The sequence below is a fragment of the Paroedura picta genome, chromosome 1, assembly GCF_049243985.1.
Source record: "Paroedura picta isolate Pp20150507F chromosome 1, Ppicta_v3.0, whole genome shotgun sequence".
In the NCBI taxonomy this organism is placed as follows: Eukaryota; Metazoa; Chordata; class Lepidosauria; order Squamata; family Gekkonidae; genus Paroedura; species Paroedura picta.
In genome coordinates, this window is record NC_135369.1 from 49,261,081 (window position 1) to 49,549,438 (window position 288,358).

The window sequence follows — 288,358 nt, forward strand, 5'->3', positions numbered from 1 at the left end:
CCATTAAAAGAACAGAGTGTTTTCCTGGGCTGCTCTTGTGTTCATGCAATTTGTTCTCTTTCAACTGCATGCTTATTTCTCCTCTAGCAGGCTTTAGGTTAATTAAATGAAGTGCCGGCAGAGATCCCATTGATTAAATGAAGTTTGGGGTGTGCATTGCCTTCACAGCAAGACTAAAGGGAACATCTGTTATTTTGTCAGCTATAGTACTAGCAGCTTTCACAAAATGTGTTTAGAGCAACTTGAATTGGACTCAACTGGAGGGAATCTTGTTCAGGAATCCTGACATATGAAATCTGTTATCCACTACATTTATCTCATACTCTTGGCTTTGAAGGCTTAAAATAGTTCTGCCCTTTCCTACAAAAAGGCCAGTTTCAACATGGTTTAGAAATAGCTGTCAACTGAGTACGGTTTTGAGAACCACCAAAACGGAGTCATTTTTTAAAAGAACAAACATTATCAGTTTGCCACCTTAGTTTATCTGCTACAGCATGCAAATCCAAATGAGTGAAGTGCTCTACGAAGTACGTTGATCTACTAGGCAGCTGGATCTTACAGAGTCACTGGATGAGGGCAGAATGTCTGTGATACTGCTGCTGCTTTCCAAATGAATTAATTTTCTTGTCTTTCCTTTCAGTCTTAGAACAACTTCATGATTGCTCCAAAATGTCTTTTATAGCAGAACAGATCAAATACACAACTCTTTGGCTGCCTGTTGGGTACTTTCTCACCACTGGGAAGCACAGATTCCTGAGCCTAAGGCCTGATAGAGCTTTGCTCAGGTAAGTCCCAATTTGACCTGGAAGCTTCTTCCATTCTACCATGTCATGGAAAGCCAGGGTTACCCTGGAGTCAGAGAATGCATCAAAACCATCTCCCTGTGTGCCAACTACGCTAATCAGAAAGCCATCTGTTGGCTACTCCACCACTTAGAGTGGCCTGTTTGACATCAACAAGAGCCTAGTTTTTTTTTTTCATTCTGGCTCTAGATCTCTGGAAGGGTCTCCGTGAAAAGGTCTCCTCCCCCCCCTTGATTTTCAGAAGACATTGCAAGGCATGCTTGTTTTTGAAGGGGTTTGAACAAGAGCTGTCTGGAGGGAAGGGGGAGATTTTGGGGTTGCTGTTTTATTTTGGTTTAGTTGGTAATGTTTTTCAGTATTACTGTAAGCTGCTTTGAACTACAAGGAACAGTGGAACATAAATGCTCTAATAAATAGATTTTAAAAATTAAATCCAGGGACATCAGATGGTTGAATGACTCTCCCTATTAGGCAGAAAAGCATGGCTCTGAAAGTTAATAACAGCTGTTTGTTTGTTTGTTTATTACCCATCATCTTTCTGGTGACTCAGTTTCTGGATCTAGGCCTGCTGTCTCCTGACCGTGCTATATAGAAGCCACAATTAGGCCCATCAATGATTTGTCAACTGCAGCCATGCCAAGATGAACCATGCCATGATTAAGCACTACCTGTAGAACTTTCATATCACAGCAAATGCACTGTTTTTCAATTAACTATGTTCCTATTCTCAGCTAGGTATGATTTACCTTGAGTAACCAAGTGATGTATCTGCATGTGTGATGCCTATATGTGGTCTTTATGCTGGCAGCATTCCTACTGCTGTAGGGCACTCACATAGTGATTCAGCTAACCTATCACTGGCAGAAAAGATCCTGAATGTGCAATGGTTACTTATACCAAATCAGACAATTGCCCATTTAGCGCAATAGTGTCTACTGTGGCTGGCTCCCTGCGGTCTTCAGCAGAAATATGTCCTTCCCATTCCTTCATCTAGCTGGAGAAGCCCAGGACTGGGCCAGCGACTTTCAGTATGTAAAGCATTTGCTCTGGCACCAAGCCACTGCGCTATATTCTGTTAATTCTCCTGGAGAATTTAATTTGAAATATTCAAGTTAAGTTACAATTGTATCATTCCAGCTCTGAGGCGGATCTTCCCCTCGGTGCATAATGGGTCAATGCCAAGCTTGAAGGTGAGTTGGTGCACCCTGATGCTTTGTGGAAGCAAGAAAAATAACAGCTTCAATCACTGCAGCTTGGTGGCGAATCCAGGGCAAAACTTTCAGAAGGCTTTCAGAAGGCTTGTTACTGCATGCTTCTAGCACAGTGACTAGTGCTAGAAGGAAAGCTGTTTACCCCAAAGTTCACTAGCATGCTAGTGGGTTGATTTCAGCACAGCAGCTCCTAAAATATACTTCATATCTGATCTCAAATATATTTCCTTCGTCAGAAATATTCACCAGACCTTTTTCTAAGCCAGCGTTCAGTATAGTATGTCTTGTCTCTACTGACACCGCAAAACTAAACTAGTTTTAAATTAGTTTTTAACTTCCACATTTCCTCACTATGATATTGGGGAACGAAACATTTGTAAGGATGCTAAAATGTGAGATAAAATGGAAGTCTGATGGCATCTACAGACTTAATGACATTTATTCCAGCAGCAAGTCTCACGAGTCTTACCTCACTTTATCAAATGCATCTGATGGAGTGAACTATGACTCATGAAAGGTGAGGCTGGAATGGATACTGTCATTTTCTAAATGTGCCATTGGACTCTTTTTTTTTTTTTACTGCTACAGAATAAAACACCTATCTATGTGGAATGATGAAAACTCAGGAGTCATCTGTTAGAGATTCATAAGCCATTCAAAGAACTGAATAAGGTGAGTTATGTTATAAATGCATAATTATTACTCATTTATTTTATGGTTCTTTTATCATAGAGACAGTGCTTGTGGTTCACAAGGTCAAACCCACTGTCTTCTCTTCTGAGTGAATGTGCCCCCTTTCATATATATGGAGAGCATATGTGTCCACTCTCCCATCCCATTTCTTCATCTCAGATAGCATAACCATTGCTTAACACACCCTTATTCAGCCTTTTGACCATGGAGCCCCAGAAGTGATGTCAACTGGCCACACCTTTCTGCCATGCCCCCTGGAAGTGACATCACCACCTGTGTTAACAGGCAGGCTAGAGGAGGACTGGGGGGAGAGAGGGGAGATGGTTTAAGGCAGGAGTAGGTATGCACACTCCACCCCCCTCCCCAGGTGCAGAAATCATGAGAGAACTCACTCAGGGGAGGAGGGGGAGCAATGGAAGTGGCCGGTTATATTGTGGCTGAGTTTATTAAGGCAGAAGGGTAAAGACCATGGACCCTCGGGAGTCTGCAGCCCCCTGAATGGGAATCCCTGGCTTAACAGGATTGCTCTATGGAATGTGGCTACACTGTGCTATTATCTGTGATGTCTGTGATGTCACTAGTGACAGCAATATAAATGCTATTGATGCCCATACTATTTGAAAAAAAACCTTCTCCTGGGTAAATGACATCCAGTGGGTCACCATAGCACTGGAGTTCTCATCCAGAGTTTTAAAACCACAGAAGGTCAAAAACAGCAAGGTTAGCCACCACTGTCCTCCCCTTGGCAACACCCTGCAATTTCAAGAACCTCCAGTTGGACTTTTTAAAAGATGTCCTTGCCTTACACTCCCACACTATGCAAAGAAAATACTGCAGAGCTCATGAATTGCAGCTATTATCAGTATGGAAATGCAGCAGTGAGAAAAAGCTTTGCCTGTTGTCTTGCCACTAAAGTCTGTGTTTGCAGGTGTTGAATTTGAACTAGCACGAAGGATAACACCTAACTTTTGTTGCTGTCTGGAAAGGTCAGACTCCTTTACGTCCCTTAAGCAAGGGTAAAGAACTCCTTTGAGTCCCTTATGTGACCTACTTAATGTCTGATGTAGATACACCCCAAGACCATGGAATGTGCAGGATCAGCCACTGCCACTGAAATCAGTGGATGAAATGCTACATCAAGGCCTTTCTGGCATGCACAGATGGTGCCCTGCAGCAGCCCACAGCAACTGAATGCAGTTTACAGTAAACCAAGCCACACAAAGGACCCTGGATCTCAAATTTCCTGCCAACTAATTCCTCATAAGCTCTCTAAACCATAGGTTCTGTAGGATCTTTAAATTCTTCACAAGCACTGAAAATTCTCTGTGGAGAGATGAAAGCTTTTTTTGGGGGGGGGGGGGGTAGTACTAAGAATTCCACTGGGGACGCTGGAGTCTGACTTTAAGACACCAGAATTCTTCAGTTATTTAAGCATGCATCTACCTTGAAAGGAATTACTCCATCATAATACCTGGACAGGGATACTTATCAAGGACCTGATGAAGGCATGAAGGGAGAACTATCCACAAAGAATAGAAGTTCTTTGAAATTCCACTGTAGTGACTTAGTACTGTCAAAGAGCCAAACTGCTTTTCAGATTAAATATTTTAAAAATAATTAAATTCTAAACTGAAAAGGGGAGTGCCTCCTTGGCATGCTACAGAGACTTTGAACTTCCTAGTAGGTGCTGGCATCCCTAGCCAAGCATGGCCCTGATAAGTCCTCCCTCAAAAGCCAAAGTAGGCCTGCATTTTCTGCTGTTTTAAACCTTCCTGTGTGTGTTTTAAGATTTCGTGTTTTTCTGCAAAACTGGGGCCATTACTGGGGCCAAAGATCCCGGTGCGTAAAGCCCCCAGGTTTGTACAAAGATCGGTGTCATCCATTCACAGCTCCAGTCACTGGATTGGGTGTATAAGACGACCCCCCAACATTTACACTCAAAATATAGAGTTTGTTACATTACATTACTGTACAATGGGCCACTATGGGTATATATAAAGATGGACTACAAAAGATGGACTACTATTTTGCCCCACATTTCTTAAGAATCCCTACCTCCCCCCCCCCCGCTCTGGTCCTGAGCAGGATTGGGCCCCTGAAGTATTTTTTAACACAAAAGGATTCTTGTTGATTTTTTTTTTTACCAGATTGAAGCTCATAGAGATTTGGGGATGGCATCTGGGGAGGACAGGGACCTCAGTGGAATACAAGTACATCCTCCAAAGCACCCATTTTCTCCAGGAGAACTGATCTCTGTAGTCTACAGATGAGTTGTAATTCCAGAGGCTCCCCAGGTTCCCCTGGAGACTGGCATCCTGGGCATACTCTACTTACCTTCTGATAGAAACCAAGTTGTGACATACCACACCAATGGGAGTTTCCAAGCAGATTTCAAGGGCAGATCTGCATAGAAATGTGAAATTTGTGTTTGACACTCTTCTAATTTATCCCTTTGGCTCTTCCCATTTAACAGATAGAAGCAAGAGATAGCAGTTTGCCCCGAGGCTGTTGTTGAGATTTGACCAAGTACATAAACCAAACATAATCACTTTTCTAAGCCATTAGATGTAATCATGCTTTAATGTAGTAGCAGCCAAAATTTTTGCCAATCCAGGGCATGCAATAGTGACAGTAGTATAGGACTGAGATCTCTTTGATGAACCTGTAGGCACTTTTGTATTTTGAGAACTGATAATGGGTGCTGCCATACAATGGTTTCCAAGCTGGCAGTGTTATGGCCAGCCATAAAATGGCTGTCATAGGACCTGTGTCCAATCTCAAAACACTGGGAACTTCCAAGTCTATGATGGAAGCAGCTGTTTACAAAGAGGTACTCCCTGCAGAGACAGAGTTGATGCCTCCTGGATTCTTCTGGAGAAACTCCTGTTCAAAAAGCCAGGATTCGCTCTCTAAAGAAACAAGTAGATGCCAAGAAACACAGTGGCAGATGCCATGGTGCTCAAGGAGATCACTTAGGGGTCACTGATATACAATAGATATGGGGTGGCCAAACTGTGGATCTCCAGAGGTCCATGGACTACAGTTCCCATGAGCCTCTGCCAATTAAATGCTGGACCCCCTGGAAGAGAGCTTACCATCTACCCCAGTTTACATATAATTGCCAAAGCCAGGAACACAACACTGGAGACTAGGGGCCTAATATGGGATTATGTGTTCGCCATCTGTTGTTTTATCTGTTTTATTGTATTTATGGGTTTTATATTTCATATATTGTGAGCCACCATGAGCCAGCTTGTCTGGGAATGGTAGTCTAACAAACAAACAAACAAACAAACAAACAAACAAACAAACAAACAAACAAACAAACAAACAGTCCCTGGACATCTGGAGAGTCACAATTTGGCCACCCCTGCTATAGATGCAACTCCCAAAACTATTGCAGTTTTGTTTCCAGTCTACAGAGTGGGAGGAGACAGGCTTTATTTTAGGTCTTAATCAGACCACCAGGACCTTTCTCGTTTCTAGTAGTGCTGCAAACTCTTCCTACCTTTACCATCTCTACTGGAGATGGGCCAGTAGTTGTACTTTGCATTTAAATGCTCTTTTTAAAAGTTCTTTGAAGAAGTCACTTATCCTGCGTATACAGCTATGGGTTTTCTACCTGAGTGATGAGCAATTTTATGCACTGGTTGGGAGCACACATGCATACTTATGGCCCTCTGCACAAGCCATCCCAAATGCAGGCACCACACCAAGAAGAGAATCCTTGCCAACTTCCATATTCTTCTTACTGCCAGAGGAGTTGGAGAGAGCGGCACACAGGTGGCTGCCAACCCAAACAAAGCAAGTCAGTCTAATTTTAGAGCTGCCAACCTTGACAGTGTTTTCAAATCATTGTGCTTGGGAATACCAGGCATTTTTTCCCCTCGTTTCTGCAGTATCATGCGCTCAAGAAAAGGCTTGCCAAAAAACAAAAAAAAGGAAAAGAAACTTCAGCATATATAAATTAAGGTCATTTGTTTTGAACCTTGCCCTAGATGAGGTCTTGTCAGATCCTCTTTCTAAAAAAAACTGAACTCAAGGAGGTTTCCTAATTTCATAACCTATGTTGCACACTGATGGCAAGCAAGCTCACTTCAAATGCAGTTGCCACGTACTGAGTCAGACTGCTCTATCTAGCTCAGTGTTGTCTGCTCCAACTTGCACTGGCTTTCTAGGATTTCAAGCAGAGAAGGGTCTTTGGCATCATCTGCTCCCTGAGATCTATTAACTGGAGATGCCGGGGATTGAATGTGGAACCTTCTGCATGCAAAGCATGTGCTCTGCAACTACACCCCAGCCCTCTCCTGAAACAATAAAAATGGCCATCATTCCAACACACTATCAGCAGTCTGCCAGAATAAACATCCTCTGTGTATTTATTTGTCCCACTTGTATTTAGACCTTGCAAGGAACTCAGAATTTTTGCAATTTTCCTACCAGTCTGTTTAAGCAGAGATTTAGGGACTTACTTAGCCAGAAAGGATGCTTGAATCTGGGTTTTTCATGTTCAACTCTCTAATAGTTGTCAGAACCCCAGTCCTCATGGCCCTGAGGCATGCCAACACTTCTATAGCTTTGTGGAGGGAGCCATTGGCTCAACTTTGAATGACAGTGGGAGGTAATGTTGAATGTTCTGGGAGGCAATGATGAGATTCCTAATCCTCCATTCCTCCACTAAAATTAAACCCTAAATCAGTCTTTTCCAACCTTTTGACCATGGAGTAACCCCTGTAATTATCTTCAGGCTTTGTAACCCCAGAAGAGATGCCACCTGGCCACACCTCCCTGTTATGCCCCCAGATGTCACATGTTTACAGTGTGCATGGCACCATCAATAATTAAATAAAATGCTTGCTAAATAGGAAATTAGCTTCATTTTTGTGTGTGTAATACCTTGCCTGAGCAAAACAAGGATGCATTCATCTCAGTTGTCACAAAGCCCACCATGCAAAGCATCAATTCTCCTCAGGGGAAATGATCTGTATGATTTGGAGATCACTTGTAACTTTGGGGGGACTCCAAGCACCACCAGGAGGTTGCCAATCCTGGCAAGACCCTAAGAATGTATTTTCCAGGTAAGGTAGCTCTCAGCTCAGGATGCCAACCCAATAATAATGGGACCAAGGGATCCCTTGGAATTACAGCTCATCTCCAGACTGGAAAGATCAGTTTCCTTGGAGAAAATGACTACATTGGAGGGTAGAGTCTGTGGCATTGGACATAGTCCTCTTCTGCTTAAATATCTGAATCCCGTTGCTTGCAGCAGCCTTCCTCCAGCCATTTTCTGCTGGTGGCACTCTGAGTAGAAATGTTGAGAGGGGGGATATGGGAGGAGTCAATGAGGGGAAAGCAGCAGTTTCAGCTGTTCCCTCCCATACCTTTCCCATTGTGTGCGAAAAAGGCCACTGCAGACCAGACAAATGAGCAAAAAGACATTCCCTGGATTAATACAGAGAGAGAGAGAGAGAAGAAGAAGAAGAAGAAGAAGAAGAAGAAGGAGAAGGAGAAGGAGAATTTGTTCTCATATGCTGCTTTTCTCTACCTGAAGGAGTCTCAAAGAGGCTAACATTTGGCTTCCCTTTCCTCTCCTCACAACAGACACCCTCTGAGGTTGAGAAAGTCCTGATATTACTGCTCGGTCAGAACAGCGTTATCAGTGCTGTGGCGAGCCCAAGGTCACCCTGCTGGTTGCATGTGGGGGAGCGCGGAATCAAGCCTGGGTCGCCAGATTAGAAGTCCACATTCCTAACCACTCAACTGGAATAGCCCCTCTGGAGTAACCCTGGGGTTACTAGTAATTCTGGTTAGGAATGATCACTGTACGTTCTAATCAGTCACTCTAGTGGGTTCTCTGGATTTCACTGCAGGCAACATCATGTGAGCCCGTGGCCAGTATGCCATATTTGTTGACCATCCAGGACAAATTATTGGCCAATGTGTGATGGCTTATGTCTGCCCCTTCAAGAGATTTACAGACACGTGATGTCAAACAACTAACATTTTCACTCTGTGGCTGATTTGACTCAGGAGCATATTTTAGGAGTAGAAGGAGTTTCAGCTTTTCTCCCATGCAACCTTCCTCTGTGACCACTTTGGCTGCTGAACTCCTGAGCCAAATATGGCCCCAGAGCAACTGGGAATGTTAGCTTCCCAACATCACCTCTGTCTGTAAAACAGGTTTTAGACCTCTGACTTGACTTGTAGCAAACAAAATAGGAAGCAGGGTTACACCCTCCTAAAGCAATGAAATCAATAGGCTTAGAAGAAAGTAACCTTTAAGAAGCTAGATTCAGGGGGTAGCCATGTTGTTTCAGCCATTCTGAAACAGAATAACAAAATTTGAGTTCAGTGATACCTTAAGATCAACAAAGTTTTATTCCAGGAATAAGCTTCCATGTGCACACAAACTTCTTCACATACAATGATATGGAAATAACCATATATATAGTTAGACAGTAAGCAGTAAGTTAGCATACAGCATAATGAAAATGTTTAACAGATTCAAGGACCAGGCAGGAATAACAAGTTTATAGGGATACAGGTGGGTAGCTGTGTTGGGCTGAAGCAACAGAACAAAATTCAAGTTCAGTGACACCTTAAGACCAACAAAGTTTCATTCAAGGCATAAATTTTCATGTGCATGCACATTTCTTTTTATATATTGAAACAGAAGATACCAGTCCATATATATAGTTAGAGGATGAGCAGCAAATTAGCAAACAACATAATGAAGACATTTAACAGATGCAAGGACCAAAGAGGAACAACAAGTTTAGTTAGTATGGTCACCATTTGTTTGGATTTAATTCCAGGGGAAAACACAGTGAAGCAAATAAATACACAGAATTTGGAGATTTATTTATTTATTAGATTTATATACAGCAAGCTGGCTCGTGGCGGTTCACAATAAAACATCATATAAAACATCAATCTAAAATATTTCAAAATACAATCATTAATACCCCAGAAATATAAATAAGATGGTGATGATACAGTATAAAACCCCTTCCCCCAATGACTCAGAACTGTCATTTCCAGCATGGTCAAACAATGCCCTTGACAGAAATCAGGGATAGATTGTTATCATCTGGGTCTAGTCTAACACCAAGCCAAGGAAACCAGGGGTAGGGAAGACCCAATTGAATACCCTGCATTCTCTACCAATTGAATTTTCCAGGTCAAGGACAAGGGTAGGCCCGTATAGAGTGAGTTGCAGAAGTCTAACCTGGAAGTGGCCATTGCATGGATCACAGTGGCCAGGTGTTCAGAGGACAGGTAGGGCGCTAGTAACTGAGTCTGGCGCAGATGGAAAAATGCTGTCTGGGCTACCTTGGTGATCTGAGCCTCCATGGATAGTGAGGTATCAAAGAACACTCCCAGATTCCTGGCTAGAGGTACATATGTTAGTTGCACCACATCCAGGTAGGGAAGATGTGCTTCCTGATCCTGCCCCCTTCGGCCGAGCCACAGGACCTCCATTTTGGAGAGGTTGAGTTTCAGGTGAGTTTTCCTGATCTATCCAGCCACTGCTTCCAAAACTGGCAAATGACTCTGGGGGGACATCTGGCCAGCAGGCTATCAGGAGATAGAGGTAGGTGTCATCTGCATATTGATGACAACCCAGCCCATAACTCCAGACTAACTGAGCAAGAGGGTCCATGTAGATGTTAAAGAGTGTAGGGGAGAGCACTGCTCCCTGTGGCACCCCACAAGGTAGTGCAAAGGAGTCAGATAAGCCCTTCCCTACCGTAACCCTCTGCGACTTGTTGTTCCTTCTATCCTCATGATGGCAAGGCAATGGGCCAAAAACTCATGATTGACAACATCAAATGCAGTTGATAGATCTAATAATATGAGTATGGCCGATCCCTCTCAATCCAGTTGGCACCGGAGATCATCCATTAAGGTGACCAGTCTCTGCCCCATGGCCAACGGAACCCAGACTGATATGGGTCTAGGGCCAAAATTTCCTCCAAAAATGCCAGGTGTTCTTATAATTTAGAAATGTCCCTTTCCAGTCTGTTCCTGAAGTTCCTTTTCAATAAACCCGCTACTTTGAGGTCACCCACTGAATATCCTGGAAGGTTGTTGTTCTAGAGGTTTCTCAGTCTTGTGATTCTTAATGTCAGATTTGTGTCTAACATCCTCTGACATAGGGTTTGACCTGTTTACCCAATGTTGAGGGGTAAACAGAACACCATAGTTAGCATGCAATTAATTTTATTTATTTATGTTTCAATTTTTATTCTACCCTTTCTAAAAAAGACTCAGGATAATGGCATATACAATGTTAGAAAATGAGCAAGTGAATGAGTCTGAGATGGCATCGTTGATTATTAGATCTGCATTGGGTTTCCAGTGAATTTTATTCGATCATTATGCAGATTATTAAACATTATATTATCCAGTTATGGAGCCAGCTTGGTGTAGTAGTTAAGACTGGTGGCTTCTAATCTGGCGAACTGGGTTTGATTCCCCACTTTTCCTCCACATGCAGCCAGCTGGGTGACCTTGGGCTCACCATAGCCATGATACAGCTGTTCTGACCGAGCAGCTGTTCTGACCGAGATATTTCTCTCTCATCCTCACCTACCTCACAGGGTGTTTGTTATGGAGAGAGGAAAGAGAAAGCGGTTGTAAACTGCTTTGAGACACATTCTGGTAGAGAAAAACGGCATATAAAAACCAACTCAACTTCTACAATTCTGTAGATGATTAAATCTGCATTGAGTTTCCAAGATTTCAATTCTTTGTTCTGTTTTCTCAATCTGGGAATCTTGTCCTTCTAAATAAATATCATATTTAAGTATTTGTTTTGTTTTGATACTTAACATTTCTTGTGTTTAGTCTTGTAGTTTTGTATTAAACTCTGACAGACCAGTCAATAATTCTTAACATACTTTTAAAATGTTCTTCTGAGTTGTTCCTTCAGATCTGGAGATATTTTTCTGGATACTCTGAATGTTTTTCTAGTTCTTTGCTAGTTTTAGTTGCATTTGCTTCATAACTTTCCTACCAATTCTTTGCTTTTTGGTCCTCATTAGTTTCTTCTACTTTCCTTTTTTTTATGTGTTCCAGTTGCTCTCTTTTGCAGTTCTGTTTTGAAAAATATTATAAAAACTTCCCATATAGTATTTCTGTATACTTTTAAAAATGCAAATAGTTTACTATTATCACATTTTATATTGTTAGAATAGCCAAACTATATTGAATATTTGTTATAATAGATAAGAGCTGTGGTCTTCAATCTTTATATACAAAACTATTCATCATATATGATAATTCTAAATACAAATCTTAAAAATGAAAAATATAGATTATTTCCTAATCATCATTTCCTAATCATCATTATATTACAAGGGAAACATTTTAGGTCTAATATTAAAGTATGGGTTTTACAACAAAGGGAGGGGAGAGAAAATAATGGAAATAAAAAACAAACAAACCAGAAATAGGAAAGAAAGGATTTTATATTAAGTATTATTGAATACTTAAGAAAGAATAAGAAAAAACTAAGAAAAAACAAAGTATTTGTTTGATTTATTTGCTCTTAAACAGCTATCTGTCTGTCTGTCTGTCTGTCTGTCTGTCTGTCTGTCTGTCTGTCTGTCACTTGGGCCCATTATGCACGGCCGCTAAAACGGCGATTTCGGGGCACATGGAAAACGCGGAGGGGGAAGACGTGAAGCACACCGGTTATGCATGGGACGGGGCGCGATGGCGGCAAAACCCAGAGTAACCGATTATGCACGCGGCGATCCCAGTGCCGCTTCTGGTTGCGCCCCGGTCACCCGGAAGCTGCGCTTTCTTCCACGTTTCCCTAACGTGGCTTTTTCGGCAGCATGCACCGAAGCTGCGGCCAGTTGCAGCCGGCACCGTGTGTTATCGGTGATTTTAGTCGCCGCCATTCCACCCCAAATGTGCGTTATTCCCCCCGTGCATAATGGGTCATAATAAAATTCCCAGTATAACCCATCACTAAAACCTAGTATAGACAAATAAATAACCCAACAGCGGCAATAAAAAACCCTCTTCCTCTACTCTCCACCCAGTCCCAAGATATTACTGCCCCCCGGGATATAGGGGTGGACCAGATGTTAAAGGTCGGCTTGGGGGAGGGGCTCTGAGATCTTCCTGGCCCCAACCTCAACTGAAGACCTGGCGGAAGAACTCCGTTTTACAGGCCCTGCAGAACTGTGAGAGCTCCATCAGGGCCTGCAGCTCTCCTAGGAACTCATTCCACCAGGCCAGGGCCATGACCAAAAAGGTCCTAGCCCTGGTCAAGGCCAGGCAGACTTCTCTTGAGTCGTGGAACTATACCTCACCCCAAAAGGCAAAGAAATACAGCTCAGCAGCTGCATTTCTAGTTACCAATATGCTGATTCCTCTATGGTTCTTGTCTCTGAGGAAAGACAAAAAAGTTTAATGTCCAGAGTCTTCTTATTACTTTTATATGCTGGAAATTATCAGAGATAGTACAATGGTAGATAATATTAGCCACCTGTTTGTAGAATCTGCCAAATTGTTCTTCCTGTGTCACACCAGAGCTAGGGAACCAATCCCTTCAAACAAACATCCTTCCCCACGCAAAAGAGTCAGCAGCCACTAGTCCAGAGAGGAAACAACCCACAGAGAAGACAAAAATATGTAAGATAAATTTTAACTGGAAAATTAACATACAGATTATTTCATTTGCTTCAAATATTTCTGCTCTGTTTTATATTGAAGTTTTCTTGAAAGAAATAGTTGAATTAGGCACAGTTAATCTCTGAACTGTCATAAATCTCTTATTAGTTCCCTGTACTTTGTACTTTATCGTCCATACATTTTCAGAGATTCTCTTACTGGAGAAGTCGGACATCACTGGGAATCTGCCAGCCTTCTAAAATAAATTATAATTCCAAGGCAGATATGTTGTGAGGATTGAGGAATAAATTCTCTCTGTCCTGTTGTAAATATGGCTAAAGTGAGATAAATCTGGAGCTTTAGAAATGCTTCTGTTCAGGTTGCCATTTCCCTGGAAGTCCCCAAATCTCCCATTTTGACATATTTATTTCCTTCACTATATTTCCCCCTACGGAATTAAACCAAAACAAATAGTAACCATACAAACTAAGCTTGTTATTCCTGTTTATTTTTTGAATCTATTAAATATCTTCTTAATGTTGTATGCTAATTTACTGTTCACCCTCTAGTTATATGTATGGACTAGTAATTTCCATTTTGTTGTACCTGAAGAAGTGTGCGTGCACCCTTAGGAAGTCACTGTCAATTATATATAATTTATCCTGTTTTGGCACACTATGTGAGACCAATGCCTTACACAGCTCTCTGCCCCATCTCCTTCTGACCCCACACATTTCGATGTCTATCTTTGCAACTTTAAGAAGTACAATCTTATGATGTGGTTCCTCAGCAGACAAGCTCTTTCAAACTGCATTGACTTAAAAGCACAGATAATTAAATCTTGAAGTAATAGTTCTTAACTTTGGTGGAATTGTACCCCTTAAAAAAAAAAAAGCACAATTTTGCATGACTTTTGAGAAGTTAGATGAGTTACTAAATTGTCCGTGTGCTATGAAGCCAAAAGTAAGGTCATTGACTTATATGAGGGGAACTATTTCAGGATATTAGAACTATGAAGAGATTCCTGGGAATGTCCAAAAGAAGTGCATAAACCTTTCCTTTATGATTATTGCTTTTGCACTCTGATGCAGTGTAAAAGGCACTCCCAATATAACACAGATAGTGTTAGCAATAAGACAAAGTAGCAGTTTACTTGCTCATGTGAAACATCACACTTCACTGGGCTGTTAACTCACTCATATCTCCTTCGCACCTTGTTGCTGTGATACAGAACAGAAGGGAACAGCAATTTGCTAAGACTGGTTCTCCCTTGTTGTAGGCAGATCCCAATAGGCAGCCAAACATCTTCCCAAATGTTTGATCTTAGGTCACAAAGAAAGTGTCTCAAACAGCCTCTTGCCCTTAAGAGAATAACTCAACATTTGGAGGTTTCACCTTGTCTTTCTTTTTTGCTCTGATGAAAGGCAAGCATCAGCTTGACCACAGTCCTTTGTGCCATGGGAGATGATGAAAGCCTATGTGGTGTAGTTATTAGAGGTGTTGAGCTAGGTTTTGGGAGACCTAAGTTTGAATCCCCATTTTGTCATGGAAGCACTGAATGCTCTTGGATCAGCCACTCTTTCTAAGCCTAACCCACTGCACAGGGCTGTTGTTGCGAGGATAAAATAAAGGACAGAACAATACTGTAAACAGGATATATATATCTAAATAAATGTGTGATTACCAGAGAAATTCCAGACATATTATGCCTTCTAGAACAAGTTACACCCTTCCAAGTCCATTGAATGCAACCGGCTGAGAAAGGTGTAACTTTAGGATTGCACTGTTATCTTTCTGCCTTCTGTTTCCCCTAAACAGATTTTTATGGGAAATATGACCTAGAAAATTCAGATATGTTCACAAGGAACTGCGACCTTATGTTCCCGGATTTTACAGGTATATGTAATGCAATAAAGCCCATTGTGAAAAACAACAACAAAATGGAATCTGCTGTGTCTGACATCAGCCGCTGACTGCAGGTTATGGGCTGGCTGGTCCGGGCTTTGTGAAGGGTGGGAATTAGGGAAAGTTTTATGCCATTTTAATAGCTCAGTAACTGTAAACTGGGGTTTTATTGTATTGTTTTTTTTATATGAGGGTTTAAACTTGTAACCTGCCACGAGCCAGTATCCCTGAGAGCGAAATAAATCCAAATCAATCCATCAATCAATCTGGTGCTGCCCATTGGCCTGGCAGGACACACCCATGCCACTCGGGCCCCATCTCAGCCTGCCCTTCATCTCTGCTATTATTGCTCATCTCCAGACTATAAAGATCAGCTCCCCAGGCACAAATGGATGCTTTAGTGGGTGGACTTTAAAGCATTATACCCTTTTGAGGCCCCACCTCCAAACCTCAAGGGATATTTCCAACCATGGGGTAGCCAACTCCAGGCTCCACCTGGAGATCTCCTGGAATTAGTTCCAGCTCAGTTCCAGACTATAAAGATCAGCTCCCCATATGAAAATGGCTGCTTTAGTTAGTGTTTAGGGTTGTTGCACAAAAGAAACATTTGAGGCCTATTACACAGGGTTGGGCAAATGTAACAGGAGGTAAAATAACCCTTGCAACACCATCACATGTCATCTGCACAACAATTCTATGTGCTAGACTTGACATTTTTGGAGACAGGGAGAAGAAACACACATGACTTGGCTGCATCTTCCCTCCAGCAGCAAGGCTGGCCACAGTAGTACTGTAAGAGATATGGGGCTTTTCTGTGGCCTCTCTGTCAGCTGACTGTTATGTTGAAAGGGAAAGCTCCCCCCCATGTGTTACTCTTCAAAGGAATGCTAACACGCCCATGGAACCCCCATGTTGCTCTGGGAAGAACAGCAGTGATGGCTGCCCCTAAGAGCAACGCAGTCAAAGAAACGCATCCCTCGTCTCAGTCAGTTGCTGTTGGAGGTTTCCTTCACAGCAGACCTGAAAGAAGGGAGAATGTGCAGAATCCTGAGCAAGAGCCACAGTTGGCCCTGAGTGCTGGATATTCCCTCCAATAGGGAAAAGGCAGTCCGGTTTCATCAGTGGTTGCTGGGCAGATCCTTTGGACCACAGGGCATGTTGGTTATCTGGTGAGTTGTCCTTGATCACATTCTCTTTTATGTGGCATGATGATGATAATGTTATTGTTGTTGTCAGCCATTCAGTCGTATCTGACTCCTGGCGATCCCATGGCACAGCTGTCACCACGATTCCCAATCTTGCACTGCTTCCCAATCTCGTACTGCTTCCCTCAGCTGTGCAACATTCTGGCCAGTGTCCATCCTGATTACATCCAGCCACCGTGCCCTTTGTCAGCTTGGCTTTCTTTTTCCACTGACCAATCCTAGCCTAATCGCTTTCTCCATTGAGTTGGATTGCATGATATGGCCCAAGTAAGTGAACCGGAGTTTTGTGATTTTGCCTACCAATGAGATATCAGACTTTATATGCTGTGGTATTTCCTTGTTTGTGACTTTTGCTGTCCATGGAACCCACAGAAGCCTTCTCCAACACCAGAGTTCAAATTAATTGATTTTTCTCATCATCCAACTTTCACAGCCATAAGTGGCTACTGGAAATATGATAGATCTAACTAATCTACATTTGGCAGTCAGGCTTATGTCCTTGCTTTTCCATATTTGGTTCAAATTGATCATTGCTGAGCAACCCAGAACCAAGAAAATCCTATGGTACAGCTGATGATGATGATGATATGGCTGTTTTATCATGCTGGTTTTTACTCCATATTGTGACATGTCAGTGAATTTCTAAAGCTGCAGTTCCATGCATACATATTTCACTTTGCCTTATTGTTGATTTCATACAATAATCAGATGGTTTAACATGAACTAATTAATATAGTTTGAAACAAGCAATTTTCCCAAAAGAATGGCTTCTTAAGTAAGAATGGCTAAACTGGTTTTAGATTTACCAGCAGCATACCAGACGCAGAATGCAGCAAGAGCACATCCTGAATAATCTATACCCATCATGTGTTAAAGTGGTGAGAACATTTATTCTGTTCAAATCTTAATGCAAATATATCCTCTGTTTCAAGCTACTGTGTAGCTTGAGGGGGGGGGGAATAATTTCCAAAATAAAGTCATAAACAGAGAATGAGGTGGCTGGATGGAGTAACTGAAGCAGTAGGTGAATAGTAGAGGACAGGAAGGCCTGGAGGATCATTGTCCATGGGGTCGCGATGGGTCGGACACGACTTCGCACCTAACAACAACAACAACAAAATGTATTTTTAATTGGGTTGCCATTGGGGAGAAGGACAATGAAACTGTTACAGTACTGTACTGTACTCACCAGAACGGGAATCTCCACAGAACTGAAAAATTTCAAGGTGACCTTGGCCAGTCACTGTCCCTTAGCCAAAAAAAGAGATGTTTTAAGGATAAGGGGGAAAGAATTATTTGAGTTCTTGAAATGATGAGTTGGATAACACAGACCCAACACAGAGCATGTGTGCATGCCCACTCCTACAACCTTTTGCATTACTTTGGCCTCTCTATGAGTTCCTGAGACAGAAACCAGTCTATCCCTATTTTTTCCTGGGGGTGGGACTTAACAAAACCAAACTGGGATGAAGGTAGGGTGGAAAAGAAGAAGGCTGTTCACAACATTGTCCCAAAATAAGATTGTTTTTCTTTTTCTCAACTAGAAGCTATTTAGAAAAATAAAGTGGGATGTTTCCACAAAAGAAAGATGGAGAAAAGCCAAAAGGTAGGGAATGAGAATTTCTTCTTCTTCATTACTCTGACTGCAGGACTGTTTTAATATTATCATCATCAGTTCTGCTGCCTGTTAGTCACACAAATAAAGAATGAAGATGGAAATCTGTGCTCAAGGCAAGGCTGAAATTAGCCAGCACCAAAAGATGAGGTAATTGAACAGGGAGGTTAGAAATCCCAAGACAAAACTGATGTTACTGAAAAACCAGACAAGGTTAATCAAAATATAGCCTAATAACAGGAATGAAGTGTTCCTATGCCTTTGCTCATGCTGGGTTAATGAGTGTTCCTCACAGCCTTGTAACCTGAGAGATCTTGACCTGCTGGCCCAGTGATAGCAATAGACACATTAATCACTCCCTTTCTACTGCAAACTGAAACACATTTGCTGCTAAAAATTCTCCTCTATACATTTTGATTCACCAAAGAGTCAAGCATTTTCTAAACCTTTACCCAACAGTTGAAATCTGTATTTGACATTTCAAGACACTTTACTTCAATATTTGCTGTTTTACTGACATACTCACTCACAGAGAAGTGTGTTACTTTATAGTTGACGTGCACAATCGCTGATTGTACTTAATAGATGATATGCAATGGTCTCTAGTAGTTGAGTTCAACAGATGTGCAATGGCATTTAAAATCTGACCATACTTATAGATGATGGAGGCCATGGGAATTTATGCAAGAACTTACTTAATTAGGCAAGAAAGTAGCTCTGTTTTTGTGTGGCTAACACAAATATTTTAGAGAATATTGTATGATGTATTGCAGACAAAAAGAGACACTAGAAGGGATATAGGCTTCCTCAGCCATACACCAGAATGGATTCAAGCAGGTAGCTGTGTTGGTCTGAAGCATCAGAACAAATTTAGAGTCCTGCAGCACCTTTAAGAACAACAGTTTTATTCAAGATACTAGAAATATAGCCCATTGCAGTTTGAAATGCAATGGGCGCTAGCAGTGAGAGTGGGTATGGGGGAGGGGACTACCTGCAGTAATCCCCAGTAATTTCGGCGGGTCTTTCAGCGGCGGCGAGCGGCTGGCGAGCGGCTGCCTGACTTGCAGGAGTCCTGGGGTTGCGGCGGCATCAGGACGCCGGGCAGGGAGCCCCCGGCAGCCGCGCTCCGTGCGACTGCTGGGGGCTCCCTCAGGTTTTTTTGCCAGTGCCTTCCCCGGTCATTACTGTTTACCCCCCAGCAAGCTGGGTACTCATTTTACCGACCTCAGAAGGAAGGCTGAGTCAACCTTGAGCCGGCTGCTGGGATTGAACTCCCAGCCTCATGAGCAGAGCTTCAGACAGCATGTCTGCACCACAAGAGGCTCTCTAGGACGTTCCTAATCTAAGTATGCTAGAATAAGAAGAGTTGGTTCTTATATGCTGCTTTTCTGTACCAGAAGGAGCCTCAAAGCAGCTTACATTCGCCTTCCCTTTGCTCTCCCCACAACAATGTGAGGTGGGTGAGGCTGAGAGAGCCCTGATATGACTGCTTGGTCAAAACAGCTTTGTCTGTGCTGTGGCGAGCCCAAGGTCACTCAGCTGGCTGCACGTGGAGGAGGAGCATGGAATCAAACCCAGCTGGCCAGATTAGAAGTCCTCACTCCTAACCACTACACCAAGCTGTCTCTAAATAATATCTTCTCCGAATTCCACTATAGGAATGATCCTTTTGAATCATGCCCACTACAGATATTGCATATTCCAACACAATGAGGGCAAGGGGAATGATGTAAGCTGGCATGGGACCCCACTGGGGAGAAAAGGGAGAAAATGAAGTAGGTATATAAATATGTAATGTAGGATCCTACCAAGTTTTTCACTGAAACAATAGGGACAAAAGGCCCAATTTGAAAAAAACAAAATATCTATGCTGGAAACTGTGGGATCCACATGGACAAAAGGGACTGCACTGAAGCTGGTAGGGTCCTACATCAGCATCATATTTATTTTATTTAATGCCCATCTTTGTCTCCATTGGGGATTACATCATTATCCATTTTATCATCACAGTTGGCTAAGTTGAGCATGTGTGGCTGGGCCAAGGCCACCAGCACATTTCCATGGCAGAGTGGGGATTCTAAACTGGATCTTCCAGATACTAGTCCAGGGGCAGCTCAACTGTGGCACTCCAGATGACCATGGACTACAGTTATCAAGAGCCCCTGGGCTGGAGAACCGCAATTTGACCACCCCTGGACTCATCTGACATCACTACACCAAACTGGCTCTAGTGTCTTAAACACACGATCAAGGTCCTGCATACCTCAAGGACTGTCTGCTTGCTTATACTATGCAGAGAGAGATTCGCTCTATTCATTCAAACAGATTGGTGATCCCTGGCCCCAAGGAAATTTGCCAGGGCCTTCTTGTCTGTGGCCCCAACCTGGTGGGATGAGCACCCCAACAAAATCAAGGCTCTACTGGAACTCAGACAATTCCATAGGGCCTGCATAATGGAACTCTTCAGCCAGGGTTACGGTTGAGACCAGTAGCAGGGACCCCCCTCAACCCAGCCCCTTGTCAAACAACTCTTATACTTGTACACCCTAACCTAAAGCTGCTGCCCAGCTGTTGTCACACCTTCTGATCTGATCTACTGTAGAAGAAGAAGAAGAAGAAGAAGAAGAAGAAGAAGAAGAAGAAGAAGTAGAGTTGGTTCTTATATGCTGCTTTTCCCTACCCGAAGGAGGCTCAAAGCGGCTTACAGTCGCCTTCCCATTCCTCTCCCCACAACCCTGTGGGGTGAGTGAGGCTAAGAGAGCGCTGATATCACTGCCCGGTCAGAACAGTTTTATCAGTGCCGTGGCGAGCCCAAGGTCACCCAGCTGGTTGCATGTGGGGGAGTGCAGAATCGAACCTGGCATACCAGATTAGAAGTCTGCACTCCTAACCACTACACCAAGCTGGCTGTAATCTATTACTCAGGGTGCAATGTCCCCAAACATTGATTGCCATTTGACTGTTCATGACCATTATGCCTTTCTGTTCATATTGTTATAAATGTTTTAAATGTAGTTCTACTGTTCCATATTTGCCACCCCGAGATGTCACAGTGAGGGACGGTATATAAATTAAACGAATAAAATAAAAATAAAATAAAGGTTAAAACATATTTAAGTCTACCTGATTTCTTGCTTCACCTTTTCACTGAAACCATTGAGACTACTGTGAAGTGCTTCCTCCTCACAGTGATTTTTTTTAAGTCTTGATTGATAATTACATTTGGAGTACCAGATAACAAAAGCAAAATAGTGTCTGGCTGCATTTAAAACTAAGTGTTATTTTTTTCCAAAAAAATTGGCTTCATTTACTCTTTCTTTGAGCCTGCCCCCCCCTCCCTTTAGGCCTTTGGCAAAATTCATTGCATTAGGAACAAGCAACCCTAATTGGGGTTTTATATATACCCACACAACCACCACTCAGAAATTAAGTACTCCGATGGCCAATGTGCCTTTCTCACAAAATCAGCTGGACGGTAGCATAAATAACTGCCAAAAAAATCACACTGACACATCTTTGAGAAATCTATGATTGGGAAAGGGATTGGACATACAAAGGTGCTAAAGAAAGTCATGAGTTGTTACTGAGGTCCTATTCACCACTAAAATCATTGGCCTGTCTAATGTATTTAAAGCTTCCGGTGTGCAGTTTGAGCCAATATTTATATATGCAACAAAAATATCCAACCCTGCAAATATTAATCCACAAACTTGCTCACCTTCCAAGCATTCTGGAAACTGATTTGACATATGCATTGACAGGAACGGGAAGCTGAACATTCAAGAGAGTTTAAAAAAAAACTGTTCAAGCTGTTAGATAGCAAGCAGTTCAATTAAAATAGCACTTGGTACACCTGAGCCTTATATGCAAGTATATCTTTATACAAGAAGAGGTCTTTGTCTTCAGTGAAGGCAAGCAAAAGCAACATACATATCCATCTACATGGATCATTCAATAAGGAGAACAGATGCTGTTGTGTCTTGCTGCATATCCCTAGTTGCTTTATGGTGTTTTGCAGCACTTTGCAACCAAATGACGCAACGTCCTCGTGATCCCCTCAGACTGGCATTTTCCAACCTTTTGACCATATAGGAGTCCCTGACCATTTCTGCCTGGAGGCGTTAAACTCACACCACCTCCTGCTTGCAAATGTGCAGTTGGAAGCTGGACATTTGCAAGCTTCCTGACAGGAGACCCCTCCCACATTTTCTAGCTGCCTCATTGCAGCTTTTTGCCTCCCTATGAGGCAGCAAGGAAAAATAAAGGGATCCCTTGCTCCTCAGTTTGACAATCACCTCAAGCTACCAATCACAGCACAGTGGTTGTTTTGGAGACTCAAACTTTCTTCTCCCCTGAGCCCCAAAATTATTATTTTGTTTATAAAGGCACTTCTGCGTTCCTATTTGGTAACGGCACAACACAAGAGCATTTTTTAAATTAGCACTTCAGTGTTGCTATGGAGAAATCCCACAACAATAAAGCATTCCTCCCCTTTTGGGGATTGTTGGTGTTTTGGTTTTTATTTACATTCAGGTAGATTTGGGAGAGGCTGGCCATGGTAACTGGATCATGATGAGTGATTTTGTGTGAACTTAAAAATGAGGCTTTTTTGTGTGTGAGGCTTAAAAATGAGGAGAATGGACTCCTAGCTGACCAGGAGAGGACTACTTCAACCAGTAGTAAAGCCCGTTGTGTGCTGTAACGCCAGTCATTCCTCCTCCCCACCTCCTCTGCTGCCACATATCTGGGAAAATTACCATTGGAGGAGGAGCTAACATTTTGCCCCTTGGCCTTGAAAACTCTAGCTTCCCTTTGCAGTGAGTTGAACATCGATTTAAAGCTATGATGTAGAAGCTGGATTGTTTTGCATTCTGACTTTGATGGCTGCCAGGATACATATCAAGGCAGCTGTTAGCTGTGGTTAATACAAAGCACTTCCTGAAGTAAACTGACTGAAACATTGGTACAGGCCTGGTGTGTGTGTGTGTGTGGGGGGGGAGGGATCCACTATTTGTTAGTGAATCATCACCCTCATTTCCTGCATCACTCCTGGATTATTGTTCTATTTTGGATCATTTCTATTTTAGCCCACTCCACTTACTGTCCAATCCAAGTCCCTTTCCTGTTTGTTATGGACAGAAGGCCTCATAACCCTATCAAAAGCAATAGCTGAATAAATGTTCTCAGTCTGCATTCAGACATGATGGTCAACTGGCATTAAAATGACATTGGGTCTGAATACCACTTGTGGCTGTGCCAACCACTACACCTCACACCTCCCTTTTCATGCAGAACATTTTGAAGTCATCCTGCGTTAAATTGGTTTGACAGACTCTGATTATCTGCAGTGCACGACTCCAGCTACACAACAATGGCAGAGTGTCCTAGAATCCTCTGAAGCTCCTTCAAGACAAATTGCATCTTCTGGGGCGATTTCCCTTTATTTATTTGGGGCCGCCTCAGGTGAGGTCATGAAGAGGGTCCAGATTCAGTCCATGCCGTCTCCAGTTGAAAAGACTCTGTAGCAGGTATTGTGATGGACCTCTGTGTGAGACTCTGGCACTTTGCTGCCAGTCTGAGTAGACAATGCAGACCTTGATGGAACAATAGCCTGACACAGCATAAGGCAGCTTTGTATGCTTTTATGATGAGAATCTTGCCTCCGTTCTATGAGCTTCTAGTCATGCCCAAACATTATATTTGAACTAAGAAAGGAAAGGAGAAAGGGGTATGTAGAGGCCCAATGTTGGTACATTGTGGACAATCGGTGATTATTCTAAACAAGGCTTCCTTTACTATATTCCCTGTGAGAGAGGAGGAGGAGAAGAAGAGTTGGTTCTTATATGCCGCTTGTCTTGACTCGAAGGAGTCTCAAAGCGGCTTACAGTCACCTTCCCTTTCCTCTCCCCACAACAGACACCTGGTGAGGTGGGTGGAGCTGAGAGAGCCCTGATATTACTGCTTGGTCAGAACAGCTCTATCAGTGCTGTGGCAAGTGGGGGAGTGCAGAATCAAACCTGGCTCACCAGATTAGAAGTCTGCACTCCTAATCACTACACTAAGCTGGCTGGGAGAGAGGAGGTGTCAGGAAGCAGGCTTGCATGTCATGCTAGAACAGCAACAAAACAGATTTGTATACAATGTCAGCTTAATGACGATTATGCACAGGGTGTAACGGGCTGGTGGTGGCAGGGCTGCGGAGCTAATCCCCGATTATGCCGGACATTGCCGCTATCTCGGCCGCCGCCCAGCACTGGCCCTCGGATGGCCCACGGTAAGAGAATACAAATTCTTCCACGTTCCCTGAGATGCCACAGGCACCATCAGGGGCTAGGTTGGGTGCATAATAACTGTGTATAACCACATGCTGTGCATAATTGCTGTGCATGACTGCACAACTCTGTCAGCTCCCAGGAGCCGCAGAGCTGGCCGGGGAGTTACTCCACTCTACCCCCACCTTGGTGGGAGACTGGCATGCTGCTCCCCTGCATCATGCAGAGGGGCCCCCCACCCACCCTGCTGCCGCCGCCACCACCACCACCACCACCACCACCACCAGGCAGCGCACCAGGCTTTCCAGTTTTGGCATTGTGCATGCTCACACACTATGCCGGGGCAGTCTGCCTATGCTGGGGGATTCCCTCTCCCGTGCATACATGGGAAGCAGTGGGGCATGCCACCCCAAAGCAAGGCCCCGGCAGCAGCCACGTCGGGCTGTTGCCGTGCATAATCAGTCAATGTGTTTCTGAGGGCCACCCCAATCTGAAGGATCATACCTGGATGTTTGTAAAGTCTGGATACACATAGCAGCCAATGAGTCTCAAGGTTTCTTCTGAAACTCTGACAGTGACTGTCCTGAACTAATTCTTGCCCTTAATTCATAGGTATGCTTTTTATAACAAAATATAGCATCCTCCTACTAGCATATAATTCTGTTCCCATTCATACAGTCCTTAAGTTTATCAAAGACTTTTTTTGTGAAACTAATATCCAGGAAATGGTGGACTCCTAGTAAGTAGAGCCAGCTCCATTCACATTTGCCCCAGCAGCATACCCTTGGCTGCTCGTTGACCACAACCACAACCACCCAAATAACTGTTTACCATTTTAGGATATCCATGTGGTCCACTGCCTCTTTTTGCCTTATTATGATCCTCATTGGGGTGCTGAGTAGACATAATTACATCTAAGAACATGAGCATTAAATAAATAAAGTGAGAATCTCGACAGAATAAGGACTTTAAAAAAAGCAACATAGAAAATCCAGGACAGAAATGCTATACAGCAGTAGCTCAAGGTACAAGAAACTAGGTGGCTTAAAGAAGGATTACCGCATAGGAAATAATGCTTCTTTTACTGAAGCAGAATATTTTATTTATTTATTATATTTTTATCCCGCCACTCCCACGAAGGCTCACTTATCTAAGGCTTTGGTACAAACTGAGGATGGTGTCATCCATTGAGTCTTGCAATTTCCTTGTGATTTCATTCTCACAACATTTTTGAGTACCTCTCCTCCAGAAGGAAGGTAAATTTAAAGACTTCTTATTGCTTGGGGAAGGCAGGCTCAGACACAATGCCAAAAGCTATTTTTACTAATAGCTAATTTAAGAAACAAGGAAAGTTGCACTCCATAGGCAGGAATACTTCCACCAGCAAAAATACTGTGCTTGATCTGAGCCATTAAAAATAATCCAGAGAATTACAGTAAATACAGAGATCTACTCAATAATAGGATTTGATTGGTGCAGGCTGAGTTTGTGACTTTTATGTTAGAAATCACTGTCTAGAACAACCTTTCTCAACCTTTTTTTACTGTTGAGAAACCCCTAAAACATTCCTCAGGCTTCAAGAAACCCCAGAAGTGGTCCAATCATGCAGAATATGGACAGGAAGCATGACTGCTTACATGTCCACCTAGGGGCTCCTCCCCTTTGCACCCCCTCCAGACTCATCATTGATCATTGGGCACAGGGGTGGGTCAATATACCCCAAATATATGGGCATATCATTAAAAAATGTTTAACAAATTTAAAAAAATATATAAATAATTTATTAACTCCCATCCATTTGGGAAACCCTTCCAGGGCCATCAAGAAACCCCCAGGATTTCACGAAAGCCCAGTCTAGAAGCACTAAGAGAATCCAAGAAGAAAAAAATGGACATGTGTGAGCGATTTAGCAGAGAACCTTCCCTATTCTTTGGCCTTCAAGCTGAAAACATTCTGCAAAGCAACCTGAGGAAGAGTTCTTTTTGGCCCAGGAAAGGCAAGATGGAAGGGCTGTTGGGAGGGGGGAAGGATCCGAGGGCGATTAAAAGTTCCAGTTAGTGTTAATCCTGTCAGAATCATGTTTCACAAGCATGTTTTAATGACAAGACAAAGGGGCTTGTTTGACTGTGGCTGTTTAACTATGGCCTTTCTATGTGAATCATCCCTCCCCAAGACAGCCATGTGACCTGTGACGGGCTGACTGACTTCTTGGTTTATGAGAATGCTTGGCTGGGTGGCTGACCGACCTGAATGTTAAACACACCCAGCTGCAAAACCATCCTTAGCCTCACACAGGATATTCATTTGTGATCTGTGTACAGAACACTTTGTGCAGCAGCAGTTGCCTCATCACGGTTGCCATATGCTTTGAAAGCCTGAGACTCCCTTCTGGCTGGGCCTTGGACCAGCATCACTCCTTATATTTTCTCCAATCTGGGCACACCCTCCCCCCCCTTTATGTAAACATTTCCAGCAATGGGTTAAAGCCAAACAGAGTAAAGACATCAAAATTAAAATAACAGGAGGAGGAAGAAATAATATCATTTACTGTCAACCAGACCGCTTCCCCTCAGTCCTTGAGAGGCAACCGTAAACAACATTTTGCTTTTGACAGGCGGAATTTTAGCAGCACCCCTTCTAAAGTCAGCACTTTTGTGTGTGAATATCAACATTATGCTACAGTTTGTTGCCTGGCTAAATATTTAAATACATATTGGGTAGACTTGACATCAAAGACAAAATTTGCCGCTATGTCCCTGTACAAACTCAGCCATGAGGGGAAAAGAAGCTGGCAGAATGACACTAGATTCAGTGTCCGTAAATGGGAATGTGAAAATTAGTCGTGTTTTCAAGGTTAGGCAAGGCCATGTAATCACCATGCCCTAAACAGGCTCTTACTTAATGCCATGTCCTTCCTCACTGCTTCTCTTTCTCTCTCTACACACACATATAAAAGAGTCTGTGCAAGGTGAATGTTCTGCAGCTGATTCTCTGACCAAGCCAGGACTTAAGGTTACCAATCTCCAGGTGGTGACTGGATATCTCCTGGGGTTACAAATATTAGGGTTGGCACCTTTTCCTGGTAAGGCATTTGTACCTAGCGTTTGCACAACAGACATTAATTCAAGAGGTGAAGCCCATTGCCACAACTTCATGTTGGTAATAGCCTAGTTTCTTGAATTTTCACTAGTCATGCAAATATTGTTATCAGCACCTAGAGAATGCTATTAAATACCCCAAATTAATAGAATATTAAGTTTCTAAAAACAATGTGAGTTTTAAACAATAACTGTGATTCTGGTGTTGCTGTAGTTGCACTGAGCAGGGGCGTTGAACTAGATCTCTTCTAACTCCTATAGACTTCCGTTATATCCAGGCAGGTAGCTGTGTTTGTCTGAAGCAGCAGAAAAAAGTCTGAGTCCAGTTGCACCTTTAAGACCAGCAAAAGTTTTTTTTTCAAGGTATGAGCTTTTGGGTGCATCTGATGAAGTGTGCATGCACACAAAAGCTTATACCTTGAACAAAACTTTGTTAGGCTTCTATCATGTCTGTGCAAACTGAGAGCCTGCTGACCATCTGTATTGGGTGCATTATGGGAACTGCAATGATAATTAGATCAAAGGTAAAATATAAAATTCAAATGTAGACATTCTGACCCAAGCTCAAAAGTCAACAACCATGTATACCAAGTCAACAACAGCAAAACAGCCATAGCTAAGGATTCATTAGCAGGTTTCCAAAAATGAAGTGGCCTTGAAGAAACCTGGTCAAGGACGTTGCTCTACTCTAGAAGGATGTTCCAAAGGTGGGTTTCACCACTGGAAAGACTGAAAGTCTTATGGAAGCCAGCTGTATATCCCTACGAATAGGCACCTTTAAAAATAGATAGTGAGCCAGCCCCAAATAGTTATCTGTATTTGCTCAGAGATTCTGCAGCGCTTCCTTTTCCCAGCCTACAGAATAACACAATATGGCAGACACAGCTTAAGTGGACAGTAGCCAAATCCCTCAGTTTATGAGATGGGAGTGGAATGGAAATGCAGTGACTCACTGGCAGCAGGGCTTGGCAGCTCTGAATAAACTGCATCCATCCTGCTTACAGGAATGGGAGCTTGTTAGGCTATATGTGTACATGTGCAAATAACTGATCTAAACATGCTTTTGGAGGCCACAGGGTTGAGAGCTGGATTTCATTTCATTTCTAGGCAGAGGAACTAGAGATCAAATTGCCAACATACGCTGGATCATGGAGAAAGCTAGGGAGTACCAGAAGAACGTCTACTTCTGCTTCATTGACTATGCTAAAGCCTTTGATTATGTGGAGCATAACAAATTGTGGCAAGTTCTTAAAGAGATGGGAATACCAGAGCATCTTATTTGTCTCTTGTGAAATTTATATGCAGGTCAAGAAGCAACAGTGAGAACTGAACATGGAATCACTAACTGGTTCAAAATTGAGAAAGGAGTTCGGCAAGGCTGTATACTGTCGCCTTGCCTATTTAACTTGTATGCAGAGCACATCATGAGAAATGCGGGATTAGAGGAGTCACAAATTGGGATCAAGATTGCAGGGAGAAATATCAACAACCTCAGATATGCAGATGATACCACTCTAATGGCAGAAAGTGAAGAGGAACTAAAGAGCCTGTTGATGCGGGTGAAGGAGGAGAGTGCAAAAGTTGGCTTGAAACTCAACATCAAGAAAACAAAGATCATGGCATCCGGCCCTCTCAATTCCTGGCAAATAGATGGGGAAGAAATGGAGATAGTGACAGATTTTATTTTCCTGGGCTCCAAGATCACTGCAGATGGGGACTGCAGCAAAGAAATTAAAAGACGCTTGCTCCTGGGGAGGAAAGCTATGGCAAATCTAGACAGCATCCTAAAAAGGAGAGACATCACCCTGCCAACAAAAGTGCGTTTAGTCAAGGCTATGGTATTCCCAGTTGCAATGTATGGCTGCGAAAGTTGGACCATAAGGAAGGCCGAGCGTCAAAGAATTGAGGCTTTTGAACTCTGGTGCTGGACAAGACTCTTGCGAGTCCCTTGGACTGCAAGGCGAACAAACCGGTCAGTCCTAGAGGAGATCAGCCCTGACTGTTCTTTAGAAGGCCAGATCCTGAAGATGAAACTCAAATACTTTGTCCACCTCATGAGAAGGAAGGACTCCCTGGAGAAGAGCCTAATGCTGGGAGTGATCGAGGGCAAAAGAAGAAGGGGACGACAGAGAATGAGGTGGCTGGATGGAGTCACTGAAGCAGTAGGTGCAAACTTAAATGGACTCCAGGGAATGGTAGAGGACAGGAAGTCCTGGAGGATCATTGTCCATGGGGTCGCGATGGGTCGGACACGACTTCGCACATAACAACAACAACAAGTTTGGCTGGCCTGTAATAAGCAAATAACTAAATAAGGATGTCTGTAAACAAATTATGGTCTAACTCCATTTCATGTGATTCATCAATGGCTCATCAATTTATGGATGAAATAAGTGGGTTTTTTTGCGGGGAGGGGAGTCTCGGCACCCATCTGTTGAGCCTGTTGTTTTGAACTCCAGCGACATCACTGGCATAAGCTTGTGATGATATATGCCCTTCCCTACCACCTTAGTAAACTCTGCCACTAAAGATGGAATTAAGGGAGTGGCCTTTCTGTTCAGAGTATGTGACTTTATGGCAACATTCATTATAATTCTCACCCAGCATGTTGCAAAGCTCAGAAGGAGATACAAAGCAAATCATGCTGAAGATGCTTGCACTTTTGATACAGTCCAAGGAGCTAGGCAAGAATGAGTAAATAGTACAGTTTTCACAGTGCAGCATTATTTTGTTCCTGTATGCACACATGAATTCCAGCCAGCATCAGTCAAATCTAAACACCCATAGACTTAACCGCAAGACAATAAATGTAACCCCCCTCCCCACACACAAGTGAGAATCTTGAATGGTTACTATAAAACAACACTTTGGTTATGTACTGTACAAGCCTTTTGCAAACCACAAGCGTCATGAAAAGGAATCTCGTTTATATATTTCCAGGCAGTGCTCAAACTAACTAAACAGCCAGAAAGGCTAAAAAAACTCGAGGACACGAAGTGTAATTCAGCCGCAAAGCTGAAACTTCCCAGGTCAACTGCTCAAAGAAGAGTATTTAGTACAAAATTAGCATTGAGATTAAGGGTTTAGGGCCAAATCAGAGGCTGTGAGGCTGTCAGACATATATATCTGCCCAGGTCACGTACTGAGCTCATGAGAGAGGAGCATTGAACCCCTCCCCTTGCCACCCTATAGCAAAGAAGAAGGAGGAGGAGGAGGAGGAGGAGTTGGTTCGTATATGCTGCTTTTCTCTATCCAAAGGAGGTTCAACGTGGCTTACAGTCACCTTCCTTTTCTTCTCCCCACAACAGACACCCTGTGAGGTGGGTGAGGCTGGGAGAGCCCTGATATCACTGCTTGGTCAGAACAGCTTTATCAGTGCTGTGGCAAGCCCAAGGTCACCCAGCTGGCTGCATGTGGAGGAGGAGTGGGGAATCACACCCAGCTCGCTAGATTAGAAGTCTGCACTCCTAACCACTATATCAAAGCCCAGCTACCTTTCTTCACTGCTGTTTCCAACACTTGGGATGGGTTGTTGGCAGAGAGAGCACCAGGCTCACTAAAAACAGTTTTTATACAGAAGACAAACATGCGTAGAAAGAGAGACCAACAGTCTAACTAACTGTTGTCTGCAGTCATTCTTGTGTTGTTCAACTGCTATTTTGCAGGCAAGCAGGGAAATGTGCTCAGAAAGCAGGAATTCTCCTGTTGATCCAATCAGGACACTGGAAGAGATAATTTGAGAATCATCAGGAAGTTCTTATCCTATCTGTGCTAAATATACATCTCCTGCTGTGCCCCCTGCAGGATATTCTTTATATTCTATTCAGTTATGCACATATTCCAACATGGAGAAATGTTACTGGTGTGACAGGGATTGTTTTTTTTGGTGGGGGTAATGAGACATGGGAACAGAGAAGGCTCTATGCACACACCCTTTGCTATTAAAGGAAGAGCCTCTGCCCCCTCATTATAAGTGCAAAAGTAATAATCTGCTAATGTCATAATTTGTGTGGCCCTTCATATGACCATTTTTGATAGATGGGTTGGAAGCCTTCTTTTTTTTTTGGATCTGTACAGATTTCTAGACTGAATGCCTACATGATCACTTGAATGGATGATGGCTATGATGACTTTATGTATTACACATCATTGTAGTATGTACTGCTTTAGAGAGTAATATATGCAAAGCAAGATGGGCTCCCAAACCCTATCCTGAGAAGTTTATAGTATAGATCTCCTCTGTAGAAAGACAAGGAAGAGTTGGGAGCAGAGACAGAAACCTTTATGCACTCTCAATATGAATAAAGATAATGTGTGTGTGTGTGTAATTACATCAGCAGGCCTACTCCTCACTAGACATACATTAGACAATGAGCCAAACTATGCGTGGATTTTTATGCAATTGTTATATGGACATGCAGCCATATTGCAGCTGTTGTTCCCACTGGCAACTCCAGTGCAAAAATCATAGTTGGCACAATTGCTGATAGGCCCAGTGCATGATGGGCCAAATGCTCCTGTCTTCCCACATACTATGCCCTTTTGCAAAAGCTGCAATGGACCAAATATACCTGCCCCTTCCCTTCAGCCCTCAGTAATTTCAGCTGTGGTCTCATCTAACCCTGCATGGATATATTTGTATGTATAGCTGGGAACCCAAAGAGTTATCCTGAAGATAAATATTTATCACATTTGAAACCCTTGCTCTAAAGAACTCATGGTGTAGGATTATCCCATTTTATACTCTGCTTTGAGCTACTCTACTTAGATCCACCTAGTGGGATAGATTAGGAGTAGCTCAAAATCACCTACTCAGTTTAAAGGCTGCAGAGAAATATGAACCTAAATCTCCCCAGTCCAACAATGTTGGAATGCACTAACAGACTGGAATGCAAAGATTTACTGCATTACATCATGTGGAGCTAATACATATTTACCCTGTCCTTCCTTAGAGGAGGTCAGAACAGTCCACTTGATTTTCCTCTTCCCGCTTATCCTTACAACAGCCCAGTGTGTCAGATTAGACTGGTAAAATGGAACTGGCCCAAGGTCGTTCATTGAATTGCATTCAGGTATGGAGATTTGGATCCCATGCCCCCCAAACCATAGTACAATATAGTCATTATACCACATAGTCTCTTCCTGGATTCCCTGCATGGGAATCCAAGGTAGTATCTCAACCAAAACACTGTTGTGATTGAGATCTCAGTAGCTTTACTAATCTTTAGTAGGTATACAACGGGACTGTGTTGCACTTGCCCTGAAATAGTATGTACTGTGTTGTACTTGCCCTGAAATAGTATGTAAACCCCATTTCTGGGCTCTGTCATTGGGTAAATAGGTGTCAAAAATTGCCAGGAATATTTAGGCTGGTTCATCAGCTGTGGCTAGGCTTGTCAACATTCAGTGAGACCTGGGGATCTCCCAGAATCACAACTGATCTCCAAACAACAAAGAAAATGGCTGCTTTGGAGGCTGGCCCATACCATTTAACCTTTGTTGCAGTGTGGGGGGGAACTACCTCTAGTGACTCAGTGGAAAACTAGTGGGGGAGAAAGGGTTAAAGATATCCCTGTGCTGCCCCCCCCCCCCCCAGGTCAATTCAGTTCCTGCCCTCTACACAGGATGCGATTTCCGTTTGGATTTGGGGCGATTTAAAATTTCCTTCTGCAGCAAGAAGGATTGATCCAGAGTGACCCTACCTTTATTGTGCAATATATTAGAGTGCTTTTAACGCTCAATATTTAAAGGCTGTTTTGAATCTGGGCTCTCCTCCATGGTAGAGGACCCGTGAATTTAACTTAAAGGAGAAGCCCATAATTTCTCTCAACTTCTGTCAGTCCTGGATTTTTTCTCCCTTCTCTGCCTTTTTCGATCATCCCCCCCCCCCAAGAAAAGAAAGAGGCTCCCTGCTTGGCTCCTCTCCCCCCACCCTTCAAGAAAAGAAAGAGGCTTGGTTCCTCCCCCCCCTTCTGAACTACCATAACCACGTGCAGAAGACTTTCCTGTTTCAATGGGGGGGGGAGGGGAAAGAGGAAGATCCGAGTTCAAAGCGATCTGAATTCAACAGGATTGACAATGGAATAAACAAAGTAAGTGTAGACTCTGCCCTGGAGTGTTCTCTCAGTGCAAAAAGTAGTCCCAGCAGCTGCATTTGGAAAAGAAAAAAGTCTCCTTACACAGCGGGGCTATAACATTTAGTTTACTTATTTATAGTCCACCTTTCTCACTGAGGCTCCAGGAGGATTACAGAATTGATTCTAGCATAAACTTTCATGGATGAAAAGAATGTGCCAGAATAAAACCTTGTCTGTCTTTGAAGTGCCACTAGAATCTTGTTTACAGCTGTATTCTCACCCCTACCAAAGGAACACGTGTGGCATTCCAAAAAGGCAGGCAGAGTATCTCTTTACGCCCAAGGAGATAATTAGGTGTTGATTAATGAAAATGGTCAGTTCCAGCAATTGGCTTTTTACAAGGCTGCTGAACTGGTACCTTCTAGGAGCACAGCAGAATTAATTGGAGATTACTTCTTGCTGTAAAGTTGATGTGGCATAAAGTTTTAAAGAGTTGAAAATTTACAGGCAGATACATCTTTCTCATCCTTAAAGGAACACCTGGTCCTTGCAAAACCACTTGAGACTACCAGGAGGCAAAGACACACAGATGAAGATAAAAATTTTATAGGAGGACACTTTGCCCCCTACCATAAAAGCAGCCCCTCTCCATGTGTTTCAGCTTTTTATTAAACTCTTAAGGTATAGGGCAAATAAGACATGATTTAGTGAGTTTTAGTGCTTAGGTTGGACTCTAGGGATTCTGGCCTCCAGGTGGGATCCCCTGGAGCTCATCTCCAGACTAGAGATCAATTTTCCCCTGGAGAATAAAAAAAAAGAATGCTTTGGAGGGTGGAGTCGAGGGAATTGTACCCCACTGGGGTCCTTGTCCTCCCCAGGCTCCACCCCCAAATATCCAGGCGTTTCCTGACCTGGATCTAGCAACCTTGCCTAATCATCCCCTGCGGGTAGCCAAAGAGGACTTCACAACCCTTGAGCCTTCAGGGGGACGCAAGTAATAAATTTAAATAACAACAACAACAACAAGTAGGACTGGGGATATCTGGGTTCAAATTCACAGTTCACCATGAGGCTCACTGCGTAATCTTAGGACACTACTTTTATTTCAGCCTAATTTACTTCATAGAAAGGGTTGCCAACAGCCTGGAGAAAATACCCTGCTTCAATAATGGGGCTTAATGTGTACAAACTGGCAGTCGAAGCTTTTCATGGCATGAAGGTCAATATCATCGCCTAGCAAATAATGTCCTCTTAAACCTCCTTTCTAATGGCAGAAAGCAAAGAGGAACTAAAGAGCCTGTTGATGCGGGTGAAGGAGGAGAGTACAAAAGTTGGCTTGAAACTCAACATCAAGAAAACAAAGATCATGGCATCCGGCCCTCTCAATTCCTGGCAAATAGATGGGGAAGAAATGGAGATAGTGACAGATTTTATTTTCCTGGGCTCCAAGATCACTGCAGATGGGGACTGCAGCAAAGAAATTAAAAGACGCTTGCTCCTGATGAGGAAAGCTATGGCAAATCTAGACAGCATCCTAAAAAGCAGAGATATCACCCTGTCAACAAAAGTGCGTCTAGTCAAGGCTATGGTCTTCCCAGTTGCAATGTATGGCTGCGAAAGTTGGACCATAAGGAAGGCCGAGTGTCAAAGAATTGAGGCTTTTGAACTCTGGTGCTGGAGAAGACTCTTGCGAGTCCCTTGGATTGCAAGGCGAACAAACCGGTCAGTCCTAGAGGAGATCAGCCCTGACTGCTCCTTAGAAGGCCAGATCCTGAAGATGAAACTCAAATATTTTGGCCACCTCATGAGAAGGAAGGACTCCCTGGAGAAGAGCCTAATGCTGGGATTGATTGTGGCCAAAAGAAGAAGGGGACGACAGAGAATGAGGTGGCTGGCTAGAGTCACTGAAGCAGCTGGTGCAAACTTAGATGGACTCCGGGGAATGGTAGAGGACAGGAAGGCCTGGAGGATCATTGTCCATAGGGTCGCGATGGGTTGGACATGACTTTGCACCTAACAACAACAACAAACCTCCATTAAAGGGGCAGTCTCCAGGCTCCCATGCTATTTGTGAGGAGAGATTGGGGTGTATGCTGTTCAATTCCTTGGAGGAAGACAGGGGTGAAAATTAAATAAAAAGGAAACACAGACTGATTGTGGACATGAGCATTTATGGAACTTTGAAGGCTTCCATAAGCATGGAGGTCTGTCACTTCATCGAATCTTCTGCCTCAAACCTTTTATTCTCTGGAACTGTGATCCTGAGAACAAGCTGGCATTTCAAAATGCATAGCTAACTAACAAATAAGGCAGCTCTGTTTCATAGAGCTTGCCTCAGGGATGCCTGACTGGTGGCTGGCATCCCTAGGAGTGTTAGAGGTGAGCCAAGGGACAGAAATAACATCACACAATGTAGGGATGCCAACTCTGGGTTGAGAAAATCTAGAGATTTGGGGATGTAGCCTGGGATGCGTGGGATTTAAGGAGTGGGAAGTCCTCAGCAGAGTATAAGTGCCATAGAATCTACCCTCCAAAGCACCATTCTCTCCAAGAAAACAGATCTCTGTATTCTGGAGATCAGCTGTAATTCTGGGAGATCTCCATGCCCTACATGGAGGTTGGCAAACCAAGCATAATGTGTGACATCATGCATGTGCAAAACTGTATGTTATAGAAACAAACTGGAGAATACTCTGGCCCTCCCTTCCCCACCCCCACCCCCACCCCCACCCCCGGTCCATGGTACTTACATCCAAGGTGGACATAGTGTTGTGCAGTATCAATTTTGCCTCTGTAGAAACTTTGAGAAATCTTCATGGGCTGGCCAATGGCATGAGAGAGGAGGGCGGGGAATGAAGCTCATGGTGCAACATAGTGACAGGCTAGTTTGCTAGAGGATTTTTATCTTCAGTTCATTTTACTATGTCTAGAGGAGATAACCAATTCAGCTGCTGCCTTATAAAAAGCCACTTGCTGCTTTACAAGGCCATTATTGCAGAGGACTGGAAGTAGGCCGTTCTCATTAATCAACGCTGAGTTATCTCCTTGGCTTTCAGGGAGCCCTGCTCTGCCTTTTTTGGAATGCTACATGCCAACAGATTTAAAAAACAAACAACCTAGAAATTCCATTCATGAGCACTGAGCATATATTTATATTTCTCATTAGAACATATTACATTTAAACATGCTCAGCTGTGAAAGGATGATGTCCCTAAGCAGGACCCAGACTAAACTGGCAATTTCTACAGAGTCCACCTTCCTGCTGTAGTCTCCTGTAGGCCCCTCATGTTGTCCACCATCTCCCTATCTCCCCGAAGTAGCATTTTGTAGAGTGGTCTGCCCTGGGAAGGCAAAGTAGGAAAGCTGTGTTCTGCTGAAAGAAAATTAAGTTTTGGCTCCAACCCCATAACTTTTGCTACATAATATCTACTGGTGATGCGGTCACGGAGCCATCTCTTTGCCCCTCCACTCAGTGTTTGCTTCCACTGGAGTGAAGAGCGGCAGCAGGGGTCTAGCACTAAGCCTGGAAGATTACCAGCCATGGCGGGCAGTGTGGTGATTCTGACTGGTGGATTTATAAATCAGCCAGTTAATCATAGAGAAATGGCTCGACCAGCCAAGAGATATAGTCATTTCTGCCCTTTTCTCAGGTCACAGTTGCCTCACAAGGGGACTCCTGGGCCAAAGTTTACCAAGAAAAATCTCTTGAATACCAGCCAGTACAGTGCAATCCTGAACAGAGTTACCACCTTTCTAAATCCACCGAAGTCAATGAGCCTAAAAGGATGTAACTCTATTTAGGACTGCACTGAGGGTTTAGCATCAAAACAAAGAAGTGATGAAAGACTGCTATGGGCATGTTTGTAGTGGTCTTTCTATTGCTCCAATGTAACAACTAAAATAAAAGAGGCACCAATGGCACCTTAACAACTAACACATTTTATTCCAGCACATCATTAGATGCCACGAAATTATTATTGTATTTGCTAGAATCTTACTGGGGATATTCCCATGAAGGCTCATCTGATGTGTGAAAGCATTCTTTGTCAAAAATTTAATATGAGTTTTTATTAATCAAGTTCAATACTACTTATTGTGGCATCATGTCATTTTCTAGTTCACAGAAAAAATTGGGAAGAAGAGAGGTGCAGTGATGTAGGTCTTTGATGTAGGTCATGAATGCTATTGGCTCTCCTTAAACTCCTTTTGGGGAGCCGATTGTAGACTGGAGCCAGGCTTCCTGGTATGATTAAACAATTTTAAGAGGATCAAGCATTTTCACCATGCACTTGTGCTGAACCCATTTCTTGAACTAAATAGAATAAATGTCAGGATTCATAAAACCATAGTGTTCGAGGGGGACATACAGGCCATTGAGTCCAACCCCCCTGTTCATTTCAGGATCAGCCTAAAGCATCCAGGATAAGTATCTGTCCAGCTGCTATGTGAGGCGGAGCTCACCACCTCCTTAGGCAGTTAATTCCACTGCTGAACTACTCTGACTGTGAATTCCCCCCCCCAAAAAAAAATCTAGTCAATATTGTTCTGCATATTGTTTTAAACCCATATTTCAGTACTAAAAAGTATATTGTGAAACCCTGCCTCCCCCACAGGGGTAGCAACCTGCAGGAGGGCCCTGGGGATCCCCCAGAATTACAGTTCATTTTCAGTCTAAAAAGATCAGTTCCCCTGGAGAAAAATGGATGCTTTGGAGGGTGGGTGTTAGGGCATTATATCCCAGTGAAGTCCACGTCCTCCCTAGGCTCCATCCCCAGATCTCTGTTTCCCAGTCTGGATCTGGCCACTCAGCCTACCCCTGCCTTCCACTGGGGGCCAGGGGACCTAACAGCCCCACTGCCCAGTTCCTTCCATGGTTTTGCATAAAGAGGGATGAAATAATGAGAATGACATTTGCAAAAGAAAAGAAAAGTTAAGATGTTTTTTTATGGTGCTGTTTTCTTGAGTTGTGAAAACATTTGTGCTCTGGAATTACCTCACAAGAAGGCATTTGGAGATAATTGGTTTTATCTCTATTCATGATAGAGACTGGTTGGTGCAGCTTTAGAGTTAACAGTCTTAGCCACTGGAGGCTTTTAAAAAGTAAAATGTTTTTATTATTCTCTTTATATTTTTTGTGTTTCAATATTTGTTGAGAGCTCCTGTGAGGGCCTTTTGAGGTGAGAAATTTATATGTGAGTTTAAAATAGGATAATTAACATATTCTTTAATATAAAGAAACTGTTTTGGTGTGCATTGGTTTCTGTTGTGCAAATCAGTTAAATATACCTTATGCACATAGTTCCCCTCACTCAAACAAAATCCTTTCTTTCCTGTTGCAACTTGTCATGTAAACAAATGAGTCTGTTTCATCTCTTTCTTTTTGCACACCAAAAGTAGAGACAGGTCCAATGGCATGAAGAAAGTATACATTTCTGGGGAACCAGGACATTCCTTGTTAAAAGTGACATGTGGCAGAGACCAAGCATGTCGGTCAACCGTATCGTTTCCTCCGTCTTAATAGACCTGTGGCTGGCACCCAAATTTGTGTGCGCCTATCAGTTTTCAGCTCTAACTAGACACTAAACACTTTCTCAGTTACAGGCTGTATGTGTCCTTTGGGGACTGTGTGCTAGAATTCAGGACAGCAACTGTGTCAAGACATAACATGTGGCGTCCTTAGCAGTTTTAAACTCTAGTCACCAGGAATAAGTTGCCCTATTTAGGTCTGTGTAGTGTTTGCTGCCTAAACATTTGGCTCACACATTTGCTTTTGTCTTTGTGGCCAAGAGCCTTGGTGAAATTAGGTTCCATGTGAGCACTGTTTTGTGAATAATCTGATCAAATTTTAGCCTTCCGTAGTCCGGAACAGTTATCGATGATTGGAGAATGTAGACATGGCATTTCAAGGGAGAAATTAATGTGTTTCATATTATTCATTATATTTCTAATAATAGACTAACTGGTTCCTGTCTGAATGATGAAAGCAAAAAAACAGGACCACCCATACATGAGGCATGGGTTCCTTGGTTCCTCAGAGCTCCACTCTCCACCCTGTCACTTTATTTGATGCTAAAGTAACTGGCCCCAATATTTAAAGGAGCAAAACCAGGTCACCTACAGGCATGGTAGGGGCTCCTCTATACTCAGTGGGCTTCTGAGGTGTACAGGGAAATATAACTTCATAAAGTATCAAAAATGGGTGAGGGGAACTCTCCCAGAAAATTTCTGCTTAGGACTGCAAATATTTCAGAAGGAATGGAACAAATTATGAGGGCAACTGAATGTCAGTTAAATGGTGGAAAGTTGACATAGGAAATTAGGCTGTTCAGTTCCCTGAAGGAAGAGAGAGTAAATAGTATCTACTTCAGCTTTGCCAACTTTGGCTATGCCTTTCCTTGGTCTTCTCATACATTATCTTGTAATTTTTATAATAGCCCTGTAAGTAGGCCACTACTACTATATTCCTGATGGAGTGGCGAAGATTGAACATACATTGTTTTACTCCTCCAGATAGTCCCATATTATCTGCTTTGAAAGGCAGCAGCAATTCAGCCCCTTTTTCCTCAGAGAGGCTTTCAAATTGAAGCTTAATCCAGACAAGATGGAAGTGATGCCAAGTGTGGTATAAGGATTTGTGGGTCCCATAGCAGCAGAGCCAGTTTAAGGATATGTGGGGCTCCAGCAGATTACAATTGCAATGGGTGCGGCCTGACTAGGAGTGGAGGAGCCTCCCACAGTGGAAAGGGGTGTCATTCCGAGTTTCCTTAAAGAGGAAAAGGGGGAGAGAGATTATGATCCTGATCCATGGGGAGAAGGCACTATGAGAGGCCCCTGAAAACGCGGGGCTCATAGGTCTGGGGAGTGAAGTCATGAGAGAAATTTGTATTCACACAGAGAATTCCACTTACATGCTTATTAATTATTAATTAGATTTATATATCACCTTCACCTTGTGGCTCAGTGTGGTAAATAGAGAACATGAAAAGTTCAGTGCATCAATTAACAACAACAACAACAACAGCAGTAATAAAACACTAACAATTGACCTGACTATAACCCCCTCAGATTAGTCCATACGGGATTGCCTCATGGTGTGCTTAATTTGTTGTTGTTATGTGCGAAGTCGTGTACGACCCATTGCGACCCCATGGACAATTATCCTCCAGGCCTTCCTGTCCTCTACCATTCCTCGGAGTCCATTTAAGTTTGCACCTACTGCTTCAGTGACTCCATCCAGCCACCTCATTCTCTGTCGTCCCCTTCTTCTTTTGCCCTCGATCGCTCCCAGCATTAGGCTCTTCTCCAGGGAGTCCTTCCTTCTCATGAGGTGGCCAAAGTATTTGAGTTTCATCTTCAGGATCTGGCCTTCTAAGGAGCAGTCAGGGCTGATCTCCTCTAGGACTGACCGGTTTGTTCGCCTTGCAGTCCAAGGGACTCGCAAGAGTCTTCTCCAGCACCAGAGTTCAAAAGCCTCAATTCTTTGACGCTCGGCCTTCCTTATGGTCCAACTTTCGCAGCCATACATTGCAACTGGGAATACCATAGCCTTGACTAAACGCACTTTTGTTGGCAGGGTGATGTCTCTGCTTTTTAGGATGCTGTCTAGATTTGCCATAGCTTTTCTCCCCAGGAGCAAGCGTCTTTTAATTTCTTTGCTGCAGTCCCCATCTGCAGTGATCTTGGAGCCCAGGAAAATAAAATCTGTCACTATCTCCATTTCTTCCCCATCTATTTGCCATGAATTGAGAGGGCCGGATGCCATGATCTTTGTTGTCTTGATGTTGAGTTTCAAGTCAACTTTTGCACTCTCCTCCTTCACCCGCATCAACAGGCTCTTTAGTTCCTCTTCACTTTCTGCCATTAGAAGCCAGTTTGGTGTAGTGGTTAGGAGTGCGGACTTGTAATCTGGCATGCCAGGTTCGATTCTGCGCTCCCCCACATGCAACCAGCTGGGTGACCTTGGGCTCGCCATGGCACTGATAAAACTGTTCTGACCGGGCAGTGATATCAGTGCTCTCTCAGCCTCACCCACCCCACAGGGTGTCTGTTGTGGGGAGAGGAATGGGAAGGCGACTGTAAGCCGCTTTGAGCCTCCTTCGGGTAGGGAAAAGTGGCATATAAGTACCAACTCTTCTTCTTCTTCTTCTTCTTCTAGAGTGGTATCATCTGCATATCTGAGGTTGTTGATATTTCTCCCTGCAATCTTGATCCCAATTTGTGACTCATCTAATCCCGCATTTCTCATGATGTGCTCTACATACAAGTTAAATAGGCAAGGCGACAGTATACAGCCTTGCCGAACTCCTTTCTCAATTTTGAACCAGTTAGTGATTCCATGTTCAGTTTTCACTGTTGCTTCTTGACCTGCATATAAATTTCTCAAGAGACAAATAAGATGCCCTGGTATTCCCATCTCTTTAAGAACTTGCCACAATTTGTTATGCTCCACATAATCAAAGGCTTTAGCATAGTCAGTGAAGCAGAAGTAGACGTTCTTTTGGTACTCCCTAGCTTTCTCCATGATCCAGCATATGTTGGCAATTTGATCTCTAGTTCCTCTGCCTCTTCGAAATCCTGCCTGTACTTCTGGAAGTTCCTGGTCCACATATTGCTGGAGCCTAGCTTGTAGGATTTTGAGCATAACTTTGCTAGCATGAGAAATTAGTGCAATGGTGCAGTAGTTTGAACATTCTTTGGCATTGCCCTTCTTTGGGATTGGAATGTAAACTGACCTTTTCCAATCCTGTGGCCATTGTTGAGTTTTCCAAATTTGCTGGCATATTGAGTGTAGCACTTTCACTGCATCGTCCTTTAAGATTTTGAATAGTTCAACTGGAATGCTGTCACCACCACTAGCTTTATTGTTGCTCAGACTTCCTAAGGCCCATTTGACTTCACATTCCAGGATGTCTGGCTCCAGGTCAGTAACTACCCCATTGTGGTCATCAGGGATGTTAAGCTCGCTCTTTTATAGTTCTTCTGTATAATTTTGCCACCTTTGTTTAATCTCTTCTGCTTCTGTGAGGTCTCTACCATTTTGGTCCCTTATCATACCCATCTTTGCATGAAATGTGCTTAATAGGCATATCTGAATGGGAGGAGGTTTTGGGGGCCCAGTAGATGTTGTTAGTTCAATTGACCTCAACTAAGTGCTTGGGCGGAAGAGTTCCATTTTGCAGGCCCTGCAGAACTCTGCGCTCTCCAGTCTGCCTTCCTTTCAGCCTGACTTGGAAGGGCAGCGACAAGGTAAGGGGTGGTGTGGGGTGGGGTGGGGGTTCTGCCTTATCAATTGCCACTGGAAAGCCCTGTCTGGTACACAGAGCGGCAGCCTGGTCAACAGCCCCTGTTTTCTTCCAGTGGAGGAAGTTACAAGGGCTAGTTGTACCCCACTCCCTTTCTAAAGCAGTGGTTGCTATTTCATCATAGCCTTATAACATTATAGTGATACTAGAGGCAGAGCCAATTGCACTCAGGGAAACAATGGGCACTAGCATACAGACATACACTGTGGCCTTCCTGGGGACTGGCTACATGGAAAAAGCTGGACTCTTGAGGCCTCGCCTCCAAAACTCAAGGAACATTCCTGACCCAGGATCTCCAACCACCAGGTGCAGCCTGGAAATCTCCTGGAATTGGAGGTCATCTGCCAAGTATAGTGCCTGAGCCTTCAGGGAGGGAGGTAAACAAACAAACAAACAAATAAACAAATAATAAAGAGATCAACTCCACAGGAGAAAATGGCTGTTTTGGAGGGAGAACTCTGCAATGACAACTCACCTCCAGGCTCCTGGAGGTGAAAGGTCTTGCTTAGGATGGGGGAACTCTGTGGCAGTGTGCCCCAAAGAGCTTGCCATATGCCAATCTCCAGTTGGTGCCTGGGGATTTGCTGGAATTGCAGATGATTTCGAGGCAACAGAGATCAGTCCCCCTGGAGAAAAGAGCTACTTGGGAGGGGGGACTCTCTATTTTTGAATCCCATGGAGGTGCAGGGATGTCAAGCTCCAGGTCAGAAACAAAGATAAATGCTGTGTGGCAGTAAATGCTAGTAATAAACATGAAATAATTCATAAACTTGTCACAATTTCTTCCTTCAAATGAAAATATTTAACTGATAGCAAAATTTGCTTGAAGAATTGAAACTCTTTCAGTCTGTATGTTCTTCAGTTCAGTATCAAAGTAAATCAAAAACTGTTGTATGGTTCAAGCAAACATGAAAACATTGGTTGGCAAAGAACTTACGGAGGGGTTCTCAATTACTTCATCTATGCCAGCTTTTCTCAACTTTTTAAACATTGATAACCCTCTGAAATAGTCTTCAAGCTTCAAGAAACCCCAGAAGTAGGATCTCCAGATCCCAGCTGGAGACTAGCATCTCTGCCACAGTTCAAGGATGCCAACTACCAGGCTGGACCTCAGGAACCCCCAGAATCAAAGCTTCTCTCCTGACTGTAGAAATCAGTTCCCCTTGAGGGAAGGGATGTATTGGGGGGCGGGGGCGGCTGTGTAGCACTACCCTCTACACACACACACACACACACACACACACACGCAAACATACAAAGAGAGAGAACACAGAAGACAAAAGTATTCTCTAATTGCAAACCTTATTCAACACACAACCAGAAGGTCAAAATAATAATAATAATAATAATAATAATAATAATAATAATAATAATCCTATAACAGTCAATGTACAATCAAAAATACACCATCCTCCTGCAACAGTTTCTTCTGCCTGTGTTCTAGCTACGTCTCTTTAAGGCAATGCAATTTTTACAGCTTGGTGTAGTGGTTAAGAGCAGTGGCTTCTAATGTGTGAGCTGGGTTTGATTCCCTGCTTCTCCACATGCTGAGTGACCTTGGGGTAGTTACATTCCTGTTAGAATCTATTCTCACAGAGCAGCTTCACTCAGTCTTACCTAACTCACAGGGTGTCTGTTGTGGGGAGAGAAAGAGAAGACTATTATAAGCCACTCAGACTCCTTTGAGCAGTGAAAAGCAGGGTATAAAAACCAACTCATCTTCTACTGGGAAGGTGTTACTGGAAAAGTGTCCCCCCCACCTTCACATGTCCCCATGGCCTCATAATGCTTCTGAGCCCTCTCTATGCTTTCCCCATCTTCCATGCCATTGTTCTTAAATTTGCTTTGTTGTGATGGTCTTGGAAAGGCTGCAGCAATACCGAGGTGGCATCCATATGGAAAGGGAAAGTCTATATCTTCCCACATCAGCATTATTTTCTGTGCTGCAATTGCCTGTGATGGCTACCCCCAAAGCATTCCTCCCTTTTGAGATTGAAAATTGCAAACCTCGCATGACTTACTCATGAATAAACATTGATAGGGCAGAGGCTTTTCCTGGCTGTCCTGGGTTGCAGAGGGCTGGCAGGGGGGCATTTCTGAGCATTTCTGGGCCTTCCATAGACCCCCCCCCATAATGAATGCGGAGACTGCACCAGGAAGTGTCTTGTAGCTCCGCCTCCCCACTCCTCCGAACAGAAAGAGATCAGGAAGCCAGGTCAACTTACTGGTAGGAGGGCATGCTCTGAGGCCAGCTCATCTTCCACTCAGAAGACTTCTGAAACTGGCAGGAAGTTGGAGTTGGAAAGCTGATATCCTATTAGGCTTTCTTGACTGAGAGCTCCCTCCTGATTGGGGGTAAACTATCCTAGCTGAGGCCATGACTTACTCATGAGTGAACATTTCCAGGGCAGGGCCAATGACTTACTCATGAGTAAACATTCCTATGGTAGAGGCTTTTCCTGGCCTGAGTGGCCCTCATTGGCAGAGTGCAATTTGAACTGATTGGCCCTCACTCATGAATAACATTTTCAGGGTAGAGGTTTTTCCTGGCTGTCTGCATGCAATTTCACCTGATTGGTTCTCATTGACAAAGTGCAGTTTGAACTGATTGGCCCTCATTGGCAGAGTGCTTTCTCCCTATTGGCAGCATATTCCAAGGCAGGGCCTATCAGGTAGGGAATGAGTTGGCTGCACACGTTCAACTTTATAATGTTTAGTGCTAGTGATAGTGATAGCAAGTATCATTTAAAGAAATTGGACAAAGCTCTCCATCAGTATGGCGAGTGCTAGAGGAAATCAAGGCAAAACTCAAGGATTATGTCCTGTACAGATATTCCATTGTTGATGTGAGTGTAGCTAGATATATTTTAAACATCAGTGAGAGCTCGCATGCTATAGTGCAGCCTTTTTCAACTCTTTTACCATTAAGAAACCTTTGTTTCAGGCTTTGAGAACCTCCAGAAGTGATGTGATCGTGCAGAATATGGTTGGGAAGCATAGCTGTGTACACCCCTTCCCTTCCCATCCTTTCCACGCCCATCATTGGCTATTTTGGGAGGGAGGGACAGGTTGACATGGGCATACATGGTCATATCACCAGATAAATGTTTAATATGTTAAAAATATATATTTTAAAATTAATTAACTCCCACCCATTAATGAACACCTTCCAGGGCTGTCAAGAAACCCCAGGGTTTCATGGAGATGGTTGAGAAAGCCTGGGATCGTGGTTAAGAGAGGTGGACTTGAATCTGGAGAATGAGGTTTGATCCCCCACTCCTCCACATGTAGCCATCTGGGTAACCTTGAGCCTGTCACAGTTCTCCTAGAGCTGTTCTCACATAGCAGCTCTGTTAGTGCTCTCTCAGCCTCATCTTCCTCACAGGGTGTTAGTTATAGGGAGAGGAAGAAAAAGGTACTTGTTAGTTACTTCGGGAATCCTTTGGATAGTGAAAAGTGGGGTATAGAAAAGTGGGGCTCTTCTTTTTCAATGTGTGCCCACAGAAAATTGCCTCATGTGGAAGCTGGTAACCTGGAAACTGGAGCACCTCAGAGTGCCTTCACTTAGGAACAATTGATATTTCTGAGAAGTCTTTAAAGGCAACCCTGCATAGAGCCAGGGTTGCAGAGTCCCACCTGGCCATGTAGTTGTCTCTTTAATATCAATTAGATCTTCAGCAAATACAAAGTGAGTTGATTTAGCACCATGCCATGAAAGGTTTAAGGTGCCTGTTTCCGTGAATAGAAGCCTCTATTAAAGGGACAGGACATTCGTTTTCTGATCAGGTATTAGTAACCCTACATACAGCACACTAGAAAAAATTAGCCATGAGGTAGTAGTAGTGTGGGCCATGGGGCTGTCAAGTTTTGGAAATTCCTCTAGATCAGGGAGGGGCAGTGTCTGAGGAGGACAGAGTTTGGGTATAGGGAGGAGCACGCAGCAGGGATATAATGCCATCAAATCTGCCCTCCAGAGCTTCCATTTCCTCCATGGCACCTCACTACTATAATCTGGAAATCAGTTTAAATTCCAGAAGAACGCTAGGCTCTAAGGTTGTAAGGCCTTTGATTATACTGGTAGACCTCCATGTGGTAATAGCCCATCACATCTTCAAGAGATGGTGGGAGAAAAATAAAATGTGAATGTGATGTCACATTGCTCTAAGAATCACTGGAAGCTCTATGATAAAGCCATAGGGATTCTCAGAGAGACATGACTGCCCTCCCCCAGAAGTGATATCATGGTGCACATGATGTAACATTGGCGCCCTCATGTCCCCACCCCAATAGGGGCTGATGTTTGCCAGACATGCCTTAGCAACCCTACTAAGGAAGCCCATTCGGCTGGAAGTTGGTAATCTTATACATGAATGAACATGGCTAGAAGACTGGCTGAGTCTAAGGCCTGCAGAGACTTCCCATGGGCTCAACATCTCTTTAAATTTTGGAGCAACCTGTGCCAAGCAGCTGTTTGCACACCACCATAGTATCTGCAAGGACTATAGCTCTGGGGTATGCAAACTAAGCACATATAGGTACTTTGCACAGGTGGCAATGCAACACAGTTTAAATATGATATGGAGACTGGGGAAAGTCCACATGGGAAAATTCTTTACCTTGCCCGCTTCACATTTAATTCAGATCAAAGGTCTGGTCTCTGTAACAGAATGAAATGGTGGTGCCACTTAAGAATCACTTTATTAATGAGAAGACTCCCTGGATTTATGAAAAAGTACATCAGAGTGAAAGATTCTAGCCTAGCTATTTTTCCACATTGTTTTAGTTTCCCACATACTGGGAATTATTAATGTGGGGAAACAAATGTATGAGAAAGAGTTCTGCTGACTCTGAAAGCTTTCTCTCTGATTTGTGACTTGCAGTTCCTCAAATTTTGATTGCCCTTAACTGTTGGGGTTTAGCCCTATTTCTCTGGAATTTATGCTGCATATCATGTCCCTTTGCTGGTAAAAAAAAAAGAAGAGAGCTAGAAATGTGATAGCAAAAGGGCCAATGAGATAAATAGCAACTCTAGGATAGGTTTGTGTTACAAAAACAAAAGCCATGGAGGACCTTTTATTAGAATCAACCAAAATAACACAAAACCAACGTTGACCTCTGCCTCCCCAACTCACACCTGTTCTATTTGTTTTGTCTGCCTGGCATAACAAGTTGTTAGTCACAGGGCAATCTGCTGAAAGCATATGATACGTTTCAAAATACCTATTGACACAGTGCTTTGCTCTAATGGAAGAGAGCCCTTAACTGGAACTCATAGACCATCCCAGATTATGAATGATAATAACAGAAGCGGTGTTTCTTTTTCATGCTGACCTTTATATAGCTTCAAAGCATGAAGGTGTAATAAATATGGCTGCTCCATTTTGAATGTCAATGCTGCTCTAGGGTTTCACTGAGGAAAGGGGGAGGAGAGAAGGAGGAACCGGAGTCCTTGTGGGAAGATTATTTTAAAATGCAAAGCAATTGGTGCTCCAAGCTCAGGAAATCCAGCATGGCCACAATTAAATGCATTAAAATAGCAGTTTGAGCTCCATGCTGTGATGCATTGTGTCAACAGTAAGAGAAAACAATGACCTTTTATTTCTTTGGGGATTTGTCTAATTGGAATAGTCTGGTTTTTATGTTTACCACTTCTGAAGCCCTGGCAAAACTCACCAGCCTCAAGCTGAATTAATTATCTGCAGGCATAAGAGATGATGAAGCTGGGGGTTGAGGTTTGGTAGACCCAAACACTGCTAAGAAAGGAGGCCTCAGCTTAGTCCTGTGCATAAATCCCGAATGCTCAGTTTATGTTTCTTAAACCTTCCACCTTAGGTAGGGTTGCCAGCTCTGGGTGGGGAAATTCCTGGAGCCTGGGGAAGGTAGGCTATGGGGAGGGGAAGTACCTCAGCCGGGTATAATGCAATGAAGTTCACCTTCCAAAGCAGCCATTTGTACTTTTGGTAGACTGGAGTGGAAATGACTGTCCCAAGGTCACCCAGGAAACTTCTGTAGCAGAGAGCGGGTTCAGATTTAGCCCTAGCAGGGTCAGATTTGGTTCAGATTTGGCCCTAGCAGGGTCCCCAGAATAGGTAAGATTAGTACTGCAAGGGTCCTTCCTGTTCTGTGAATGACAAAAACAAAAAACAATTCCCAGTACCTACTGGGGAAAGGAAGATGGAAGGGGAGTGTCAAGAGGTGTAAAAATACTGAGGGCTCAACAAAACATTACATTAAATATGCAACAACTTCTGAAGATGGCAGACAGATGTTTCACTCCCTTTCCCTGTTCATAGCATCTTGTAGAACTTGCCTTATGTCTTGTGGTCTTTATATATGTGTGTGTGTGTATCATTCCAGTCCCAAAGAAGGGCAACGCCAAAGAATGTTCCAACTACTGCACCATTGCACTCATTTCTCATTCTTGCAAAGTTATGCTCAAAATCCTACAAGCTAGGCTCCAGCAATATGTGGACCAAGAACTTCCAGAAGTACAGGCAGGACTTCAAAGAGGCAGAGGAACTAGAGATCAAATTGCCAACATACGCTGGGTCATGGAGAAAGCTAGGGAGTTCCAGAAAAACATCTACTTCTGCTTCATCGACTATGCTAAAGCCTTTGATTGTGTGGAGCACAACAAATTGTGGCAAGTTCTTAAAGAGGTGGGAATACCAGAGCAATTTATCTGTCTCTTGAGAAAATTATATGCAGGTCAAGAAGCAACAGTGAGAACTGAACATGGAATCACTGATTGGTTCAAAATTGAGAAAGGAGTTTGGCAAGGCATTATACTGTTGCCTTGCCTATTTAACTTGTATGTGGAGCACATCATGAGAAAGGTGGGGTTAGATGAGTCACAAATTGGGATCAAGATTGCAGGGAGAAATATCAACAACCTCAGATTCGCAGATGATATCACTCTAATGGCAGAAAGCGAAAAGGAACTAAAGAGCATGTTGATGCGGGTGAATGAGAGTACAAAAGTTGGCTTGAAACTCAACATCAAAGAAACGAAGATCATGGAATCCGGCCCTCTCAATTCCTGGAAAATAGTTGGAGAAGAAATGGAGATAGTGACAGATTTTATTTTCCTGGGCTCCAAGATCACTGCAGATGGGGACTGCAGCAAAGAAATTAAAAGACGCTTGCTCCTGGGGAGGAAAGCTATGGCAAATCGAGACAGCATCCTAAAAAGCAGAGACATCACCCTGCCAACAAACGTGTGTCTAGTCAAGGCTATGGTCTTCTCAGTTCCAATGTATGGCTGTAAAAGTTGGACCATAAGGAAGGCAGAGCGTCAAAGAATTGAGGCTTTTGAACTCTGGTGCTGCAGAAGATTCTTGCGAGTCCCTTGGACCGCAAGGTGAACAAACCGGTCAGTCCTAGAGGAGATCAGCCCTGACTGTTCTTTAGAAGGCCAGATCCTGAAGATGAAAATGAAATACTTTGGCCACCTCATGAGAAGGAAGGACTCCCTGGAGAAGAACCTAATGCTGGCATTGATTGAGGGCCAAAGAAGAAGGGGACAACAGAGAGGTGGCTGGATGGAGTTACTGAAGCAGTAGGTGCGAGCTTAAATGGACTCCGGGGAATGGTAGAGGACAGGAAGGTCTGGAGGATCATTGTCCATGGGGTCGCAATGGGTCGGACACGACTTCACACCTAACAACAACAACATCATGACAGCAAGACATAAGGCTATGAACATGGAAAGGAGTGAAACATCTGTCTGCCTTCCTATATAAGTATGCACACGCACACATACTTCCTACTTTATTACCAGCTACAGGGGGAAAGAAAGAAGATGGAGATTATCAGGACTCCAGGCAAGTTCTACAAGATGCTATGATCATGTAGTTATTCTAACATCGGGATTACCCCTTGTGGTGTTTCTTCCAGTAGTAGTTGTGCTGATTTCCAAGTCCACATGGCTGGTGCCTTCCCAGATACCAAAGAGGAAGAAGTCATTTATTGGAGTAGCAGGTACCTTCCTATGCTTCACAACTGCTTCTTCATTCTAGATTCTTGGAATAAACCACAGGCGAAACTAGGTCTGCCAGCTCCAGGTAGGGAAATTCTTTGGAGATTTAGGAGCAGAGCCTAGGAAAGCAGCCTTGGGAGGCCAGAGTTTGGTGATTGAAGTGCTTTGCAGGTGTCATGATGACAGAGTCCATCCTACATAGTTGTCATTTTTCCAGGTAACTGATATTTGTGGTCTGGAGGTCATTCATGATTTCACAAGAATTTCAGGCCCCATCTGGAAGCTGGCAACCATAGGGGAAACTGGTCACTATCATGCCTTATTTGTGAGTGCTCAGAGTGAGTGCTATTTTAATTTTTATAATTCCGTTTGTAGCCCACCACTCCCACACAGTGGCTCCTGGTGGGTAACATCAATACCCCTAAATAAAATCCCCATAAAACAGTAATAAAACCAGATAAAACCCTTCCTTGGTGGCAATAAAATAGACTCTCTCCTGTGGCTCTACGGGCTTCTTGGCTAATGCCTCAGGGGGACAACAACAGGGGTAGCCCAATGATTGGCTGGCTCAGGGAGGGGCCCAGATCTTAACTACTCTGACCTCAACCAAAGACCTGGTGGAAGAGCTCTGCTCCAACCATACAACCAGGACTTCCAAACATTTGGCAAATGTAACCAGGGTGTGGGGGGAGGAGCGGTCTCAGCCGCTATACATTAGGTAATAGAGTCATTCACTTATCGGTGATTGCCCCACACATAACGCTGGACCAGCTGGGCCTGAGGGTGCATGTAGATGCTACACAATGTAGGGGAGAGAATTGCTCCTTGAGGAACCCTACAAGGGAGTTGATAGGGATGCGACAACTCCTCCCCCTCCCCACTGCCACCCTCTGTGTGCAGTTCCAGATAAAAGAGTGCAGCCACTGAAGGGCTGTCTCTCAAATCCTGGCCCCGGTGAGATGATAGGCAAACAACTCATGTTCGGCCATGTCAAATGCGACTGACAGGAGAATGGTCGAGCTGCCCCTATCCAGCTCTCCCCTATTAGTTGGATTCTATAGCAGCAGTAGCCAACTGACTACAAATGGCTGCTTCTGGCTCCTGAAGTAGTTTTATTTATTTATTTTTAGCCCCTGGGACTTTACCAATTTTAAATCACATTGTGTCAGGACATTAGTTCTACTCAAAAGGAAAATAAAAAAAATGTTTTAAAATATTGTAACAGATAAAGCTTTTCACACCTGTAAATTACTTCTCTTTTCAAATGCTGAGTATAATGACCCAGCTATTATTAGGTCCAAGTACTCTACAATTTCAAAGCATTGTAGGAGAGGCAATCTTGCAGACCATAAAGGGCCTTGTAGATGATACCCAGTACCTTGAATTAAGCATGGTGGCTGCTCAGTAGCCTATAAAGCTACTGCAGAATAGAAGAAGATACCCCACTTTTCTTTACCTTAAAAAGTCCCAAAGCAGCTTTCAATCACATTATATTCTGCCTGGTATCAGCTAAGAATTCGTTGCTAGTTTTGTACCAACTAGAGTTGTACCAACTAGAGATGCATGTAAAGCCAGTTTAGTGTAGTGGTTAGGAGTGCGGGCTCCTAATCTGGCATGCCGGGTTCGATTCTGCACTCCCCCATATGCAGCCAGCTGGGTGACCTTGTTCTGACTGAGGAGTGATATCAGGGCTCTCCCAACCTCACCCACATCATAGGGTGTCTGTTGTGGGGAAAGGAAAGGGAAGGCACTTTGAGCCTTCTTTGGGTAGAGAAAAGCAGCATATAAGAACCAATTCTTCTTCTTCTAGAGTGCACTACAGTAGTCTAGCTTGAGATAAACATGGTGTGGATTCATGTGACCAGATTGTCTGAGCAAAGGTAGGGGGTCAACTACTGGGCTAGGTTAAACTAGAATGGGAATTTTTTGCAGCTGCATTGGCTTGCTCTCCTAGTAGTAATATTGGATCCATCGTCACTCCTAGGCTCTTTAGTGAAGCTGAGTGGGTTAGCTAGACCCCATCAGAAGTAGGAAGTTCAGTGCCTTTCCAGTCAGTGTCCTCAGGGACCTATGTCTTATCAGGATTCAGTTTCATCTTGTTCATGCTTAGCATTTAAATCACTGCAGTAAGGCATTGGCTGTATGCGGCAGAAAAAGATTCAAAATAGTTATAACACCTACTTAACATAATGAACCCCAAATCAAGTTTTCTGATCCCGCCAGCCCCATTATTTGCTTCTATTTATCAAGAAAGTCTGTATAGTGATGCCATTGTGCTTGAAACTCTTGCATGGTTCTCCCATTGACTTAGCTAGTTAATTTGGCCATTTTTGAAAGTTCTGCCAATTTATCGAGCCAAGCTGGTATTGATGATACTCTCGAAGCTTTCCATTCTTTATCTAAAATCATACTTGCTGAGGTTGTGCCATCGTCGGGAATGATATTGCTATATATGTTGACTTAGATTAATTCTCACCTAGTGGTCCTTGAGCCTCTTGTGGCGCAGAGTGGTAAGGCAGCGATATGCTGTCTGAATCTGTCTGCCCATGAGGTTGGGAGTTCAATCCCAGCAGCCGGCTCAAGGTTGACTCAGCCTTCCATCCTTCCGAGGTCGGTAAAATGAGTACCCAGCTTGCTGGGGGGTAAACGGTGATGACTGGGGAAGGCACTGGCAAACCACCCCGTATTGAGTCTGCCAAGAAAACGCTAGAGGGCGTCACCCCAAGGGTCAGACATGACTCGGTGCTTGCACAGGGGATACCTTTACCTTTACCTTTTAGTGGTCCTTAATCATAATTAGTATATTAATAACGTTACCCAATAATAGTGGTGATGGTCACTTACACTGACATTATTCAATGAGCATATGTAGGACTTGTTTTGAAGAAAATATAGTACTTGGAAACAAGATCTAAAGAAGTGATTGTGCCCCAGGAGAGGTATTCATTTTGTACTGCTGTCAGGGCACTCTTGAAAAAGAGGTGTTTTGCCTGGGTGAAATTTATTAAAATAAACAAAATGGCCTATTAAAATGAAATCTTTGTGTTATGTCTTGGACTCTGCATGAAGCTTAATTTACCCACTCTGAGTTGGAATTATAGGCTGACCTGGCAAATGACTTCTATTCGGCTGGTCATTGTGATATTAATTTCCTGTAGACATTAAAAATGCCACAGCACTCTTGGAACAGTAGAAAAGTTACATTAGAGACCTCTGTGATGGTATACATTTCTTTCTAAAATGACTTGTGGGAATTGTTTCACTGAAGTGCAGTGATGATTTTCTGCCTTCAGTGTTTGCAGATGCTTGTAAAAGTAGTAGACCAATGGCATATTGACAAGGAACCACAATCGAAGGAGAGATGCTGTCGAGCAGGGACTTTGCAATTGACTGAAAATGTGTTGTCCCCTCAACCCATGGGACAGCAGTCTCAGGCACCTGGAAGCAGGGTTGCCAGGTCTTCCCTGGCCACTAGCAGGGGGAGGGCAGGATTGCTAGCTCCAGGTTGAGAAGTTCCTGGAGGTTTAGGGGGAAGACTTTATTAGGGTACTGGGAATGTCCTCTTCGGAGTATCCATTTTCTCCAGGAGAACTGACCTCTGTAGTCTGGAGATGAGATATAATTCTGAGAGATCCCTAGGTCCTTCCCTACATGGGAAGCAACCCAGGAATTCTGAAAGCCAGACCTAAGGGTCTATTCTCAGCACCACCATGATATCTCAACACAAGATGGCATGTGGCACCAATGCAACGCCCAGAAAGCAACATTGCAACTAGCTGTTTTAGTAGCTTTCTGATTATCTAAGGGGCCAAGACAGTTTCATCTTGCCACGTGAAACTGCACATTCTGGTCTGCCTACTTATGAGGAAATTATGATACTGAATGCTATACCATTGGGATGGAATTATCCAAACAATTTCAGTATCTCCATGAGTGGGGCCAGTGCAAGGTAATTTCTAGTGTATTGGGTTCTGAGTTAATTTTTGGTACCATTGGGTTTTCTATCTAAGGCAAGTTTATCATATGCTATGACCATATATGGTTATGTTAACATTCCCCCCCTCCCAAACTGGCCAATGATGGGCCTGGAAGGGGTAGAAAGGGGAGGGGCCCAGGTCATAAAGTTCCCTGCTGGCCAAGGCTCCTTGCACGTGGTAGCAACTAGAGTCCAGAGAAGTAAGTACTCTCATTTTGACTTGTACGTTGGGGGGTGGCAGGGGCTGACGGAACAGCAGATGCCTGCCCCACTCCAACCCAGCAAAGTAGGCCATTGGGCCATTTCTGGTGTTGGGGGTGAGGAGGGGTGACAGAACATTATGCCACATCTGGTGGGAGTGTCTGGGTGATGTAACTTCTGGTGACATGTGACTTCCAGTGGCGTGGCAGGGTAAGGAGCTGGAGTCCTATTGTTGACGAGTAGAAACTCTTCAAAATGCCCTTCTTGCTTCTCAGATGTTTAACATATTTTCCAAGCTTTTCCCCTCCCCCAACACACACACATTCCTGCTGGACCTTGTTTTGTTTATAATAAGGAAAGCTGAGAGGCTTTGAGTGCTGACTTCTTTGTGCCAAACAACAGATTTCATGCTTGCGCAGTGTTTGAGACATGGAATGCACCCAACCTTTGATAAGATCTGTTGTATTAACATTTACTGCCAGGATCATTATGAATGAGCTTGGTAGGGAGGTATTTCTATGAACTAAGTAGCTGTAATCCTGAGAGCAGGGTTTCAGGAGATTGCATCTGGGAACAGGAAGTGATAAAAAGGCACAGTAAAGCACAATGCACAGAATTACCTTTGAGCTATGTAATGAGCACAGGTGTGGCTGAATTGGGCCACAGTGTAGTGAGCCAGTAACAGTTATGCTGAACAATCCAGGGTCACTTATTCAAATGCGATTGATGTGTGGCAGACAACAATGAATAAAATGCAGTCACTCTAATCCAAACTTTAATAATCCAACGTAATAATGACCATTTATTTATTTTTAGTTATGCTTTACGCCTTCCCACCTAAATCCTCTAATTTCAGAAGGATTTAAGCATTAATTTACATTTGGACAGGGGCCATGCTTCAGTGGTGGATCAGTTACTTTGTATGCTAGATTCAAATGGGTAGCCGTGTTGGTCTGAAGTAGCACAATAAAAGCAGAGTCCAGTAGCACCTTTAAGACCAACAAAGATTTATTCAGGGCATGAGCTTTCAAGTGCAAGCACTCTTTGTCAGACTATTATCTCCTTACATGACAGGGAATATATAGCAAAAATCAATTCTGTTACATCAGTAGACTGTGTCACAACCAAATACAGCCAATGATAATCCTTTGTCAAAACAGCCAATCAATCCTCTAGAATTCAGTGTACTTTACAAAAACAGAGGGAGAACCAAATTGCCTTTTATTAGTGATCAAAGGTTCTCACCTCTCCATATGTTGCTTGCTCCATCCGTCTCCATGCTTAGTATGCTGTAAGTCTTAGATTCAGTCCCAGACAGCTCCAGTTTAAAGGATTGGGCAAATCTGTCGTCCAGTGAGCTTTCATGACAGAATGGGAATTCGAATCTGGGTTTCCCAGATCCTAGTGCAGGAGTGGATAATCTGTGGTTTTCCAGATGTCCATAGACTACAATTCCCATGAGCTCCTGCAAGCACATGCCACTCCTGTCCCAGTGTGACACCAACCACTACACCACACTGGTTGTTAATGCATTTGAGATGTGAAGGTCATTAAGTAGTCTTGGACATGAAACCATTTCCCTCTGTGGGCCTTTGGAACAAATAGGACAATTTATTTCAACTGGAGTATTTTGAGTCTTGCCATTTGTCTGATGGGTAGGCTTGCACTGATTTTAAGTGGCTTCAGGGTGGCTGATATATTCCCTATGTCAGATATCCTGTAGGTGAGGAAGAAAGGATGGTTTTTAAGTTTCATCTACCATTATGCTTTGGAGACTACCGGAGAATCTTCCCAGAAGAATGAAAATTGAGACAGATTGTGATGCACTCTTAGTGGATCTTTCTAAATTGGGTTAGTGGCCAAGAATATAACAAATGCAATATAACAATTGCAAGGTGTATGGTGATACAGATTGAAGCAAAACTCCAAACTGTTGACCAGGCTTTCTCAACCAGGGTTTTATGAAAGCCTGGGGTTTCTTGATGACCCTAGAAGTGTTTCCTAAATACATGGGAGTTAATTGATTTTCTTAAACAGTTATTTTGATATGACAATATATGGTTATGTTGACTAGCCCCCCCCCAATGGCCATTGATGGGCCTGGAGGGGGTGGGAAGGGGAGGGATCCCAGGTAGGTGTGTACACAATTAAGCTTCCCAACCATATTCTGCATGATCACATCACTTCTGGAGGTTCTCAAAGCCTGAAGAATGTTTCAGGGGTTTCACAATGGTGAAAAAGTTGAAAAAGACATATACTGATGTGGTCTGAGGTGGCAGTGACCAAGAAGAAAAGAGATATTGGAATTGTAGTGGATAATTCGATGAAAACATTGAATCAGTTTGCAGCTGCAATTAAAAGCACAGACTCTGTGGTGGAAATTATTAGAAAAGTGAATAAAAATAAAGCATCAATACTGTAATATCTTTGGATAGATCTTTGGTGTGGCCTAATTTGGAATAATATGTACAGTTCCAGTCACCATATCCCAAAAAAGGATATTGCAGAACTAGAAGAGAGCAGAAGGCAGCAACCAAGATGATTTAGGGACTGAAGCGGTATATAAGAACCAACTATTCTTCTTCTTCTTCTTCTTCTTCTTCTTCTTCTTCTTCTTCTTCTTCTTCTTCTTCTTCTTCTTCTTCTTCTTCTTTGTAAAAGGTAAAGGTAAAGGTATCCCCTGTGCAAGCATCGGGTCATGTCTGACCCTTGGGGTGACGCCCTCTAGCGTTTTCATGGCAGACTCAATACGGGGTGGTTTGCCAGTGCCTTCCCCAGTCATTACCATTTACCCCCTCAGCAAGCTGGGTACTCATTTTACCGGCCTCGGAAGGATGGAAGGCTGAGTCAGCCTTGAGCCGGCTGCTGGGATTGAACTCCCGGCCTCATGGGCAAAGCTTTCAGACGGCTGCCTTACCACTCTGTGCCACAAGAGGCTCTTTCTTCTTCTTTGTATTTATTTTAAATATTTATGTGCTTCCATTTTTCCTGAGCACATTAGGAACCTCCCCCTGCCCCCCAAAACAGGCTCTTCTTACCTTTAACGTCCTTCATGGGCTGGGCTGGATGGTCTTAAAGGATCACATTTCCCTGTATGAAGAAGAAGAGTTGGTTCTTATATGCCGCTTTTCTCTACCCAAAGGAGGCTCAAAGCGGCTTACAGTCGCCTTCCCATTCCTCTCCCCACAACAGACACCCTGTGAGGTGAGCGAGGCTGAGAAAGCCCTGATATTACTGCTTGGTTATTTTGAAGTTATCCTGCGTTTAACTGGTTTGACAGACTCTGATTATCTGCAGTGCACGACACCAGCTACACAACAATGGCAGAGTGTCCTAGAATCCTCTGAAGCTCCTTCAAGACAAATTGCATCTTCTGGGGCGATTTCCCTTTATTTATTTGGGGCCGCCTCAGGTGAGGTCATGAAGAGGGTCCAGATTCAGTCCATGCCGTCTCCAGTTGAAAAGACTCTGTAGCAGGTATTGTGATGGACCTCTGTGTGAGACTCTGGCACTTTGCTGCCAGTCTGAGTAGACAATGCAGACCTTGATGGAACAATAGCCTGACACAGCATAAGGCAGCTTTGTATGCTTTTATGATGAGAATCTTGCCTCCGTTCTATGAGCTTCTAGTCATGCCCAAACATTATATTTGAACTAAGAAAGGAAAGGAGAAAGGGGTATGTAGAGGCCCAATGTTGGTACATTGTGGACAATCAGTGATTATTCTAAACAAGGCTTCCTTTACTGTATTCCCTGTGAGAGAGGAGGAGGAGAAGAAGAGTTGGTTCTTATATGCCGCTTTGAAGGAGTGTAAAAGTGGCTTATAATTGCCTTCCCTTTCCTCTTCCCACAACAGACATCCTGTGAGGGAGGTGAGGCTGAGAGAGCCCTGATATTACTGCTCAGTCAGAACAGTTTTATCAGTGCCGTGGTGAGCCCAAGGTCACCCAGCTGGCTTCATGTGGGGGAACGCAGAATCAAACCCAGTTTGACAGATTATAAATCCTAACCACTAAACCAACCTGGCTCTCCCATGTAGCAACTCTGTTCTTCTTGCTGGTTTGTCCAGGGATCCTCAACCTGTGGTCCTCCAGATGTTCATGGACTGTTTGCTGGCACGGGCTCATGGGAATTGTAGTCCATGAACATCTGGAGGACCACAGGTTGAGGATCCCTGCTTTACCCCTTATGTTGTTCTATTAGAACTGACATGGTATTAACTGCAATGGTATTAGTTCTATGGAACACTAGCCTTGTGGCACCTTACAAACTAGCAACACTAAATTTTCTGTAAAGATCAGAAAGCTCGCTTCCTTTCTGGCCTGTGTACTACCTTTGAGAATAGGTAGTGATATAATTTATTCTGCTTCAGACTTTGGTTTGTGGTGTAGCCATGTCTTTAACAAATACCCATCAGGGCCACAGGATTGGTAGCAGTTCCCTGTTTTATACATACTTGTTGGCTAACTCATCTTTAGTCATGTAATGTGCGAATTCAATGAATCTCCTAAAGTTATGTTAAATAAGTATTTCTCTTCCCATTCATTTCGTCAAATCTGTTTAGATACCAAAAAAGCAACATCAGAGCCTTTTGCATGTTGCTTAGAATTAGCCAACCCTTCTAGGAGGCAAAGGGGATTGCTGTCCAGATTCCTTACCCTCCCACACTTGGCTGCCCTGCTCAGTTTGGGTCTAATGGCATTCTGCACATAAAAATAACAATTGGGTTCTCCTTGACTGAGAGATTCTCAATGGGGAGTCTGGAAGTGGTTTGCAAAGCTGCAACAAAGAAAAGGCATTGGGGGGGAGGGGAGAGAAGAAGCCACTACACTGTGTTGAAAAAGCATTTAGGAATCCAGCTTGTTGTTTCCTTGATCTCCTGGAAGCAAAAGAGGAAAGAATAGATGCACTGCTTCTGGGAGGTGCAGCAGCACTGTTCCCCTTACACAAGAGTTTCCCATCACTCCTTTCAATCTCAGCGCTCTCAATAGGTCTCTATCTGAAAGGTCAATCATGCAATAATTTGACCAGGCCTGTTGCTCTGGGATCCAAGATGTTTTTTTTTTAAGTGAAATTAAAGTGGGGGAAATGAATGTATAGTATCACAAGGACAGAAAAAACAACACAAATGGGACCCATATGGCAAGGATACTCAAGATGCTCCCCTTTCTCATTCCTACTATTTCCATTCAGCCTCTTCAGTTTGTTCTTGCCATCCTCTAGATTAGGAGTCCCCAACACGATGCCTGTTAGCCAGTGTGGTGCACTGGTTAAGATCAGTGGCTTCTGATCTAACAAGCCGGGTTTGATTCCCACTCCTCCACATGCATCCAGATGGGTGACCTTGGGTTAGTCACAGCCCTGATAGTGCTGTTCTGACTTGGCAGTCCTCTTAGAGCTCTCTCAGTCTCACCTACCTCACACAATGTCTGGCGTAGGCAGAGGAAGTGAAGGCGATTGTAAGCCACTTTGAGACTCCTTCAGACAGTGAAAAGGGGGGTATAAAAACCAAGACCGATTCCACATGAGGAATTTGCCCCTGGTCAGCCTCTCATTCTTGTGGAGTTTACTGCTGCTTCCCCATGACATCAGCAGCAACCCAGCGTTCTTCAGTGAGTGCTGTGAGTTTTTGTCCAGTTTGCTCCGTGATGACGCTTTCTGCATGGTGGCAGCTAATTCGCGCTGCTGCTGTGTCATTGCGGTGGGGCAGGATGACCTGCCGTACCCCATGAATGCATGGGGCGGGGCATGCAGGGTTGCCCCAGCATAGTGTGCGCACATACGCTTTGCGCCAGGGCCAGCGGGGTAAGCATCAGTGGCCAGTGGGGGAGGTGGGGAGGGGCCAGGGAGAGTGGGGGGCTGGGCCCCCTCCACATACTTTGGTGGGGGCAGGGGGCACCCCTGCTGTCTCCGTGGCTCCGCAGAAACTAGAGGGGTGTGCAGTGTCCCTACAGGAACACTGTAGGTTGGGGCCGGGCGGGCCGTAAGGCCCGGTGCTGGCAATTATGGACAGTGCCGGCCCACCGTAGCCCCTGCAGGTGCCTGCAGTATCAGGAAGCTGCGGAAGTTCCCGCGTTTCCATAACATGGGCCTTCAGTGAGCCTGGGCCAGGCTGGGCCCTGGATGGCAGCGATGTCGGGCATAATCAAGGATTTTCCCCGAAGCCCTGTCGCCACCACTTCGAGCATTCTGGCCCATGCATAATGGGTCTGATGAGGGAAATCATAAAATCCCGATTTCCCTTTTCTTGCCACACTGCAAATCAGGGTGCAAACAGGGGCAAGCCTGTCTGGAGGGAGAAACGTGTGACAGTCTTCGTAGTGTTTTGCCTGCCTTGTACCTGCCCTCCCCTCTCTATTTCCTGATCAAATTTTAAAAAAAAGCTACAGGACCGCAAAGCAACATATCCTTATACTTTAAATAAAATGTTATCCTCAGTGTGCATGGTAATATTCGGATCAGGCAGCTGAAACACATTCCTGTTTATGCTTCCTGTTGGTGGGTATGAGTGGGAAAAGAGGGGGAGCTTGTGATGCAGCAACCGTCCCCCCATTAGTTTGGCATTCGTGCTCTTTGTTTTTAATCTTTATCATTAACACACAATCATCGGGGTCCAGTTACCATTGTTTAGCCTATCACAAATCTATCCTAAAATAAAGAGAGACCATTATACAAAGAATCCCAAAAAGGGATCCAAGGAAATGTTTTATCATTGTGGCATGATCCCGAAGCAACGCAGAAGTACAAGTTTTGTAAAAAATGTTTTACTGTTGTAGCATTTCCCCATAGCAATGCAGAAGTGGGTTTAAAAAAAAATAAATTTCAGGACTTGGGGGAGGTTTGAGTCCCAAAAACAACTGCTGTGAAGGGATTGGTGTCTTGGGTTGGTTGACAACCCAAGGCATGGTGGGAGAAATGTAGGTTGTCCATTCTTCCTGCTTCTCCGCTGCCTCGACAGGAGGCAAAAAGCCACAATGAGGCGGTGGGATAATGCAGGAGGGGCCTCCTGTCAGGAAGCGTGCAAACATGTAGTTTCCTATCGCACTTTTACAAGCAGGAGGCGATGTGCGTTTTATGTCTTCGTGTGGAATTGGTCCAACTCTTCTTCTTCACTGTGGAGCCTACTAACACCTTTATTTGTGTCCACCAGATGTTTTAAAGTGAGTGGGACCAGGTAGGGCTCTGGTCCAGCAGGGATTCTGATTTGCTACTGAGGAGTCAATTGAGGAGTCAAAATAACTGATAGCTGCCACCACAATGTTTGCTTTATTCTTTCTCACCTGTCTTTAAAATTACCTCACTTCCCCCCTGTGTGGTTGCCTCCATCTCCTGTAGTAGCCATTTTGTGGTTGCACCTACCACACTTCCTAACTGCTACACTTCCTGGCTCTTGCAGAGTGGCTGCTGTTGAAATGTAGTAAGCAACCAGGCCTTGTTGAGTCAAGCAAGTCAGGTGCTACAAAGTGCTTGCCTAGCCAAAGCCACTGAGATTTCTCTGACCTCGCTATGAGAATACATGATGAGCATGATAATGATTTTAAAGGGCCTGCATATTTTTCCCTGTAGCTTCATGAGAAAGGAGGATTGGATTCTACTTTTAAAGAAAATGTGCACATTCAATGAATATCACAGAGGCATTCATAGCCCATGGGCACATTATTTTCTCCTCTATTTGGTGCCATAATACATGTATCTCACAATGGTGATTCAGCCATGTCAGTTTGACATCTTTGACCAATTTGCAATGAGGCAATGATAAGCTGGGGTGTTATGCTTGCTCAGTAGTTATTTACTGTGCTATAGCAAATATCCATCTCAATAGTCCTCTGTGACTTATGAGAGCAAATGTTGCTCAGCAACATTATCTGTGCAATAGTTGGGGGGGAGGGCAGTTTCAAGAACCAAGCAACTGAAACAACTGTATGAAATTTCAATCTGCTTGTGGTTATGCCAAAATAATTTAGTGCAGGAGTTAAAATTCAGCAAATGTCATTTTGAGGTTTTAGCAAAACCAAGTAGCAAAAATAAAATCTTTTCACTCCCTCTGTCTACAAATGTGGATTTTAGAGTGCTTTCTGAATCAAAAGAAAGACACTTAGCTGCTTTACAAAGGAGAGAAATACTACACCAGCATGGTGTGTAGTGGTTAAAAGCAGTAGACTCTAATATCTAGAGAACTCTGTCTGATTCCCCACTCTGTCACATGAAGCCTGATGGATAGCTTTGGATCAGCCACAGTTCTCTCCGGAATCTCAGCCCCACCTACCTGACAAAGTGCCTGTTGAGGGAAGAGGAGGAGAAGGAGATTGTAAGTAGTTTTGAGACTCCTTAGGGCTGCATTTCTCAACTGTCTTACCATTGAGAAACCTCTCAGGCTTTGAGAAACCCCAGAAGTGGTGCAATCGTGTAGAATATGGTCGGGAAGAATAATTGTGTAGATGCCTACCTGGGACCCCTCCCCTTCCCACCCCCTCCAGGCCCATCATTGGCCATTTTGGGAGGGTGGAGCTGGTCAACATAACCATATATGGTCATATCACAATAAATTAAGCAATTTAAAATATATTTTAAACAGCTGTGTATATGCCCACCCAGGGCCCCTCCCCTTCCCACACCCTCCAGGTCCATCATTGGCCATTTTGGGAGGGTGGAGCTGGTCAACATAACCATATATGGTCATATCACAATAAATTAAGCAATTTAAAATATATTTTAAACAGCTGTGTATATGCCCACCCAGGGCCCCTCCCCTTCCCACACCCTCCAGGTCCATCATTGGCCATTATGGGAGGGGGGCACAGGTCAACATTCTCTGAGTAGAGAATACTGACATTTTGATTCAGGGTTTCCAAGCACCACCATGCTGTCAGAAGGGGAGGGGATGTGCTGGGAGTGTCCCCCCCCCCCGAAATCCAGAAGAGTACCTGGTATGATGATGTCACTCAGAAGTGATATCACCATATCAGAAATGTTAAGGAGACTTTGGGGGTGGAGCTGGGAGTGGGCAGGATTTGGGGCAGGGAGAAATCTCAGTGAGGTATAATGCTGTGGAGTCCTCCCTCCAAAGCAGCTATTCTGTGCTGCCCTGCTGGGCCACACACTGGAACCAGGTAAATAAACTGAGACTAAATTGTCACGAAATAGGAGAGTCCAGTCCAGGGCGTTCAGACCACCAGGGGAGGTGGGATGAGATGAAGGGGAATCTAGAGCTGAGCCAGAGTCGGAAATGGGAGATAGTTCCAAAGCCATACTGTGGTCAACAGGCAGGGAAGGTCCAAAGTCAAGCTGGGGTTGAGAAACGGAGGGAAGTTCAAAGCTGAACTGAAGTCAGGAACTGAAAAGAAGTCTGAAGCCAAGCTGAGGTCCAGAATTGGAGAGGAGATCAACAGAGTTTCACCAGGAAGAGCAGGAACCAGGCAGACAGGTAGGGAATAAACACATGGCACCCACGGAAAAGCTTGGCCCAAGTCTCTTCTTAAATGCAGCTTGGCCAGGTCTTCTGGCTGAGCTCAAATTGCTTGCAGATAGTCTCAGTCCTTGTCAGAGAAAAGGCCTTCCACTGCATGCCATCTACCTTGCCAATCTTGCATTTCACTGGCATTTCATCAGCTTGCCCTTGTTTGCCTCTGTTGCTCTGGCGAGCCTTTAGGGCTGGATGGAGCCTCTGAGCCTTGATCCAGTGGCGCTGGTACAAATTGGCTGCTGTCTGGGGCCAGGCAGTTCTTTGCCTGGTGAGTCAGGTTGATCCGATCTTCTCAGTATTCAACCTAGTGCCTGGCTCTGACAAATCAAGTGGCAGTGTGCTTTGCCTGGGCCCAACACCTGGTACCCCTGTAGGCCCTGGAGCACTCTCTGTGGTGCATCAGAGGTTCCACGCATGACACATTTTCTCCAGGGGAACCGATCTCTTTAGTATGGAGATGGCCTGTAATCTCAGGGAATCTGTAGGTGCCACCTGGAGACTGGCATTCCTACTTATATCACAAGGTGGGATGGGTGTCACGAAGAAAAGACTCAGAACACTGCCCCCCCCCACACACACCTAGGATTGCTAGCTCTGAGTTGAGAAATACCTGGAGATTTGGGGCAGTAGACATAAAGAGGGCAGAGTTTAAGGGGGGGAGGGACCCCAGGGGGCTACAATGCCATAGCGTTCATATTCCAAAGGAGCCATTTTTCTCCAGGTGAACTGATCTGTCGCCTGGAGATCAGGAGGAGATCTCCAGACCCCACCTGGAGGCTGGCAACTCTTGACCCAACCCACATTTCCCTGGGTTGTTTTGGGAGAGAAACCAGTTAATGTGAACCCAAATAATGATGCCTGTAATTTAGGGATGTCCTGGGATATGAATTATTTTGTATTGTGAATCCAGTACAAGTGGTGGGATATTGACTTGGTGATCTTAAAGGGGACTTCCAGCTGTGAATCTAGAATACTACTCGAAGAGATGTGGACATGAGGTGAGAGTAATAGATTAAGTAAATTCTACATGTTTAACATATTTCCAGATCACTGAATCATAATACAGTCCCATGTGACTTGTGCCAATTAGGGAAGCTTTGTACAGTCGAGGTCTCTTTGTACAGTCGAGGTCTCTTTGTTTCTCACCCTGAATAAATCAGTAGAGAGTGAGAGAATGACACTGTCTCTATTTGGGATTTAGAGTCCTTTCCTACATGGGGTACCAAGCATCCCAATTCAGCTTCAAATCCATTGTTTAGCCAAAAAGGCCATGACAAGTAATATTTTACACAAAAGCAAAACAGAATACTGAAACACACAATGTTCAGTGTGGGTATAAGTCCAGGAAGAATGCATAACTCTATGACCTAAATGTGTAAATCATCACCATAACAATAGCAGCTCAGTTTTCTCAACCACTTTATATAGTTGGATTCTGGATGAGCTGGCATTCCCAAAACACACCCTCATCCCCTCTAGCAGTGGTTGTACAGCCACCCTCAGAACATCCTGGATTTGATTTAACTCTAACTTTTGAAGCTTGCTACTGTATATTGGACAAATTTAAAAGACTGCAAGCTTGCATCTATCATTTAAAAGAAATGTATGGGACAGGAAAACCTGACAAATAAGTGGGAAAACCCTCTAGAACAGATAATCCTCAAATGTACAACCTTACATTGTATGTGATCTTGTGATGGCAGCTTTTGAAAGCCACAGTTTGCACAGTCTGCAGGCCTAATGCCACAAATGTGTTTCTTAAGTGGCTGGAAACAAGATCTGACAAACAAACTCCCACCCGAGATGCAGGTATTTCTCATGCAAACAGTTCAGTAAAAAGCTTAATGCTGAGAAAATCAACCACCATTCAAAGAATATATTTTGCATGCTGAAGCCTGTTTCAAGCTGCTAACTGTGCTTGTGAAGCCCAGCTCAACCGTGGACTTAAATCTCTAACTGAAGTCAATGGATCTTAATGCCTTCCTTGGTACATGTTTGGTATCTTTACACCGGGCATTCTCAACCAGGGTTTTGAGGAACCCTGGGGTTTCTTGATGGAGGCCCTGGAAGGGTTTTCTGAATGGCTGGGAGTTAATTACCAGTTCCCCAGGGCCTGTAAAATGGAGCTCTTCTGCCAGGCATTTGGTTGGGGCCAATGAACAGCTAGAGGACCTGACTAAATACCATCCAGGCCCCCTATATATATATCCCCCCCGCAAAGTCAAGACACTTTGTTTGTTCAAGTTCACCCATACAGCTTTATGTGTGATAGTTTTAAGATGTTTTTAATAATTGTAACAATTGCTTATAATTATGTATTGCATTGTTTTACGCTACGTTGGAAGCCACCCTGAGACAGCAATGCTGGGAGGGGCAGGATATGAGTCAAATAATAAACAAACAAACATACATACATATATACTTTAATTTTTTTTAAGGTGATATCACTATAAATGGTCATGCCATATGCCCCCCATGGGCCAATGATGGGCCTAGAAGGGGTGGGAAGGAAGGGCCTGCGGGTGAGTATGTACGCAGCTATGCAATCACAGCACTTCAGGGGTTTCTCAGTGGTAAAAAAAGTTAAGGAAGAATGCTTTACACAAAGGCTTATGTTGCACAATGAGTGTGTTGCCTTCCTTTCACTTATCTCAGGATCCCAACTCTGTCTCCAAGTGCAGTGAGAATCTTTGCAGGATACTGGCCCTAAAGTGCAATGAAGCCGGAGTGTATAGTTTTTAGGTAAACAGGGACACTATACAATGCACATTTGATGAATGTGCATAGATTTGGGGGTTGGCCTTGCCAGGATGATCCCGCTTCCTGCTTCACACACATTTGCTGTGCATGGACTGCAATTGTTTCACAGGTACCGTACATGAGAAAGGCAGATGGCATGGAAATAGAGAATTACAAAAACAATGCAATGATGTCCATGATAATACTTGGGAGATTGTGGTCATGGAGATTGTGGGAGAGGCTGGGAATGATGGAGAACTCCTGGAAAGTAAAGGCTATAATTCAATGATTTGTATGCAGAAGTTCCCAGATTTCTTTACGTAGCAGGGCTTGAGATCCAGCTGGTGCCGGAGATCATCAGTCAGGGCAAACAGCACCATCTCCACCCCATGGCCAAGATGGAGGCCAAACTGGAATGGATCAAGAACTGATATTTCTTCCAAGTATGCCAGAAGCTGATCTGCCATGGCCTTTTCATTCACCTTCCCCAGAAATGCTAGATAGGGCTGTGGTTGGATGGGTTGCATGGATCTTCAGAAACGGGTAAACCACCGCCTCCTTAAGACTCTCTGAGAAGTTGACAATATCGCAGAGTGGCTCTTCAGCCCACTTGCCCCCCCCCCAATCTCAGGAGCCAGAAAGGGCAGGGATCCAGAGGACAGGTGGTTGCTCTAATCGAAGCTAGCAACATGTCCACTTCAGCCAATGAAAGCCAGCTGAAGCTATCAAACAATTCTCCAGAAGGCAACCAAGGAGCCTCTAGTTCCCTTTCTGCATCAGGCATGGAGGTCACTGTGGAGTGACAAACCAGCTTGTTGTAGTGGTTAGGAGTGCGGACTTCTAATCTGGCAAGCCGGGTTTGATTCTGTGCTCCCCCACATGCAGCCAGCTGGGTGACCTTGGGCTCGCCACAGCACTGATAAAGCTGTTCTGACCGAGCAGTAATATCAGGGTTGTCTCAGCTTCACCTACCTCACAGGGTGTCTTGTGGGGAGAAGAAAGGGAAGGCAATTGTAAGCCGCTTTGAGATTTCTTCGGGTAGAGAAAAGCAGCATATAACAACCAAGTCTTCTTCTTATCCGCAAAATAGCTTACCAGTGCCTCACAACTCAAATCCCATTGACTAATATTTTGATGCCCTCCTTCAAGGGCAGTAAGAGTCCAAACTATTCAATGGAGGTGGCATAAAACTCACATTTAGCTGCCTTTACCACCATCTCATAAGCATGAGATTCCTCCACACTCTCTCTAGTTGTCTCACCTCTCTCTTCCTGCCCCTTACCTCCTTGGTAAACCAGAGAGCCAGTTTCAGGTGAGGGCAATTTTGTTGATGGTGGCAAACCGATGGCTATTCTAGTCTTCAACCAGATCCATCAGTGAGTCACTGGGAGATTACAGGTCCCTCAGAGCATTCAGGAAACCAGTTAGATCCATACATCTTTGTAGGTGGGGAAAATGCACCTGCCACCCAAACTGGGAGGAGGTGCCATAAAAATCCAGGCCTTCAGGGCAGAGTGATCTGGGAGATACGCTCTTATCCCTTTCCATGAAAGGATTTGTCCATGTGGGATGGGTTTGCTTGATTCTGTTCCTCACAGGATCCTAGAATGTCCTCTCTTTAGGACTCCCTGTAGGAAATTTATTTCAGCTTTCCTACTGGAATAGGCTTATCTGGACAAAAATCAGGCATGCCAGTTCCTTTAGAATGACACCAATGCTGATATTAGGAATGAGGTTGCCAAATTCCTTGCTAGTGTTATTGTGATGAATTCTAATTCTTGTCATCTGTTAATCCTTATAATGTCTAAGTTTTATTAATCAATTTTTATGCTGCTTTCTAATGGTAATAGCTAATTGTCTGTCATGATGATTCTGTTAATTACTCTTAATAGACTTAATAGTCATCACCCTTATTTCTAACCTAACTCTGATTTTACTTTGATCTTATGACTGCTCTTATTGGTATGATATTACTGACTGATCTGACCATGGAACACACTGAAGATCAGGTCAAGGGTGTGGCCAGCCTGATAGGTGGGGGTGGCAACAAATTGCAACAACCCCAGTGCTGTCATGGTTGATACCAGGTCCAAGCCAAGTCCTGGAGATGATGACTCTGCATATTCCCAAGGTTCTCCTTGTTTGTGTTACTAAACAATTATGTTTGCTTCATGCATGCTGTGAGATTATGATGTTCTTTCTGCCTCATTGTTGATCTGATATGTATCCTGTCTTTTCCCCAAGGAGTTGAGCTGAGTCATTTCTAATAGGTTAGGCTGAAAGACAATGATTTGAACCCAGATCTCATCAGAATACAGACTTGTCATTTTGAAGTTTCATTTATTCCCATTCCATATCATACATTTGTCTACTGTTTCTTCACGACAAGGAGAGGCAGGTTTTGCACTTGTGGTCCCACAATGACTCTGCAAAGTAATAAACCAGTATGATGAACAGTGATTCATTCTGTCATCGTAAAGTCAACTGGATGACTGAGCAAGAATTTTAACGGATCTTCCAACTCCAAGTCCTGCACCCCACCTGCTGCATCACATTGGCCCACATCACTTCATTAAATCCAATGGCTAGCTTTTCATATTTCATAACGCTCAAGTTTTTTCATACATCTTTTCCTTCTGTGCCAGTTTTTCTCTTCTGCTCTATGCATAGAAGAGTAAGGATGCAGCCTTTCAGTACAAGCGGAACACTTTGGATAGGTTTGCGCCATTATCTGAAGAGTCCTGTTTGTGCTTTTTGAAATAAATTCTTAGTGAGGAAAGCAGCAAATCCCATCATCCTATTTTTTTTTTTTTTTTGCTGTAATTGGTACTAACAAGTCTCAGGGAGGATTTTTTAAAAAGTGTGTTTAAAAGATTTGGCAAAAGGTATTTTTAGACCGGTGGATTAACACGCACTAACTCATTCCCTCCTCCCTCAGCACTTGATCCTTAAGGATTTGCCTGAGTCATGGATTTCTTCCTAGGCTTGTTAACTCTGTTATTTTTTTTTAAACCCACTAGAATAAAGAAATCTTTTACTGAGAGCCACTCATCAGGATTTAAACCATGAATAGACTGAACAACTCACTGACTCCCCTCAGGGAATGACCTTTGACCTGCCTGGGTCAGATGGCGATGCATCTTTAGCCTTCTAAATGAAGCAAGATGAAGGCTCCAAACAAGCGTTTTCTCTGTCCTTGCAGATGTACTGAATCCAGTGACAGGCTGGATAAAAGATGGGCTCTGTTGGCATTTTATTTTCACAGCTGTTTTTCCACAAAATTGGAGGGAAAATGATAAAGTAGATAGAATATCAAAGGCTATGGAAACTGTTATGAGAAGGAAACTGCAACCCCAGAGTCTAGCAAGACCTTGTCTATATCCTTCTTTTATGATCCCAGAGTGGGGTTTCCAGCTGGGATTTTTCTTTCTCCCTGCACAGCAAGCGGGGTGTCCGTAGGATGCAGAGCTGAAAAAGCAGCAATAGAGTTTTTATAAAAGGACTTCGAACCCAATCAATGATTTTACCTTGCCTTGGTGGCATCTATGGGCCACTTTTACACATTATGCAAAGGCAAACAAACATACACTCTACAGGGCAGTGCTGCCAATCCTGGTTTGGTGCTGAACGTATTTGGGTGAGGCCTCTGTTTCTGAACACATGAGGATTGCATTCACATTTTGCATTCTGCACTTACTACATCAGACTAAATGTACAGTAAAGAAATGTAACATGTGGAGAGGCAATTAGTGCCACTGAAATTTTTAAAAATGATCATACATGGCACTTCCAAAGTGGTACAAATGGATACAATGGGTACTCTTTTAAGTAGGTTGTTGAAATGAAGCTGAGCAAAGTCGATATAGATGAGAAGTCAAGCGCCAAAATGCAATGGGTGTGGGGGATTCCCCCCCCTTTTTACAATAGAATCAAGAAGGACACAAGACTAAGAAGGGAGATTGTGAAAAGTGGTTGTTGTGAGGATTAGTGGAGGCTTTTTCCCCCCTCCAGGAAAGTCAGCAAATTGCATGATGATGTCTAATGCTTTATCCAAGCAATCATCACTGAAATCCTCTTGTCATGCAAAGCAGTCAACTGTCTCCTCCATCAGTTTGTCAATGACTGGCTGAATGGACTTAGGAGAAAAGAAAGAAAGAGTCCTCCCCATTGTGCATCAAGGGGCTTTTCAAGTATAAGCAAAAGAAAGAAAAAGAATGCTTTCTCCTTAGTTGCTGGGAAGATGCCAGATATCCTTAGCAGTTGAGCCACTTAATATGTATTGACTAATCAATGGCATGAATGCAAGAACTCATGAAACCTGGAGTAAAATTATGGATTTTTCTTTTATACAAATTGTCTCCTGTGAGGGCACTGCAGTGTTGATGCCACTGGTACAAACAAACTCCATCCATTACTTGACTTGTGGAAATGAAAGCTGTTTCATTCTAAGGTAATTTATTTATTTTGATTATTTATATTCTACTGTTAGGCCATCATAAAATATAAGGGAGTCCAGGCATTGACCAGACAGCTTATCCCAGAGAAGATCTCTAGGGATAGACCTGCTGAATATCAGCAAAACTGCTGTTATCACTTGCCCAGCATGTCAGGCTGAGGTCTGGGAGACCCACTTTTGAATCCCTACTCTTCCATAAAAGCTCCCTGTGTGACCTTTGGCCAGTCATACATCCTCAACCTAACCTAGAATAATAGAATCATAGAATTGGAAGGGGTCATACAGGCCATTAGTTGAACCCCCGCTCACTGTAGATCAACTTAAAGCACCCCTGGTAAGTATTCTTCTAGCCACTGCTTGAAAACTGTGGGGGAGCTCACCACCTCTGTCAGAGGATTGTTGAGAGTCAAAAATGGGAGGAAGGATATGAATGTAAGTCACTTCGGTTTCCCATTGGTGACAAAGGCAGGATATAAATGAAATAAATAAATAACCATATCTTGAATTACGTAATATATCTATATTAAATTCAGGAGGGTAGTTGTGTTAGTCTGAAATATTAAAACAAAGTTTGAGTCCAGTTGCACCTTTAAGACTAACAAAATTTAATTCTGAAGTGTGCATTCACACAAAAACTTTTACCCAGAATTAAATTTTATTGATCCTATTGAGCCACTAGGCTCAAACTCTGTTCTGGCTCTCCGATACTGCTGCAACAGACTGACATGACTTGTTCGGAACATTTCTGTAATTTAAAACAACATAAACCAACAAAAACAGCACCTGGCATAAGTGCCTGAAAGATATACTCTGTCATGTTGTTGTTACAATGAAGGAACACATGCACATGCACACACAGATGGAAAAGAAAAGAAGGAACTTTATAGATGTGGTTGCAATATGAGAACAAACAAGAAATCTTGGATTCTCCCCTGCCACAATAAAATCGGATGCTCATTATTGGCAAGAGCTGTATAAGTAGATAAATTTATACACAAGAAATATCATAAAAGTGGAGGTGAGTCTTGACTTATACTAATTGCTGGAAACTTGCTGCATCTTTAAGGAAGTACTAACTTTCATATGCAAAGATCTTCAAGAGTGGGGCACGTATCACAGACTGCTTTGAATGAAGTGTCATTTGCTTCAACTGTTTGTTAAGTCTTCAGGACTATAAAATGCAAACAAAGACACCATCGAGTATGGGCTTTCATCCATATAGAATCAATTTCTACTGTACTTAAAAGAAAGATTCCTGCCTGAAGGAACCCACAATTAGTAGAGATGGAAATAAGGGAAGGGAATGAGAGAGAGGCAGGGATTATAAGACATGAGTGTGAACCCATGCAGTGAGAGATCAAACTTTGTTTCATTCAAAAATGAGGATGAAGTTTATTTGCTATTTGTATAGCATTCAGCATATAAGGTGCTTTGCAGAGATTCACCCTGATCAAGCTTGGGTCAGACATGCCAAGATAGTTGCAGTGTTCTGAAATGGAGGAAACTTTTGGTTAACCAGTTAAAAACAAACCTGGTTATCTAAATTGTCAGTTATAAATGTTTGTCAGTCTACTTGTCTGAATTGTTGATGTAACCTCTGTGCAGTGCTTCCGTAGCATGATGTTTTGTGGTGTTGCTCCATTGGTAAAGCCAATAACAAACCGTCTGGCATGGCATGGTTTAGGACCAGGCTGAAAGACACCATTAATCAATCTGCAATCCTGTTAGCAATTATCTGACTGGTGTCAATTGATGCTGTATTGCACAGAAATCTGTTTTCTGCTCTTGTTAAATTTCCCTGGGGATCACTGCTGGAGTCAATATGTCTGTTTCTAAAGACTCTTAAATAAGAGTTGAATAACTAACAAACTCATCCCACATTGATCCCAGTGGGACCTGGGACCGGTGTAGTGCTGGAAAAATACATCCTGGCTCTGATGTAATGTTATTCTCAATGGCAATACTTTTTGGAATTATTCTCATAGAGGAATACATATGGAAAACGTTAGCCATTTGTATGGATTTATCAGGAGAGGTAATTGAGAAGGATGCTACAGCCCCTCTGATTCTTGATCATAGATTTTTCCTTTAAAATCTCACAAATGTTTCATTTGTGGGCCCGTCCAGATTCCTGTTGATTCTCCGCTATGGTCTTGCAAGGATTAATGAAAGAGTATATTGTTTGGATTTTCTTGGACTCATTGGCTTTGATAACAGACTCTCTGCATGTTTGTATAGTACATATGAAGTTGCTGGTGGAATAAGTCTGCTGTTTAGCCTCAAGACATTTTCCTACAACCTGTAACAGAAAATACTATATGCAGAAGGCCATATAAACCTTCCTTAGGTACGCTTAGGTACACTTAGCTCCGCATTGTCTACTTTGATTGGCTACAGCTGTCAAACCGAGAAGGGTCTTTCCAATCATCCTTTGATTTCAGATGTCGAGGATAGAACTACGTACCTTCTGCAAAATAGGTTCAACCACTCACTTCTTAAATAGTTGTTCACAACTAGAAGTTGGATTGTCTGTGACACAGCTTACTTGCTTGAAAGCCATACCATCTTACCTGCAAAACTGACTTCCTATTTGCAGGTTTACGGGAGCAAGCACCAGTTTTTAGTTGAGAGGAAAAATGTACTTTTTTCCCATGCTGAGTTGCACCATTCCCCCCTCCCCCCCATTCCTTCATATCCCAGGACTGAGCACTGATCTTCTCTTCACTTGAAATAAATCTACAAATGCCTTTGCGTCCAATAATCAAAATCAGCTGGTTTAATGAATCTTCCTGCCAGAGTTTTCTCACAAAGCCACGTTTGTTCTTTGCCATGTGTCCTCTTGATTTTATTTCCCTGGTGAAAGCCTGATGTTTGTGCAAAGAGGAAAACATTGACGTCCTTACCCCCTCCTGTATATTAAACTTCTGGAGTGGAGCAGTTTAATTAGCAGGTTTCCTAGAAAAGCAGTGATTTGAACTTAGCAGCTCAATGGGCAAGGCGCTTGGCATTTATTATGCGGTTGTTGTTGGTTACAAACACTGCAAAAGTAGGCAGATGCTGCATACATATTTGCATGCTAAACTGCTTGGTAATTTTTTTAAAATGAGGTCAGAACATGAAAAGATCTAAATCTGGGTGGCTGAAAATGCTCCAGGAGAACTTCCCTGTAAGGTTGCTCTCCTGTATAACATTCAGTGGTACATTGGCACTTCTCTTACTTGTTTGATGTCATGTATGAATGTTCAATAAAATCAGAGTGTAGTAGCACCTGGACTTCACTGTCATGAAGGGAGTTCATAGTCTGAGGAAGAGTGCTTGCACTTGAAAGCTCACACCCTGAATAAATCTTTGTTGGTCTTAAAGGTGCTACTGGACTCTGATTTTATTGTGCTACTTCAGACCAACACGGCTACCCATTTGAATGTATGGATGTTGTTGATGTAGAAAAGAATATGGAAGGCAAATCAAATTTATAGCCCATCACATCCATCCTTTTCCAGTCACTATTAAACTAAAGTGGGGAATGATGTCCCTTATATCAAGCAAATGTTAATAGTATTGAAGTAAGATGTCCATTTTCTGCTAACCTATGCAGATGTACCATGACAACAATTTATATATTTATTATTATTATTATATTTCAATTTTTAGACCTCCCTTCCTGTGAGCAGGCTTGGGATGTCCTACAGTAAAATTTTAATAATAAAATAAAATCTATTAAAAGCATTACAATTAAAAATTATCTATTGCGATTTCTTTCCCATAGCTCCCCTGGCATCTTTTTCAGGCCTGTGGTGGGAGATCTTTCTATGCGGCGGATCATCCAGTTGTACTTGGAGAAGCTGCAGCAGGGGAGGTGGGAGGTAGAAGGAGACCCATAGTTGTTCATGTTTTATCTTAGCCTCAGCCATAGACCTCATGGAAAAGCACCACCTTGCAGGGCCCGGATCTCCATTGGGAACTCATTCCATCAGGCAGGAGTGAGGGCCAAGAAAGCTCTGGCTCTGGTTGAGGCCAATCAAATTCCTTTGGGGCCAGGGATCACCAGCAAATTTGTATTTGTAGATCCTAGCATCCTCTGGGGAACATCCCAGGAGATGCAGTGAATGCAAAGCCCAGACATCCACAGCACAAACCAGAAAACATTGTCATGCCTATTATATTTTTGTATTGGAAGTGACATCATGGTGTTGCTATAACACTGTCTCCCAATGTCCTCACTCCCTGGTTTCCTCCTGGGTGCCAGCCAGTGCCTGAAGCATCTACAAGGCAGAACATCTCAGCTTTAAGAATAGCTAGGGACTTACTTATATAAAAAATAAAAGTGAAGAAGTGAGATGAGCTAGTAGATTGTGTTAATGGATAATTTGAACATTATAGTACTGTATTAATATAGTTTCTGAGTTGTTTTAGAGCCTACAGAAGCCCTCTGGTGTCATGGAGGAGAAGATGTCTGTGTGTGTGTGTGTTTGTGTGAGGGAAAGGAATGGTACTGATGTGGATGGAACTTACAAAAATCTGCACCTTCCCATCCATACTGCATGCAGAAGTGCTTTGACTGTGACCTTCCCAGAAAGAGCACAAGACTGCAGCAAAGCACAGGGGAAGAGAAGCAGGATGAAAACAGGATAATGTCAAGTTGATGCTGTGAGAGAAAGCAGCCGGTCACCACAGCGTACTGAGACCTCTTCCTGTGGAAGACCTAGTGTTGCTGCAGCTGTCCGTGTAACGTAGTGGCAACAGAGCTTCTGGATGACAGCTTTCCTAAAACAAGCAAAGAAAATCCAAACTTTATTGCCCAGGTGGCACTCTTTCCTAAAGAAATGCCAAAAAAACAGATTTGGGAAAGACTGCAGAAAAGTTGAAAAGCTGTGGGGATGGTGGTGGTGGGGAAACCACAACACTTCCCAACAGCATTAAATCCAGGGCAAGTCACATGTGTGGAAATGGCCTGACTCTTCAACGGTGGAAGGAAATTTCAGCCTTGGCAGTCAGTTCAAATACTCAGTCAGGCTCTATATAGTCTATCTAACAGTGATATAAGCATCAAATAGGAAGGAAGGAAGGAAGGAAGGAAGGAAGGAAGGAAGGAAGGAAGGAAGGGTCTGAATAACATCAGCTATACATTTTAACACAAGAGCCTCTTGTGGCGCAGAGTGGTAAGGCAGCAGATGTGCAGTCTGAAAGCTCTGCCCATGAGGCTGGGAGTTCAATCCCAGCAGCCGGCTCAAGGTTGACTCAGCCTTCCATCTTTCCAAGGTTGGTGAAATGAGTACCCAGTTTGCTTGCTCGGAGGTAAATGGTAATGACTGGGGAAGACACCGGCAAACCACCCCGTATTGAGTCTGCCATGAAAACGCTAGAGGGCGTTACCTTAAGGGTCAGACATGACCCGGTGCTTGCACAGGGGATACCTTTACATTTTAACATTTCCTTTCACTAAGGATGGGAACTAAAAGGTTAAGTCAAAGGCTTCAGGAAAAGGTGGAATTTGCAGGAAGAGGGAAAGGTTCTGCCACTATGGATCCTAAGTTGCCAAATAAGTTTAAGCATGGGGTTGGTAAGGGAGATCAGGTGGAGTCAGTTAAGAAAGCAGGAGGTATTTTACTAGCTGAGAGAGAAGCAAAGGTCAGGGCAAGGAGAGCTACTATGTGGAGTCACAGGTGCTTTGGGGAAATTTCTGCATTGTCTGGGGAAGTTTGCAGACCTGCATGTGGTTGGAATGCAAATTGTTTTGATTGACTCTTCTCTGAAGGCTGGCTTGATTTCCAAGAATCTTGTAAAGTGTTATGAATGAGCAAAACCAGCTCCAGACCTTGACATGCTGAAAGGAAATTCAGATGTAAAATACTGGAGTAGTGTGGCTACCAGCCAATCCACAAAGATAATTTCTTTGCCCTGGTCCTTGGACTCAGCCATTCAGTTTGAGCATCCTTTGACTTCTTGCCTGCGAAGCACCTTGGTCTTTAGGCAGAACATTTCCTTTCTTCAGTTGCTAAATGGACCCATTGTTTAACATGCAGATTAGTGAACTGGTGACGTAGGAAGAACACACACCATATTTTATTAGTGTGTGAAATACTTGTAAACTAGCATCAGTTACTACTGTAACAACCCTGTATTCTCACAGTTAAAAATATGGAGCAATCCTCTCTGTTAAATGGAAATTATGCTTTCTATACCAGCCTTAAATAAACACCTGATTCTTTAGTAAATGATGCCTTCCTTATGTTTATGCTTTAAACCCAGATTGCTAGCTATTCACAAGGGTGCTTGTATAACCACCAACCATCCCTAATTAACTGTTACAATGTCTACAATGGCAAAATCTGCTTGCAAAGTGCATTGAAAGTGCATTATTCAGCATGTGTGAAAGCACCTTTAGTCGCCAACTCTGTTTTGGCTGGCAAAATGCTAACTGATAAGTTTGGGGTCTGGATTTTTTGTGGTGGAAAGTGCCATCAAGCCACAACTGTCTTATGCATGGTGATGGCTGTGCCAGGCCGCTGGTTGTTTCTTGCAGTGGGGCAGCATGCCCTGCCACTTCTCATATACATAATCCCTTGGCGCACACAGTCTGCCTGGAGTTGGGTGCACACACAACTCTGGGGCTGGAAGGTTCTACCATGCCTCGCAGTGGTGGCAGCAGCAGGGGGGACAAGGTTTCAGAGGTGCCACTGCAGGATGCTGGGATAGCGATATGCTGCTATCTCATCATCACAGGGAAGTATAGAAATGCCTTGTTCCACAACACCGTGAAGCCAGAGTGTTTTGTGTCCCTGCAGGGACACCGTAGGAGGCAGGGGGAGGAGCTGGGCTTCGAAGACCTGGTTCTTCCTGTATGCACGGGCCTGGCCCAGCCAGGCCTCTGATGGCTGCCACGGCAAGAAAGTGAACGTAGAAAAATCCGCATTCTCTTGCCACAGGCTATCAGAGGCCCTAAAGTGGGCCAGGGCCGGGAGGGGGTCTGGAGGACACTGGGATCGTGTATAAGCAGGATTCGTCCCGCTGTCATACAGGAGCTGGCCTGCCCTTCCCTGCCTATGCATAATCAGTCATGGTGACCCAATGGGAAGAAATAAAGGTGGTTTGCCATCAAGTGCCTCTGTGTAACAATGCCGGACTTCCTTGGCAGTTTCCTATCCAAGTACTAACCAGGGCACACCCTGCTTAACTTCTGAGAACTGATGAAATTGGCCTATTCTGAGCCATCCAGGTCAAAGCACAGAATTTTTACCACTTGTATAATGTCAGCTGGTATTCACTCACAATGTATTTTCACCACTGATCATAAGTTTATGGGATCAGCAGCCAGACTGTTGAGGTATGATTAGGACTTCAGTATTACCTATATGCATAGTAATGTGACATGCCTGCTGTTTTGTCTTGTATTGTTTGGCATTTTAGCCTTTCTATGTTGAAGAATTCACTTGGAGGTCAGCTCATGCATCTGATAAAATGAGCTCACAAAAGCTATGACATGCTACTTCCAGTTTAAATTTGTCTCCTTTTGTACACACTCTCTGGATAGGACCATGCAGAAGCAGCAATTGTACCACTTTGTCCAAAAGATGAAGGTTTGATATGGTGAAGTGGTTAAGAGCAGTGGACTCTAATCTGGAGAGCCGGGTTTGATTCCCAAGCTCTCCACATGCAGCCAGCTTGGTGACCTTGGACCAGTCTGTTCTTACAAAGCAGTTCTGTTTTAGCTCTTTCAGCCTCACCTACCTCACAGGGTGTCTATGGGGGAGAGGAAGGGAAAGGTGTTTGTAAGTTGCTTTGGGAGTCCGGAAAGTGAAAAGTGGGGTATAACAAGCCAGTTCTTCTTCTTACATGTGAAGAGATAGATAAAGCTATCAGTGAGTTGCTGCAGCATTTGCAGAGGAGAGATATGACAGGAGAGGAAAGCCTGAACAAAAGAGAATGCAGTAATCTAAATGAGAGGTACAGCTTTCTCTATAGGGAGGTCAACGGATGCACTTGGCTCAGCCAGTATATTTTGCAGGGGGCCTCTTGTCCTACACAGTTCCTCAATTTATATGACAGCCTTCCTTGGTTTTGTCCTGAAGCTCGAAAGGTTAAACCTCCAGCCTCATGATTCCCCCAGGCCTCTAGAAACAGTGCAACTAGCCCCCTAGGCAACTGTCATGCAATACCTTGTGTTGCAAGAGCCTGGCCCTGTGTAGATCACCTTGACTTGCTGTGCTATTTTCATAAAGAGTCACAGAAGATTTGCTGCTCCAGCTCCTGATCCCAAGTACAATGGCTGGGGTCTGGCAGCATCATTAACTGAGCTGGTGCTGAGAAGTGTCCCAAGCCAAGAAAAAGAACAATACGGCAAAATCATGGTAATTTGCCTAACCACCACTGCTAAAAAGGGAAGGAGGGAGGAAGTGGCAGGTAGCTATATGGAGATGAATATAGGAAATGGGCTAGTTCTTTCTCTGTCCACTGCTGGGACCTATTGAAACATTTTGTTTGTTTAAAAGATGATGGTTAGACAGTGGGTGATCAAAGGCTAGAGCAAGGGTATGCACAAAGGGAAATGGTTGGTTGGACTATGTGTTCTTTTGAACAATACTCAATCTTGTTGTGTTAGGCAGAGTTCCACAAACTGTGGCCTGTCAGGCAAACAGCTTCTTCCTTTCTCAGTTCCCTTTATGCCCCAAACCAGGGGAGCTGGAACGTTAGGAAGGCAATTTCCAAAGCATCGTCAGACAGGCAGACACTTCCTCATATTCTTTGCAAGGGACAACACATTGGAACAGCTCTGTTGACAGAGGCATTAATTTTAGACCTATTATTCTTCCCCTCATTTCTTTGTGTGTATGTGGGGGAGTATTTGTTGTACAGCACATCTTTGCTTCATAAGCACTCTTGTCTTCCTGCTTCTTGTTTCCTTATACTTGATATTTTGCTGAACCAGAAAGTGACATAGTTTATTTTTAAGAAAACTATTTACAGTACTTCCTGCTTAGAGAGAGTGACATGATTAGTACAGCTGCAAATACAGAACCCTTGCCTTGTTCTGCATCCCTTGTTGGCTCTTGGCAACATATGCCATTAGTTGGCACTCTTACAAATCCCTCAGTTCCATCAGCTCTTGTAAGCACAAAAAAGTCACTGTCCACTCTTTCTTCAGGAGTCTTTCCAACCAGCAAATCAAATAATCTCAGAGCCCCTTGCAATGTCATTTGAATGCAACTGTGTTATCCGCCGCTTAGAGCTATGGTGCAGGAGATAGGAAGGGTTCTAAACCAGAAATCAGGAATGGAAGTATGATCAGTGGGAGGAAAGAAGGGTATGGCTACGGGTGATGAGGAAAGCAGAGAGGACGGGAGCCATGATGTAGACCCACAGATACTCTCTGCAAGAAGCCATTGAGCAACAGGCCCTGTTAGATACAATTATGTGATAACAGTGATAAGGAGAGCAACAAGTAACTCATGAACAAGTTGTGAACTTTTAAACTAAGAGCTAGATATAGTAGGAATAGCTCACAAATCTAACAGCAGTCAAAGTAGGAGTCCTTCATCACAGAAAGAGAGGACAGCCAACTATCTGGCCTAGATCTGCTCACTACTACCATAGTTTTGATAGAGAAAAACAAAAAGATGGATGAATACTGCAGTAAAATGCCTTAAAACTCAGGATTAATGCAAAAGCTTGCAGTGGTGAAGAACAATGGTAACTCTGCCAAGGTTGGTCCCAAGCCCAGAGGCAAAAGGAGGAGGGTGGTCACTCTGCTGAGGTGACCAGAACTGGGAAACCAGGGAAACCAGGCAAGAAACCTCATGGAAATTAGAATGAATGAAATTGATAATGCTCCTGCATTCAGGGCAGCCAATGCGCCAGCAATAGGGAACCAGGGTGCTGGTGAGAAGTGGACTACTGGCTGAAAAATGAAACTTATGACACCAAAATCAGAATTTTGTATCACCGCCTGGAACTGGACATCATCATGTTGAACAAAAGGAAATAATAGCTATGGAACTGTCAAAATGCAAAAGTTCAATTGCCACACTATCTGAACTGTGCCTCACTGGATCTGGAATGCTGACCATTAAATCACCGATGATTGATGCAGCAATGATTCTATTTTACTCTGGGGGAGAAAAGCGAGAAGCTGGAGTTGGCTACATGATGGACAGACAGGCTGCTAGGAGCGCAATTGACTTCCAACTAATATCAGATCGCCTGGCAGTCCTCTCTATTAATGGTACAATCAAGACCCACATCCTATGCACCTATGCCCCTACTGAAACCAGCACAGATGCAGCTAAAGGCAACTTTTATGTCCAGCTCCAAGATGCACTAGATTCAATACCACAGATAGATTTGATTATCCTGGCCAGAGATTTCAATGCCCATATTGGTACTGACAGGTCCAGTTGGTAGGAAATAATGGACAAATTTGGACATGGGAAGATAAATGACAATGGACTGCGGCTCATGTCTTTTGCTGCATCAGATAATTTTATCACTGGGAAGAGCCACTTTCAACATCCCACAAAACACCAACTAACATCGAGAAATCCATCAGGCAAAGACTCAGCAATACTGTACTCTATCCTGGTCAACTTCAGGTTCCATTAATCACTCAAAGAAACCAGTGATTGATTATCCATATGAACAAAACTACTGCTACCAATTGCCAAGAGTGGAAACATATTATAAACAAGGCAAAAAAATTCAGCAGCACCTACAGCAGCATATTGGCTGAGAGGACAACCTGCTCCACCAATCGCCAGCTAAAGGATAAAAAAAAGGAAAGAAGAATGATTGGAGAGCTGGGTTTGATTCCCCACTCCTCCACATGCAGCCAGCTGGGTGACCTTGGGCTTCTCAAATTCCCATTAGAGCTGTTTTCAGAAAGCAGGTTTTTTTCAGGGTTCACTCAGCCCCGCCTACCTCACAGGGTTCCAGCTCTGGGGAGAGGAAGGGAAGGTGACTGTAAGCCACTTTGAGACTCCTTCGGGTAGTGAAAAGCAGGGTATAAAAAACTTTTCTTCTTGTCCTACAAAGAATAATTCTTGGATTTGCACTTTGTACAGGCACAGATGCAGAGGAACAATGCATATAATTTTCAGGCTACAACACCCTCCATCTTTTTATAAAGCTTCTCTTTCAAAAGGTGATGGCTTTCAGGCACCACCAACCATCTTGTGGAAGGCTCTGGATATGCAGATGCTTCTAGCTAATAAGGATCAATCAAAGAGCCATCTCACATCCTGGCAAGAATGTGCCACCTTTCGAGGGGATGGAGATATGCAGATGCCAAATGTCAGGTAGCATTTCTTTCGGGGAAGGACAGGAAGAGAAGAAATGACCCACAGTGTGGAGGGCAGAGAAGAAATTATTTCTGTGGACACCAGAGGAACAAGATCCAGTTTGGGAGGTTCCTTTTACCTTCCTATCTCCCATTGCCATATGGAACTAATAAAGGTAAAGGTAAAGGTATCCCCTGTGCAAGCACCGAGTCATGTCTGACCCTTGGGGTGACGCCCTCTAGCGTTTTCATGGCAGACTCAATACGGGGTGGTTTGCCAGTGCCTTCCCCAGTCATGACCGTTTACCCCCCAGCAAGCTGGGTACTCATTTTACCGACCTCGGAAGGATGGAAGGCTGAGTCAACCTTGAGCCGGCTGCTGGGATTGAACTCCCAGCCTTATGGGCAAAGCTTTCAGACGGCTGCCTTACCACTCTGCGCCACAAGAGGCTCTTACGTTCTCTGACTATAGAAGGCTATATTTGTGGGGAGGGAGAGAAGCTCACTGACTTTGGCTTATGGTCGCTGCCTTAGAATAATAATAATAATAAGAGTTGGTTCTTGTATGCTGCTTTTCACTACCCAAAGGAGTCTCAAAGACCTAGTATGCACGGGCACTGAAATGGCGGTTGGCGGTTGCATGGAAAACGCAGAGGAGGAAGAAGCGAAGCAAACCGCAAATGCACGGGATGGAACGCAACGGCCTCAAAACCCAGAGCAGCCGCTGGCTGCAGCCGACAAGGTGGCAACACGGAGCAAACAGGAAGGGAGGCAAGCATGGTGCTGACTGAGTCTGGGTCGCCAAGCAGGGTGGCCACGGCACACACAGGCGCAGGCCCTGCCGGCGGAACTGAAGGGCATGGAAGGGGAGAGAGCAAGCACACCCAGAAGCCCTGTACACCATGGACCTCCCCAATTATGCATGTGGCCATTCCAGAGCCACTTCTGGTTGTGCCCTGGTCACCTGGGAAGCTCCACTTTCTTCTGCGTTTCGCTAACGCAGTTTTTTCGGCGGCATACATCGACTCTGCACCCAGCTGCTGCCTGCGGTGTGCACTATTGGTGATTTTAGCCTCCGCCATTCCACCTCAAATGTGGACCTTCCCCTCCGTGCATAATAGGCCAAAGTGGCTTACAATCCCCTTCCCTTTCTTCTCCCCACAACAGCCACCCTGTGAGGAAGGTGAGGCTGAGAGATCAGCTAGACTTGCATATGTAGGACCGAGAGACAGATGAGTATATGTTGGCACCATTGCTTTGTATTCGTTGCCCAGTCTGTTGCACTGCACAGTTTGTATCTGGACTTTTCTTTTTCAATAAATCCGTTTCTATTTTAAACACTGGTCATTGTTTTCTGTATCACACAGGCCTGTCAGGGACTCATAAATGGAAAGAACATATAGAATCTAAGCAAGTAATTCTGGATCAAGGTATAAAGGTTTAAAATTTGCCAACACTTTGTTTAAAAAATAGTGCACAATGTTGTGCCTCACATCTGCTCCTCTTGGGCTTGTTGTTATAGTCCAAACTGTGGTGCTTTAATGAGGTGAAAAGGACAATGAAGAAAATGAGAATTTAAAGATGTCTGTCATCAGCCCACTGTTGATGCTGAGCAGGTCTTGGGCTTCCCCTTACTTGACTATGATAAGCTCTTCCAGATCTTTAGTGGGCCTTGATGCAACTAAATTTATCATGATTTGGAAGGGTTTTTACTACTGATAATGGTTTAGTGAAGTCCTAAAGACCTTTATTTGCTTAACCTTAACTCTCTGGAAAAGCAGTTGGCTACTTTGAACCCTTAAGCCTTCTGCTCTTTAAAAAGTGTTGAAAGGAGGAACTTTAAATCACAACGTTTATTGCAATTTTTAAAAATACAAATAGATGGTCTGGTTCTCAAGGTATCAACATCAAAGGGGCCACAGAGTCTGGACTGCGTTATCTCTGAACTGCCCATTCGCCATTAATCAGTTTATAAATCCCTCTGTATTAAGTGGGCTGTTTTACTGCTTAGACGGATGCCCTCTCAGCATGCTGCTTGATAAACAGGGCTTGGTTGCTTTAAGCTGAAATCACGTCCATCTTATTGAAGGAGCATGTACTCTTTTTACCTTTGCTTCATTCAGTAGTTGATGTATTTGCCATATGAAGTGTGTTCCTCTGTGCAAATATATGTTGCTAGATTTTTGTTTGAGGGCTTATAGTTTCTTTTAGGTTTTTATCTCATATACTCTGGCATTATCACTGTTCATTGTATCTCCCCCCCTCCCCAATTTAAAACCATCATCAGTCAGACCCAATAAATTAGTCTAGTTTTATGTTTCCATTTCAACAAGTATGGACAACATTTGGCCATTTTTTTTTAACAGAGTTTAGATGGCAAACCATGTAATGAACATAAACCATCACAACACAACAAAGATCAATAACAGAGTCCAGCAATTTTTTGTCTATTGACTTAGTAGTTAGATTATCTAAGAACTTTTCTCTGTTCGTTGACTGGCTCCATAAATGCTACAAAAGCAACATTTAAAGAAATGAGCTTTTTAAAATACATTTCTTTCTTTTTGTACTTAGACAGATCTTTATTATGGTCATAGACCAGCAAAGTAAGAATTAGGAATCAATCATTTACTATCAGACCTTATACAGTATTTTAATTGGCTTATAATGGTAAAGGGTTTTTTTTACCATTTTGAAGGACAACAGAAGAATGGAAAGCAATGGCTAGTATCCTTCCAGTCTTAATATTTCATTTAGAACTGAGTGGAGGCATCATCCAAATTAAAAAAAAATCTGGTAAAAGTTGTCTAGGTTACTAGAGTCTGGTGGTTCTTATATGACTGTCATGCTGCTGCCGCTGCCACTGGAGGCTACATCTAGTCCTATGTTACTTAGCTTGGCTTTCCCGAAACGTCTCTAACATTCCTGCATTTCACTGCTTCTTAAAAATTAAAATAAAAGGAAGACATGGGAGAGAGTAAAGCATATACTTTGCACAAAGTCTTCTCTCACAACTTCAAGGGTCTTGGATCCTGGGAGTGGGAGTCACTGCCAAGTAGAGTAGGCATTGTTGCACTGGGTAGATTAAAGTATCTTCAAATATACATTGCACTGCAACAGTGGGAATGTGTCATGGGCTTTTCAAAGTACAGTAAGTTTGAAACTGGCATTGGTGTTGATTTACTCCTTGCAATAGTCATTCTATATCATTATAGAATGTATTCCTGTATAGATCCACTTGCTCTGTTAGGCCTTCCAAAAAGTTTCCATTGTTTGTTCCATCTACTCTGCATATTTGGGTGACACAATCTAAAGCAGTGGTCTTCATCTTTTTTCAGATCTGGTTCCCTCTGCCTTGTGAACAAATGGTAGGAAGTTATGTGATGTCAGAGTCAAGCAACAGCAAAAGGAGGAGGCAGAGTTATGGACACACCAATTCCAAAGTCAGGACCATGAGAGGGGGCTAGAACTGCTGGGGACAGGAAACATTACATTATTGTGAGAAACCAGGTAGAAGCTGGAGCTATGGAGGAATCTTTTCTATCACAGAGTAACCACTTCATATCCTGACATTCTTACAGTTAGAAGACATTGCACCTTGTTGTCTGTGCAGTAGATCCTTCCAAATTTGTTTTACATTTATCTACTTTGCATGTTGCAGTTTTACTTTAGAGACACCCAAGACAAGCAACAATATCCACAGAGCAATAATTATCTCTGTAAAGTGGATATTTGGTGAACAATGTTGTGTGGATATTTAAACAAACGGTGTTCTAGTTTTGAAGCAAAAGGGCATCCATGTGGAAGCAGCCTTATAAACAAAAGTATGATGCAACAATAAAAATTGTATTGCATATCTCAGCCAAGCATGCCCAGAGAGTCAAGCATGGCTGTGGCTGCCTATGAAATGTGCATAGGAACATTATGTATCCTGTAAAATGGACTTTATTTGGTTAGATCATTTTGTGAGTCTTTCGTTTAACTCTGTTGTCTTTAGGCAGTGTTCCTATTCAGATGGAAGGTTGTCATTGTTTTCACTGCTGTTCTATTGGCTGGAACAATATAGCTGAAGAATGGCTGTGGGAAATCTGTGCTCCTGTTTCTAAACAGGAACAAGGTTGAGCGACAGCCTTCCTGCTTGCTATTGTCAATGAGACCATTAGTATGATGGAAAGCAAAGCGCTAACCATGCCAACAAAATGTGTCATACAATTTGCTTCTTTTTCATCCTCAGCACCACAACTATAATCCATTAAAGCAAATTCAGGGGTCTATTAAACAAAAATTACATTTTAGATCAGTTTAAAAAATGTATGCATTATCTATACAGGCTGAGAGTCCTTTAAGATATAACATTTTTCTTTTACAAGGATAATTTCTGTGAAGGAAAATAGCCTACCTCACAAAATTGTTGTGACTGTACAGTTGGGATTAAGTTATAATGAATATTTTAATGAAGTTCAGATAGTAGGAAACATTTGAAAAACAGATCTGTCTGTCCCCTAATTCTGAGATGTGGTGCCACTTGGAATCTAGTGTTTCGCCTCTTTACCAGCTTCCATTGCTTCTGGAACAGCTGGGACACTTCCTTTAAATATCAGTGTCCATCCAAAAATTTTGAAAAAGACAGAGATGATATCACCCCAGAAGCAATCTTAAGCAGGTCTATTCAGAAGCATAGCCAATGTTATTCAATGGACTATACTCCCAGGAAATATCCTTAGTGCTGCAGTCTCTTTCCATTTAATATCTAGTTGAAGACAAGTGCACCATCATATTAATGTACCTTGCCCACTATCCCTCATATGAGTGACTTTGGGATGGGGCATTGCTCAATGGCATCATGTTAGGAAGAGGGAGTGGAGGAGAGGTGGTGTCAGCAGTTCCGGTCCTCTCATTTCATTAATCCTTTTTTCTAGTTCTTTAAAAAACAGAAGCCAGTTTCCTTTCATTCCTGTCTGCTCAGAAGTCCACTTTCACTAATCTTCAACACTTTCTTAGTGTGTTTGGCTATAATATACTGATAATTTGCTTGTGCTGGTGATGATGTTCAAGCCCCACTCCCCCAAGTATCACATTTACAGTAGATTTGTAGATATATCTCCATTTTAGTTCCATGGACTTGAGAATTCAGATGAAAAGGAACGGAAGCACGATGAACAAATCTCTTAGTAAGGGACTCTCCTGTTAGTATAATGTTCAGTCTGATTAAAACGCCAGTAGCAGTCCTCTCCTTTGTACCTTCTCTATTCACTGGAATTGGAATGTATATTTGGGAGAAGAGTGGGGTTGCCATTGGCTGGCAACCAGCAGAAAAAGGAGGAGCTGGGATGGGGAATGACATTGAGCTGATTGTACATCACTGCTGGTACAAAACCAGACGTTATGCCAGTGTAGCTGTTTAATGCTCTAATGTCCCCACAGTGTTACCCAAATTAGAATTGAGTTGGGGGAATTTAGCTAGTGAGAAATGTAACAACAGGATTTCTACCAATATACATCAGGGTTATTCCCTTAGAAATTCTTAATGAACCAGATCAGATTGGAAATGACTTTTGTTGAGATAAATTCCCAAGCTTGCACACAAATTAAACAAACACACAAAAGAAGGAAAAAAGGGTTAAGATGGTGCGATAGGGGAATATCAGGAGGTATAAAGTATAAAGTGTAGCTACAGTAATGATGTAGAGCAGACCTGGTGAATCTAGGGAAAAGGAAGTGGGACTCACAAGAAGAGAAAGGAAGGGAATTGCATAGGACATAGAGCGTGTGCAGAATTCTTTCTCCTCCCTCCATAGGCACAGCATGTGTCTCTCCATATTTGGAGGCACATTCACAGTGCAGGTTCAGAAGCACCCTTCCACATATAGAGCAATCCCTATATGAAAGGATCATACAAAGGGAAGAAGCTGATGTACTGTAGAAACTCACACAAGCACATATCTTCTTGTTTCCTCTGTTCTATGTAAACTGCCCTGAGCCGCAAAGGGAGGGCAGTATGTAAGTAGAATGAATGAATGACTTCGTACTGTGCCATTGCTCGCAACCAATCACAGAGGGACACAGGAAGAACTTACCAAATATCAAAAAAACTGAAAAGAGGTATATTTATGGAAGACAATACCTTTGCTGCATCAAAGAGAATGTTTTGTCTGATTTTGTAGACATGTTTTCCTTTCTATTAGAAGAAAATAAAATTTTCTTCTTTGCCGCAACATAGTCTGAATCTCACTTTCTCATATTGAGTAGAGGGGCGAGGAGGCACCTCACATGCAACAGGGTTTTCAGAGAAGGTTGGGGACAGAGAGTGGTTGTCAGGGAAGGATGACCAGGTCTTCCCGAGATTTCAGAGAACTCTCATGCAGAATACCATGATATCTTTCTGCTGTCTGGAAAATGGTCAGAAGGAAAAATACCACTTTGAATCAACATATGGGGAGTTCACATATCTATAGCTTTAGGTGGATACATTATTTGCTTTAAATGTAAAACTATAAAATTGAAATTACACTGGTATTCTTATTTGTTCCAAGGTATTCTGAAATTTATGGCCAGTTGGTGACATCAGCTTTAGCCTTGAGTATCCAGATACAGGTGCACTATGCCAAGTGTACTTTCAATCATAAAACCACTGTGAAAGCCATAGCCCATCTGGAGTACTTCAGGTTATTTCTCTCCAGATGGTAGGGTAGCCTCATGTCTCAGTTGACCTATGGCATGGACCAGGGGTAGTCAAACTGTGGCCCTCCAGATGTCCATGGACTACAATTCCCACGAGCCCCTGCCAGCATTCGCTGGCAGGGGCTCCTGGGAATTGTAGTCCATGGACATCTGGAGGGCCGCAGTTTGACTACCCCTGGCGTGGACAATGGGTATATTGCTACATTTATATTTTTTTAATCTGACAAGGTGGGCATTTGAAATTAATTTTCCTAACTTGACAGCAATTTTGTGGACACTTGGCAAGCAATTCTTCCCTCCCCCCTAAAAATTGTTTTCTTCAGATTTGTTTATAGATTGAATTTATGTAAATATAATACACTTGCCACATTTGTGAAAGCAAACAGTGTCTGACTATTGGTATGGCTCATGTTCTTTTGTACTCAGGCTTTGTGGTTGGTTACAAAATTATTCAGGGAACAAAGGAGATTTCTGAAGAGGCTCTGTTGGTTTATAGTTAAGAGATGGCTTAGGACTTGAATAAACTGCATTTTCAGTCAGGCACTTCTCTTTCCCTAGTTCCATTAAAGATTCACAGGACCCTTAATAAGGTTGGAAATCGATAAAACATACTTACAAATCCTATTATACTAGTTAAGCTAGATATCAACTCAGAAAACCGCGGGATTTCAGTGAGATCATATTACCTATAGCTGAGGGAGGGGTTGTAGTATTTGTCCCAGAAAATGGAGGTGAAACTCATATCTTTAGGAGTTTTGGTTTATCTTGGTTTCAGTGGATTAAAATTTTAATTCAAGTTGTTAGACATTGTGCAGCATCTTAAGATGACTTACTTTTAAAATAGAATATCGGCCCAAGCAGGGAAATCTTATCTATTTGCATTGCACGCAAACAGAATTTGGCAAATATTATAAATCCTTTATAATCTTTTCATTTTTAAGTTTAATGTTAGTCAATCAAAACACTCAATTTAAAACACAGAGGTGTTTTCACAGATATGTCTTGATGTTTAAAGGTCACTACAAGGTGAGTTTTCCCCACAAACTTTTAAAAAGTAACATATTGTTTAGGGATACTAAGATGAAAGAAATATTACATATTATCTAGTACAAAACTGCTGGATATACATAGAGCTTACATTTAGCAATATCTATCTTGTTCTTTTATATCACTTTAATGTTCCAAACCACAAATTGCATTTTCCCCTTAGTTGGTATATACTGTCTAGAGATTGCTTATTTCTTTTCATCTCAGTTTCTGCTATTTATTATAGTCTAGTGTTGAACTCTCCATTTTTTTCTGAATTCCAATGTTGATTTGTTGTGTACCAAATCTGTAACTTTTGCCATTGTTCCATATTCCATCAATTTATTTATCCAGTCTGTAATATCTAGTGATGATTTTTTCCCCATCTTGAAGCATAAAGTATCCTAGCATAGGACCATATATTTAACAAGTTTTAATATTATTTGGTACCATATTTAATAACATATTATGGATCCGACACAAATTTAACTTTTAATATCTTTTGCATCTCATAATGAATCATAATACAATATTTCCTGGCTTTCTGGCAGGCTCACCACATACGGTAGAATGATGCATTTATAGTTTGACATTTCCAACAATTGCCATTATAACTCTTAGCAATTCTTGCAATGTCTTGGGGGTAGTTTAGCAGTCTTGATAAAGGCACTTGTCAGATGTTTTCCAGTAGTTAATTCCAATTCTGCATGTACAGTCCTTGGAGGAAGGAATGGTTCATGTGATCTTAACTCTTCTTCCTGCATAGATTACTGGATTTGGGAGAGACAAAATAGTATACTTTGTTTATGTATGAACATGGAAAAGATATGTTAAATAAAATATAAGAACCTTGCAAGGAAAACTCACCTTGGTATATCAATAAAAAATGGCTTTTTAAGCACTTCACCCATCCTCCAATATGTGATCTTGAAGGAGAGGAATTGGTTTTTATCCCCCACTTTTCACTACCTGAAGGAATCTCAAAGCAACTTACAATTGCCCTCCTTTCCCCAAAACAGACACCATGTGAAGTAGGTGAGGCTAAGGCCCATTATGCACGGAGGGGAAGGTCCGCATTCGAGGTGGAATGGCATCGCCTAAAATCACCGATAACGCACGACAGCGGCTGCAACTGGCCGCAGATTCAGTGCATGCTTCCAAAAAAGCTGCGTTAGTGGAACGTGGAAGAATGCGGAGCTTCTGGGCAACCAGGGTGCAACCAGAAGTGGTGCCGGGGTCGCCGCGTGCATAATTGGTTACTCTGGGTTTTGCCGCCGTTGTGTCCCGTCCCATGCGTAAGCGGTTTGCTTCGTGTCTTCCCCCTCCACGTTTTCCATGTGACCTGAAATCACTGATTCAGGGGCCATGCATAATAGGCCTAAGAGAGTGCTGACAGAATTACTGTATGAGAACAGGTCTAACAGCATTGTGACTGGCCCAAGGTCATCTAGCTGACTGCATGTGGAGGAGTGGGGAAGAAGAAGAAGAAGAAGAAGAAGAAGAAGAAGAAGAAGAAGAAGAAGAAGAAGAAGAAGAAGAAGAAGAAGAGTTGGTCCTTATATGCCGCTTTTCTCTACCCAAAGGAGGCTCAAAGCGGCTTGCAGTCGCCTTCCCATTCCTCTCCCCACAGTAGACACCCTGTGGGGTGGGTGAGGCTGAGAGAGCGCTGATATCACTGCTTGGTCAGAACAGTTTTATCAGTGCTGTGGCGAGCCCAAGGTCACCCAGCTGGTTGCATGTGGAGGAGCGCAGAATCGAACCTGGCATGCCAGATTAGAAGTCCGCACTCCTAACCACTACACCAAACTGGCTCTCCATATGACAAGCTGGAAACAAACCTGGCTCTCCATATTACAAGCTGCAGCTGTTAACCATTACACCAAGCTGTCTCACAAGCTGATTTAAAATTCTCCTGCCAGACAGAATCAGTATCAAGATTTAGAATGTAAACTCTTTGGACAGTTAATACATTAAATGGGTGATGAGTATACCAAGCTCCTTATATTGCACAAAATACAAAACTTTGCTAACAAGAAATTGCTTATCTGTTTGAAAAAATGAACAAACAAAACAAAATAGCCAGGCCTCTCTGTCCACATAACCATGAAGTTATATTTACAAAAGCCTGTTGCACAAATATGCTAATTAAGCCTGTGAAAGGAACATTTCAGCATTTTCCTAGGTATGAAGTCATTTGAAGAGGGAGAAACATTGCATATAATAATTACTGAGCTAGGAGGGAGGTTTAGATTAATGAGGCCATGTTCTTCAAAAGGTCCCAAATAAAGGGGAAATTAGATCTTCCTGCAGAACGGATTGTACATTTCTATTATTGTTGTTGAACAATAATCTTCTTATCAATGCGTCCTCTTAATATTTCAGAAACTGGCTGGGGGGTGGAGCGTGTCTGGCCCCCGGCGAGTGTCCAAGCTCTGGCCACACCCTGATTGGGCCAGCCCCTACAGCTGTCGCCCTCCGATGCATGTGGCTGCCGGAGCCAGTGCATCTGCCATGACCCACTGCTCCACCCATATGGGGGTGAAGAGTGATGGATGGCCGTGGTGACGAGGAGGGCCATGGCCATTGCTGCCGGAGAGGGTAACTCAGCCACGGTGGGCATCAAAGATGACGCGGCACTGGCCAACCCAGACAGTGTGGCCAGGATGCAGCAGCACTGCTGGGGGAGGGCCGCCAGCGCCACTACATGTGCTCTGGAGGCAGTGCCCATGCCCAACAGATAGTACGGCTGTCGCCCATGGCGCCTGCCAGCACCAACGCCAACATGCCTCCACCCTGCTGCCTTTGAGGCTGGAAAGTGGGTGAGAGGGCTGGAGCCATGCTGCTGGAGGCGCCGAGAGGCCCCTAGTGCCCACTGCATTTAAGACTGCAGCGGGCTTCAGGGCTAGTCCTTAAATAAGCCTCCTGTGCAAGAATGCATTGGTTCTGGTGAACCTAGTGATCTGGTACCCTTTCACCAGGTCCAGGTAACATTCTGAGGAAGACATGATTTTCATCACAATCATTGCAGCATAAAAGCCATAAAGCAGTGCACATAAAGGCTAAAATTACCGTAAAACCTTAAAAACTTAAATCCCAAAGTCAAAATATAGAACTAAACAAAATAGCTGTTGATAAAGACCAAATGTCTGCCCTGGACCTAGTTCCTCTAAAGTGATAAACCTGTGACTCTATGGTTGCCAACTGCCTATAGTAGATTCTAGAGGGAAAATGGCCTCCCCGTTTGTTACAGGCTTAATGGCATGGTACTTACTAGGTGATATTATTTACCTCTATGCTATCCAAGGCTTCAGCTTCCCATTTCCACACATTAAGCCAATATTAAAAGAATACTTTTCTCCAGGCCAGCTGGCAACTTTAACTGTGGTAGGTAACGGCATAATGAAGTTATACTGCCTCATGAAATAAAGGTTATTTACATAGAAAACTAGCATGTAAATAAGAAGCCTAAATTAGGGCCTATTATTCATGGGTGTTTTGTTGTTGTTGTTATTCTGCATTGATTTTCCTCCCTTCAGTGCTCGGTTTGCTTTCCAGTAGCTATTTTCTCATGTTTTGTGAGAGTGATTTTGTGGCTTCGCTTATAAGACAAAGGTAATTCAAAAGCAAACAGATTCCCTCAATTCCCCCTATCGCTCAGAGGCCACTCCACTGGCCATACTGAAGTTGTTCCTCCCACTCTTCACTTTCTGCCATCCTTTCTCCTTCATTGGTGTACAAACCCTGTTATGGTTTAGGTTTTCCACTATTTAATTTTTTGTTTTTTAAAAAAGTATGACAAATCTAGTGAAATGAAATTTTCACTAGTCTTGGATCACTGAAGAAAATAAATTGACAAGGAAAGCTTCAACAGTCTTTAAAGATGTGTTTAACCAAACCAGTTTCTCCTTTTTTAACTTGAAAAAGATCTCAATGAAAACCAGTCATTCCCCTCCCCCAGGTCCTTTTACTTTTAGGATATGTCCTACTTCTCCTGGGTTGGAACACAAGATGAGCTAAGATGATTTCAGCAAAAACGCATGTCTGTGTTTGTGAGGCCTAGAACTCTTTCCCTTAACTTCTATTTTTGGATGTGGAGAGGATTTTTTTTTCTGGAAAAGTATTCCATCATGCTCCCTAATCCCCAATCTGACACAGTTTTTATTTTACAGCATTTAGAACTAGTCTTAATCTAGCATTCAGTTTCTAACAGAGAAAGTTGAAACTTTTCAATCTAAACCTATAATCTGATATCAAACGTGGCTTTGACCCTGCTTTGAAAATGAGCTCTGTAAACCCTTGTAGGCCTTGCACAGATATAGCATAGAATGTATTTGGGATCAGTTCCTGGTAGTGCTGCATTAACAAGAAAACCAGGACTGCAAAATAACTTGTGAACATCAGCTGTACTCATTTTTGTACATTTCTTAATCCATTATTTTCCTAAATTGTTCCCTTGAGAAGAAGAGTTGGTTCTTATATACCGCTTTTCCCTATCCGAAGGAGTCTCAAAGCGGCTTACAATCACCTTCTCTTTCCTCTCCCCACAGCACACATCCCGTGAGGTGGGTGAGGCTGAGGCAGCCCTGATATGACTGCTTGGTCAGGACAGTTTTATTAGTGCTGTGGCAAGCCCAAGGTCACCCAGATGGCTGCATGTGGGGGAGTGCAGAATCAAGCCCCACTTGCCAGATTAGAAGTCCGCACTCCTAACCACTACACCAAACTGGCTCTTACAGAAACTGCCTAGATAGGAAAGACTTACATTCAGGTACAATTACCTACTGCCCACTGGATGGATCTTACTCTACCAGTTCATTTTGGTTTGACCAGGTCTAAATTGGCTGTCCATGTATTCTTGAACCTAGTGGCAGCAGCTGTGTTAAAATTCATTTCCTTAACAGAGACAAGTAGGAAAATGTGGTTCGTCTTGTATTTCCTCAAATTGCACCAGTTTTACAGCTCAAGAGCACATGGCTTGCTTGCGAAACCCTCCCAAACATGGGAAGGTTTCAACCACTCACTTGGCCTGATTATTTGTAGAACAGAGTTGTTTTATAGATGGCCTGTTCTTTGAAAAGCAAATACGGTGACTCATTGCCATTGCTTAGAGCTGACTGGGGATTCTTTTTAAAATTAAACATCCTCAGAGCTGTTCTTCAAGCTGCCCTAGCCACTTTTTTGTTCGGGGGGGGGGGGAGAAATGCACACTCTGGTACTGAGAGTCTATTACTGACTTGTGGCTACTATCAAAGAGGAATGAAAAATTATTACAACCAGAGTTCCGATTTTTTTTTAAAAAAAGAAACCTGCTTAAAATTGGTTAGGAAAACGGAAGCCTCCCTCCAAAATGGGAGAAATTTTGGCCAGCCTGCAGCCACACTTGGCTTCCATATGAATGCCGGTATTCAACAGGCGTCCTTATTCCACGTATCTTCCTTGCCACAACTGGCGGAGGGTAAGATCTGTCATGAATGAAACTTTGACAGAAATATTTCTTTGAACTTGACTTGCTTGTTAGGAAACTCATTTTTTTTTTTTGTAAAACAGAGATCTTTACATTCGAAGCTTACAATGAAGGACCAGTAAGTTCTGCACAACAGTAGATTTTTTGCAATATTCACAATGATGACTTTGTGCCTTCCGTAAAGGTATGTTCAGCATAAGACTGTCTCCAAAACCAGAGTCCGAATCTTGAGTTCTTCCCACACTCCCTATAATACTTAAGAGCAATTATCCAGGGCAGGGTTAGCCAGTAACATGGAGCAGGGAGAAAGAAACACAGGATGGATGTAAGCATTACTGATAAAGAGGGAAACACTTGATGCTAGGCTGTCAGTTCCAGAGTTTGCTCCACGTCCTAATGACGTGGTCCATGCTCTTTCTTATTTGCCTGATGTTTGCCATTGAATATTTTTCCTTTTATATTCCCACACCTAAACTTTCCAGAATCAATGTCAAACCACTTGCTCTCTGCTATGTACCAATAGCAACAAACCACTTTTTGTTTAGTTTTGATATATTAAGGGCCATTTCCCACGGCGATCTTTGTTGCAAATTGTTTGCGGAATGAAAAATCGCCATTTAAAATAGTGGAATTCGTCGTTTTGCACACCTGGCTTTGTAGTGGAATCAGTTGCGTTTTTTTAGCGTTTCCCACAGGCTTCCGGTCTCGGCAGAAATCGCTAGAAAGGAAGCGCTATTGCCAAGCTTGTCCCGCCCCTGGCCGTCAAGCAGCCAATGGGCAGCCGTTAGCATGCTCCCAAACAGCCCCTTTCCCTTTAAGAAAGCTTTTAAAAAAAAAAAACAGACCCATAGCAACGAATCTACGTAGATTCCTTGCACTGGAGAGACCCATCCAGCTGCCTAATGTGATCTATCGTTTGATTGTATGATCGTTGGCACGCTGCCTCGAGTGATAAAAAAAAATTCCCCCCCCCCTTCTCACGGGCTCGATTTTCGGCTGAATTTATGTGTAAAAAATAAAGGGACTTTATTTCAGCAAACGGGCTTTTAAGTGGTTTGTGCTTAGTGACTAAAGGTGAAGGACTGAAGCCAGGGAAGCCTCTAAACAGAAAGAGGCTCGCCGGTGCGTTTATCCCCGCTCGCTCCGAGAAAAAAAAATGGCGATCGCTTCGCCGGAAGTTTGGAGGAGAGATCCAGGGGGAGGGACTTTGAAGAACCAGCTACAATGGTAACGCACAGGTCTTTAGCGCTATTGTTGCAGATTGGTTGCAGGAGTGTATCGCTATCCGGAGGGTGAATCCAGTTTTCTGGATTCCCCTGAAAGCGCCACAACGAAGCGCTTTTGGCGGGTCGGTTTCAGGATTGTTGCAGATTGTTGACGACGTCGTGCGTTATGGCAAATTAGTAGCGTTTTCAATCGGCAACCATTGTGCTATTTTTAAGCCGTGGGAAATGCCCCTAAGTTCTGTTTAAGGAACCTGAACCATTTTTCTAAAATCACTTAACACAGTGTCTTGCCTCATTTTTCTTCTCTCCGTCCCTTCAGGTGTTTGCCAAGAAACTATTGGCAGGAAAAAATGTCAAACAGGTGAGAGATTTCTTCTAGAAGTGATCTAAACCTAGCTTAACCTGAGGCACACTACTCCCACTGATGCTGGGGGGGAGGGCCAACTTGTCTACGAAAGGGTTAACCAGATAGCAATTTGTCCATTGTCTCTCTATTAATATCAGTCACCAACTTAGCACTCATCACCTTTTCCAAGCAGTCACCCTCCAGCTACAAGTGGCGCCATGAACAAACCAGATGTGATCTCGTCTCTGTTTTCTTTTCATAAACTTTTGAAAATTCATTACAAAGGGGAAGGGGACACCGAGGGAAAGAAGAAAACTGTATTTTGTTGAATTTTTGCAAGTATTTTAAATGGAGGAAGGGCGATATTTCTGTCGGGCCTTCTCCCACACCCTGCCTTAGATTTATTTTTTTAAAAACCTTTTTTTGCGATACAGAAGAAGTTGGAGGACAACAAATACAATTTGGTCTGCCAGTCCAGTGAGCCAACTAAAAGGAGGACACAAAAGGTTACATAAGTCCCAATACTGCAGGTGGAGGATGACTGGGAAACTGGTCACTACTGAAATGTGATCAGGCAAGCTCCTACTTCTTCACCTTAAATTCCCTCCATTTGTAATATGGGTTGTGACAGTGCCATCTTCCAGTTTGTGGCTGGAGATGTTTTAGGACTACAACTGATCTCCAGATGACATAAATCAGTTCCCCTGAGGAAAATGGCCATATTGGAAGGTGGGCTCCATGGCACTCTATCCCATTGGTCTCTCAGCCTCCACCCCCCCCCCAAAACAAACAAACAAACGCTGTGGGTGTTTCCCAGTTTAGACCTGGCAACTCTAGGGTTTTGTTTATTTGTTTGTTTTATTTATATACTGCCCTCCCCAGAGGTTTACATAAAACGTATAAACAATACAAGAAACAATCTATAACATATAAATAATCACAACATTAATACTACTGATAATTGTAACAGTGCAAACAGGTCCAGGAGCAGAGCGCATTGATGGATTTCTGGGGGGAGGGGAGGGGAGGGAGGGAGGGAGGGAGGGAGCAGGGGCCCTTCAGATGTTGGTTATGCCTGGTCTCAACCAAATGCCTGGCAGAAGAGCTCCCTTTTGCAGGCCCTACGGAACTGCTTTAGCCTACACTTTAGAGCTGTTGTGTGGATTATTGAGGAAAGATATGCAAAGTGTTAAAAGCAGGCCAGCACAGTTTGCGACTTTCCAAGCTGCACTTAGTTCCCCAGACGTGTATAGTATTGTAGCATCTGTTATTCCAGTATGTTTTGAACTACACAAAAAAAGGGGAGTTCCTAAGTCCCTCGCAGGGCACCGTACTCAAGTAGGTGGTATACAGTTATGTGGGAGACAGGTTGCTTAGGTCTGATATAACACATAGCACTATATAAAGTCCATTATATACTGAGTATTTATTAAGCTTAGTGTGTTTTTATGCTTCTGTAGGCGTGTCAGCTAAAATTTTATTTTCATCACCATTTGGTTCTGATCAAGGCTGCTATTATTATGAAGAAATGCAAAGAGGACATTTTGGGCAGCAGATTCCCAGGGAAGGGGTTGTTTTCTTGCTTTCAATCTGCTGGTCCATGTATCTTTAAAATAGCTGTTTCCAGCTACTATCCAGAGTAGTAGTAGTTGTTGTTGGGGCAATAGAAATGGATAGGAGGACCATTAGCCTGGGAGCCAAACTTCTGTTGTTATTGTTATTGTTATTGTTGTTATCTATATATTATAGAAAATCTAAGTTCCTTGCATTGTTTCTACATTCTATGTAAACTACCCTGAGCCTCAGGGCAGGGTGGTATATAAATATATAACAAATAAAAAAATAAAAATAGCAATTAATAAATGGGGCTTCAGTTGTTAGGTGATGTATGCTAGGGGGACCATTTTTTGCATTGTGATGGAGACTTAAAGCATAGTAAATCAATAAGAGCATGTAAAAGCTTCAGATGCTCACAATAGCTGAAGTGGACAGGATGCTAACAGCAATAAGGCCAACCACTTGCATACTAGACCCATGTCCATCGTGGCTCCTAAAAACAACAGACATAAGAATAGGAGCCCTCCTCCAAGAAATAATCAATCTCTCCCTCTCAACAGGAGAATTCCTGGAGGGATTAAAAGAGGCAGTGGTTTGCCCGTTACTCAAAAAAACATCCTTGGTTTCGCAAGAGCCTGAGAATGACTGCCCTGTATCGCATATAGCGTTTCTGGAGAGTTAGTTGAAAGGGCTGCTGTGGACCAAATATCTGCATTCCTGGAGGAAACTTCTGCCCTTGACCCATTTCACTTGGGTTTCTGGCCTGGCCATGGGGTAGAAACAACGTTAGTTGCCCTGATGGATGACCTCTGCTGCCAGCTAGTCCGAGGGGGGTCAGTACAGCTCATGCTACTAGATCTGTCAGCAGTGTTTAACAGTCGATCATGAGCTTCTAGCTTACCACCTAGCTGACACCAGGATACGGGGAACAGCCCTTAAATGACTGATTTCCTTCCTCCAGGATCACAGACAGAAAGTAGCAATAGGAGAGAGAGTATCTAACCGTCATCAACTCACATGTGGAGTCCCACAAGGAGCAGTCCTCTCCCCTATCTTATTTAACACATTTATGCACCCTCTGGCTCAGCTAAGGAGGGTTGGGCTAGGTTGCCACCAATATGAGGATGACACCCAACTCTTCCTCCTGATGGATGACTGTCCTGACTCTCCCCCAGAATCCTAAGTCAGATGCCTGGAAGCAGTGATGAAATGGATCAAGCAGAGCCGTCTGAAGCTCAACCCTGCAAAGATGGAGGTCCTGTGGCTGGGTAGGAAGGGACCAAGTGAGGAAGCACGTCTGCCTACCCAGGATGGTGTGCAGCTCTCAGTGACTCACTCCACCAGGAACCTGGGCATGATCCTGGATACTTCCCTTACAATGGGAGCCCAGGTCACAAAGGTAGTGCGGCTGGCATTTTACCACCACTGTCAAGGCAAGCTATTAGCACCCTACCTGGACCCAGAACACCTAGCCACAGTGATCCATGCAACGGTCACCTCTGCAACACGCTGTACGCAGGCCTACCCTTATCCTTGATCCGGAAACTACAACTGGTACAGAACACCACAACCAGGATTCTCACCCAGACATCATGGAGATCCCACATCCAGCCAGCACTCCCAACAACTTGGCTGGCTCCCCATTGAATTCTAGATTAATTTTAAGGTTCTGGTAATCACCTTCAAAGCCATACAGGGACTGGGCCCAGTGTATATGAGACCACCTCCCAGCGTATACCCAAAAGAGCCTTACGCTCCACCACCTCCAACTGGCTTTGGGTCCCTGGCCCCAAAGAAGCACGTTGGACCTCAACAAAGGCCAGAGCCTTCTCAGTCCTGGCCCCCACCTGGTGGAACTAGCTCCATGAAGATATCAGGGTCCTGCCCGAACTTCCAAAATTCTGCAGGGCCTGCGAAAGGGAGCTCCTCCACCAGGCATTTGCCTGAGGCCGACCGACTCAACATCTGCTGGTCCCTCCCTCCCCTCTGACGCCCTTCCATGGGTGAACAATGTGTGTGTGTGTGTGTGGGAGGGATTGTCCAGGGATTGTCATTGTTATTGTTCTGTTAAAATACTGTTCTGGTTGTCATTTTATTATTTACCATTCTACAACATTTACTGTAAACTGCCCAGAGCCGTATGGAAGGGCAGTATAGAAATCTAAATTAAAAAAAAAATAAAATTGCTGTAGGAATCCTAGTCTAGAAAAGGCTTCCATGTAACTCAAACATTTGCTTTCAGCCTTCTGAACAGGCCGTTGGTTCAATAAACACATCACCTCATTTGCTCTATTTTTCTATAATGTTATATTTGCTTTCTGACTGTTGAAGAATATTCTGGTTCCTTATCTTTGAATCCTTGTGCTGTAAACGTGTGTTAAACAACTTCCAGTGTTTCCTTCTATAGGCATTTACATTTGGCCAATCAATCTGATTACGACAGAAACAGAGGAAACCAATTTATGTGGGCTGCTTTGTTCCTTCACGTTATGGTCTATTATCTCCCCCAGCCTGTGTTTACAGAATGCCATGGTTAACGTTGCCCAGATGCTCTATCTGTGGGAAACCTAGAAACCACACAATACTGGCCTACGGTGTTTTCCAAACTCCGTCTGCCTTATCCTAGGCTTGTTCTATTCTGTTTGTGTAGACTTGGACCTTTCCCACAGAAAGGGTGTGCTGTCAGTTAGGCCTGCAGTACGATAGCATTGCTACAGATGCTTGATTGTCTTGTTTGGGGCCTCTTACGGACCTATCAGCAGATTTTTGGGAACAAACAGATATTGGTTCATTAGCAGTCTTTTGACTGAAATACAGCTAAAAGGATGAACCTCCCCATTTCACTCCACCCAAAATACCTGACACAAAACCAAACTGGAGCCTGAATTTATGTCAGAGGCAAACAGCAAAAGTTAATGTTACACTGATACGTGCATTTATTTGGGACTTTCTTCATCGAAAAATGCATAAGATTATATTATACTTAAGCTCTGAAATTGTAGTATGTCACCCAAAATGTCACACTGATATTTTTCATGGGATTGACCCCCCTCCCACACACACACTTTTAATAGATGTACAACAGGAACAAATTCAACATATGAAGACATTGTTTGAGTCCAATTGCATCTTAAAGGCCAACAAAATTTTATTCAAGGTGTAAACTTTCATGTGTACAAACACTTCCTCAGACATAATAAAATGGGAATTACCAGTCCATACTTATAGGTAGAAGGTAACTTAGCAGTAAATTAATAAACAGCATAATATCTGCTACAGACTAACACAGCTACCCACTTGAATATAATTAGAGAACCTCTATGCAACATGATTGCCCCATCAAAGAAAAAAGATATCCTCAGATGAAGTGATTCCAAATAGTTTTCTAAATATCAGTTTTTACATAGCTTTTCTTACAACCTAGAAACATTTTCATACCCAAGTTATACAACAGCCCAATCCCCAAAATAGTTGTGAAATTAAATTCAAAATGCAGATGGACGATATTGTACCAACTAGACACAAACAAAAATTCAGTACATGTCAGAAACTAACAGACCAATCTTAAGCAGGTCTATTCAGAATCCTACTCAGCTCCATCCAATGGGGCTTACTTCCATAAAAATGTTCTTAGAATTGGACAATGATATTTGTGCTATTGTAATCAGGTACCTTTTGGATTTTCCTGTGGGGACAGGAAATCCAAGAAAGTGAATAATTAAAATAGCACAACATAATGTTTTGTTTTAATACTAAGAGTGTCTTGTGGCACAGAGAGGTAAGGCAACGACATGCTGTCTGAAGCTGTCTGCCCATGAGGTTGGGAGTTTGATCCCAGCAGCCAGCTCAAGGTTGACTCAGCCTTCCATCCTTCTGAGGTCGGTAAAATGAGTACCCAGCTTGCTGGGGGTAAACGGTAATGACTGGGGAAGGCACTGGCAAACCACCCCAGATTGAGTCTGCCATGAAAACGCTAGAGGGCGTCACCCCAAGGGTCAGACATGACCCGGTGCTTATACCTTTACCTTTAATGTGTGGACCGAGTCAATCTGCCATGGGAATAACTAGCCCACCCTGCTGCCCTTAAATGGCATGCCTGACAGCAATACACATTGTACTAGGTAACTGGAGTCAAAGAGCTATGTAGCTCCCAGTTATGATTGTGCTGTCCAATCTGGAAAGGGGCCAACACATAGAAGTCCTTTTCCACTCACAGTTTGTCCTTGCAGATTCAAGACATTTTAGATTTCTCATAATTTTTCCATTGTTCACTTTACTACTGTATCAAAGATGTTGCACTTATACTTATTAATAGGCAGTACCACTTTTTGCCAACATTTCTTAACCTTGTTACCCTCAATGTTCAATATTGTTTTATATAGTTGTAACTTTTTCTTGCAGTGGCTTTTCTGCTTTAAAGTTCCAAGTTGATAGTACTGACTTAATAAAAAAACAGCACATTGCAAATTTCAAGGATGCTGTTTAATTTTTTTGAGGGGGTTAATTTGCAACCAAGGAAAACCATATGCTGATTGAATAAAGTCCAGTGGCACCTTTAAGACCAACCAAGTTTTATTCAAGGTATAAGTTTTCATGTGCACACATACTTCATTCAGAAGATTGTCCCATTAAAATGGTGTGACTTGGCCAACAAAAAAGATTATGTAGTGGATGCATGGGCTTGTATAGGGGAGAGCACAACAAACCAAGTCTGCTGGGCTTACAGATAAATAATAGGCGATAAGGTTATTTAAATAAGTTGGTCCCAGGTCATGAAGGGCTTTAAAGATAAGAATCAGAACATAGGCGGATATGAACAGAATAAACAAAAGAATGGGCAGCAATTAAGTAGTTTCAAAACAAAGGTAATTATACACAGTTTTGTGTATACATACTTAAAACAACATACAAATTAAGGAGATAAAGCAATAATTTCATAATTAAATTAGCATTACAAACCAGTTAGCAGTCATATGGACATGTACTATAAACAAATCCTCAATCAAACTATGTATGTGACAGAGAATGAACAAAAAGCAATTCCATTTTGTATACCTTAAAACTTATTTTTTTTAGTATTTCCTGAACTCTGTTAATGTCATAAATTATGCTAGTGTAACCCATGTTATTTTTGTTTTAATACTTTTCATGAAACAGTACAGGATTTAGACATAGGGAGCCAAAGATTACTGAGCCTGGGCAGTAAGTTCAGTTGCTCACATATCAGTCTGGCCCTGCAGCAGGAGAGAGAAGGCCCAGAGCTTGGCTGAGGAAAACTGCTAATTCTTTTGCAGGCCCAAGCCAGGGAATGAACTCCTGAGCAGCAGCAAGTCAACCACTGAAGTAGCAGATGAGAAGCAGACGCTGTGCACTCCTAGTTTGGGCTTTCGTCTTTCAGGGTTTGTTAACATTGGTTCTGTTCCGAGTGACCTTTTGGAAGGACACTGAAGATTTTTGGGAGCATGAACACAACAGTTCATTGGCTGTTCTGTTTGATTGATGGCCAGGGGCGGGAAGAAGCACAGAAAAATATCGCCTCCTTTGTTGCGATTCCAGCGAGACTGGAAACCTGTGGGGAATGAATAGACCACTACTGGGACCAATATTCCACTAGAATTGAAGGTATGCAGAATGACGAAATTCCACTATTAAATATAGTGTTTCTGCATACTGCAAACATTTAGAAACACTTCCAGATTAGGCTACTGTAACTCGCTCTACGCTGGCCTACTGTTGTCCTTGATCCGGAAGTTACAGCTGGTACAAAATATGGGTGCGAGGGTCCTCACTAGGACATCTTGGAGGGCCCATATCCAGCCGGTGCTTTGTCAACTGCACTGGTTACCTGTCTGTTTCCAGGTCAGGTTCAAGGTATTGGTATTAACCTTTAAGGCCATACGTGGCCTGGGTCCTGCCTACCTGCGGGACTGCTTGCTTGCTTATGCCCCCTCACAGGGCTCTTCGCTCTGCGGGTATGAATTTACTGGTTGTCCCGGGCCCCCGGGACGTACGCCTGGCCTCGACCAGGGCCAGGGCCTTTTCAGTCCTGGCCCCAATCTGGTGGAATGAGCTCCCAGAAGAGCCAGGCATACAGCTGAGGCCGGGGCAGAGTCCCAGAGGAGGGGTTTTCCAACTGGTTCCCAAATTCATCTCAGCCACGATTCTCATTACATTAGATTAGATCGAGTGCCCCACCCTGAACAAGGAGAGAGTATGGTCACCATCCTGATTATTATTTTAATGGAGATTTTATTGAGGTTTTATTGTTTTAGAATTTTATGTGTAAACCGCCGCGAGGCTACGGCAAGCGGCAGTATAGAAATCGAACAAATAAAATAAATAAATAAATAAATAAATAAAATAAAATAAAATAAAATAAAATAAAATAAAATAAAATAAAATAAAATAAAATAAAATAAAATAAAATAAAATAAAATAAAATAAAATAAAATAAATAAATATACAGACAGACATTGGTCATTGTGTGGAATGGCCCTTTGTTTCCATTAATGTTGCTCTGCTCATAGCCATTGTGATTTTGTTCTATATCTAGTTTTTTTTAGTTTTGGGGTTGATACTGTTATATTGAAAACTAATGTCTGGAATGGTTTTTAAAAAACTTTTGAAGCAATTTTCCATCTTGTCAAGCCATAAAGGTGCTGTCAGTTATTGATTTGAACCCTCCTCCTTATAAAGGGTTACGCTAGCATCATAGAAGATGTTATGTTCAGAGTGTATATGTGCCTGCTTTTAGTAGGAATAGTGAAAAGCCACTCTATTAACAACCTAAAAATCTACATCCCAAGAACAGAAATAGTGCAAAACACTTACCTAAATATAAATATTTGTTAACCAGGATGGCCCAGGCTAGCATGATCTTATCAGATTTCAGAAGTGATGGCTGGTACAAGCATAAACAACTTCATGAGGGGATTGGATAAACCTATGGAGCAGAGGTAGTCTGTGAGTGGCTATTAGTCACAAGGTACAGACAGAACACTGTGTCTGGGGGCAGTGGTGCTCTGTATTCTTGATCCTTGGGGGGCAACAGTGGGAGAGCTTCTGAAGTTCCGGCCCACTTACTAATGAAAAGATGGCAAAAAGTGTGGGAAGACACATGGCTTTGGAGGGAGAGTTCAAAAATGTAAGTGCCATCACTACTAAGGTGCCCTTGTTGTATTTCCTAAAAAAAACGTCCTGAGTAAACAAAGGAGCAAAGCTTCTTTCTAGCTCAGTATTTTGCTTGCTACTATTTCTTTCTTACATTTGTATTATCTTCTTCCTCCAAGATATGCAGGGACATGGATTCCCGCTCCAGCATTTTATCTTGAGGCCCCTGTGAGGTAGCTAACTGCTTCCACATACACACGTGGAATAATGCACTTTAGTGATTATTCACAAGTAGACTTTGCTGTTTTACACAGTAGAATCCAGTTGTAAAGTGCAATGAAAGTGGATTGAAAGTACTTTATTGAATATGTGTAAAACTGTCTTAGAAAACAGTTACCTAGTCAGGGTCATGGGGTGAACAAAGTTTACATGGGATTTGAACTGGGTCTCTATGCAGAGGTTATAAATTAGTGTGCTGGTGGAAAGTGCCATCAGGTCTCTGCTGACTTATGACAGCCTCGTAGGTTTTTCAAGGCAAGAAACCCTGGTATTCCTTGGAGGTCTCCCATCCAAATATTAGCCAGTGTCAACCTTCCTTAGCTTCTGAGATTTGAGGAAATTGGGCTAGCCTGGGCTATCCAGGTCAGGACTATAAAACAGTGTTATACTGGGGAAATTTGTTGTTCACTTGGTTTTAAAGAATGTAAGTAAACAAAATCACATTTTTTCACACTACATGCTTTTTTATTAGCCATATGCCCCAAATTATATCTTTGAATATCTTCTTTATGATTAGTTTATGATAGTTTCAGCTTCTGCCCAATATTTTCCCTTCTTTATTGGCTGCCTAATAGTGGTAAGCATTTTCATGTATCTTATCAATTAGCAATCATTTTACTGTTTGTGGAGTAGAAAGGAAAGATCTTATGCAATAACTGGGTCAGCAGATTTTACTTAACTGGGCATATAAATTATAATTCTATAATCATGATATAAAAAATCATGGGGAAAACATTCCTCACTACAAAAGCAAAGTTGAAATTTGTGATTGCTTCCTGCATCCTCTTTGCAGTGTTTGAGTTGTGGAAGGAAAGGTAAGAAAACCCCAGCTTTAACTTCCCTTAATGGTAGCCCTTCCCATTGACCCTTATAAGCCACACTACAAATTCTGCTCTAAAGTGTCTTTTGTGCATTGAGCACAATTTTTCAATTCGTACCTTCCCCACTGCCGCCCCCAATAAAAACCTGAAGTCTGCAGAAAAAATCTCATTCTTCTTTGTGAGAAATAGAAGAGGTAAAATACCCCTAAATGTCAAATGTTGGGCTCTCATGATAGATACTTTTTGGGAAAAGGGTATTAAGTGAAATACAGATTAGATGGTACAGAAATGCAGTGATGTGCCAACTGGATTTTTCCTTTCATTAACCTCCTCTTGCCCCTAAAATCTTTATCGTCTATTTCCTTTCTATACTGTGAAGGAATGATATTCACTGGGCGCACATCTTGGTCTAGGCCGGAACCTAGCTTCCTGTTCACACCCCCAATGGAATTTTAAAGAGCTTCTTCATTTCTTTCATTCCTTTCTGGATCCTTACCAAGCAGAGAAATTGACTAGATCTCAACCTAACTTCTAGAGCAGAAGCTCTCCCCTTAACAGAGCGCCCAGGCCAACTAGACAGAATCTTGTCCTTTGTGGTTCCCGATGTTCACCGATATGGACTCCCCTCTCACTGACTCTCATTGTTATTAGACCACAGATCTCCTGGACTTCTGGATCAATTTCGCTAGGCATAAAAAAGTCCTTTGCAAATCACTCTGCACATCTTCCATTCAGGACTATCCATCAGCCATTGTAGCTCACTACTTTTGTCATCCAAACCAGAGTGTCCCAGGAACAGCAGAGATTGTTTCAGAAAGGTACTGGCAGGAACTAATAATTCCAAAACTCCAAGGGAATACAGGGCAACCCTCTCCATATGCTTACTGTTTCTTTGGCAGCAAACACCTTCTTTTGCTCCCCCACAATAAAAGTCAGGCATTCCCTGCACATGGGGTGATTCATACATTACCATTCCAAAGCCGACAGATCCACAGCAATGAATGTAGCTTTGTGGCACCACATTTTAGTTCCCACTCTTCCTTATCGCAACTCCTGCCGCAAATATTGGCAAGGCCGTGTGTGAGCAACACTCTGCCTCTGGCAAGACCCTGTGCCTGAAATAGCAAAGAGTTTCAGGATTTAGGAGTGAGACATACTGGCTGAGATGTTGTTTAGGAAACTAGTTGGCACATTGCCTGCCCTTGCTAAGCAGAAGGCACTGAGCTGGTAAGCATCCAGCCTCTGTTTTAAGAATACAATAGTACCACCGCTCCTTGGAACATGACACGTGTTTGCAGTGGAAAATCATCTAGAACAAAGGGAAATGTGAAACAATGGGAATATGAGCATCAATAGAGCATAAAATCCAGTACTCAGGTCTGAAAACACTACTGCAAGAAAGATACCTCACTCCCTTGCTCTGTTAGAAGAAGTGCAGCCATCTGGAGTTTTCCCGGAACATTTTGATATTATTTATTTCTTTACATGCCAGCTATTTCATGCTATTCTCCTCTGATAACCAAAGGCATTGCTTCCAGGCAGTTTTGTGATGTGCATGTTAGCTTAGATTAGCTGGAATGTCCATTTGCATTACAAATGCCCCCTTCCACTTTCTTTTTCATATGAACAACAATCCAGTATTTATATCCAACAGCACTAGAGAGAACAAGGTCTTCTTGTGAAATGCTGTCAAAGTGGTGGACATGAGGTACCAACAGTATAGCTTTATAAAGCATATCAACCTAAAAAGTTCTTGAACTAAAATATCCACTGGATGAAGACAAGAAACAGATTAACAAAGCCAGAATGGTGCCCAGAGAAAACCTGTTGCAAAGAAGCCCAAAAGAGACAATAACAGATCACTACTAGTAGTCACATACAGCTCTCAACTCAATAGTTCAGTGCATTATCAGCCACTTACGATCTCTATTGGTTAATGACAGATCTCAAACAACTTCTCACCCACAATAATACAACATCTAATTTAAATATGGGGTTTGACTTGTTTGTACAAAGTATATAAACACATTTTAAAACTTTTTATTTTTTAATCTTGCCATTTTATAATTAACTGTCTTGGTCTAACCTACTGATTCTTAGTTCAGTCCTCTGCTATAGTTAAGTTATTGGCCATCTCTCACAATTCCTATATTAATAAAGTGAAACTGACAAGGGTTCCCCCCTCCCTTTTATTTTGCAACTAGAAATAAAGCCTGCTGTCCTCAGAATACAGTGGGCACTAGCACGTGTAGGCCGGGGGTAGAGAGGGTGGCCGGGCATCGCCGCAGGAGTGTGCGCCAGTGGTGGGATTGGGCCGCATGGCGCGGCGGCGGTGGCGGGAAGAAGGCCACGGCAAGAGGCGTGGCGGCGGCAGCCTGGCTCTGCGGCGTTCGCGGCTGTGGCCCCGCCCTGAGGCAAGCGGCATGGCCAGGGCCCAGGGTCGCCAGTGCTGGCAGTGGGACGGCACAGGGAACAGCTGCGGTGTGTGGGCAGGTGGCTCTGGCAGCGTAGTGGCGGTGGAGAGGCGACAGAACGGGTGGGGAAGCGGCCGAAGGCACAAGTGATAAGTGGCGGCCGGGAGAAGGCTTGGGGGGGCCAGGGAGGGATGTGCGGGGTCGGGGTGGGAAGGGCGCGTCGGTGGGGCGCAGAGACCCATTTGGAAAGGTGCAGTGGGGGTAGCGAGCTCAGGGCGGGAAAGGGGTGTTGCCGGGCAGAGAGAAAGCAGGTTTCCCTCAGTCCAGCGGCGTGGGGTGAGGCTCCTCCGCGGCAGCCATTCTGGTGCCCGCAGCCGACTTACCGTGCAGCAGGCACAGAGGCGACGATGGCGGCCTTGGAGGAGTGGAGAGTCGGCGGTACGGGCCAAGTAGCCAATGGGGAGGCGCGCCACTTGGCCCTGGAGTGGCACTCGTAGGAGCAAATCAGGAGCTACTTCGTGGCTCCTGATTCTCTCTTCCGAGTTTTTATCGCGGACAGCGCCCACCCAGTCTCCTCCCACTTACCCCTTACCCTTTTATTTAATACTGCGGAGCCGTTTAAAGATGAGTCCTGGTACCCTTTTAAGTCAGTATAAAGAGAAACTGACAGAGAGTTTCTTCAGGAATTCCATCACTAAATCATGCCTCAAAACTGGTGAGACCTGGGCCTAGTCTGCACACAATAGATAATGCACTTTCAATGCACTTTAGAAGTACATTTTCCTGTTCTGGGCCCATTATGCACGGAGTGGAAGGTCCGCATTCGGGGTGGAATAGCAGAGGCTAAAATCACCAATTATGCACGCTGCAGGCGGCAACTAGGCGCAGAGTCAACGTATGCCGCCGAAAAAGCCGCGTTAGCGAGATGTGGAAGAAAGTGGAGCTTCCCGGGACCAGGGTGCAACCTGAAGTGGCTCCGGAGTAGCCATGTGCATAATCGGATACTCTGGGTTTTGCTGCTGTTGCATTCCATTCCATGCATAAGCGGTTTCCTTCGCTTCTTCCTCCTCCGCATTCTCCATGCCGCTGTTTCAGCAGTAGTGCATAATAGGCCCTGCACAGGACAATCCAGCTGCCAAAGCACATTGAAAGTGCATTATCCTAAGTCTGCAGACTAGGCCCTGGTACCACATCTTAAAGGAAATGGTGTTGTTACTGTTGCAATGGAAACACCCTAAACACCCTAAATTGCTAAAAAAATTATTTTTCAAAAGCAGGAATTATATATGGAAAAAAGTAATAATGCAATAATGCAATAATGCAATATAATAATGCATAGTCCCATTGTATACGGCACTGGTCAGACCACACTTGGAGTACTGTGTGCAGTTCTGGAGGCCTCACTTCAAGAAGGACGTAGATAAAATTGAAAGGGTACAGAGGAGAGCGACGAAGATGATCTGGGGCCAAGGGACCAAGCCCTATGAAGATAGGTTGAGGGACTTGGGAATGTTCAGCTTGGAGAAAAGGAGGTTGAGAGGGGACATGATAACCCTCTTTAAGTATTTGAAAGGTTGTCACTTGGAGGAGGGCAGGATGCTGTTTCTGTTGGCTGCAGAGGAGAGGACACGCAGTAATGGGTTTAAACTTCAAGTACAATGATATAGGCTAGATATCAGGAAAAAGTTTTTCACAGTCAGGGTAGTTCAGCAGTGGAATAGGCTGCCTAAGGAGGTGGTGAGCTCCCCCTCACTGGCAGTCTTCAAGCAAAGGTTGGATACACACTTTTCTTGGATGCTTTAGGATGCTTAGGGCTAGTCCTGCGTTGAGCAGGGGGTTGGACTAGATGGCCTGTATGGCCCCTTCCAACTCTATGATTCTATGATTCTATGATTCTATGATAATACTTTGTAATAGAAATCGTGTTTGAATTTTCAGGAACAAGTGGAAAATGTGATAATACCAGGGAATAGGAGTTCTGTGGGAGCACACAGTTAGTTTGATTTTTCTCTTAGATTCTCTGGGCATGTGCTTAATTTTTTTCTAGTTTAATTTAATTTAATTTAAGCAACCCCTCCCCCCACTTAAATCTGCAGAATCTAAATCTGCTGCATACATAATATCTTGATTGGGTGAAAGGACACTTTACTAAAATAAAAGTGCAAACAAAACATATTAGTAATCAGTTGCTTTTGTCTTAAGAGTCTCGACAATTCTTTCTCAGACTCAAGGTTACATACAGAATAGATCGAAGAGGTGGAGGAGTGGCACTGTATGTGAGAAAAGGGCTTACCTGTCAGGAAATTCTAGTGAAGGAGAGCATATCTACAGTGGAAAGCATCTGGGTGAAAATAAGCGAGGGGAAAACAAACAGTGTGGTGGTTGGTGTCTGCTACCGACCGCCTGACCAACGAGAGGATGTGGATGCTGCATTTTGTGAGCAGCTTGAGAAAATATCCAAACGGCAGGACCTTGTCATCATGGGTGACTTCAATTTCCCAGATGTGTGCTGGGAAACAAACTCTGCGAAGCGTCCTCAGTCATGCAAGTTTCTGACCTGCCTGGCTGACAATTTCATTTATCAAATGGTAGATGAACCCACAAGAGGTTCAGCCATACTGGACTTAATACTGACCAACAGGCAAGAGTTGGTGGATGAGGTGAAGGAGGTGGGGACCCTAGGGGGAAGTGACCATGTCCTCATAGAATTCCTTTTGAGATGGGGAGCCAAGGAAGCTTGTAGCCAGACGCGGATGTTGGATTTTCGTAGGGCAAACTTTAATAAACTCAGAGACATGATGAGTGTCATACCATGGACGAGAATGCTGGAAGGGAAGGGAGCATGTGAAGGGTGGGCGCTACTCAAACAAGAGCTATTGCATGCTCAATCAATGACTATTCCAGAAAGACGAAAACACTGCAAGAGCTCTAAGAAGCCTATTTGGATGAACAGAGAACTTCAAGAGGAACTAAGAAAGAAAAGGAAAATGTTCAGGAAATGGAGGGAAGGACAGAGCTCTAAAGAAGAGTACCTACAGGTTACTAGGCACTGTAGATCAATCATCAGAAAGGCCAAAGCTGAGAGTGAGCTAAGATTGGCCAGGGAAGCCCATTGTAACAAGAAAAGATTTTTCAGTTACGTGAGGAGCAAACGTAAAGTAAAGGAGGCAATAGGCCCGCTGTTGGGTGCGGATGGACAAACTCTAACGAAAGATGCAGAGAAAGCAGAAAGGCTTAGTGCCTATTTTACATCTGTTTTTTCCCACAGGTCTAAGTGTTTAGGCACATCTAGAGATGGCTGTAGCCAAAGGATAGTGTCTGGGTGGCAGGTTAACATGGATAGAGAGGTGGTCGAGAGGCATTTAGCTGCACTGGATGAGTTCAAATCCCCTGGTCCAGATGAAATGCACCCGAGAGTACTCAAAGAACTTTCCAGAGAACTTGCACAGCCCTTGTCCATCATCTTCGGAACCTCTTTAAGGACTGGAGATGTCCCGGAGGACTGGAAAAGAGCAAACGTTATTCCGATCTTCAAAAAAGGGAGGAAGGATGACCCGGGAAACTACAGACCAGTGAGTCTGACCTCTGTTGTGGGGAAGATAATGGAGCAGATATTAAAGGGAGCGATCTGCAAACATCTGGAGGACAATTTGGTGATCCAAGGAAGTCAGCATGGATTTGTCTCCAACAGGTCCTGCCAGACCAACCTAGTTTCCTTTTTTGACCAAGTAACAGGTTTGCTGGATCGGGGAAATTTGGTTGATGTCATTTACTTGGATTTTAGTAAAGCTTTTGACAAGGTTCCCCATGATGTTCTGATGGATAAGTTGAAGGACTGCAATCTGGATTTTCATATCGTTAGGTGGATAGGGAATTGGTTAGAGAACCGCACTCAAAGAGTTGTTGTCAATGGTGTTTCATCAGACTGGAGAGAGGTGAGTAGCGGGGTACCTCAGGGTTCGGTGCTCGGCCCGGTACTTTTTAACATATTTATTAATGATCTAGATGAGGGGGTGGAGGGACTACTCATCAAGTTTGCAGATGACACCAAATTGGGAGGACTGGCAAATACTCCGGAAGATAGAGACAGAGTTCAACGAGATCTGAACACAATGGAAAAATGGGCAAATGAGAACAAGATGCAATTTAATAAAGATAAGTGTAAAGTTCTGCATCTGGGTCAGAAAAATGAAAAGCATGCCTACTGGATGGGGGATACGCTTCTAGGTAGCACTGTGTGTGAACGAGACCTTGGGGTACTTGTGGATTGTAAACTAAACATGAGCAGGCAGTGTGATGCAGCGGTAAAAAAGGCAAATGCCATTTTGGGCTGTATCAACAGAGGCATCACATCAAAATCACAAGATGTCATAGTCCCATTGTATACGGCACTGGTCAGACCACACCTGGAGTACTGTGTGCAGTTCTGGAGGCCTCACTTCAAGAAGGACATCGATAAAATTGAAAGGGTACAGAGGAGAGCGACGAAGATGATCTGGGGCCAAGGGACCAAGCCCTATGAAGATAGGTTGAGGGACTTGGGAATGTTCAGCCTGGAGAAAAGGAGGTTGAGAGGGGACATGATAGCCCTCTTTAAGTATTTGAAAGGTTGTCACCTGGAGGAGGGCAGGATGCTGTTTCTGCTGGCTGCAGAGGAAAGGACACGCAGTAATGGGTTTAAACTTCAAGTACAACGATATAGGCTAGATATCAGGAAAAAGTTTTTCTCAGTCAGAGTCGTTCAGCAGTGGAATAGGCTGCCTAAGGAGGTGGTGAGTGCCCCCTCACTGGAAGTCTTCAAGCAAAGGTTGGATACACACTTTTCTTGGATGCTTTAGGATGCTTAGGGCTAATCCTGCGTTGAGCAGGGGGTTGGACTAGATGGCCTGTATGGCCCCTTCCAACTCTATGATTCTATGATTCTATGATTCTATGATACTTATACAGTGATTATAAGCAACCTTCTTAGTGCTGTCAGTACTAAATTTTTTGCTGAAATTGGTGTTCTCTCTTAAACCCACAAGTGTACAAGGAAATATTGCATAAGTACAGCTTTCATAGTACTCTTAACCAGTTTTAGCTGATAAATTGCCTGCTTGTTTGCTAATTGTTTTAATCAGACAGTTATATTTAAATATATTTGCATATTTCTCTTTTGAGCCATGGGAGGGCTTTTGCAGCAATGTATAATTTATCAATCAAAGGCTGTCTTTCATAATTGTCTAGTGGAATGGCCATCTTGAATATTTTCTTTTTTGCTCCTGCAGCATACTAACACACCAGAAGCAAACCAGCCTCATCAAAAAACTAAATCTTCATCCCAATAAAACATCTGATGTTTGAGTTGATTAAGCTACACATATAAGTTTGCAGCCCTGACTTAAAGTAATATTTCTGATAATGGTTCCTCCACACAAAAAAGCTGTTTTATCTTTGAAATGTACAAATTAAAAAGGGAAAAAAGAAAAACCCTCTACATAAATATTTTCTGTCCGGCACATGGTAAATAGAAATATCACATCGTTAGAGATGCTTTCATATTTTCAGGTATTCCTGTTCCTGCATAGGGGAAAAGGTGAGCCCATTAACACCTTGGATCAAAACACATTTACTTCCTTCCAACACAGAATACTCTATTTTCCATGTGTGCCCTTAATGCCTCTGCTGTGTTCACACTTAGGAGTTTCATATTCTCCAGCACAGATCACCCTTTATGAATGGCCATGTGGATGAGGTCACAAGTCTGCCTTTAAAATTCATTTTGCTTGTCCTGCTGTCCTTCCCAGATCACCACCCTGCCTAGTATATTTTGCAGATCCTGGGGCTGTGGGACCCCCACGCTTCAGATGCCATGAAAAGGGTGCTTTTCCCCTTACTTTTTAAATCACCCTTGTGTTGCCTACAGCTCCACGAGCATTTGGCAGCACCTAGTAAATGCTAATAATTCAAAGTCACCATCTCCGCCTTCCATATGGGTAAGATTTTTATTTTTTAAAAAATTACTAATAGGACCATTTAAAGCATCCTGTCAGAGTACGGGTGAAAGAAAGGTATCCTTTCTCTCTTCCTTACGTATACTGAAAGGTACACGTTCTTCCTTAAGTATACCAAAAGTGCCTCTTTCTACCGCAGCTGAAGAATCGTTTTTGCTCTCCTTTTTCTTTTGGGTTACAGGAGTACAACTCACCTTTCCTGGGGAGGGTGGGGGATCCCTTTTAAACAAAGCAACCAGTTGCTGAGATGTGCAGGTTGGAAGGATGTAAAATCTCAAACTTCAGGAATTATAAACTGTGATCTTTTCTTTCTAATATCTTCCCAGAATACAGGCAAGTAGGCAGAGTAGCATAAAAAATAGAGGCATGTTTTTTTTTTTACCACTCTAAGGGCAACAACATGACTTTAACTTAGATGGCCTGTACGACATACACATGCTTTAGACTCTGACAGCATAACCACCCAGCCACAATGTTGAAAAATGACATCAGTGCAGGCTATGCAGTCTGCAGGACTTGATTCCTGGTGTGATGGCTGGGCGAATGATACCTCTTGCCTCAGGTCTTTGAAGAAAAGCAGCTGCCTCTCCTACCAGACCAAAAGGATTTTGATTGTGGTCATAAGAACAGCCCTGTTACAGCAGACCAAAGATCTCACTCTAATCAATCACACTGGTTGCAGCTTAGCCAACCAGCTCCCCCTAGTAGGAAGTTTCGATTAAGAGTGTTCATACAGTTAATCCATTTTAGTGTCACAACAACCCTGGGAAGATGGTTATGGTAACCATATGGGTATTGACTTGCCCATTAAACTGTTCCATGCTGAGCAGGGACTTGATTCCACATCTCCTCAGTACAAGTCCAGCTCTCTGTTCTTTGTTCACTATGTGGATAGATCTTTGTTTAAAAAACCATGAGCGCTGGTGGACATCACCACATCTTGACACAATTGATTCCACATGTGAATTTATGCATTGTGTGGAAAAATATATTTTTTTCTGTTTATCACGAATAGATGACCTCACATTCCAAAAGTGTGTTTCTCTGCAGCACCTTCTATCATGGCCCTCCACTAGGGCAGCCAGCCTCCAGGTGGTCCCTGCTATTTTAATTTATCTTGAGACAACCAAGATCATTTTCCCTGGAGAAAATGGCTGCTTTGGAAAGTAGATTTTTTGGCATTATATCCTGATGAGATCTCTCCATCCCAAACCCATCCTTCCCAGGCTCTGTCCCCAAAATCTCCAGGTATTTTTTAACTCAGAGTGACAATTCTACCCCCCTCCCCAACATCTTCATCTGCCTCTTCCAAAAACAATATTGCAAGAGACAGTGCTAAAGAACTTTACTGAAACTATGGCTATGAAGAGCCTTTCCCGGGACCAGAACTGGAGGCCAGTGGTATGCAGGCCAGGGGCTCTGGAGTAGGGCTCTGTCTCTGAGCATTACATTTTCTGTTGATGAAGGCTTGGACTTCTGACAACTGTGGTTGGGTAGGAAAGGACCATGGGAGGAAGAAATGCACCCGAGAGTGCTCAAAAAACTTTCCACAGAACTTGCACAGCCCTTGTCCATCATCTTCGGGACCTCTTTAAGGACTGAAGATGTTCCAGAGGACTGGAAGAGAGCAAATGTTATTCCGATCTTCAAAAAAGGGAGGAAGGATGACCCAGGAGACTACAGACCAAGCCCTATGAAGATAGTTTGAGGGCCTTGGGAATGTTCAGCCTGGAGAAAAGGAGGTTGAGATGGGACATGTTAGCCCTCTAAGTATTTGAAAGGTTGTCATTTGGAAGAGGGCAGGATGCTGTTCCCATTGGCTGCAGAGGAAAGGACATGCAGTAATGGGTTTAAACTACAAGTACAACGATATAGGCTAGATATCAGGAAAAAGCTTTTCACAGTCAGAGTAGTTCAGCAGTGGAATAGGCTGCCTAAGGAGGTGGTGAACTCCCCCTCACTGGCAGTCTTCAAGCAAAGGTTGGATACACACTTTTCTTGGATGCTTTAGGATGCTTAGGGCTGATCCTACATTGAGCAGGGGGTTGGAGTAGATGGCCTGTATGGCCCCTTCCAACGCTATGATTCTATGATTCTATGATTCTAAGAGTCCCTGCCTACTCTAGGAGCTTTACACCGTCCAGAGTCCAGTGACTCACTCCGCCAGGAACCTGGGCGTGATCTTGGATGCTTCCCTTACAATGGAAGCCCAGTCACAAAGGTAGCACGGCTGGCATTTTACCACCTCCACCAAGCCAAACTACTAGTGCCCTACCTGGACCCAGAGCACCTAGCCACAGTGATCCATGCGACGGTCACCTCTAGACTGGACTTCTGCAACTTGCTCTACGCAGGCCTACCCTTATCCTTGATCTGGAAACTACAGCTGGTGCAGAATGCCGCAGCCAGGATTCTCACTAAAACATCATGGAGATCTCATATCCGGCCGGTACTCCAAGATCTCGGCTGGCTCCCAGTTGAATTCCAGATTAGGTTTAAGGTTTTGGTAATCACCTTTAAGGCCATTCTTGGTCTGGGCCCATTGTATCTGAGATACCACCTCTCTGCCCCGCCCCACCCCACCACTTCCAACAGGCTGTGCATCCCTGACCCTAAAGAGGCATGTTGGACCTCAAAAAGGGCCAAAGCCTTTTCAGTCCTGGCCCCCACCTGGTGAAATGAGCTCCCCGAAGACATCAGGGCCCTGCCGGAACTTCCACAATCCCGCAGGGCCTGCAAAAAGGAGCTCTTCCACCAGGCATTTGATGAGGTCGACTGACCCATAACATTCACAGGTCTCTCCCCCCCCCCAGACTGAGCGATCAAACCTACTGAGGGAGTGTTAAAGTTATTGTTGAAATACTGTTCTAGTTGTTCTAGTTGGCATGTTATTGTTATTGTTATATTGTTATATTTTTATATTGATTTTGATAGTGTTCTATGTAAATGTTCCCAAATGTTTTATGTAAACCGCCCAGAGCTGTAGGGAAGGGCAGTATAAAAATCTAAAGAAAGAAAGAAACAAATAAACAAACAAATAAAATAACTGAGCCCCATATCTGGACTAGACAGAGCTGGATTGCACATGGTGCCATAAATGGTAGTTTAGAGCAATAAATGAGCTCAATAGATCAATGGTCTGATTTAACAGCAGGCAGATTCCTAGATACTTTGCTAAGGTCACTTTCTTCTCTTTCTACAGAATGTTGCAGAAGCATGAAGAGTTTAGGATATGCATATTCCATTGAAACCTGAGAACATGTTATTAAGTATACTACCGCAGTGCCTCCCAACACAAAGCAGAAGTCTGTTCTTCCACGCAATGACAGCGGCAAGGCTAGTCTTGGCTAGAAAATGGAAGATGCAAGATCGACCCTCAATAGAGGATTGGATGACCAAGTTGGCAGACCTGGCCAAAATGGTCAAACTGACATTGATAGATAATGGAAAAATGGATGAAGATTTTCAAGAATAATGGGGTCCTTACTTAAACTATCCGAGAAGATAAACTATATGGGGACGGAAGGGGTTCTTTTGTACTAAAATGTTATTGGAGTATAATTTGCATAATGCTTATTATTTTATTCTTTATATATATACTCTGTTTTCTTTATAAATGAAAAATACAAGTCTATATAATAATAAAAAAAGAGTTTAGGATAGTTTGGGGATAAGTGTTCCCAGCCTCCAAGAGAGCCCAGAGTTACAACTGATCTCTGGAGCAAGATGTCTCTGATATTATGGCCTGTTGAGCTCCTTCCACTCTCCAAAGCCTGCCCTTACTATGCTCCACTTCCAAATTTCCAGGAATTTCCCAACCCAGAGTTGGCAACATTATTGGGGATTAACCTCATAAATGTGGAGAAAAATCTCTAGTCCATAACTGGTTGTGGAAGATTTGCATGCACCCCTATAATGTGAGGTCTGAGAGAACTAAATAGGCCCTGGTTATTCAAACCAGGACATTTGCTTTATGGTAATTTCTAGTTTGCCTGAATAAAGCAAATAATCCACTAATGCTTAACAGTCCTTGCTGGGAAAAGTTATGCAAGCACCATCTACAAATGAAGGATCACCTAACAGTTGCTTGGTCTTTGTCCTGTGATTTGGGAACAGAAGTAATTTGGAAGCCTCAATGAGCCTGTTCTACAGTGTAAATAAGACCAAGTTGAGTCAGCTATGACTCAGGTATTCTGGACAAGCAGCAGGTCACAGAAAGTACCAAACAATGGCCTCTCACTCTCTCTCTCTCTCTCTCTCTCTCTCACACACACACACACACACACACACACACACACACACATACACACACACAATATGCAGTGACACAGGAGCACAAATGCATAAACCCATGGCAAAAACAGCCACAACAAAACCTGCCTCCATAGAACCTGGAGGTCAGCTGCATTAATGTTACGCTTCTGAGCTTGTCAAACCTGTGTTCAGTCTAGCAGACAAACATGAATGGGATTCTATTGGTTTATGTAGCAAAGTAAATATGTGCAGACAAAGATACCAAAAATGAAAGGTAAGCAGAAGGAAGTATCTGCTGAGAGAATGCAAAAATCTGGTTTAAAATAATTCCTTGAACAGGACCCATGGAAACAAGACCAAACAAGACCAATATGCTCTGAAGAAATTCTTCCTCAGCCATCGCAAAACAAGAAACAATGAACAAGGAAGAGAATCTGTGCATTCAGATTAGCTAACTGTATTTCCAAAGCAAGTCTTTGCTTGGAATTTCCGGTTTTGCCTGGGCCTTCTTGCGATGTAAATTATACCAAAGAAGTCTGTTTGAAATCAGAACTGAACTGAAATTTGATACACCCTTTTGAAATATAGCAATGTTTCAGAACCCAGAGCTGGCGTTTGACTTCTATTTTCAAATCTCCATACACAAATTTGACTTTGAGAAGTACTTTAAAAACACATAATATACCTAATGGGTTGAGTCCCATGGTGGATTTCTATGGACAGTAAAGGGGGAATTTCCACCAATTATTCCCTCATATGGCCAATGTTTGATTATTGCTGTCAGTCCCCTGTCCCCCAGGAGCAGCATTTTGGGTGACTGCAAGAAGGGCGCAGCAAGTAAATTGTGCTCCGTGAACAGAAATAAGATCTACCCAAATTGGTGTTGTCAAGCAATTATTTCTCAAATCTTATTTTCCTTTCTAATAGTTTCATACTAGATTGAAAAATCCTTTCAAATTTGAGGGCAAAAAAATATATATCCATAAGCTTATCACAAGGTTATTTAACCATTTTGGATTGAAAACCTAAAACACGCATGTGTATATCTTCCATTTTGTGTAAGCCATAGCTATGCACAGTATTCTGAGTGTATGCCTGCAGAAGACAAATGTTCCACCTGCTTTTAGAATGAGAGAAACCACACATAAAAACAACGGAAAGAAAAGCTTTTTGCTTTCTCATATCTCTTGTGCACAGATGCCCACAGATATAAGAGCTCTGTCAGCCACACCTCGCAAACAAGAAGAAAACCACATGACCCGTTTTTTTAAAGAACCTGATAAACAGGCCTTTTAAAGGTTTTTTTTAAAATGTTTTGTTTGACGATGATGTCACAGCTGTGGAGTAATGCAGGAATAATCATAGCCATTCTGGGTGTTTATAGAAGTGTACTTAGTGAGAAATGGAGACCAGGCCCAGAAAACATGTGACCTCCCAAGCTGAATTGCAGGTTGCTAGGTATGTTGCATGCCTTGAAGGCCTTGATGTCTCCTCACCCTTGCTTTTGCCCTTTTGGGCATATAGGTGGGCTACAAGGAGAGGCCAAAGCTTGGTGGATTCCCTTTGTAGTCACAACTTGGGCCTGATACATGAGATATATATTGTTAACATTAAGAGTGAATTTAGTGGGATGATGCTACAGTAAGTACATGCTACATACAAGTGGACTAATGGGATGTAGTGGTGAAAGAGCAGAACTGAGACGATCCAGGTTCAGCATCTCATTTACTTAAGAAGTTCACTGAGTGACCGTGAACCAAACACTATTTCCATCAAATGTAGTTTACAGTAGCGATCCCCAACCTGTGGGCGGCGGACCACATGTGGTCCTTTGACTAATTGGAGGTGGGCCCCGAAGGACGCCTTCTCTCCCCCCTGGCCTTTTACTTCATCCCCCCTGGCCCTTTGCAACACACATTGGGTGTCATTGTCTCCCATCACTCCCAGATGGGACTATCTCGTTGCAGAGAAACAAGCTCAGGGTTCCCATTGATTTGTCATGGTCATGAGTGAAAATTTCCATGAAAATAAAATGTTCCTTATGTTCATTGTTGTGGCGTGTCTGTATCTTATTATGAAGGGATGTTTAAACATTACCATAGCGATCAGAGAGCGTTAGGGCAGTGGTTGAGAGTAGAGAACTACCCCCCCCCCACCGGGCCTCAGTAAAAGGCGTTGAGTGGTCCCCGGTGAGTGGTCCCCGGTGTTGAGTGGTCCCCAGTGATAAAAAGGTTGGGGACCACTGGTTTACAGGGTTACTGTAGGGATACAGTCATCGGAGAATCTTATACATCAGTGGTCCCCAAACCCTGATCCGGGGACCGGGACCGGTCCATTGATCAGTCAGTACCGGGCCATGTCTCCTCCTCATCCTCCTCCCCAGCTGCTGCCTCGGGGGCTGCCCTGCCACTCTGCTGCCAGCTCACCTTTGGTGCTCTCTGGCAGCTGCCATGGCTGGGGCTTTCCCTCAGTGTGGCACTGTGCAGCTGCTGCTAGCAGCGCCGCCCAGTGGGCAGCAGGAAATCAGGGGCCCCGGTGGGAAAGCAAGTGGAGCAGGGGCTCAGGCAGCGGTGGCGATGACCTTGGCAAAAGACTACCCCCTTCTCTCTCCCCCCCTCCCTAGCCTCAGTAAAATTGTCAAGTGTTGACCGGTCTCCGGTGACAAAAAGGTTGGGGACCACTGTTATACATGACCATTTTCTTCTTGGTGGAAGGGTGTAATAAAATGAGATAGTCTTATGAATCTGATTAATTTCATACTGATATACAGTGTAGCAGCCTACAATCACATGAGTAAATGCTGAAGGAATGGGGAACATATCCATCCTTTGGCATATACAAAACAGCTTTATGTCTGTTTGGTGAATACAGTGAGATCTGCATGTATGCTGGAGCTGATAGTCATGTGACTCCCATTGGGTGTTTTTAGAAGGAGAAAGCCTCCAATGTAAAGCTTATTCAGCAGATGGTTTTATAAATCCATTGTATGAAGAGTGGCAGAGCTACTTCCCACCTATGCTACTGAAAGTCAAACTAGACATGATGGTGTCAGTGGGTCTGGCCTATGGATGCCACCACCATTTTAAAGGGATTTAAACGAGTTGAGGTACTTTTCACAAGCCCCCTCCCCACACCTTTTCAAGTGCCAGAATGGCAGGATCAAACCCTCACAGTATTTTAAAATCTTTAAAAAGGGTGGTGGCATCATCATAGACAATGTCACATGAATTGGCCTTGAGATCCTTTTATCTAGTAAGGTAATCAATCTCAAGGTGGAGCTTGGTGTTCTCCCAGAATTACTGTTGCTGTCCATGCTTGAGAGATTCCTTGGAAGAAATGGTGGCTTTGGAGGGTGGACACTATATCATCATATACCGGCAGAGCTCCCTCCACACCCTGAGCTCTGACCCCAAATCTCCACAAATCCCTGAAGCCATAACTTACAGATGCCAGTGACTAAACCCCAGCCCTCTTGAATGCAAATGTTGTGTCTATAGATCTGCTGAGGACTTAGCTTGAGGTCCAAGGCAGGATCAGAATGCTGTATTGCATTAGCCAATGCATGACTTGAACCCTACTACAGGATCCAGTCAGTTTAATCTGAAACCGACCTATAGAGTGCTGACAGGAAGATCCCTTTGTTAGGACATGAATATAAGTTGGGGTTTGTTGGGGTTTCTTTGATTCAGCTCTGCTCTCTTCCTGTGATGTGCTGGGGTCCTAATAAAGAGCTTAAATCAGTCCCAGTGTCCGTGTCCTTCCAAACCCATGGATTTAACACAAAATACATGCTGTGTTACTGACTTATGGACCTACTCTGACTATACATTTAGAAAATACCAATTTGCTAATGCCCATCCAAAGGGGAAATGACATATTATACACAAATTCATATGGCTTTCTTTAAAAAATCTGAAAAGCACCCTTTGAACACTGATTCTGATTGAGGTGTTTTATATCAATGCTAGCTAGATCTTTTAAAAAAAACACCTTATTTATTTTATTTATTTTTATTGCATTTTGGTACCAACCTCCTTTGTGACTCAGAGAGATTTAAAATATAAATTCACAGTTCACAACTCTATCCGATTTTGGTACATTATATAGAGCCTCTTGTAGCGCAGACATGCAGTTTGAAAGCTCTGCCCATGAGGCTGGGAGTTCAATCCCAGCAGTCAGCTCAAGGTTGACTCAGCCTTCTATCCTTCCGAGGTCTGTAAAATGTGTATCCAGCTTGCTGGGGGGTAAACGGTAATGACTGGGGAAGGCACTGGCAAACCACCCCGTATTGAGTCTGCCATGAAAACGCTAGAGGGCATCACCCCAAGGGTCAGACATGATCCAGTGCTTGCACAGGGGATACTTTACCTTTATATAACCATATAGGGATCAAAATCATTAACTTGATATCCAGCTGTTGGAAGCTGCTTCAGATGTTACCACGTTCTTACATGCAAATGACTAGGAAATTAACTGTAATAACAATAACAGTTATGTAGATACATTTGTATTTGTGAAGAAAAGTCTTAGTCACATGCAACTTTTCAGTACACACATATACTGTGTGTATATACTAGTAGGATTGTCACATTTTATGATGTGCACAAGTTCCTTTTGTGTAGAAATTTGCCACTGTGAATGAAGCAGCCTTTAATTATAGATTGCCCCCATACATAATTTATGTTGACATTCACAGATTCATAGGATTGCATTCTACCGTCTGGGAAAGATGGCCAGATAACAAGCCTGTGTGAAACATTTTGCCAATGTAAAAATTTAACTTGCTTTAAATTTTGTCAACTTTGAAACTTTTATTGCAATACTAATAATTCAGAGAGTATATTCCTAGTAAAATGGTGGTTTGCCATTGCCTGCCTGTACTTGCCAACCCTGGACTTCCTTAGTGGTCCCCCATCCTAGGGCTGGTTGTGCTTAGCATCTGAGATCCAGTGAGATCAGACTGTTCTGGCCTATCCCAGTTAGGGTGCACTAGGAATTCCAACATTGATAGATGCAGTTCTGGAGTACTATTACCCAATAATAAACTAGTATTTATTGCTTAGTAGATGAGCCACCTTTTTGCAGAGATTTCTAAATTATGGTATGAGTAATTATGCTATATAATTCTGCGTACATTTTCTTTAATGTGGGACTAGGCTTTGGGAAACCCCGGGTTTGAATCCCTGCTGCCATGGAAGCTTGCTGGATGACGTTGGAATAGTCACAGACTGTCAGCCTAACTTACCTCACAGGGTTGTTGTGAGAATAAAATGGAGGAGAAGCAAATAAAGTAAGCTGGTTTAGGTCCCCATTAAGGAGAAAGGCAGGATGAAAATACAGTAAATACATTTCCTCCAGGCCAGGCTGTACTCTGGAGATTTTTGGTGGTGGTGGGGATTACTGGGGTATGAAATCGGAGACACTGTGGGCGGGCAGGTAGTTGGTGCAGGTGGTTGGACTAGATGACCCTGGAGATCCTTCTGTGATTCTATGAAATAAAATAAAAGCATAGTGCAGGTGGTTGGACTAGATGACCCTGGAGATCCTTCTGTGATTCTATGAAATAAAATGATATACAGGGATGGAGGAAGATATTTAACCTTTTCTCCATTGACAATGTTCCTGCTTAACATAGCCCTCCTTACTATAACTGGTTCCCCACATCAGTTCCTGCTGCATATTTTCTCTTTGAAAATGCATCTGAATTCCATGATTGGGGTGGTGGTGGTGGTGGACAGTGCTGGAGAACAGTTAGTAGGCAGATGATCTGCAAGAGAATGGTTAAGCAGAACCTAGTCTCCTATGTTTTTTTAATTACAACATTTTGTGTTCCCACCCTACCATGGCATTTTAGCAAACCAGATTTCTTCTCTGTGAATCCAGCTATAAAGAGCTGTTTGCCAAATGATGATCCCTAGTCTGGTGGATGAACTCACAAATATCTGTGCTTTTAGAGTTTGGTAAAAAGGAGGTACAATTTAATTGTTGAGATGATCACATGCAAAGCTCTTCTGCTGCTTTTCTGTTTGAAATATTTCTCTGCTCCTCTCCCTCATCTTTCAACAGAAAGGGAAGCTGTTGAAAGAAAGTCTTAATACTTCTTTTAAAGGTAATGATAGCTATGAAAGCCACTCACAAAGCTTTCTCTGGAACACCCAACTCTTTATGCAGGTTCACATGTCTGTGCATTCATTGGCCAGTAGAATATCCATTACTAATGTATATTCAAAAACTCCAAGGCTTCTTGGAGGGCTCTTGAGAGGCAATTCCACAATCCCTTTACCCTATGATCCCAGCAATAACATCTCTACTTGGTGTTCTGCTTCCCCCTGGGGGAGAGCATAAAGAAAAGTTTGAAGCAGCTGGTCAGGTTAACTCACCTTGGCTCTGGGAATCCACATGTGAAAATTCATTTTGGCACATTTTTATTTCATAGTGTTTGTAGTAAATCTTGAGTTTGGTGAAGAGAAACTGGAAATTCTACTATATTCAAGTGGGTAGCTGTGTTGGCTTGAAGTAGCACAACAAAATTTGAGTCCAATGGCACCTTTATGACCAACAAAGATTTATTCAAAGTGTGAGCTTTCATGTGCATGCACACTTGTCTGAGGAAGTGTACATGCACATGAAAGCTCATACCTTGAATAAATCTTTGTTGGTCTTAAAGGTGCCATTGGATTCAAATTTTATTGGAAATCACTCATACAATAAAAATCATCCTATGAGCACATCCACATGGAAAAGGTTCAGTGGGCCAAACAGTTTGTTAAAAATTTTGATCCCTCTTTTCTCCATGGAATTCAGGGTTGCTCTCTTCTCCCACTAACCACTATACTACAATGTTTCTTGAGCAGTGTCACTTTCCCAGGATGCATCTGTGAATAGTACAGTGGCTGCCTCTTATGACTGCAAAGCTGTGATACTTCAAGCTGTCGTTTATTCATGGTTGTCTTCCCCCAACACCGCAGAATACCTGGTATTTTAATAGGATAATGGCCCACAGGAACATTTATCCAACAAGATAACACAGGAAACATGATATATATACTACACTTTCATTGGTCAGTTTTAAGTATTGACAAAAACATGCCTTTGGTGTTTTGTTTTATGATTGATCAACATGTTATGTTTTTATGCTAATTTAAGTTTGCTCAGATTCCAGAAACTATTAATTTATTTACCTACTGACTTTCTAGTATTTATTTAGCTGTCAAACTAATTTACTTATCTGCCAGTATTAATTATTAGCCAGTATTTTTCTTTGGTGAGGATGTTGGAAATTTTGTCTTAGAGATCTCTGTTTTTCTCATTTTCAAACTATCCTTTTCCAAGGAATAACTATGTTATTCAGGAAGGAGGAACAGCCATTTAGAAGAAGAAGAGAAAGAAGAAGAAGAGCTGGTTCTTATATGTTGCTTTTCTCTACCCGAAGGAGTCTCAAAGCAGCTTATATTCACCTTCCCTTTCCTCTCCCCCACAACAGACACCCTGTGAGGTAGGGGAGGCTGAGAGAGCTCTGAGATTACTGCTTGGTCAGAACAGCTTTATCAGTGTGGTGGCGAGCCCAAGGTCACCCAGCTGGTTGCATGTAGGGGAGCAAGGATTAACCTTGCTTGCCAGATTAGAAGTCTGCACTCCTAACCACTACACCAAACTGGCTCTCTAACGATACCTGAAGTATAGGCACATCATTTTTTTTTTGTCTTTAATATCAGGTTTCTTGATTTTCACTACAGGTAGCCATATTCAGCTTTACAACCATACTGTATGAAAGCTGGAAGAAATTTTTTTACACAGGTAGGCAAAGATAAGTGATTCAGATAATTAATAAAATAACTTGTTATGATTTTATAATACCTTCCAGATAAAGTTCTCCAAGCTGATTTTCAAACATTAACAAGTTTAGAAACTCCTTGGAATATTAATGTGTTTAGTACTAATGAGTTTTGCTCATCAGGATTACTTTAATTAATATGAGTTTTTGATTTTCCTAGAAGCTAAGCAATTTGCCCAAGGTCACATAATTTTACTATTATTTTTTTAAAGATGCCCTCTTTACATTGCAAAGTATTTTCAGGCTGGGCTGTCAGCTTCAGCAGCAGCTTCTCCTGGGGGACGTACAAACAGTGTCATAACATCTGAATGACTTTTGATGAAATCAGTCCAGCTGGCCTTCTGCATTCCACTCCTTCCTTCTTCCAACTGGAGGAAGGAAACAGGATATTTCTCAACGCTGGGCAATAGGGCACTTTCTGGAGGAACACTCTGGGATTCCCACAATTGCCCAGCTGCCAGGATATTGTTACTACCAGTGTCTCTGGAAATACAGTGGGTGACAGCACTTTCAGGTTGGCAGCTGTCAACTGTAGAGTGGGGGTCTTAGGGTGCCAGGTCCCCCCAGACCACCAGTGGGTGATAAGAGTAAGGCTGCATGATCCAGGTTGGGAAACATTGCGTGGTGGAACCTGGAGAGGGCAGTGACGTCAGTACAATTAGGCTTGCCAGCTCTGAGTTGGGAAATACCTAGACATTTGGGGGGGAGGTAGAGCCTGAGGGGGGTGTTGTTTAGGAAGGGGAGGGACTTCAATGGAGTATAATTATAGGGGCCATGTTCTAACATGGTCATTTTCTTTTTAAAGCCAATTTTATTAGTAGTTTCAATATAGAAAGAAAGGGAAAAGAAAGAATAGAAGGAACAACATAGAAGGAAAAATGAAGAAATTGAAAACACAAAGAACAGTCTCACTTTTGAATTTCCAGCTTCATTGCAAAGCAGACATTTTCTTCAGGTGAACAGATCTATATTGCCTGGAGAGCAGAGGAATCCTAGGACTCCAGCTGCTGCCTGGAGGTTGGCAACCCTAGGTACAATGCCACTGAGTCCACCCTCTGAAGTATACATTTTCCTCATGGGAACTGAACTGTCTGAAGAGGAGTTGCCAATCCAGCAGATCTCCAGGTCTGACCTAGGGGTTGGCATCCATGAAGGTGGGGGGCTTCTTATCCCACAGCAGCTGATTCCTTCCCCCCCCCCCCCAGGAATCAAGGCTGCACTGTGAGGCAAAAACAGCCCTGGAAAGACTCTACCCCTGATGGAAGCAGGAAAAGAGGGCATCTGCTCTCCCTATGACATTTTCTTTCTGGTTTCCGGGCATATTAGACATTGCATCAAGCCTTCTGTAATTATGTGATTAAACCCTTCTCCTAATGTTTCCGTGGTTCATTGACAACTGCGTAACTGATCTTAGATTACATGGCTGCTCGTTGATTGCTAAGTAAACTGTGGAATCAACAGTGCCTTGGGAATTTGAGGAGGGTGTTATCTCTCAGACAGAAAGGACACAGATTCCCCAAGCCCTGCCTATCACTCTCTGCTTCCGCTATTCTTTCTGCCTTCCTGTCTGTATTGGAGTTGACGAGCAAAAAGGCCAACAGGCAAAGCCAGGTAAACAGATGCATAGGACATGATTATTTAAGTGGATCAGATGGAACACATTTCCATTTAGTTGTTTCTTTTGCATCATTAATCCTGCCTCTTCTTGTAATGGAAAGACACTAGAAGCTGCATAAGGACCCAAGGCAACCTTCCACCTGAGAATCTCTCCTGACTGCTGACATTTCAAGCCCTTCTTCATTGTCCTCAAAGACTATAAAACTGCCTTTAAAAATGCTTTATGCTGCATTCAGGAACTTTTCATTCATTCATTCCACACTTTTCTCTCTAATAGTGACCCAAAATGACTTACAACATTCTCCCCTCCTTCATGTTATTCTCATGACAACCCTGTGAGGTAGCTCGTACTGCTCCATGTTTCTGCTGCTGCTTGGTGGAACAGGTAGAGGAAAAAGCAACATGGGGCAATGTCACATCTGGTCATGTACCCCCAAGTGGCATGACAGCATTGTGGTGATGATCTTGGAATGTCCCAAATCACCAGCTATATAATTAGAAGTGACACCACAACTTTGGGTACTTCAGCATCACCTCTGCCCTCTCCCACAAGCTTTCGTGGGTTGCCAGCACATGGGAGACAAAAACCTAACCCATGGCCATGCAGGAAGCTTCCATGGCAGAGCAGGAATCCAAGCCTAGTTTCTCAGATCTGGGCTGACACACTGACAACTACACCATGGTCCATGGAGTGACAAAATGTATCTTATCCTGAGCATGGACAACATGAATATAATTTTATAATTAACTGATTGGTTACAGGACTGGCCCAAGAGCTTTATCATTGTATATGAATTATCCCACACACATACTCCACCCCATCTTCAGTACAGAGAACAATGAGAAGTCTAGAATTAATGTATTCCTTAATTTACTTGGCATACTAAATGATCAATATTAATCTTTTTGTTAATCCTGCATAGAGAAAAGAATTCACCCCTGTTCACATATTATATTTGGTCAGCCTTGATTAAATATATGAAACTGCCTCATACTGAATCAAACCACTGGCCTATCAAAGTCAGTATTGTCCACTCAAACTGGCAGCAACTGTTCAGGATCCCAGGTAGAGGTCTTGTACATCTCCTACCACTTGATCCTTTCAGTTGCAAATTGCCAGGGATTGAACCTGAGACTTTCTGCATGTCAAGTAGATGCCCTACCATTGACCAGCCTATTTTTTCCTGGTTCTGTTCCTCCATGCCTTAGGGTTGCTAACTTCCTGATAGGAATTTCTTGATGATTTGGGGGAAGGGGTTGGGGAGGAAAGGATTTGGGGAGGGATCTCAGTGGATTATAATACCATAGAGTCCTTCTTCCAACGTAGCCATTTTCTCCAGGGGAACTGATCTTTGTAGCCTGAGGATCAGCTGTAATTCCTGTAGAGATCCAGGCACCACCTGGAGGTTGGCAACCTTATCCATGTCTTTGTATGGTCACTTAATCTGTCATTTAGCAAGATTTGGCAATATGTTTACCAGGCATCAATCCTAAATTTCATACAATATTTTTAATGTTAGAGTTGAGATAAGAGGTTGCTGACTCATTGCCACAGAGAAACAGTTTTGTCCGTGCAGTCTGGCATGTAATTCCTCCAGCATTAGCACACATTGAAGCAATAGATGGCTTTAAAATTTGCAATCAGTAACTTGAGCATTTGAAGGGAGGATAATAATAGGTCCCAGCTGAGACTTTGCACCCTGGTCCGGGCTATCGTGATATTTATTTGACCCTTCTGATTACCTTTCCTCATTTTTTTAGATTGATAAGAAAACTGGCCTGTACAGGACATAACTAAACTGGGTGCATCTTATATCAGGAAAGTGGATCAATTTAATTTAGTGCCTTGCAATACACAAATGAGCATTTTGGTGATGTTTAGTATTCTCAAGCAGAGTAAATACTGAGCAGATTCTCAGCCAAGTGCTTGATGACTATTATTCATCTTTATTTTCCTGTGGAAAAAGGAAAACCTGATTATCAGGAAGGAACAACAGAGGTACCCTTTAGGTATATAAGGAGAATAGTCTTCCCTCCCAAATATGTGATGATTATTCCCCAGAGTACCTATAGCTAAAGTCATAACGAACTGTACAAAACAAGTGTAAGAAAGGCTCTTTAAAAATACATTTGGGCCATTTAATATTAATATATCTTTCCCCTCCCAATTGCTCAACCTAAAACAGTATCTAGAGCAAAAGGGACTATTTATTTACTTCATGAGCCACAGGATACCCAGGGCCCCTGAAATTGGGAGAAGGGTTCCTAAAGTGAATCGTACTGTTTGAGGGTGGATTTAAGGTGATGATCCAGAAAAAGGGAGGGCAAGGACCTTAAAAGTCCCATATCGACACTAAATATCTGGATGGAAGATAGATCTAGTAGCATGGTGAATTTGATTTCTGTTTAATTATGTGAAAATTTGCATCTATGTCTGTATTTGATTTGATTTGATTTGATTTATTGGGTTTGTAAACTGCCCTTCTTGGAACATCTGTCTCTGAGCAGTATGCAACAAAATAAAACCAGCAATGCAATAAAACCATAAGTAAGCTTGCTTAAAGCTGTTACAGAATGGCTATCAAGATCCTCTTGATTTTCCAAGCCTGATCTAGTAGAAACATTCATCAGGATGTTGGTGTTTGTGTGTGTATTTCTAGTTCTTCTATGTGACCTGGTCTGAACTCGATACTTGTTGTAAAAGCTCTGTCTTTCAATCTCTGTGGAACTTGATGAGTACTGACAGGGTGTCTCCTCTGGGATGAGTGTCTCCTCTGGGAGCTCATTCTACGGGCCAGGACCGAGAAGGCCCTGGCCCTACTTAAAGCCAGGTGAACCTCTCTTGCACCAGGGACCACTAGTCTGTTGGAAGTGGCAGAGCGTATTTATCATTGAGGGGTTTGTTCAGAGAGGCAATCCTTTAGGTATTCTGGGCCCAAACTGTGAAAGGCCTTAAAGGTTAAAACCAGCACCTTGAACCAAATCCAGTACTCCACTTGGGGCCAATGCAGCTGCCTGTAGTGAGGACTATGGCAGCTGCATTTTTAACCAGTTGCAACTTTCAGAGAAACACCATTATCTCAATAGGCCTTAAAATACCTTAAACTATTCCACCTGGTATATTTCTGTCCATATTAATTAATCATGGGTGTAACAATCTAGTGAGAACACATCTTTACAGACCGGGATCCCCATACCAGAATGAGCCATGGGCCAAGTTATATTGATACCATTTAGAAAGTAATGTATTATTATCAAAAATATTTTAAAATATAATAATTTAATATAAGTGCTTGTAAATTTATAGGTTATATATTATATTTGTAGGTTGTGAAATTTGATGCTAATTAGACACACACAAAGAATTGTTGAAAGACATATGAAGTATGGTGGCTTTGCTTTATTACTTTTCAAAAATTGTCCTTTTTAAATTTGTATAACTCTAAGTGAAAAGTTGTAATACACTGTAATAATGATTTTCATTTAATGTTCAGGACTTGCTACCGAGGAAGGATTGTCTACTGAAAACGGGAATTACCTGGAAACCGTTTTGGTGGAAGTCTAACCACAGCCCCCTTCAACCCCTCCAGGAAAATCCCTGCTGATAGGAAAAGGTTGATAATCTCCCAGAAGAGTCCTCTTATCCGCTCATTGGCTATTTTTAGAAGCCAAGAGGAGTCCAAGGAGTATGTGGTCAGTTTCACCTTGACCAACAACCTATGCACTTCTTCCTGGGACAGGCGCCCGTAGTGGTCATAAGTCACCTCAAAGGACAGCTAAGGGGCCTTCACTTTCTGTATTAATTGTTGGAGGTAGATCGTGATGGAGTGACAAGAATGACAACTCTAAACAATTGTGTGGTCGTGAGCTTGCAGATGGGATGGAGGTATCAAAGTACTCTCTTAACGTATGAAAATGTGCCAGTTCTATCCTCACCCCTTTTGTTCTTTTTGGTCCACCATAGCAAAGTTTAGCAAAGTTTCAGACCAAATAATCATTCTGTAAAGTCAGACTACACGTGAGTGTTAGTGTTTCATGACGGGATTTCCCAATATGAATGTGATTTTTGTTGTTGTTTGGCCACAGATAAATCACAGAACCCACCTCCAATTTAATTAGGAGAAAATATATTCAGATTTTTTTTGCAATAAAACTCAAAACTTCTGAATCAACCTATCCAAGCTTTAGGATCAACAGAGGAGGCGCTTTTCATGGACCTGTATTACTAGGACTTGCTGGAGGATTTTTTTCAGGCCTTATTGAAAATATTGATGACATTTTTTTTTGAAGGCATCATCTCTTAGCAGATCTTCTGTTACTTTTAGGACTTTTAGATCTTGTGTTATTATTATTATTTACAACCACATTGGGAAAGTGTTCAGGGCCCACTGGCAACCTAAAAATCCATCCACCTACCCAAAGAAAAAACAGATAAGGCTTATGAAGTTTCCCACCTTCTGAATGAAGGCAACTTCTGAATACTTCTTTCATGAGCACTAACAACTCTTCTGACTCTGGTCTTATCACCCTGTGACTGAGATTGGCGGCTGGTGTGTGTGTGTGTGTGTGGGGGGGGACTGGCTAGGTTTTCATTGCCAGCATTTCTGTGTGGAAGCAGACTGAGAGAAATGAGTGTTAAGCAAACCCTTTGACAGCCTTGCCAACGTCAGCATGCCAAGTTCCAACAGGCTCATGCCTGTAACATAACTACAGATTATGACACCTTTGGCAAGAGTTTCAAATTAACTCACAGCCAGCTGTCAAGGAGAGTTACCCCTCCTTTCCTTTGCCATGTTAACAGTGGAAGGGAAGAAAGGAACAAGGCGCAGAGGCAGACGGGATTCTAATCTTACATGGGCTGTTTTCCCACAGACAAGAGCATTTAATCTGCATAAAGGAGAGGGGGGTCCATTGAACAGTTCTGGTAGATGTTGAGCTGTTTTTGTCTTTGACAACATAAAATTAAAAAACAATCCCCCCAACCCCTAAAATATTAGAAAAATCAGTATTAAGAAAAATGTATTTGCTCTGCAAGGGACTGATTCTTTGTCCAGGCAGTGCAATCACAGTATGCTCACTGATGAATGAGATACATAACTTATGAATTGCCGCAATTAAACAACTAGTTCTAGGATGTGGGGTACTTGAGAGACGATCAGCCACTGAGCCCTTGATCTGGAATGGATTGGGTATGTAAATGAAGAATTTGCTCCCTAACCCTAACCCTACAACCCTAAGACTTAGTTCACACTCTGTGCATTCTTCTGGGCACAATATACAAAGGACACTGTTTGGAGGTTTGTTGCTAGGGTGTTAGCTAGCAAACACCTAACACCACCTTCTGGTGCCAGCCCCACAGAATAGTCCCATATTCTGTGGTGAACCACATGTCTCTGCTAACTCATTAGCACAAAGTGTGGAGACAGCTGCCCTTCCCTGGTGATTTCCTTTGAAAGCCACCTAAGCCTTCAGCCATTAGCACCACATCTTAGTGCAGTGAACCCCAATGATTAATAAAGGGGTGTGTCCAGACATTTTCTTGGTTCTGATCTGAAACCATTGTTTGTCAGCGCTACCAGACAATCGCTGAACTCTAGTGGTGTAAGCAAAGGAGGGGGGGGGAATCTTTCTCCACATTGTCCACCATATTATCTAATTATGAACCATGCCATAGAGGATATGATTAATAGATCTGCAAATGGAGTCAGGGTCAGAGAGGGAGAATTTCTCTTCAAACTTGAAGGAAGTCCCAGATCCACAGAAAACTCAGAAGTCTGGGAATAATAAGTGTGCATGTTAAGTGTTGTGGAGTTGCTTCTGACTTCTGACTTTGAGTTGCTTCTGATCGCCACTGTGGGATGGTAGGTGACTTTCCTCTCGGCCAGGCTGGATTCTGGAGATTTTTGCTGTGTGTGTGTGTGTGTGTGTGTGTGTGTGTGTGAGAGAGAGATCACTTGGATATGGAATTGGGGCCACTGTGGGTAGACAGGTAGTTGTGAGTTCCTGCATTGTGCAGGGATTAGACTAGATGGCCATGGAGGTCTCTTTGAACTCTATGATTCTATGATTCTATAACTTATGGGAGCCCTATGGATCAATGGGCTCCAAAACATCCTTTCATTAACAACAACAACAGCAGCAACAATAAGATTAAAACTTATTCTTAAACTCACTATCCTGTTTGCTCTCCCCCAATCTCCAGGCGACCCTAGGTGACTTTTCCTGGGGAGAGGCTGCCAAAGGGAATGAAAGAAGGAAAGCTGAAATTGGGGAGAGGTTGGCTGGAGGGGAGAGAGGAAGGACAAGAGAAAGCAGGCAAGGGTTTGTCAGGAAAGGGAAATAAGAAATAGTAGGGAAACCAAAGTAAATGAGATGACTCCCTCACCAGACCTTGCTGTTTCCTCATTTGTACTTAAACTAGATATGTTAACAAAACTAGATTTTCATTCTTAAGCTAAACAAAACTATTCCTTCATTAAGGCTGCCAATCAGAGCATCTTCACATGCACACACAATTTTAATAATTTTAGTTTGGTCTTTTTCAAATAGTTTAGGAATGCGAAGAAAACTCCGATATATATTTCATTTAGGGTAAGTGCTGTGGCTTGAACTCATGAGCCAGTCCATTAGTCCATTAAGGTCAATTTTGTCTATTCTAACTTCAGAGACTCTTATCTACTTTCTGATCCCTTTAATTTATTTACTTCATTAGTAACCTGCCTTTGAAAACTCAAATGGACAAGCAGTGCAGTCCCTTTTTTGATTTTATGGTGGTTTTACTGTCTTTGCCTCCCAAAATTGTAAAATAAAGACAAATGCTAAAAGAAATGGATAAACTAATTGTGAGGGAAAGGACCATATTTACTCAAAATAACAATGACCTGAATATATGCCCTGCCCCCCCCCCGGAAAGATATGCCTCTATGTTGTTACCATCATTGATGTGTCAGTATTACACTCTCTCGCTGCCCTGGCTAGTAGTCCTTCCGAGAGTGGCGGGTAATAAATTTAATTAATTTGATGGTATACCTGGGGGGAAAATTCTAGTCTCACATTTGAGTAAATGCTGTACTTCAGTGGTCCCCAACCTTTTTATCACCGGGGACCACTCAACGCTTGACAATTTTACTGAGGCCCGGTGGGGGGGGTAGTTTACTCCTCTACTCTCAACCACTGCCCTAACGCTCTCTGATCGCTATGGTAATGTTTAAACATCCCTTCAAAATAAGATACAGACACGCCACAACAATGAAGTGTGTTGTAAAGGGCTGGGGGGGATGAAGTAAAGGGCCGGGTGGGGGGGGAGAAGGCGTCCTTCGCGGCCCACCTCCAATTAGTCGATGGACCACATGTGGTCCGCGGCCCACAGGTTGGGGATCACTACTGTACTTCACTTCATTGCCAGAATACAGTGATATCCGCAGCTGGAGATAGGGGGGATAACTCTGCATAGCCAATTGCCCCTCTTCAGAGAAGAAGATACTGTAAGGTCACCTCCTTGCTTTAGAGGAGGTGGTTGGATGGTAATGGCAGGGTCTCAGTTAATTACTCTCAGTATTCCACAACTGAGGATACATTTGCTCATCAATCTCCAGTTTTGATATTTATTTTCTTCACTTTGTCGTCCTCTGGAATTAAACCCAAAGAAATAATAAACATATAAACTTGGCTTGTTCTCCTGTTTGGTCGCTGAATCTGTTAAACATCTTCAATATGCTATATACTAATTTACTGCTCACTCTCTGCCTATATGTATGGACTGGTAATTTCCATTTCATTGTATTTGAAGACTTGCGTACGAAAGGTTATACCTTGAAAAAAATCTTTCTTGGCCTTAAAGGTGCCACTGAGCTCAAACTGTGCTCCACTCCCTTAGTTGGCTTTAAAAAAGGATTAGAAAAACTCATGAAGGATAGCTCCATCAGTGGCTATTTGCCATGAGGACTAGATGGAATCTCCATTTCAGAAGCAATAATTTTCTGGATTCCAGTGCTGTGGGGCAACAACAGGGGGAGGCCTCTCTGGTCTTTCTTGTAGGCCTTCCAGAATCACCTAGTGGGCCATTGTGTGAAACAGGATGCTAGACTAGATGAATCATTAGTCTGGTCCAGCAGAGCGGTTCTTATCTTCTTAGGGCAGTGGTTAATTTGACAACTCTGAGTAAACAAGTTGAAAAGGAGTCAGTTTTCTTTAATCTCTTTCATGTATGGTGTTAACCTATTAAGATAGCATCTTGGGTGCTGCCAGATATTCAGAGCATGGTATACGAGCATTTTCATACATAGATGTCTGTAACATAATTCCCTGGAACAAAACGTAAGTCCAGTGGCACCTTTAAGACAAAGTTTTATTCAAGGTGTGAGCTTTCATGTGCATGCACACTTCCTCAGACAATGTGCATGCACACAAAAGCTCACACCTTGAATAAAACTTTGTTGGTCTTAAAGGTGCCACTGGACTCACATTTGGTCTTGCTACTTCAGACCAACACGGCTACCCACTTGAATCTATAATTCCCTGTTTCATCAACATCAGCAGGATTTCATTTAAGCAAGTGGTTTGAAGAATGCAATCTCTGGGTATCTTGTTTAATTTAGTTTTAAAGGGAAGTCTCCCTTGCCATCCTTATTGCCCAGTTACTTATGCTTGTTGACTCTAATTAATGCTTCCTGGCAACTACCCGCCACCCCAACTCTATGTATTGCTTGAGGAAGTCTGTTTCAGTATATCTGTAGAAGTGTCCATGCATGCACTTGAAAGCTTATACTCAGAATTAAATTTTATTGGTCTTAAAGGTGCTGCTGGACTTAAACTTGGTTTCCTAAAACTGTCATTCTGCTAATTTACAGAGCTGTGATGAAAACTTCATTACAAATAAATGTCGAGTGCTTTTTTATCCATTTGTCTGTTGTGATATCATTTTCTTATTCAGATTTGTTGGGATGTTTTCAGTTACCAGCTGGTAAAACTGAAGCATTTGATTGCTGGCTTAGCTATTTGTTGATTTCCTTGCTTCCCATGAATCTGGCACCACTCTAAAGGTCCCAGCTGACATTTGCCAAAGTTTACATGGTCTCTCCTAACACATTAATAAAATATTGGTTGAAAAATATTTATTAAATATTAACAATGTAGATGTTGCTAGTTTTATATATAAAGGATAAAGTTTTAACCTTTTAACAGTCTTTAATCCTCTTTCAGTTTACTTTTAAAGAACAGTAAGTAAAAACATCATCCTGGTTACTTAAAATAGTCACACCATTCTATTCCTAGTGCAGAGAAACCAAAGGGAAGGCACACAAACACTCACCTGAAATAAACTCATTACTTTTTAGTGGGTTTTAGGGTGGGATGATAAGGCTGAAATCATTAACAATGTTGTTTTAAAAGGGGATTGTAATTGAGCTTCAAAGCTAACAGCTAACCCATAAAGTTGAATGGGACTTGTTTACACTTCTTGGCTCCATTGTTTTATTCTCATCTTTACAAAGAAAGACAAGGGCACAGCTGTTGACGCTCTATCCACAAGGGCTGGAAAATCTGGGCCCTAAAGAAGAGTTGGAGATATTTAAAAATAAAGGATGAGGATCTTCAGTGTTCCTTTTGTGGATCTCTCTCTGTTGAAGTCCACGTAGTACATATATAGCTAGGGGTTAATTTTGTACTATTTAACATACATATCTAAAATGTGGTAGAACAGCTTCCAAACCATTCTCTACAGAGGCTTCCAGTGATGGACTTCAGTTTCTGTGCCTTCAAGGAGGGGTTGCAAGATGGGCCATAAATGAAAACACAAGGCAGCTGTGGCACTTCTGGGCCCTGCCTTGCCATCAAGCAATCAAGCAGTGAAGGGTTTTTTTTTGGCAGGGGGACTGGCTTAATTCTATTGTTGCCAGGAGGACTAATGGAAGTGGAAGAGAAAGAAGAAAATGCTATTCTATCAAGGCCATAAAATAACATTCTGTCCACATTGGCACAGAAAGTAGTTAATATGCACAGGTTTGTGCAGGGAAGTGTTTAGCGGGTCCAAGGGTCAGAGAATGTGCTTGAATTTATGAAGAATGCCCTCTTGTGGTTCTACTGTGACTGGCAGAAGTCATGCCCACACACGATGCAATAGATCTTGTTCTGTTCTCAACAGTAGCAGGCTTCATCCTGGCAAGCACAATAAAGTGTAGAGTGGAGTAAAATCACCTCAGTTGGGTGATGGGCTGCTGGTGGGCATGAAATGATTTTGTCCTAGTGCACACATGCAAGAGGACAAAGTGGAAAGGAACTGCAGTTGCAGAATGTAGAAATGGTAGAATGGACTGCAGATGCAATCCCTGATTCATCTGGGGTTCTGTCTTGGTGCTCTGTCAATTATAATGGACATAATGGTTAAAAAAGGGTTTATTATTCACAAACCTGTATTTCATGGAAGAAAAAACACCTGAAGAGGAAATCCAAGCTGAATATTTATTTTTAAAGCCGAGCTTTAAAAATAAAACATTGAATTAAAACATTGCCTCAATATGTTCATTATGCATAGTGGAAAACAGCAATTAAAATGTAATGGAGCCTACACCATGTGCTGAAAGAACACTTGATGGAGAAAAATGTGTTATTTGACCAAATAGAACAAGGTGAAAGATATATTTAATTTACAGCTTGCAAGTCTCTCCAGTTTCGGTTGGTCAAAGGTTTCGAAACACTATGTAAAAATAAACAGAGCCCATTTGAAGGGTGCAGGTTCTGTTCTATGGCAGAAAGGCGTTAAGGCTAGGCTGAGTGCCTGTGCTGAATGCTTTTGTACATCTTCACACCATGTGTCATTGAGCACTGTTTTGTCACATTACGTTCCTTGTGGTTCCAGATTCCTCAAGAAGCCAGCCAAGCCACAAACTGAAAGGAAAGCAGAAAAATTTGCAGGATCACTAGACTATTTTGTCAAGGAAAGGGGGCATTCCTTTTTGACCTTCACTGTGTAACTCCATGAAAGAGTTACAGGTTTGTGTATATAAATTATCGCTTCACAGATGAAACCAGTTCCTCTGGAAGGCCAACAATAGGGCATAGAAGCTGAGCCTGAGACCCCTCCCTGATGTTTCCTCCTGGCTGTGGGATTTTGAGGTTTACCGCCTCTGAATAAGGAAGTTTTCCTCAGTTACCCTGGCTATTGTTGTTGTTATTAGATTTTTAAACTACCTCTCTCCCATAGGACTTGAGGTGGTTTGCAACATTTTAAAGTACACAGACATGTTCTTTATTTCTGTCACTTACATTCTAAAATTTATCACTAAAATAGCCACTGATAGACCTATCCTCTAGGAACCTGATCCCCCTTTAAAGCTGTATATTCCTGTGGCTATCACTATGTCCTCTGACAGCAAATTCCACGATTTGAATGTGCATGCATAAACTTTTTTGTAATAGTTAATGCACATTCACTTTCAAAATGTACACTTTCAACAGTTGTACATGCATTGAATGTAAAATGAGAATTACTTAACTTAGTTACTTAACAAAGTTACTTAAAAATCAAGTGTACACTGTGCATGGATTGTACGTGAGTTCACTTTAGAATCATGGAGTTGGAAGGGACCTCCAGAGTTATCTAGTCCAACCCCCTTTACAATGCAGGAAACTCATAACTACCTGCCTACCCACAGTGACCCCAATTTCATGCCCAGATGTAACTTCTGAACAAGCTAGTATGTCTATGGAAAAGGACTGACACAAGGTTAGACAGAGCCCTCTTCCTACCCACACCCTTATTGGCTTGCCTCCAGCTCTGCATGGCAGCCACCACTCTCCAAAAAGCATTTGCTGTGCATGTTAATCCAACCCTCTATCTTCTCCCCTGTAGTTGCAACAGCATCATGCCCTACAGCAGGGGTAGTCAACCTGTGGTCCTCCAGATGTCCATGGCCTACAATTCCCATGAACCCCTGCCAGCATGTCCATGGACATCTGGAGGACCACAGGTTGACTACCCCTGCCCTACAGTGTACAAAAACTAACCTAAACACTTCCAAATTTCAAGGAATTTTTTTCATACATGTATGGTGATGTATTTTTCCTTACCCCACCACCCCATACATTGTTTATATGTTCACATGGTTATTGAACGTGGTAGCTTCACACTCAGGATAACTGCATTTGGGAAAGTGAATTGGTGAAATGAAAATGCAAATATAAAACTTGTAAAAAAGTGGCTTTTGATCTTATAAACCTTCTCTGAATAGGAGAAAATAAACAGCACAATTTCATTAGAAACTGTTGAAAGCAAATAATGGCAGCAATTACATTAAACCTGACTTTATTGCCAGCCCTAGTTCATTAAGTTAGAATCATGGAATTGGAAGGGATCTCCAGGGTCATCTAGTCCAACCCCCTGCACAATATAGGAACTCACAACTACCTGCCTACCCACAGTGACCCCAATTTCATTCATCTTAGTTCCTCATCTTAGTTCTACTTCACTATGTCATCAAGTAGCCACTGTTTCATGGAAGGAGGAGTTGGAAGATTTCATTGCTTTACAGATGATGCACAGAGGAGAGGACTTGAGGGTAAGGAATTGAAATGTGCCAAGCCAGTGTGGTTTAAAGGCTTGAGAGTCTATTGGGCTCTGGGAGGCCCGGGTTCAAATCTCCACTCTGTCATAGAAGCTTGGTGGGTAAACTTGGGCTAATCACACAATCTCAACCTAACTTTCCTCCCAGGGTTGTTGTGGGGATAAAATGGACAAGAAGAGAATTATGTAACCTGGTTTGGGTTCCCACTGGGAAGAAAGGCAGGGTGTAAACAAAACAAATAAATCAACCCTTATCTCTATGGTTAGTAAGTCATTCCTCACTTACCTTCCAAGTCCTTCTGCAACTCCCACTGTACATTAAATCTAAACGAAATCAAGAGTTGTAAAATAGAATCATCTAAATATAGACCTATTGTTTGTCTTGAAACAAATATTTTGTTTCATTTCCCCCTCTTCCTTCATTTGGCCTAGTTGTGGTGGCTTCATAGATTTAGAAAGGATGACAACTGTTAGATAATTGCTCCTTCTCCAGGATTTTTGGCTGGGCTGTGGCCTAGGAATAGGCAGTAGTTTGGTTTATATTCCCTTGTAGAGTCACATCAGGGGAAATGCTCATTTGTTTAGTGGAGGAACCAGCTCCTCTTCAATCTAAAGTGTTAATTGGCCAGTTTCTTTTGAGCAGTTCACACCGCCAACATGATTGTGCCCACATACTTGGAAGCTCAAGGGTTTGGGGCCATTCTGAGCCACTGACTCTGTATTGTAGTGGCTGTAAGGGCTGTGTCTGCTGAACAAACTGGAATTTGTGTTTTCAGATAGAATGACAAATCATAATGAGTTCTAGCTACAGCTAGCAAGCCAGTTGCAAACAGTACATTAGAATCCTAATTTAGGGCTCACCCAAAAAGTCACATTGTTTCCCCAGTTTGTGCTCATCCCTAATCACATCTAACCAGGATTTAGCTATAATATCAGCTTACAAATGGGGGTCTGTTATGATGTCTTAACACAGCATCAGTGAAATACAGCCATCCCAGCAAAGGACTATGGTGTATGGTCTTCAAAATGTATAGGGCACAGAAATCCCTTTAAAATGCTGTTCTGTAAAATAAGCATTTGCAGGACTTTCAGTACAGATCATCACTTTTGGGTCCAAAAGTCAGGCTGACTTTCCTACCGAATGTAACAGAGTTGTCTACATTGCATCTTCCTCTCCATCCTTTTATCCCTAGCTTAAGTAAGGCAGCTCCTTTTGCAAACACTCTGGGCTCTCTACAAACCACACATGCCACTGGTGATATTTTCAATCTGTGAAGTCAGCAGAGTTGCAGCTGGCAGAAAAAGCTATGCAGGGCAAAAACTGGGTAATCGAAGCAAATAAAAGCTAATTCTTTTACAAGCAGAATTAGCTCGCTTCACTAGCTTGTTATGACTTGAAGGGTCTGGCTGTTGAACTATGCCTCTGGCTCATTTAATGCTCTGAAAGAGATCACGCCCTGATGGACAGCAGTGCTGGCCTGGAAAAAAAATCTTTTTTTGCCAAATGAATAAGAACAAGAGGGCTTCAGCGCTGTATGACTTTGGGACAGTAACAGCCCATACAAGCAACTTAAATAAACAGAAGACACAAGCCAGACAAAGAATGTGTGTAGAGATACTTGGTCCAAGGTGTCGATTTTCTTTTACTGGCTGGTTCCATCAACGCCCTGCCGGAGATTCCTGGTTGGGTTATAAGTCCATAGGCAGTCTGAAATACCGGTCTGTCTTGTTGCAGCAGCCCATGGATGAAATACTAACAACATTTCCAGCTAGCTATAAGCTCACCACTTGTGAAATGATTTAGATTCATGGTAGATTTAGCTGGCTGATGTTCATTGGCTGAGTTCTATAGGCTCATATTTATTTTGTAGCATCAGTGTTTTAGGGTAAATAGCACATCAAAATCTTTGCCATACTTTTATGACCAGAAGTTCCTGTTCCTGCAGGTGTACCTGTCCTAAAAAGTGTCTTAATGTTCTTTTCAAGGGGAGCTGCTTCCTTCTTTTATCTCAGATCCATTTACACAGATCAGTTGTCCTGACTTCCTTCATCTGAAACATTATAAAAAATTCTTGCACATTCCAACCCATTAAAAAAAAAAATAACACAGGAAAGGTCTGGGAAAAAATGGAATGCAGTGCTTGGACAATGGCATTGTTTGTACTCTCATTATTAACCAATAAAAATTGATTGTGCCTCTTCCAGGCTAAATGCTAATGTGGAATTTAATAGGCTAATCTGTATTACTTTTTATGGTTGCCCTCCGCAGGCCTTTTGGACAGGTTAGTCTGGAAACTAAACTATCTCAAAATGATTTAAAAAACAACTTGGTCTCTGCAGTTTGGCATAACAAAACTTCATCTTGTGATCTATTCCAATGTTTTGCATGACAGAAATCAGTGATAAACAGTGTAATTTATTCATTTAATCCATCCCAGTTGCTTATTACATGCTGTGATGGTTACTGATCAGATTTCAGATTCTTTTTTGCCTTTATGTTTTCTATCAAACTAGATTCAGAGGAAGCAACATATATATGAAGCTGTTTTATAAACCCTAGTCAGAACATTCATTCATAGAATCATAGAGTTGGAAGAGGTTATACAGGCCATCAACCCCCTGCTCAATGCAGGATCAGCCTAAAGCATGTCTAGCCACTGCCTGAAGACTGTTGTGTGTGTGTGTGTGTGTGTGTGTGTGGGGGGGTGTCACCATCTCCTTAGGCAGTTGATTCCTGACTGTGAATCCCCCCCCCCAATATCTAGCTGATATCATTCACAACATAGTTTAAACCCATTACTGTGTGTCCTAAGCCTAATCTGTATTGCAGGTCTGCGAATAGAGAAAAAGAGGTGAGAGACTGTTATGGGGGGGGGAGGGCTTTCTAGTTATTTCATGGTTGTATTTTAGCTTAAGATGACTTTTCTGAGTGAGTATAGCCTTCTGAGTAAGGCCCACTCCTTCTCCATAACAGTCATATATTTCTAGCTAATTGCCCTCTTTGCACTTGTGTTGTTTTCTTATGGTAGCTATTGGTAATTTATTGTAACTGTAATGTGTAATTTTTAATGACTTTGTAAAATTGACTTTGCCATTTTTCTCCATTGGTGTCACATTGTGCTTCACTGTAGTAAGATAATTTACAAGCAACCCTAATTTGTCCTGGTGGTATATCTCTAGACAGGATCAGTATGAGACAAATGGCAGATTTGTATGGGGCCATAAGAGTCTCTCTGATTCTCCAAAAGTCCTTCACGGCTCACCTGAAATGAAACACAATAACTAGCACTGGTTGTGTTTTGTGGAAACATGCCTTCTGTATACAGAAATACATACATCTTCCCATAAATCAGCACACTTGTTGAAAGCATATACTAAAAAGAAAAAAAGACCCCCTGAGATATCTAAGATCAGCCAAGAGTGTCCTCTCAACCAGACATTGTATTGGTTTTGAATCAAACAATGAGATGTCCCTTTCCTTGGCATGGAGATGGCTTCTGTTTCCCTAATGGAAAGAAAGGGGAAACAAGCCACCATAGAGAGTACCCAAAGTCCAAGACTAGTCATGTTTCATAAATACTGAAGGGATTTCAGGACACTGAACATATTGTGAAATGTACCATTATCCACAGTTGCTGTCTTCCCTTTTCAGTTACATCACAATAAAGTGTCGTTAGTCTTTCACATTCAGATATCACAATTCAAGCAAACAAGAACCTTTCACATACATTATTTCAGTAATCCTACTATGACCATGTAATATAGACCAACGGTCCCCAACTCCTGGTCTGGGTCCCGGTCCTGGTCCGTAGATCAGTTGGTACTGGGACGCAGCTCCTCCTCGTCCTCCTCCCCGGCTGCTGCCTCGGGGGCTGCCTTGCTACTGGCTCACCTTTGGTACTGGCCACCATGGCTGGGGCTCCCCCGTGGCATGGCACTGTGCAGCTGCTACTGTCAGTGCCCCCTAGTTGGCGGCGGGAAGTCAGGGGTGCCACTTGCCCAGTGTTGATTGGCTGACTCTTGTGAGAACTGTGCAGTGACTAATTTTCTGTTTGGGCTATGCCTTGCATAGATTAGCTGACTCATTTGTCAATCATAAAGAAACCTCCCACTTCCTCTTCTAGCACCTTTGGCAATAGTCGAAAAAGGGGAAAATATTTAAAAATCACTGAGTTGTGAACCAACTTTTTTACTGAGACACAAAGACAACCTCGCAGTTGAATGGCAACAGCAGCAACAATTAACTTTCAATATGCAACCAGATACAAGTGTTAGTAGGGGTGAAAGCGAAGGAAGCAGAGCTCATCCCCAACCCACAGCAACCCCACTTCTGTTCTTATAGACATGTGTACCAAGCCTTATGATCTCCATGTTATTGTTGAGGGCTGAAGATGAGAGACAAGCAGTTAGTGGAGAGCCAATGGCAGAGCCCAATGGGCCAAACCACTTGTGATGTGGGGGGAACAACCATGGATAGGGACAAGGTACTGGGGAAAGGCGTGTTAAACTTTTCTCTTCTCACAGTTGACCTGATCAGAAATGCTTTCCCCGCCCTAGCTGCTTTAAGACCAAGGAGGGGGAAAGAACAGGAACCTGGATTATGCCTATTTTATGTTCTTTCCAGGGCATAACACAACACAGAAAGGTTAACTGTTCCTCATTCCTCAGAACAATAGCCCAGTAATGTGTGTACACCCTCAATAGCTACTTTATATAGTTACCACCTGGAGATTCTTGCAGAAATTCTCAGTTTCAGGTGTCATTTTTGGCCTTCAATTAAGACATTGTACTCTCCCAAGTGCTTTTTCGAGTACAGCTAAAACATATTTTAAAAGCTGTCCTTTCATATACAAAGCAAGATGTCTCCTTGTGAACATTTGCTTTGTTACACCAGTCTCTTAGAGGCAGTGATATGGCTGGAATAAAATCAGTCTTCCTAAAAGGTCATTATAGGATCAAAATAAGATCATAAAATACTACACATCATGACCACCATCATTTCTTTGTGCCTCTGTATGCTTTTGTTCATTTCGATGTGGCTGGTGCAAGAGAATATCCCAACGGCTTCTGTCCCATTATGCTGTATGCATTATTATTACGAAATATGACTCCTGCATGACCATGGGGTATTTCCTTTGCCAGTGCAACTGCTCTCCAGCTCCACTTCCTTTCCTAAAGGGTTCGATATATGCACTTTGGCTAAACAAATATGTCCATTTCCAGATGTGCTGATCAGTTTTATTTATCTACTAGGGGTAAAGCCCGTTGTATCCAAGAATACAATGGGTGCTAGAGCTTGGCAGTGGGAAGAGGAAGGGGAGGAGTTGTCCAGTCTTTAAGGGCATGGGGTTGAATGTGTGTGTTGTGTGAAAGGTTTTGGTGGTGTGGTGGCAAATGATGGCATGGGTATGGAGATATGGGTGTCAAGAACCTGTGGTTTGGAATGTTCGTTCATTGTGGGAAAGGACTGACCTTTGGGAATTGTGGCATAGTGGTTACAGATGAGATTTCCAGAGCCATGTCCTCAGATATGTGAAGGGAAAATCAGACTGGAGACTCTTCTTAGGGGAAGATTACATGGCAACCAAAAAGGGCTGGCACAGCCTGTCCAAGCCTCCGTTCTCATCCCCCTTGGCATCCCTACTGACCTCCTGTCCCTGCGGTGGAGAGCAGACTAGCAGCCATGTCTCCAGATTGCCCCTGGCTGGGCTGACTGGCTGGAACTCTGGTCTGTCCTGGTGAGAGCCCAATCGGAAGGCGCTTTGCGCTTTCCGATTGGCCCCTCCACTTGTCAGTCTAGGGCCAAGGAGCCAATTGTTGCCCCCCCCTGGACTCAGCCCACCCCACCACTCCTTGTGTGTGTTCCCTGTTTTATTAAGAGGGAAAGTTTTATTATATTTATTGGCCAGTGCTCTTGGTCCAGCTGGTTCATGGTGGTTTACAACACTAAGCATAAAAACAATACAATTCCCATGTTTCCATAAAATTCCCACAAACCCATAGTCCCACCCCCCAACAGGCTCAAAGGACCCTTCAACCCAATGCCTCAGGGAGTGTGTTCAAAGGAGGGTCTCAGCAGATCTTCCTTGCATTAGAGCTTGCTGGGGAAGAGGGTCTAATTAACCATTGTCCGGAGCAGGGGTAGACAAACTGCGACCCTCCAGATGTCCATGGACTACAATTCCCATGAGCCCCTGCCAGAAAATGTTCGCAGGAGCTCATGGGAATTGCAGTCCATGGACATCTGGAGGGCCGCAGTTTGACCACCCCTGGTCTAGAGAGCTGTTTCACATATTTTGGCTTTAAAAAGTCCTTGGACTGTTTCAGTAGACAAGTAGACACGTCTTCTTGTATATTATACGGTGCATGATAGACAGGAGGCTGTCCTGTTCCTGAAATAGGTTTGCCAGCTCCAGGTTGGGAAATTCCTGGAGATTTTGGGCGTGGAGCCTGAGAATCGTGGGGTTTGGGGAAGGGAGGACCTTCCATGGTATATAATGCCATAGAGCAACGGTTCTCAACCACTATAACGCCGCAACCCCAACTGCAGTGGTGGCAGGGGTGGCAGGCGTTTGTGTGTAGGCATGCGTACAAGCGCACGATTATATTAAGCTGCTTTGCAACTGCATCAAGTGGTTAAAAATGGCACACAAAAACCAGTTTTTAAAAAACACCACCCTGAGATGGCTGGGCTGAGAGGGGCAGTCTTATAAATTAGGGCGGGCAGGGACTTCAGTGGGGTATAATATCATAGTCCACCCTCCAAAGCAGCCATTTACTCCATGGGAATGGATCTTGGTCACTTGGGGATCAATTATAATACTGGGAACTCTCCAAGTGCCACCTGGAGGCTGGCAATCTTAGTCAATCAAAATGTATTTGTAGCTGGAAGCATTAAAGCAAATTCAAACTTCACTCAAAAACCATAACTAGCTTAAATTGATGTGCCTCAGCCATGATTCTCCTTGACTATCTGGAGACCTGTACAGCTGATCTGTTCTCTAAAAATAACTGTAAATAAACCTTTTGTTATTTACATACAACTCTTGCCTCAGTGATTTCCACGCTCCTGTTGCTCACCACAAAACTTACCTCACAGCAGTGAACCCAAAGCCTCTATGTGTACTGCCCTAAGAACATCTTGTTGCTGAGGAAATGGTTTACAGTTTAAAACAGACCTGGTTCTCTGAAATCATCAGAGGTTTTGTGCATCTCCTCGGTTGGTAGGAAGGCTTGTCACACGGTGCAATTGCCATGACTGATTTCTGATCCTCCCCCCACGCAAACGTCTTACAGTGTGGTGGGCATATATGAAATGAATCACAGGACACGTCACATCTTTGCACCTTGTGCAGTGTAAACAAATGTGAGCATGTCTGAAAGAAGAATTGTCTTGCCTTCCTGTTTTCCACAGGTTGAAAAAGTAACATTGAAATTACTTCAGATTTTTATCTGGTTCTCATTGCAATATCTAATTGTTTCAGTCTCCTACAGTTCGCCACTGGCAGTTGAAAAGGATCAGGCGAGGATTGTACCAAGTCTCCTTTAATGTTCCTGTAGCCTTGGTGGAATGCAACAAGGAAGCTGAAAGTCCTCCAAATTGGGTGACATAGATGTCATGCCACCCCATCCATTTTTCTTTGTAAACAGCTCACATGTCTATGTAGGATTACAAAAAAAGAGAGATGTAAATCAGAGATAATATCATTTCCTTTTGGTCGTATGGCGAGGTAAGGCTTAAGTCTCACTCTGCTTGATACAGCAGAAAAGATCCATACTTGCACATGGAAAGGAAACCAACAGTTTTCTGAATTCTTGTTTGTTCTGTGAAGTGAGGTCACAATTATTCACACATGCACCAACACACTGACCAAATCAGCAATTTCCTACACAGAGGGGTAGCTCGCACATGATGACCGTAATGACCTATGATGTCAGAATGTGCTAAAACCAGACACATAACTTTTATTGCATTCTTGAACAAGATGATTTAACAGGTGTCAGCTAGACCAGTGGCCCCCAACCTTTTTATCACCGGGGACCGGTCAACACTTGACAATTTGACTGAGGCCCGGACAGGGGGTAGTCTTTTGCCGAGGGATGTCGCTGCCACCTGAGTCCCTGCTCCACTTGCTTTCCTGCCGTCCGCTGGGGGGCGCTACCTACAGCAGCTGCGCAGTGCCCCGCCGAGGGGGGAGCCCCAGCCATGGTGGCCGCCAGAGAGCACCAAAGGTGAGCTGGCAGCAGTGTGGCAGGGCAGCCCCCCAGGCAGCAGCCAAGAAGGAGGACAAGGAAGAGTCGCGGACCGGTACCAACTGATCCGCAGACCGGCACGGTCCCCGGACCCTGGGTTGGGGACCACTGAGCTAGTCAGTTGGATGAAGCAAGTTGTTTTGATTTCTTGGTCTCCTTGATATGATGTGCATCAGGAGATGGAGAGGAGTGCAGTTTTGTTGATACTCCTGGGCCTATCAGCGGCTTTTAGTATCACTGAACATAGTATCCTCTAGACAATCCATCTGGACGGATTGGTAAGAACATTCTACAATGGTTCTGGTTCTACCTGGAGGTTACGTTTTAGAAGGTGGTGATGGGGAACTGCTGGTCAGCTTCTTGGCCTTTGGCCTATGAGGTTCCGTCTTGTCCCCTGTGCTCATTACCATCTACATGAAATTGCTGATTGGGGTCCTCTGGGATTTGGGCTGGGATATCACCTATATGTGGATGACACTCAGATCTTTCTTGCCCTTCTAGCTGATCTCAGGGAATCTGCATAAATCCTGAACCAGCACCTCCAGACAGTTTTAAAATTGATAAATTGAATTTTAATCCCAACAAGACAGAATGCTACTGGTGCGCAGAAAGTCTGTCCTGGAATTTAAAGTGTGACCTTTTCTGACTGGGGTTGCACTCCCCTTGAAGGAATATGTCTGTAGTATGGGAGTGCTCTTGGACCAAAGATTACTTTTAGATAAACAGAAGGCATCTGTGGCCAAGTGTGCCTTTTACCAGCTTTACCTGGCTGGTCAGCTATGGCCTTTCCTGGGCAGAAAGGACTTGGCCACTGTGGTGCATGCCCTGGCTACATCTAAATTAGATTACTGCAATGACTTGGAAAAGTGTTCAGTAACCTCAATTGGTTCAGAATGCTGTAGCCAGGATGTTGACTGGAGTGGGTGGTAGGGACCATATTACTCCAGTCTTGGACCATCTACTCTGGACCCCAGTTTGTTTATGGGCACAATTCAAGATGCAGATCTTGGTCTTCAGAGCTCCAAAACTTTGGGACTAAGATACCTGATGGACTGCCTACTTGCTTGTGAGCCCCTTGACCACTATGGGTTATCTTCAGAGGCCTTGCTTCAGATGCCCTGCGTTCTGAGAGCAGTTGAGTGGCAAACAAAGAGAAGGCCTTCTCAGCCATAGCACCAAAGCTCTGGAACATTCTCCCTGGGGAGATTCATCTGTCCCCTTCCATTGCAGTTCTAAATGTTATGAATTAGTAAATAAATAAATCAAACCCCCCACCAAAGTGATTGTAGAACAGGGCCACCTAGAGTAGGGACCATTTTTACTTTACAACCATTAACATCTCTGTGCTTTGTAAAGTTGGTACTTTTTGCATACTACATAGCTGTGAATGACAGATGAGCAGACATGGCCATGTTGCCTGGTCAGCTGGCAATTGCAAGCCAATCAGGCAGGTAGTTTTCATTTTCTCTAATTCTGTCCAGCCATGGCTTCCCGGTAGTTACCACATGCCTTGCTACAGCCAGTTCATTGGAAAAACGGAATCCTGTAACATTTCCAGAAAGCAGCCATCCAATGTTCCTCATTCGAAAACTATTTGGCTATTACATTCCTCTGTTCAGTGGCAGTTCAGTGAAAATTTGGAAAGGGAAACAGATTAAAAAAAACAAACAAAAAAAACACATTGGATTAAGCATCAAGCCCTGCAATCGTGTTTTTCTTCCTGAATTGCAAGGCCTAGAAAGTTTTTTTTTTTTTTTTAAGCAAAGCTCAATTTGCAAAGCTAAAGCAGCTTTACGGGCATTCCTAGCCATGAAGCAAAGTGTTACCATTTGGAAACAGCATCTCAGTGCTGCTCTCATTCCTACTTAACACCAATGGAACTCAAGGGACATCAGTGGATTTTTGCCAGAGTGTAAATGAGATTAAAATCAGTCTGCACTGTTGGAGCAAGGTATGTAGCAAATGTAAAAATAAACAGTACACTATCAGGAGAATCTTGATGCCGGCCTGCACTTTTAACAGCACAGAGCCAGTTATTGAAAAAAGCAAGGCGCCTGGAATCCCATCCCCTAAAAGCAATGAGTATTACTTCCTCTATGATGAAGTGGCATGTTGGCCACTTGGGCATGCTCAGAAAGGTTCTTGTGCTTGTGCTTAAAGGAGACCTACTGAGAACCTAGGAGAACTTCTTGAATTGCCCTGAATGCTGAGCAGGAATTATGGGTTGCCACTCCTCAACTCTAAAATGAGGCGTGAATAGAGCTTTTAAAGTCTCGGTGTTTTAAAGGAGATGACAAATTCTACTACTCATTCATGCCTAAATCTCAGTCCCTCTCAACAATGTTCTACACAGTTCTGTTTCTGAGAATGAGCGGCCATGGACTGACCGTGGCTGCAACTGGCGCCGCAGTGGCGCCAAAAGGAGGAAGCTACGCTGGCTTCAAGTTCGGCCCAGTCATGGCTCCTACATCACGAGGAGGGGGCAGAGCGCAGCCTATATAAGGCCACACACACGGTTGCTCTGCCTCTCCGCGTCCAGCAGCCTGAACAGCAACCCTCCCACCCTCCCTGTTGTTTATGTTTATTGTTTGTTCAACCTGGCCTGCCAGATTAGAAGCTGCCACTCTTAACCACTACAGCATGCTGGATTGAAGCACTGTACCCACCCCACCTAAAGATAAGATGTAAGGAGTAAGAATGGGGATAAGATATGGAAGGTACGTGAGCAGCAGATATCTTATCTGTAACAGGAAGCAAAATGAAATGCTGAACAGTATAAATTAGCAATGCTAACCACAAAGTGGCAGATAAAATCTGTTCTCCAAAAGCAGCAGATACACAAATGGAACTTACCAAGAAAAAAAAGTGCAAAGATGCTCTAGAGTAAATCTAATTTCATACTGCAATTTCATGCTATATCATTTTATTTTGTTTTTGTTGATTTTATTTGATCTGCAATGGGTATTTTTAGACACATTTTTTTCTGTGTTTCTAAGGTAATCTTTGGATCTAGCACTAACTGATTTCCTGAGCATGGAATCTTTAGGAAGGACTCAAAGCAAAATAACATTTTTGAAATTTAGGGTGTCATTCTAAATGTAGTTTTATCCTTTTAAATAGATTTAAATCAATGGGTTTAGAAGAATGTAAGTTCAGAGGAAATCTGTATTCAGAACTTACTGTATCAGAAACTGCAAAAATGAATTGGATCCACATCCAAATACACATCTATTTATTGGTGTGTTGCTCCACTGGTATGCACACTCAGATGTTTCCCCATCATATTGAAGCCCAGTGCTGGTACAGATTGTCTATTGTCTTTTTATGACAAGTGGAATAGTCTATCCAAAGTATTTTGCTTCCTTATCCGTTTCACCCTGTAAGCTCTTGGTCTTTTAAAAATAGATAAATAAAACATGCCATGATATCTTCAGTTCTGCAGTCTGGAAAGACAGATCATGGCACATGAAATATATTTCTTTTAAAAGATGTACATTCACTGTACAGAGGTACAGAGGTAGGGCACTGTTTAATGACTCTGCTCAAGCACAAAAAAACAGGGTATCAGGGATCACTCATAAACAATTAGGCAACTGCAGTCATTAGCTGAGATATTCAGGAAGATGAATTCAGAATTCAGAATGTGATCTGATGCACAGTGAAGCAACTTCTCATTCTATGTTGTTCCTTTTACTTTGTGGAATAATAAATACCCAGCCCTGCCCATTCATTTTCCTCAGACCATCACTCCTGGCATGAACCATGAGATTAGAAGCCATGGATTTCCCTTGTTTTTGCCAGGGTTTCTGGCTCTATGGCCTTCCTAAGCCTCAGGGCAAGTTTAAAAAAAAAAAAAAAGGACTCCTTAACAAGATATTCAGGACCTGGGACTGGCTGTTGCCATTCCAGAAGGAAAATTGAGAACAATCCTGAAAATGAGGCAGGACACTGGGGAAACACCTTCTTCCTGAAGAACTCAGTGTGTATTTCCTGAGGCTGCTCAGTGAAGTTATTGGTGTGTGTGAGAAAATGACTTCACACAAGGAAATGTGGGTTTGTTGATAGGATCTAAGGTCTGGACCAAGGTAATATAGGTAAACTACAGTCCAGTTTAAAGTAGTTGCATTAAGAATCCTGGAAGAGAAAGGAGTGAGTGTTGGGGGAAGGGGGCTCTAAGAAGCTGATTTGGATGAACAGAGAACTTCTGGAGGAGCTATGATAGAAAAAGGAAATGTTCAAGAAATTGAGAGAAGGACAGACCTCTAAAGAAGAGTATTTGCAGGTTACTAGGCACTGTTGGTCAGCCATCAGAGAGGTCAAAGCTGGGAGTGAGCCGAGACTCGCCAGGTAAGCCCCCTATAACAAGAAAAGCTTTTCCGGATATGTGGGGAGCAAATTTAAGGTAAATGAGGCAATTGGCTCACTGTTGGTTGAAGATGAAGAAACTTTGACAGAGAGAAAGCAGAGAGAAGGCTCAGTACCTATTTTGCCTCTGTGTTTTCCCAAAAGAATATGAACACATCTTGGGGTGGTACTAGGCAAGGTATAGTGACTGGGTGGCAGGTTTATGTGGACAGAGTGGTGGTTGAATGGCACCTGGATGCAATGGATGAGTTCAGTTCCCCTGAGCTGGATGGTGTGTACCCAAGAGTGCTCAAAGAACCTTTTGGAGAGCTTGGGGAACCATTGACCATCATCTTTACGACTTCTTGGAGGGCAGAAGACTGGAGGTGAATGTTATCCCAATCTTTTAAAAAAATTAGGAGAGATGACCCAGGAAACTGTAGGCCAGATAATGGAACAGATTTTAAAGGGGGAGATCTGCAGTCATCTGGAGAACAATCTGTTGAACCAGGGAAGTCAGCATGGTTTTGTCTGCAACAGGTCCTGCCAGACCAATCTAGTTTCCTTCTTTGATCGTGATGCGCTTATTAGAAACTCAGTGGATGTTGTTTACTTGGATTTCAGTAAGGCTTTTGACAAAGTTCCCCATGATGTTCTGATGGGTAAACTGGAGGACTGTAGGCTGGATTTTTTGATGGTTAGGTGAATAGGGAACTGGCTAGAAAACCCCACCCAAAGAGTGGTTATTAATTGCATATTATCAGAGTGGAGGAAAGTGAGCAGCAGAGTGCCACAAGGCTCAGTACTGTTTCCAGTCCTCTTCAACATTTTTATCAATGATCTCCCAGTCCTACCTCCTCATCCCCTGCTTGTGCCCAGTGAAGTCATGGCAACCCTGCTGCAATCTGGAGATCAGTTGTAACCCCAGGAGATCCCCAGTCACCATCTGGAGGTTGGTGACCCTAGGCCTATAGTTCTCCTGGAATTACAGTGGATCTCCAACCACAGAGATCAGTTCCGCTCCAGGAAATGGCAGGGTGGGAGTCAAGATGAACTGATATGGACTATTTTGTTTCTTTTGAATTTTGTATATTATTTGCTATCATCAGTTTCAGTTTGATTTTTAAAATTATTTTATTATTTTATATCTTTTTTGCAGCTTTTTAATGCCAAGTGTACACAATTGATGAAGGCAATAACCTTATATAAGGCATTCCTTTTAATGGGAAAAATTGGATAAGGCAAGGAAAACTGGTGTGAAATAAATAAATAAATAAATAATAATAATAATAATAATAATAATAATAATAATAATAATAATAATAATAATAATAATAATAATAATAATAACAACAATAATAATAATAATAATAATAATAATAATACCACCTCCTGGGATCTATTCTTATAACACAGAAACAAAATTGCAATGAGGACAGTTGAATCAAACCAGACAGCTTTTGAAATTTGGTCTCATTTCTTTGGAGAGTCATATCCCAATTTGGAAACTGCTCAATTTGGGATGCTTTATATTATAGCTGAAATGGTGTGTGCACTTATAGTAGTAATGCTTTTCCTAGCATCCTGCTGGCTGCCAGGTCTTCAGTTTTCCAGGATTTTGTTTTCTCTGCTGTGCCAGAAATTCTTGTGCCAGTGCATTTACTGGATTGGGCTGGCTATATATGTCATAGTTTTTCCCTGATGAAAATTTCTAATTCAATTTAGATCTTTTCCATGAGTTGAAGAGAACAGCCAGAGGAATATTTGCAGAGGCAAGGATTGAGATAACTACTAACTTGAATCAGGGAACAATGACATTTTTGAGTCTGACAACGTAATTATTTTCATTTGGTTTCACTGATCTAGAATTGCGGCCTTTTCAAACAACGTTATTGAAGGGACCCCCCTCCCCCCCAAAAAAATCTTGTGTCAATCTACCATTCTGTGATTAAACACCAATTTTAATTGGAACTTGACATTTAAGGGGTGTGAAATGTAAATCAGGCCAAGATCTGGCTTTAATCTCTGGTCCTGTATGTTTCTCCTCTTTGCCTAATGAAGTAGTAGACTTGGCAATCAAAGCACATTTGGATTGGTGTAGATATTCATGTAGCATGTTTCCAGAGGTGGCAGTCCTGAAGCTCCTAATTCTGTGGTTTCTTTCTATCTCAGCATGAAGCATGAAAATAGCAAGTGACAACACACCAGCTAGTGGAATGATAGCCAGTAAGTCGATTCTGTCTTTATTTAAAGCATTTGGGAATTTGTTTTCTTTTACACAGAAGCTTCTCCATGCCAACCTCTTCCCAACTCTGTCTCATTTCAAAAGCAGGTTGCCATGTCACTTGCCATGGGGTTATGCTCAGAAAAAGTCAGTATTTGGGGGGAAAAGTCAGCATTCAACCCTTTGTCTCATATAATGAGGCCCATGCATTAGGGTACTTGGACATCTCCCTCTAAGATCAGTTCCCCTGGAGAAAATTGTTGCTGTGACATTATATCATGAGTTCCCTTCCCTCCACAAACCCTCCCCTCCCTGGACTCCAACCCTCTATTTCCAGGTATTTCCTAACTCAGAGCTGGCAGCCCTATCTGGGAGGGAACTTTGGAATGACTGGAACAGATCTGTAGTTATTTCTTTATGTATTTATTCAAAATACATTCCAGAGGACTGGACCCATCATCTGTTGCAACAAAAACAATCCTAAGAAAGGGCTCATATTTGGAAGAGGGCTGTGGCTCAGTGGTAGAGTATATGCTTGGCAAATAGAAGGTCCCAAGTTTGATCCCTGGTATCTCCAGATAAAAGCTCTGGCATTAGATGAACAACCTCTGCCAGAAACCTTGAAGAACCACTGCTTGTCTGAGTAGACAATACTGACTTGATGGACCAAGTCTCTGATTCAGTATAAGGCAGGTTCATGTGTTCACTACAAGTACAAGACTGACAGAAAACGATTGCTGACCTGTGGGCATATACTGGGCAATGGAGTTCAAGATGGCTTTCTCTGAGTGGGGCTACCATGTTTTAGTGGGATTTGAAATAAATGTTAGGAGATCCAGTAATTACCTCATGATGAGCTAGATAGCGTTGCCAGGTCCTCATGGCCACCAGCAGATGATGAAGGGATAGGATTGTGAGATCCACATTGGGAAACTCTTGGAGAATTGAGGTGGAATCTCAGGAGGACAAGGAACTCAGTGAGGTACAATACCATATAGTCCTCCAAAACATCCATTTTGAGTTCTATCTAGAGGCTCGTGTTCCTGCAGCAGAAATGTCTAGAATGCAATATATTTGCATATCTCAAAGTGAACCGGAGGATTTAAAATGTAAACATTGATATGTTATTTTAAGATTGGAAGAGTTTCTGCTTTTAACAAACATTGCCTTTAGATAAACAGCAACATGTTAGATTGAAGGAGGTGTTCTTTATTATTCATTATTCTTTTATTTCTTTTATATCACACCTTTCACCCAAATGGAGACTGAAAGCAGCTTACATTCTTCTCCCCTCCTCCATTTTACCCTTGCAATAACCCTGTGAGGTAGGTTAGGCCCAGACCATTTCCACACGAGGAATTTTCCCCTGCACAGCCTCTCATTGCCCGCAGGCTTTAGTGATCCTTCCACATGACATTGGCAGCAGCCCGCAGCTGTGCAGGAGTTGGCATGAGTTTTCATCCAGTTTGCTCTGCGATGAGGGATATCACAAAAAACTGATTTCCCTTTCTTGTCATGCTGCAAATCGTGGTGCAAACAGGGGCAAGCCTGTCTGGAGGGAGAAATGCGTGACAGTCTCAGTAGTGTTTTGCCCATCCTTGCACCTGCCCTTCCCTCTCCATTTATGGATTGCAATAATAATAATAATTTAAAAAGCACGGTCCACATTGCTATGGGATCACAAAGTGATGTGCCCTTGGTATAAATAAAATGTTCTCTTCATTGCGCATGATAATATTGGGTTCGGGAATCTCAAATCTCGTTCCCTTATCCCCCATATAATTTCTTTTAAAAAATGCTGTTTTAAAAAGTGATAGTCAAAGAAATTACCTAAAATGACAAGGCTGAACTGAGTTTTGCCATGCCACTATGTCACATTTTTTATGAAACCGGAGCTACTCAGCTCTTTTTTTTTAACTGCTTTCTTTGCTCTTTTTGTTTTAAAGGATAATGTAGCCCATGTCCATGTACAAGTCCTTTCAAGTGGACATCTTAACTCAACATTCTGCCTCCATTTCCTGCAAGAAAATGTTTTATATGAAAGCAACTTTAACCTTTCCAAAAAGTTCACTTACTGTTATGTTTCATTTCAAATTTCCAAGAAGGGGGGGGGAAGCGCAGTGGGCTTTTTAGAATGGTATCGTTTCTGTTTTCAATATGGGGGTACTGGGGGGGGGCATGTATTAGAAGCCAGAAATAAAATATTGTGCCAGAAGACTCTCCCTGCATGAATTCAACATGTGAGCAAATGAGTGAGTGGTTTAGAATAACTCTCCTCTGCTGAATGTCAAAAGCTGGGCTTGATCTATCCAGGAGCATGCTGGTAACAAATAACATATTGAATCCCTTGGCCATGAGAAAATGTCAAACCGTCCTTTGATAGATGACTAAACGCATATAGCTTGTGAAGTGCAGGAGAGAAACTTATGACCATTAAACTATTAATCCCACTGAGGGGAGGATGAAAAAAAAGTAAAAATGCTGAACTTGAGCCTTAATTAATATTTTTTCTGCTCTTGCTTAATCAGCTTTTTCATGGGTTACTGGCTTTGGGTTGTTGGAATGTAAGTATTATTATCTTTGCTTTGTGGCTAGTGACATGCACAGTAATGTGTTCTAGCTCTGTGAGCATTAAAAAAAAATTAACCCTGGCATTAATTGTGCTGGTGTAGGAGTTCTCCAAGTTTGTGATGGTAATGGTCCTATTTTTTTTTTAATGTCTGGAGGGACTGCTAGAGTTGAGCCCCACACCCAGTTTGGCTGCCATCTTTGCATCCTATGAACAGCTCCAGCTTTTGTCGACAGGGGACTATGAAAAGGGTCAAATGTTCAGGACTGTTTCATTGTAACAATCTCCCACAGTTGGCTACAATCCCCCTCCGGTCTAATAATTTGAATGCTGGACTGCAGGGATCATTGACCTGACCCTGTGTGGCTTCAGAGATCCTTATTTGGGCAATGCCACACAGTATGTGGTGCCATGGTGCTGTGATGTTGTCAGAACTCACTCAGTCACTGTTATTCAATAAATACTGTTTTCCTGGTGGTTAATCTGTTGTTTCTGCTAGTACTGTTTTGCTGTCTGTTTCACATAGGATCATAACTAACATTACACCACAACTAACACAATCATGCAGTGTACTGAATTAGTTTCTTGGTCAGAGATTTAAATGTTCACGAGGATTAATTTAGTGCAATCAGGAATGCAGATGCACCTAAGTTTTAGGTCTTCATGACAGAACAGCAGAAGGATAATTTCTCCCCCCACCCAAACCTCCACAGGCACCATAGACCCTCCTTCTGATGTGTAATGCCTTAACTGACTCTGGAAATGTAGTCCTATGGCTCTGATATTATTGTCAGGCACCATGGGGCTATATTTCCCATGGGGCCCTGAGGGATGGCACCTTTAACATGTCACAATAGGTGTTAGCGAGACCATTGGGGGGGGGGGGAGAAGAAGTTCTTTAGCTGCTGAACTGCAGTGTTCCCATGCTGGGTCTGGCCCGTCTTGAGCAGGCTAGTAGCCATGATGGATCTTAGCCTGGCAGCAATTTCACCACCATCCGGGCATAGAGCCTCCATATTGTGCAGTAAGAAGAGGAAGCAAAAGGGAGTGGCTATAAGCAATGGAGTCAGGAAAATGAATAGCTTAATTAATTAAAATAACCAGGGGCAGACTGGAAGGCTAAAACTGCCTCGGAAAGGGCTCTGTCTCCTGGCCTTCCATGGAGAAGGAGGAAAAGCTAGTTTGCCTGTCCTGGCAAGGGCCATCAGTTTACTACAGCACCTACAGCTCTCCCACCCTGCTTGAGGCCAGGCGTGCTGGTTTGCTTCTGCAGTAGCTGCTCACCTGCCCAGCACTGGGTAAGGGCTACCCCTTGCTTGGGGCCATGGTGACCACAGCAGGAGTGCCCCCCCCCCAAGGTACTGGTCCCCTCTTTACTTTTCCAAGTGACTTTAATGGCCAGGCTAGAAGCTATAAGAATGCCTTCTTTAAATGAACAGTGCAAACAAATAGAAGAAAACAATAGAATGGGGAGGACCAGAGATCTTTTCAAGAAAATTGGAGATATGAAGAGAACGTTTCATGCAAAGATGGGTATGATAAGGGACCAAAATGGTAGGGACTTCACAGAAGCAGAAGAGAATTTAAAAAGTGGCAAAATTATACAGAAGAACTATACAAGAGCGAGCTTAACATCCCTGATAACCACAGTGGGGTAGTTACTGACCTGGAGCCAGACATCCTGGAATGTGAAGTCAAATGGGCCTTAGGAAGTCTGAGCAACAATAAAGCTAGTCGTGGTGACAGCATTCCAGTTGAACTATTCAAAATCTTAAAAGACGATGCAGTAAAAGTGCTACACTCAATATGCCAGCAAATTTGGAAAACTCAACAATGGCCACAGGATTGGAAAAGGTCAGTTTACATTCCAATCCCAAAGAAGGGCAATGCCAAAGAATGTTCAAACTACTGCACCATTGCACTAATTTCTCATGCTAGCAAAGTTATGCTCAAAATCCTACAAGCTAGGCTCCAGCAATATGTGAACTGAGGACTTCCAGAAGTACAGGCAGGATTTCGAAGAGGCAGAGGAACTAGAGATCAAATTGCCAACATACGCTGGATCATGGAGAAAGCTAGGGAGTTCCAGAAGAACATCTACTTCTGCTTCATTGACTATGCTAAAGCCTTTGATTGTGTGGAGCACAACAAATTGTGGCAAGTTCTTAAAGAGATGGGAATACCAGAGCATCTTATTTGTCTCTTGAGAAACTTATATGCAGGTCAAGAAGCAACAGTGAGAACTGAACATGGAATCACTGATTGGTTCAAAATTGAGAAAGGAGTTCGGCAAGGCTGTATACTGTCGCCTTGCCTATTTAACTTATATGCGGAACCCATCATGAGAAAGGTGGGATTAGAGGAGTCACAAATTGGGATCAAGATTGCAGGGAGAAATATCAACAACCTCAGATATGCAGATGATACCACTCTAATGGCAGAAAGTTAAGAGGAACTAAAGAGACTGTTGATGCGGGTGAAGGAGGAGAGTGCAAAAGTTGGCTTGAAACTCAACATCAAGAAAACAAAGATCATGGCATCCGGCCCTCTCAATTCCTGGCAAATAGATGTGGAAGAAATGGAGATAGTGACAGATTTTATTTTCCTGGGCTCCAAGATCACTGCAGATGGGGACTGCAGCAAAGAAATTAAAAGACGCTTGCTCCTGGGGAGGGAAGCTATGGCAAATCTAGACAGCATCCTAAAAAGCAGAGATATCACCCTGCCAACAAAAGTGCGTTTAGTCAAGGCTATGGTATTCCCAGTTGCAATGTATGGCTGCGAAAGTTGGACCATAAGGAAGGCCGAGCATCAAAGAATTAAGGCTTTTAAACTCTGGTGATGGAGAAGACCCTTGGACTGCAAGGCGAACAAACTGGTCAGTCCTAGAGGAGATCAGCCCTGACTGCTCCTTAGAAGGCCAGATCCTGAAGATGAAACTCAAATACTTTGGCCACCTCATGAGAAGGAAGGACTCCCTGGAGAAGAGCCTAATGCTGGGAGCGATCGAGGGCAAAAGAAGAAGGGGACGACAGAGAATGAGGTGGTTGGATGGAGTCCCCGAAGCAGTCAGTGCAAACTTAAATGGACTCCGCGGAATGGTAGAGGACAGGAAGGGCTGGAGGATCGTTGTCCATGGGGTCGCGATGGGTCGGACACGACTTTGCACCTCACAACACCAACAACTACCCCTGCAAATAACAAAATGAAGTTATAAAAATGAATGAAAATGAAAACAATTTGTTCTGTGTATCTGTGCAAGTAGCTGCTGCCATTTTCTGCTTTTGGGCCAATCTCTGCATTATTGGATGGATTTGCTTGATTTGCTCTTCTATGGTTCATTCTGTTTGTAATTTTCTACTTTTTAATTGATATGATCCATTTGTAAGATGGGTTCCTCTAGCAGCCCTCTTATAGATTTAGATAACTCAAAAGGCAGGAAATAAACAGTAATATTATTTGCATTAATAGTATTTGAGGCATTAATTTGAACATTTCATTTGACATTTTTTCCACACTGTTACTGGAACATCAAGAGGGATATCTATTTCTATTGGATGCACATGTTGTGCTTTAATTTTGATTAATGATTGGCTTGGCCATGTTTGTTGCTTTGAAGAAGCAGACCTATAGGTTGCATGTAAAGTATCACTCATTCTATCTGGGAATGCATTTTGTAGCACAGCAAAAATTTCTCACATAGTTGGATCTCTTTGCTTTGTGCATTAACAGGGCTTGCTTTAAGTCTCAGCAGTACCTCCATCTGGAACTGATTGATGTATAGAAAACAGAAAAGATTTTCTTTGTATAAGGAGATAGGCCAGGTCAACAGTGATAAATGGCATAAGAATAAAGCTTTAAAGGTCATTGTTGTAGAATACTGTGGAAACTCAGCAGGAAGGGGACTAGAAGAGCAAACCAGAGCAGGTAATCACACCTATATTTTATAAATGGTATTTAACTGATAAATACCAAAAATGCAATATGCTCATTAAATTAATATATATATTTTTTACAGGAAAGAGTATTTGGGATTTCCCAGTACCCTGCTTGTAAGCTTCTGGAGGAGTCCGGATAACCACCATATAATAGGATGCTGGATTAGATGGACCACTAGTCTGATGCAGCACAACTATCTTAATGTACCATTAAAACCAAATGTTTTATAAAACAAGTTCAAAGTATTGTGATCATTTTTCATTACCTTACTTAAAAATGGATGCCATTCCTGGTCTTTTTTTAGCATACAAAAATGGTCAGATATGAAGCAAATTTATTTGAGGATTAAGAATTGGTGTTTGCTATGGACATTTGCTACAATATTCTATGCTAATTTCAATATATGACCTTTATTATTTTGAAAGGTCCTACAGGAGAACCTCCACAGAGCTCTAATTTAGCAGATTGGACATGCTGTTCTAACACTTCAGAGGACTTCAAGCAGTCTCTGACCAGTTTTCCAGGGTGATGAACAAATGAAGGTTGTATAATCTTCCTTGAAAAGGTAAAATCCTCTTTTGCCTTAGCACCTCTTGGGTCACAAAGGGTGAATATAATTGATAACTTACCAAGGTGTAATGAAGCCACCCAGTGAGCTAATGGCAGCTGTTGGTTTCCGGCTAAGAAGTAAGACTAATTTCTACCCCAACAATTGAGCAATTGAGCAGACACAATCTTATTGAATAACTGAAGGTACAGTGTGCCAAGCCTCACCTGGCAACTGTGTCCAGTTCAGGAGTCTGTCTTTTCCCTATACTACTTGGGGAATCCTGGAATGAGACTTACACAACTAAAGCATTTCTGCAAGAATAATCTAATTTACTCATGGGACTGGGAAATAAAGACATTTCACTTCATGATCTCTGTGCTTTATTAAGACAGAAGAAACCTTATGTAAGCAATATGCTTTGGGAACACCCATCCCAGAAAACAGCTTCAAAATGTTTCTATTAGTCATACATTGTAAAATATTTTATGCTTTTCTCCACCATCATTGGGTCAGGAATAAAGGTGAACCATTGGGTCAGGAATAAAGATAAATGATCAAGATTTGGGCAGGACTGGACCCTCTTCAGCAAAATGGTTAAGCCTAGGTACAAATGCAGAAAGACAAGCTGAGGTCAGTTCCGGAAAGGAAATTAGGTACCTGGGGATCCTCTAGAATTACATTTTATCTCCAGATTACAGAAATCCCTTCCCCTGAAAAAAAAGGCATCTTTGGCATTGTACCCCACTGAGGTCCCTGTTCTCTCCAAGCTCCAATGCCAAATCTCCAGGAGTTTCCCAAACTGGATCTGGCAATCCTACCGCACATTTCCCATCCCCTGGTGGTGGCCAAGGGGACCTGGCAACCCCAAAGGGAATGTAGGGCAAAGAATCAATTAGTGCGACTGGTAGGGCTGAGGAGCAATGTGTAGATCTGTGATGAAGGAACACAAGATGACTGCTGGACAAGGCCCATCTAAGCCAGCATCCAATATCACACAGTGGTCAGCCTGTGATCCTGGATGGCAAAGAGACAGTGGCCTTCCCTTGGTTTTCCCTCCTGGTACTGGTAGTCAGAACTGTACTGCTTCTGAATATGATGCAGAACAGAAACAGAAAGAGCATGGCAAGAAGTAGAATCTGTAATTTACATGTCAGCACAGCCAATGTCCGGGGTCCTGATATCTAATTTTCTTACATTCCCCACTTCATTTGTTTCTTTGTGAAAACTAGGACCAAGCCTGCTCTTGGGGAGTTAGCGATGCCAGCTTCTGGATGGGACCTGGGGATTCCCCAGAATTACAGTTGATCTTCAAGCAACAGAGATCACTTCCCCTGGAGCAAAAGCATGCTTTGGAGGATAGACTCTGTGGCTAGGGCTGCCAATCCCCAGTTGGGACACAGGAATCCCTTGGTTTTATAGCTCATCTCCAGGCAACAGAGATCAGTTTCCTTGGAGAAAATGGCTGCTTTGGAGGGTGGACTCCAAAGCATTATACAGCACTGAGGTCCATCCCTGCCACAAATCCTGCTTATTCCTAGCTCCACCCCCAAAGTCTCCAGGTATTTCTCAACCCAGAGCTGGAAATTCTACCTAAGGTGGTGCATTCCACAGAGGCCCTGGTGGTCTTCCCCAGGCCCTATCCCCAAACCACCAGAAGGTTCCTGGATCTGTCCCTCTTACCCCCACCCCCCATCTCCCTCCAGGTGGAACCTGGCAACACTATGGGGAGGTGAAATTTATACAGGGACACAAAGGGCAATGATCAACGACAGTGAGGTGGACTGGTGAAGACAAAGAGCTAGTAAATCCATTCAGTCCCTAGGATGCCTATCATGTTTCATCTGTAGACCAAGAAACTGAGTTTTCACAAAGCTTCCAGAAAAGTCTGCCTACAGTGGGTGACCCAGGCAGTTACCACTGACATCTTATGTTACTTAAAAGATCACTGTTTTGCAAACCAGGGAGCTTTGTTTAAAAACACTGGTGTTTCCATGGCTATCACTAAAGAGCCAATACAGTCCAAAATGTGTCCACAAGTAGCATATGTCATTGTTTATTATTGGCACATTTTTAGAAGCAAAAAAGGCAACATGAAGTGACCACTTTGAACTCAGCTAACCAATCATTTTATTTATACAGGATTATTGGGTAATAAATTATTGAGAGGGAGGGGACACCCCCCCCCCCAGTAATTTCTTTATAGTAAACATTTAATTTGTTGAAGTAAATTACATTACACCAAGATATGATTAAATAAACTGTGGGGATCTTTGTCACTATTATGATACACATGTTTAAAACCCTGATGATTAACACTAACATAATAAAATGAGAAATGGGGATTACATGTCATGAAAACACATAGCAGACAAACGCTAGAAAGCAACATCTTGTTTGGAGAAGTGTATTTCCCTTTCATACAACAGCAAATACTATGTGCCACCACTAACATGTATAACATGAATTGGTTCTCAAACCGTGGAAACCTGCTTCTACTAGGGGGTCTTCAAAAAGCTTCTGCAGTTTTATATTTTTGTTGTAAATGGTGAGGATGAGAGGAGTTGTAATTGGTCGAGTCTGACAGTGTTATGGACCGTCACCTCTAGGCTAGATTTCTGCAACTCGCTGTATGCAGGCCTGCCCTTACCTTTGATCTGGAAACTGCAACTGGTCCAGAATGTGGTGGCCAGGGTCCTCACAGTAACACCATGAAGGTCCCACATCCAGACCATCCTCCAACAACTGCGCTGGCTACCAGTCAAATTCTGGATCAGGCTTAAAGTCTTTGTAATTACCTTCAAGGCCATATGTGGTTTGGTCCCAATGTGCTTTAATGGCCATCTCTCTGCCTACCCCCCTCAAAGAGCTCTGCGCTCCGCCACCTCCCTGGCCACGGGGAAGTCTGCTTGACCTCAACCAGGGCTAGAGCCTTCTCTGTCCACCTGGTAGAACAAGCTCCCAGAGGACATTAGGGCCCTAACAGAACTAAAATATTTCTGCGGGGCCTGCGAAAGGGAGTTCCTCTACCAGGCATTTGGTTGAGGCCGACTGAAACTAAACAACATCTATTGGGCTCCGAAATCCCCTCCCTTGAACCCATGAGACTGATCTGACCAACCATGGGCCTCTTAGATTGTTCACTATGTTAGAATGCTATTTTCTCTGTTTTTTGTTACTTTTACTGTTACTTTCCATGATCAGTGAGTTTGATGTATTGTTCTGTTACGTTCCATGTGTACCGCCCTGAGCCTTAGGGGAGGGCAGTATACAAATGTAATAAATAGATGACAGACAAACAGAAAGAAAGATGATTGTCTGGCAATCCGGCTGACCTTGCAGTTTAGTATAAGAGTTGTTACGCTGTGGTAAAGATGGCTGCAAAACTTATAAATTGCTCCAAGGAGAAACAATGTTCTGTCAAACCCTTTGTGGGTAGAAGGTGTGCCAGGAGCACAAATTCATCTCCACATATGTGCTCACTACGGGGATAAAGTTCTGTCTTGTAGAGATGTCTATGAGTGGATTGAAATGTTTGAAAATGGCCATACTAGTTTGATGGATGCAGAGTGCTCCAGATGTCCAGCTACAGATTTAAAATAATGCACTTTTATCATTTATATTGTTAGCCACCTTGGCAGCTCTTGTAAGGGCAGACAGGTGGTATATAAATTTTGCAAGTAAATAAAATAAATAAATAAATAAATGTGAGGCAGGCAAGCCCTGGTTCTTCCTTACTTGCCCTTAGGATCCCTGATCAAATCTTCAGGCTGCTGCATTTCCTTTCAGGTCCTTTTCCTGCTTTCGGTGTCTTCTGTATCTTGCAAAAGTGTTATCTGCAGGCTCCCATGCCTCTTAATGAACTATCAAGTTTGGGATGTCAATTTGGGTAATGTCTAATCAACATCTTACCTGAATCACATTAATTCTTCTATGTAACTAGCCAGAGAACATTGCAGCCAACACGGGAGCTGAACCCTCGTCTATCCAGTATGCATCCAGTGTACTATATGTACTAGCATTGGCTCTCTTCTTTTCCTTTCTGTGTTTACAGAAAGGCCTGTAGCAGTCATACTATGTCAGGATTATATGGTCCTGTGAATGATCTCTGGGAGAACTCAAACAAGAAATGCTGTTGAAGCTGCATTGGTAAGAATTCTATTAGTGTCTGAATGGAAGACCCCTGGAAGCTTTATGGAAGTTGCTTGGAGCATCCTAAAATGCTTATATGCTGAAAAGTAACTTGATAAAATAAATGGCTGCTAAGAAAAACATAGTAAGAACACACTAGTTTATGGGCAATTCAGTTTCAAACCAAATCACACCATATTTTAAGTATGGGTTTTGTTCATCCTTCTCTCTTTTCATAGCTTCAGATAGTTAGGTGGATAGGGAATTGGTTAGAGAACCGCACTCAAAGAGTTGTTGTCAATGGTGTTTCATCAGACTGGAGGGAGGCGAGTACTGGAGGGGGTACCTCAGGGTACATCAGACTGGAGGGGGTACCTCAGGGCTCGGTGCTCGGCCCGGTACTTTTTAACATATTTATTAATGATCTAGATGAGGGGATGGAGGGACTACTCATCAAGTTTGCAGATGATACCAAATTGGGAGGACTGGCAAATACTCCAGAAGATAGAGACAGAGTTCAATGAGATCTGAACAATGGAAAAATGGGCAAATGAGAATGCAATTTAATAAAGATAAGTGTAAAGTTCTGCATCTGGGTCAGAAAAATGAAAAGCATGCCTACTAGATGGGGGATATGCTTCTAGGTAACACTGCGTGTGAACGAAACCTTGGGGTACTTGTGGATTGTAAACTAAACATGAGCAGGCAGTGTGATGCAGCGGTAAAAAAGGCAAATGCCATTTAGGGCTGTATCAACAGCCCAACAGGGGCATCACATCAAAATCACAAGATGTCATAGTCCCATTATATACGGCACTGGTCAGACCACACCTGGAGTACTGTGTGCAGTTCTGGAGGCCTCACTTCAAGAAGGACGTAGTTAAAATTGAAAGGGTACAGAGGAGAGCGACGAGGATTATCTGGGGCCAAGGGACTAAGCCCTATGAAGATAGGTTGAGGGACTTGGGAATGTTCAGCCTGGAGAAAAGGAGGTTGAGAGGGGACATGATAGCCCTCTTTAAGTATTTGAAAGGCTGTCACTTGGAGGAGGGCAGGAAGCTGTTCCCGTTGGCTGCAGAGAAAAGGACGTGCAGTAATGGGTTTAAACTACAAGTACAACGATATAGGCTAGATATCAGGAAAAATTTTTTCACAGTCTGTGGAATAGGCTGCCTAAGGAGGTGGTGAGCTCCCCCTCACTGGCAGTCTTCAAGCAAAGGTTGGATACACACTTTTCTTGGATGCTTTAGGATGCTTTGGGCTGATCCTGCGTTGAGCAGGGGGTTGAACTAGATGGCCTGTATGGCCCCTTCCAACTCTATGATTCTATGATTCTATACAACCATATCATAGAATAACAGAGTCTGAAGGTGCCTCCTGAATCATCTAGTCCAACTCCCTGCACTATGCAAGACACTCAGAACCCTATCACTCATCCACTGTAACCTGTCACCCCCTTGAACCTTCACAGAATCAGCCTTTTCATCAGATGGCTATCCAGCCTTTGTTTTAAAATTTCTAAAGATGGAGAGCCCACCCATTTGGCCCTTCCTTGAGACACTTGATGGACATATAGAAGGCACTTCTTTGTTGATGGCATGATAAACCAGATAATTTTATACTGGTATTTTAATACCAGAAATGACTTGACTGATATTTTAAACAAAACAGTACAGAAAGCACTGAAACCCTACCTCACCATTCCACCAGCTGACTTATTTTGTTAAACTCACATCACCTTGATCTGATTGTCTAGCACATTCTATTTTCTTTTAGATCTTTGCATATTTTATTGTAGTCTCTCCAGTTTTCAATAGATTGGCAAACTGTGTGCCAAAGGCCTATTTGACAAGTTTAATGCTGTTGGTGTTTTAAATGAAAATAGTTACCTGCTCCTGAAAAATAATTTGTCGAGAAAGCAAATTAGTTCTTGTCCAAATGGAAACCAGGGAATGCCAGCTGTTACCTGACAGTCAATTTAATCCATAGTCATTTGCCAATGACCAAATTCACTTCACACCTGCTAAGAGTCATTTTGGCAAATATGTTTGTGTGGAAACATCCTGTGCTTTGTGCATGTACTTTAGTGCTAAATTGGAATTATCCCTCCAAACACAGGGACAGCAAAGCACAGAAGAACCTCACACTGACATAATTCTTGGAGATGTTTAGATTGTGCCATTTGCTCCACCCCATGAGCATTTCTGTCAGCCATGCAGTCTGTTGAAAGACCAAATGGGCAAATATCCAGACATAATGTTTTCTCCATTTATGGAATCCCTTTGTGGGAATCTAGTGGAACTAGATTGCCTGAGAGGTTCCAACATAAAAGGAACTCCAAAGCCTAATCTCTTTGGAGAAATTATTACAGTCTAGCTTGTCTCGTTGTCAGATGTGGAAACCATTTAGTGCCGTTTCTTCAGACAACTTAGATAACTATGATTCCTCACAATTGCCAATTGAAAATAATGGCTCAGAGATGTTATTCTCTTCTTGCAGCTTTAATGTTGATGCTGTATTGATTCCTTAAAATGGAGGAAGACATTTTGTGATTACTGAACAGTATATTTAGATTTAAACTGATTTATTCCCATTACAACCTACCCATGCACATCTCAGCATGCTAGTCCCAAGCCTGGGTAAATGGGGAAAGTTAAGGAAAGACCTCGCGACCTACCTTGTGAAAATTTTGCCAAGAAAATCCTATGGTACAACTCTCAAATGATTTTGATATGGTGTCCAATGGTGAGCACCTCAGGCCAGAAGGTACGCAACAAGTGACTGGGGAGGAGCAAGGACCTGCAACAAGTAGCCATGGATTTTATGATGTTCCTGGGGCAAATCCAGCAACAACTCTAGGGGCTGATGCTGCCAGTGGTGAAAGCAAGGGTCTGAGCTTTACAAAGATGCACCAAATAGCAACTTGGAATGTTTACAGTGGTCCCCAACCCCCGGTCCGCGGTCCGGGACCAGTCCGTTTGCTCTGGGTCGCTCAGCAATGATGAGCTTGAACCGAACATTGAAAAGCAAAGACATAAGCCTGCTTACCAAATGTAGGGGGCTTTACGCACCGGGATCTTTGTTGCAAATTGGTCACTGAATGAAAAATCGCCATTTAAAATAGTGGAATTCGTCGTTATGCATACCTGCCTTTGTAGTGGTATCCAGATGCGTTTTGTAGCGTTTCCCACAGGCTTCCGGTCTCGGCAGAAATCGCTAGAAAGGAAGCGCTATTGCCGAGCTCATCCCGCCCCTGGCCGTCAAGCAGCCAATGGGCAGCCGTTAGCATGCTCCCAAACAGCCCCTTTCCCTTTAAGAAAGGTTTAAAAAAAAAAAAAAACACCCATTGTAACGAATCTGTGTAGATTCGTTGCAACGGAGAGACCCATCCAGCTGCCTAATGTGTTTGAGCTGTCGTTTGATCTTATGATCGTTGGCACGCTGCCTCGAGTGAAAAGAAAAAAATCCCCCCTCCCCCCCTCTCACGGGCCGATTTTCGGCTGAATGACTGTGTTAAATGTGTGTGCTTAGTGACTGAAGGGGAGGGACTGAAGCCGGGGAAGCCTCTGTTTGAGCTGTCATTTGATCGTGGCCACGCTGCCTCGGAGTGGAAAAAAAAAAATCCCCCCCTCCCCCCCTCTCATGGGCCGATTTTCGGCTGAATGACTGTGTTAAATGTGTGTGCTTAGTGACTGAAGGGGAGGGACTGAAGCCAGGGAAGCCTCTAAACTGAAAGAGGCTCGCTGGTGCGTTTATCCCCGCTCGCTCGGAGAAAAAAAAATGGCGATCGCTTCACCGGAAGTTTGGAGGACAGGCTCAGGAGGAGGGACTTTGAAGAAACCGCAACAATGTTAACGCACAGGTCTTTATCGCTAGTGTTACAGATTGTTTGCAAGAGTGTAGCGCTTTCCGGAGGGTGAATCCACTTTTTGGGATTCCCCTGAAAGCGCTACAACGAAGCGCTTTTTGCTGATCGGTTTCAGGAGTGTTGCAGATTGTCTACGACGTTGTGCGTTAAGGCAAATCAATAGCTTTTCCAATTAGCAACCATTGTGCGATTTTGAAGCCGTGCAAAAAGCCCCTAGATTAGTTAGATCTATCATATTTCCAGTAGCTACTTATGGCTGCGAAACTTGGATGATGAAAAAAGAGACAAGACAAGAGAACAAACAATTAAGTTCAACTCTGGTGTTGAAGAAGTCTTCTGTGGGTTCCATAGACAGCAAAAGTCACACACAAGAAAATACTGCAGTGCATAAAGTCTGATATATCACTGGCCGTCCAAATCACAAAACTCCGGCTCACTTACTTGGGCCATATCATGCGATCCAACTTAATAGAGAAAGCAAATCTGCTAGTATTGGTCAGTGGGAAAAGGAAACCAGGCTGACTAAGGGTACAGTGGTTGGATGCAATTGGGGTAGACACTGGCGAGAACATTGCATAGGTGAGGGAGGCTGTGCAGGATCAGGGATCGTGGCAGCAGCTGTGCTATGGGATCTCCAAGAACTGGACACAACTGAATGGCTAACAACAACATTTCCATTACCTTTAAATAAACTGACAGGATGGCATGAATTTTGGTCAGTGAATGGACTCAGGCCTTTGGACCCTAGGTCTCCTTTGGATCTGCCAGCTGAAACTTAGAACTGCAGTGGGATGTGAGGTAATGCTAGAAAGTGACATGCTTTTCAAGCTCTGCTGAGTTCTGAGCAGCTGCGACTGGGTGTGGAGCCAAGAAAGGGATGCTTGCTTTAGTCTTTCTTTAAAAAATGCAATCTTCCAAATGTAGCAAAGCATGCATTCCTCATCAAGGACTAAGTGCATGTTAAGTGTCATGTTGAAGCATCAGATTTTTTTTTCTAGTTCTGTTTAAAAAGAACTGTTATTCACTTTAAATATTTAGAAGCAACAGTACACTAGGGAAATGTGAGTATTTGTGTCTTCCTGGTGCACAACAGAGTGGCAACTACAGTGCTCTAAATCAGGTTTATTAGTTTGTTTATTTATTTACATTATTGAATTGTTTTCTGTTGCCCTGAGGGTCGGACCAGAACAAATGGGTTGAAATTAATTCAAAAGAATTTTCATATAAACATCCTGACAGAGTGGTTCCTAAGTGGAACAGGCTTCCTCGGGAGGTGGTGGGTTTTCCTTCTTTGGAAGTTTTTAAGCAGAGGCTAGATAGTCATCTCACTGAAATGCTGATTTTATGAACCTAGGCAGTTTGTGAGTCGGTAGGCAGGAAGGGATGTGCCAGTGTTTGTCTCTTGTGGCCCTTCCTTGCATACCTGCTGTACTGCTGATCACCACTGTAGGATGGTAGGTGAATTCACTCCAGGCCAGGCTGAAATCTGGAGATTTTGGAAACATATTGTGGAACACAGTGGAAACATATTATAAACAAGGCAAAAAATCCAGCGGGACCTACAGCAGCATATTGGCTGAGAGGACAACCTGCTCCACCAATCGCCAACTAAAGGATAAATAGAAGAAAACTATAAACAGCATGGGACCTCCAGCTTTTGGAAGAGTTTAAGTATACAAAAAGAATGAAGCACCATCTGCTTAAAGAATAAAATAGTTTTATTGTGAAGAGAAAAAAACTTTGTATAGAAGGTGAAGAATGATATTCCTGTCTAACTGTTCAGTGTTAGTTCTATCTGTTCTGGAGGCAAGCAGGGAGCAAGCGTGCTCAAAGGAGCAGGAAGTCTCCAATTGAGTAAATCAGGACACAGGAGGATATTATTTGAAAAATGCCAGGGAGTTCCTCATCTAAATATGCTAACTTTACATCCCCCTGTAGGTTAGTCTTCATATCCTCTTGAATATGCATGTTAAAGATCTTGCATATTCCAACACCAGCAACCAGAGCAATAGAGTTTAGATGGCAGAAATTTGAGAAGCAGCAGAAATTTGAAAAATATTTGAAACAAAGCATAAGCATTTAAATACAACACACTACAACAATGTAGAAATTACATAGTAGGATCATACTTGCAGCAACAGATAGCATGAGCTATATATAGTAGTGTGGACCATAGTCCCACCCTATTATTTCACCAAGCATCTTTCTGAACCATTTAATTACAGCCTAACCCTATTCCCTGTGTAAAAAAAGCCTTTCTGCATTACTTAGTTTTGCATACTTTGTGGAAAGTGGAAGTCTTCCTAACCTCATCAGGCAGCTCATTCCATAAGGTGGGCGTATGCACGTGTATGGGCAGTCGCTGATTTTGCTCATTTGCAGGATGTTTCCTGAAGGCCTAGCTGAGATGAGTGAAGCTGTTGTAGCGGAGTGTAGGGGAAGAGGTGGTTTTGCAGATGTGAGGGACCAAGGCCATGAAGGATTTTGTATGTGATAACCAGTACCTTGAACTGAGCCAGGTAACTGATGGACAGGCAATGGAGTTGCTGGAGAATCAGAAGAATGGTGGGATCCATCTCTATGAGTAGAATAGAGTATCTGTTGATCACTTATCTGTTGGATCCACATTAGTCTCAAATTCCTAATGGCTTGCTTACCCAGTCCCCTAGCATTATGCATACTGGTTTTGATGAATTGCCTAGTGAACATGAGGAGTTTTGTATGCCTTGGAGTCACAGCTCACCTATGGTGACCTTGTGAGATTTTCAAAGAAAAAGATATTCGGAGGTAGTTTGGCATTGCCTACTTCTGTGTCTTGACCCTGGTATTCCCTGGTGGTCTCTCATCCCAATATTAACCAGGGCTTACCCTACTTAGCTTCCAAGATCTCCAAGTCAGGGCAACCCACAAAATATTGAGCTATTTGCGTGGAGATTCTGTGATAACATGATGATATATAAATATAATGAATAAATAAATAAATATAATAAATAAATAAATAAATAAATAAATAAATAAATAAATAAATAAATGATGATGCAGATGCAGATGCATTCCCAGTTCATACTGACAGTAGATGTGTATCATGGGGATTTACAAAAATGGACTGTGGTGAATTTAAATGTACAAGTTGTTAAATGTGGGGAGAGGGGAAATTACATTTTTCATTGAAATTAATTCTATGGCAGTAAATAATAATGTGATGTACTGTATGTTATTCATCATGAATGTGGGTATTTATTTCTGCTATCAGTCAGTCTGACACGTATTATCACGGAGAAATTCAAGATGATATTATGAATATAATGCTTTATAGCAAGTTGGGTCACATGGAACATGTGAATACAATAGTTTGCCAGGCTGAAAGGACGGTGCCCCTAGAGAATCCTGGAAAAGCCTCATCGGTGCTCAACAGACTTTCACTCCCCATGATGTAGCAATTCTTTTGTACAAAGTGTTCTTTCCAAAGAGTCATCTGAGAAGCAGAATGGGTATCTGGGGACCTTTTAACTGGGGCTATAAAAAGACTTTGTGGCCATAAAATCCTGTAAGATCTTTCTTCAAATACCAGGATTACAGAACAAAATAAAGGAGCAATTACCTAATGGGACGGCAATTTTCTGACCAGTAATCTTCTCACACATGTTCATGTTTCCTCAGATAGGGGAAAAAATCCACCACAGTGGTGTCAGTGAGGTTGTGGATCAGTGACTGTAGACAAACACATTTTAAATTCCGGTTGTAAGGGACAGTTGTTTTGTACATTTTCCTAAGTAAATGATGATCATAGTTACTGGGCAAACTTTGTTCCAAGAGGAAGTCAGTAACTATGATCCTGCAGTGCAATATCGGGGTTCCTGAAGATTATGAAAGAGAAAGGGCCATAGGTCAAAGGCAAAGGAGATATGAAGAGGAAGTGTGGTGATCTATCCTGTGGCTTTTGGCACACTCTTCATGGGACACTTCCTTTCAGGCTTCCAGGAGGAAAAGACAATGGGAGATTACTTGGTAGTACAGAAACATTAAAAATAAACTGTGCAGCCAAAATGGGGTGGGGGGGGGTATGTCAACTATCCTTGTCAGGGATTGCACCTGACTGGTTAATTTTTTGGTATGTTTTTTTTATTTTTTGAACATTTCTGGAGCATGTTTGTGATATTCCTTTATTTATACAAGTCAGGAAGGGAAACTTTTCATGGGGGGGGGAGTATAGCTCAGTTATTAATTTATGAGGGCATTTCTACAAGCAATAAGTACAGCTCAGTAATATGCTTGTGATGTCCTCAGACAAATTGGAGAAGATGCTTGAGGTCCATCCCTGCTTTCCCCAGCTCTTTAATGTCTTTTAACAGCAAGGAAGAGGGAGAACAGAAACTCAGTGAGGTCTAAGCTTTTCCCCATACCATTTTTCCATTTTTTTTTGCCTTTTCTGTAGGACTTACTAATGACTCATTCCTTACTAGCACTATCTGCATACTCAGCTACATTTCCATTTCCCAGGATTACATATTTTTGTATCTGTGTTTGGAATTTATATTTTAATGTAATTTCTTGCCCATCTTGAGCCCCCAGGGAAGGTCAGGCTAAAAGTTCAAAAATAAATAAATAAAACAAATATTTCCAATAAACAGCCTTTCTCAACTTTTTTCCTGTTGAGAAACCCCAGAAACATTTTTCAGGCTTCGAGAAACCCCAGAAGTGGCATGATTGTGCAGAATATGGTTGGGAAGCATAGCTGTCTACATGCCCATCAGGGGCCCCTCCCCTTCCTACCTCCTCCAGGCCCATCACTGGCCATTTTGGGAGCGGGTTGTTAACATGTCCATATATATTCATATCACCTGATAAAAGTGTAACTAATTATATATATTGTTAAACTTTATTTTTATTTTATGTGTGTTTGTGTATATGTATGTATATGCATAGTATATAAAAATTACCTCCCGCCCATTTGGGAAACCCTTCCAGAACTATCAAGAAAGCCTAGGGTTTCATGAAACCCTGGTTGTGAAAGCGTGTTCTAAAATCACATTAATAAGGATATTCATTGCCCAAATAAATGGGCAAGGGGAAACAATACTGCTTCTGCCAAAGGGGTGGAGTCTCTTCTTGAGGAATGGATGGTGTCCCAAGGGCCAGATTTACCACAGACTAAGTAGGCTGAAGCCTAGGGCCTCAAAATTTAATGGGCCTCTAGGCCAGATGTACCATATATACTCAAGTATAAGCCAAGTTTTTCAGCACATTTTTTACACTGAAAAAGCCCCCTCGAGTGAGGGTCCCACTTGGGATGTGTGGTTCGGCTGGGACAAAAAAATCCTGAGGCATTGCTACCACTTACCTTGGCTGGCCTGGCTCCTTTCGCGCTTCAACTTTCTTCCTCTTTGTTCAAGCTTCCCAGGCCCTGGAACAAAGGGAGGGGTGAGTGAGGGATAGACCAATGGCTGGCTGGGCTCCCTGTGGGAGGCCAGTCAATCATTGCAATGTATTTTGCATTTTGCAAATGTATTGCAATGCTGAGCTTGCTCAGGCAGCTTGTAGGAGGCCAGCCAATCATTGCAATGCATTTTGCATTTGCAAATATATTGTAACACCGAGCTTGCCCTGGCAGCTTTTTGCAAGAAAGACAGGGGGGGGGGGGAGGCTGGGGAAGTTAGCCTACAGGAAAGTATGTTTTTTTGGGGGGAAATTTCCTGGCCCAGCATAGAAGCTTTTCCCTTTTTGAAAATCTTCTGTGTTTGGCCAGGAAAATATATAAGACTAGGGGTCTTCTTACCTTCCTTCTGTTGCTGGCCTCCTGGCCTATGCTGCTATGTCTGGTAGAGTAGACTCTTACAGTCTGACTCCCAGAGAATGTGCTCCTGGCTGCTATGCTGAACATTGGAGGATCATCGCTGGAGAAGATATCAGGGCCATTTCGCACAGAGCTCAAAGTTGCTATTTGGTTGCTGTTAGCGAAATCGCTACTTCAACTAGCGAAATGTAACTAGCTGTGCCCGTAACGCACAGCTGCGGTTTTTGCGGAATTTAGCACTTTCACTTCTCGTCACTTTCGTAACCCACAGGCTTCCGGTTCTCCGTCTTTTCGCTACAAAGGAGGTCCCTTTTTAGCGCTTCTGGCCTCCCGTGCCCGTCAATCAAACTGCGGGCACACCTTTGACCTCGACCCTAAAGCCGGACTTGTCGGGGTTCCCTTTTTTTAAAAAAAACCCTGGAAAACCCGTAGCAACGCGTTATCGTCAAATCATTGGCGCCCTTGGAACGTGTTTTCTATTGTTTTCTATGAACCAGAGGTTGATGCATTGATATGTTTGATAGGTTAATCCCCGCCCACAGTACACGCCCACAGGTTACCTGCTTATATGCACCTGGGCAGACACGCGGTCGGCCTCTCTTTGTTTGCGTAGCCTACTGCCCGCATCACAGGTTAACGTTGAAATGGAGAGGATTATTGTTCAATTGTTGGCTCAGATGATTGCGGTGGTCCAGCGTATCCGCACCACTGTGCAGCATAGGAGGGCTGCTTCAGAGGAATACCGAGAACGTATTGCCAGAGCGATGACCAGCAGCACAAGACGTTCTCTACGGGCAACCATGGCGGCAAAGAGGCACTGGCAAGCTCTGGCAGAGGTCCGGTTCCCCCCCCCCGTTTCTGGGCGGACGAAAGATCCTCTGACTGGTGGGAAAATTTTGTGTGGGCTCGCTGGGATGATGACCACTGGATTGCCAACTTTAGAATGTCTAGGGGGACATTTTTTGAACTCGTGGAGGCTCTACGTGGACGCATGGAGAGGCAAGTCACTGGCATGCGGCGCCCCGTGCCAGTGGAAAAAAGGGTGGCGGTCGCATTGTGGTACTTGGCCACCCCTCAGTACTTCCGGACAGTAGCCCAGCAATTCGGACTCGGAGTCACTACGGTTGGCGATATCCTTAAGGAGTTCTGCCTCGCCATGGAGGCGGAATTGTTCAGCAAAGTCGTGTGCCTCGGAGACCGGCTTGGAGCGGTGAGTGTCATTCGATCCCCTTTGCCCTTTAAATTTTTTTTCTTGTTTGACAGGTCAGCAACGAAGACGCGATACACCCCACGCTGACATGCCATGGCTTATATTCTTTTCTTTCCCTTATTCCAGAGTATGGACGGGTTTGCCAGGCTTGGATTCCCGCATTGTTTTGAGGCCGTCGATGGAAGCCACATCCCTATCCGTGCCCCCGGGGGAAGCATAAAGGAGTACGGTAACAGGAAGGACTTTTGTTCTGTTCTCCTGCAAGGAACTGTGGACTTCTCCGGCCGGTTTATCGATGCCGAGGTGGGGTGGAGTGGCAGGAGGCATGATGCCCTTGTTTTCAGGGAATCGAACCTCAGGAAAGCCATGGACGAAGGGGTCTTTGTTCCAGGAAACCCCACCGCCACCATTGAGGGCGTGCGTGTGCCGGCGTTGGTGCTCGGTGACGGAGCCTACCCATTACGACGCTGGCTCATGACTCCCTACAAGCGGCCAAGGACAGACGTGCAGAGCCACTACAACCTCAGTCACTCCCGGGCAAGGAATGTAGTGGAGCGTGCCTTTGGACGTCTGAAGTCCCGGTTCCGTTGCCTGATGTCCCGACTCCATGTGCATATAGACAATGTGACTCCGCTGATCATCGCGTGTGTCATTTTGCACAACATATGCGAGGACAAGGGACATAACATCCCCTTCCCTGTGGATGAACCTGATCCTGTAGTCCTTGAGGACACTCAAGACATCCCTGAAGCAAGGAGAAAAAGGATCTATGCTGAGGGGTGCAAGGTTCGGGACGCCATAGCCACCCACATCTACAGAAACAGGAGGCGTGTTTAATTGTTTTTCCCACTCTGTTGTTGAATAAAGTTTTGTGTTCTTTGTTTAACCTTGTCTTGTGCGGTTTGTGTACTTTGCCAGCAAAAAAACGGGGATTCTCTGGTCCAAAAGCACTTTGACAGCCCTAAATGCTAACTCCCCACTGAAATTGACACACACAATACGGAAGCGCTGAACGGGGAAAGTTCGGGGAGGCGGGTAGCCAGGAAGTATTGGCGACCCCTGTCAAACCGGAGGATCAATCCACTTATGTTCCAAGGAATAATTTTATTGGTGGGCAGCTTTGATACATTTAAAATAGGGGTGGTCGATCGGAGCAACGCACGTTCGTTCCCTAACCGTCATTCCGAAGATGCCGAAGCCACGGAAGGGCTCCTTCTGGCAGCGCGCCGAGGCTGAGGCACTTCTGGAGCTGGTGCTCCAATCGAAAAGTGTTGGCCGCCTTATGGCCAGCACCCACTGCCACACCAAGGGTGCTTACCTGGTGTTGGCATCAAAGCTGAGGGAGAGGGGCTATGTCCGGACCTGGGAGCAGGTCCGGACAAAATTTAAGAGGGTGAAGCTGGACTTCCTCAACAGTCTGGAACAGTGGGGGGGGGGGTCCCGCAGCCAAGCGGGAGGACGGTCTTCCACGACCAGATGGTGAAAATATGGGAGAAGGCTGGGAAGCCCCCCCTGGAAATGAGGAGGCATATGGGTGAGTGCTGCCCTCGTTGTGTTTTGCCCTTAAACATGCATGGCATGACTAGCTGCCTCTTTCCCCTACTGTCCCCAATGAAATTCGAGAAAGTATTTAGATGCTGTCAACCCCCTCTGACTTAGCCCGCCAGTACTGTGTAGAACCACTTTGGTTATGCGCTTTGACTCTAACTGTGGTGTGTCTACCAGCTGTGTTTCATCTCTGGTTTGTGTGCTTTTAATTATGATTTCTCTTTTTCTTTGCCCAGCCACACAATCACCATCCAAGATGGCAAAAGCACCTGAGCGTGAGGAGGGGGAGGAAGAGGGACCTTCCACCTCAGGACAGGCTGCAGGTGAGAGTTTTATGTCTGTGCGGGAGATCCATGTGTGTGTACCCCCATGGAGCAATATGGGAGCCTGCTGTGATGCTTCCATTTGAAGTGTTATTAAATTCTTTGTTTGATTTCTATAGCAGAAACTATGGAGGCAAGGATGCGTGCCATGGAGGCCAGGGTGACTGCCTTAGAGGCTGAAGTGGCAGACCTGAAAGGGGAGTTAGAGCAGCAAAGGCAGCAGAGGGAGGCGGAAGAACGTAGGTTATGTTCCCCACTGCCCAACTCTTCTCACACTGTGGCTAAGGCCACCAAAAAGTGTATGCATGTAAACTAAAAAAATTGGAAAATATGTGTGGCACTAATGTGTACTTTTTCTCCCTCCCCACACAGTTAAGAAGAAGGAGGACGAAGACCTCTTCCGCCGCAAAGTTAGGGGGACCATGGGACGGTTGTGCAGGAGAGTGAGGGAGATGGAAGGGGCTGGGGAGGGGAGCGGTGGGACCTAAGTTTTGTTTTCTTTTTGTGTTTTGGGGTGGGGGGTGTTGGGGGGGTTCCCAGTTACTTTGCCCATTTTTCTATCCCTGTTAAATATTTGAATTTGTTAAAACACAGTTGGCTTTCTTGGAGGGTGGGGGTGGTGGTGGGGGGGTCCAAGTTACATTCCCTTGTTTTTTTCCCCTGTTGAACTGTTTCTGAAAATAAAATGTTATTTTAAATTTCCTGAAAAAGACTCCAGTGTGAGTCCTTGCACACCTTTCACCCCAAACTCCTAAAACACCTTTAACCTTTAAAACACCCTCCAACCTCCAACCCACACAACGGTGCCAGAATAGGCACAATCACTAGAGAGGGTACACAGAGACAGAGTCAAAAACATAAACTTTATTGAACAGACAACAGCAAACACAGATAACCAGACAAACTGGCCCAAACTAGGAGGGGGAGAACTTGTCAGCGGGTTTAACGACTCTCTTCCCCAGAACAGTCCTCCTTCTCGTTTGGGTCGCGGCATTCTGAGAGGGGGTGGGTGGGGTGGGTGCTGGAGGTGGTGGGGGGGGGGGGTGGGTGGGGGGGGGGACGTGCACTGTAATCTGAGGAGGGGTGGCCGCCTCCATAACCGCGACCGCCCTCTCCATCAGCCTCCTTATCATTCGAACCTCCTCCACGCTTTCGCGTAGTGAGTTGTTCGAGTCTCTAAGGATGGCACGGAATTTTTTGCCCTCCTGGGCCACGAGGGAGAGCATCGCCTGGTCTGCAGCAGCGGCACGCCTGGACTCCTCCTGGCAGTGCTCCAGGATCCTTTCTCCCACACTAGTCAGGACGGAGACGCGCCGCAGCCTGCCGCGTTCCCTGGCCAGCCTCTCCTCAGCCGGGAGAGCACCCCTGGGTGGTGAGCCAGCTGGCTCGTCGTCTTCTGAAAGGACCTCTGTTGGCAAAAAAAGAGAAACAGAACTGTTAGTAACAACGAGACAGTCAAAACCCACCCTGGTGCACATGGTGGCCTTTCTTGGTTACATATTGTTAAACCAAGACTCAGAACAATGCCAGGGGAGCACATGGTTATTGTTTGTTTGCCCATGGTGGCCTTTCTTGGTTACATATTGTTAAACCAAGACTCAGAACAATGCCAGGGGAGCACATGGTTATTGTTTGTTTGCCCATGGTGGCCTTTCTTGGTTACATATTGTTAAACCAAGACTCAGAACAATGCCAGGGGAGCACAAAAATGAAAAGGAAGCACACAGTTATTGCACACAGACATTGCCCTGCAGCCATGGCTCGAAAGGAACAGTTCATGCACGCTCACCATCTTGTATCTGTATACGCCTGCGCACGGCAGGAGGTCCAGCCACCCCACGCTCCTCCTCCTCCTGTGTCCCGGGTATGAAATCTGAAAAAAGGGAAAAAAGAACATGATTTAGGACCAAAGTGTGGCAAAGCAAGCTTCAAACCCTAAAGCAGCAACGTTGAGGGACTCTCTTCTGTCTCTTGGCAGTGCTGCTGCCCTGCACAAACAGAAAAGCACAAAGCAGTTAACCCCCCCCCCCTTATTGCAACTGATACTTACCAACATTTGTGGACGCCCCAGAATCACTGTCCTCTGCTACTGCTGCAGGGGACTCGAGGACCACCGTCCCAGGCATCTGTGTCTCTGTGGACAAGAGCAGAAAATAGTGAAAAAGGAGCAAGCATACAACCTGAACCACACAGCAAGCTCCCAAAGTAGTGGCTAGAGCACTGCAGAAGGCCTATGGCTGAGGCATGCAGCAAAACTGTTTGGGTTGTTGTTTAAACACAACCGTTTTAAAAAGCCACCCAAAGCAATCCACAAACATCCAAGCATAGCATGCGTTGCAACGAACACAAGGCATACAATAGTGAAAAAGGAGCAAGCATACAACCTGAACCACACATCAAGGTCCCAAAGTAGTGGCTAGAGCGCTGCAGAAGGCCTATGGCTGAGGCATGCTGCAAAACTGTTTGGGTTGTTGGTTAAACACAACCGTTTTAAAAAGCCACCCAAAGCAATCCACAAACATCCTATCATATTATGCGTTGCAACGAACACACGAGAAAACGATTCCCAAACGTCAGAACACACATTTGCTCAATATAAAATATAAAAAAAATAAAATATAAAATAAAAAGAAAATTACTTACCGGAGGCAAGGGGCGTTTGCTCAGGAACCTCCTCTGGCTCCCCAGGAGCGATGGCCATCAGGTCCACCGTTACCAATTCCGCTGGTCGTTGCTGGACGGGGGGTGGAGGCCGAAAGCTGGACGAGGTGCCCTCGCCGGGATCCTCCTCAGCGGGTGGTTCCTCGACCGGGGCAGCCGGCTTCCGAACCACCTTAAGGCTCCTCCCGACGCGCTTCGGCCTGCCGGCTCCTTCCCCGTCTCCGTACAGCTGGCGCTGCTCCTCGAAGTAGGGGCAGGTCACCTTTTCGTTGCCGGAACCCTTGTTATGGTTCACGGCTCTCATGTACTCCGCCCGCATCGTTTTGGTTTTCGACCGGCATTCAAGGCCAGTCCTGTTGTGGCCCAGGGCACGCATCTTTATGGCCACTTGCTCGAAGACCTCCCTATTCCTGTGAGAGGACTGGAAGGCGTCCTGGATTTTCTCTTCTGAGAAAATCGCGATCAGGTCCCTGATCTCCGCGTCCCTCCAAGTTGGGCCACGGCCGGTTGCAGGGACGGACGAGGCTTGCGAAGAGGATTCCATGGTGCTTTCGCTAGTAGCTGAGCAAAATGGTGGTGCGAGGTGCAGGGTGCAACGGATCATATACCTTCCCGCACACAAAGACAAAGGGACTAGCCGGCTCCTGATTGGTAGAGGGCAGTAGGGGACACGCGCATTGGCCACATTAGGTCACATGTCACGTTCAAAACTCCTCGCGCGGGAACAGGATCTGCTCCTAATGGCCAGATTACCGCCTTTTGTTTGACTTCTCGCATGCGCTGATTCGTCCACACGCGGGAAGAGCAGTTTGAACATGCAGCGGGAGCCATTTTAGTGAGATGTCCGCCATTACAAAAACGCATGCCGGTGTAAAACCGAGAGCAATTGCAGTGGTACGCGACAGTTCCCCAATAATATTCACCAACCAAAGCATAAATCAATGACATGTAACTGGCGAACGTTCGTTGGCACGCTCAGCGGAAGGTTTTTTAAAATGAACGGCGGACGGCGACTCCGCTTGCCGGAGGTCTAGCCGCCGATGGAAGGGGTTGTCCGCACCCAAGCACAACCACGCACCCGGAACCACACAAAGACCCACTACACATAAACCGCCCCTCATGAAATCACCTCGAATCATATCTATTGAACCCCAGTAATCTAAACAGGAGACTGCGAGCGGCGAATGTTCGTTGGCACACTCAGAGGAAAGTTTTTAAAAATGATCCCCGTACGTTGACTCCGCTAGTACTGGCCTAAGGTAGACGGGGTTTTAAGCTTTGGGCAAATGTTTGGAACGTGACGGTGTGTGCCACTGTGCTTTTGAAAAACTATTGTGGTGTCCGGGCAGAATTTCAGAAAGTGATCGTGCTTGAAAGCCAGTCGCTGTCTCGTTGCCTCGTAGATCCCCGCTCGCTCGGAGAAAAAAAATGGCGGACAGTTCGCCGGAAGTTAGGAGGAAAGGCTCGGGAGGAGGGACTTTGAAGAAACCGCAACAATGGTAATGCACAAGTCCATGTGGGAACGAATGACATGTCCCTGAATACCATCGCTCCTATTAAAAAAGACTATCAAGATCTGGGGAGGAAGCTCAAGCAAATGGGGGCACAAGTGGTATTCTCTTCAATCTTGCCTGTCAAGGGAAGAGGAATGCGTCGGGAGAGGAAGATAATGGAGGTGAATCACTGGCTGCGTAGTTGGTGCCGGCAGGAGAGATTTGGTTTCTGGGACCATGGGATAGACTTTCTTGAGGAAGGCCTACTAGCACCTGATGGACTGCACTTATCGAAACTGGGGAAGAATGTGTTTGGCAGGAACCTGGGGAGATTCATCAGGAGAGCTTTAAACTAAAGCCACTAGGGGAAGGAGACGATCAACATAGGGAGTGTATGGAAGGAAAACTATCGGAGGCAGCCCAACCGGCAAGGCCAGCTCATAGGGAACCAAAAGTAAAAGGATTCAGATGTCTTTATACTAATGCCCGAAGCATGGGCAATAAAAAGGAAGAGCTGGAACTTCTCATGCTGATGGAAAGGTATGATCTAGTAGGCATCACAGAAACTTGGTGGAATGATTCTCATGACTGGAATGTAATGGTGGATGGATATGAACTGTTCAGAAAAAACAGAATAGATCGAAGAGGTGGAGGAGTGGCACTGTATGTGAGGAAAGGGCTTACCTGTCAGGAAATTCTAGTGAAGGAGAGCATATCTACAGTGGAAAGCATCTGGGTGAAAATAAGCGAGGGGAAAACAAACAGTGTGGTGGTTGGTGTCTGCTACCGACCGCCTGACCAACGAGAGGATGTGGATGCTGCACTTTGTGAGCAGCTTGAGAAAATATCCAAACGGCAGGACCTTGTCATCATGGGTGACTTCAATTTCCCAGATGTGTGCTGGGAAACAAACTCTGCGAAGCGTCCTCAGTCATGCAAGTTTCTGACCTGCCTGGCTGATAATTTCATTTATCAAATGATAGATGAACCCACAAGAGGTTCAGCCATACTGGACTTAATACTGACCAACAGGCAAGAGTTGGTGGATGAGGTGAAGGAGGTGGGGACCCTAGGGGGAAGTGACCATGTCCTCATAGAATTCCTTTTGAGATGGGGAGCCAAGGAAGCTTGTAGCCAGACGCGGATGTTGGATTTTCGTAGGGCAAACTTTAATAAACTCAGAGACATGATGAGTGTCATACCATGGACGAGAATGCTGGAAGGGAAGGGAGCATGTGAAGGGTGGGCGCTACTCAAACAAGAGCTATTGCATGCTCAATCAATGACTATTCCAGAAATACGAAAACACTGCAGGAGCTCTAAGAAGCCTATTTGGATGAACAGAGAACTTCAAGAGGAACTAAGAAAGAAAAGGAAAATGTTCAGGAAATGGAGGGAAGGACAGAGCTCTAAAGAAGAGTACCTACAGGTTACTAGGCACTGTAGATCAATCATCAGAAAGGCCAAAGCTGAGAGTGAGCTAAGATTGGCCAGGGAAGCCCATTGTAACAAGAAAAGATTTTTCAGTTACGTGAGGAGCAAACGTAAAGTAAAGGAGGCAATAGGCCCGCTGTTGGGTGCGGATGGACAAACTCTAACGGAAGATGCAGAGAAAGCAGAAAGGCTTAGTGCCTATTTTACATCTGTTTTTTCCCACAGGTCAAAGTGTTTAGGCACATCTAGAGATGGCTGTAGCCAAAGGATAGTGTCTGGATGGCAGGTTAACATGGATAGAGAGGTGGTCGAGAGGCATTTAGCTGCACTGGATGAGTTCAAATCCCCTGGTCCAGATGAAATGCACCCGAGAGTACTCAAAGAACTTTCCAGAGAACTTGCACAGCCCTTGTCCATCATCTTCGGAACCTCTTTAAGGACTGGAGATGTCCCGGAGGACTGGAAAAGAGCAAACGTTATTCCGATCTTCAAAAAAGGGAGGAAGGATGACCCGGGAAACTACAGACCAGTGAGTCTGACCTCTGTTGTGGGGAAGATAATGGAGCAGATATTAAAGGGAGCGATCTGCAAACATTTGGAGGACAATTTGGTGATCCAAGGAAGTCAGCATGGATTTGTCTCCAACAGGTCCTGCCAGACCAACCTAGTTTCCTTTTTTGACCACGTAACAGGTTTGCTGGATCGGGGAAATTTGGTTGATGTCATTTACTTGGATTTTAGTAAAGCTTTTGACAAGGTTCCCCATGATGTTCTGATGGATAAGTTGAAGGACTGCAATCTGGATTTTCAGATCGTTAGGTGGATAGGGAATTGGTTAGAGAACCGCACTCAAAGAGTTGTTGTCAATGGTGTTTCATCAGACTGGAGAGAGGTGAGTAGCGGGGTACCTCAGGGTTCGGTGCTCGGCCCGGTACTTTTTAACATATTTATTAATGATCTAGATGAGGGGGTGGAGGGACTACTCATCAAGTTTGCTGATGACACCAAATTGGGAGGACTGGCAAATACTCCGGAAGATAGAGACAGAGTTCAACGAGATCTGAACACAATGGAAAAATGGGCAAATGAGAACAAGATGCAATTTAATAAAGATAAGTGTAAAGTTCTGCATCTGGGTCAGAAAAATGAAAAGCATGCCTACTGGATGGGGGATACGCTTCTAGGTAGCACTGTGTGTGAACGAGACCTTGGGGTACTTGTGGATTGTAAACTAAACATGAGCAGGCAGTGTGATGCAGCGGTAAAAAAGGCAAATGCCATTTTGGGCTGTATCAACAGAGGCATCACATCAAAATCACAAGATGTCATAGTCCCATTGTATACGGCACTGGTCAGACCACACCTGGAGTACTGTGTGCAGTTCTGGAGGCCTCACTTCAAGAAGGACATCGATAAAATTGAAAGGGTACAGAGGAGAGCGACGAAGATGATCTGGAGCCAAGGGACCAAGCCCTATGAAGATAGGTTGAGGGACTTGGGAATGTTCAGCCTGGAGAAAAGGAGGTTGAGAGGGGACATGATAGCCCTCTTTAATTATTTGAAAGGTTGTCACTTGGAGGAGGGCAGGATGCTGTTTCTGCTGGCTGCAGAGGAAAGGACACGCAGTAATGGGTTTAAACTTCAAGTACAACGATATAGGCTAGATATCAGGAAAAAGTTTTTCTCAGTCAGAGTAGTTCAGCAGTGGAATAGGCTGCCTAAGGAGGTGGTGAGCGCCCCCTCACTGGAAGTCTTCAAGCAAAGGTTGGATACACACTTTTCTTGGATGCTTTAGGATGCTTAGGGCTAATCCTGCGTTGAGCAGGGGGTTGGACTAGATGGCCTGTATGGCCCCTTCCAACTCTATGATTCTATGATTCTAAGTCTGTGGCGCTACTGTTGCAGATTGGTTGCAGGAGTGTATCGCTATCCGGAGGGTGAATCCACTTTTCTGGATTCCCCTAGAAGCGCTACAACGAAGCGCTTTTTGCGGGTCGGTTGCAGGACTGTTGCAGATTGTGTACGACGTCGTGGGTTATGGCAAATTTGTAGCATTTCCAATTGGCAACCATCCTGCTACTTTGAAGCCGTGCGAAATGGCCCTCAATGTTTTGACTGAGAGACTCTGATATTTTTCCCCCTCTTGCCTTCACTTTTCTTCTTCTTCTTAACCAGTTCTTGCAAACTATTCTTTTGGTTTCCGTGGGTGGGGTGGGTTTTGGGGTGCTTTGTGATTCACTGTTTCTTTCTCCTAGTATTTCTTTCTTCTTTTATCTGAGGGCAGCATTGTTTGGCTTTTCTTCTTGGGGTTGTGTTCCTTATAAAAATTGATTTTTACAGTTTTTTATTTCAGTGTTTGTCCTGGGGGGCACTATTGTTGTAGTTAGAGTTGTCTATTCTCCCCGTTCAGTAGCTGTTGTACTTGTTATAGTACATTGCCAACTTGGGGTTGTTCTGCTCTGGTTTGGTGGCCTGGGGGCACTGGTATTCCAGCAGAGCAGAAATTTCTGTGTTAAAATCTCCCCCCGAATCAAGCAGTGGAGATGACCACTGCCACATTGTTTGGATAGGGCTTGCCAACCTTCAAGTGGGGCCTGGGGATCTTCAAGAATTCTAATTAATTAATTCTAATTAAACAGAGATCAGTCCCTCTGGAGAAAATGGCTATTTTAGAGGCTGGATTTTATGGCATTATACACTACTGAGGACCCTCCCCTCCCTGAACTTTGCCCTTCCCAGGCTCCATTCCCATAGCTCCAGGAAGTTCCCAAATCAGAGACAGAAACCATTTGTGGATCTTTGCAACTATGGCACATGACAAGCGAGCAATGGATAAATGAGTGATGGAGCTCTTGTTAGTATGCTATAGAGGTAGGAAAAGCAGATTGGGTATGTGGTGAGAGGACATCTTGGAAGCCACTGTAGACTGACTTGTTTGGGACAGTGTCTCCGCCAAGGGAAGGGTGGGAAGCTAGTTGGAAGAAGTCATGCAAGCGTCTCTGGCATTACTTTTATCCTGGGCAGTGAGTTCATTTGGATAGTGCTACTGGCAGGGCTGGGAGAGACCCACAGGCTTCCAGTCTAGCGGATAACATGCTTATGAAAAGACGGCAAAAAAAAAAGTCTTTGGTGAGTCATAGACATCTGATTAATGTGATGTGTGACTCTTTCCTAGCATGCACTAGACAGAGGCTGTCATAATCCAGAGCAAGTACAGCTGACTTAATATTCACGTGCCCCAGTGCTAGAAACTACACAGAAACTATTAAAACCACATTGTTTAATTCAGGGAGGGGGAGGGGTGAAGAAAAGAACAGGAGGCTGAGAGAATACCTAAAGTGTTGTTTGCAGGTTCTTTAGGTCCAACGGCAGGGACATAGTATTAAGTAATACAAGAGGGCATGCTTTAAATTACCATTGGTTCTGTCCTTATTTCACAGCAATTTGTGTATGAGGGGCAAGAATCTGTGGAGTTTCTTTACTCCAGGAATAATGCCATTGTGAAATCAGTGAGACTAATTGAGCAATAAAAATTCCATGTGGTGACTGTAATCCTTGAAGAGCTCTGCTAGTGCAAACCAAATCCAACCCTCCCACCCCCAAATCTGTTGCCAGTGCACTGTTTCATTGACAGATCTGATAGTGAGGAAGAGATGTCAAAGCATCTGGACACAATTAACTTTAGTCTTAAAGAAAGCAAGATATTAATCTCCTGGATACAAGGGCTAAAGAGCACCTCTCCCTTCTCCTATGCAGCCTTTTGCTTGCCATGGCCTCTTTTTATTGAGTCCCGTTCTTATTTCAGTGCTGTAACACCCGTGTTCTCATAAAACCACAGCAAAACCTGGCCAAACTGTCAGCTTTCTGTTGTAAAATGCCAAATAAAAAGGGAGGAAAGCATGAAAGAGAGGCCAAGACTCAGTGCAGAAGGTCCCCAGTTCAATCCCCAGCATCTCCACTTAAAAGGATCAGGTAGTAAGTAATGTGAAAGGCCTCTCCTGGAAATCCATGAGAGCTACTGCCAGTCAGAGTGAACGATGTTGACACTGATAGACAAATGGCTTGATTCAGTATGAGGCAGCCTCATGTGTTCATGAAAGCAGAACTGGATTTCTTCTTGTGTTGCTGCCAGTGAGCATTAAAGGTACCTGAGGATCACTGGCATGTCCAAATCTGTTGTTTGATACTTTCACAAAATTTAATTGTTTTAGTATCCGATAAAAAAAAGGTAAAGGTATCCCCTGTGCAAGCACCGAGTCATGTCTGACCCTTGGGGTGACGCCCTGCAGCGTTTTCATGGCAGACTCAATACGGGGTGGTTTGCCAGTGCCTTCCCCAGTCATTAACGTTTACCCCCCAGCAAGCTGGGTCCTCATTTTACCGACCTCAGAAGGATGGAAGGCTGAGTCGACCTTGAGCCGACTGCTGGGATCGAACTCCCAGCCTCATAGTCAGAGCTTCAGACAGCCTGTTGGCGGCCTTACCACTCTGTGCCACAAGAGGCTTGTGATCTGATACAATACAATAATTGCAAACAATTCATGACCCCTGTATTTAGATTCTAGGTGTTCTGTAGAGATCCCTCAGCATAACAGAACAGTTCACTTGCTGAAATCTTTTAAGGAAGTATTTTATTTATAATATCAATATTATATATTAACAACAGAACATGAAAAGAAGAAGAGAGGTAAAAAAGGCAATTAAAAGGTGGGTAGCTGTGTTGGTCTCAAGCATCAGATCAAAGTTTGAGTCCAGAGGCACCTTTAAGTCCAGCAAAGGTTTAATCTGTGCATAAGCATTCATGTGCACTCACATTTCTCCAGATACATTGAAACAGAAGTCACCAATCATTACACAGATATAGGGATGCCAGTCCACAGGTGGGACCTGGGGCTCCTCCAGTTTTACAGCTCTTTGCCAGGCAACATAGTTTCCCCTGGAGAAAATGGCTGCTTTGGAGAGTGGACTCCATAGCATTGTACTCCACTGAGGTCTCTCCCCATCCCAAATTTTCCCCACTCCCAGCTCTGACCCCCAAGTCTCCAGGTATTTCCCAATCCACAGCTGGCAACCGTACATAGAGAACTGGAGCTGTTTATTTGTATCCTGCTTTTTATTACTTGAAAGAATTCCAAAGCAGTATACAATCACCTACCCTTCCTCTTCCCACAACAGATACTCTGTGAGATATGTGGGGCTGAGAGAGCTCTGAAAGAACTGTGACTGGCCCAAGATCACCTAGCTGTCTCCTTGTTCGCTTGCCAATGTTAAAGTAACAGCATCTACTACTACATGATATGGCCTAGGCCTAGAGATGGAACCCTCTGAGCCAAAAAATGGAGGCAGGACCAGGTGTTTGTACCCAGCTGCCCTCATTTGGTTCCGGAAGAAGCTCAATGTGAAAGTTAGCTATTCATCAGAAATGGGTAGACTGAGGGTGGGAATCATGATCTTCCTCTTGCCTGCCTTACTTCTGGTAATTAGGCCCCAAACAAAAAACTCAGGGAGGCAAGCATAGATCCAGATCCTCCCTGGCCACTGGTTAGCATTGCCAGTTCTAGGTTGAGAAACTCCTGGAGATTTGGGGGTGGAGCTAAGGGAAGACAGGAGCCTCAATGTGGTACTATGGCACAGAGTCCACCCTCCAAAGCAGCCATTTTCTCAGGAGAACTGATCTCTGTAGGGTTGCCAATCTTCTGGTGGCACCTGGAGATTTCCTGCTATTATAATTGATTTCCAGACAACCAACATCAGTTCCCCTGGAGAAAATGGCTGCTTTGAAGGGTAGACTCGATGGCTTTGTATCCTGCTGAGGTCCCTCCCCTTTCCAAAACCCATCCTTCCTGCCCCCCCTCCCCCAAATCTCCAGGCATTTCCCAACCCAGAGCTGGCAACCCTAAATCTCTGGAGATTACGTGTGGTTCCAAGGGATTTCCAGGACCCACCTGGAGGCTGACATCCCTATACCTAAGCAATCATCTCTGTAGCTTTAAGGTACTAGAAAGGCTAGGGGTGGAGTTTTAAGCGACAAAATGGGGCTTGACACCACAGCAAAGGATGCATGTTATTCAAGCCAACACCTTTAACACAAATATTGACCAGGTGCTGTGTTCTTAGTCTGGCAATCCGAAAGAGCTATTTCATTATTTGCTTGACCCACCAAGTTGGGCAGTCTGCCCCATTGTTTTACAAGGAAAACACTGAGAAAAACAATACAGTCAATCCTTCCTGACAAACATTAAAACAAAGAAGAGTGCTTTGTTTTGAGAGAGACACATTTGCCATTCAGGAGAGAAAGATATGTATGACAACAAACTAAATTTCAATCTGGCTTTGTGAATGTCCCTGCTTCTTTCTAGAGTGTTTTCGTACATGAGGCTTAAAGCAGCTGTTGACCAGAATGCACCTCTGGCATTAGAAATGTTATCTAGAATCATAGAATCATAGAGTTGGAAGGAGCCACACAGGCCATCTAGTCCAACCCCCCTGCTCAACGCAGGATCAGCCCAAAGCGTCCTAAAGCATCCAAGAAAAGTGTGTATCCAATCTTTGCTTGAAGACTGCCAGTGAGGGGGAGCTCACCACCTCCTTAGGCAGCCTATTCCACTGCTGAACCACTCTGACTGTGAAATTTTTTTTCCTGATATCTAGCCTATATCATTGTACTTGTAGTTTAAACCTATTACTGCGCGTCCTTTCCTCTGCAGCCAACGGAAACAGCATCCTGCCCTCCTCCAAGTGACAACCTTTCAAATACTTAAAGAAAGGTTCCCCCCATTCCTTTTGAGAGGGGGGGCAAGGAAGCTTGTAGCTAGACATGCATGTTGGATTTTCGTAGGGCAAACTTTAATCTATGTGGACATTCTGCACAGTATGCAAATGATGGCCTGAAGGCCAACCAATCTCGATCTAACTAGACATTAATAATGGACCAATCTGGGGCCCCTGTTAAGGGCCAATCAGAGCTCTCAGCATCCCAAAATATATATAAATTGTATGTGGGCCCGGTTTCTTTGTTCAGTGTTGGAGTTTGTGTTGAATGAATAAAGAGCTGTTGTTTTCAAATAACTTGGAGTCTGTCTTGCCAAACCCACAGAAATATTAAGAAATACCTCTTCACTGTTTTCTTCTTTGCATAACAGTGATGAGGCATCAAACATTAATACTACAAGAGGGGTTCAAAGATGATTAACATCAGAAAACATGTCAAGGGTCATATATATATTCAGTGTTAAACACAGTTCTTCCTTGAGATGTTTTGGCATTCCTGTAATATCAGTTAATGTTACTTCAACATTTATGTTATGTATAATCCTTGGTATGGCCATGGGAGCACTGAGTTCAAATCAGACTGATTGGTCTTTTAGGGATCCCAACACTGCCTCAGAAAATTCTGGGAGATTTTAGGGGCAGACAACAGAGATCAGCTCTCCCTGGAGGAAATAGCTGCTTTGGACTGTGTAGCATTCTTTCCTGATGACCTCTCTCTCCTCCAGATCACTCAGTCCAAGGTCTCTCAGGCAGCTGTCATGGCAGAGCAGAGATTCAAATTTGGAACTCCCACTAACTAGACAGTAGCAGATTAGTTTTAGACTTTTTCAAACATCTCCCATACACAATATTGCCATCTTTTGTTGGGGCACTTTATTCTTCAGATGGTTTAAATCAAACCATGACCATTTTTGCACAGAGGGGTAAAATGCACATGGCCTCCTGCTTGCAAACGTAGGATGGTAAACCTCACATTTGCAGCTGTCTTCACAGGAGGCCCCCCTTGCTTTTCCCCTCTGCCCCATTGTGGCTTTTTGCCTCCTGATGAGGATTCAAAGGAAAGGAGAGTGAACTTCTCCCTCCGCTCCTTGGTTTGTCAATCACAGTAAGTCACCAATCACAGCACAGCAGTTCTCTCATGGACTGAAACTTTCTTCCCCCCTGAGCCCCCAAATTTATGTTTTTTACAAAGGCACTTCTGCACTGCTATGTAGTAATGCCACAATACAGATGCATTTTTAATAAAAAATCAACACTGCCACATTGCTAAGGAGAAATGGCAGAATGATACAGCATCCCCTCCCCCCTTTGGGATTTGTATTATTTTGGACTTCATGTCTGGGTGAATTTCTGAGATGCTGAACATGGTCCCTGGAACCCAAAAAGTCATTCTGTGTAAATGGTTGGCTGAAAAACAAAGTACTCAAATCCCTGTATGATTGGGAGAACTCTGCTCGATCACCCCCCTCTTTCCCAGCTCAGAAAACAGAAAACAGAAATGGGACTGTGTTTTGCCTGCCTGAGTTGTGAGAAGGCTGGACATCGTAACTGAAGCCCAAAAAGTCATTTTGTATAAATGGTTGGCTTAAAAACAAAGTGTTCAGACCCCTGTATAATCAGGAGAAGGCTGCTTGATCACCCCAGCCCCCTTTCCCAGCTCATTCCCCACCTTCAGAAAACAGAAACGGGGCTGTGTTTTGCCTGCCTGAACCCAAAAATATCATGGACATTTTGCAGGAGGTTTTATTTTACCCTTGACAAGGTAGCTTTGCAGTGACACTGCAATGCGGACTGCACCATTTTTAACAACAACAACAACAAAATTACTTGGGGCAGGAAATGGAGAGGGGAGGGTGAGAACAAGGACGGATGCAAGGGTGGGACAATGCTGCAGAGACTATTGTGCATTTTCCCCTCTATATGGGCTGGCCTCTGGTTGTTCACTGGTTGCTCACTGATGGGATGCAAAATAAAAGTGGTAAATCCACTTTTTTGAGTTCCCTCATCCTGAGGCAAATCTGGCCAAAATGCAAGCCAGCCCCTGGACAGCCTTGGGATCCAGGTGACGTCAATAATAAGTAGAGGGGCTCTAAAATCCATCAGCAACCAGAGGCTGTCCCGGGGCAGATTCCCTTGTACAGAAACAGTCCATGTGTTTATTATTCATATAACATATTATAACTTCTCAGGCCTTCCAAAATTGAAATTACTACTAGCAACTTCTAAGACTTTGTAATAAAATTGTCTAGAGCCCCTCTTGGAAACTGTAATTGCCTACGATTCAGTTGAGAAATTTATAAGAATGGCTTCTCTTTTTCTGTTGTTGTTGCAGTGTAACCTGAGACCTAATTCAGCTTTTTACATTGAAAATTGAACATAATTACACTGTGCAGTGGATTCTGATGGTGTAAGTGGGCACTAAGTAAATCCAGGATGACAAAATAATGACATTAGCAACAATACAACTGTGGTATGCAGAATTGGCTTATGGTACTATTCAACAGATTCTAGTTATCTTTAATGTTCCTGTCTCACTCACAGGGTTACCTTATTCTTTGTTCCTAACTGCATAAGTGGCTGAATGTTCTTCCAGGCAAGAACGGTGGGTGAGGAAACTCCTTTGGGGTGAATAAAGGCAGCTTAAGCTGCTCCTGACCCCTAAGCTTTTAATGGGTGACTAGCTGGATGTTGAGGAATTCCAGCTTGTGATCAGGGGAATTTTACATCTTCAGTCACTTGGCAAGGGGCTCCAGGATTTTCTTCCCTCCCTCTCATGATGCTCTTGGCTTCTCGGTATCATAAACTTGCACAGCCATTAATACCCTTTACAATGCCTCCCTGCACAATGAGTCCTGGTGTTACTGGCTTTTCCTTGCAAAGGACTTGCAAGATCAAGATTGGAACTCTGAGACTATGATTCACCATGAACTCCTTGGCACTGCCATTTGAAGAGGCTATCAGAAACATACAGGTACAGGAGGTCCAAAGTCTCTTGAAATCCCCAGTCCTGTGAGAAACTCTCTCTTGGCATCCAAGCATCTGGGGTCCAAATTTACTCAGTTACTCAGAAACCTTCAGTTTCCTGTACAACATCCTTTCTCCTTTCCCTGTTCCACTGAATTCCTTTCTTAAAGTGTTCTAAAAGGCTTTTTGTATCACTGAAACAAGCAAGTCTTCTGTATGACTTGATTGTAAAAAAATCACATCAAAACAAAAGCCATTCTTTGTTCTCTGGTATTAGCACATCTATATTTTATTTATCTGAATAACCTAGTTGTGATGTCCACACTCTAGTCACATCAAGGACTGAAGAACAGTGTAATATAGACTGCCTTTAGTATCAAATGCTGTGTAAATGGTTTACAGGGATGCATTACATCCCTGTTTACAGGGATGCATTACAACAAACATTTTATGCCTGTTTTGAAAGATCTACATTGGTTGGTTTTAACCTGTAAAGTGCTCAATGGCCTAGGTCCACAGCAGCTGAAGGACTGCCTTCTTCTACACAAATCTTCCAGTGTACTCAGATCATCATCAGACAGCCATCTCTGAGTCTCCTCATCTTTAAAAACAAGGCAGGTAGTGACAGAGACAGGGCCTTTTCTAATCATGCTGCCTCTTCTGAGACACCCTCCTAGTTCCTTCAGCATTAACTCTGGGTATCCTTTTTATTCTCATGTGTCTTTGGTTGATTTCTCAGTTTGTTTGACCCCAGTTTGGGGTTGTTATTCTGCATCTGTGTTTCTTGCTTTGGCATTTCTTCTTCTTCTTCTTCTTCTTCTTCTTCTTCTTCTTCTTCTTCTTCTTCTTCTTCTTCTTCTTCTTCTTCTTCTTCTTCTTCTTCTTCTTTGTCAATCTCTTGCCTGTCACTAACAGCAAGCTGTCTCATGGTGGGTTACACAGTAAAAGCCAACAATAACAATTCAACATAAAAAACCTACTGCAACCTGGCGGCAAACTAAAAACCTATCCCCACCGACTCAATGGCCATGTACCCAGTGCTTCAGGGGGTTGCTGTTCCAGTTAGAAAACGAGGAGGGGCCATTTATATATTTATATATTTATATATTTATATATTTATATATTTATATATTTATATATTTATATATTTATATATTTATATATTTATATATTTATATATTTATATATTTATATATTTATATATTTATTATCTTCCGCTCCCAGACCAGCTAGCTTGTGGCAGCTTAGAACAAAAGCAAAACAGTAGTAAAATCCATAAAAAACATATCCAAACCCCACCCCCACACCATCCCCTCAACATCAAACCTATCCATCCATCCATCCCTGGATGCTATCTCCAGGAAGTTGTTCCAGCTGACATTTGGAAAAAGGGAAAGATCTTCTAATCTGCCTGGCCTCAACAAAATGCCTGGTGAACGAGCTCCATTGTGCAGTGCCTGCGGAACTTTGACAGCTCCATCAGGGCCCCCAGCTCTCCCAGGAGCTCATTCCACCAGACAGGGGCCAGGGCTGAAAAGGCCCTAGCCCTGGTCAAGGTCAGACGAACATCCTGCAGGTCAGGGACCTCCAGCCTGTTGGCATTTGCAGAGTGCAAGGCTCTGCATGTGGCATACGGAGCTACTGTGTAGTGTAATACATAATCTCTTTCATCAGATATGTTCATATTGATTTGTAGGCAATGGCAAATCCCCCATTCCAAGGGCACTCAGACCTGATTATTTACTTTGTGGTGTGAACGTACCTTTGCAGTGCATTATTGGTGTAAAAGAGTAGCAGGCTGCATATGCTGTATCCATGAGCCACTGAAATATGATTGCAAAACTTTTCTGGGGAATGGGAAGAAAAAGAGCTATGTTCATAATATCAAGGAAAGTACACAAAGGACTCATGCTGAAAAGCAAGCTGATGTACTGTAAACTGGTTTCCCCAATCAGTTTTTCCCAGTCTTCCAAGAACAATAGCAAAAAACAAAAAAATGAAATAAGGCAGGAGGACAGAAACAGCAGTATCAAAATGCCTTGACCGCTCTTAAAACATTCCCCCTGATGAATGGTTTGGAGGAAGTGCCCTTACTTAGCACGGTGAGCTAAGTGAAGCAGGAGCTAAAGATTCCAGAACCGAACTGTGTTTGTGTGTGTCGCAAGTGCCATCAAGTTAGGGATCTGCCCTGGAATTATACTTCATCTCCATACTACAGAGATCAGTTTACCTGGAGGGTGGATTCTATGACATTGTACCTTGCTAACATCCTTGTCCTCTCCAGGTTCCATCCTCAAATCTCCAGGAGTTTCCTACCTTGGATCGGATGACTCTGCCCCCCCATCCCCCACCGGTGGCCTGGGGGGACCTGGCAACCCTACATCAAGTTGGCTCTGAACTGGAGGAGGAAAAAAGGCTTAACAATGAATAGAAGCATATCTAGTTTGTCATATGAAGAATATGTTGCTGATCTTTGCTTAGTGATGCTTTCCTGTAACTTTAGAAACAGAACATGTGTTGTCCAGATTCCAGTGGTCTCTCATTCCCTCTCCCCCAGTGAGTCAAATCCACCAGTTCTTTCTTCTCTGTTTCTGTCTTCTATACTTCTTCCAGATGTGCAAGTAAGTGTAAAATAGCAAGATTCCAATTATGCCAATCCTTTCCCATTCACCCGTCATTCATTTTCTTCTTTATGTGTGGACTGAGAACATGACTCAAACCAGCCCAATAAAATCCCCAGCCTCAGACACATTATTGGATATATTCTGCCATTGCATATGATTTACTTTTTTCCATTGCGCCTTGCGCTTGCCATTTGAATCAAGAACACAAAAGCATACATGTGTGCACAGAGACTCCCAATTCTAAGCATATGGCTGGGGAATAGGTCTAATTTAACTCAGTGGGACTGAATTCTCCAAAAATGAGTTTAAGCTTTCTCTCTTGCTCACAGGAAAATAGTCAAAATTCTGAAGAAGAACTAGTTTACATGTACCAGGGGGAAAATAAAAGGTATGGTATGTCCCCCCCCCCCATGCAGCAGACAGGTCTATGCACAAAGGGCAGGCACCAGATGTATAAAAAGGAACTGGTGAGAAAAGAAGGGAGGTAGGAAGAAATGGGCTTTTCTGGTCTACCTTCCATCATCTCTGCTGTTTCCTATGCATGCAATATCCACGTGCCCAGTTCATAGGGATGGTGCAAGAGTTTTGGTGCATACTAACAAGGGCCAGAAACAAGCCACTGACTTTGGGGACAGGATTCCCAATCACCCGCACACATATAGACACCCTTCTACTTACCACCATTCACTTTTATACATCTCAGAATTTTCAGCATTGGCAATAACATCTTTGCTATTAGTCTCTTGACTAATCCTGCTGGCCTTCCTGTGTGTGGCGCATTGTTGCTGTCCTAGTGTCATGCAAGCTCTATCATCATCATCATCATCAATCATCATGGTGAAGCATGCAGTCCTTTAAAAAATCAAAGGGAATGCTAGTCTTTTAATTAGTATTTGCCCTTCAAATGTGTTCTTTGTAAATCACTGCAGCTTCATTTGATTATCCTCATTTGCTTACTTTGTTATTTTGGTATAATCTCATCCAAATATATATGCATTATGATAGACGTGTTGGGATGTCATTAACAGCTTAAGTGTTCAGAACAGCACAAAACCTGCTCAGTACAAGAAAGTCATAGTGGCTAAGAGCCTGATCTGTGAACCAGGAAGTCCCCAGTTAAAATCATACTTTTTGCCATGAGCTTACTTAGTAGGTGGTCTGAAGTAAGCCACTCTCCATTCCAACTTCTCATAGATAATATGGGAATAATAATAAAACCTATGGTGTTGCTAAGTTCCTCTTGGCCACCGGCAGAGTATGGGGGGGGGGGCAAGGTTGTCAGATCCAGGGTGTAAAACTCCTGGAGATTTAGGGGTGGAGCCTTGGAAAGGTAGGGACCTCAGTGAGATACAGGGCCATAAAGTCCACCCTCCAAAGCATCCATTTTCTCCAGGGCAATGGATCGATGTAGACTGAAGATGAGCTGTAATTCCAGGGGATCCAAGTCCCACCTGGAGGCTGGCATTTCAAACTACATATCAGGTTGTTATAAAAATTATGGAGATCATGGATATGAAACTGTTAGAATACTCTAAAGTGTATATGATACAAATGCTAATAATTATTATTATTATCATTCCATTTGCGAATGTAACAGGATTAACTTTTGGTTATATATTCATACTGTTATGATGGTCAGTTCTTAGTCTGACAAAGAGTGCTTGCACTCAAAAGCTCACGCATTGAATAAATCTTTGTTGGTCTTAAAGGTACTACTGGACTCTGATTTTATTGTGCTACTTCAGTCCAACATGGCTGTTCATTTGAATATATTGGCTATTGTAATGTCATCACAATGGAATGGATCATCTATATATTGGTAATTGATATAACAGCACATTCAGGAAAAGAATGGAATCAAACACACCACAAATTGGTTTAATCTTGGATGATGGAGCAGATCATGAACAAAGGGGTCCATTCCACACAGTGCTAATGTTGCCGAAGTGTTACCATTGTGTAACGCTATTTACTTTGCGTTATTCACAACGTCGTACACAATCTGCAACACTCCTGCAACACTCCCGCAAAAATCGCTTTGTTGTAGCAATTTTCGGGGAATCCATAAAAGTGGATTCCCCCTAAAAAAAACCACTTGACTCTTGAGAACAACCTGCAACACATCCGAAAATGAGATGTTCGTTTTCAAAACAGTGGTAGCAAGCATGTCCCTCCCTAATCTCTCGCACCAGAGCTTCCAGCGTCCCAATCGCCATTTTTTCCCCTTAAATCGACCAAAGCAACGAATCAGTGATGCTTCTGTGGCTGAAATCCCTCCACAAGCAATTGTCTGTAAAGTTTCCAAGCACAATACAGCCCCCTGTTCGACACTGCACTAATTTCGGCCAGAAATAGCACTGGGGGAGGGATTTTTTTTAAATTTCAGAATGTGTAAACGAATAAGTGCCAGCTCCTAAGCCAGCAAAAAAGTTCTTTCTGATACATCGAATGAATGAATATGCATTGCTACTGGTCTTTTTGTGTTTTTAAAAAAACGTTTTTAAAGGGAAACACGAACACAACAGTTAATTGGCTGCCCTCTTTGATTGACGGCCAGGGGAGGGAGGAAGTGCGGAAATTTATCGCCTTCTTTGTTGCAATTTCGGCGAGACCAGAAACTTGTGCATTACGAGAGCAGAGCTAGTGGGAGAGCCTTTTTTTCGATTGAACTGGCTGTGTACGTTACAAGACCTGCCGCTTTTGCTTCCAGCACTTTTCAATAGCACTCAGACTTAGCGAAATGGCCCATTGTGCGGAATTGCCCAGGGAATTCAAATATTCTCTTTCCCCCAGTATAGCGTTATTTCAATGAAAGAAGTGTCATGAATGCCAATAATTCGATGTGAGGAGAAAGGTTATATTGTCACATGCTGATCTTGCTGCTTAGGTAGTGAGCTCCTATTCATATTACTTTCAGAACCAGCGGGTTCTGGAGAGATTTTTTGGTCAGAAACCAGTGCTGTAAAATCTCTGTTGATAGCTATCTAGGGCTGTATCTGGCATCTTCCGAAAATGAAGAAGAATCATGTAGGTTCTTGCTCAGATTCATGAAGAGATGCTATTAAGTGGAGAACTGTATGGGACACTTTGTTTATGGACGAGTCACAGTGAGAAATACCACTGAATGCATAGTGTTACAGCAGACTAACATTGGCTTGTCAAGTCCCTCCTGGCAAGTGGCCAGGGATGGTGGGAATTACTAGGAGCAACAGGGAGGTACATCAGACATATAGTGCTGTGTCCATGCCATTGCCCACATGATATGGAAAATTTGGCTTCTTGCCCTGATGTCCTGCATGTGATGATATTATTTCTGGATCATGTGGGCAGTGACATACATACCTGTCTGCAGGTTGGATGGATCTCCCTGGGAGGTGGGACCTGGCAGCAAGAGATCCCTGCCTCCACTAGGCGACTCTAAACTAACGCAATGTTGTAGACTAGTCTATATCTGAGAAAGCAAGAATAGTCTGCATCTGGTTGCCTGTAGATCACCCCAGTGCAGGCTGCTGAAGCAGGAAAGGGAAATTGCCAGAATTCTACTCCCTGCTTATTGCACAATACATGTATGGGGATGATGTCTAGCAATTCTCCCCTCAGGCTACAGTCATTGATGCTGTGTGCCACAATATTCGTGAAGATCTTGGTGCCTTTTAATGGCTGTTCTTGAGCTCTGCAGCTTAGTCTTTTTTCAGAATTTTAATTCTGGCACTCCCAACTGGATGTGATGGGAGTGTACACTATGCACAAAGCTCCCGTTATTCACAGTCACCTTTTTGTGTGAGTTGGACAACACATTTATTCTTCCACGTGCTTGCTTTGCACATTTCCTTTAAAAATGGTATGGAAGCAGTGTATGCATGCAAAATATGTGCATTGACCCCTTCACACAAAACAGCGACCGTGTAAATTAGGAGGATCACACATAGTCATGCTCCCATTATGTACAGTTCTGGTGTCAAAGTCTGTGTATTGCTCAGGGCATCTCAGAGAGTTTTCTGTAGAAGTGCCCACAGAGGCTACAGAGGAAGAGAGGGAGGTGAGATCAGTTCCACAAATTCATTCCATCATGGTTCATTAGATTCGGCCCCATGTTGCTGAACAATCCACAATTTCTGAAGCTGAACTCTTGAAGGATTAGCTGTGCCAGGGCAACTTTGTGCTGCTCTGACCATGCAGATCAATTACCGAAGAATGAATATTAATCCATATTGAAACTAGCTTCATGCATTTACCCCCAGCAGAAATAAAGCATAAAAAAACACAGCACTCCCCTAATTGTGAATAGCATTTGTTTTTCGTCACCTGGTTATAACTAGTGCTTCAATGAACAGTGTCATGGACAAAGCATTGCTGTGTGCACCTTGGCCCCATTCCCCCCCTCCATTTCCATTCACATATCAAAGTCATAGCATGATTTGCATGCCTTCTTTTCAGTCATTAAAATCCTTCCCTTAACCTATTCCCTGCTGACAAAATCAACGTCTGCACAAAAACAGCAGACCTGGCACTGTTTTCTTTTATTGTTAGGGCAAGTGACAGCTCCAGCCAGCATACAAGAGGCACCTGGGCCTGTGAGAGATCGGATCATTCTAAATTGTTTCAATAGAAGACTATGGAATTGATATTTGCTCAGCTCATGTCTGTGCATATTATAAGATTTCAAAGCACTAGATGACCAGCACCACTACCAAGCTCATGAAAAGAGGGGGAGGGGTTCCTGTTTTTCAACAGTGATCATTTCAGAACACCCTATTCTGGTTTTGGCCCTTTGGTCTCCATTTCCATGGGGACAGGAATAGATGCTTGCCACACTGTTATCATTTTTTGGCATGAGAGGGTATAGAGAATGCATGAAGCTATCTTATGCAGAATCAAACCATCAGTACACCATTGTCAGTACTATCCACTTCGAATGGAGTTCATGACAGAGTGGCTCTCCAGGGTCTCAGGCTTGTCCTTGGCTGCCTCCCTGCCTCCTCTGGCATGTTCCCTGGGGCAGGACTATGGAAGTCATGTCCATACCCATTTCCATTCCAAGGGGCATGCCAGAAAATATGTTCCACATCAATAAAACTTCTTACAACAAAAACCCTCCCTCCAGAATTTCTGGCTCCATGCCCCATCTCAACCTAATACCTCAAGATAGGTGCTTTGAAGGATCAATTATTCATTGCTGGACCAATTTTGAATTATGTGGCACAGAGACAGGGGTTTCATAAAGCAAATTTCCTTCTGCAAATGAGCCATGCTGCTCCTTCCAACACCACTCTTTTTTTCTGCCCAATCTTTCTCGGAGTTTTTTTGAATAGTTGAATGCTATAGTGCTAAGCCAATATAGCACTTCAATGATACAGTGGCACCATTGAGATGCCTGGAGTCAAATCATTGCAATGGTGTCCCTATCGCACTGTAGAGCTATATTGGTTTAGCACAGTGGTTCCCACATTTTTAGGGCTGCTACTCACTTGATTAGGGTTGGCAGCTCTGGGTGGGGGAATACCTGGAGATTTTGGAGGTGGGGAGGACCTCAGCAGGGTACAGTGTCTTATAATTCACCTTCCAAAGGTTTTTTTTTTTCCAGGGAAACTAGGGATGCCAGTCTCCAGAAGGGACATCACTTGGAATTATAGCTCATCTCCAGACTAAAGAGATCAGTTCCCCTGGAGTAAATGGCTGCTTTGGAGGGTGGACTCCATAGCATTAAACTCAACTAAGATCCTTCCCCACCCCAAATTCCACCCACTGTTGCCTCTACCCTCAAAGTCAATGGGTATTTCCAAATCTAGAGCTGGCAGCCCTAAGGGAAACTGATTTATATAATCTGGAGATCAGTGGTAATGCAATTGGATTAGGACCTCAGACTGGAAACGGCCACCATCACCTTCTCCTCCATTCTCTCCCATAGTGCCTCAGCAACCAGCTTGAACTGAAGATGATGGAGGAGAGAAAGAGGAAATAGTGAGGGGATGGTGGATACATGGGAAAGGACTCCTGCAAGTCCTTGGGAGTTCCCTGCTTATAATAAATAATGTTCTTTCTCCTCATACATACTCTGGGCAGCTAGTAGGTGGAATAGAGGTCTTTCTGTCAGGGAATGGGGAAGCAAATTTCATGGCTGCTCATTCTGTGGACATAACTTTTTTTAAAGGCAGTGCATAGAAAATACTGAAAGCAGCTCTATACTAACAGTACAAACAATGCAAAGTGTTAAGCATGTCCAGTTGGATTTTTTGTCTTTTCATTTACAACAGCAGATCCCCAGGCCACATTACAGACTGCTCTTCTAAATCCTTGCATTTCAGAAGTGGTTTGCCATGTGGGGATTAGAGGAGTGGTGGGGGATGGAGGTGGGAATGTGGTTTTAGAAACACAAGTAAGTCCCTTTGGTTATTGGGAGCTAGCAGCTTTTTTTGGGGGGGGGGGTCCAGCCAATAAATGCACACAAACATGGTACAATTTTTAAAATGATCCAGGAACCCAATCTTCTAGATAAAAAACTGAACCCAGCTGCAGTCTTTGAGTGGCATCTCTGTGCTTTTCCAATGCTGGATGAGCACATTTTTCATTCTTTCATAGGCAGCTTAAGCCAAATGTGCAACTGGTATTATATATGGCCTGTTTTCTCCCTAGGTAGCTGTAAGCAGCCGCTGCTTTTAATATTAGGGTCCTAGACTAAAAGAGTTGGAAGCTAATCCTGTGTGCCCAAAGCAGTTTGGGACTTGCCTTTCTCAAGTAGCTGTTCCCTTTGCCGCATAGGAAGCCTTTTTAAAGCGGAAAGAAGAAGTCAAATGTTCCATGAACTTTCTGGATCTGGCTAAATATGTTTAAAATAAGTTTGTTAGGCTCTGCCAGAGTCATTCTAAAGGAGTTTGGAGCTGTAGGACGTTTCAGTGTGCTCTTTTTAATTTAGGGGGTGTTCCCCAGAAGAGTCTCAAATCAGGGCAAGGAGGGTTTTTTCCCCATTGTGTTCTCCGATTGGACCCCAATTGTTGTGTGTTCATAATGAAGATTTAAAACACAGAGCACAGACGCTAAGCAAGGGCTACTTCATCACACACACACACCCTCTTTCCCCATTCATACCCAACTGCCAGAAAGCACACAGGAATGTGTTTTAGATTGGGTTGTTGCCTGATCCCAATATTACTGTGCACACTGAAGAGAACATTTTATTTGAACTGAGGGAATGTCACTTTGCGTTCCCATAGCTACGTGGACCACGAGTTGCTGCCGATGTCATGAGGAAACCACACTAAAACCCGCAAGCAATGAGAGGCAAATTCCTTGTGCGGAATGGGTCAGATGCTCAACTTTAACACACGTATATGGAATTATGATCCATTGCATATACATGAACAGATATTCTGCTCTGTGCAATTACTCAAATAATCACAAGTTTTCTAGGGGAAGAGGAATAAAAACACCCAAAGGGAGGGAATGAAGTTTTCCACATCTCCTCCACTAACTGCTTTTTTCTGATTTTATTTCTTCCTGACAGATGAAGTTTCACCACTCTCTCAGGAAGCCTGGACTTTTGTCTGACAGCTGCAATATTGGAAGGTACAAAAGATTTTTTTCTCCTGTCCTGATCCAGAGACTGGAATGGTGTAGCAGGCACAGCTGGATCTCTTGGGCACCAAGCCAGTCCCCCTCATGCTTCCAGATATGTGTACACACATATTATTCACTATATCCTCCTCTAGCTGAAATGCTGACCTCATCGCTTACCCAGTTGTACATTTTCTTTCCTATTGTAAGCTAACATGACTGCTAAAGGACTCATTCTGCACACTGTTATTATGAGAAAAAAGAGCAGATGGTGAAGAATCATTGCAAAAAGAGGCCATGCACAGATTTGGAGGCTTGAATAAACCCTTCAACACTTTACACATACAAATAGGGACCATATTGGTATACGCCAGGTCAATCACAAGAAAAACTGCAGCCATCCAGGATTTAATCAGCACAGACTGGAAGGGCAGGGAGGTGATGTCATTGTAGTCTAGGTCCAGGACACATCCAAATTTGAGGCTGCATGCATAGTGTTGAGATTGTGTCATGACTATGAGGTTCTGTTGGTGTACTGCCCACCATGCCTAACCTGAAATGATGGAGGTGGTCTCAAGAGTGGTGTTGAAGACAGGATGGTTGTCTCATGTCAAGGCTTCCTTGTCAGGCTTCCTTGCCAGCCTACCGCAAATCTACCCAAACGTAAAGACAGACCATCATACAAAGAATCCCAAAAAGAGATCTAAATAAATGTTTTATTATTGTGGCGTGATCCCACAGCAATGCAGAAGTGTACGTTTTTAAAAAATCCTAGCACATCTCTTAATGTAGTAACATCCCTTCTGATTGTGGTGTGACTGAATGTTGTTTTGGTGAGCCTTTGCCAAGCACATTCCCTGACTAGACCAGTTTATTGTTTGTCTAGTGCATTTTCCTTAAACTCAGGACAGCATATTATTGTTTTATTTTCCTGTTGCTTATAAGCCTCCTTGAGTCTTAGGAGAACATATACATGTTTATATATTATTCTCATTTTATTTTTGCAATGCTATAATGTACATGAAACACACACACACACAGAGATCCAATATTACCAAACAAGTTTCATGGCAGAGTAGAGATGTGAAGCTGGATCTTTGAGGTCCTGGCAGAGAAATTTATTCACTACACATTGAGACTCATATTCCTCCATATGTCCTCTGCTTTCCAAAATGTACTGGGACTTGGATGACCCAGGTACAAAACCATAATCTGTTGTAAAGATAATCGGGCAACTTTGGATCACTCATTCTTTCCAAGCATAACCTACCTCATAGGATTGCTGTAAGGATAAAATGGAGAAGGAAAGAACTTGAAGATTTTAAAGGAAGGGCTGTATTAAAAATGACAGGGCAGATAGCAACAATGACAGTGCCTAGGGCAACAAAATATCAGGCTAATCAGGTACATATGGGAGCCCTAATTCCATTCACCTTGACCTCAAATTATTGGAACCACATAGTGTGCAAGCCACTTCCCGCCATGTTTCCTGACTGCAGACTACTTTCCATGTTTCCTACAAATGAGCATGTAAAAACTTCCTCCCCTTGGTTCATTCAGCTGAACAGAGAAAAGGGTCTCTCCTTTCTGGCAATTAAACTTGCATCTTAAAGGATATTATATAAGCAATGTTCAACAAGAAATGAGCTAATCCTCCACAGTTTCCTTCCTTCTTCTACCAGCAATTTAGAGTACCCTCCTTTTCTGTTCCTTTGATTAGGTTAATTTGTTCCCAATCACCTCTAAAAGACAAAATACTAATTTTAACAGACTTTGAGAAGATGGCTATTTTCAGAACTTGGAATTTCTCAGCTCATCTTCCCAAGACGATTGAGAAAACTTGTAACCATTACACCTGCAATACACTATGACCTTCCATTTTCCCTTGGTGTTTACTCTCATGGTGTGGAATAGCTTCAATTCAGGATTGGCTTTCACATGCAAGAGTATGAAATAGTGGAGTGGTGAGGTGACAAAATAGACTGCACCACTTCAGACTGCCAATCGAAGTTTAGTGTAAAACTTGTACTGGGTGTAAAGCTGGTGCATGGTCTTTCTTTCTAATATTTTTTAATTTGTAGGTAGTTTGTACATGGGGAAACACTAACATGATTGTCAGCCTTCAGATGGGGAAATTTGGAGAGGAATTAAGCCCCATGGCACTCGTTTGGTAGTTTATCAGCAGTTGGATGGCCTCCTCTTCTGAGTTTTTCAGGAGTATGATTTATAGTAGCTTTACATTAGTTTTGCAGCACTGTGCTGTGGGGAGAGTGATATGGGGTTGTGAGCTCTGAGTTGGGAAAAACCTGGAGACTTTGGCGTGGAGCCTGCACAGGGTGTGGTTTGGGGAGAGTAAGGGCTTTCAATGAGGTCTAATGCCGTACAGTCAACCTTCTAAGTGACCATTTTATCCAGGGGAACTGATCTTTGTTGCCTGAAGATGAGCTGTAATTACAGGAGATCCTCAGGTCCCACCTGGAGGCTGGCATCTCTAGCTATAGCTAATTTACTATTTTCATGTACAGGATGCAGGAGGGGCTTTTCCTGAAAAGAAGTTGAAAGTAAATGGCTTTGTAACAAATTAAATGGCTGTAAATGGAGGTGTATTGAAAGTGCAGTTATCAGTGTGATTCAGTATGGAATGCAACATCTTCTAGGTAGCACTGTGTGTGAACGAGACCTTGGGGTACTTGTGGATTGTAAACTAAACATGAGCAGGCAGTGTGATGCAGCGGTAAAAAAGGCAAATGCAATTTTGGGCTGTATCAACAGGGGCATCACATCAAAATCACAAGATGTCATAGTCCCATTGTATTCGGCACTGGTCAGACCACACCTGGAGTACTGTGTGCAGTTCTGGAGGCCTCACTTCAAGAAGGACGTAGATAAAATTGGAAGGGTACAGAGGAGAGTGACAAAGATGATCTGGGGCCAAGGGACCAAGCCCTATGAGGATAGATTGAGGGACTTTGGAATGTTCAGCCTGGAGAAAAGGAGGAGAAGGGGACATGATAGCCCTCTTTAAGTATTTGAAAGGCTGTCACTTGGAGGAGGGCAGGATGCTGTTTCCATTGGCTGCAGAGGAGAGGACACGCAGTAATGGGTTTAAACTTCAAGTACAACGATATAGGCTAGATATCAGGAAAAAAAATTCACAGTCAGAGTAATTCAGCAGTGGAATAGGCTGCCTAAGGAGGTTGTGAGCTCCCCCTCACTGGCAGTCTTCAAGCAAAGGTTGGATACACACTTTTCTTGGATGCTTAGGGCTGATCCTGCGTTGAGCAGGGGGTTGGACTAGATGCCCTGTATGCCCCCTTCCAACTCTATGATTCTATGATTCTATGATTCTATCTGTAAGAAATGACAGGAAAAGGCTGAGATGAGAAGCCACCCTGTCCAATGAAACACACATGTTCAATGAGATAGTAACTTTTAAACTGAAAGTGAATTGCTAGGTGGTGTGGAAGTGCTAGAAAAGGTGGACTTTAAATTCAGGTAGATTAGAAAGGATGGCATAAAGAAATCCTTAGAGTGGAGGTATGTAGTATGCTAAATGATAGATGTGGTGGAATCCCTGTGTGATATGTGTGTATGTGAGATAAATGATGGGGAAATTAAAGGTGAAATATCCCTCATACACATTGCCTCTCTATCACTGTGGTGGCTCTTAATGGAAATTAATGAAGCCTCATGATGTCATCTTGGATCCAGGGTCTCATCTAACTGTCACCTCCAACTCCCATCTCGTCTTGTGTAATATGAAGGATGGCTTTTAGGGCTATGCTGTGGAGGTTATTGGCTTCTGACATCCAGCCCTTTTGCCTGGTGTGTCTGTGTGGAGTAATCATATACGCTTTCTTTCAAAACGATAGTGGAAAACTGGCCAGTTGTCAGCGATTTCTGCTGAGGGCAGACCATTTCTAGATACTGAAGCCTGAATTTTGAGACAAAAATGTACTGCCAGAAATAATAAAAGACACATTGTAATGAGAGTTTAATTTTTATTGAGGCCCAGTGGCTGTTGATCTCTGTGGAGTGTGATGACGTCTTTATGGTATATTTTATGATGAGTGGATGATGGCTATCTACCGCTTTGCACATATTATGGTTAAAAATGGCTTTACAGGAACCCAATTTTGAGGCTTCGTTGGCTTAAATACAAGTCTAAAAATTCCATTTGGCTTCTTGATTTTGATTATTAAAGAAGCAGGACAGACTACACCAGTGGTATATATCTTTTGCCCTCAAATATGGTTAGAAATAACGCCCCCACACAAATATTTACAGATCTAGCAGTAAATTGATTTTGACTGTTTTGTGAGGATTCTGCCAAGAAAAAGTCCAAAACACTGAGGAAGATCCAGAAAAAAAATGATTAGTGCACTAAATACAGTTTCTGTATAATGTCTGTGGGTGCTTGGCAAAAGTGTAGTTGGGCATATTCCTTAAAAGCTTCAGTAACAGATATTTTTGTTTTTGGAGTTCCTGAGCAAATGGAAACAAGTCACATTGATTTAGCGAGATGCTCCACAAACCCCTGCATTGGCATTGCATCATGTTCAGCATCTAACAAACTCTTCATCCTTAATAAAGCTATCAATTTGCTGAACCCAATACTTCTGCTCCATTCTTTTCCCAGTCTGGTGCCTCCTCTCTTCCAACTTTACTGTTATCAGCCACCAGTGGCTGGCAAACTTTCCTTGGCTCAATTAGGAACCAGCTTAATATTTTGAAAATTCTCAGCAAGAATTTTGAAAAACCTTATTTATTTCAGAGAGTTCTTTCCATGACTGTAGATCTTGGATGGTGGCTATCACATGGTGGCTATTCCTGGTCCAGTGCTGGTGACATACTCACTTTCATTGTCTTCTGACAATCCTAAGGCCAGTCTGTAAACTACTATGTCTATGCCAGCATCATTTGGAGATGGCCAAAATTGGCAATGCCGGGATAGAGGAGAATTTGTTTAGTTTGGTGTAGTGGTTAGGGGTGCGGACTTCTAATCTTGTGAGATAGATTCGATTCTGCACTCCCCCACATGCAGCCAGCTGGGTGACCTTGGGCTCACCACAGCACTGATAAAACTGTTCTGACTGAGCAGTGATATCAGGGCTCTCTCAGCCTCACCCACCTCACAGGGTGTCTGTTGTGGGGAGAGGAAAGGGAAGGCGACTGTAAGTCGCTTTGAGACTCCTTCTGGTAGAGAAAAGTGGCATATAAGAACCAACTCCTCTTCTTTTTCTATTAGGAATCCTATTAGGATCCACTCAATTTGAATTAAGGGTAGCTTACAATGTTAAAAATGACAACAGCAAGAGAAAAACACCAGCAACAGATAATCAGAAATACCCTGGATAGTTAATTTCCAAGGCACTTCCTTATTTCCTGGAAGCAACTTTCTTTCAATACACTTCCTTTCAATTGGGTTGCCAATTCTGGAGATTTGGGGGTGGAGCATAGGTAGCAAAGGGTTTGGGGGGTGTTTGGGGGGGATGACTCAGCAGGGATGTGATGTCATAGAGTCTACCCTGTAAAGCAGACATTTTCTCCAGACTACTGATCTCTGTATGTGAACATCATTTGTAATTCCAAGAGCTCTCCAGGTGGTCAATCATAATTCTTATGCCGTGCTGAAGGCATAACATTGTAGTGGAAGAAATACAGGACAGAGAACTTCTCAGGTCTGTGAAAGGGAAAACCAAGTGATCTGTCTAAATCTCACCACCACAACACTACATTATTCGAAGTCAATTATACCTCTACATATAAACCTCAGCTGTGACAGCCCAAACTCAGATGAAGAGAATTCTGTGTGAAGAGATATCTATCTGGCCTCCTGTTGCATACTTCAAACATACATGGTGGGTTTTAGTGTTGGAAAGAAAGGGCAGTTGGGAGGGAGAGAGAAACAGAGAGAGAGAAAGAGAGAGAGAGAGAGAGAGAGAGAGAGAGAGAGAGAGAGAGAGAAAGTTTCCACACTGGGAACTTTGTTGCTCTGGTCCTGTGCGGGAGCACAAACCTGGGGTGGACGAGGCGCACTGGGCCAAATGCTCCCCCATGTGGGAACAGGAAGAGGTGGGGCAACGTGCCCCGGCTCAAATTCTAGCCTGCACCCTGGTGCAAAGCCTCCGATGAAGAAATGGTCAGAGAGAGAGCGATCAAATATTAGTGCAAAATATTGCTAATACCATTGTACTAATTCTTTACAAAACCCCCCAAGCTTAGCATATTAATATCAGGCTGCATCCTCCATTCCTCTTACTGAGGATGCAAGGACGATGCACTCCTTACAGACATGCAAGGGGATTCTCCACCTCACATGCAGACTGCTGCTTCAAACCTGTGTCCCCCTGAAACATGTATTTACTAAGCACTGGCTTAACAACACTTTCCCTCAACAGTTGCTGGCAGTGTCTGTCTCACACAGGGACACAGGATAAAGATGTCCAGTACAGAAAGGGATGGTCCCCATGGAAATATTCTGGTAGAACATGATCACAGTGTTAGTGTAATGTCATGCTGGTGGAGATACAGCCCAGCTCCTGAGTGGCAATTATATTTCAGCCACCAACCATTGTTATTGGTGACCATGCATCTTTAATCCGCTCCTGCGGAGCGGATTAAATAAAAGGGTAAGGGCTCCCGGGGAGGAGTTAGGGCGGGACCTGTCCGGGATAAAAACTCGGAGGGGTCCAATCAGGAGCCGTGAAGCGGCTCTTGATTGGGCCCCTCCGAGTGCCACTAGAGGGCCAAGTGGCCAATTGGGAGGCACACATAGCGCGCCGCCCTATTGGCCACTTGGCCTGCCCTGGACTGGCTGCCCAGATGGTTCGGCGTGACACCCCACCCTCCACGGGAACAACACTCCCACCCCTATGGCTCCGCTCCCCCCTTCATGCTCCAAACACTCCCCCCACCCATTGCCATGGCTCGCCGACCTACACCCCCACCCTCCCTTCACTCCGGCTGACCGCCCCCTCAACCAACCGTCCCCTCGGCCTTACTCACCCGTCCACTAGATGACCCCTTTGCCAGCCCTTGCACCCGCCGAAGAACACAGCCAATTGCCACTGAGCGGCCTGTACGCCTGCAGCCACTCAAAACTTCTGAACCATGCATGTGCAGAGGACCGTGCATGCCTGGTTGCTCCCCTACAAGCCTGGCCCCCTGCCCCACCCCGCTTACACACCAGGCATGCACTGACTACAGCGCATGCCTACTCCCCTCCCTCTCCCCCCTCACCACCACCAACACTCCTCGCCGGGAGTGGCCCGAGCCGCCGCCAGCCGCCACGATTGCCGCGCGTGTACCCGGAGCCGCCGCTCGATGTCCCTGCCAAGGCTCTCAGGTAGGCACCGCCATGGGGCTGGGGAACCCAGCCTTAGCCCCACTCACAGCCTCCGCTGCGGCCGCGCCCATGCCGACCCACAGAGCCGTCCCAACCCCCACAGTAACCACGCTAGTTCCTGCTGTATTCACACCACAGTGGGCTTAATTTCTAGTTTATGAATATTTTGCCTGGCAGAAGCAAAGATTCAAGAGGAACTACAAACAGAACCCTGGGGCTTTTCTGTATTCTCCGGGGTTTTTTTGTATTGGTCTCTGGAAGTTGACATTGAATTTTCACCTGGCTTTTCGCACATGTTGTCTCTGAACAGAAATACTGAAGATTGGTTTCGCATCATCAGTTTCGCATCTTCACTGGAAGTCTTCAAGCAAAGGTTAGATACACACTTTTCTTGGATGCTTTAGGATGCTTAGGGCTGATCCTGCGTTGAGCAGGGGGTTGGACTAGATGGCCTGTATGGCCCCTTCCAACTCTATGATTCTATGATTCTATTATCATGCTGTTCACATTTACTTCGAAAGCATGTGCATCCAGTCTTGCTCCTTCCTTGTTTTTTTATTTGTTTTTGTTCTCAATCTCTCTCCCCCTCCGATGTGAAAAGTGCCCAAGTGCTCTAGTTCTCCATATGCTGTGTGGCTCATCCCAAGCCTTCTCGGGAGCTATGCATTCATAGCCTCCCTGCCTGAAACTGACCATAGCTCCTTTCCCCTCCTTTCCCCTTCATGAAACTGACAAAGAACATTCAATCTTGGTGGAGGGGGAGATGGGGAGGCGGTGTTTGTGTGTCATGCTTGTGCAACTTTGGAACTAGAATGTAGCTTAATGATGGCCAATTAAAAAAACATACAGCAGGGGATGGAGGAGGGCAAGCAGAAACACAGCATTGATTGGATCTCAAACATCATCATTTTGAGGCAGGAAATAGTGGAGGAAGCCAATGTGACTTTTGAGCTTCCACTTAGGTTACTGCAAATTCCCTCCCAGAGGAGGGGGAAAATTGTATTTTTTTGGTATTCACTAAACACACAGCAAACAGGAGGTGCATTCAGCTCTGTGCCTGAATCAGGAGATTTTAGTGTGAAAGTAATGGAATTCCACGGAGCTTTATGGGTGCTGCCGCAAATTTTTTAGAGTCACTGCAAAAAGTAAGGTAAAGGTAAAGGTAAAGGTATCCCCTGTGCAAGCACCCAGTCATGTCTGACCCTTGGGGTGACGCCCTCTAGCGTTTTCATGGCAGACTCAATACGGGGTGGTTTGCCAGTGCTTTCCCCAGTCATGACCGTTTACCCCCCAGCAAGCTGGGTACTCATTTTACCGACCTCGGAAGGATGGAAGGCTGAGTCAACCTTGAGCCGGCTGCTGGGATTGAACTCCCAGCCTCATGGGCAAAGCTTTCAGACGGCTGCCTTACCACTCTGCGCCACAAGAGGCACATTGCAAAAAGTACCCCAATTCTATTCCCTGCAAGGGATTGGTAAATGGTGGTTTAGTGACCCCCCAACAAAGTGAATTGCAAGAGGTAGGAAACATCGAAGGAAGGGTGTCTCGTAGCCCCTGAATTTTGTCTTGTAGAAGGCTTGCTCACGGAATATCCTTTTTCTGTGTAAGAACTTTGGTGAATCATGGTTGTGGCTATTTTGATGAACCAAGGTCACTCTTCCAGTATTTATGTTTATTTCCTCTTATAGCATACTCATATTCTCTTGAGTGGCAAGCTAATGTAAGGCAAGCAAAACTCCTTCAAAGTGGCCGCTGAAAGCATTGCTTGTTACCTGGAATCGTTGGGAAAACATGAATCCTGTAGAACAGAAATAATGATACTGAAAGGCAGTGACTTCCCAACTTGGAGTTAAACTTTGTGTCAATATCTCCCTCTGCTGAACACTCTACAATACTTCCCTCCCCCATCTTAGTGCTGAATTTTCCTTCTTTGATAGGACATATATAAAAGGAAAATGTGTTTAGCAACACAAAAAAGTGGTGGTTTAAAGGCAGTAGTAGGGCTGTGTAAAGATTTACAATCTATTTAAACTTTAAAGAAAATTTTGTTTCTTCTATTGTAGCAGAGGGAAGCAATCTGAATTGGCAAGTGAGATATACTAAAAGAAAATAAAAACTTCTCAACTGTCAGATGTGATCCCTCAGAGCTAATCATGACACATCATACAATGGCACATGGCACACATGCTTTACATGAAGCAAAGATGAAGTCCAATTCATGGCACTCTGGTGAAAGGATCTCAGGTAGCAGACATTGAGAACCACATCCCTAAATCTGAGACTTTGGAGAAGTGCTGTCAGTCTAAATGAACCTACATACAGAACGGTTTAACTGAGGATTGAACTGCATGAATTAGATTCAGGGGCTTGTGGGAAAATGTGGGGTGAGTATACCAAAACACTTATTTGACTATGCACACCTGAGTTTTCAGGGGGGGGGGAAATGTCGGGAGCTTTGTTCATAGAACTTCCTGTGTCTCTTATAGCTCTAGCCTGAAAATGCAGGGAGATTTTGGGGTTGGGTTTTGAAGAGTGCAAGGTTTGAGATAGGTGAGGGGCATCCGTGAGGTACAACATCACAGAGTCCAACTTTTAAAGCAGCCCTTTCCTCCAGGTGAAGTTACCTGGAGATGAGTTGTAATAGCAAGAGATCTCCAGCTTCCACCTGAGGGTTAGCCACCCAGTTTAAGACACTCTGCTCTCCCACCCAGATTTGCACCCTGTGAGGAGTTCAGTTTTTTCCCCAGACTCTGCCTTCACGCACACTTCCTCTGCCTTAGGCAAACATATGAGACAAAACTAGAAAATATGTATGCAGAACATTTTACTGTTGTGCATTTTATTTACCTAAAAATAATGATAATTGGACATCATTAAAAATCCTGAAGTGTGATTGAGCCCTCATAGGGAGTGCTGAAAAAGGATATCTCCTAAATCCATTCAGAGCTAAATGGATGAGAAATCTGCACAGTTCACATATACAAAAAAAAAAAAAAGCTAGCTGTAGCTGGCAGCTTGCATTCCTGATATCACAACAGATTATTGTGTTTCCAAGAGAAATAACAAGCTTAATGTACACCACAATATTTGTTAGAATTATGCCAGGCTTTCACTCCTGCTTTCTCACCTATATATTCTGAACATCTTTACTGAAGTGGCTTCCTTTTTTTTAATGAACACAAGAAACTATAGTCCTGAGAGGAATTTAAAGATCTTTGGTGCAAAAGATCTCCATTTCCATCATCTTTAAACAGCCCGTGGCGCCACGGGCGCCACGGACTATATAATTCGTTAAGCCCCCTAGAGGTGGGCTTTGTCCGTGATGAGGAAGGGTCCGGGTTGGAACCTTCCTCACGACAGACAATCGGAGGGATTGGTCCCTCCGATTCCCAGCCTGAGCAACTGTGAGCCGCGCGCAGCGCGGCTCGCAGTTGCTCCCGGACTGATGCGGCGAGAGGCGCTTCGCGCCTCTCGCCACGTCAGACCACCGCCCGAGGGAACCCCCAGCAGTCGCGCGAAGCGCGGCTGCTAGGGGTTCCCTCCCTGCCGGTCTGACGCGGCGGGAGGTGCGAAGCGCCTCGCGCAGCGTCAGACCGCCGCCCGAGGGAACCCCCAGCAGTCGCGCGAAGCGCGGCTGCTGGGGGTTCCCTCCCTGCCGGTCTGACGCCTTCTCCCCTTTCAAAACCCCTTTTTATAAAGGGGCTTTGAAACTAGTAAACATAATAAAGCTCAAGTTGGCAACTCACTCCCTACCTGATTGGCCCTCCCTGGGGGTGTGCCATTGAGAGAGAGAGAGAGAGAGAGAGAGAGAGAGAGAGAGAGAGAGAGAGAGAGAGAGAGAGATATCTGCCAGTAAGGGACAGTCAGTTCAAATTGCACTCTGCTAATGCGGGCTAATCAGTTCAAGTTACACTCTGCCAGTGAGGGCCAATCAGCTCAAATTGCATACAGACAATTCAGTCCCCCCCGGAAATATTCTCCCAATAGGAGATGGTCCACAGCCAGGAATGGCTTGCCCTGGTAGATAACCAGCTTGGGGCAGTGGTTAGGAGTGCGGACTTCTAATCTGTCGAGCCGGTTTTGATTCCATGCTCCCACACATGCAACCAGCTGGGTGACCTTGGGCACTTCACAGCACTGATAAAGCTGTTCTGACTGAGCAGTAACATCAGAGCTCTCTCAGCCTCACCTATCTCACAGGGTTTCTGTTGTGGGGAGAGGAAAGGGAAGGCAACTGTAAGCCGCTTTGAGACTGCTTCAGGTAGAGAAAAACGGCATATTAAAACCAACTCTTCTTCTTCCTCTTCTTCTAGGATGGAACTCTTGTCCAATAAAACCTAATAAAAAAGTCAGCTCTCTGCCTCCAACTTCCTGCCAGTTTCAGAAGTTTGCTGGGTGGAAGAGGAGGCAGCCTCAGAGCATCTCCCACTAGCAATAGGTAGCTCTGGCCTTCTGGCCTCTTTAAACTGAGAGGAAATGGGGGGCAAGTGAGCTCCCTCCTGGGCAGCTTCTGTGTGCCTTCTGGAGGAGGGGGGTTGGGAGGCCCGGAAATGGCCCCTTGCTGGCCTTCTGGGACCTAGAGTGGTCAGGAAAAGCTGCTACCTTAGGAATATTTACTCATGCGTAAGACATGGTCCCTGCCCTGGGAATGTTTACTTATGAGTAAGTCATGGCCCTAAGCTAGGTATGGCCCACCCTGATAGTTTAACCCCAATCAGGAGACAGCTCTTATCCAGGGAAGGCTAATAAGGAATCAGCTTTCCTGCAACTTCCTGCCAGTTTCAGAAGTTTGCTGGGTGAAAAAGGAATTGGTCTCAAAGCATGCCCTTCTGCCAATAAGTTGCCCTGGTCTCAAGGCCTCTTTCAATTTGGAGACCATGGGTGGAGGGGAGCGAACCACTTCCTGACACAGCTTCTGGATGGGGACTGTGGGAGGTCCAGAAACAGCCTGCTGCCAGTCCTCTGGGACCCATGGCAGCTAGAAAAAGCATCTAACCTGGGAATGTTTACTCATAGTAAATAATGTTAAGCTTTCAGGTTGCAGTCTGAAAAGGAATGCTTTAGAGGTAACCATCACAGGCAATTGCAGCAGGGAAAATAATGCTGATGTGGGTGGAACTGGGAAGATGTAGACTTTCCCTTTTCACATGGATATCACCTTGGTCACCTTGGTTGTATTTGAGACCAATGGCATGGAAGACTATGACTAGCTCAAGTTCATCCAGATGGCCAAAAAGCACACAACTTGTGGAGGAGCAGGGAATCAAATCCAGCTTGCCACATTAGAATCCGTAGCTCTTAACCACTACACCAAGCTGTACAAATTGACATTGCCTCAAAGAGATGTAGCTAGAGCACAGGCATAAGAAGCTATTGCCCCTGCCCCCACATCACCAAGCCCCACCCACCTGCTCACCTTTGGTGCCAGATAGACTAGGTATGCCAGTGCATTTTATTTCTGTAGGAAAAAAATCACACAAGCCAAAGAATGCTGTTAAATGATTTATTTAATAATCTACTTTTCTTCCAATAAAAAATTCCTATGTGCATGATTGCTATTGAAAAGGTTATTTTGGGATGCTATTATTTCTACTTCGAAATTAGTGTTGTTACTACTGGTGTAGCAAGAACAGCTCTGAAACATTTTTAATGAAGAAAGAAAGAAAGAAAGAAAGAAAGAAAGAAAGAAAGAAAGAAAGAAAGAAAGAAAGAAAGAAAGAAAGAAAGAAAGAAAGAAAGAAAGAGAAAATTGAGTGATTCAAGAAACTTCACCAAACTATGACATGAGAACTTATACATTCACATGTCCTATGGACATCAGTCAACTTTGTCTACTTAGATATAATTTGAGATGCTGAAGAATCACATCCCTGCTATAGGGCATGTTAATGCGCAGAACCCATACACTTGTGTCCCACAGGAATTAGAAAGCAAAAGACAGTCATAAATCAGATGGGATGGTTATGAGAGGGCTTACAGTGAAACATAAAACCAAGTCATTTCCTTATGCAGATGAAGCATCATGTTCCCTGTGAATTTTGCTCAAGGATTTCTACGAAAACCTATATCATTCATCACTCAGAACGTCAGCAGCAGCTTCACAATATAACATCATTCAAACAGTAACTCAACATCAATTCATGATCAACAGAAGCATTCAAACATTAACTCATTCACTTATGTGGGGCTGCTTCATTTGCTAACAAGGGCAAATTATGTTCTTGGCCCCAGCTTCTTCCTGTCCAGGAGATGTTAACACAGAGATTTGTCTTTATTTCCTCAGTTTAGATTCGAACACACATAGACAACATGGATGCCTTGGTTCAGCTTGCAACATTAGAAAGTCATAGTAGTAACAGTAAAAACAAAGCATTAAAAGTAGGAAACAGATTATATCTTCTTGGCATAAGACTTTGTTTGCAGGGCAGATTCTTTGCTTGACTATCCCAGATACTATTGTTGGGAGCTAGAAGACTGATTTCAGAAAAAAATGTGTGTTTCATTTCTTCCCAATGCCATACATCTGAATCTTTGGGCTCTGGGCCTAATTCACTTTCAGCTGGTGGAGCAACAATGTGAAAGGAGGTGCACATTCAAGTGCACATACAGAGAGATGCAGAGATGAGGAAGCCCTTGCTTGTGAACATTTTTACTGAATGGCTGATGGCATCTGCATCCATTCCTGCCTCCCAAGTCCTCATGACAGCATACTTGAGTTATCCTGTTTTTATCTTCAAAATAATCCTGTGACATAAATTAGACTGACTGATAGTGTTACTCAAAGCTACTTCTTGAGCCTCATAGTTGAACTTGTTAGTGAACTTTGTTCTCCCCTGGGAAGCCTAACAGTGTTGCACAATATTGCAGAATTTCAGAGGGGTTAAATATCACTGTAATGATATATTTGGTGCAAAACACTTTGTGCAGAAATGATCAATTATAAGAGGGTATTTCTTTGGGATCTGAAGAATGGTTTCCTTGCTGTACTGCGTTATATCCACACAATAATAATAAGTACAGCTTCACCAGACAAAGCTAGAATTCATTTTTGAACTCGCTCTATGCTCTGTTGATGATTTCAGCCTTTGATATGGGCAGCAGCAGATTACCCTGAGAGAAGCAGTCACCATCCTCCTATTGAAAGCCTCCTGCTCCATTGGGTAAATGATAGGAAGCCAACTTTGCAGCTCCAGAGCTTGATTGATAACTGAAAGGAAGCCTGCACCTGTGAACCGTCGAGGTCAAGCTGTCTTGTAGAGAATGTTTCATCACTCAGTGCACCTGGCTTGACATGAGAAACTTTAGGAACACTTCCATCCCTTGATGATGGAGTCTTGGCAATTGGAAAGACAATTGCACAAGACATCAGCATGCCAAAGTCAGCTCATTTACAGCTCTGCTTAGGGACCAGACCCAGAATACACTTTGTCTGAGCACAAAGCAGTGCAGTGAATTGAGAAGAGGTATTTCCTTGGTAAAACCAATATGGCTAAAACAAAGTTAGTTTCATGTGAGTGAACCAGTTTTGTAAATGTTTCAGACCCGCTTCAAAATCTTATGATTTAAACCAAAGAGACTTCAAGTCATTTTGGCAGAAAATCTAAACAGCAGTTCTCATGGTGGTCAAATGATAATAAATTCAAGAAGTGACACTTTCTATCCTATTGCTATGCCATCAAATTGGCCATCAAAAACAGAGGAGAATTTGGTGAGCTTGAGCAAAAAAGTTGGGAGAGATCTAACCCACAGTGTCCAAGAACCTCTTCCCCCCCCTTCGAAAAATTGTTCTCATTTTATATTTGTCTTTGTTTCTTTTATTCCCATGGTTGTTTTATGCAGAAGCACCCTGGAAAAATTTCTACCATACATGTGGTTCTCCCCCTCTTCACTGGGGGTGCATGTTTCATCATCATTTTCTAGGCCAAGGCTATATATGGGACACGTAGAGAGAGACTGCAGTAAGTTCTCTGTTACCCTTTATTTCAGAATCCCAGCCAACAGAAACTGTCTGTACAAAAACTGCACTCAATTATTCTGAGACACATACTCCTGCAAGAAAGCTTGTGCATTGTAGCCTGAAACAGAGTGACCTACATTTTAATCACCACTATATTTACTTTCCCTCTGGCTTATCTTCATCAAGCCCAGGCTTTCTTTTGGCTGGAACTCAGATGCGGCAAGTAACAGAGCTCTTACTGTGATTTGTATGTGTGTGCTGTTGCATGTGTCCCCTGGAGAGCTTTGGCCTAGAAGATGCTGATGAAATGTTCCTATTTGAGGGAGAAAAGCAATGAAATAATTTCTATTGTTTTTTTAAAACAAAACCTTCTTAGCCCAGTGACACACTCCTACAGAAGTAGATTAATTAACATAGATTGCAATCCCATGAATACTTAACAAGTTCCCTGGACTCAGTGGAGTTAATTTCTGAGTAAAGTGCTTAGCAAGGAGCTCAAAATCTTTAATAGATTACCAGGGGTAGTCAAACTGCGGCCCCCCAGATGTCCATGGACTACAATTCCCATGAGCCCCTGACTACAATTCCCATGAGGGGGTCATGGGAACTGTAGTCCATGGACATCTGGAGGGCCACAGTTTGACTACTCCTGGATTAAACTCTCTCTGTCTCTGTCCACTTAAATCAATATGGACAAATGTTAATTTGTGGAGCTGTAGTTTATTTTGTTCAAAGATTATCTGGGGTTTGAAGTATTAACGTAACAGGAATTGAAAATGAAAATACAAAACATGTTCTTTCATGCTGACTGCATTGTATAGTTTTTCAAGCTTCTCTCTTAATTATAAAAGTGGGTGGGTCTGTGATGAACTTTATAATCCTTCTATAGATATTTCATAAAGTTATTCCATAGTTTTTTCTAATTATAAGAGTCTGCAGCCTTTGCTTATTAAACTCTAAGTTACGCTAACATTTCCACCAATTTATTCAAATGGCACTTCCAGTGAGGTTTTTGATAATGAAACATTCATTAATATTTCATCAATTAATTGCTGTTTAAAAGCTGGATTAATAATCTGCCAAATATTTAAGTAGTTTATATACTCCTTTAAATTTCACATGTATCACCATATGAAAAAGTATCTGGATAAAGGCACTGAAATTTTGTCTTCAAAAGTTGAGAAAGGCACTCTGCAGATCTATGAATTCCTGTAGTAAATTGCTATTACCACTTTAAGGCCAACTTCCAAAGGCTCATTGAAAAGAAGAGCCTCAAGTCTTATAATTAAGAAGGACTGGACACTTGTACCCTCCTTGTTTCATGTCAGTCAGATATTTGGTATGATTCAATTAATAGCATTATTTACTAATATTGCCTCCACTAATGGAGTCATACTAGAAAATATTACCTGGGCACTTATAGAATTCAACAGATACACGGTCTTCTTAAAAACCCATTCAGACAGAGAAAGATGAAGTAAAAATATTTTAATGTCATGCTCTAGCTTTTACTCTGGCAATACGAGTCACCATGTGGGACTTCAAATTTTCCAGTTTTCTAGTTCATCTCCAGGTGACAGAGATCAGTTCTGCTGGAGAAAATGGCTGCTTTGGAGGGTGGACTCCATTGAGGTTCCTCCCCCAAACCCAAATCCTGGCTCCACCCTCAAAGTCTCCAGATAGTTCCCAATCCGGAGCTGACAACTCTACAGTACCCACATGTGCAGATTAATATGTATGCAGGGCATATTCGATAGTTCTTCATGCTCCTCCGTAAATTATAAGAACCCCACCATAGCAAATAAAAATGTTCATTTCTGTCTTTAGATAATTTCAGCCCTTCTTATAATGCTTAGTGTTTATGTAATGTTTGTGCTTTTATTATAAACAAAAAGGTGTTACTCATTTAAAAGGTTGTACCAATTTCCCTGGATTCCCCCATCTGTGATGGAGCTGGTACTCAGTATTTGTAAACACCACCACAAAAAAAGGCCAAGGTAGATTTTATATGTTTAAATTGCTTCATACTTCATACTGGGTCAGATGCTAGTAGTGTTTCCACTCAAACTCCTCCCTGTAGCTACTGTACTGATGGCTTTTGTCCACACCACTCCCACATTCCCCAACATTGCCACTTTGGTCATCAAAGCTATCCCTCTTCTTCCTTCCAGTGGAAAAAACTGTCAGATATAGCACAGTTAGTATGCTATTCTATTCTTATAAACAGGGATGCCATGCATCTAGTTCAGCATCCCTCCAAACATTTAGAAAACAGCAATAGGTGGAAATGATGCCAGGTGACTCATGATGGCACATCCACCTCAAATGCCAGATGTAATGCACGTTGAGCTACATTCTGTCAGTTCTTGAAAACTCCATGGTTCTTACAATTGAGGCCTCCTACTATATGGTATTCCAGTTTATCTGTGGGGTATACCAACAATCCAGCTTGGTGTAGTGGTTAAGAGAAGGGGACTCATATCTGGAGAACTGGATTCCCCACTCCTCCACATGCAGCCAGCCAGCCGATCTTGGTCCAGTGCCACTTTTCAGAGCTCTCTCAGCCTCACTTACCTCACAGGGTGTCTGTTGTGGGGAGAGGAAGGATAGGCAATTGTAAGTCGCTCTGAGAATCCTTTGGATAGTAAAATCAAGGTACCAAAAAAAAAAGTTCTTTAGATCTTCTTCATCATTATATTATAGATTGGGATTGGGGTAAAAGTGAGTAGATTATTTAAAACAGGAACAATTAACTAATTCTCACTCCCCATTATCTGCATTACCACCTTGTTGCATCTGTGACCACTTCTGGAATTTTGAAAAGGGATGTTTGACATAGTCATAGTCATAAAATGGCTACCACTGTGATGGAAGATGGCACTCTCACATAATTGGGGACAATGATAAAATGTTGGGAGATTCCAAGCCAAGTGTCTTCATAGGATGGCTGCAGTTATTTCTCAATGGATGCCTCTTGCACACACAGTGGTGTTGCCTCCTTTGGCCTTGGAGGACAGCCAAGATTGCCCCTTGGTTCCAGGAAACACATCAGTGGGGCATGATGGTACCATGGGAATCATATTGGGGATCACAGGCCTAAGGCACCCTAGTAAGTTTTCAACTCTATTTACCTGTCAGTTCCACTTTTCAATTGACTTCTGGCCTTCATTCATTTTTCACCCATCTTTTTCTGCCTTGATGCCTCTTGGATATTTTGGCACATGGAGAGCACATGTTGTACAGGCTACCTTCTGACGCACAAACAAATATGCTGCAACTGATAAGCATCAAGCAGTGAGTGCATAGCGTTGTCACCTCATAAGTGTCAGACCACAGTAGGAAGTTACCTACGTCAGATAACTCTGCTTATTTGTCTGAGGCTTTGGTGTTTGTGTTATTCTTTTTGTTCTGTACTGTCTTCCTGCATGGGGGCCACATAGCTATAGATTTTACCCTTCATGTCCCAGGATTCCTCAGGCATAGCTTCTTAAAAATAATTCCAATAACCTTTGATCCTGCTTGTTGCTTTTTGATACTGACTGCTGATTTATGAAGAAAAGCCAGCATTTGTGTACAGATCATGGGTTTTTCCCCACTGAAATATTTCTCATGCACAGATATTTTTAGACGGTTGTATTTTAATGCATTCATGTTAACTGCAGTGAGATGGCTGATCCAGGAGCGGCAGTCTACAAAAGTGATTTAATAAAATAAATAAATATCAGCAAAGACCAGCTCTGGATTCCTTTGCCAGGTAAACTTGCCTCTGTGGGTCTTATCGGCTTGTCTGCTTTCTCTCCCAGAACTGCTGGGTGAGATACATGCTGTTAGAAAGTTGAATGTGTGAAGGAAGTAATAGGGAAATCTGTGTCTTTTCAGCTGTGAGAGGTTCTCTACATGCACAAAGGAAATGGGAAAATACTGTAATGCTTGGGAACATTGGGGGGGGGGGCATGCCAAGCAGCTGATCTGTCATGATCAACTGCTTGGTGTCCCCTGTAAATGCCTCTCTTCCCACTTTCTCAGGCAGCAGAGACACTCTCTTGCTTCCTGGCTTGGCTGGTGGAGCAGGGGAAGGCATATGCACAAGAAACAAAGGTACTTTTCAGGCTTGACCTAATCAATTCAGCTGCATGTGAACCAGTGAAGGGTGATTTGGGGGGTGATCTGGTCTGAATCAGTTGGGGAGGAAAGCAAGTCATGTGGATCCATCTGAATGGGACACAAAAGACTTTGCTAATAATGAAGCCCTGAGATCTGTCCTGAGTTTTCGAAGTCAAAGCAGAATATAAATCCGAAAATAAATGCATAAATAATAAATAAAACAATAAACCATCAACAAAAATAAACCATCAACAACTTGGGGAATGGAGGTTTACGAGGGATTGGTGGCCACTGTTGATGCGTCGTTTTGGAAAGTTGCTTGCAGTATAGTAAAATCTGTCCATGTAGAATAGACTATTGTGAACATAAAGGGGTTTTCCACCTCTCCCAGCAAGGGCAATGGAAGCACTATCAGAGCTGTACCTTACTTTGAACTTTATATCTACAGATGGTTTCTAAGTGGAGGGAGACTGAAACTCCTTCAAACCACCATGATGACACTCCTATTCTGCAATGCAAAGGTTTTTTTTTTTTTTCACACTCAGTGCCAGGTACTAACACTCAGGATCAATAAGCAACTAGCAGTGCTAAAAAACAGGTGTTTTTTTTCTTTTTTTCTTTTCTTTTCTTTTTTTAAAGAGAGACAGGCAATCATTCTGTTTTGAGAAGTCCTGGGAATTGTCAAGAATGTTACTGTCAAGAGATTTCCTGGCATCCAGTTTCTCAGGGAGTTCAACATTAAGTTTCTTGTGAATATCTAGCTTAGAAACTCAGCAAAATAGATAACATTTTTTTGTAATCTCTGGAGCACTCTTTATGAGAGCTCCGAGTTTTCTCGATGATGTTCCCTAAGCAGCTTGCTTGCTTCTTAATAACAGAAAAATTAATTTTTAAACACATTCAAACCAAATATGTGTCAGAAGAATAAAATTGAAGGACTCTTGCCTATAATACTGATTATAATGTGAAGCCAAACTGTGAGGCTCTATTTTGCAAACACATTTCCACATGTGAGGGGACTGTTTGCTTTGGTAAGTTTTTTGAGGATCAGACTTGGGGCCATTCCGCACCAGGATCTATGTGGCAAATTGGTTGCGGGACAAAAAAACGCCATTTTAAATAGTGGAATTCATCGTTATGCATACCTAGCTTTGTAGTGGAATCCAGTTGCATTTCTATCGTTTCCCACAGGTTTCCGGTCTCGGCAAAAATTGCTAGCCAGGAAGCGATATTGCCGAGCTCGTCCCGCCCCTGGCCGTCAAGCAGCCAATGGGCACCCGTTATCATGATCCCCAAAAGCCCCTTTCCCTTTAAGGAAGGCTTTTAAAAAAACACACACACGTTGCAACGAATCTGCGTTGATTCGTTGCAACGAAGAGACCCATCTAGGTAGCAGGTGGTGTTTGAGCTGCCGTTTCATCATTGCCACGCTCCCCCCGAGTGAAAAAAAATAACCCCCCCCCGGCACGGGCACGATTTTCGGCTGAAAATACAGTAAAGAATAAAGGGAAAATAAACCAGCAAACGGGGCTGTGTGTTGTTTCGTGCTTGGTGGCTTAAAACAGCTCTGCAGCCAGGGAAGCCTCGCTGGGTAAACGAAGGTTCGCCGGTGCATTGATCTCCGCTCGCTCGGAGAAAAAAAAAATGGCGATCGCTTCACCGGAAGATCAGAGGAGAGAGCTAGGGGGCGGGACTTTGCAGAAACCGCAACAATGGTAACGCTCAGAACTTTCCCGCTAGTGTTGCTGACTGGTTGCAAGAGTGTAATGCTTTCCGGAGGGTGAATCCACTTTTTCTGATTTCCCTGAAAGCGCTACAACGAAGCGCCTTTTGCGGATCGGTTTCAGGAGTGTTGCAGATTGTCAACGACGTTGTGCATAACAGCAAAACTGTAGCGATTTCAATTTGTAACCATTGTGCTATTTTGGACGAGTGCGGAATGGCCCTTGGAATTGGGCAGAAATGTGAGCTTCAGGATGCATTATTTCTAGTTTCTAGTAATCATGCATGGAATAATGTGATATTTCTAACAGAAAACCATGTTGGACACTATGGAACCTGAAGGCATGGCAGCAATCAGTAACCACCTTGGGCAGCTCTTCCAGTGCTGATGACAACTCATGATGGTTGATCCAATGGCAGCTGTAGCTCCTATAGTGTTGGTACCTCTTATCCCATGTTGGGTGAGTATAGCTTATGAGATGGGATCCCTTTGGGGGAACATGGGAAGAAGGAAACTTAGCAAGGTGAAGTAGACATAGGCAAGTAGGATCCCTTCTGAGGCCAGAGGACTGAAAAAGGTGGGATAGATTTCATCTAATGTAGATTACCTATTTCATTCTATAGGCCTGTGGAGCTTGACAATTCATCTATGCAGTGGCTGCAGCTCAAGTAATGGCACCAAGTAATGTGAGACAAAGGACATAAGGTTAATGTTTTCAGCCTGGCACCTGAAAATTGCAGGAGTGTTAGGATGTGGAATCGATGAAAAAAACCAAACAGGGTCATGTGCGCCACAATGTCATTTCTAGCAAAAATGCCCCCTCCCCCAACACTTTAGGAACCTCCCCCTTCTACTGGCACATATATTCCTGTCAGCAAACAAATTCCACCCTTGGTTGTGACCCCTATCCTAAACAACTTATAGGGCAGTTCTGCACATACAAAATTTAGCTGGGCAGCCTCCAAATGCTGGTGACATATTCAGCCCCCTCCACATGACGTTGCCAACATCCTGAGGCTGTCCAGTAGTCAGGTCGCAATCTGGCCATTTTTAAAGTGCAATGTGACCAGAAAACTGGGTTTACTACCCTAAATGGTGAGAACCACTGGTGAGCCACCACTGAGCAAACAGGGAAAAGACCCTGTAGAGGGGGATCATTTGGCCAGCTTTGTCCCACCCTTGCTCCTGCCCTCCCCTCTCAATTTCCTGCTTTATTTGTTTTTTTAAATGGTGTGGGCCGTGTTGCAGCGGGACAGCAAACCTACATTATCCAAGGTGAAATAAAATCTTCTTTAAAGTATCCACGGTCTTCTTGGGATCAGGCAGGCAAAACACAACCCCGTTTCTGTTTTTGGGAGGTGGGAAATGAGCTGGGAAAGGGGGAGGGGTGATCTAGCAGCTTTCTCCCAATCCTTCAGCCTCCCAGTAGCACAAAATATCTTTTTGGTTTTTAGTTACCTGTCCAGACTTCTTCCAACTGGGGCAGGCAAAAATAGTCCCTTTTTGTAAAGTGGCTTAATGTTTGTAGTTTTGATTCAAGGATGTTTCATCATTTATTAATTTTAATACTGCTAAAATAAAATAAAAGGATTCTCCTTTAAAAATAATTTATCTTACTCTGTTGGAGTTTTGAGCCCAACGTTTCATTTGTAGATACGTTAAATTTCAGTTAGTTCCACAACAGTTACACCATTCTCAGTCCTGGACTGTGGTCAGAGGACCTCAGACTATCTTTGCAGCTCCTGAACTACCTGCTGTGAAGCACAATCATGTATTTTGTCTAGAAAAATTGTTTGCATGTCCACAACCGGGGTGTTTGAGAACCCACCTGATGACAGTGTTACAAATACAGCCACAAAAGCTACTAATATGTGTGTGTGTGCATGTGTGTGTGTGGTGGGTGGGTTCAGCAATATTTATGGTTGCCAACTCCAGGCTGGGAATTTCCTGGAGATTTTTGTAGACTAGGCTTGAGGTGTACAGATGAGCATAAATAATAGCTTGTGGAGGGCAGGGATTTCAGTGAGGTATAATGACATAGAGTCTACCTTCCAAAGCAGCTGTTTTCTCCAGGTGAACTGATCTCTTGCCTAGTTGGAAGGTCTCCAGCCACTACCTGGAGATTGGCAACCGTAGTGATTTTCAAAGTGGCCTGATTCTGTCCATGACGGTGGCTACAAATGAATATTGTCTGAAGCTGGCCAGAGCAATAATTTGAAACAACTCTAGAGAAAAAGACAAGCGGCAAGATACCTTCACTAAACATAATCCTTTTTTGCATGTGGCATACTTTGAAGATTCTGTTCAGTGGGGTACTGTTTGGCAGAGTACTTAGAACCTTTCTGACCATGCAAGTTGCAAATTGTGCCACATGAAGCCAAATACAACCCACCAGTCATGTCTGAAGGGCCATGAGGTATAATAAAACTGTTTGTTTTAAAAATATTTGCTTAGGGCTGTAAAAAGAGGAAAGCTGTCCAGTGGGACACTATACATGGCTGGTGGGGGGCATTCAGCTTGGTTGGTCACAGTTTGCGCATACCTGCTTTAAGACAATAGAAGTCTGTTAAAAAGTGTGTCTGGACTCTGACTTGCAGATGAACACGTGCAGTTGTGTATGTAAAATAGTATATTTTAACCATGGCTGAAGAGTCAGCTGTACAAATATTCAGAGGTTTCATTACACCACTGATTAGAATGCACTCAGTAAAGAGCAAGCGTGCAGAAACTATGCATAAATGGAGAGAGGGGATATTCGATCCCCTGGTCTAAAGTTTTCCAGAGCTTCTGTCGCTCTTTTGATATCAATGAGTATGTTGCTACAGGATGGCCTTTCAGCACTAGGGTCGTATTTGTAAACACTACCACTCTATATTCATTCTCCTTTTTGGGCTTCCCCACTTATCAAGATCTTTCTCCAAACCAGCATGCATAAACCAAATAGCTCAAAAAGAATACTTTAATTACTCCCACAGAGACCCAGCGCCGTATAAGCTGTTACAACCCGTTCTATTAATACAAGGGAATTTCCCAAGGTGGCTATTAATACTTCTATACAAATGTTTTTAGAAAGTCCTACACAGCCTGCTTTACTGCAGTAAAAGTTTTGTGGTTTAACCCACTTAGATGATCCTTATATATAACTAGATTAAAATTCCCTTATGAGAACATTGTTAGTAGCTTGACAGGAACTTGTGTTTTCATTAACAGATTGACAGTGGAGTGCTATTTTGTTCAAACTGCTGATTGAAAGGATGTCTAATAAAGAACATTCTGGATGTTTTTTAAAAAATAGGTATAGGCCAACACTGATGATCAGGCCCACACGGAACACTAAATTGAGACACTTAACAACTCATGCAGTTCCTACCTTGCTTTACTGATGCAGATATAGCATCTTAAACTTAGGAGTAGGACTGCAATTTTTGACCGATCTGGCAACGTGTTTATTTGGCTAATCCCTTTCCATGATCCCAAACTCAATCTCCCTCAAATCTAGGGTTGCCAGGCCCATTGGTGGAGGTGGGGGTCACTTTCCACCAGGCCCCACAACCCGGCCACTGATCAGCTGTCTGCCAGAATAGTGATGCCCAGTTGACATTGCACTGATGTGTCTACATATACTTCCAGTAAGAGATGTTGGCAACATTAGGTCAATGCTCTGGTGTTTGGTCAAAAACTCTATGGTAGAAGCCAAATTTTCCATAGAATTTTAGCTAAATACCAGAACATTGCCCCAAGATCACTGTTTGCTGATTTCACTTCTGGGTCAGGTTGAAAGTGATATAGAAACATCACTGCATCATCAGCTGGGCCTCCCTCCCACTTTCCGTAAGTCCTCCCCCATCCCCCACTGGTTTCCAGGAAGATCCTGGCAATGCTGTCCAAGCCTATTTGCTTTTATGGTCACTTTGGGCTAGTTTATGACAAATAAATAAAAAGAAGTCACTGTTTCATGGCAGCTTCACAATTTGCAGCACTGTGATGCAGCAAGATATGCTGCCTTTCAGTCAGTAACCAACTGTTGCTTCATCTCAAGGGCTCAGAAGTGAGCTAGACTTCTGAGACAAAATGGGAAAGAGATATGTTTGCATATTCTAAGCAAGGAAGTGTGCCTACCCAACCTGGATGGAGTGCAGCTATCAGTGTCCCACTCGGCCAGGAACCTGGGGGTGATTCTTGATGCCTCCCTCTCAATGGAGGCTCAGATCATGACAGTAGCGTGGCTGGCATTTTACAACCTTCGCCAAGCCAAACTACTAGCTCCCTACTTGGCCCCGGAACACCTAGCCCCAGTGATCCACACAATGGTCACCTCTAGACTGGACTTCTGCAACTCACTCTATGCTGGCCTGCCCTTATCCCTGATCTGGAAACTACTGAATGCAGCTGTCAGGGTCCTCACAGCAACACCTCAGAGGTCTCACATTCTCCAGCAGCTCTGCCTATACCCGTCAAAGAAGTAGCTCATTGGGCTGCATGTGCTCATGGCATCAGTGATTGGTGTGACAGACATTGCTTCTTTCCTCTTGTTTCTATGTTACTACAGCTGATCTCACATTGATCTCAATGGCCAATTGATCTCAGTGGTACGCCTATAGTGCTAGACTTAGAACATTAAAAAAAAGCCCCTGAAGAAGAATGTGCAGTGAAAAGGGCGAGGACGACGATGCAGCATTGCAGGAATTTCTATGAACATTTCACACAGCACAACACAGCAATTCTGAAATGCGTGAAAGAGGTAAAAACTGGAAGAAAGCCATTTCAATTGTGGTTCAACCACGCTTTACTAATCTGACACAAGTGGGTTTGTCAGAACAGGTAAATACTGCTAGCTGATGGATATTAAAATGGGACTGTCTGAAACGACAGAAAATATCTGTTAGCAACTAGTTACTAAAACAGAATACAAAGTCAGTTTGAAAACCTCTTTTAGTTCTTATGGTTCAGGCTAATGAGAGTTTCTTAAGCTACTCAGTTGCTTAAATCTTTATGCTCAGAAGCTTTTGTTCCACTGTTTTCCCAAACACTTGAGTACACTTTCTTGGAATATTCTCTGACTCTTTTGATTTTCAGAAGGCTGTTATGCTCTTGCTAATACCCAAATCCCTTCTCTTGAAACACCAGTGCTTGTCTTGAGATTTTAACTGACTCTTAAGGTCTCTAAAGGCAGTTTCTAACCACATCACACCAGGGATCTCTGCACTCTTCAGAGCTAACTCCCTGTTTGACTGGGTAGGGAAATTCTTCTCTCACTAGGACCGTTTATGCACTGGGCACTTCACAGTCCCAGCTCCCATGCAGGAGCAAAAATTGGGGGCAGATGAGGAGCACCAGGCCAGATGAGGAGCACCAGGCCCGTGTGGGTGCAGGAAGAGGTGGGGCAACATGCCACAACTAAAACTCCAGCCTGCAGCCTGGCATCAAACCTCCAGCGCATAAACGGTCTAGAACAGGCTTTCTCAACCAGGGTTTTGTGAAACCCTTGGGTTTCTTGATGGCCCTTGGAGGGTTTACAGATTGGGTGGGAATTTTATTTTTTTAGTTTGCTAAACATTTATCAGGTGATATGACCATATATGGCCATTTCAACCTGCTTCCCTCCTCCCAACATGGCCATTGATGGACCTGGAGGGGATGGGAAGGGGAGGGGCACCAGGTGCGCATGTGCACAGCTATGCTTTCAAAACCATATTCTGCACAATTGTGTTGCTTCTGGGATTTCTCGAAGCCTGAAGAATGTTTCAGGAGTTTCTCAATAGTAAAAACATTGAGAAAGGCTGCACTAGAAGATCTATACCCTTTCTTTGGCTGAACTAGGAGTCTTCACCTAACTTCTCAAACTTTGTTGCCAACTTTCCCCCAGTTCTTCAGCTGTGTTAAACTGTTCTCAGCTAAGGCTGAAATCAGACTCAACTCAGTCTGACTGAATCTTTCCTCATCTTACAGTTCGCAAGTCTTTCTCTGCTCAGATGACCAAACTAATCAGATTTTTAGAGCAGCCTGTCACTCAAGGCTCTCTGGCTCTGTGAAGAATTAACCGTTCACAGTCCTTTGCTCTAAGCTTTTAAACAGTGCAGTCCATCACAAAGACTACTAAACAAGACAAAAAGGTCTTCACCTGATGGTAGAAGACAATAATAGTGGGGGACAGAAAATTTCTCTGGGACTGAAATTTCACAGATCTGTTGCCATGGCTGAGAAGGTCCATTCTTAGGTTGCCTATGACAGTTTAAGGTGACCAGATTTTAACACTGGTAAAATGGGACACCATTGACCGGGTGTGTTCTTGATTAAAAATTTGGTCTATATGGAGCAACAAATGCATAGAACGCATAGAATGCAAAAATAGTATTGTAATATATATATATTTTAATTTCAACATAAGTACAATTTGCCAGCTACAACCCAGATGTCCCTCCAAAAGTGGGACAATCTGGTCACCTTAACTTAGTCCCACATGATAGGGGCCCTTGAAGCAGGGCCTCTGAAGATGACCATAATGGTTGATGAAGTTTGTACAGGAGTAGGCAGTCCTTAAGGTAGGCTGGTCCCAAGCCATATAGGGCTTTACAGTTACAGCTGGCTCACCTGCCAAAGCTTATAAAAGCTCTTGGACACTGCTGCCAACTCCTTATCCAATAGAAGGCTCAGGTGCATGCTACAAACTGTAGGGTAATGCAACAGGAAACAGGTCAGCCCTTCCCCTCTTGTGTAGCACTTCTGTCTTATTGGGATTAAGCTTCACTTTATTAGTCCTCATACATATCAATCTGCTTCCAGAAACCAGTTCCAGACCCAACTCCTCCCTGTTCTATGGAGGCCTGGGGGGGGGGGACAGAAGATGCCCCACTTGGCTCTGTGGCATTTTGTGGGGCCACGGAGCTAAATGGGGCATTTTTTTTTTGCTGGAAGGTAGGATTGCCATCTTCCTTCAGCCCTCCCCTGGCTGCCCCCCTGGGTGGCAAAACCATTCTACCCTGGCTGTGTCCACTAGGTGGACCAGGTTCATCATAAAAATGCATCCCCCATGAGTACACAGAAAGCGGTGGAGCATGCAGCTCCACCACAATGTACCAGTGGTGGCCTGGAGTGGCACTGCTGGTGCCGAATTGATCAGGGTGAAATACTTCCTCTCCGATGCCTTGGCCCTGTTTGAAATTGTTGTCCCCAGTTGCTTTTAAATGAAGACATCAGACGATCTTATGACTGATTTCTCATCTACTAATACCTGTTTTGTATTGAATCTGTTAGAATGTTTTTGAAGAAATATTTTCCTGGTTAAGAAATGAAACATCTTAATTTTTTTAATTTGCTTGAGTGTTTCTATAACATGGTTGGCAGCTTTAAAATATATATATATAAGAAGGAAAAAATCAGAAGTGTGTGAAAGGATACGATGACTTCATAATTGGGGATGATAATATGGAAAGACATAACGCTTGGCTTGACGGAAAGGCACAACTTTAAAGACATAAACTATTCATTGTGAACTTAATGCCAGCTTTGGGGAGGGGGGATCCTCCTGTGATCTAAATCCTGTCATTTACAGGGTAGCATATGCCAAGAGACATCCAGTTCAAGTGTCAGAACACAGAAATTCATATGCATCTCATTTTTCTTCCTTTTGTAATTATTGGCTTAATATTTTAAGAAAACTGTTTTTCCTTTTCTCCTTTCCCTTTTCTCTTCATATTTCCCATACCACAGGAGTAATTACCAAGTATTTTAAAGAGGCTCTACCATAATTCTTTATCTGAACCCTGGATGTGGTTCCATTTTTATGGTGGAATGAGTTTTGTTTGGCTTTAAGGAATTATGGGAATTAATTTGCTACAGACTACCTTGGCTGTCATGCTGATCTGGAAGTGACAGGAGTTGTTTCCTCATGACCATGGCTTACTTTAAATCACAGTTTCCTAGAATTTAACTGTTTTTCACCTCTGAAATATGCAGGTAAAGAAAATCTGAGCAAGTGCTGAATGTGTTTTCCTTTTCAGAAATACCTGGGAGTACAAGGTGGAGGGATTTCTAAGATAGAGATGTGCGCGCTTTGAGAGGTTTTGAGCTACAATGCTTATTTTAGAAATAAAAGTGCATGCACTCGAAAGCTCACACCTAGAATAAATCTTTGTTGGTCTTAAAGATGCCACATGACTACACAATAAGAACTGGTTTGTTAAGCAAGTAGCCATGTCACACCCACCCTCCTCTGGCATAGCCTTTATTACTGATACATAATGCAGCTGCACTCTCTTAGTATCCTTCCTGCGTGTATACAAAAAGAGAAGTGTTAGTTTTATGGGTGATGTTGTGTTTCTGAGCCTTTGTCCATCCTAGGCCTCACGTATCTTGTGCTGCTTCCTCTGAGGCTTTACTGCTTCTCAGCAGGGTGTTAATTTCCTGTTTTGAGTCTGTCACAGACGAATTCACAGCCACCATATAAAAAAAGAAGAAGAAAGGGGGAGGGGGAGAATTAAAGAACAGCACCCTGACAAGAGCTAACAAAGGCAGTAATAAAGCTCTAAAGTTTAGAGGTAGCCCTGGTGTTTCCTTTCGAAATAAGCATGGAGGCACTTCTGTCTTCTTTTAGACACATTGTTTGTGAAGGTCTGCTGAACTCCCTTCCCAGCCACCACTCTTTCATTTTAATTATAGTTGTGTCTGGCAATATGGTATGCAGCTTTATAGAAGCACAGGGCTCTCCTTGTGATCTTTAAAAAAAATCAGAACTGCGACTTTCGTCTTTACATTAACTTTTCAAGGAAACCCAGACCTGGCAACGCCATGTTTGCCTTGGAATGTTTAAGTCCACTCTCACTGATCTTTCAAGCAACGCTGCCTATAACACAAGCCAGAAATATTTTCCATTGTTTGAAGATAGGGGCCTAGGCTGAGAAAACTGCAGCTCCCGCACACCATCTCTTACAAACTGAAGCCTTACCTTCAGTTTGCTGCTCTGTGATAACTCTGGAAATCAGGTCTTCCCACCTCACATTCTTGGCCAATATGCTACACCCATTCTTACACTGAGGTGTTGCCTATGCTGGAACATAAGCTCTATTGATAGGACCATACTGGGTCTCAAGATCATTGATGGACAAAGCATCAGGCATTCATATGCAGATTGGAATCATCGCCCATAGTTGGGTAGGTCTTTCCCCAGCCCCCCCCTTCCAATTTAACTTTCATGCATCACAAAAAAATAACCGTTATGCTGAACTAATGATATAATTCTGTTTTAGAGAAATGTAAAAAGACATGTTGGGCACAGTGTGTGTGGTAACTGATCTTATCAGAGGCCCAGATTTCTTCAAGAAGGCCATTTGACACACAGTTTGCCACATGGCTTGAGTAAAAAACATTTTTTTCCTGTGTGCAGCCACCCACCCCTCCCAGTGTGACCTTGTAAGGAAGTAATTAAAGGAAACACAGACTTCCCAATTCAGAAAATATTTTACTTTGTATACTCTTCCCCCAACTTTGGATTTTTTTAGTCCTCGTTGCAAAACAATGAAAACCACATGTTGTGCCACATGAAGCAACACACCCTCTAACAGTGCCACAGTTTTCTTCTTCCTCATGGTTCTGCTTTCTAGTTCCCTCACATTTTTCTCCACCTCCTCAGGGTTCAAACAGTCTTCATCAGTTGAGCAGCAGAATGTTAAAATTCAAAGGAGAGTTTGAATGAATTAACATCCTATTTGTAATCAACTAAAATAAGGTCATTAAAAATATGGAAGAGGATTACCAACATGGGTTTTTTTTGTTACTCTCCCATACCTTTTATAGCAGTTTAACAGACTCACTTCCTGGCAAGAAGACAAAACACTGAAGGAAAACTTCACCTTAATTTCTAAATGCCTACCTGATTAGATAGTGTAGGCACAAATGCTGAGTTAATTCTAAAATGTCAGCAATGGCTACACCCTAATTCTAGGCTAAGAAAAACTGGATTTTGCAGCCTGTATAAAACGTGCAAATTAGAGCAAATGTACGGGTCCATTCCGCATGACTTTAACATAGCACTAGTCTTGCATTTTGTTTTCGCCACTAAAACTACGTTCCGCATGACGTCGTGAGCAATCTACAACACTCCTGCAACACTAGCGCGAAAATCGCTTTGTTGTAGCGATTTCCGGGGAATCGGGAAAAGTGGGTTCACCCTCAGAAAATCGCTACACTCCTTCCAACAACCTGCAACAGTTGCGACCTGTGCATTCTCAATGTAGCGGTTGCAACAAAGTCCCTCGCCCTGGCTCTCTCCTCCGAACTTCCGGCGAAGCGATCGCCATTTTTTTCCCTCGGAGCGAGCGGGGAAAGCAACAAACCAGCGAGCCTTCATTCACCCAGCAAGGCTTCTCCAGCTACAGTCCCTCCACAGAAGTGCTTTAAAGCTCCCCTAAGTCCCCAAGCACAACACAGCCCACTGTTTGCCAGTTCCCTTTAATTTCGGCCAAAAATTGCACCCGTGCGGGGGGGGGATTTTTTTTCCACTCGGGGGAGCGTGGTAACAATGACTCGCCAGCTCACATGCCAGCTAGATGGGTATTTACATTAGGAAGAATCAAGGTATATTCGTTGAAACGTGTATGTGTGTGTTTTTTAAACTGTGCTTAAAGGAAAAGGGGCTTTTCGGGAGCATGATAACAACCGCCCATTGGCTGTTCGTTTGATTGATGGCCAGGGGCGGGAACAAGCACAGAAAAAATCGCTTCCTTTCTAGCGATTCCTACGAGACCGGAAACCTGTGGGGAACGAATGAAACACTACTGGATTCCACTACAAATGAAGGTATGCGGAACGCCGAGATTCCACTATTTAAAAGAGCGTTATTGCTTTGTGAAAGCAATTGGCAACATTGGTCCTTGTGCGGAATGGGCCACATAATTAGGCTGTCAAATTTTGGAAGTTATGCCCTGGTCAGTACTTAGATGGGAGATCCCCAAGGAGGTCCAGGACTGCAATGTAGAGACAGGCAATGGAAAACCAACTCTGAACATCTCTTGCTTTGAAAACCTTATGAGTTTGGCTAAAACTTGAAGGTAACAAACAAACAAAAGACTGGACTTCTGCTCTGTTAATTTTTACTGTTTTAAGTAATTTATTCTTTTAGAGAGAAATAAGGTAAAAGAGAAGTACCCCCCCTCCTCACAATACAAGAACTCATGGTCACTCAATTAAATTAATGAGCAGTAGGCTTAGAATAGATAGCAAGAAGTACTTCTTCATCCAAAGATTAATTGTAAGAAGTGGTGGTAGCTACATAGGCAGTTTCAAGATAGGATTGGATAAACATATAGAGCAGAGGTCCATCAGTGACTAGTAGCTACAAGGTATAAGTGGAACACTATATTTGGGGAAGTGATGCTCTGTATTTTTGGTGCATGGTGGAAATGAAGGAGAACTTCTGGAGTTCTGGCCCTGTTGGTGGAACTCCTGATATCACCTGGGTTTTGACCTCTGTGTGACACAGAGTGCTGGACTGGATGGGCCACTGACCAGATTCAACATGGCTTCTTTTACATTCCTATGTTCTAATGTGCTATGTACTAAATCAACATTGACAAAAATTAGACATTTTATTTAGCTACCCACTCTGGGGGCCATTCCGCACCAGGATCTATGTTGCAAATGGGTTGCGGAACGAAAAAACGCCATTTTAAATAGTGGAATTCATCGTTATGCATACCTGCCTTTGTAGTGGAATCCAGTTGTGTTTCTATCGTTTCCCACAGGTTTCCGGTCTCGGCAAAAATCACTAGCCAGGAAGTGATATTGCCAAGCTCTGTCCCGACCCTGGCCGTCAATCAAACGAGCAGCCAATGGGCGGCCGTTATCATGCTCCCGAAAAGCCCCTTTCCCTTTAAGGCAGGTTTAAAAAAACACACACACACACACACACACACACACAAGTTGCAACGAATCTGCGTTGATTTGTTGCAATGGAGAGACCAATCTAGCCAGCAGGTGGTGTTTGAGCTGCCGTTTCATCGTTCCCACGCTCCCCCTGAGTGAAACCCCCCCCCCCGCACGAGCGCAATTTCGGCCGAAAATAAAGGGAAAATAAACCAGAAAACAGGGCTGTGTGGTGCTTGGTCCTTGGTGACTTAAAACAGCTCTGGGGAGGGACTGCAGCCGAGCAAGCCTTGCTGGGTAAACGAAGGCTCGCCAGTGCGTTGATCTCCACTTGCTCCGAGAAAAAAAAAATGGCGATCGCTTCGCCAGAAGATCAGAGGAGAGAGCCAGGGGGAGGGACTTTGCAGAAACCGCAACAATGGTAACGCACAGAACTTTCCCGCTAGTGTTGCAGATTGGTTGCAAGAGTGTAGCACTTTCCGGAGGGTGAATCCACTCTTTGGGATTTCCCTGAAAGCGCTACAACGAAGCGCTTTTTGCGGATCCGTTTCAGGAGTGTGGCAGATTGTCAACGACGTTGTGCATAACTGCAAATTAGTAGCGATTTCAATTTGCCACACTCCTGCTACAAAGAATCTGTGCAGAATGGCCCTGGCTGTTGAGCTTCTAGCAAGCAATGGGCTTTTAAAAAGTATGTATTTTCAATCAAGGAAGAAGGAAAAAACATTCAACAACATAATTCCAGCCCTAAGTTTTCAAGAACCTACATTCTGTACATATGTGCACTTTTCCTTGACTCCCATGGAACTGTAGTCAGGTGATGGTGCACTAGTCTGGGTTTCTGAGGGTCTATGAAGACAAAATTTGAGGGCCTGAGCACTCTGACGGCCCATGGAGCTGGAAGCTGTACTATTTCTTGTCATATGATTCTGGGTTGGGTCTGGGTGAAGTGTGAAGCACCCAGACAGAATAGTTGTTTGCGGGTTGGGGGTGTTCCTAATGACTTGGCAGAACTACAACCTGTAAAATGAAAAGCTTGATATTTATTTATTTACAAGCACTGGAAATATTCTAGAATTAAACAGTTTTCAGTTGATTCCAAATAGCCTCAAGGAGCAGAGGGCAGGAGAAATAAGTTCCAAGGAGTTGGCGCAGCTGCTGTGAAAGCCCTGACTCACAGCACCTCCATTTTATCTGGAGTTTGTTCATACTTATTTAGTCCCTTACAGCTTCAAGAGATATCAGTTATGCTCATTCACAGATCTGAATAGACAGGAGAAAGAGCTGTGTGTCATTTGCATACTGAAGATCACAGTCTGACGAAGAGTGCTTGCACTCGAAAGCTCACTCCTTGAATAAATCTTTGTTGGTTTTAAAGGTGCTACTGGACTCTGATTTTATGGTGATGATACCTCACTCTAAATCTCCTCCAGCAGTGTTTTGCTGAGTTAAAAAGCATGGGAAAGAAGATGAAACCTTGTTGGGATCTCTTGGGCCAATGACAAAGGAGCAAAGCAGAGTCTCAACCAGGGCTAGAGCTTTCTCTGTCCTGGCCCCCACCTGGTAGAATAAGCTCCCTGAAGAGATCAGGAACCTGCCTGAACTTCCACAGTTCTGCAGGGCCTGGAAAATGAAGCTCTTCTGCCAGGCAGAAAACCCCTGTCCATATGCTGAATCCTGAACTGATCTACCTATGGAATCAGAGTTAACATAGTTAGCAAGTTAATGCCATTAACTGGAATCATTATATAGAAATGTCGAACAGGTGTTGACAAGCTTTTCTCAAATCGCTAAAGAAGTAAACTCACTGGCTTCATCTTTTTGTATTTGCTTCTCCCTTGCCTGTTGTAACTTTCCTCACAGTTTTTTAGACTTTTATTACAGAACCGATTTCTATATTGCTTTATATTGTGAATGCCATTAAAGGTTTTGTATTGTATTGTATATAGAAATGTTATAGATGTTATCATCAGTTGAAACCACTGTTACTATTGTTTTTATTCGATTTCATGAATTATGCTGTACTTCCCCTGAGCCAGAAGGAAGAGCAGTATACAAACAAACAAACAAACAAACAAACAAACAAAGTTAGAAGCAAAGACTAAGCAGGGAACCTTGCATTCAAGTTCTGCCTCTCCGGCTATTGGAATTTAAAGGTGCTTCATGATTATGGTGGTGAGTGTTCAGGTAGAGCTGAGTTGCTTCTTGGGGTTTGGGAGGACAGCTGAAAGGAGGCTTCAGGTTCAGGGGCTGCAGTTGGATCTGAGTTAATGATTTAAGAGCCTGAGGAAAAAGGCAGAGCTCCTTTCAAAGGAGATAAGGCTGGGTAAGTCTCTTGGGAAGGGGTCTTCCCTCACATTGAAGAGGGCTTCCTGAAGCACCTTGGGTAAGGTGACCAGATTTTAACATTGGTAAAGCGGGACACCATTGACCCGGGGGGGGGGGGGAGGTGTCTTGATTAAAAATTTGGTCACAGAACACAAAAATAGTATTGTAATATATATATATATATATTAAATAAATAAAGCCCTAAGGGCTTAGGGGGAGGAGTTAGGGCGGGCTCTGTCTGGGATGAGGAAGGGTGCCGATTGGCCCCTTCCTCTGGACAGACCATTGGTGGGGCCAATTCCCACCCACTCTGGCAAAAAGGGAGATACTGCGAGCCGCGCTACGCGCGGCTCACAGTTGCTCCGTTGCCAGCAGCCTGACGTGGCTGTGTGCTGTGAAGGATATATGTGTGCTGTGAAGGATAGTGGAGCATAATCCTTTAAAGAAAATAGATCACAAAATAGCATGATAGCAAGGTTAAATCTTCAAAATAGTAATGAAGTCAAATAAAAGTCACAGAATGGCGTGGACCTCCTAGAGACTCAACGCAAGCAGCTGAATAGGCAGCAAAACCCCTGCATCCCTAGTTTAGGAAAGTGCTGTAGGCAAATGCAGTTACCCTCCCCAGGGTTGATGAATAACATTGCTAAATTACAGCACCTTTTCCTTCATTCTATACAATAGAATGGAGCAAGTTTATTTGCCTGAAAAAGAGTTGAGGCTGTCCTTGAGGAGTGCTACCCTCTGCGTAGTCTCTCTCTCTCTCTCTCTCTCTCTCTCTCTCTCTGTCTCACTCACTCTCTGTTTGTGTGTGTAACATATTGTTTCATTCAGTGAAGCTGTAACATTTTGATTGATAGCATCAAAATAATTCAAAATGGCATGCAGGGTCTGTCTGTTTGTGTGTGTGTGTTATCATATCCCTCATCATTACTGATATTATGGATCCCATTCATTAGGTAACATATTTATATAACCACAATCCACACAATAGTCCAAGTAGTGAAAGAATTATAGCTTGTAGTGAAGAAAAATATATTATGGCTTGCACATTGGGACAATGGTATTCCCAGACAGATGCACCTCCTCAAGAGGAAGTTTCTAGATTCTCTCAGAGCAAATGAACAACAACTCTGCTTTGCTAGTTGACAGTGGAAAATCTTCAATTGTCACAGAACAAAATCAGGAAATGGTGTACTGAACATGGAGCATGAAGGACAAAATGACAGCTGAAATACATCATTTGATCATTGGGTATGAAGGACAAGTAAGACAAAATGCAGACTACACTAGTCACTTGCATGATTTTCAGTGCCAGATCATATGAACATACTGCTGAGCAAGTGGCAGAATCCACTATTCTAAATTTTATTCCACTATTCTGTCCCAGAATGCAGCTGCCCAGGTCCTCACAGGAACATCTTGGAGACCCCATATTTGGCTTGTGTTTTGGTAGCTGCACTAGCTTTCGGTTGAATTCTGGTATTGACCTTAAGGCCATCCATGGTCTAGACCTGGCATACCTGAGGGTCTTCCTCTCTGTCCCCCATAGACTGATTATCATGCTGGACTTCTCCCGGGGCCTTCCAGTGCCCTGCCGCTTCCTGAGTATCATGGGGGATAGAATCCCGCAGCACATGTGAACTGCCCCAACATAGTGCACACGCCCACACACATCGCTGGAAGAGCCCATCACGCTGCATGGTGGCAGCAGCAGAGAGGGCATGGGGCATGAGGGCCCCACCGCATAATGGCAGGAGAGTGGCATACTCCTACCATCGTGGGGGTTGGGAAACACCTTGTCCAGCTCCACGGTTCCACGAAGCTGACAGGGGCGTTTGATGTCCTGCAGGGACACCATAGTTTGAGGGAGCAGTCAGGCCTTTGGGCCGTTATGCACAGAGCTGGCCCAGCATGGTCACAGATGGTGACCGCGGCATCACAGGGAACAGGGACGTATCTGTGTTCACTTACCATGGGCCATCCAGGGTGCTGAATTGGGCCAGGGCTGGGAGGCAGCCCAGATGGCGGCTGCATCTTGCACAATTGGGTATTAGCCCTGCCGCCCTGCTGCCACTGGTGCAGCCTTTCCACCCCATGCATAGTCGGTTATAGAGTGCTTTTCTCTGCAAACACCAAATGGTTGGTAGTCCCTGGGCTCAAGGAAGAACATCTGGCCTCAAACAGGGTCAGGACATTTTCAGTCCTGGCCCCTATTTGGTGGAGTGAGCTCCTGGAGGAGATCGAAGCTCTGATGGAACTGGTACAGACCTATTCAAAGGGGGGGCATTAGAAATACTAGCTGTAATTGAGATGATATTGCTGTTAAAGATAGTTTTCAAGACGGTTTTCAAGACAGGCTTCCTCAGGAGGTGGTGGGTTCTCCATCTTTGGAAATTTTTAAACAGATGCTGGATAGCTATCTGACAGAGAGGCCAATTCTGTGAAGGTTACAGTGGATGAGCGATAGGGTTCTGAGTGTCTTGCATAGTGCAGGGGGTTGGACTAGATGACCCAGGAGGTACCTTCCTACTTTATGATTCTATCATTCTAAACAATTTAATGTATTATTTTAATTGTGTATTGTTTTATTGATGCTCCACACCACCCTGAACCAGTATACCAAGATGGCAGTTTATAAATTGGATGGATGGATAGATGAATGAATGAATGAATGAATGAATGAATGTGTGTTTATACAAGTCATTTGCTTATTCTGTTTAGCAAGCATATATGAGAATTTCACACTGGAAGGTTTGCCCTGTTCAAATTTCCCTAATCAGGGAAATCCAGTCTATATATTATAATTTTATTTGCAAATTATACAAAGCAAACCTACCATTGTTATGTTATCAGTTTCTTGATGCCACCTACTGTTAATGAGCACTAAAAAAAATTGAGCAAGCTTAACCTTACCTGATCCCCCAAGAAATGTTGTCACTGATGCCTTGCTAAGCAGGCTTTTATGAAACCAGAATCTGTTTTTTGAGGGGGCATATCCACCCCAAGCATATGCTGACAATCAGTATTGGGAAGATCAAATAACAATAATGTTCTTTCTTCAGAATATTTAATATACAATTGGAAGAAAGATTGGCCTATTGAGTGTCTGAAGAAGTGGGAACTAGTGCCCAAAAGCTTAAACTGGAATAAAACTATGTTAGTTTTACGGTGCCCACAGTTTGATATTGCTACTATGCGGAAGGCAGTCTTTGTAAGCATTCTGAGGGAGAGTGAATCCTGCCTTCTCGCTCATTTGGTTTTGCAAAAAGAAAATAATTACAGATCAGTTACTTTTGTTTGATTTTTTAAAAGGCTAAACAAGTTCTGTTCAATCTCCACAGCTTCCACAACTTTGTGAATATCGGTGACCTAATAATAACAAAAGAAATATAGTTACAGTGTTAGACCTGGATTTGAAACTCCACTCAGCCACGAAGCTCACTTGATGGGTTGAGGCCAGTCTGTTTCAGAATAATGTACCTGTTGAGCTGTTAAGATGATAACATGGAGTTACAGAGAATGTGTGCCACTCTTGGCAAAAGGCGGGATACAACTGGGATAGATTCATAGATAATTCCAGAGAGAACCATGGATCCCAGTGCATGGGTAAAGCAATATATAACCAACCTGTGAATTAACTTGAGAGGGAAAGAGAACAAGATGCGCACTTAGAAGAGAGAGCTAGGTAAAACATACACAATATTCCAGAATGTTCCATATGCAGAGCAGAATGATGACATGAATGGAAAATACCCCCTGGCTATGCTTCCACGGTTGGCCTATCTTTAAGGCAAGAGTAGTGGACATGACCTCCGAGGAAACATCATGGGGCCTCCATTGCATTTGCAAAAACACGATCTGCTCATGACTTCTATTTACTCATGGGTCATCCATTGTGGTCAGTCATTCAGCCTTTTCTGCTTCCTGATACTGATTGAGGAAATTGAAATTTACATGCTTGCTCAATATTAGAAACAGATGGGCAGAACTCAGAGATGAGTCCGATTCGCTTGGAGCCAAAGGCAAGATTGATATAGTTAGCCAGGTCTGCTCTGTGGTTTGCATGTTCACGGTTCACATTAGTGCACCAAATGAGGATTTTGAAAGATAGCAACAATAAAAAAAATGGTTTATGCAGCATTTGAGTTTGACTCTTGGGATCCAAATGTTCTTTTCCTTTCAAGAATGTTAGTGAACCTATCAATCTACAAGAGAGGTGGAACAGATTCCACTCTTGATCCTTGGGGAAAATGGTACGTGAACCAAAATGAATTGATTTCTAGGTTTCTTTAAATAAACAACTCAGTTGGAGAAATCAGTTTAGATAAAACAATGTCAAACTGGACATGATATAAAGATCCATAAATCTTTTAGTCATGAGCACATCTATTTATTTTATTTATTTAAATATCTGCCTTTCTTCTGAGCAGCTCAGGGACCAAGGTAGGTAATAACAGTATAAAAACAACATAAAACCTATTTGATGGAACCATAAATATTAAAACAGTATATATATCTGTCCTCAACAGAAGGGTATTCCTTCTTTGCCAAGTGTCAGCCTTTCCCCAAAGCTAAATGGTGCAAAATCAGGTACAAATATATCTTATTACTCAGTTAATTTTTTTAAATCCCTACATGTTTTGCCAACAGGCTTAATCAGGGGAATCTGTAATATATATATAATATACAGTGACACTACTGATTTTGCTTAAATAATAGTATAGTTAAAATTGTATACATAAATATATGAAAGGTCCAAAAACCAATTGATTTTATTTTATCCTTGAGATTACACGAGGAAAAGAAACTTCCAGTAATTGGCGCAGCCCTTTACATTTTTTCTGGCCCCCAAAGTTCTCCAGATTTACTCTGTTCCCTCAGTGGTTCAAGGCAGTGGTGGTTCACCCTCTTCTGAAGACACCATCTCTGGACCTGCAGGACCCCGCCAGCTACCGCCTGATATTGCATCTTGCGTTCCTGGGTAAGGTAGTTGAAAGGGCCGCGATGGACCAGCTCCTGGCATTTTGGGATGAAACTTTGGCCCTAGATTCATACCAGTTGGGCTTCCGTCCTAGCTATGGGTGGAAACCATGCTGGTCGCCCTAATAGATGATCTCTGCCACCAACTGGATTGAGGCAGGTCGGCTGTTCTTGTGCTTTTAGATCTTTCAGCTGCATTCTATGTGATCGACTACGATCTCTTGGTTCATCGCCTTGCTGACACAGGGATAGGGTGAACAGCCCTTAAGTGGATGACCTCCTTTCTTGAGAACAGGTCACAGAGGGTGCGGTGGGTGGTGAATTTACTGACCTCTTTGCACTCCCATGTGGGGTGGCACAAGGGGCGGTACTCTCTCCCACCTTGTTTAACATCTACATGCACCCTCTTGCCCAGTTAGTCTGGAGTGATGGGCTGGGATGACATGGGCTGGGATGTCATCAATATACAGATGACACCCAGCTCCAGCTCCTGATGGCTGACTGGCCGGATGTCCCCACGAGACATTTGCTAGTTGTTTGGAAGCAGTAGGTGGATGGATCAGGAAGAGTCACCTGAAACTCAACCCCTCCAAAACAGAGGTCCTGTGGCTGGGTCGAAGGAGACAGGAGCAGAAAGCACGTCTTCCCTGCCTAGATGGGATGCAACTGACATCTGTACCACAAGCCAGGAATTTGGGAGTGACTTTTGATGCCTCCCTTTCTATGGAGGTTCAGGTCACTAAGGTAGCTTGGACGACATTTTCCCATCTACGCCAGGCCTGGCTACTAGCGCCCTACCTGTCCCCAGAACACTTGGCCACTGTGATCCATGCAACAATCACTTCCAGATTAGACTTCTGTAACTCACTCTATTAAAATATTAAAATATGTGGCTATCACCATACCTTTTCTGCTCGAGCAGAATTTCCTGTCTTCCCTGTCACAATGTACTGCACAGATCTCCCTGAAAATGTGGTCCTGGGAAATGGGGGACCCTAGGAACAGCCTGAGAGACAAATCAGGAGCCTGCAGCAGGAAGAGGGGAATAGATGGAAATTACCGTATGCCTAGTGAAAAACAGTCTGTATCTGACCCTTAAGCATTAAACACTCCCCTGTCTCCAAGGATTTTTGATAGTGGAAAAGATTTGGATGGGAAGAAAAATGCTCAAGCATTCAAGTGGGGATATTCTGCCAGCTCAGGTTCCTAGCTGTAATTGTGATTTCCAAGGGGCTGGCAGTGAGAGCACCTTGCATGTTGAGTAAGCTTGTGCAATTCGGCCGCTTTGGCGGCCGTTCCCTCCAGGCACAGCCAGCGCCACGCCGCGGGGGGGAGGGCAGTGCCGGCAGTGGTATGACAGTGGGCACGCCTGCGTGGTTGCACCCACTGTCACGCCACTGCCGGCACCGCCCCCCCCCGCCCGCGGCGCTGGCTGTGCCTGGAGGGAACGCCCGCCGAAGCAGCCGAATCGTTGAGGTTCTCAGTTTCTATCCCTGCCTTTTTCAATTTTTTTTTTTACCTATGAGAAACCCCTGAGAAAATCTTCAGACTTCGAGAAACCCCAGAAGTAGCACGATTGTGTAGAATATGGTTGGAAAGCATAGCTGTGTACATGCTCACCCTAGGCCCCTCCACTTCCCACCCCTCCAGGCCCATCATTGGCCATTAGAAGTTGGGTCATCATATTACCTGACAAATATTTAACAAGTTTAAAAATATATTCAAAATTAATTAACTCCCACCCATTCGGGAAATTCTTTCAGGGCTGTCAAGAAACCTTGGTTGAGAAAGCCTGTTCTCTCCCATGCTTCTTGAATGAATATACATTAGGCAGAAACTGGGGTAAGTCCTTCTTCTGCTATTCAGAAGAAACAGCACCTAGCAAGAGAGCTGATAGTTTGTCAGGTTCATATTGCAAGTGTTTACCATCACATATCGTAGGAAGCAGGATATGTGGCTGAAAACACTTTTAAGTGATGAAGCCAGAACTTTCTTCATTCTTTGCAATTCCCTGCCTCTCTCGACAAACTGTTGGGAAACTGTAGTACTTGCTGTGGCATGTACCGTTTTATTTCTTTACCTAGGGAAATCTTTGGGTGGCACAGTACAGCCTGAAGTCAGATCTCAGAAGCTGTGAGACCACTGAGGAAGGTTCTGCAATGGGAGGCAATGGCAGACCTCCTCTGCTTCTCATTTGCATTGAAAGCCCCTTGCTGGAGTTGCCATTAGCAAACCACAACTCGGTGTCACCTTGATAGAGAAGCCTTCAGAAAAGAGCACCCCAAGTCCTTCTAGTGTCTCTGCAGGCCATTTTCAAAGCCTCACCCTCACAGACAACTATTTATTGCTTTTTCCCATCTTCTTTTCCTTCAAAAGCTGTCCTCTCCCTCTCTCCAGAGCTCATGTCTCCTGCAATATGAAAATAAAACTGTCTCCTGGCAACAGGCTAGTCCATCCCCATCCAGAACATAAGGCTAGTGTTTGATGTGGTTAGCATGAATAAGGAGCTACGAAATAAAAGAGCTGTACCTGCTGGGAAAAGGTGTTGTCCAGAAAGGGAACACAGCAGCTCTAGTGAATTTGGGCTGTTTGTTATTCCTCCACTCCATGATCTGGGGCATAATTACATTGTCATGTGTTACTTATGTAGTGGCTTCCCTTGATCTTTTTAATAGCTTAGTGGATGGTTTGTGACCCAAGCACAGTTTTTCAAAAGTGGAGCAACTCAACCAGGGTGTGTAAACTGCAAATGAATGTAAGAGGCAAAACAGCCCAAATCTTATAAAGCCTAGAAGTCCTTTTCATAAGTGACAGGGTGAATGCATGTACAGTTTGAGTTTGTGCAGACATCCTGTGGGCATCTTCATTCGCCATGCAGGGAGTGAGGGTGGGCATACGCATATGGGCCCTTCCTCTGCTGCTATACAATTGACAAAAGGAGGATGAACCCACATACACACCCTCTCCCTCTGGTCAACAGCCTTCCAAAACCAGGATCACTCGTCAAGGGGAAGGGGCATGTAAACGAGCCCTTCCTCTTCATATTGGCCCCATGTAGACTACTTGGTGATCACATGGAAAAGAGTCAGGGATCAGTATATTCATTCTCACTTACCTTTTCCGCATGGTGAGAGAACACATTTACAGGGCTTGTTTGTACAGCGTACACTTATGTTGGCTAATTCCATGTTACATGTACAGCTCAACATATGATTCAAACCCCATATTTATTTAGGGGCTGGTCCCTGGTTTCACTTGTGAAGTAAATGTGCATTGGCTCTTTTTTTGCAAACAGTCATGTCTACATTCAGGATGTATGAATCTTGTGAACAGAGCTTGAGAAAGAATCAAAGGATCCCCTCATCCTAATTCGGTCACAAGTGAGCAGCACATGACTGTAAGATACTTCTCACAAAGGCCAAAGAGGTATACATGTTCTAAACTGTTGTTGTCCAAAAATATTATGCGTTAAAAAAATTGTATGTTCAAAGTGATGACATTCCGTGTACTGCATCAATAATTGTAATGCAAACCACCCTGAGCCTCAGGGGAGGGTGGTATATTAATATAAATAAGTAAGTCAATGAATGAACGAATGAATGAGAAAAAGAAATATCAACTACATCAAGACATCCCCTAGTTGTTTCCCAGCAGTGGGATTTAGAAATATACTGTCTCTGAATATGGAGGTCCCATTTAAGTGTCATGGCTGGTTTACAGATCTATGCTCCATGGATTTGTCTACTTTCCTTTCAAAGCCATCCAAGCCAGCAACAAGTCCAATGAAATGGACTCCATTGAGTTGACCTCAATGGATTCACAAGCATCTATTTTTGTTGAGGAATGCATAATGAGTTCCACTGAGGTATATAATAATATACATAGGTATATAATAATTATGCATAGCATGAAGAGAGAGTTTCTTCATGTATTAGCCATAAATGATGGAGCAGCTTCAGGGTTTTCTTGTTTTTCTTTGAGGTAAGAAAATTACCCTTTCCCAGAGAACATGGCTGCTCATTTGTTTCCACCATCCTAACTCTTCCTCCATTATCATGGTATGACTGTAACCAAAGTTCGGTTAATTTTGGCTGGTATGTTATTACTATGGTTTAAGTACATACACAGATATTACAAAAAATTAATACACATTCTAGTATACTAAATTTTTTAACATTTGGCAATGCAGCTCTGAGCAAAAAAAAGAAAAAAGAAAATGCAAGAAAGACTAAATACTCTGGCTGTGAAAGGATTCAAAAAGACTGAAAACGATGCTTAGAGTCCAAGAAATCTTATTGGTCACACTGTCAGGTAGCATTTTGATGCTCAACCAGCTGACTGAATTGATTCAGATGAATGACCTTTAAATGGAAAGATATTTTAAACAGGAGAAGTAAAACCTGCTTAGAATGGAAGAAATGTCCTTGACAACTTGGAGCAAGAGTTTCTTCGCTGTACCTATTAATGAAGTTCTCTGCAATAGAGTTTTAGGACTCTGAATACAGTATAGTAATACTAATATTTTAGATCCAGTATGGAACTGTGGTAAAATTCTCCTCAGTGCTTGGCATGACAAATTCAAGGACCATTTTCATGTTGCATCCACAATGTGGGAATGGTTGGGCATGATGTTGCTTCTCGTGACATGAGGGTAACGAATGACAGAAGACTAAGGCCTTACATAAGGAATCTCTCCAGGGCAACAAGTTGACTAGATGGATCACTGGTCTGATCCATCACAGCTCTTCTTTATTCTTATGAGTCACATGGAAACATGAAGTTGCCTCATACTGAACCACTAGTTTAACATAGTTAGTCTGGCTGCAGCTCTCCAGGGTCTCAGGCAGAGGTCTTTTACAATCTTCCTACCTGGTCTTTTCAACTGGAGATGGCAGGGATTGAACCTGGGGTCTTCTGCTTGGCCAGCAGATGCTCTACCACTGAGGCACAACCCTTCAATGTTCCCTCTAATTCTTCCCTTCTCCTGAGTGAAGCAGTTTGTATCCTGAGTAGAATATAATTGCCATAATCTTAAAATGGGGAATGGGCAGTGCATGACCCTGCACGACTCCAGATTGCTGCTGAGTGGAGCTTCCTATGTTAACGAGTGGCTGCTCACACACAGGGAAAACTGCAGCCCCTTCACCTTGCATTTTCTGCCCTTAATAAAATTTACCTTCTTAGGAAATGGCAAAGCTGGTATGGGAAGGAGTTGCAGTAAATCTGCCTTTGATGTGAACTGGAGCTTAAGATGTTTAGCGATGGAAATGTGATAGAGGATCTGCTTGGGAAAGTTCCAAGTTCAAAGCAGGTGCCTTTAGTTAAAAAGATCATGTATGAGGTGATGGGAAAGACCTCTACCTGACATCCTGGAGCACTGCTGCTAGTTAGAACCTGATAGACCAATTGACTCTGATAGACCAATAGAAAGTCTTAATATATGGCAATGTTATATATTCATATGATGACAAAATCAGAGTCCAATAGCACCTTTAAGACCAACAAAAGTCTTAAAGGTGCTATTGGACTCTGATTTTGTTGTGCTACTTCAGACCAACATGGCTACTCAATTGAACCTATTCATATGATGGTAGCTCTTCATCATGGGAGAAAAGCTCACCAGGGACAGAATGCTTATTTAGCTTACTGAGAAAACTCCTGAGGGTGACTATCCTAGTGAGCCAGCAGTAGCCAAGAACAAGCCATACCAAGCCACGGCAGTTCAGCTGATGTCTTGGAGCCATTTCGCTTGGCCCCTTCAGCAGCGAACAATGATCAGTGCCAGCTTACCCCTTGTCTTCTCCTGAACCATCAGTTTGCAGGTAGAAGCAAGAAGTAAGCTCATGCCCATTGTTGACACTGCCTAGCTTGCCTTGTTGCTGCCCATTTTGACCTCTCAGCCTGCACCTGGAAACCATGGGACATTGACACCCACTATTTGCATGGCCTACACATGGACATCACCAGACGGTCAACACAGAAATCAGATTGACTATGTGCTCTGCAGCCAAATATGGAAAAGTTCTATCCAGTCAATAAAAACAAGACCAGGAGCTGATTGTGGTTCAGATCATGAGCTTCTTGTTGCAAAATTTAGGCTTAAATTGAAGAAAGTAGGGAAAAGCACTAGGCCACTCAGGTATGAACTAAATCATATCCCTGACGAATACACAGTGGAGGTGACAAATAGATTTAAGGAATTAGATCTGATAGACAGAGTGCCTGAAGAACTATGGACGGAGGTTTGCAACATTGTACAAGAGGTAGCAACTAAAACCATCCCAAAGAAAAAGAAATGCAAGAAATCAAAATGGCTGTCTGAGGAAGCTTTACAAATAGCTAAGGAGAGAAGGGAAGTGAAAGGCAAGGGAGAAAGAGAAAGATACACCCAATTGAATGCAGAATTCCAGAGAAAAGCTAGAAGAGATAAGAATGCCTTCTTAAATGAACAGTGCAAACAAATAGAAGAAAACAATAGAATGGGGAGAACCAGAGATCTTTTCAAGAAAATTGGAGATATGAAGAGAACGTTTCATGCAAAGATGGGTATGATAAGGGACCAAAATGGTAGGGACCTCACAGAAGCAGAAGAGATCAAACAAAGGTGGCAAAATTATACAGAAGAACTATATAAGAGCGAGCTTAACATCCCTGATGACCACAATGGGATAGTTACTGACCTGGAGCCAGACATCCTGGAATGTGAAGTCAAATGGGCCTTAGGAAGTCTGAGCAACAATAAAGCTAGTGGTAGTGACAGCATTCCAGTTGAACTATTCAAAATCTTAAAGGACGATGCAGTAAAAGTGCTACACTCAATATGCCAGCAAATTTGGAAAACTCAACAATGGCCACAGGATTGGAAAAGGTCAGTTTACATTCCAATCCCAAAGAAGGGCAATGCCAAAGAATGTTCAAACTACCGCACCATCGCACTAATTTCTCATGCTAGCAAAGTTATGCTCAAAATCCTACAAGCTAGGCTCCAGCAATATGTGGACCGAGAACTTCCAGAAGTACAGGCAGGATTTCGAAGAGGCAGAGGAACTAGAGATCAAATTGCCAACATACGCTGGATCATGGAGAAAGCTAGGGAGTACCAGAAGAACGTCTACTTCTGCTTCATTGACTATGCTAAAGCCTTTGATTGTGTGGAGCACAACAAATTGTGGCAAGTTCTTAAAGAGATGGGAATACCAGAGCATCTTATTTGTCTCTTGAGAAATTTATATGCAGGTCAAGAAGCAACAGTGAGAACTGAACATGGAATCACTGACTGGTTCAAAATTGAGAAAGGAGTTCGGCAAGGCTGTATACTGTCGCCTTGCCTATTTAACTTGTATGCAGAGCACATCATGAGAAATGCGGGATTAGAGGAGTCACAAATTGGGATCAAGATTGCAGGGAGAAATATCAACAACCTCAGATATGCAGATGATACCACTCTAATGGCAGAAAGTGAAGAGGAACTAAAGAGCCTGTTGATGCGGGTGAAGGAGGAGAGTGCCAAAGTTGGCTTGAAACTCAACATCAAGAAAACAAAGATCATGGCATCCGGCCCTCTCAATTCCTGGCAAATAGAAGGGGAAGAAATGGAGATAGTGACAGATTTTATTTTCCTGGGCTCCAAGATGACTGCAGATGGGGACTGCAGCAAAGAAATTAAAAGACGCTTGCTCCTGGGGAGGAAAGCTATGGCAAATCTAGACAGCATCCTAAAAAGCAGAGACATCACCCTGCCAACAAAAGTGCGTTTAGTCAAGGCTATGGTCTTCCCAGTTGCAATGTATGGCTGCGAAAGTTGGACCATAAGGAAGGCCGAGCGTCAAAGAATTGAGGCTTTTGAACTCTGGTGCTGGAGAAGACTCTTGCGAGTCCCTTGGACTGCAAGGCGAACAAACCAGTCAGTCCTAGAGGAGATCAGCCCTGACTGCTCTTTAGAAGGCCAGATCCTGAAGATGAAACTCAAATATTTTGGCCACCTCATGAGAAGGAAGGACTCCCTGGAGAAGAGCCTAATGCTGGGAGAGATCGAGGGCAAAAGAAGAAGGGGGCGACAGAGAATGAGGTGGATGGATGGAGTCACTGAAGCAGTAGGTGCAAACTTAAATGGACTCCGGGGAATGGTAGAGGACAGGAAGGCCTGGAGGATCATTGTCCATGGGGTCGCGATGGGTCGGACACGACTTCGCACATAACAACAACAACAAATTTGCATGGCCAGAAAAGCTGTGTCTCAGTTGCAGAAGGGATGGAGTTTAATCCCTGCAACTAGCTCAGGTTTGAGCTGGTTGGGGAATTGGAGAGCTGCTGAGAATCAGAGGAGTCAGTACTGAGCCAGATAGGCCAATAGCCTGACTTGTATAGGAGAGCTTTCATATTCTGGGGAAGAGAAGCATTCATTTCCAGTACCGTTTCCACACGAGGAATCTGCCTCTGAGCAGCCTCTGGTTCCTGGCAAGCTTTAGAGCCCCCTCCACATGACATCACCTGCATCATGAGGCTGTCTAGAGGCTGGCTTGCATTTTGCCCTGATTTGCCTTAGGATGAGGGAAGTCCCAAAAAGTGGATTCACTACTTTTTGTCTCACATCCCATCCGTGAGCAACCAGTGAGCAACAAGAGGAAAGCCTGTATAGAGAGGAAAGGCATGATAGTCTCTGCAGCATTATCTCGCCCTCATCCCCCCTCTCCATTTCCTGTTCTGAATAATTTTTTTTATATGGTGCAGTCCGCGTTGCAGTGTGTCCACAAAGCTACATTGTGAAAGGTAAAATTCTGCAAAGTGTCCACGGTCTTTTGGGGATTAGGCAGCAAAACACAGACCTGTTTCTGTTTCCTGGAGGTGGGGAATGAGCTGGGAAAGGGGGTGGGTGGGTGGGTTATCAAGCAGGGGTCTGAAAATTTTGTTTTTAAGCCAACCATTAACACATAATTACTTTTTTGGCTCCAGGGACCATGTTCAGTGTCTCAGAAATCCACCCAGACATAAAGTCCAAAAGAACACGAATTCCCCCCTACCCCCCAAAATGGGGAATGCGCAAGCATTCTGGCATTTCTCCATAGCAATGTGGCAGTATTGATTTTTATTTAAATTGCATCTGTGTTTTGGCATTACCACTTAGGAACGCAGAAGTGCCTTTAAAAAAATAATTTTGGGGCTGGGGGCGGGGAGGAAGAAAATTTCAATCCACAAGAAAACTGCTGTGGTGTGATTGGTGGCTTGCTGTGACTGACAAGCCAAGGAGCAGGGGGAGAAGTTCAGTTTGTTTTCCCTTGTAGCCTTCTCGGAGGCAAAAAGCCATGTCGGGGCAGAGGGAAAATGCAGGAGGGGTTTCCCATGAGCAGGAGAACATGAGCGTTTTACCCCTCCACGCGGAAATGGTTCAGGTTTCCAGACACGCACCACTAGAAGTTTTCACTTCATCAATTGTCATCTGTGTTCATTGTCTGAGACATCATTATTGATACAACAGAAAACGTGCAAATATTCTTAATGAAACAATGCCAATATTTGTATAAAAACAAGGCTTTTAATTTCTGCCACCACTGGGAATGAGCTAGATGACTGCAGAGTAAGAAATGGATTCTCAAGGGGAGGAGGGTGCTTGTTAGGGAAATGTACAGAGACAGGTAAATCAGAGCATCACCAGGAGTTATGGGAAGGAAACATGTTCTGCCAGTGGAAATCAAGATATAAATTGAGGGTTGTTCATTAGCCCAGTGGTAGGTCCCCTCTCAAAAGCAAGAAACTGCTGCAACAAACAGTATTAGAGGAAGAAAAATACATGCTAAGCAATTACTAATAACTCATCTTGGCAGGGAACAAAGGCCGGTTTGAAGGTCCCAGAGCTAGGCTCATTCAATAGATGAGGACATTACTTACCGTTTTCAGTTTACCTTATGCTCTACACATACCTGAGGGTATATTTGCTCATGATACCTGCAAATGGGAGTTACTGATAAGAGTTATATGAGAATGTGCACGTAGCAATGTGCACGTAGTCGGATCCACTCCTTCTCCCTACTTCAAGTCAAGTTTGTAGGTTGTGAAATATAAATTTCTGCCATTAAGGGGAAGGTAATAAACTATGCCTAAACATAACAAATCAGAGGTGTTCTCTATACTTCTTTGTTTCAACCATCTGTCTGGCTGATGTGACTGCACATATCTCAACTGGGGATGACATGGCCTGATGGTGTCACATTTTGCTACTATTTTTTTTCTGGAATGACAATCCATTCTAGGGACTGTGGTGAGGCCATGGGTGGCTATGTCTGAATCTAAATCCAGAGGATTCCTGAAGTTGATGCTGGAGCTGGAGCAGTTCCTTCTCTGTTGGTTAGACAAGGCATACTTTGAAACAAACAAACAAACAAATATGAAGGAATAGTCCATGAGATGCAGATTGTCTTTCTTGATGGTTTGGCTAGTCCCAATGAATGGTAATTAGTAGGCGGTCCAGGTCAGCTCCATGTTTTTAATTGTGCTGTTATCCACTTAATCTCCCAATATATTGAGGGAAAGGCTCAGATATTTCAAATAAATTAAAAAGAAAGCATGCTGGAAGTGCAGGGAGTTCATCTACCTACTTCTGGTGGGACTGAGATGGTCTGGGAAGGCAAGAGCTGAGGACAAGAAGAAGAGTTGGTTCTTATATGCTGCTTTTCTCTACCAGAAGGAGTCTCAAAGCAGCTTACAATTGCCTTTCCTTTCCTCGCAGTAGTCACCTTGTGAGGTGGTGAGGCCAAGAGAGCCTTGATATCACTGCTCAGTCAGAACAGCCCAAGGTCACCCAGCTGGCTGCATGTGGGGGAGTGGGGAATCAAACCCGGCGCACCCGATTAGGAGACCACGCTCCTAACCAGTACACCAAGAGAGAATGAAGAAGGAAGAAAATACTTTTTTTGTCTTGTAGCTGGTTGGTTAGGAGTGATCGTTGGAAGCTGCCCTTGATTGCATTTTGAACCAATAACATTTTAGGAGCAAGCACTGCCTACATAAATGTCCTGTCCCTGCCCTTAACCTCTATAGACATAAACGGGTATTACAAAATGTGCTATAAATCTCGAAGGGAACGGATCTGAGGTGGGGGCTCCCTAGAACTTCCTGGAGCTGATAGATCGGGAGAACACAAAATGTGCACTTAGAGGAAGCCCATTTAGAACCTAGATGTAGCTAAAGTTTTAACAATGTGCTGAACACTCTCAGATTAACACTATTCTTTGCTGATGTCATGTTTCAGCAGTTTGCCCCCCCCCACCATATTCTTAGACCATTTGCACATATTTTTCCCTGTGCCTGTGTAACTGAAAGCAGTCTTGCAAAGCTGTCAAGACAATTTATGATGCCAGCAGAAAAATGCATGTACTTACCCCGCTGGCTTTATTATTAAATGCACAACATTGTTCCAAAGGTAGTATTATTAACCCAGTGATAGAGGACACCATGAAATCCTACCAAGCATGCATGCAGGGCAGTTCTTTTTAAAAAAATCTTGCATGCCTTGTGTTACAAATAGCTCTCATTAGCTTTAGTGAAAGAACAGTGGCTCCCGACTAAAGTGTTTGAGCTAGAAATATGGGCTAACTGGGTGATTCAGCTAATTTGCTTGTAGCATAGGTTGCTCTCTCTTATTTCTCCCCTCCAGGCATACATTCCAAATCTGATTAAGAATAACCACATCAGTAAAATGGACGATGTATCACACAAGAATTTCTGTCATGCATTCCTGCAGAGTTCCATTTAGCTCTATAAGCAAGTAAAACTGGCAATGGGATTTATTATAATTTTTTAAAGGAGGCCAGAAGGGCACAACACTCTGTTCCTGAAGCTGAACTGTGTTGCGCTAAAGGGGAAGGCAGTGGCAGCAGTATGTGTACTTGGCTAGGAACAAGCATCTTCGATAAGATTACAGAAGGATATGTGTGGCAAATAAAGGCTCTAAAGCTGAGATCGGGAAATGGACTGAGAAATGAGAGTGGGAGAGGACTACATATGGGGGCTTTGTTTCAGTTTGTGTTCCAGCCTGGAAATCTATTTTAAATGTTACAGGCCAGAAAGTATGGGCCATTCTGCACATAAAAAAAAAAAGCATTACGCCAGCGCAATGGCGTAACACTATAAAAATTACGCCTCTGGCCATTCCTTACCTCCTGGCTCTCTTACTCTCCTCTGCTGCCTTCTCACACTTCTTGGCACTCTGCACGCCTGCTTGAAATGGTGGAGGAGAGGAACACACTATACACGGGACTCTCCTCCGCCTGTCAATCAAGCCAGGCAGGCGATCACCTTTATCCCTGTTTTAAAGGGACAATGATGCAAGCTAATTTTAAAAAATAAATAAAACATCTCCGTTGCTATGCCTATGCATCTAATCATAGATGCATAGTGCTTACTTTACTGCCACCCCTTTTGGAATTATGAAGCTTGAAACTTAAAAAAAATAACCTTGTTCCCGATTTTTTTTGCTCTGCCTGGATGATTTAATGCATATTCATTACTCCAGGCAGCTTGCTTAAAAAAAAAAAAAGCTCCATTTCTGGGAGAAGGGAGAGGGAGCAGGTGCAATGACGGGTGCTGGAGGCGGAGATAGTGCTACCTTGGCTCCACACATTTCCTTGGAATGTGGCTTCCTGGGTGCTGTTCTCTTGCTCGCACTACTTAGTAGGAGGAATCCACTTTTTGGGATTCCCCAACTATCACATTAAAATGGAGGATGTAGCTGCCAGTTTGCTGCTTGGACCCTTGATGCTGACAATGTCATGTAAAATGCCAATAAATTGGTGTCAGCGAAAGGTAAGCCTTTCACTATATTTTCCAGGTTCAGAATGACCTATTTATTCAGGAGGGCATTTCTATGAAAGCTGTAGGTCTGTACTATAACAGAGTGGTTCAGGACGGCACTGTGAAAAATGGATTATTATTTATTATTTATCGCATGGCAGGTGTGTAGTATAGCCAGGAGATCTTAAGATTAGGTGGCATCCAGGCAAGAAACAGCTGAAGGTGGTTGCATTTGCCTGCCTCCGTGTCATAATCCTTAGTGTTCCTTGGAGATCTCCCATCCAAATACTAGCCAGGGTCAACAATGTTTTGCTTCTGAGATCTGATAAGATTGAGCTTGTCTGGGCTATCCAGGTCAACGGTTAAAAGGAAAGGGACTATGGAATATACCACTGGGCACTGGACATAGTTGTTTGTTGTCTGTATTATCCTGTTCTATGCATCATATATGCATCCTGTATCATCATCATCATCATCATCATCATCATCATCATCATCATCATCATCATTATTATTATTATTATTATTATTAGATTTATATCCCGCCACTCCCTTGCGGCTCGTGGCGGGTAACAATATCACAAATCCCCATTAAAACCCCATAAAACAATAATAACATTGCCAATATTGCCGGCATGGCAAGAATGGCAGCTCAACTCCCCCCCTCCCTCCCACTACTAGCGGGTGGAGAGGAGGTCCTGATGATGTTTTGCTTCGGGTCCAGAACCCAAGTCCCCGGGGGAGGCATAGATCTATTATCAGCCCCGGCCTCAACCATAAACCTGGCGGAAGAGCTCCAACTTGCAGGCCCTGCGGAACGTTGAAAGATCCCGCAGGGCCCGCAGCTCTCCCAGGAGCTCATTCCACCAGGTCGGGGCCAGGACCGATAAGGCCCTGGCCCTGGTCGAGGCCAGGCGTGCTTCCCTAGGGCCAGGAACAACCAACAGGTTTTCACCCGCAGAGCGCAAGGCCCTGCGAGGGGCATAGGGCGATAGGCGGTCCCTCAGGTATGTGGGTCCCAACTCGCGTAAAGCCTTGAAGGTTAGAACCAGAACCTTGAACCGGATCCGGGCAGCAACTGGCAACCAGTGCAGCTGCCTCAGCACTGGCTGGATGTGGGCCCTCCAAGATGTGTCAGTGAGGACCCTAGCAGCCGCGTTTTGCACTAGCTGAAGTTTCTGGATCAAGGACAAGGGAAGGCCCGCGTAGAGCGAGTTACAGAAATCTATTCTGGAGGCGACCGTTGCATGGATCACTGTGGCTAAGTGTTCGGGGGACAAGTAGGGCGCTAATAGTCGGGCCTGGCAAAGGTGGAAAAACGCCTGGCCCGCTACTTTTTTGACCTGCGTCTCCAAAGTCAGGGAGGCATCAATGGTCACACCCAAGTTCCTGGCCTGGGACGTGATGGTGAGTTGCGTCCCTGCCAGGGTGGGTAAGCGCGCTTCCTGGTCCTGTCCCCTACGTCCCAGCCACAGGACCTCCGTCTTGGAGGGGTTGAGTTTCAGGCGACTCTGCTTGAACCATTCTGTCACTGCTTCCAAACATCTTTCCGGGGGGGGGGGGGAGTCCGGGCGGCCGTCCATGAGGAGATAGAGCTGGGTGTCATCAGCGTACTGGTGGCAACCCAGTCCAAAACTCCCTACCAGCTGGGCCAGAGGGCGCATAAAGATGTTGAATAATGTGGGGGAGAGGACCGCACCCTGAGAGACCCCACAAGGGCTTCTATAGGAACGCGAGAACTCATCTCCCACTGTAACCCTCTGGCTCCAGTCCTGGAGAAAGGAGCGTATCCAGCGTAATGCTGTGACTCCTATCCCCATGCCAGCAAGGCGGTGGACCAACAGCTCGTGGTCCACGATGTCAAAAGCGGCCGACAGGTCCAGAAGAACCAGCACTGCCGACCCGCCCTTATCCAGCTGGCGACGGAGGTCATCCAACAGGGCGACCAGCACCGTCTCCACCCCATGGCCAGGTCGAAAGCCAGACTGATATGGATCAAATGCCGAAGTTTCTTCCAAGAATGCCAGGAGCTGGTCTGCCATGGCCCTTTCAACCATCTTGCCCAGGAACGCCAAGTGCGACACTGGGCGATAGCTGGCGGGGTCCCACGGATCCAGCATAGATTTCTTCAGGACAGGGTGAACCACTGACCCCTTCAGCTGCTCAGGGAACTCCCCAGACTCCAGGGAGAGATTGATAATGTCCCTGAGCTGGCCTCCTATCTTCTGGCCGCCTCCTTTGAGGAGCCATGATGGACAGGGGTCAAGGGGGCAAGTGGTCGCCCTAACCGAGCCTAGCAACTTGTCCACTTTGGATAAAGAGAGCCGTCTGAAGCCATCAAACGTCACCTCCAAAGGCGGCCAACAGGCCTCCAGTTCGTTTACTGTATTAACTGTGGCGGGAAGATCGTGGCAAAAAATTCACGTTTTGCCACTTTCACCGCCCTCTCATACGCCCTCATAAGCGTGCGATAAGATGTTCTCGTAGCTTTGTTGCGAGTCTTCCACCACACTCGCTCCAGTCGTCTCACTTCCCTTTTCTTCTCCCGTAGCTCCCCGGTGTACCAGGGAGCCCGTTTGAGTCGAGGGCAGAGAGGACGTTTAGGGGTGATCTCATCTATAGTAGCTGTCAGGCGGGACTGCCAGTCCGCCACCAAAGCCGCTAGTGAGTCGCCAGGAGGCATCGGGTCCCGCAGAGCATTCCAAAATCCAATTGGATCCATAAGTCTCCGCGGGCGGGCTAGAATGCGCCCGCCGCCCAACTGGGGGGGTGGTTTCCTGAGCTGGGCCCGCAGGGCATAGTGGTCTGACCACGGCACAGCTAGAGCTGTATCCAGATCCACCTCTATCCCAGCACCGAAAATCAAGTCGAGTGTGTGGCCGGCGTGATGGGTGGGCCCGGCAACAAATTGCGAAAGCCCTAGTGTCACCATGGATGACACCAGGTCTCCGCCATGAACTGAATCATGACAAATATTCAATGCTTGTTCATATTTCTGTAATTCTAGTCAATGTATTGCTTATTAGATCCCTCATCATATTGATCAGTTTATGCTATGTAATATGCTTAGAGTCTCAGTGAGAAAGATCATAAATATGGTAAACAAGTAAAGAAATACATAATCAGTTCCCTCAGAGATCTTCTAAAATATTAACAAAATGTTTCTAGATGTAAACAAAGTATTTTTCCTTGGTCCCTGAGTAACTATAATCCACCCACTTTACATGGGGGATGAGTTTCTTGGTTTTTGACCAGATCTGAACATCACCATTATCCACCTGCCCATCCGTCCAGCTTTTGCTGAATTAGCCAGAACTCCCAGAATGGAACCCTGGTTAGCAGGGAGCTTCATAAAGTGGATATGGGCCTTGATATTTGCCTCCTGAGCCCTACGGTGCCAGCTGATAATGTCATAGCACAGTGCTAGGGCAATAAAGATGATCCTGGAGGAAAGCAAATTTCAGAGGACAGTGGCCCAGCCAGTGAACATGGAGGCAGCCAAAAGAACCCTGTGATGGAGTGGGCAGAATATGGCCAAGCCATGCAGGAACTGGGAGGAGCCAGACAGAGAGGGCCTGGTTGATGGTCTCCCAGGAACCATCCAGAGAGAGAAAGACGGAAGGCCAGCAATGTTGAAGCAGGAAACTAGGGGGTGTGGTGTTCCACCCTCTGGCTCAGATAATGATTCAGGCTATGAGACGGGCATAGCGCTGATAGGCAGGGGCAGGAAGGAAACATAAATAGCAGTTCCACAACCAGGCAAGGAAGAAAAGAGGGTTAATTGTACTGCCTGGAAAAGAGCAACGGTCCAGGAAAAAGAAGGCAGACTTGGGGCCAATGTAATCCTTCTCCACTTTCTAGTCTAAGAAGATTGTGGGGAGTGAAAGTGGTGTGATAACCGAGAGCCAGGGGTTGGCACTCATGTTCACTGATCAACATATAGTGCAATTCACATACTTTTACTCAACACATACCCGCTGTGTCAGGCAGGAGAAAGGGTTGTACGAGATATGGATGAAAAGCACTTATTCCTATTGATGGGCAAATGGGCATTACCGGCCCCCTTTCCAAGAAGGACGCTTCACACCAAACTTTGTATTGGCATAACTGGCCACAGTTTTATTAACCTGGAATGTTGGTTAAACATAGAGGAGACCCTACTTTTTGGTCAGCCAACCACACTCCAACCTAAATCTTAACCCTAGTGGCTCATCCAGGAATCCCTCCCCCTCTCCCAGCCGGGAGCAAGGGTTCCTAGCCCCTAGGGTCCCTACATGGGAAGTGTCCCACCCGACGTACCACAGGGGGCGCACACCCCCATTGGTCCAACCTTGGGCCACCCGGCCGCATGAACCCCAAGCCTTTTCCCAAGGGTCAGGTGTTCACATCCAGCTGCTCTTGGGAATCAGGCACAATCCTTCATCACCCCAAAAACTCAGGCTCCTCCTATGCCATCCCGCCAGCTGTGATGTAAGTAACAGTTCCAAAATGTCACTTGACCCATTAATACAACTGTAACATTAAAACTCTTTTTTAAAGCCATAACACGGGGGGTGGGAGGGAAACCTTGTGTTGCTGGCAGCTCCCAGGAGCTAATGAGGTTGGGCTAGCGCATGTGGCTCTATTATAGGCCACTTCATTGCCTGCACCACATGGCAAGCTCCCTACTGTCCTTGACATGCTATCAGCATGTCACTTCTTCATGCCTCTTCCCAGGTGCCTGCTCCTCCACCCATCGATGGGTGGCTCCGCTAAGTCGATGCCTTCTTTTATTTTTGTTTTCAATTCTGCTTATATAAATAAATAAACTGTTTTCTTTCTGAAGTTTGATAGCCACCTTGAAAAGCTACTTTCAAGAGACCCAAGCACAGTCAGGAAGCTTAGATTCCCTGTTGGTACATTCTTGTCAAACCATATATTTCAGTGCCAAAATACATCAGATCTAGAACGTGGATTACATACTAATGGCTAAGTGCTGGTGTGATATGGCAGGAGGTATGTCCAATGCTAGTCTGAGAACAAGTGCCATGTCCTCACTTTGGTACAGTGATCTTTAAGCCTACCCATCATGGATTGAATGAGAATGTTATGAGAAGGGAGCTTTCAGAAATATTGCCCTTTGAAAAGTGCAGTACAACTCAAGGTGCAAAAGCACCTTTTATGGAACGGTTGTTCATTGTTTGTTGTTTGTTTCTGCCCCAACTTAGTACAAAGTATTTATTCATCTCAGTGGCCATTGTACTGCAAAATTGACTGACAGTTCTACGGAGGAAGGAAGCTCCAGGAAACAGGTGAGATAATATGAGACTAGGCTTTCAAATCACACTTCCACTACCAGGTCAAATGTATTTCTTATCATATTTTAAGGGAGGAAACATGGTGCTATTTTGGTGTGTCCCTTGGCTGCAGGACATTTTGAAACAAAATGCTTTATCCCAGAGGCGGATGTAATATCCTTTTGGAGCATTTTTTGGTGTATTTCTTTCCAAAATCTTTTCAGTTTTTTAAAAGTCTACCACATATGAGAGAAGTTTCCATCTATGCCTAGACATTTCCAGGATTTTGCTTTGTTGTTTTTATCTGCTTTCTCAACTGCTTTCTCAACATCTTTTGAAGTTATATCTAAAAATCATTTTTTTATCAATTTTCTATTAATGCTGGTCTGGCTGTAAATCTTTGATATCTTTTCCATTAGTGCAGGGGTAGTCAACCTGTGGTCCTCCAGATGTCCATGGACTACAATTGCAGTCCATGGACATCTGGAGGTTGACTACCCCTGCACTAGTGCATAGGTATCTGTTCTTTAACGTTTTGCATCCACTTAATTATACAGTTTTCACTTGTTGACCTTTTCTTTCTAGCTGGAGTAAAATCTTATATATCTGTTATAATAAAATTATTTATATTTCTCGTATTCTTAACATGGCAAGCTTCTATTGGGGACATAAGCAGAGAGTTTGAGGGGTTTAATAAACTTCAGCATGTGCACCATGCTCCAAAAGTCCATATCTTATTATGTGACTTCTTTCTTGTGTTATGACCTTTCTAGCCAATCTTAACACAGCCCATGGTGCCGCGGACTAAATAAAGCCGTAAGGGCTTAGTGGGAGGAGTTAGGGCGGGCTCTGTCCGGGATGAGGAAGGGTGCCGATTGGCCCCTTCCTCCGGACAGACCATCGGCTGGGCCAATGGGCAGGCGCTTTGTGCCTGCCGATTAGCCCAGCCGATTCCCACCCTGCTGACAAGGGAGCAATTGCGAGCCCTGCAGAGCGCGGCTCGCAGTTGCTCCCTTGCCGGTGGCCTGACACGTCGGGAGGCGCAAAGCGCCTCCGACGCATCAGGCCGCCAGCAAGGGAGCCCCCGGCAGCTGTGCGGAGCGATTCCTGCCCTGCCAACAAGGGAGCAACTGTGAGCCGTGTGGAGCGCGACTGCCGGGGGCTCCCTTACCTAGCGCCCGCTGTATTTTTCTTACAGTGGGCTTGATTACTAGTCCATAAATAATTGTGTAAGCTTTCACCAAATTTTGCTGATTCTAATTTTACTATTCTTTGTCTTAGATTTTTAATTCTGTCTATAATCCAGACCAAACCTGCTGCTTGGTAATATAATTTTATATTTGGGACTGCTAATTCTTTTCTCTTTTTCTCATTTTATAGTATTTTTAAGTTTATTCTTTTTTTTTGCCATTTCCCATAAATTCATTTATCTGTCTTTGCCACTCCTTCAATATTCTTTATTTATAGAATTGTAGAGTTGGAAGGGGCCATACAGGCCCTCTAGTCCAACCCCATGTTCACAACAGGATCAGCCTAAAGCATCCATGATCCAACCACTGTTTGAAGATTTCCAGTGAGGGGGAGCTCACCACTTCCTTAGGCAGCCTATTTCACTGCTGAACTACTCTATGAATTCCCTCCCCCTCAATGTTTGCCAGTACTACTCTATACGTGGTTTAAACACATTACTGCAGATCCTATCCTCTACTGTCAACAGGAACCGCTTCCTGCCCTCTTCCAAGCAACAGCTTTTCAAACACTTAAACACTCTCAACATCCTTTTCCAGGTTCAGCATATTCTATGTGTAACATTTGAAACAGGAAGTTTTGCTTTGGCAACATATTCATTTTGATTATAGAAATTCTTCTCAGCCACCAGATTTTAAATTTTTTCTATCTTGAGAAATCTGTTTGCATTGATTGCATTGACATTTTCTGGTAGTTATTTTTTTAAGGGTACAGTTTTAACCAGTTGCAGTTATTGTTATCATGATTATACTTTCTTAAATTTCTATCTCTCTCTCATGAAGAATGGTCCCTTTAAATCTAATAGGACTGGTGACTGCCTTGTGTTAAAAATCCATTATTTTGTCATTTTCTGTTAATTTTACAGCCTGATTCATATTCTTTGATATGTTTAGTTACATAATGCAATGATTTCTGGAAATTCAAAACCATTAGAACCACCTCATCTGCATAGCTTATCATTTTGAACTCTACATCATCTGCTTTCATTCCCTTAATTCTGTCATCTTTTCTGTTCTTTATAGTTAAAATTTCTATTTCTAGTATGAATAATAAAAGGGATAAAAGACATCCATGATGGAAGGCCAAACTCTTCCCCTTCCACATGGGTCTGCCCTGGGATAGGCGCCCGAGGTGGGAAAGGGTATGTGGAAAAACCCGTGTTCCGTTGCCATAGGGCAACGTAGAGTCTAAAGTGGGTCAGGGCCAGGGCAATGGGAAGCACCATACCCACTAGAAATACTTACTGAACCTTGCCCACTACTGGAGATGTGATGAAGGATATGAGACAGATTGAGGTGACATAAGAGGAAGTCCTGCAACTGATGGACAGCTTAAAAACTGACAAATCACCAGGCCCAACTGACATACATCCAAGAGTTCTGAAAGAACTCAAATGTGAAATCAGCTTTTTGGAGTGGACAAGCATTTTGGAGTGGTGACAAAATCATGAAGACTAGATGGCATATATCTTGTTTGTTAATAATTTGGAGTTGGGAGTGAGTGGTGAAGTAGCTAAGTTTGTGAATGACACTAAATTATTCAGGGTAGTGAGGACCACAGAAGGCTGTGAGGCATTCCAGAGGGATCTGTTGAGGCTGGATGAGCGGGTGTCAAAATGGCAAATCGGGTTCATTGTGGGCACGTGCAAAGGCATGCACACTGGAGCAAAAAATCCTAACTAGAAATATATGTTGATGGGGTCCATGTTAGCAGTAACTGACCAGGAGAGAGAGCTTGGAGTTATGATAGAAAACTCGCTGAAGATATTGACTCAGGGTGTGACTGTGATAAGAAAGCCAAGTGCTGTACTGGGGGTTATTAGGTAGGGGATTGAAAACAAATCAGTGTCATAATGCCCCTGTAAAAATCTATGGTGCAGCCTGATTTGGAATACCATGTACCTCAAAAAAGATATTATAGTATTGAAAAAAGTGCAGAAAGGGACAACTAAAATGATTAAGAGGATGGAACATCTTCCCTATGAAGAAAGGTTAAGGAGGTTAGGACTCTTTAGCCTGAAAAACAACAATTATGCAAATTCTGCATAGGATAGAGAAGGTAGAGAAAGAAGCAGTTTTCTCCTTTTCTCACAATACAAGAATTTTTGGATATTCAAAATATTAATGAACAGTAGGCTTAGAACAGGTAAATGGAAATACTTACTCACCGAAAGAGTAATTGACATGTGGAATTTGCTGCCACAGGAAGTGGTGATGGCTACAAGTATAGGCAGCTTCAAGAGGGGATTGATATGCCTATAGAGCAGATATCCATGAGTGGTTACCCTTGGGGTAATACCATATATATCTGCATTGTATAGATGGAACACTGTGGTCCTCTATATTTTTTTGTGCTTGGGGGCAAGGATGTGAGGGCTTCTGGATTCCTCACTCTGTTGGTGGATCTCCTGATATCACCTCAGTTTTGGCAACTGTGTGACACAGGGAGTTGGATTGGAAAGGCCACTGACCTGATCCCACGTGACTTCTTTTATGATCTTAACCTTTGGGTGGCTTTGGAATTCTGAAATAGGTTGATGGGCATGACCACAAAATGGCTGCCAGTTCTTACAAGCTTCACGTTGAATAATTTCAGACTCTTTTTTATGTACTGGTGCGAGTCCTGCTTTCATTTTCTCTTGTGTGAAGAGCTGATGCATTGGTTCAGCCTTGACTATTGTTTGAAATCTATTTTTAACTTCATGCTGTCAACAAGCCAGTCATTTTTCGAGTGCCTTAGAGATTCCCTTGCTTGTAACTAACATGTATGATCTCAGAAATATATAGAACATAGATTTATTTGTTCCCTCTCCTGAGGATAGCTGAAGAATATTGCAGTAAAAATTCAGATTTTCCTAGGAATTTCCCAGGAATCGTTCAGAGCAATCCTAACTAGATCTACTCAGAGTCCTACTGAACTCATTCACAGGAAAGTTTCCTTAGGGCTACACTGTTTGAGGCCTAAGGGCGATTGGGACTTAACCAGGGCACGTTTTCTGCCGCAGGGAAGCCATTGGCCAAAAAATTGCTGCTGGGGACTACAAGTCCCAAAAGGCTCCGGGGCGGAGCGTGGTGCACGGCAGAAGGAGGCTGGGGAGGAGGGAGCCGTTTCTGTTCTTCCCAGCCTCCTCTGCCCTTGCCTCTGCCCGGCTTAGAAGCTTCAACCTCTTTCCTGCCTTTTATAATAACCCAATCACCTTTTAAAGACTAAAATAGCTTTGAAATGAGCTGATCTCCCTTCTTTTCCATTTTTGTCGAATATCCCCCTGTCTTCAAGCTGCATTTGAATTAAACACACACATACCCACACCTGTGGGGGTAATGTCATATCTGCATATACTTTTTATTTGACTTTGATTTTAGGGTTGCCACTTCTGGGTTGGGAAATACCTGGAAACTTTGGGGGTGGAGTTGGGGGGGTGGGATTTGAGGCAAGGGGAGACCCCAGTGGGATACAATGCTATGGAGTCCATCCTCCAAAGCAGACATTTCTCCAGGGGAAATTATCTGTTTAGTCTAGAGATGGGCTATAATTCCAATGGATCCCCAGGTCCGACTTGGGGACAGGCACCCGTATTTGATTTAGTCGGTATCTTTTCAGTTGATCAGATGATTTTCTTGCACATGCTTTCTTATAATGACTGGAAGGTATGTAAGAGCACTGCCAAGCTTCCCAGTTCAATATCACTTGTGCAGGAGACTTTCCCTGTGGGCTTTCTCATGTATTCTATTTATGTTCTACTTTTGGGGACAAGAAGACTCTCCCATGGTGATTCAAAAGGCACTGGGGCTCCACCCTTAGGTTTGTAAATAAAAAAGACAAGACACACAAAGGGAGAGGAATGGAAGGAAGAGGTAGAGGAAGGAGATGAGTCTGACAATGGCAACATTTATATTTAGCTGGGGCTTGAAATGGTGTTTTTCTTGGGAAGAAGAGAATACTACCTCTCATTGTCCTTTGGATGTCTGGCTGATGGCAGAGGCAGGAGTGTCTTTCTCACTTCTGCAGTTTATGAATATTGCCTATCAGAATAATATTAGCCCCAAATAGCACTGAATAGATTTGTCTGACACCCTTGCTGTTTACAGAGAACATTATGGATTGTCATCAAAAAAAAACTTTCAACAGAAAAGAAAGGGAACCATTCTAAGGCAATATGTTTGTAAGATATACAGTGGGTAAATACAATTTCTTTGTACTGTAAATCCAAATAAAACTTTTCAATGCTAGACTTATTTAATGTGCAGAACAGCAGCTGAATAAATCTGGGAAATCAGGATTGGGTCTGGATCAGACTTTACGGTGTTCACCATCCTGACATCTGTTGTTGGGTAAGGCTACTCAGCTAGATCTGTGCCTCTCCTCCCCCTCTCATACTACAATAACAACCAAAAGCATAATGGGTAGAACTCCCATTCTGGTTAGTGTCTGGACATGGACTTGGGAAGCTTTCTGTTGTTGTCTCTTGATGCTCCCTTCCTTCCTGCCATTAGTGGTTCTATGGTTCCTTTTTTCAACTCTATTTCTTTAGCATCCAGAAGTTGCTCAGGTCTCTGTTTTCAGATCAATGCCTACTGGTCTGTTTATTTTAAACATGCTATCTCTTGATCATTTCTAGCAAGTCTCTTTCCATGCCACTGTATCCAACAACTCCTTGATCTTAAGTGGTGTATAGTTTCCTGAAGGCCCCCTCTCTGGTTGTTTCAATTTATTGGCCAGCGTTTTCCTGCCTCAGTTCCAATTTCTTCAGTGCCATTTTCCATCTATCCTTCCTTCATATAGATCACAAAACTTACATTGCACCCTTCTTTGGACTCTGATTCTGTCATCCACCTTAATTCCAAGGATCTCTTCCCAATTCTCAGTCTTAACCTAAACTGATAATGTACCTTTTCCTCACACAAATGGGACAGACACTGCTTTGTATCTTGAGCAGCGGAACATTCTGAACCATCACCTTAGCACATCAAATCCATTTTTATCAAATTTGCTTTCTTTTAAATAAAACAAAAGGAGATAAATGGTAACAATAGCAATCCTAACATTTATTTGTTAGTCTACAGGCTTTTACTTGTGAATTTATAGGCTTTTTCTTCCAAGTACTTCATTGCCAGTATCCTTAGAATTGGATTATAAATTGTAATTGAAAGCTTAAAACATCTGTGGTTGTTACCTATTAGATGCTTAAAAGAGGCCATTGTTCTCTGAGATTGTTGTCTGAACTGGGATGAAAACATCTGGGGACCTGTGGATGACACTCTCCCATAGTCTGGTCTTTGGTTTATGATTCCTGTAACTTTTCCTCTTTCTCTCAGGAGGCCAAAGGTATCTTGTTTAAAGATTGAAGGGGGTGGAAAACTCTGTCGCATTATGGGAATGAAGTGGTTTGGACCTCTCTGTTGAATTCCCAGATGTGGTACATCTGCTGGAAAAAAAGTCAAGCTGTGCTTGATCACGTGAAACTTTCAAGTACAAAAACAGACATTCAAGGTACCTTTAAAATAGTCTTATAGTCTCTACTGGCAGTAGTTTTGAGTCCAACACATTTAGTGTTTAGGTTATGGCCTATAAACAATGATGATAGGGAGGTTTGAGTAGTAACTTTGGCCAACTTGAGAGATGGGGGCCAATTACCACCAACTCACCTAGAGCTAGGAGCCAAGGAGGGAGTCCTGTGCCAGGCCTGGCAGTCCAGAGGAAGAAGAAACAAGCTGACTTGTGGCTAGAGAATTTATTTTAGTAATTCAAAATAGCTAGAATGAGACCAGTCCTAGAGGAGATCAGCCCAGACTGCTGTTTAGAAGGCCAGATCCTGATGATGAAACTCAAATACTTTGACCACCTCTTGAGAAGGATGGACTCCCTGGAGAAGAGCCTAATGCTGGGAGCGATCGAGGGCAAAAGAAGAAGGGGACAACAGAGAATGAGGTGGCTGGATGGACTCACTGAAGCGGTGTAAGCTTAAATGGACTTCGAGGAATAGTAGAGGACAGGAAGGCCTGGAGGATCATTGTCCATGGGGTCGCAATGGGTTGGACACGACTTCGCACCTAACAACAACAACATATTTGTTAGCATTTTTAAAGGTCTTGCGCCAATTTCTGGTTTTTTTCTACAAATATCTTTGTTCTGTTTTTTTCCTTTTACTTCTCAGCAGAAGCAGCTAATAGGATTTATCTTAAATAAATAAATAAATAAATAATGAAAGCTTTATTTTATTCTCAAATTGTAGCTGAGTACATTCCTTCTGTATTATTTACTTTAAAAAATCATCTAGATCTTTTTTACACTTGTTTATTATCGTGTAGTAAAAAAACATTTTTAGTCTCCATCTTCCTCTTGGTTTTCTGTTCCATTGTCAAACTCCCTCTATATGGTTATGATCTGTGAATATTTTCAGTTGAATCTCTGCTTGATACCCAATGCATACCTCTTCTTGTATACGTTTGATGTCTATCAGGAAAAAAATGTGAAATCTCTATCTTTTGGATGTTTGATCATGCAGGTGTCCTCTAATTTCAGGATTTCCAAATATTGGAATATATTTTTCAATAATTTCTCACATTTAGGATTTTCAGAACTATCCTTCTTTGGATCTTAGACTCTGTTCATATCTCCAAAACCCATTATATTTTAAACTTGAAGTTCTCGTATTGAAAAAAAATCTCAAAAAATTAACTCTGCCATGACTGTAAAACAAAATAAAATCAGTTATTATGATGGATAAACAATTTATTACTTCAGTTTGAAACAGAAGGGAAGGTGATGGAAAGCCACTTTGAGACTCCTGGTAGAGAAAAGTGGGGTATAAAAACCAACTCTTATTCAAAAATGAAAAAAAAAATGTATGATACAATGAATGCAGAATTCTGGAATGCAAATTGTTTTGCATCAATGGGAATGGTTATGGGAAAAGAAAATTAAGAAATTAAACCAGTCAAACATTAAGAGGGAAATAGCTGAAGACACTTTTATTGAAGATCGCGTTTGACTAATTTCATTTTTATTTATTGGCAGTCCTAACTGAGATTCTATATCATGGTCTTTGATGTATTTTTTAAATAAGTATCATATTATTATATTTTTAACTGAATTCCACAACTCAAATCATAAATATTTTAAATGATTGACTGAATGAATAAATCCTCTGACAGTTTTGCTGAAGCAACCGGTAGGGACAAAATCTATCCAAAGGTTAGGAGGGGCAGTATTGTGAGTGTATCATGCCAATCAGTGGTAGTTTTCTGAGCAGTGGGGGACCTACCTCTTGTGTACTGTCCCTAGCCACCCAAATAATAATACATTTTCTATTGAGATTAAATAGCTCTATAGTCATTTTCAGATTTATGCAGGGCCCAGCCTGTACCATGGCATGGCAACGTAAACATTTGGGAGATCAAGAACGTAGTCTGTGCCTGCCCTGACTTGGTGCCAAAATTAGCTTGCCTGTCACATTTGGATGGGTAAAGAAATTGACCTTTTTACAGATGGAGGAGCAGAAGCAGGGCAGGAAGTCGTTTATGCTGACACAGTTAAGATGGCAGAGATGCCTGAAGTGTCTACTGTGTGAGCTGAAAATACACTGCATGAGAAAGTGCCTATCTGTATGCTTTGCAGATAAGAGCCGGCCAGCTGACTACAGAATGAGTCTGTTCATGCAGTGACAGCTGCAGGAAACTGTGATGCAGCTCTTGGCTGCTGCTATCTTGGGCATTTTATTTATTAATTTTATGTAAAATATTTATATACCCAAGAGAATTGGGATCCAAAGCCCAATGCTTCCCTTACCCTGTATAGCACATGTAAAGGGTAAATGGTTCTTTCCTTTACTACTGGCTGTTTAACAATGACCACTCTCATAGGTCCATACATTTTATTAGAAATATATATAAGCAGAGCTGTGTCTTTTGTAGAACTTGCTCTGTGCACAGAAATAATGTTTGTGTCCACTTATGTGATTTTAAATTCATGGATTAAAATAGAGCTAATGAAGGTGACTTAGTGCTAATGAATTCATGAGACATTGGCATAAACAGGATAGATATGTATTAATTTCCAGTAGCAAATGTCTAGTGGTGGCATCTTTATTCCACAATATACAGATTCATCTATAAGCACAGCTAAGGGAGCGTGGCAGGAGAATCATTGCATAGTTCCTCATAAAAGGATATTTTTATAGCTGCTTGTTTGCATAAAAATGGTCATCATGGTGAAACTTACCTTTAAACAAATGCTCATGGTTGTGTGGTTTAATGAAGACAGAAGGATGTAAGGCATTGGCTCAATCTTGAGGAAGCACGGTTTATGGTAGAGCATTTGCATTTTTTCATAGTCATAGTAGTTCAGCAATGGAATCGACTTCCTAAGGAGGTTGTGAGCTCCCCCTTATTGGGGGTCGTTAGGCAGGGGCTGGGCACTTCCCAGAGCCATATGGAAGGGTGGTATAAAAATCTAAATAAATAAATCAACTTAGCGTTGAGTGGGAGGTTGGGCTAGATCACCTGTATGGGCCCTTCTGACTCTATGATGGGAGACCCTGGAAAACTGCTGCCAGTCTGAATTGACAATAATGACCTTGATAGATAACCCAATGGTTTGACTTAGTATAAGGCAGCTCCAGGTCCTCATGTCAGACCCCCCTGGGCTAGAGAGTAATAGCCACACTGTGATAAGGGAACAGAGAACAGGCAGAGAGGCAGGGCTTTGTAACAGAAGCCATCCTCCACAGTCCTAAAATGGTCATGACATGAAGGAGGTTGAGAGCACAGTTATGGACAGTACCCAGAGGGCCAGTCAATAGCTGTGTAGAAGAAGAAGAGTTGGTTCTTATATGCCGCTTTTCCCTACCCAAAGGAGGCTCAAAGCGGCTTACAGTCGCCTTCCCTTTCCTCTCCACACAACAGACACCCTGTGGGGTGGGTGAGGCTGAGAGAGCGCTGATATCACTGCTCGGTCAGAACAGTTTTATCAGTGCCATGGCGAGCCCAAGGTCACCCAGCTGGTTGCATGTGGGGGAGTGCAGAATCGAACCCGGCATGCCAGATTAGAAGTCCGCACTCCTAACCACTACACCAAACTGGCTCTCCTAACCACTACACCAAACTGGTACACATATATACAGCTGCCTTATACTGAATCAGATCGTTGGCCTATCAGTGTCAGTATTTTCTACTTTGACTGTCAGCAACTCCCTGGGGTCTTGGGTTGGAAATTTGCATGCCAAGCAGATGTTCCACCACTGTGCTCCATAGACTTTCAAAAATGGAGAAGTCAGCTAGGGTCCCAAGACAAAGGTGGACAGGACTGTTTGGTGTATTTCTTTGCATTGCCCAATTTGCCCCAGTCATTTTTAGATAGTTTTCTTTTCATAGAATCATAGAGTTGGAAGGGGCCACACAAGCCACCTAGTCCAACTCTCTGCTCAACACAGGATCAGCCCAGAGCATCCTAAAGCATCCAAGAAAAGTGTGTATCCAACCTTTGTTTGAAGACTGCCAGAGGGGGAGCTCACCACCTCCTTAGGCAGCCTATTCCACTGCTGAACTACTCTGACTGTGAAATTTTTTTTCCTGATATCTAGCCTATATCGTTGTACTTGTAGTTTAAACCCATTACTGCGTGTCCTTTCCTCTGAAGCCAATGGAAACAGCATCCTGCCCTCCTCTAAGTGACAATCTTTCAAATACTTAAAGAGGGCGATCATGTCCCCTCTCAACCTTCTTTTCTCCAGGCTGAACAGTCTCTCAACCTATCTTCATAGGGCTAGGTCCCTTGGCTCCAGATCATCTTCGTCGCTTTCCTCTGTACCCTTTCAATTTTATCCATGTCCTTCTTGAAGTGAGGCCTCCAGAACTGCACACAGTACTCCAGGTGTGGTCTGACCAGTGCCGTATACAATGGGACTATGACATCTTGTGATTTTGATGTGATGCCCTTGTTGATACAGCCCAAAATGGCATTTGCCTTTTTTACCGCTGCATCACACTGCATGCTCATGTTTAGCTTACAATCCACAAGTACCCTAAGGTCTCGTTCACACACAGTGTTACCTAGAAGCGTATCCCCCATCCAGTAGGCATGCTTTTCATTTTTCTGACCCAGATGTAGAACTTTACATTTATCTTTATTAAATTGCATCTTGTTCTCATTTGCCCATTTTTCCATTGTGTTCAGATCTCGTTTAACTCTGTCTCTATCTTCTGGAGTACTTGCCAGTCCACCCAATTTGGTGTCATCTGCAAACTTGATGAGTAGTCCCTCCACCCCCTCAACTAGATCATTAATAAATATGTTAAAAAGTACCGGACCGAGCACCGAGCCCTGAGGTACCCTGCTACTTACCTCCCTCCAGTCTGATGAAACACCATTGACAACAACTCTTTGAGTGCGGGTCTCTAACAAATTCCATATCCACCTAACCATCTGAAAATCCAGATTGCAGTCCTTCAATTTATCCATCAGAATATCATGGGGAACCTTATCTAAAGCTTTACTAAAATACAAGTAAACAACATCAACCGAATTTCCCCGATCCAGCAAACCTGTTACTTGATCAAAAAAGGAAACCAGGTTGGTCTGTCAGGACCTGTTGGAGACAAATCCATGCTGACTTCCTTGGATCACCAAATTGTCCTCCAGATGTTGGCAGATCACTCCCTTTAATATCTGCTCCATTATCTTCCCCACAACAGAGGTCAGACTCACTGGTCTGTAGTTTCCCGGGTCATCCTTCCTCCCTTTTTTGAAGATCGGAATAACGTTTGCTCTCTTCCAGTCCTCCGGGACATCTCCATTCCTTAAAGAGGTCCTGAAGATGATGGACAAGGGCTCTGCAAGTTGTCCGGAAAGTTCTTTAAGCACTCTCGGGTGCATTTCTTTTGTAAATAAACCACTCCTTGTTAAGCACAGAAATGTTTGTTTGTGTGTGTTGTTCTCACAAGAGAATAAGGTACACATTTACTGCTTGTAAAGTGGCAGTGTGGAAAGCCTATGATAGTATTCATGGCGTTATCGTAGATGGAAGTTCTCAGAAATGTACTCTTTACTGTTGAACAAAGTTTTATTCAAGGTGTGGGCTTTCGTGTGCACAGCACACTTCTTCGGACACTGGACTCAAACTTTATCCTGCTACTTCAGACCAACACAGCTACTCACCTGAATCACTAATGTTATACTTTGATAAGCCTCAGGTACTCTTCTGTTAAAATCATAAACTTAAATATATATTGAAAAGCCAAAGTGAAGAAGACAAGTAAATCAAATAAATAATAATAATAATAATTTTAAATAGGGGATTAGTATCAGCAGCTCTCTGAAGTAATAAATCTAAAATCTAGGCCATACATAGGACTGTCCTGTCACCCAGGGGAGATATATTAATAAGTAGCTTTATGGCATTTTTCAGATGAGTCACATATTCTAGTGATAGATTTCAAGCTGAAGCTGCTGTGGATGGGGCTCAGGCCAAAAGCCATACTTTATCTCCACTGGATTTCATGTATGTGAAATAATGTGGCATTGATGCAGAAGGGAAATGGGCATCCTAGAAATTTTTTTAACCGTTCCTAGAGGAGCTTGCTGAAGTTACTAAGTGACAGTAGGTGGGGGCTAAATACTGTCTAAGGGGTAGCAACCCTCACTTTGCCAAGCTATTTCACATGTGTCCTGTAGGGATGCCATCCTCCAGGGATGGTCTGGAGTTCTCCCTGAATTACAAGTGACCTCCAGGCTACAGAACAAAGTTTAAGACCTGTGGCACCTTTGAAAACCAAGAAAGTTTAATTCTGGGTATAAGCATTCATGTGCATGAACGTATCTTCAGATGCCACTAGAGAATGTGCTTGCACACAAAATCTTATACCAAGAATTAAGCTGGACTCAAACTGCACAACAAAAAGGAGAAAATATCCTGACCCAAGTCAAGAACTCTCCCCCAAATAAGGGTCAGAATAAGAAAAATGTGCTCAAACCTCTATATGGTAGAACGTGATGTAAAATTTAATATTAATATTTATTAAAATTAAAAAACCAAGGCTTAAAATGTAGCCTCATTAAAATCCATGTGTACATTCCACTGACGAGCCGCATTTCAGCATGGCTGTCTTTATCAATGGTCAGGCATAAATAGAACAGCATACCTAAAATACAGGAAAAGAAATATTAAATATACAGTAGGCTCCTTTACATACAGCAATATAAAATGTTTAATATTTAGGATACTAAGGACCTTAATCGATTATGTGGCCCAGAAGGCCAGATAAAATTCTTTGAGGCCTCTTATGTTTCTCAAGCAGGCCCTAGTCCAGATGCGCACTTCCAGTGCCTAGTGAGTGTCCTATAGGAGCCAACCTTTCTCCAAAGTATGCGTTTAAGTATGTGCAACAGGAAACAGACACTCAGACTTGATCTTACAAGAAGTTGTTTTTAATACCCTGCTTTTCTCTACCAGAAAGAGTCTCAAAGTGGCTTACAATGGCTTTCCTTCCCCCTTCCCACAACAGGCACCGTGTGATGTAGGTGACACTGAGAGAGCTCTGAGAGAGACTGCTTTGTGAGGACAGCCCTAACAGGACTGTGATGAGCCCAAAGTCACCCAGGTGGCTGCATGTGGAGGAGGGGGGGGGATTAAGCACAGTTCATCAGATTAGAGGCCGCTGCTCTTAACCACTACACCAGCCAGCAGCCATCTTCCCACAATGCCTCCTTTGCTGATACCGCTTCCAACTGTGTTCACTATGGCCATTTAAAATGAATGGAAGGATTGTGGTATAAACACATACAAATGGCAAATTTTGTTTCAGAAAACACTGAAAAAGAGATTTGAAACAAATAGTAACATTTGATTTTATCATGTATATTAGATCCACACTCAGAAAACTGTGCAGAATTCTTTTTGGACTTACCTCAACCTGTAGAAATCTCTCACACAGAGAGGCAACTAATATGATCCATCAAGCTATCTGTGAAGAGAGAGAAATGCCTCATGTTCTACTGTAGAAACAAGATAAGGTGACCAGATTTTAACATTGGTAAAGCGGGACACCATTGACTGGGGGGGGGGGGTCTGGATTAAAAATTTGGTCTATATGAAGCAACAAAAAGTTTCATAGAATGCATAGAACGCAAAAATCGTATTTTAATATATATTGTACTAGAGTTAAAGCCCATTGTATTTTGTAATACAATGGGAGCTAGCTCTCCAGGTGGCTCCCCCCCTACCCTGCTGCCCCTGCCACCTTCCCCCCCGAGCCCCCACCCTGCTCCTTTTCCCGCTCCGAAACCTCTCTCCTCGCTCCCTCCCCCCCTGAGGCTGCGGCTTTGAGTGTCAGTCCAGGGCCAAGGGGACAATTGGGAGCCGCACGCTGTGTGGCTCCCAATTGGCCCCTTGGCCCATTCCGGACTCGGAGGTAAGAGGGCCAGGGCGAGAGGCTTCGCCGCCAGAAAAGGAGCAGGGCCACTGTGTCTCTGACGTGGCGGGCCTGCTCCTTTCCCCACTCTGAAACCTCTCCCCCTGCTCCCCCCCCTAAGGCCCCAATTACTTCAAATTACTTCAGATTACTTCAAATCTGTTCTAGATTTGGTGCAAAATTAAATGGGCTTCAAGGAATGGTAGAGAACAGGAAGGCCTGGAGGATCATTGTCCATGGGGTCGCGATGGGTTGGACACAACTTTGCACCTAACAACAACAACATATATTTTTAAATTTCAACATAAGTACAATTTGCCAGGTACTCCCAGAAGTCCCTCCAAAAGTGGGACAATCTGGTCACCTTAAACAAGAGCCTGAAGCAGGATTACAAATTGATGGCTATGATAGCATACAAGCCCAGTTCAGGTACACCCAATCCCCTTGTCTCTTCCTCTACCACCGGTGAAAAAGAAGAAGAAGAAGAAGAGTTGGTTCTTATATGCCGCTTTTCCCTACCCGAAGGAGGCTCAAAGCGGCTTACAGTCGCCTTCCCATTCCTCTCCCCACAACAGACACCCTGTGGGGTGGGTGAGGCTGAAAGAGCCCTGATATCACTGCTCGGTCAGGACAGTTTTATCAGTGCCATGGGGAGCCCAAGGTCACCCAGCTGGATGCATGTGGGGGAGCGCAGAATCAAACCTGGCATGCCAGATTAGAAGTCCACACTCCTAACCACTGCACCAAACTGGCTCTGAAGGAGGTGTCCAGGTCCTCTGCCTCCTGTGTTGCCTCTGGCTAGGAGCAAGCTGAGCCCCTGAGTGCATCAAGGCCTTTACTGTCTTGTCCCAAGCAGTGGCTTGTATGGTTACCAGCTCTGGCTTGAAAAATACCTGGAGAAGTTGAGGGTGGAGCTTGGAGTGTTATGGTACTTTTGCCTGCTTCTGATTTGCCTGACATCCACAATACCACTTTTTAGGCCACAGGTAAACTTTATTTAACTTACTGGTATGAAATATCAATTCTGTGAACTAGTTTACTTTAAATTTCGCTGCATCTAACTCATTCTGTTGTATGGTTGACTTTCTATTCTCACTTGAAAACTGTCTTGTCTTTATTACTTTTTTAGGCTACCTGGCACATTACTTCAACACACACACACACAAAAGGAGGTTAAAAGCCTTAAAACATCATCATCATCATCACCTTCATCACAGTGAGTGGATAGCACGCATAAATGGGATCTGTCTGAGCAAGCTGAAAGCTACATGATCTGTAGGCCATCAGTGTGTTGACATCAGGCTGAACAGGCTGAGGCAAGACCACAGTGACCCTGAAAATGTCCCCAACCACAGCCCAACATTAAGCAAAGCAGGCTTAAGCTCACTGGAAATATATGTGCTGAAACCAGATTAACTAGTTGCTGGGCTGTGGCTTCTGCCACAGCCCAGTCTCGGCAGTGGACTGCGATGTAATTTCCTGGCTTCCTAGGAACGAACTCTGGGTTCTGGCTGACAGGATTTTGTGAAACAAGACCAGATCATGCCATATTATGGCAGTCTCTAGGCAGTTTTTAACATTCTTTGATTGCATCTGCTGTGATCATTGGGCGGTGAAAGCATCATCCCACTGGAGTCCTGGAGCAAGTCAACTGACCTAGTGGGATGGGTCAGGAACATCACCAGGTTGCTCTAGGATACAGTGATTATGTACTGGATGGCCAGCAGACAAAAATCACCTCCTAGTCACACTGAAGGCTTGTCACACTGAGAAGCCCTCATAATCTGGCCCGGCTGTGTCCTTAATCTATTCTAGAATATTCTCTCTCATGCTCCCACCTCACATGCTTCAATCTGGTCATGGGCAAAGTGGCCAGGCCGAGATCTATGCACATATTACTAGGGTGGATTGCAAAATCCATTCCAGGCTACTGCAGTTTGTCCTGGAGTTTGTGCATGGTGGGCTGGATCCATTTTGCTTGCTTCCCAAATTTCGCAGTATGGATATTTTCTGGTTTAACTCCTCTTTTACTGTACACAGCAAGAACTGTACAGGCATTGAATGGGCATGTAATCTTACTCAAAACCACTGAGTAGACATAATGAACTATTTTGGGGAAGACCAGTTAATTGATGGTGCTGCATACATTATAATGAATAGTAAATAAATACTGGGCCTAACAGCCTTGACAGCCTACTTCAAACATGCTGGTGTTAGGAGGAGAGATTGGTTAGAGGCAAAATTTTTCTTGAAGGAATTTTTTTTCTTGCAGAATTAAATGGGAGAGAGAGAGAGAGAGAGAGAGAGAGAGATGTTGTTTCTGGATACTTCGTGCTATAATAGCTGACAGCTGAATCTGCGTGGTGGCTCTTAAACTGTATCAGACAGCCCAGACAGCTTTCACAGGATCTCCAAGGAGTTCCTCAAGAAAGGAAAAGGTGGATTTTTTCAATGTACCCCCCCACCCGCTTGCTGTCAGAGAACGTCTGTAGTTCTTGGCTGATGTCCAGCAGAACCAAGGGAGGAAGGGAAGGAGAGAGCACATTACAAAGGTCATCCCAAAGGCGATACTTGCATTTATGTCTTTTCACCTTCTTCTATTTCTTGGTCTTCGTAGCGAAACAGCCTTAAATCCTTCTCAGCCTATTAACCTCAGCGGACTTAGAGGGGTGTAACTGTGCGAGAACTGCATTGTAAATCTCTGAAGCTGCAACTAATTAGTTGCTTTGCAGAGAAGCACAGTTATTCACACACTGTGCCTAATAATTATATATTAATATATGTGCCAAGCTACATATTACATGTACTTCCATAATTCTCCCTCCACCATGAAAAAGTACCTGTGGGATACTACAGTTTAGACAGGAGGATGCATAACCCTTCTCCCTGTGCATCTTTGGTCTGCTCAAAACCCCTCTCCTAGCTGCTTTCCCAAATAAGGAGGAAAATATATGAATCCCTGTGCTGCTTCTCTCACAGTGGGAAAGGATGCTGGGAGGATGAGTTTGAGTGGATAAATCGCTGTAGAGGAGAGGGTTTAGTCACCTCCTCTTCCTTCCTCTCCCCTCCCCCTCTCCTAGGTGCTTTCCCCTTTAAAAATGAAAAAAAAAGATCATCATAGAATAATACATAACCTCCCAGTTATTCCTGCCATGTTCAATGTCTTTGTACAAACAATGTCTTTGTAATGTTTGGGAAGGTGTGCACGCACGGAGAACCTCTTTATTGTGAGTGCTCTTGCTAAATCTGTTGGTCTTTTGTTGTGTTTGTTTCTGGATGAGCAGTGGGGTCTTCCCGCTCTCAGTTTTGGCTCAGATTTCCCCTCCCCCATTTCAATTATCTCATTCAATAGAACATTATGAGTCAAAGTAGAGTCTATCTGTCCAGATCTGTCTTTATTGGTCACAACAGGGTGTGAAGAGAAGAAGAGACAGAGATAGAGAAAGAGAATGAGAGAGGAGGAGGGAAAATGAAAGACATAGAAAGAGGGAGAGGAATAAATAAATAGAGAGGAGAGAGAGTTAGAGAGGAAGAGTAAGAAAAAGAGTGAAAGGAAGAAATTGAAAGATAAAGAAAAGGAGAGAGAAGGATATTAAGAGAGGGAAAGAGAGAGAGGAGAGATTTAGAAAGAGATGGGAAGATAAGATTGAGAGATGAGAAAGAGGAAAAGTAACAAAGACAGGGAAGAAAAGAGAGAGAGAAAGGAAGAGAGGAAGACTGGGAGATAAAAAGGAATAGTTAGATTGAGAGAGGTAGAGAGAAACACAGAAAGTGAGGAAGCATGAGGGAGAAGCGAGAGAGTAAGAAAGAGAAAGGGAGCGAGCACACTAGGGGCCAGTCCAATCCGGGTGCACTGGGCGAGCCCTGATTGGCCCATGGAGCATGCCCAGCCAGAAGTGGAGTCTGGACAGCCGGAAACGGTCCAGACATGCTCCTCCCACAGTGGCTCTTCTGAAATATTAGAGCCACTAATAATGGTTACAGATGATTGTTGACATATGTGTACTGTAGCTAGGAGAGCCTATGATTGTAGGGTTTTCGTTTAGTTAGTATGTGTTAGTTGGACCACTGACCTGGTTCTCCTTTTTGTGTCTTCATTATTTTCTGAACTTGGCTTTGACTCCTTCCCCTTTGGGAAGTATGGTGGGAGAAGAGCCAGAGTACTATAGTGATTAAACCTCAGACTGTAGCTTACTGGTACAGCACATGCAGAAGGTTTTTTTTTCAAGGAAAAAAGCCCAAAGTTTGCCAGCAAAAATCCTCATGTAAAGGAAAGACTGGAAATCCTGCTGATTCCTAGAGAGTCATGGCATCATGTCTGGGGGTTTTCTGGGAGTGACGTCATGTCATCATTGATAAATGCCCTCTATGTCCCTGCCTCCCTTGTTTACTACTGGTTGCCAGGCAATCTTACTACAGGAAGAGAACTTAACACTCAAGGTATACAGCTCAGCTAGAACACTTCAGCCTTGACATATATTGTGGGATGCAAGGCAGGAACAATAGACAAATAACCAGAAAACAAGCATTTGGTTTTCCCAGGCTTGGAAAGAGTTAGGGAACTGCAGTGCAGTCAGAGGATAGCTATTTTATTGGCTTGAGGGTGAGTGAGCTTTGGGGGTAGGAAAAGCTTCCAAAGAGGGGAAAAAAAAGGGGGGGGGAGGTCAGCAGAGAAAAGAGGTATGTGAATGACAGCTTTAGTAGCATAACTGGGAACAAAGTGGAAGCAAACAATACAAATAAATCATAGTACTTTATTAAAGAATGATGCCACTGGGAATTATTTTCTTAGTAAACAGTGCAGTAAAACAGAATATTGTGTCCAAAACTGGATCAATAAATAGTCTGAGATCTAGTAGTACATGACTGAGATGTTTTAGTTCTATTATGCCAAAGATCTCCTTTCTGAGCTTATAGTATGCTGTGCAAGTTTACCATTGGGCTACCAAATTTCTTTAACCTGGGCATTCCACTCTTACCCATTGGTTTTACCATATAGTTTCTGGAAATTCCTAAAGAAGGATAACATTACTCCTACATTTTCCTTAGAACTGACATCACAATATAGGCTTTTGCTGCTACTTGGAGCAGTAGTGGGAAATGGGAGTTGGGTGTAGGGATCCCCCACCCTCACTGGCAGAACTAGCAACCCTAAACCTAAGCCTTTTCCATGTGGCTGCTCCCCTTTAACTCCTACCTAGATCTCTTTGATTGCTTCACTCTGAGAAGCCTTCCTAGATGGGTATTGGTTGTCCAACACTTGGTTTTCTTCCCAGACCAACTTCCCATTCATGACAGGTAAATAAGTAAGCTAGTTTATTTGATATAGCACTATGGCCAGATAAAAAAAACATTTTGCATTTACAAAAATACAGTAAATAAAGTAAAAGAATCTCCAGATTTAAAATTACAAAATATAAATTTAAAATTTAAAGTTACACATTTAAAATTTACTAATAAATCTCCACTAGATCACCACTGATCACCAATTCACTATAGGTAATCTCATTAAAAATCTAATGGCTGGGTAGAAGTTCTTCAATCAAAATTAATGTACTGCCAAAACTCATTTTTAATTTCACATACATACATAAGAAATAATATTAACTAACAGCACCCTCATTTCCCCCTCCCCAGATTCCCATTCTCCTTTGTGCTGGGTGTTAAAAGCTAAACCTGCAACTCCTTTAGAATGGAACTTAGAGGTGGTGGAGAAAAGGTTTCTGTCTTACTCTTGGCTTTCCCAGAGTCAATTTACTGAATTAAACAAGAGGTCAAATTCACATGGACATGTCTAGTATGAATACCTACATGCTTTCCTTACTACACATTGAAGTCTTTGGGGGAACAGTGGGATCAAAATATATTAAGTACATTGAAAGTGCATTATCCTATAGGTGCAGAATGAAGTTTCCTCCATTCATAGCACCTGTTTTTTCCATACCTGTTTGATTTCAGCCATTGAGAAAAGAACACAGTTCAAGTGCATCAGCACTCCATCTGCACAGAAAGAGGCATTTTTCCAGATTAAGTCAATGCTGATGTGATTGTATTGCTCAAGGACATCATTTTCCCCACTGTGCTAGTGGAGGGCTTTTTGACAGTAATTCTATAGCACTATAATGCTAGTTACCAATTATTAAAAAGCTCTCAAAAATTCTCCTCAGCTCCTTTTGCACAGGTTGGATCATTAGAGCTCATTTCACACACATTGGATCAATGCTCTTTAGAAGCTGATTTTCCTATTCCGTACAGGAAAATCCAGGTGCAAAAGCAAAGTGAAAATTCATTATCCCACATGCAGAATGAGCTCTGTTGATATAGCATGGAGAGCCATGGCTATAAGGAGCCGATGACAGGAAAGTACTCAGATAAATCTCATGTGGATGCTCTGTTGTTAAGGCAAATGCCTCTTCATTCACAACCGTGATGAAAGCAATATACCCTCATTGTGTAGAAGAAGCCTGAACTGGAGATGGGATCATATGGAGACTGGTTGTAGTTCAAGTTGGTAGCTCAAGACAGAAAGGGTTTTAAAAGTTAATACTAATCTTAAACTGAGCTTGGAAGACATGCAAAACAAGCATTCCTAGCCTGCTGCTCAAAATATCAGGGCTAGGTCTGGGAGCACATCTGAACCTGATCTAACAGGGTAATGTGGCTAAAATATACCAACCTGCTTTTTGAACAAACCAGCGGTTCAATTGCTGGATCATAAATGAAGAATGTATGCATGTCACAAACCATGAGACAAATGTTGTGGGCTTCTGAAGTTTACTCGATTGGTCAGCAAGGAATATACAGAGGAGATCACTTTTATCTCCAGGTGTAGATGTCAATCCCACCAGACTAGTATGCAGGAAATAGGTAGGAAGCATGACCAGCAATCTCATTAGGTGGACTGGTTGCTGCCAGGTTGCTGCCTGAGGCTGTCCAGGGGCTGGCTTGAGTTTTGGCCAGAATTGCCTCGAGATGACAAAAATTGCCCAAACTGGATTTGCCATCTCGCTTCACGTCAGGAAGCAACAAGGGGCAAGCCTGTGTGGAGGAAGAAACACACAACAGCGCCTGCAGCATTTCACTCACCCTTGCACCCACCCTCCCCTCTCCATTTCCTGCACCAAGACTTTTTTAAAAAAATAGTGTGGTCCACATTGCCACAGAACCGCAAAGCTACTTGGTATAAATTAAAATAAAAATTTCCCTAAAGTGTTCGTGTTTTCTGGAGGAGTGAATGAATAGGGAAAGATGGCATGTGCATGATGAAGCAGCCCTCTCCCGATCAGCTAGGCATCTGTGCTCTTTGTTTTTAAGTCTACTGTTTACACAAAATCACTCTTTGGGGTCCAGTTGCCATATCCAGCCTCTCAAAACTCTATCCAAACATAAATAGAGTCCGAAAAATCATGAATCTCAAAAGGGAGAAGGAATGCTTTATTGTTGCAGCGTTTCTCCATAGCCATGCAGACGTGTTGGTTTTTTAAATTAAAAATACATTTACATTGTGGTGTTACTGCATAGCAACATGGAAGTGAACTTTTAAAAAAATTAAATTTGGGGCTTAGGGGGGATGGAAGTCCCTGAGACAACTTTTTGAAATTTCCCTCCAGCCTAGGTGGCTCTTCATCCAATGGACTTCTTCCAATGAATTTCTTCCAGCCTTAGGTAAAATATGCTCTACTACCTCTAGATTCTCTGACCTCCTATGAATAAAAATCCATATAATATATTTCTGGTAAGGGCTTGAAGGAGAAGCGTGTCTCATGGCTTAAGTGCTACTCAGAGCTTAACACCCTCTTAGGGCAGTTGTCCCACCTCTGAGTGCCTCCTCCTCCAACCAGCTTGCCTGTCTGTCCAGCAGCCAGCCAATCACCTTTCATCCCCCACCCCTAACCATCTCCTCCTCCTTCCACCTTCCTCCAAGGCTCAAAAGCTGCAGATCCCTGCTGTGTGGAGCTGCCCCTGTCAGTGAGTTCCCTAACAGTTGCCTGAAGCCTTTCCAGGCCCTTGGGGGAGGGAGAGTCCATCCGCAGAGTTCTTCCACCTCCACCCCCCCCCAATCTTGCACCCATCGTTACTAATAAGTTAAGAGAATGGAAAAGGAAGTGAAGTGTCATATGCATGTCCTTTCCATGCTCCTGGATCACATCTAAATTGTGTGTGATTCAGCTGTATCTTGTGGGGTGACTTGCATCCTCTTTGCAGGGGCAGAACATGTAGCTCCATGTGAAAACTACATAATTTTGTTTATTTAAAACAATAGCAAGTCTTGTGGTGCTATGTTACAGTGGCATAAAGTTTCATAATCCAGAACTCATTTCATCAGAAGCAGATGTGAACTATGGCTCACAAAAGTTAATGCCACAATAAATTGGTGTCACAAGATTTTGTTATTTTGGCTGCAAAGGCAGCCACAGCTTCCTGCCTGGAATATATTTATTTTAGAGAATGCTAGCCTGCATCTCACCTACAGCATCTGAGATGGGTAACAGCAAAAAGACATAAAATTAGAAGTGAATAATAAAAAATCAGCATTATAAATTCATTGCTGATCAACAGAAGGAAACTTACCAACCATCTTTTCCCTCTTAATAAAACAGTAAGGGGTGTTGGGGTGGGCTTAGTCCATGATAGGGAGGGGCAATAATTGGTCCCATGGCCCTGGACTGACAAGCGGAGGGGCCAATTGGAAGGCGTGAAGCACCTTTCGATTGGCCCCTCACCAGGACAGACCAAAATTCCATCCAGCCAGGGGCAATCTGGAGAAATAGCTGCCAGTCTGCTCCTGACCACCAAAGGGAGAGGAGGTCTGTAGGGCTGCCAAGGGGGATGAGAACAGAGGCTTGGACAGGCTGTGCCATCCCTTTTCGCCCCAAGGCTGTCCTGACAGAGCTGGCCGGAGGCTGCAGAGTGCTCCCCCTCCCCCCCTTCTGGCCTGTTGCGAAAGAGCCTTTAACAACCCCTGACTGAGGGGAGGGAGGCGTTTCCAAGAGCAACGCAGGGGAGCCTGAGGGCCTTC

At 43.4% G+C, this 288,358-nt stretch overlaps 1 protein-coding gene and 4 long non-coding RNA genes across 6 annotated transcripts; 3 read left to right on the plus strand and 2 right to left on the minus strand.

Annotated features, from left to right (window-relative positions):
• The first annotated feature begins 645 nt into the window (after positions 1-645).
• Positions 646-121,955, plus strand: LOC143837664 (uncharacterized). The gene is made up of 3 exons (XR_013231044.1): positions 646-785; positions 2,603-2,686; positions 119,012-121,955. It is a non-coding gene; the product is annotated as an uncharacterized LOC143837664 (long non-coding RNA).
• Positions 90,580-108,597, minus strand: LOC143837660 (uncharacterized). The gene is made up of 3 exons (XR_013231042.1): positions 108,373-108,597; positions 106,024-106,135; positions 90,580-91,369 (listed from the first exon to the last, which is right to left on the minus strand). It is a non-coding gene; the product is annotated as an uncharacterized LOC143837660 (long non-coding RNA).
• A 30,966-nt stretch (positions 121,956-152,921) lies between the features above and the next one.
• On the plus strand, positions 152,922-200,425 carry LOC143836674 (uncharacterized). 2 transcript variants are annotated; one of them, XR_013230698.1, is made up of 4 exons: positions 152,922-153,043; positions 156,843-156,896; positions 163,828-163,967; positions 198,431-200,425. It is a non-coding gene; the product is annotated as an uncharacterized LOC143836674 (long non-coding RNA). The 2 variants fall into 2 exon arrangements; XR_013230671.1 differs by lacking the exon at positions 152,922-153,043 and adding an exon at positions 154,474-154,673.
• LOC143836571 (uncharacterized) lies at positions 180,401-181,303 on the plus strand. Its single transcript, XR_013230653.1, has 3 exons — positions 180,401-180,823; positions 180,943-181,062; positions 181,196-181,303. It is a non-coding gene; the product is annotated as an uncharacterized LOC143836571 (long non-coding RNA).
• Positions 181,709-184,628, minus strand: LOC143836612 (uncharacterized). Its single transcript, XM_077336140.1, has 3 exons — positions 182,874-184,628; positions 182,613-182,696; positions 181,709-182,231 (listed from the first exon to the last, which is right to left on the minus strand). The coding sequence occupies exons 1-3, from the start codon at positions 182,947-182,949 to the stop codon at positions 181,738-181,740; spliced, it is 654 nt and encodes a 217-aa protein (XP_077192255.1). The 5' UTR covers positions 182,950-184,628; the 3' UTR covers positions 181,709-181,737.
• Positions 200,426-288,358: the final 87,933 nt, after the last annotated feature.

Excerpts from the sequence above, each read along its gene's own strand:
- LOC143836612 (XM_077336140.1), bottom strand. The coding sequence starts at position 182,949 with ATGCCTGGGACGGTGGTCCTCGAGTCCCCTGCAGCAGTAGCAGAGGAC. Across the intron at positions 182,697-182,873 it reads TGGGGCGTCCACAAATGTTG|ATTTCATACCCGGGACACAG; the intron begins GTAAGTATCAGT and ends CCCTTTTTTCAG. Across the intron at positions 182,232-182,612 it reads GCGTATACAGATACAAGATG|AGGTCCTTTCAGAAGACGAC; the intron begins GTGAGCGTGCAT and ends TTTTGCCAACAG.